Source organism: Ochlerotatus camptorhynchus, unplaced genomic scaffold (assembly GCF_037179485.1).
Source record: "Ochlerotatus camptorhynchus isolate MF236.1 unplaced genomic scaffold, CSIRO-AGI_Acam_v1.1 ptg000388l, whole genome shotgun sequence".
Lineage (NCBI taxonomy): Eukaryota > Metazoa > Arthropoda > Insecta > Diptera > Culicidae > Ochlerotatus > Ochlerotatus camptorhynchus.
This window is the reverse complement of record NW_027040875.1, coordinates 1-268,481: the sequence shown is the minus strand read 5'-3', so window position 1 is coordinate 268,481 and position 268,481 is coordinate 1. Positions and strand designations below refer to the sequence as shown.

At 38.6% G+C, this 268,481-nt stretch overlaps 10 protein-coding genes and 1 long non-coding RNA gene across 18 annotated transcripts; 4 read left to right on the top strand and 7 right to left on the bottom strand.

The window, feature by feature from the left end:
- Nucleotides 1-1,978, bottom strand: LOC135710473 (uncharacterized). The gene is made up of 3 exons (XR_010518421.1): nt 1,089-1,978; nt 123-228; nt 1-70 (listed from the first exon to the last, which is right to left on the bottom strand). It is a non-coding gene; the product is annotated as an uncharacterized LOC135710473 (long non-coding RNA).
- Nucleotides 1,979-15,699: 13,721 nt separating this feature from the next.
- Cul2 (cullin 2) lies at nt 15,700-39,291 on the bottom strand. Of its 3 annotated transcripts, none has more exons than XM_065233076.1 (12): nt 39,170-39,291; nt 38,978-39,122; nt 27,406-27,636; nt 26,929-27,301; nt 25,484-25,569; nt 19,195-19,426; nt 18,805-19,124; nt 16,741-16,919; nt 16,306-16,682; nt 16,146-16,247; nt 15,957-16,070; nt 15,700-15,891 (listed from the first exon to the last, which is right to left on the bottom strand). In XM_065233076.1, exons 2-12 carry the CDS (start codon nt 39,094-39,096, stop codon nt 15,760-15,762), a joined length of 2,265 nt encoding a protein of 754 aa, XP_065089148.1. In that variant the 5' UTR covers nt 39,097-39,122; nt 39,170-39,291; the 3' UTR covers nt 15,700-15,759. The 3 variants fall into 3 exon arrangements, with proteins under 3 accessions (XP_065089148.1, XP_065089146.1, XP_065089149.1); XM_065233074.1 differs by having other exon boundaries at nt 38,978-39,125; nt 39,182-39,291; XM_065233077.1 differs by having other exon boundaries at nt 39,182-39,291.
- Nucleotides 39,292-45,491: 6,200 nt separating this feature from the next.
- LOC135710470 (histidine-rich protein PFHRP-II-like) lies at nt 45,492-46,664 on the top strand. The gene has a single exon (XM_065233059.1). The coding sequence runs from the start codon at nt 45,492-45,494 to the stop codon at nt 46,662-46,664; it is 1,173 nt and encodes a 390-aa protein (XP_065089131.1).
- A 3,518-nt stretch (nt 46,665-50,182) lies between these two features.
- Nucleotides 50,183-55,449, top strand: Manf (mesencephalic astrocyte-derived neurotrophic factor). The gene is made up of 4 exons (XM_065233060.1): nt 50,183-50,367; nt 50,579-50,703; nt 50,782-50,923; nt 55,247-55,449. The coding sequence occupies exons 1-4, from the start codon at nt 50,280-50,282 to the stop codon at nt 55,411-55,413; spliced, it is 522 nt and encodes a 173-aa protein (XP_065089132.1). The 5' UTR covers nt 50,183-50,279; the 3' UTR covers nt 55,414-55,449.
- Nucleotides 55,450-61,349: 5,900 nt separating this feature from the next.
- LOC135710474 (uncharacterized) lies at nt 61,350-61,826 on the bottom strand. The gene has a single exon (XM_065233061.1). It carries the CDS (start codon nt 61,824-61,826, stop codon nt 61,350-61,352), a length of 477 nt encoding a protein of 158 aa, XP_065089133.1.
- Nucleotides 61,827-68,306: 6,480 nt separating this feature from the next.
- Nucleotides 68,307-104,986, bottom strand: Pka-C1 (Protein kinase, cAMP-dependent, catalytic subunit 1). The gene is made up of 3 exons (XM_065233068.1): nt 103,292-104,986; nt 83,695-83,729; nt 68,307-68,751 (listed from the first exon to the last, which is right to left on the bottom strand). Exon 1 carries the CDS (start codon nt 104,573-104,575, stop codon nt 103,514-103,516), a length of 1,062 nt encoding a protein of 353 aa, XP_065089140.1. The 5' UTR covers nt 104,576-104,986; the 3' UTR covers nt 68,307-68,751; nt 83,695-83,729; nt 103,292-103,513.
- Nucleotides 104,987-108,216: 3,230 nt separating this feature from the next.
- Nucleotides 108,217-160,770, bottom strand: shi (dynamin-1 shibire). Of its 5 annotated transcripts, none has more exons than XM_065233069.1 (15): nt 160,427-160,770; nt 152,942-153,015; nt 152,724-152,873; nt 152,055-152,661; nt 151,645-151,990; nt 151,252-151,409; nt 151,086-151,192; nt 142,670-142,857; nt 142,492-142,608; nt 137,576-137,590; nt 130,582-130,794; nt 130,429-130,522; nt 130,195-130,331; nt 129,957-130,138; nt 108,217-108,551 (listed from the first exon to the last, which is right to left on the bottom strand). In XM_065233069.1, exons 1-15 carry the CDS (start codon nt 160,570-160,572, stop codon nt 108,416-108,418), a joined length of 2,670 nt encoding a protein of 889 aa, XP_065089141.1. In that variant the 5' UTR covers nt 160,573-160,770; the 3' UTR covers nt 108,217-108,415. The 5 variants fall into 5 exon arrangements, with proteins under 5 accessions (XP_065089141.1, XP_065089142.1, XP_065089143.1 ...); XM_065233070.1 differs by having other exon boundaries at nt 108,218-108,551; nt 129,957-130,129; XM_065233073.1 differs by lacking the exon at nt 108,217-108,551 and adding an exon at nt 115,046-115,696.
- Nucleotides 160,771-163,775: 3,005 nt separating this feature from the next.
- On the top strand, nt 163,776-183,490 carry LOC135710478 (putative fatty acyl-CoA reductase CG5065). Its single transcript, XM_065233067.1, has 12 exons — nt 163,776-163,948; nt 164,010-164,077; nt 171,048-171,260; nt 171,354-171,470; nt 176,665-176,769; nt 176,830-176,973; nt 177,329-177,463; nt 180,923-181,043; nt 182,336-182,638; nt 182,694-182,826; nt 182,891-183,148; nt 183,209-183,490. Exons 3-12 carry the CDS (start codon nt 171,129-171,131, stop codon nt 183,354-183,356), a joined length of 1,596 nt encoding a protein of 531 aa, XP_065089139.1. The 5' UTR covers nt 163,776-163,948; nt 164,010-164,077; nt 171,048-171,128; the 3' UTR covers nt 183,357-183,490.
- A 5,169-nt stretch (nt 183,491-188,659) lies between these two features.
- Nucleotides 188,660-218,557, bottom strand: Unc-76 (fasciculation and elongation protein Unc-76). Of its 2 annotated transcripts, none has more exons than XM_065233066.1 (5): nt 217,859-218,557; nt 202,830-203,185; nt 202,411-202,626; nt 189,048-189,137; nt 188,660-188,987 (listed from the first exon to the last, which is right to left on the bottom strand). In XM_065233066.1, exons 1-5 carry the CDS (start codon nt 218,329-218,331, stop codon nt 188,905-188,907), a joined length of 1,218 nt encoding a protein of 405 aa, XP_065089138.1. In that variant the 5' UTR covers nt 218,332-218,557; the 3' UTR covers nt 188,660-188,904. The 2 variants fall into 2 exon arrangements, with proteins under 2 accessions (XP_065089138.1, XP_065089137.1); XM_065233065.1 differs by having other exon boundaries at nt 202,387-202,626; nt 217,859-218,556.
- Nucleotides 218,558-229,200: 10,643 nt separating this feature from the next.
- Nucleotides 229,201-253,301, bottom strand: Cog7 (conserved oligomeric Golgi complex subunit 7). The gene is made up of 4 exons (XM_065233064.1): nt 253,178-253,301; nt 252,271-252,360; nt 250,345-252,208; nt 229,201-229,412 (listed from the first exon to the last, which is right to left on the bottom strand). The coding sequence occupies exons 1-4, from the start codon at nt 253,178-253,180 to the stop codon at nt 229,243-229,245; spliced, it is 2,127 nt and encodes a 708-aa protein (XP_065089136.1). The 5' UTR covers nt 253,181-253,301; the 3' UTR covers nt 229,201-229,242.
- A 3,677-nt stretch (nt 253,302-256,978) lies between these two features.
- Alg9 (alpha-1,2-mannosyltransferase Alg9) lies at nt 256,979-267,786 on the top strand. The gene is made up of 6 exons (XM_065233063.1): nt 256,979-257,203; nt 258,017-258,197; nt 261,291-261,392; nt 264,393-264,490; nt 264,563-265,007; nt 267,013-267,786. Exons 1-6 carry the CDS (start codon nt 257,074-257,076, stop codon nt 267,683-267,685), a joined length of 1,629 nt encoding a protein of 542 aa, XP_065089135.1. The 5' UTR covers nt 256,979-257,073; the 3' UTR covers nt 267,686-267,786.
- Nucleotides 267,787-268,481: the final 695 nt, after the last annotated feature.

Below are 268,481 nucleotides of genomic sequence, written 5' to 3'. Positions count from 1 at the left end.
GTTGTAGGTTCAGGTGCTCCACTGTTGTCGGTATCAGGAATCAAGGAAGGTCTTGGAGACATCTTATTCACTGAAATGGAAGTAATTTGTATGTTTCGCCCGCCAGGAATAATATAAGGTACCTCTGTCTTGAGCTGTTAGAAGAGAAGATGATAATGTTTGTTTGAGTTTGCCGAATGTGCCTGTACTTTCCACATTATTCTGTTGCACTTCCTCCGGGGCAACCATCTGTAGAAAAAAAAATGAATTAATGAATAAGCCAATACATATTTAAAACAAACAGCATACGTTATACTTTTGTAAACAGGTCGATGACGATTTTTTGGATTAAAAAAATTGAAGTATTCGGTTTTGATACAGTTGTCATTCTTGCCTTCCCGCTAGTTATACCCTTCGAAGTGTTGGAATACCCTCCAAAGACGCGCCCCTTTGTCAGTGAATATTGGATTCCTTAGCAACAAAAATAAGCAATGACACTGATAATGACCATGCATCTGGTCTTAATCACTTCAAACTATGGAACAACGAATAGAATATTAGGAATCACATAGGTGAAGAGTGACTAACTCATTTTTCCTTGTTTCAAGATCATTTATTTATTTATTTATTTATTTATAAGTAGTCAAGACTAGGAATCGGTTTTAGATCTTAAATCTCGTAACGTACCACAGAAATGTGATCTACCCACGTTACGGGGATTATTCTGACATACATCATTGATCAAATTTAACATATTTTCATTCACAACATAATTATTATACATTTATGATCATTGTTTTCGTTATCATAAGAAAACCTGTGTAATTTATGGCAATGTGCACATGTACATATTTTTCTCTGTACAAGTCTCAATTTATATTCTCTCAGAGAACTTTGGCTACTAACTCTGCTGGAAAACCTATATTAGCACGTTATCTTTCCTTATTGTGCATTTGAATTTAACAAATTGCACCTCACCAGCCACACTTGAAGTAGTTATTTAACCCTACATAACAAAATTGTTCATGGAGTTTTAAACACATATTAAACTTAACTGTATAATTAATATCACAGGTGTTAATGTAATTACTTGAATGTGTGAAACTTACCTTTTTCATAAACGACATTACGTTTGTCGGCAACATTGTTGAAGCAATTTTAATCCGGTCCACTCAAGAAAATGGTTTATTCTCACAAATTCTTCTGAATACACTAAATTTTTCTAACTCTATTCACTTTCTTACTGTAAAGATTTTTGCTTGAAAATGCCATGAAAACATTATATTACTCCGGAGATCTTCTCCAAAAGAGATCTTATCTCATATTTCTCACTCCCACACGCTGTTATTTTCACGGAGTATTGCAATTGTTTTGATGTAGTGAAAAATATCGATTATTCGCAAATTGATGAATCCTGCAGAACTATTTCATAGTACATTTTTTCATGATAAATTATAGGCATAAATATTATCACATTAATTTAATTCACCAAATAAACTAACGTAACAGAATTTTCTTCACCATTCCGTTTGTGGCAAATAATGATATTTCAGATGTACATGACGTTATCTGCTACCTGTTGTATTCCGGCGCATAAATCGAATGTTGTAGGCCTTACCAGATAGATTGTCTATTCAAAACTACACTTTACGAAAGCATTATTAATTGTTACTACTTAATATGTCCAGTATAGAAAAACTTTCGCAAATGTTAGAGAAAAAACACTCAGTTTTACCCTATTACAAATTAGCACCAGAACTGCAAATAATTGATTTTCTTCATTCATCTCTTGATTTGAATACAAATGCCCTTTTCATAATGCAACAACCGATAAGCTCACAAAATTTCTGTAAAATGAAAGTAAAAGGGTCAATTTGCACTTATTGCCCCTCTGATTTCGTAGCTATTTGTATTAAAATACAACTTATAATTTTATTGAAAAAATATGGATTCCACACTTGTATTCGAATTTTCTCTGACCACTTTTTGTCTGCATACCTGTAGAGCTCATCTCAGACTGGGATACAATTTCCAGATTATTTATTCCGTCAACCCTGGGCCCAGTCTCTCCAGGACTTTTATTAACGTAAGAGATATCCTGTGCCATAAACATGCGCAATCGATACCAGAACACCAAAACAGAATCAACAAGCGGTGGTGCATAATGTAGGAACATGAAGTAAGCATGCAATTATTTTATGGTTTCTGTATAGGGTAATTGTTATCCGATGTAACACTTCAACAGCTACCGGGCAGTACGTTGCCGATAATAGATGGTTTTGCAAATCAACTACAGCTGGAGTTACAAGTTAAAGTGACGAGATAGAGACCTCTGGGAAATTTACGATATCCGAGAACAATCTCCATCAATCGAGTTGGTATCACTATAAGTACCTACCCGAGCAAAGTCGGATATCAAAATAATATCAAAATGATATTAAATCATTTTTTTGAAATCATATTGATCACATATTTTGACATACTATTTTTTAATTTCAGTTCAATTCAAATTTTGATATTTCTAAAAATATAATTAAACAAAATTTGATATTTTATGAAAAGAGCATGCACATTTATCACTGAAATCAACATTTTTTTTCTTACGGGTCAATCAGGATGCTTGCTGTTTTCTTTATAAACATCACAAAGACAATTATGATTTTTACAGTTATATTTTACAACATTTATTGATATTAATCTACCTGCGAATTTAATTTAGATATCGATAGAACTGATTAAAATATAGGCTTGTTTTTGTTTTGAATAAATGAAAACTTATTGAAAATATTTTTGATTTTGAATCTTGATATCAACGGCGCCGGTTATGGTAATGGTAAATGTGATTATCTCTCACCCCAGCAGGCCTGGGTTCAATCCCAGTCGGGGCCGGCGGGATGTTCTGAGGCATAACATCTCTGATCACGCCTTCCTTCGGAAGGGAAGTAAAACCGTTGGTCCCCGGTCTATGACTTGATGGGTCGATTGGTAGGGTCCAAGTGTGGGATCTACCTCCCTGGCGTCGGGAGCATTGGTGCTCAGCACGAAGAACCATTCAAGGAAGAAAAAAATCAACCAATAGATTTCAAAACATTCAGATTACTAAATTTGATATCATGATACCAAAATAATAACTAATTTACTTTTATTTATTTTTTCCTACCATAGTTATAATAACATATTGATTACTTATTTCGTTTATTATTCACGAAATTATTGATATCAAAACGCATACATAAATTTATTATCAAGAAAACATGATTTGTTATCTTTTTAATATACTTCATATACCATTTAGATCTCATTTTTGTTAGGATTACTATTAACTCGACCACACGGTAGGCAAAATATGTTATCACGAACGCTTGTATCAAACTATCAAATTTAGTTTTCATTTTGTTTTCATTCTCTGCCCGGGTACCCACCGCATCGAGCATCTGTCCCATCTGTCCAGCATGGAAGTGCGACTGGCATCCAGTGGTCAAATAAGAAAGGCTTTTCCCCGAAATTGGTATCAGATGGCATCCCAGGCATTGGTATCAGATGGCATGGTAGTAGACCATTGGTCAACGACCTACTGTATTCGAAATGTATAGATTGTTTGAATCGTATTTATAGCATAATGCACCAATTTTTCTACTTTGGCTTTATTACGTCCGAACTGTGTCTTTACACCGGCTCTCAACTTAGTGTTCTTTGAGCACTTCTACAGTTGTTAATTGAGAGCCAGTCTTCACGAAAACATGTACCATTTTGAGCTTGTGTACAAAAATCAAAGTGAATGTTCAGTATGAACATACGTGCAATGTTGTACACAGGTACATTTCATACAATTCACTCGGGTGTATCGATGTGCACAAGTGTATTCGCAGAAGTTTGTACACGGGTACGCACCTGGGTTTGAGCACGGAGCAAAATATAAAATTATAAAACAACAAAACAAAAAACGCTGCAGACCGAGGACTCGTACTCGTATTCAACTGTCAGTTGAATAATTTTGAAAATTAAACTTTTTCTATTTGATATTGATGCCAAACACTGTCGAATGCAAGCCGGCGCCGGTGGTGTAGTGGTAAGCGTGACTGCTTTCTCACCCCAATGGGTCTGGGTTCAATCCCAGCCGAGGTCGGTGGGATTTTTCTGAGGCATAAAAATCTCTGGTCACGTCTTCCTTCGGAAGGGAAGTAAAGCCGTTGGTCCCGGCCCATGTGTGTTGATGAATGGGTGCGGTATCCTACGCAGGTGTGGAAGCTGCCTTCCTGCACATTCGATTGCCGTCAATGGATGGCAATCGATGTCCGTCGGTGATTGGCACTAGATTGCGGAACAGAGACCGACGTTAAATAAAGGAAAGAAGACTGTCGAATGCTTTTTCTATGTCTACAAGGGTAACTCCAGTTGAGCAGGGTCCAGATTTGTTTGAACGAATTAAATTTAGAGCTCTTCCCGAGCAGGAGAAAATAACTAATGAATACCTAATTCTGATCTGATACCAAAATTTGGTATTGACCAGCATGACATAAGAGGTAAAATACCAAAGAATACAACCAAAAATTACATGCACAATACTTTGCAAATACCAAACATTGATATTTGGATACTAAAAGAATATCTGGGTGGTATTTTTTTGGTATTGCATTATCATAATTTGGTATTGGAGTGGTATTTTGGGAACATTTTTTTGGTATTATTTTTTGGTATTTTACCTCTTATGTCAGGCTCATCCATACCAATTTGAGGTATCGAGATATTCGTTCCTGCTCGGGTTAAGGTGATACTCTAAGGAAGCCTTAACGTGAAACTTTAAAGGCACAAATGTCAGCTTCCACAAAACATACAAAATTGAAATTGCTACTCCTTGTTTGCTGTGCTACTACAACCAGAGGGTAGCAATTTCAAATTTGTATGTTTTGTGGAAGCTGACATTTCTGCCTTTGAAGTTTCAAGCTAAGGCTTCCTTAGAGTATCACCTTAAGAGTTGATGAGTAGATGAATGCCCACACGGAGAAAAAATACTACCCAAAATTTGAGTTCTTTTACTTAATATTGAGTTCAGCCTCTCACTTACACTCTTTATTGTTGTAAAAAAACGAGAGATTCGACCCAACGATATAGTTCAGCCCAATAAGTTACTTTTGAGTAAATTGCATATTCTCAAATTTAGGTGAATTAAACTTAATTTTGGGTAGAATATACTTAAGAGTAGGTTATTTTAAATGGAAACTACTATATGCGATTTACTCAAATTTGGGTTATTGGGCTGAACCTCGGAATTGAGTGAAAAGTACTTAATTTTGGGTAGTTTTTCATCTCCGTGCATGGCGAAATATAAACTGCTTATCTGCAAAAAAAAATGAGTTCTTATTGATGTGAAGAAGCATCATTCTATTCCAAATTATCTTTTCAAAGAGTTTACTTATTGATAAAAGCAAACTTTTTGGATGGTAGCTAGAAACTTCAGCAGGATTTTTGTCCAGCTTAGAAATTGGAACAACATTAGCATTTTTACATTTATCAGGAAAGTATGCCAAATGGAAACATCTGTTAAATAATCTAAAAAATCTAGTAAAATTTAGTAATCTGAAGGTTTTGAAATCTATTGGTTGATATTAAGATTTAAAATCAAAAAAATGTTATCAATAAAGTGCTAATGGTGCCATATTAAAGTACAGAACCGGAAATAATCATCCAGTGGTACAAACTACAAAAAAGTATATAATGAATCGCTTTTGGCATTATAGACAAATAACAGACTCACCTCTAATTAAAAACTGGCATTCGCGAATTTGGTACCCGAAGAAAACCCAAAAGTTAAAATATGATGAACGATTGAAGTTTATTAAATCCAATAGCATAGAAATAGACGATATGATTTTTTTAAATTTAGAGTTTGGTTTTCATGGCAAATTTTAGTGGAATTATATTCAATATAGGAAACACGAATCATGTAAAAAATTAGGCTACGATGACTCTTATATTATTATTAATGAACAATTCCTTCGCATCGAACATATTTTAACAGACATGAATTATGAAATTTATTTTGGGAGTTGGGAGAGAACTGATATTTAATGAGATTTATGAAAACATATATATATATGAGCTAAGAAATTGACTAAGCCTACGAAACTTAATATCAATATTCGACAATATATTAGTATAAGTATTAAAGACGAACAGGACGAAATCAATTTTATATCGAATTGTAGATTCAATTCGCAGGTAGATTAATATCAATAAATGTTGCAAAATATAACTGTAAAAATCATAATTATCTTTGTGATGTTTATGAAGAAAACAACAAGCATCCTGATTGACTCGTAAGAAAACAAAAAAAAAATAGATTTCAGTGATTTTTGAAAAATATCAAATGTTGTTTTAATTATATTTTTTAGAAATATCAAAAAATAGCATATCAAAATTTGTTATGGACATTATTTCAAAAACATAATTAGTTATAATTTTGTTAATATTTTGATATCCGACTTTGCTCGGGAAGATAAGTAAAGGAGTGTACGTTTGATTAGTATAGTCACATTAATGGCTTCGCTCAATTTCAACTTCTGTTCAATTTTCACACTGCCGTACTCTACACTGATAAATTGAACTATTCCCATTTTGCTTGAAATTTAATCAATTTGACATTAAACTCAGTTTAATCATACCGAATGATTAAAAATTAATCCTCTCTTTTTAAAATATAAGCATCTGATATTAATCCCAGTTTACTCATGGTTGATTAGATTGTAGATTATTTTTTGAATAAATTTTAATAATTTTTGATTGAATTTTAATCTTTTTTGATTATATATCAGTATTGAAAAAGACTAAAATTTAATACTGGAAAGATTATTTCGATTTTAATCATGCATGACTACTGCCGAAGTAATCATGGCTCGGACTCAATAAGGTGAAGCGGGAATCTGCATACTTTTTAAACTTGCTTGATTTAATTTATCTTTGAGTGTAGCGGAACTATCAATATATCCTCTTCAGAATTTTCTCTAGCTAATACATTATCGCACTAAAGCTTCTTGTTGATATAAGTATAGCATTTCCTCCCAACTCTGAAAATCGTAAACTTCACGTACATAGGGGAAAACAGCGCAATAGACGAGTGCACGGATGGATTTGAGTTCACTCGCTCGACAAAAAGTGACACAACAGCGGGGCCCTGTTTACTAAAAATGAACACATATGTGTTCATTTTTAGTAAACAGGGCCCCGCTGTTGTGTCACTTTTTGTCGAGTGAGTGAACTCAAATCCATCCGTGCACTCGTCAATATGCATCCCGAGACAATGATTCTTTGACAGTGTGCAAAGAGTGCGTATCATTTTGTCATTTTTTTATGCATTTCAGTTTTGAGTAGAGTGAAAGAGATAGAACCAAAATATTCTAGTACATTTGGTGAAAATGCTAGTGCAATCCAATAGTAGTGTTGCCATGTGGTACAATCCAGTAGTAGTGGTGTTGCCATGTGGTACACTGAAAAATTGCAATAGAAGGTTAGTCACCAAAGTTTTCGAGCCGCTCCGTCTGTCACTTCGTTTGTGGTAATACCATAGAGGTAACTCTAAGACAAGTAGGTCCCGAAGAAACGTGCTCAACTTTTTGGCTCACCTCTGGTACTATCTTCGGTCCCAAGCTTGTCGAATCACCCTTCGAAACATAGGAAAAACCAATAACCCCTCATTTTATCTGTCAAACTTTCATAGCGAATCAAAACAAACATTGCGTAGTACTAGAATTTCGACTAGACTAGGGTACGTTAATCGTTTGATTGGGACCAATAGGCTACTAAAGTGGTGAGCCAATTTAAAATCGTGAGTTTCATATTGATTGTTGGTAATACTGTGTTGCCTGACTCATAACGAATATACGTTGTAACCGCAGTCCCTCGGATACAACGTATACCTCGTCTAATAAAACATAGCATTTGCAATGCAAAATTGGACGAGTTCATGTTCCTCTGGATGCAACGTTTATTCGTTATGAGTCAGGTATGGACAGGTAGATAGCATAGATGAATCGATCATACGCGACTTTCTCAGTTTTGCGTAACTTTTATAATTGTATGCAGGGTTGCTTCCACTCACTTGCTATAAAAAAATCCGGAATTATTAAATCATTATGCCCTTGGGTACGAAAGTGACCACTCCAGGACAACATTTGAATAGTGGCACGAAGCTACACACTAAGTTTTTTTCGCCGGATCTCGGCAAAACAATTGCCGAGATGGGCGCCACTGAGTGCTCGGTAACCATCTCGGCAAACAGCAAATTTACCGAGGATCTCGGTAATCATAAAATTCACGGTTGTCAATTTTTGCCGAAAATCTCAGTAAAAAAAACAACTGATTGCTCGGCAAAAGCATCCCTACGGTAAAAAACATACTGAATCTCAGCATTTTTTTCCAATCTTGTTTACTTACGTTAAAGAATAAGAAAAAAGAAGAAGGGTCTGTTCCTAGGGGCACGAACGGAAGCTTGACGTAGGACCGCTAGTGGACGGAACAAATGTGAACATTTAGTTCTTTTAATTGATCAATCATCAATTATCTTAACTCTTTTCGTTTTTTATTTGTAAGCGTATCAAATTTGCAGTATTTATTTCAAAGAGAAAGTTGATGAAGAGAATCCAAGGGACTGTCAACTTGAGTATTTTTGATTCATCTACCCGACTTTAAAAGGTGTATTTTGATTTTTTGTTATTTATGAATTTTTAAGTTTTGTGCATTTTGGTATTAAAGTGTATTCAATTCACCCCTCACATGATTTCCTTCCGAATTATATGAATGGGGCGGGGCGGAAAGTATCGTTTGTGCAGAATATGTAAAAAGGAGGGACTTCGAGAGATTGAACTCGTGAGAGCTAATTTTCTCACAAATTTGATTCTATTGGCTTTCTGTGGACTGAATATACACCCAAAGCGAATATACACCTCTCAAATTCTATTGGATTTTTAACACTTCCTACCAGCGTGTTCTGGAAAATGGTCGGACGATGATTAATCTCACCAGTACATTCGGGCCTATAATTCCACACCTTCTATAGAGACAAGGTTGAACCTTGATAGCCAGCTGCTTGCGGGAACTGATGACCTCGACAAATGTCCAAATAATACTCTTAACAAATTTATGGTGGTCCTGAAAAGGACCGTTTTGTAGTGATGGTTGAGTAATACTGAGCTGAGCACGACGAGCTACTAATTCCGATCCTAGCCTAGCGGTGGGACTTCTTCCTCCTTCTCTATGGTTGCTCATATGAGCTCTGCAGGTCGCTGCTTGAAAACAGCCTTTCGTTGTTGTTGATCCTGCTGCTGCTGCTGGACTGGACACCACCACTTACGGTGATTGAATGAGCACCGTTCAGTGAGACCGCATCGAGTTCGATGTTTAAGTCTGTGTTAGGGAATGCGCTGCTTTCAGACATTCGGTGATAATTTTGATCACCATTGCAACAGTTGGACATTTGGTATTTTTCAATAGTGTCCTATTGAAAATTATCTAAGTGTTCATTTTAGCAGATTGGTAGATAAATTTCCAATCGTTTGGCTTGTTTAGAATTAAAATCTATCTGCTATTGGTCGAAACCTGACCTCTTTTAGTAATGCTGTGCATTTTGGTTTTTTGAAATTGCGTGGATTCTTTAGATCCTGTGGAGATCTATCTAGCCATGATGTATGTGTTGGTAGAGGGAAAAATGTAAACTTTGCGGGAGACGATGTCTTAACACTCGAAAGCAATTTTGTGAAATATGAAGTAAAACAAATCTTAGCTAGTTCTGCATGATGATTTTGTTTGATTTTTTTTATTTGTAAAGTCGCCGGGAAATACCAGTTGGCGATTTGTTTTTTTATGATAACTCCTTACTTGAAAACAGGCAAACACTCACAAACAGGCGGCTTTTTCATGGCAATACAGTGTGATAATTCAATAGTCAATAAATTATCTCAACATTTAGTGGCAAACTATTCATTAATTTTGGTAACATACAAAAAATTCTATAATCCACATTAAAATTCATATGTAAGCGCCGATCGAAACAATCTTTTCGACGTCACTACAAGGGTGATTGATTAAACGGAAGAAACGAATCGTGCGGAATGAAAGCCGAGGAAAAACTAATTGCACCAATATATTCAGGCCTACAATTCCACACCATCTATAGACAGGTTAAGCTTTGATAGCTAGCTGCTTGCGCGAACTGATGACCTTGACCAATGTCCAAATAATACTCTTTAACAAATTTTTGGTGGCCCTGAAAAGGACCGTTTTGTACTGAGGTTGAGTAATTCTGAGCTGGGTGTTCAACACGGATGAGGCTGTCGAGCTGTATGTCGTTTGGAGCGAGGGTGACGCGCTTGGCATAGATGACCGACCCACAACGACTCACGAAGAGCTACTGATTCCGATCCATAGCATAGTGGTGCAGCTTCTTCCTCCTTTGATGGTTGCTTATGTGGGCTCTGCAGCTCGCGTGTGGTTCTGAGTATGGCCATGAGTGTGCAAAATATTACGCAATTCCATCCTCCCTATTCGCACGCCCCCGGGATGGGAGGCGAATGCCACTTCGACTTGTTTCGTCTACTTACTACTCTCTGACAACTGTGCTGGGGAAGCAGCATATGCATGTAGGTAATTGGTGGATTTGTTAGTTAATTCGACGCTTTTGTACAATGCTGGACATTTACTAGTTTTTCAATAGTTTCTTATAACATTCGGTAGCATTGTTATCGATGCGTAGCCATATTTCTGATGTGATAAAATTATTGAAATTGGACCAGGGGCAGCTGAGTTATTAACGTTCAAAATCTTTCTTAATTTGTTACATGTTCCATTTTCGGTTTTCACAAAGTGTACCCCCATATAGAAATCAAAGACGTAGTCCTACGTCAAAAATAAATAAAAAGGTTGTCATGTGGAAAATAGTTGCAAATAAGAAACAATGCAATGGGATTATCATTTTGTATATCTATTATTTTGTATATATCATTTGGTTAATTCTAAAGCACATGCAACGCCAAAGCCAAAAAATAGCTTATCAGACGGCAAACATGCTACTCTGTAAACCGTAAACGCTTTACAGAGCAGCACGATCGCCTGCAATACATCCGGTCCTGTTCCGACGACCACGTTATCCCAAATAACGTAGCACTCCCCTACCTCGAACTCCTCCCCAACAACTTTTATTTGGAGAATTGCTGACGTCGGCATACTCTTGTCGGACTGAAAGTTTAAACCAAACAAGAATTATTTTCACTCAAACAAAACAGAACAATCTTGATCTTACATTAATCCATTGGATTATACCATGGAGTGGGTTCATATTTCGTAGGTTCGGATCCTGCTTCCTCGAGCGTTTTAGTCCACGTTTTGGGTTTTTTAAAGTTGTTTTCGATGCAAAAGACACAGACAATAATTAACTTCTGATCTTCTGAAAAATGGCGGGTGGAAAAAAGTGACAGCTGTATTACCGAAATTCGGCAATGGATGAGGCCAATACCGAAATCTCAGTAAATGCGATTGCTGATTTCGGTATTATTTTTATTTACTGATGTGCTCAGCGAATTACATTGCGAATTTCGGAAATGTTTTTGGTCAATCTCGGGGAAAATATTTTTGTTGCCGAAATATCAGTAAAATTATGAATTGCCGTGTCAGCTCAGTATTTTTTTCTACCGACCTCGCGAATCTGTTTTAAGTGTGTAGATCCGGCCAGAAGATCGTATGGCCCTCGTGTTGCTTCAACAGAGGAAGCAGACGCTTCTGTAGACACTCCTAGAGGTAGATCTCCCCGTCTACAATCCCGGTAGTCACGAATGTCGCATTCCGTTTGCGACATGAGCAGATCGCTTGCCAAATCATGTATTTTTTGGCAAACTTTGAAAGTTTCTGCTTCCTTACTTCCTCCGGTACATCAAACTTCTGCTGGACGGTGAACAACAATAGCCCCGGAAACTATTGCCCTTTATAGCCCCGGGAGAGACAATGAGGCAGCAACTGGGTGGACAGATTCAGGGCCCGTGACTTTATAACCAACGGGTTCCAATCCTTTCCAGATAGACCCGAAGATATAAAAAAGAAACATGTTTTGTTTCGCTCCTTTTCTCCCTTCAAGCAACCATTCCAATGGAGTCCCATGGTCGATTGTTCAATACAGGCGAATGTTGTCGCCGACCGACAACAGGTTGCGTTTCCAATGCTAGTTATGTACGTTATGTAGCACAGCTGGATTATCGGGTCCTGATGACTGAAACCGTTTGTACAATCGATCATGGCGTGAGAGTGATTACCGTCCAACGGCCGCAACGAATGCTAGCCAACGAAAATGTATTTGCGCAAATCGTAATATCAGGCATAACATTTGATAACGGCACAAAAGCATTTGTAAACAAACTTTCTAAGGCCCTTTACACGTGAACCGTTATCAAATGTTATGCCTGATATTATGTTTTCCCGTAATACATTCATGAACTCGTAAATTCTGTGTTTCGCTTATCGTTAAGAACCCGTTTACTGTGAGGTCTATTTGGATAAGGTAAGTGCCGATATATCGTTTTTTGCCCTAGTTTGCCCTGAGAGAGCTAGCTGTGGTGTTTGACCGCAGATCAGAGCGGAGTAGGAAACCTTTTTGTTTCAACTTTCCCACTGTATTTTGCCGTTCGTCACGATTTGGAGCCTTCTGCACTTTGTACGTATGCAGTCCCTCCCGTTCCTTGACTGAACGGAAGACTTGGACAAATTTAACTTTTTGGCCACATCCCTGACCGAAGCATTGCGATTCCGCGTAAACGCTTTCACGACATGCTTGTGATCCTGATCACTAATACACGCAGAAAAAACTATCGTCGAAACAAAAATATTTGAGGTAAATTTAAACGTAAACTCAGTTTGTTCTGGCCACAAAAATAAATTAGGTTGATTTCAAACGTATTCCATGTTTGTAGTCATGTGAAATCAATGTTTAAAATAAAAATAATATTACGTTTATTTTAAAAATATTCGTGTTGAAAATAAACGTATTTGTTTTTGTTTGGTTTGACAGCTAGGCTAACAAAAATAAATATGCTTATTTTAAACATGCTTCTCATGTTTTTATTTTAAACATACATATTTTTAAATTATTTTAGAAGTTGAGTGCAGGGTAAAGCAAAATAAAACTTATTGCAAATGAAAAACAAAAAGATCTTCGGGCAGGGCATCTACATCCCTGCTCTTTTTCGGGTGCGATTAAGGGTGACCTAATGGTATTGGGGTCCTGGTCCGGGATGCGGGTACCCGTCGGGGTTGGTGTTCGGGGGTTTTAGTTCAGTGGAACCGGTGAAAAATTGTGACATTACCGTCGGTTTGTCGTTTCTTCCACTGGTCATCATACCGGTTTCTTTCTACGTCCGGATTTTCGTTGTTCTTTCGAAGTCACATGTGGATGAGGATGATATAGAGATCGGCATCATAAACGACGGAGTGAAGTTGATACTGTGGGGTTCCACCGGTTTTGTCGTTCTGAAAGCAATATTCATAGGTTTTATGTATCGAACGCATACTTTACTACCTCTTATTGTAACTTACAAGTACTAATTATCATTATAACATCTAAATATTTGATAATTAGACCATTTTGAACATTACAAAAATTCTAAATGGCTTATTTTTTTTATTTTTCAATAAATCATAACTCGAAAACTTCATTTCCAATCGAAATTACGTAACAAAAAAAAAAATGTGTAATAGTTAAAATAACCATACTTGACCCCTTGAATGGATTTTTTTTATTATTTAAAGGCTTATAAACTATGTTAATATCTGTGAAATTATCAATATAGAACAGAAAACTGTTTGTCAGGCTTTCAAAATTATTTTCTGTGCAAAATTACACAAACACATTATAAACAAAAAATTCAAAACAAAAATCAAAAGTTGTTGTTCTATGAGTGTTCAACTGTCATATAAGCAATTTTTATTAAGCTTTTAAAAAACTATTTAAAAACTATTAATGAGGTATGAGGAGACTTGAAGTATTTCTTCAAATCTACTGGCAAAAGAGTGCGCGTTTGACTTGCTTATATACTGTCTGCGGCTGTGGACTCGCAAAAAAAAATCCGTTTCCATATTCGTGAGCCAGAGCCAAGGTTGCAAAGACTCATTTCAGCTAAAATAATGAATTTTGGGAATAATAAAACCAAAAGATGGTATGATGGCATTTTTTACTTGTAACTTACAAGAAGAGGTTACAAAGTATGCGTTGGAAACATAAAACCTGTAAATTTTGCTTTCTATGAGTCACAATCAGCGATTTGCTGATCGCTGAGTGAGTGAGTGAGTGAGTTTGTGAAAAATCGCTGATTGTGACTCTCATGAAGTGAAATAAACAGGTTTAAGGTTCAATTTACTTTGATGCTTTTTGGAAAATTTCAAAAGCAGTTTTTTTCGTCGCATTAGTTTAGATTGCAAAGAGCTCGCGTCATTTTGTTTAAAATATCAAAAGGAATCTGTCATCAATCTGAAATAATGTGTCGGAAAAAACTGCTTTTGAAATTTTCCAAAAAGCATCAAAGTAAATTGAACCTTAATATGTCAAACACATTCTTTGCAACCTCTTCTTGTATCCTACCAATTCAAAATTTGATCATGGCATCTAATTATTTCATAATTTAGAAAAACATTGTTTTAGCTGAAATGAGTCTTTGCAACCTTGGCCAGAGCCATGAACTATAGTTCACGGTGTACATTTGATTCGCGCGACCGTGAACTATGATTGCCGTTGACCGTGCATGTCGTATTACCTCTTAGCGTATTACCAACCAGCTCTGAAAATTGTAAACTTCACGTATGAAGTAACAAAAACACATTGAATGTAACAACTCAAGGCGGGAGTAACCGTCAACAATGCTGATGATGGTTCAGCACGCAACAACCACCCTACTGCTTTCTCTCTGAGATGACTACATTGATCATGACGAGAGGAGCAACACAATACATAGTTGGGTAAAGGGGAATTGCATTATAACACCCCTAATAAAATAACCATACGAAAGAGCCTAACGACGTGTTCGGGGTACCATCCAAACCGTTTTTGTTGGTTAGTTCTACCATCCGGGTTACCGTTCGTTTATTGTATTTGTTTATTAAGGACACCATCGACTGGAAATGATTTCGGCAACGTAAGACTTGGTGTTTTTGAACGGAAGGTGTTTGTGTACCATCGATGGTGGTGTGCAGATGGAAGACAAAATGTAGAGAAGGCGAATGAACCGCGAATTACATCAGCTGTTGGGAGAAGCACTCATCATCCACACCGTAAAAATCGGACGACTACGGTGGGCTGGGCACGTCGTAAGAATGCCGGACAACTCGATAACGAACCGACTGGAACGAGACGAAGAGGCGCGCAGCGGGCAAAGTGAATCACAGGTGGAAGGCAGACTGCGAAGCTGGTGGTGGCATAACAGAGGACATCCAGGCCTTAGCCTGACTGGTTAGTATGGTAAGTTCCAAAATATAAACAGTGAGAATGCTCATCAAGGTCGCCAATTCGAAGTCTTATATTATAAATTTACACAGATTATTTAAATTGTTACATGGGAACATTTCATAACTTTCCAATTTCTCGAGATCATCTTTTTCTAGTCCAGACAGTTTGATAACCAATAATCGAGGTTGAAATTAAAAAGAGATTTTACTACTACTGGATCAGGCATGATAAATAGAAAAATTGTGAAATTACATTTTAAATTGTTTATTAATAATTTCCAATCATTAGTTTAAATACAGAAGACAGTTTTATGCCACGTAGCTATATTCATCTCCAGAATTGGGTGTCCTTTCGATATACTGCTTGTCGATCAACGATTCGATGCATTTTTTTATCATTCCAATGCTTGGTGCGAAAGACACTTTCGATTGAGCCAATATCTGGATAGAATAAAGAAAATAGGACCATAACGCTCCCAATGACTAAATACAAAATTAAAACAAACCTCCTGAATCAGTGCATTGTGTCTCAGCACTTTTCTAGACTTCATGATGCGGACTATAGTTGCCTGCAGGTACATCTTCCTATCTTCGTCGACAGAATTGATCGTATTTTCAATCTGCAAAAACATTTAAAGTGTACTTTACAGAAATAGAATGGACATACAAATGACAAAAAGTGACTAGGTACATACCTCTTGAGGAGTTTCTTTTTGTAAAGCTGCCGTGATCTTAAACTTGGTTCTTTTGTTAATATAGTTTTTATTGAGGGACAGTTTCGAATTTTCATCCACGCCCTGAAATATAGTGGTAATAAGTTTAGCAGGTATTACAGATCTACGTGACCAACATTACCTCAGTATCAACCAGTAATAGCTTAGACTCCACTAGACTTTGAATATGTTTCTGTAACATATCTTTATTCAACTGTAATGAATCCTGTATTTCTTTGTAGTGCAAACTATCAGTAGATTCAAACAGCAAAAGGATTGCCATTTGATATGTCTGCATAGTAACCATATAGTTTCTATCCGCAAATGAGATTTTTAGCTCGCCATGGCATAAATGATTCAACCAAGTCAGCTTTCTACCGCTGAAGTTCACGTGATAAAAGCTCTCAAACAATCGAATTGGCTTCTCGAACTCCTGAGGCACTGCAAACCCGGTGGTAACCTGCGTGGGTCCCAACGGCCAAGCACCAGCCTGCAGAATTTTAATGGACAGATTTATTCCTGAAATTTCAATGGTGAGTAATATGTACCTATATAAAAGAAGAAAACATTGACTTACCTAGTTCTTTATTTTGCTGCTTCAAGTAATGGCCAAATTTAGTGTTTAGGTCTGCAGACACCGATATATCCGTAAACATTCGGTGCAATTTATTGGTAAATTCATAGCCACAAGCCTGTTTGAGTTTGTTTATCATCATTTCTTCGGCATCCATACTTTGAGATTGATCGTGTATAAGTCTAAAATATGTAAAGATTAAATTAGTATCGTTGCTCCACTCCTCTAAAAAAGGCGGGCGCGTAATAAACTTAAGTAGCTACACAACTGCATACAGTGATGGATAAAACAATAACACCTACTCTCAGTATACCTGTAAGTAAAACATTCAAACCTTCCTATAATCGTATATTAAATAAACAGCAAAGCGAAACTACTTGGCAAGCACTTGTGCTAATATAAAATCAACAATCGATATGCACATGCAAAAACCTTTGGACATCAAAATAAGACCACTTCGTAATTCCGATGATTATTTTAAGTGGTAAATATGTTACATAAAGGTAAGCAACACAACCATTTATTTTTACTTTTACTTTGAATTTGATAGAAACCTGTGGAGAAATGTGGAAGCGGAAAGCCAAATCGTTGCAAGGTTCAATGAACAGGGAAAATTGCAACGAGAACTCACCCACCAATATCATCGGAAAATCAAAAACTTTCAATGCTCTTAAAGTCTGGTCCACTTAAAATCCTGATACTTTATTTATTCTAGCGCCTCTAGTGGTAGGATTTGGAATATTTTAACAACTATTTGTTTTGAAAGTACACGTGTTTCGGTGGTGAAAGTTTCGTCTCGATAGTGTAGCATTAAAAAAGATGTACTAGATGGAATACATGGAACCGCGAGTACCAGTGAACCGGCAAACGGTCCCGGTCAGACAACACCACCCCAACTGCCAAGAAGCGAACAACCACTCAACAGAAAATTGAGAATGAAAAATTACCACCGTTCTTCGTGAAGGGATTCCTACTCTGATTACGGTAGAAAATCGACTTTTACATCGGTAAAGGTCTCCAATGCACCATCCACCTGTGCATGGAAGGGTACAAGCTAATGGTTAGGTTAGTTAGGTTTTTGGAAAAGTCGATCGGCCGTTCATCAGCTTATTTGAGTAACAAACATTCACAGGCAGAACAAGTCTGTTCCTAAAACTGCTGCCCTGGATTGTTAGATTGTTAGACGTTGAAAAAGAGTTTGAAACTATATTTGAGCATTATGGCCTGGTGTACAACTTGCAATGATACGGTCTCCTGATTTTCCTCGTAACGATCATCTAAAATCATATCTTGGACATGGCGTTCAGAGTCTCTTTGAATAACACTGCATCAGATACCTTCAACATTGGTGTGGGTATACGGCATACCTCAAGTAAGTATCCTTGGGCCCATCCTATTCAACCTGTTCACCCCTGCTGTTCCGGCTCTCCCAGATGGTGGAAAGCTGTTTTTGTCCACAGCTGACATATCCATCGTCTAGAAAGGAAGGGTAATCGGATCTCTGAACGCCAAACTTCAGAAAGGCTTGGATGTCCTGTCTGAGTGTTTCAACAACTGGAAGATCCGTATCAACGGAACCTGGTACTCCAAATTGTAGAAAAGCACTTATCAAACCCAAAATAAAGAAGATTTCACTACTATATCATTGACCATTGTGGTTTTGTAGTACGATAGTAGATGTTTAGAAGCGCTTTTTTCTTATATAAATGTATTGCGCTATCATTATAAGTGCTTTCCACGTTGCTGTCTTCTGAGCACTTATTCCTTAATTCATAAGGAATAAATGCACAGAAAACACCAAGTCGATACAACGTAAAAGCGCAATTATAGGAGCCCAGTTACAAATTCACTTTTCCGCACTTTTGAGGAGCCCAGTTACAAATGCAAAATACAATAACATGATAGACAACTAAGAACACGGGATATATTACAATAAATCAAACTACTAATCGCAGTGGAAATATGTCAAGAACAGTGTGGAAAAATGGTACAACTCAATTTCTATGTCGACCATGCTTTAGGAAACAGATCTTGAATAAAAGTTTAAGTAATACGGCAATAACCTACCTTTTTGCCAGCATCCTGCTGTAAAACTTCTGATACACATCCTTATCCTCGATGTACTTAAATATAGTGATACTTTTTGTTAATTTAGATTCGATTTCTATCTCTGTAGTTTTCGACTTCTTCAGCAAGCTATCACAGTACTTTGCCACTAGTTCAGCACTCTTACTAGGTTGTTTTTCACACAGTTTTGAGTTTATGACATTAGAGCAAGCTTTATCGAGAGCACTTAGGAACACTGGATCTGAGTTAAATGTGTCAGCAATGAGCGCTTCATACTTTTCGTGTACTTGCAGCATTCCTTCCACAAACTGCACGTGAACCTGGTAAAATTATACAATGAGAAGAAAAAAAAATCAAATAGTAGTTTAACAAAAAAAAAATATCACCTACCGTGTCACCTTTTAATGTGGAAATCATCTGAATACCTTCATTCCTTATGTGCTCCATGAATGTTTGAACCAACAATTTCAGTGCATCAGGAATTGGCTTGAGAATCGTATAAAGATTCTTCAGGTCCTTTTTCCTCTCAGATGAAACCATTTCACTGCACTCTGAATACAAGAAGTCTAAATGATCCGTTATCATCCTTTGTTCACATTCTTTCCGCAGCTTGGGAATTGAGCTGTAATTAAATGAAAATATATATTTCACAATCTCCAGTACCATGCGCCAGTATGCGAAGTCATTGACATCACTATGTTTTAAAGTTAAATAAAATCTCGACTAAAAGAAAATAGAAATAATACAAAGTAGTTCTTCGGACTGGGATGGCACTTTCCCTTTCGGCAGTGGACTGTATCGGCAATGGTTGGTGGAGGAGGCAAGCGTCGATCAAAAATAAAACTCATGTAGCTCTGAAAAGAGCTGGTGGGGTTCAACGCTGCTCCGAACCAGGGATGTATGCTGGGAAATGATTCAAACTTTTGCTTTTTGCTGCTGCTGATGCTTGCTCGTGGCCGGTTGAAAGGTAACTGAATGAATTTGGCTAATGCGTGCCACTTTTTATAGAAGGGCACTGTCCGCGCGTGGTGAAGTGGACGTCGTTGATTGCTTGATGTTTTTTGTTGCTTTTCGTCAGCGGCGGTTGTCAAAATGGTTGGTTCACTTTCAGCGGAGACGGAACATACTCCCCTTGGTTGAGGTAACTCAACAATTACCAGGCGGATGTACGTTATCTTCGATGGGCAGCACCAAAATCTTGTTGATAGGGCGTCGGTAGCTACAAACCCCCTGCAATGACATCGACAGTTCGAACCAAACCGCCATCGCCCGGATATACGGCTGTGATGCGACCCGACTTCCAGTTGAGTGGGGGTTGGTTTCGGTCGTGGAGCAGAACAACCATGTTCTCGCGGATATCCGGCTTAGTTTGAAGATTATTCTTCCTGGGTTGCAGGGTGTTCAGGTAGTCGTGACTCCCAGCGCGCCAGAAATGTTCGCGCATAAGTTGCAGGTGTGCCATCTAGTTAGACGCGTTGCCTTGACGTCTTCCAAAGATAGCTCGGATATGGCAGTGAAGGGCGTCCGATCAGATCGTAGGCTGACGTGATCGGGTCGTTGGAGATGGAGTGGTCGAGAATTCAGCATCGTTTCGATTTCAACCAGGACGGCGGATAGCTCCTCGAACGTGAGCTTTACGTTGCCGACGATACGCTTCAGATGGCTCTTGGCGGACTTGACTGCGGCCTCCCAAAGGCCACCGAATTCGTGTGCGTCCGGTGGGATGAAGTGCCACTCGATTTCACGGTTGCGGCAGAATTTCTCGATGGTGTCAACGGCTTGCTGATCTCGGAACTGTTGGAACAAGGCGTTCAGTTCATTGTTGGCACCTCGGAAGTTGGTTACAACTGTTGGATCATTCTTATTTATTTGTTTATTTGTTATGGTTGCATCAACAGACTAGAAATAGTCCCAATGATGTGTTGTAAAAAAGTACAGATTATACAGACGACATACATATACTACAGTTACTACAGTTAAGGCTCTGAAAACATCTCTTCGGATACGTAAGGGCTCGATATTGATCAATTGGCAGCGATTCTCGTAGCTTGGAAGACGAAGTGGGTATCTCCAAGGCAGCTTACGGAGCGCGAAGCGAAGAAAACGTCGTTGAACAGATTCAATTCGCTCGGCCCCATTATTGTAGTTCGGGCTCCAGACAGCAGAGCAGTATTCCAACGTAGATCGTACGAGAGAGCAATAGAGCGATTTCAAGCAGTAAATGTCCGTGAAGTTCTTAGTAATCTTGAAGACAAAGCCAAGCGTTCTGGACGCTTTGTCGACGACATACGATATATGGTGTGAGTATGTCAGCTTTGAGTCTAGAAAAACGCCTAAGTCTTTCACGCAGTGCACCCGTTCGATTGTCGTGCCTAGTAGTTTGTAGTTGAAAATAATCGGTTGTTTCTTGCGTGAGAAAGTAATAACTGTACACTTAGCTGGGTTGACCACCAGTCGGTTTAGACTACACCAGTCAGCAAAGATGTCAATCTGATTTTGGAGAGAACGGCAGTCGGCGAGTGAGCGGATGCGCAGAAAAACTTTCAGATCGTCTGCAAACGATAATCGTGGCTCTGTGATAACATGGTGAACGTCGTCGAAGTAGAGGAGAAATACCAATGGTCCCAGATGGCTGCCCTGAGGTATACCGGACTTTGCGCAGAAGCTTGCTGAGCGACAAGTACCCAAAGTTACTGTCAATTGGCGCTCCGTGAGGTATGAACGAAACCATCTCAAAAGATTTCCACCGATCCCTAGCCTATCAAGCTTAGCGATCGCAATTTCGTGGTTCAGCTTATCGAAGGCTGCCGTAAGATCTGTGTAGATAACGTCCGTTTGGGTCCGAGCAATCAAACTGTCTGTGATGTAAGACGTTAGGCACAGCAGGTTCGTAGTTGTGGAACGCCCAGTTATGAATCCGTGTTGATCTGTACTTAGATATTGCCTGCAATGCGCATTTAGGGACTCTATGACAACCAATTCAAAAAGTTTTGATACAGCACTCAGCGATGTGATTCCCCGGTAGTTGTTTACGTCGCGTTTGCTTCCCTTTTTATGAACAGGAAACATATCCGCAGTCTTCCAGCAAGACGGAAAGATGCCGCTGGAAAGAGAGAGCTGGAATATGCGGCGCAGTGGATCTAAAAGACAAGAGATGTTCTTTTTAAGAATAATCGACGGAACACCATCGGGTCCAGCCTTAGTTGAAGTCTTAAGTTTAGATGCTGCTCTAGAAATCGTATCTGTAGTGGCTTCGACCATGCTGAGCGTTTGGTTGATCAAAGGAACATTACTGGCCGCGGAAGTAATGATATTAGCGGAGAGTTGCTCGGCTACAAACACACTAGCAAATTTGGCTGAGAACAGGTTGCAAATGTCTTGTTGATTTCCAGCAGTTTCATCATTAAAAATCATGGAAGAGGGTAAGCCGACTTCCCTGCGTTGCTCATTTACGAAGTTCCAGAAGGATTTCGGGTGTGATTTTAGCCGCCGTTGAATCCTCCTTTGATAGCGTTGAAAACAGAGACGACTTAACCGCTTATACTCGTGGTTGAGTCTGACATAGTAGCATTTCAGTGGCAGTGTGCGGAGTTTAGTAAATCTTCTGAGAGCAGCCTTCTTAGTTCTTTTCAACGAGCGAAGATCTTTCGTCATCCACGGGACGCGAGAGTCGATATGGATGATCTTTTTGGAAACGTGTCTGTCAATGACATATGCCAAGACGTGAGAAAAGGTTTGTGCAGCAATGTTGACGTCTACAGGATCTAGAATATGCTCCCAATCTAGATTAGACAGCACATGGACGATACTGCAATGGTCAGCTCTACGGAAGTCATATGACACAGCGTTTGGAGTGCTGGTGAAATCATGGACAATATTATTTTCGATCACGATAACTAAAGCAGGGTGATGATGCACTACCTTGACTCGGGTGCCGTGGAGAGGAAAGGAGCTTAGTCGTCCAAGGAATCGCTTCAGTGACGCCATCGGCACTTAAGTCGGATACCACTTCTAGGTGAACGGCCTTGGTGGTCATACAAACATAGACGGTCACATAGGATTTCACCAGGGCACGACGGCGCAAACCTTGCTTAATCAGGAAAGGCCCGGCGTAGTTCACCCCGGTCACGGCAAATGGGGGCGACGGTACCACTCTCGATTCTGGCAGGTTTCCCATCAGTTGACTGGTATTGGGTGATCCAAGAGACGTTTCTCAGTGGAACTGCCAGCTAGAAATCTAGAGTGTGTGAGTGATCTGGTGTTAATGGTGCTGAATGTAAACATAAACAAAGCAGAAATTCATATGAAAATAAACTGCCAGTTCTACTGTAATCTGTCAAAAGTTCTTGATAAACAAAAAAGTCAGCTGATCGCAAATGTCTCGTGGACGCCTTATTCTGCTAGCTTAAAATGTCTTTTTTTGGTATAGGGTTAAATACCCCATTTCCGGCCTATTAAGCATAATCTGCACTTAGTCTTTCTCAATCTAGATCAGTTTAGCACTAAACGGAATGTTATTATTACTGATGGCTTCCAAATTTATTTACCTTTCCGTACGTACCGTAAGATTTGACAAGGAGAAACCAATCGTTGAGATGTTGTCAAAAGTCTAACACTAATTCTTGTCGCCAAACTCGGCCTAACGCATTGAAACGCAATTGAAAAGCCAATGAATTCACTTCGGCCTGTCGGATGAAGATAAAAAAATGATTCGGTCGGAGCGCTTCTTTTGTTTTTGAGAATAATGGGTGCAAACCTTCATATCACGCGTTCTCATTGACTTCGTTCGGTAGCTTATTAACTGAAGTATAGTACCAAACGCATTATTGACTTGTTAACTCTGAAATCATGGATTTATTTGAAGTTTTCTGCTCGATAGGCCCAAAATAGGCGATTAGGCCGAAGTAGTTCTCTACCCTACACTGATAAAATTTCAAAGATTGTTTTTATGTGTCGCACACATGAATTTTTGCAATGTGATCAACAAATGATAGCTATTCGTCGGACACATACTTAATATGTGTATGTATATATAAAAGCCATGTGTAACCACACATACTATTAATTTGATTCATAAATTTCATGAGAGCTTCTGGGTGGATTCTGTTTATGTGTGGTCACATTTAAATCATGTGGAATTTCACATTCGTCAATAAAAATGTGTGGAATTTTATTAGTGTAGAGCATTTTACGAGACGTTTCTGATTCAACTCTTGAATGATTTTTTTTCCAGGAGACGGTTACCTAACGGCTGTCAGAAGCAACATCAATATCATCAAATTCTGTCAGGCAAATCAGCTCCTGTCATTTCGTAAAATGGACTATGAAAGAAACGGAAGTGATGAAAAACAAAACAAACGGCACTGTCGAAATCATCACACACAAAGCTAGTGCCAATGCATCAATAAAAATGCTGAGGTTTTGACAGAACTATGCTGTGGCTACCACAGTATTTTACATTTGATCGTCCATATACAGTAGCGTCAAAAGCATGCTGTGTGTGGTGGGTTCAAAACTGGACCATCTAAAATGATCAATTAGTGCTGTGACGAGGTCGTATTATTTATCGATAATATCGATATCGGTCTCTGAAAATATCGATATCATTTCGATATCGGATTATGAGTATCGATATCGGGTCCGATATCCAATATTCAATGGAAAATACATTAAACTTATTTAATTCTCTTCCAACATAATAATGAATTTGGAAAATCAAAACATTGACTTTACACAAACACACATATTCTGTCCACTTTCGAGGCTACATCGCTCAAAATACGCCTTGTTTAAAAAAAGGGTCTCGATGGACCGAGGTTGTAATATTTGACAGAAGTTTCAGAGCCACCTGGAACAAACATGGAAACGTACTCTTCTTACTTGTCCTAAGTAAGATTAGTACCGAAAAAATAGCACACGTCATTAGTTCAACACCATTCCTCGCGTACCTACATATCAATTTCTGTACGAGGTGAGCCGTCCACTTCGGTTATTAATGCGTTGAACCATTCCCTCGTGATTACTCCATACCGCATTAGCGGTAGAGATCTTTCTCATTGGCTCGTCGCGAACAAATTCTTCCAGATCCTCCAACTGGAGATAGAACCACCAATTATAGAACCATGTCAATGAATAGAACTTGTGACCGATATCGAATTTTGATTATCGTTGATATTGGATTTTTAAATATCGGTTATCGTATCGATAATTTAGACCCGATATTTATCGATAATATCGGAATTATCGATATCGTCACAGCACTAATGCCAATTAGCGCATACTATGATTAAATGTATCAGTTTTTAGCCGCACTGAGTGTAAAGATCATCAACATTTTGCAGATTTTGGTAAAAATATACCGAATAAAAAAGCAATTTTTAGCTGTACTGCTTAGAAAGCGACCCGCTTAGGGAAGCAAAATTTGATTTGCTATTTAAAGCTGCGGAATTGAATACTTAAAATTTTAAATTTTGTCTGTTTACATAAGACATTTATTGAAATACAGCCGCCCAGAGCCCAAATAATTCATGTATCTTACAATTAGCTTCAATTATCAAATACTGGACCTAGGGCCAACACTGACTCACCTACCCTACCATGGTATTCAATGGTTACTATTCAGCTACAAACCAAACTAATCAACCCCTCCCCCCTTTAATTTTATTTGTAAAGTCCTTACCTGTTGTGAAGATATTTTAAAGCTCGTCTGTTTTCTTCATCGAGTTTTTTAATCACTTCTTCCATATAGCTGCTAACCGTGCAAACCTAAAGGAATAAAATGAACAAGTTTTTTTTATTAACAAGTATGATTATAATATAAACAATAAACACCATATTGAGTTATTACTTATTAGCTTGTTTGTTTTATATAGGGGAAATGGATATAATGTCGGCCTAAATGCCCCTTATTTGGGCCCATACATTAATTCAGCAACTGACTAAATTTTCAATAGCGACCAAAAATATCCCAATGACGCGTTCATCTAGATAAAATTGATAAATAGCTGATTTTTAGCGATGGGCCCAATCTTAGATCCATAGGCCAACATTAGAGCCATTTCCCATAGGTAGATACTTTGTTATTCTAGATTCATGTTTTAAAATACTTCTTATGGCATGTCCAAAGCATAAATCAACAATCAGACAAAAGTTATTTTTTTTTATAAAAAAAAATACTTAATTTTATTCTGTACTATGAAACATAAGAAAACTTTTAATAGTGATTGAGTGATTTAAAAAAAAAACGAAGTGACATAGGATCAGTTTTGGTTCAAATTAAGGGACTCAATGGTTTCCAATACCGAACCAAATACTAAAAATACCGGATCCAGTACTTTTGGTATTCGGCTAGCCACCAATCTAATAAGCTTCCTAACCTTAAGGAAAACTGAACAAAGCTATATAACTTACTTTTTTACATAACTCTTCCTTCAGTTAACAGAGTTTACGATGTTTTGGTTTTAAAATAGTAATAGAGTAAATGAAACCCATTTCTCGGAAGTCCATTTAGTGGAAAACCATTTGACGGAATGCCCCATTTCGCGGAATTCAACATCTCGCGGAATGCTACATCCTGCAAAATTCCGATGCCCGGAGAACCCCATTTCCCCGATTTTTTGTTTCTTCTTCGAGTTTTTCTTTGTCATAGTCTTTGGCACCTATTTAAATCTTTTGGTGTCAAAGACTATGACAAAGAAAAGCTCGAAGAAGAACTGCTAAAAAGGGGGTTTCCGCGAAATGGGTCGTACCGCAAAATGTACTTCCGCGAAATATTTAGAGATGAACTAGCCTAAGCCTAAAAATCTCTTTAATAAAGAATTAAAAAAAAAAAAAAATTCCGCGAAATATATTTCTGTGAAATGGATTTCCACGAAATGTCGTACAACCAATACCGAAAATAAGTACCGGATAAAAGCACTAATTACTACAATGAGCAAAACGTTGAAATTCGATCATCGAAAGAAACGATTTTTTGTAGAGAAATCGCCAATCCAAAAATCTACATAGAGGAATTTATACATTTTCGTTAGTCTAAGCAGCGTCCGAGCATTTATTAGCATGTTTTCCGTGTCCCGCATACATTTTACGAGTGTGTTTATTTACATTTATTTGCTGCGAGCCTACCTGCAACAGTCGATTTGCTTCTAGCTTATAAAATTCTCCGCTATCTTGCAGCAGTGGAGATTCGAATGTCTGCTGGTATAGTTGCAGTGATCCTTTCTTTTTGTATTCCTGCACGCAAACGAAGCTTTGAATAGCTCCTTTGATTATATGTTCCATATCGGTTCGTTGGTTTGTGTTTAAGCGATCATTCCTAATACCTTCTAGAAGTTGGGCAACCAATGCGTCACCAACGTTTTCGATCATTTGCTGGCGCCAAATATCGAGTCCCAGTTCGCCGATTTCAAGCTGTTCCTGAGAATCATGATTAATGCATCCATAAACTACTTCGACTTCTGATAGTTTTTGCTTTTTAATATGCTGCTGATTCAGGTAACTAGCGGAAGTAATAAATGTTTACAAATTATCAACATGTAAGATTTCTATACATATATATGTATGACCGAAAAACTAGTACGACCAAAGTCCGATAATACTTACAGATACAGGTGGTTTAAGAATTCTACTCCTTTACTGTATTGAGCCCAAGCATCGTGATAGCGTTGCAGTAAGGCATACGCGGACTGTTCGGAATCATTTGAGCTGATGGAAGGTTGGGAGACCTTCTCTCTCAGTAAGCTCCGAACATGTTCTTCTAAAAATGCTTTCGTTTCAGAATAGAGCTTATCAGCCAGTGGTTCCGGATGTGCTACGCATATTGAATAAATATCACTAGAAATATATGAGAAATAGTAAAAAAAAATTAAACAATAACATTGCAGATTGAGCCCTGGAAAAAACCAGGGCTGTGAAATCGGTGAAAAATATTCCGACTCTGACTCCGACTCCGACAAGACAGCATATTTATGGAAAATGTTTTTTTTTTTCATAATGCTGTTATTTTTCCAGGCTCATTTGCTGTAGCTTTGCGGGGCCTTATAGAAAATGGTTGATTTGGTGATTTATTCTGATTAGAATAAATAAAACTACCTATACGGTAATAAGTTTTTTTTTATCCCTATAGGATTACAATGATCGGGGTTCGTGTTTGAAAATTTTTTTTCAAGTGACTATGCCGGACGAATTAGTCTATGGTGAATGAAAAACACCGGACTATCGAAATCAGCTCTCATAACCTTCTTGATATATATTTTTTTGGAATCAGTGTCATTGTCTTTGTCGATGTCTTTACGTTTGTCATTATCGTTAGAAGTGTTTTCTCAATGTATATGTTCTTGTCAATGTCAGTATTGATTTAAGTATCCGTGGAAGTGTTTTAATTGTGTGTGTGAGTGTGTTTTCACCAAATGATTATATTTCTTCCTCATCTCCTATTTTTAACTGCGTCCAAGAATAATTGACTTAAAAAAACGTAGTAAAAGTTCATACCATAAGATGTCTAACTTACTATCCACATTTTTTCGACTAATACTAAAATGTTATTTTTTCTAATTTGATGACGACAAGTTGCTCAAAATAGCAGCCTGTAATTCCGAACCAGAATCCCCTCAAATTTAATATCTTTTGTGGATTCGTAGAAAGAAAGTTGTGCTAGAAGGTAAATAGCTACCTAAAAATACTACCTACATAGTTCCCAATCAGAGCCGGATCATTGAACAAAACCAAAACTACAACCCTGAATAATTTATCGATATTTTTCTAGGCTTATCCTATTCTTATCGCTGATTCTGTATAAATCTTAGCTATTTAAATTATAGTTATTCATAAATTTATTATTGAATATATGGTTGAATTATCTATTATTGAATAACTATTATTTATGGTAATTACATTAAAATTTTACATTACGATTAAAATGAATTATTGACTACAGATTGTAAACGTGACTACAAATATCTCAAAAAGATATTCTAACAAGTTTCTCTGTATACAGAACAAATCTGATACTATAATCAGAATTGCTCAGTCTGCATGAAGCAGCCGATTTAATCATGGAAGTTTTATTAACAACCAAGAATTAATCGTTTGAGGTATACTAAAGCATTATGAAGGTGATATGTATCACTATGGGAAATCATCATAGTTGCGAATATAATCAAACTAAACATAAGCCTTTGCTTCAGTACCGTCAACCTTCATGTCCATGGGGAGACTAAAACTATACGGTAACAAGTTATTGTGGATAAATGTTTCACATAGTTTGCATTTCAATCTATACTACATGGCATTTTTTATATAATGCGTTTATTTTTCCAGGCTCATTTGCCGTAGCTTTGCGGAGCCGATATCCATTGTTTAGATCACACAATTCCTTAAAACTAACGTTAGTAAAGCGGGGCCGATTACTCGCGGCTATCTCGAGGTTAGGGGTAACAAATTGTAACAAATGGATGGCAGGGTAGGGATTGAGAACACAAGACCAAACCAATGTGCTCTTGATCTCGAACTAAGCGACATACTAATGAAAAAGACAGACATGGGGGTACACCGATGAGGAGCTAACAGCTTGGGAGTGCGGAGGATTATGCGCAGCGAGAGAGTAATGCTACAACGTCTGTTGTCTGGAAGAAACGAGTAGGAACTAAAACTTTATTTTTACTGTCAGTTACATGGGGTCGTGTGCTGTAAGCTACACTGTATCAAATCTAGTAATTCAAATCATTAACTTTATTCGTTGCTGGCATGGTTGTGCCAACACTCCTCCTCAACGCATAGAAGTTTACATGACACCGAATGACTCACGGTGCCGCTCCAGCTTGATCCTGTCCAGCGGCTTGGTCATGATGTCCGCAACCATTTGATCCGTTGGTAGATAACGGATATCAATGACTCCCCGTTGGCGTAGATCCTTCGTGAACTCGTGTTTTGTATCGATGTGTTTGGACCGGCGCTCCATGCGGTCCGACTCCACCATTTTTATACAGGACTGATTGTCCTCCCACACGAGTATGGGGTCCGAGCTGTCTTCTGCAAGATCCTTGAGAAGCTTCTTCATTCATAGTAATTCCTGGCAGCCTTCCGATAGGGCCACAAACTCGGCCTCGGTGGACGACAGGGCGACGCAATTTTGCTTCCGCGTGACCCAGCTCACTACGCCACCGCCGAACTTGATGACCTGACCGGAATTCGACTTCCGATCGCCTTCATTTCCGGCCCAATCCGCATCGACGAAGCACTCGAGACCTTCGGCTCCGCCACCCAGGTGCAGACGGAAGTTCTTGGTCCCCTTGAGGTACCTCAGCGTACGTTTAGCTTCTGTCCAGTCGCGATCTGTCGGATTTGACACCTTCCTGCCCAGTAGCGAAGTCCCGATGCTGATGTCTGGCCTGGTATTGTCCGCGACATATAACAAACTGCCCACCAGCGAACGATAGGACGTGTTCGTTGGCAGGGCTGTCTCCTCCGTTTGTTTTATATAGCCTGGGTCCAGCGGTATCTTCGACGGCTTAGCGTCCCCGTGTCCGAACCTTCCGAGCAGCTTCTCGATGTAGTTTCCTTGGTTCATGGTGTAGTGCCCGTCGACCTTTTCGATGTGGATTCCGAGAAATTGACGCAGATCTCCCAGAGAATACAGCTTGAAATGTTTCTCCAGGGCGGTCCGAATTTGCTCGAACTCCTTTTCCGAGTGGCAGAAGACGACCATATCGTCCACGTAAATCACGATGAAGCACCTTTTCCCGTCCTTGTTCTTTTTCACGTAAAGGCACGAGTCTGCCTTGCCGGGCTCGAAACCCATCTGCTTGAAGATGCCGTCGATTTTCGAATTCCAAACCCTCGCCGACTGTTTCAAGCCGTAGAGGCAACGCTTCAAGTGGCACACCAAATTGCCGTCCGATTGGAATCCTGGGGGCTGCTTCATAAAGATATCTTCTTCGAGGTCAGCATAAAGGTAGGCGCACTTGATGTCCAGGTGTTTTGCCATCATGCCGTCTCGACTCGCGATCGTTAGTAGCGTCCTGAGGGTTGTTTGCTTCACTACTGGTGCGAACACCTCGTCGTAGTCCGTACCGTAGCGCTGTGTGAACCCTTGCGCTACCAGCCTTGCCTTGTGTCGTACAACTTGACCGGTCTCGTCCTCCTTCTCCTTGAACGTCCACTTGCAGCCGATCGCTTTTCTTCCAGGAGGCAGTTGCACCAGTTCCCAGGTCTGATTCTCGGCGAGTGCGCCGATCTCCTCCTCCATCGCTGTCTGCCAGACAGCCTTTTCGGGGCGTTGGACCGCTTCCTCGTACGTTCGTGGTTCCTTCACAAAATGCTTCTTCACGCTGGTCATCTCGTCGAACCGTTCCGGCGGGATACCTTTATTGGCCCGTTCGGATCTTCTGGGTTCGCGTTCGTGGTCTTCCTGATCGTTGGCTTCTTCAATACCGCGCACAGGATCGACGTCACTGAAACCATCAAAATCTGCTTCGGACTCAGCAGTACCAAACTCGTCATCTTCATCTTCTTCAGCTACGGATTCGGCAACGGGCTCGATTTTCTTCAGTATCGAGTCAAACACTATTATCTCCTCCTGGCTGTAGACAGGGGCCGGCTTCACGATTGGCTTCTTCTTCTTCTTATGACCAACCTCGGCAGGCACTTCCGTAGCACTTTCGATGAACCTGACGTCACGGCTCACTATCACTTTTCGCGTAGATTTGTCCAGGAACCTGTAGGCTTTGTGCTCTAGTGAGTACCCTACGAAGACGAGCTCCTTCGCAGTGGTCGTGAGTTTCTTCCGCTTTTCTTTCGGAACGTGAACCCACGCACTGCACCCGAATACTTTCCACGTCCGGTTTGGTTCCGTGCCACAGTTCAAACGGTGATGACTTGACGGCCTTCGTCGGGAGTATGTTCTGGAGATACACGGAAGTGTTCAATGCCTCCGCCCAACAGCACTGTGGCAGGTTGGAGTCAAACAAAAGGCATCGAACCATCTCCACAAGGTAGCGGTTCTTACGTTCCGCTACTCCGTTTTGCAGGTCCATCGTCGCTTTCGTGCTTGATGATGAATCCTTCGGGAACGGAGCGCGGGAGCTCTTCCCTTTCAGGCAACAATCACATGGCTCTTCGATGCCGCACTCAAACACTTCCAAACCGCTTACCAAGTCTTCCTTTTTCATCCGGATGATCGCGGTCGGGTCTCTGTGCCCGAACCGTCTGTGCCAGACGTGCTGGCAGTCTTTGTTGTGGTGGCTGCTCGCCGACAACACGACCTCCTCCGGTTGCTTCAGCTGGTACAGCCCACGCTTCAACGTTGCCGCGGCTACCGTCGTCCCGTCACGCAAGATTCGGCACCCACGGGCATCAAAAATCACTTCGGCGTTCTTCTCCACTATTGCCGGCACCGACAACAAGTTCATGGCAAGACCGGGTGTGTAAAGCGCGACACTTATGTTCATTTTTCTCGGTAGTCCATTTTCATCACAACAGTCAATCGTGCCACACCCCTGGCCTTCCACTTTCGCGAATTTTCCGTCGGCAAGCGTCACAGATTTAATGTCACAACTTTTCAATTCACCGAAAAAACTCCGATCGGCAACTGTGTGGCTCGTCGCACCCGAGTCCACTACCCACGGCTTCGAACCGTTAGAACTTTCACACGCGCCGGCGACAAACGCGAACGAAACACAATCTTCCTTTTTCTTCTGTTGTTTTCCTTTCGGCTTCGGGTCGCCGTCCGAATCACGACCGCGCTGCGGGCACTCAAACTGCTTATGGCCCTCCTTTTTGCACCGGTGGCAAATTAGAGGTTTCTTCTTGTTGTTCCGACCGTGCACAGTTCCGACTTTCAGCACCAAATCTCCGGATGATCCTTGATGTTTTACGGCCTCGTCCAGCAGCTTCCGTTTGACGAGTTCGAGGGTGAGGTCGGTGTCAGACCGGCTCTCTAGGGCGGTCGTCAGCGTGTCGTAGGAACTCGGCAGACTTCTCAAGACCATCGTGACCTGAAGATTTGTCTCCAATTTCTGTCCCGCATTCTTCAACCTCTCGAACAAATCCTCCATGGCAAAGAGGTGCTCCGCCATATTTTCACCATCCGCGAAACGTTTATCGCAGATCTGCTTCAGAAGCGAAACTTTTGAGGTTAGGGTTGCTGTTTCGTGGTGCTTCTTTATCTCGTCCCATGCTGCCTTCGCTGTCTTGGCCTTACGGATCAGCCCGTGTTGGTTATCCGAGATCAGGAGGCCGATGGTGGACCGAGCCTTGGAGCCCAACGCTTTCCAGGCGTCGTCGGTTTCCCCTTGCTTCTTGACGCCGGGGTCAACGCACCGCCACAAATCCTCTCGAGTGAGGAGCAATTCCACCCTAAATTTCCAGGTGGGATAATTGAAATCGTTCAATTGTTGGATGTTGAACCGATTGCCATCCATTTCCGCGCGAAAACTTTCGAAACTTTGCGAAAAACCGAACAATTTTCGCGAAAGAAAAAAAACCAAGGAATCTCAAAATGGCGTTGAATTTTCTTTTGTTCTTCCACTCTCTATCACACACAGGCCCATAACCTGTCGGAGGATTATGCGCAGCGAGAGAGTAATGCTACAACGTCTGTTGTCTGGAAGAAACGAGTAAAGGGTGATACGGTCAAAATTTGGTCAAGGGAAAACGCGTGTAAATCGGTGAAATCGTTTATTTAAAAAATCAAATTAAATTTCTTTTTCAAGTTCAATTAGTATAAAATTCAGGAAAAATATTCAGTTAGGCTTCCGCTTTTCCAAATCCGAATTGCCGGGCCTTACGCTTGACCCCTGCCATCAGATTTTGTACAGCCACCTTGTCCACCTTCTTCGCCGCAGAAAGCCAGTTTGCCTTGAACTGCTGCTCGCCCTTAGCAGTTTTTTTGGTCTTCTTTAGGTTCCGCTTGACAATAGCCCAGTATTTCTCAATTGGGCGGAGCTCTGGCGTGTTGGGAGGGTTCTTGTCCTTGGGAACCACCTGCACGTTGTTGGCGGCGTACCACTCCATGGCCTTTTTACCGTAATGGCAAGATGCCAAATCCGGCCAAAACAGTACGGAACAACCGTGTTTCTTCAGGAAAGGCAGCAGACGTTTATTCAAACACTCTTTCACGTAAATTTCTTGGTTGACAGTCCCGGAAGCTATGAAAATGCTGCTTTTCAAGCCACAGGTACAGATGGCTTGCCAAACCAGATATTTCTTTGCGAACTTTGACAGTTTCATGTGCTTGAAAACATCTGCTACCTTTCCCCTTCCTTTTGCCGTATAAAACTCCTGTCCCGGAAGCTGCTTGTAGTCGGCTTTGACGTAGGTTTCGTCGTCCATTACCACGCAGTCAAACTTCGTCAACATCGTCGTGTACAGCCTCCGGGATCGCGCTTTGGCCGTCGTATTTTGTTTATCATCGCGATTTGGAGTCACTACCTTCTTGTAAGTCGATAGTCCGGCTCGTTTTTTGGCTCGATGCACGGTTGTAGACGATACACCCAGCTTATTTGCGGCATCTCGGAGAGAGAGGTTAGGGTTTCGCTTGAAACTACCGGCAACTCTCTTTGTCGTCTCAGCGGCTTCCGGTTTTCGATTTCCCCCCGATCCAGACTTCCTGGCTGTCGACAAACGTTCCCCAAACACTTTAATTACATTTGTAACGGTTGATTTGGCAACTTTTAGCGATTTTGCCAACTTTGCGTGCGAGTAGCTCGGATTTTCGCGATGCGCGAGCAAAATTTTGATACGCTGCTCTTCTTGCTTGGACGGCATTTTGACAACTGAAGAGTGAATTCCAAAATCAAAATAGGAGCAACATTCTACACACACACACCTTCAAAATGAGGGGTGTTCAGGTTTTTTAAATGCAAAATTGAAAGAAATACGTCAAGTTGATATTGACCAAATTTTGACCGTATCACTCTTTAGGAACTAAAACTTTATTTTTACTGTCAGTTACATGGGGTCGTGTGCTATAAGCTACACTGTATCAAACCTAGTAATTCAAATCATTAACTTTATTCGTTGCTGGCATGGTTGTGCCCTCGGGCCCTGAGGGATGTGGATAACTCAGATCTGGCAACACGGTGTAAGGTACATGACCAAACAACATGCTCGATATCGTGATAACCACTGCCACACGCATATAAATTGCTGCCTGAGAGTCCAATTCGATAGAAGTGCGAATCTAACGAACAGTGATTGGACATAAGCCTTGACATAACGCGTATAAAGTCGCGGCTCATGTTCAACCCTTTGAACCATAGTTTTTTCGACACCTGTGGGAGAATAGAATACAACCATCTTCCCAAATCACCATCATTCCACGTTTGTTGCCAGCTGATGAGGACTTGCTGACGAGCAATGGAGAAAAATTCGTTGAAGGCGAATTGTCGCTCAAAAACATCGCCTTCCAAAGCACCCACCTTAGCCAACCAGTCCGCTTTCTCATTACCCGGAATTGAGCAATGAGATGGGACCCAAGCTAAGGTGATAGCAAAGATATCTTATTAACAAGATATCCCACTAATAAATTCCTCATACAAGTCATATAATGACCACCCTTATGTGATCGCAGTGCCATCTGTTGAGTGCACATTGAAACTGTTGGGAATTCCCCGCCAACTTCACCACCAGGGCTCAATAACTAACAGGTGTCAGCATGACAGATATCAACGCGGACGTTGATGATCAGCCGAGGAAAGACGATATCATCCTCGAAGTCATCATCATTATATAGCAATAGCAAGATTCTTACTTGTTTGTGATTGCTCCGATTTCCAATCATTACCACGGGGCTGTTCATAAACTACGTAGACAGTTTATTGGGATTCTTGACCCCCCCTCCCCCTGCGTAGACAATTGTCCATACAAAAATTTTAAAATTTGTATGGGCCGTGGATAATTGTCAACTTTTTGGCTTAGCTCTGGTACTCTTTTCGGTCCCAAGCTAATCGATTCACCCCTCGAAACATAGGAAAAAACAATAACCCCTCATTTTATCTGTCAAACATTCATAGAGAATCAAAACAAACATTGTGTAGTTCTAGAATTTTGACTAGAATGGGGTACGTTAATCGTTTGCTTGGGACCAATAGGCTAGTCAAGTAGTGAGCCAATTTAAAATCGTTAGTTTCGTATTGATTGTTGGTAATTTAGCCAATTTAAAATCGTTAGTTTCGTATTGATTGTTGGTAATACCAACAATCAATACGAAACTAACGATTTTAAATTGGCTCACTACTTGACTAGCCTATTGGTCCCGAGCGCCAAAAATATCCATTCTTAACTTTCGATTACCGCACATTATCTAGGACTATTAGGACAAAGGCGATCGGGCCGGCGCCGGCGGTGTAGTGGTAAGCGTGACTGCTTTCTCACCCCAATGGGTCTGGGTTCAATCCCAGCCAAGGTCGGCGGGATTTTTCTGAGGCATAAAAATCTCCACTCAGAATAATCGACACGTTATTGTTACGTGAAAAATCACGTGGAGTCTCTCTTTTCACCTTTATGTCAAATTTACGTTACACAAGTAGAGTCTACGTGATACCACATACGTATCAACGGGAAGTCCCTTTAAAGTCACTAGGTTTTTTAATGAAACGCACGTGATTTGCACATACACAAATTCTATGAGCATTTTATACGTAAACCCTAAATGATTTTCACATATGGGTTGATGCATATATTATGTCACGCTCTAAGGGGGGAGGGGGGGTCTAAGATTTTGTGACAAGCAAAAGCAAGAGCAGGGGTTAATTTTTTGCTGTGACATAATTAATGCATGGGCCCTATGAAAAAAATAATGAGTGCCTCACTCATAATGGTACACAATATGGTGTTTACATGCCAATTAAAATCTTGGGGCTTATTTTCGTGAGACAATTTCGTGTTGTAAGTATATAATGGCTGAACCAAAAACAAACAGACATAACACATTGCATATTTCTCATTGTAAAACATCATCGCTATAACATTACAGCCATCTGTTGAGTACACTGTGGTGGGTAGTACGCTGAACAGATGGCGGTAGTATGTAAACGTCAAACGCAAGGAAATTGACTATGAGTGCCATACGATACTTATAAATTGATTGTTTAATACCAACTACGATACTTATAAATTGATTGTTTAATACTTGTTCGATGAACAACTTGCGAGAGTTATGTCTGTTTGTCTGTGGCTGAACATTTTATCACAGACAAATTTTATGGTGAGAATAATTTGTAACATGTTTCTTTATTTTAGTCTGACGACAAGGGGCACCATGGATTGAAATGCGAGTTAAATGCCCCTTTATGTGTCCCATATACTTCCCGAGTCCAGTTTCGCTCGAAGTAATTTCTTCTTCTGTGTGTATGTTTGCCACACTTAAGGTATCTTGATGCCTTAATGGTCAAGGAATACTGTAGCATCATTTTTCATTTGATATCAAGAATACATTTGATTTAAACCGGAATAAAAATCATTGAAAACCACCATGAATTCCATCGAAAGAATCAAGAATCACATAACTTCTACGTGATAATCCCGTGACCATCTCGCTCACTGAAATGAGTGCTTTCATATGATAATCAAGTAACACTTACGTGAAAAGTACGATGGAAAAAATCGATGTATGTTTTCACGTAGCATTGTCGTGAAAATTCAATCACGTCTTCCTTCGGAAGGGAAGTTAAGCCACTGCTCCCGGCCCATGTGTGTTTGAATGGGTGCGATATCCTACGCAGGTGTAAGCTGCCTTCCTGCACATTCGATTGCCGTCAATGGATGGCGATCGATGCCGGTCGGTGATTCGCACTAGATTTCGGAACAAAGACCGACGTTAAATAAAGGAAAGAAGAATAAGAAGAAGAAAGACGATCGGTCTCCTTTGTCCTAACAGTCCTAGATAATGTGCGGTAATTGAAAGTTAAGAATGTGTCTCAGCATTCACAATAATATTCTAGTCAATTTCCGTGCGCGTATTGAACAACAACAGCCAAACGTATGAACGCATAGGGTGGCCTCAGCGCATTTTAAGCGGAATGTCGCAAGTTTTCATGGGTGTTTTAAATCAAACATGAAGATACCTTAAAACCTCTATCTTTCAAAGTTTGTACGTTTGTAATGAAAATGTATTTTCCTTGACCTGATAAAGGGTTTAACCGACAGGGTATTAGACTGGCCCACATTTATATGGGGGAAATTTTTTATCATTTTTTCAACGGGCCAACCCCTAGACCCCTGTGCCATTAGAGAAAACCACTCTCTGAAAATTTCAGCTCATTCGGATGAAACACGAGCTGGCGCTTTCGATTTAAAATTTATATGGGGATATTGGCTGAAATGTATAGAGAAATAACATTCCTACACTCTTTCGTGCATAGAACTGGTTTCAGCAAACTCGTTTAAGCTTGTTACGATTGTTACTCATTAATTGAACTACAAGTTTTGAAAATCTGAATCATATCGAGAATAATGAAACTTTTTTATGATCGGTAGAGTGTATGAGTTATTTTTTCATGTATTTTATCAAAATTGCCCATACAAAATTCAAACTAAAGGCGCCAGCTCGGGTTACATCCGAATGAGCTGAAATTGTCAGAGAGTGGTTTCCTCACCTAATGACACAAATCTAACCGGGTATCGTAGACTAAATAAATTACAATTACAAAGTCCCTGAAGTTAGAGACAAATCCCTGCACTTCAACGAAACTCTCCGAATTTCTACTAGGTTCACTAAATTTCCCTAACGTTCGCAAAATTTCACTGAAGTTCTACACAATATGCTGAACTTTTTAAAAACCCGGTGAACTTTTACAAAAACATGCTTCACTTCTTGAAAGCTTCCTGAACTTCATAGTTTCCATAAATAATTGGCGTTTGTAGCCATTGTTTACAAAAGTACTTACGTCGATTTGGTTATTGCTAGTGGGGTTTTACGCCACTCTGTCTCTTATAATAATTGTTATCGCAATAACACTAATCATGATAGTCGTATAACATGCTATAACTCTCCAGTTATAAGTATGAATATTGGTAAAGTTCCCGACGAATAATTGCGTTTCACCTTCGGTTTCACTACTCCTACTATATGAACAAACTTAAAGGAGGCTGGGTATAAATTTTGCATTTTATGTCTTCGAGAAATACCTTCTTTTATTGAGGTTAAACATGAATGAATAGCAAAATAAAGACTCACACGAAACGGCTGTTCCATTCTTCTCGTTTCACTCTACCGAGAGTTACCACCTCTTTAATAGTCCCTTTCAGTTCATTCCAGGTTTGCTCGAAGTCTATTCGTTTTGGTTTCAAGGACATGTTGTTCAATTTCTTCTAGGCGATAACTTCTGGAAGATTCAGACAAAGTTTAACCAAGGAACGTATATATTACCTAATTACCGACCAATAAGGAATTAAGACAGCTAAGTTTTGTGTTCATTAGCAAAAATGCAATGCCAAAATCTCTTCTGCTCGCGGTACACTGCAGTTTTGATCTTTCACTTTTCAAAATAATGACCAAAATATGCAACCCCCCGCTATTCAACACGCTACAGAATAAAGACCTATTTTTGAGTAAAATCATAGTGACACTTTTGGCATCTTATTAGGGTCAACTCGAACATTACGTAATGCAAGAAGAGGCAAAAAAGTTTTGAATATCTCTATATATGAGAATGAGAATGGGGTTGTTTAAAAGTATACTATACAGAATATATTGATGTTTTTGCATATTCGTCATCTACATTAAAAATGGAACCTAAATCCAAAATTTCATAAATTTTGGTGCACAGGAACTATGTTAAATCAGTGCGATTACATTTGCAAGCATAACCATTTAAGCGCCCCTCACCATAGAGCGAACTGTCATTCAATGGATATTAATGCCATCAAATGCAATTTATTGACAATTTAAGGTTCTAGTCAATAATTTGTTTACTTCTTCTTCTTGAAATATTCTTCAATCATCATTTTCTAAATGCATGGGTAAAATTCATTGGAAGTGCATGTCCCCACGCCAAAACCAACAATCAATACGAAACTAACGATTTTAAATTGGCTCACGACTTTAGTAGCCTATTGGTCCCAAGCAAACGATTAACGTACCCTATTCTAGTTGAAATTCTATTACTACACTATGTTTGTTTTGATTCGCTATGAAAGTTTGACAGATAACATCAGGGGTGTGTGGATTCATGCAGAACATGCAGGGGTGAGTGAAATAGCTTGGGACTGCTTGGGACAGTTGTTCTGGTACTGAGTGAGCCAAAAATAATAATGATTTTCTTCGGGACCCAGTGGTCTTAGAGTTACCTCTATGGAGTTACCTCTATGCCAAAACTGCCCATGTTTCATAAATATCAACTGGTATGGTGAGGAAAATTTAACCATCTCTTTTCTTCCTTCATTTCAATACAACAGCAAATGTGATGTCACACACAGCGAAAAAAAATGTAATATCGATCAATGTAATTCAAGCTGATGTATGAAATAATGATGTAATAGCAAAAAGCAGATACAATATTACCAACAATCAATACGAAACTAACGATTTTAAATTGGCTCACCACTTTAGTAGCCTATTGGTCCCAAGCAAACGATTAACGTACCCTAATCTAGTTGAAATTCTATTACTACACTATGTTTGTTTTGATTCGCTATGAAAGTTTGACAGATAACATCAGGGGTGTGTGGATTCATGCAGAACATGCAGGGGTGAGTGAAATAGCTTGGGACTGCTTGGGACCGTTGTTCTGGTACTGAGTGAGCCAAAAACAATAATGATTTTCTTCGGGACCCAGTGGTCTTAGAGTTACCTCTATGATATTACCAACAATCAATACGAAACTAACGATTTCAAATTGGCTCACTACTTGACTAGCCTATTGGTGAATCGATTAGCTTGGGACCGAAGATAGTACCAGAGCTGAGCCAAAAAGATGAGCTCGTTTCTTCGGGACCTTCTGGTCTTAGAGTTACCTCTATGATATTACATCAATGGATGTAATTTTGTTCGCAAAATCGATGTACATCGTACAATGTGATATTACACAACCGATGGATTGACCTGGTTGCAGCAGTTTCTATGTAATATTCAACAACTTTTTTTGCTGTGCACTACACAGCAAAAAAATGTAATATCGATCAATGTAATTCAAGCTGATGTATGAAAAATAATGATGTAATAGCAAAAAGCAGATACAATATTACATCAATGAATGTAATTTGGTTCGCAAAATCGATGTACATCGTACAACCAACAATCAATACGAAACTAACGATTTTAAATTGGCTCACTACTTGACTAGCCTATTGGTCCCAAGCAAACGATTAACGTACCCCATTCTAGTCGAAATTCTAGTACTATACTATGTTTGTTTTGATTCGCTATGAAAGTTTGACAGATAAAATGAGGGGTTATTGGATTTTTCTATGTTTCGAGGGGTGAATCGACTAGCTTGGGACCGAAGAGAGTACCAGAGCTGAGCCAAAAAGTTGAGCACGTTATTTCGGGACCTTCTAGTCTTAGAGTTAGCTCTATGGTACAACCATAGAGGTAACTCTAAGACCACTGGGTCCCGAAGAAAATCATTATTATTTTTGGCTCACTCAGTACCAGAACAACGGTCCCAAGCAGTCCCAAGCTATTTCACTCACCCCTGCATGTTCTGCATGAATCCACACACCCCTGATGTTATCTGTCAAACTTTCATAGCGAATCAAAACAAACATAGTGTAGTAATAGAATTTCAACTAGAATAGGGTACGTTAATCGTTTGCTTGGGACCAATAGGCTACTAAAGTGGTGAGCCAATTTAAAATCGTTAGTTTCGTATCGTTTGTGGTTATAACATGTTATAACGGTTGTCAAATAATTGCAACACAGAAAACACCATCAAGATAGCGCTATAATGCCTTGTTCAGACTGGAGAGTTATAACATGTTATAACGGTTGTCAAATAATTGCAACACAGAGACCACCATCAAGATAGCGCTATAACATGTTATAACTCTGTAGTCTGAACGTACTATAACATGTTATAAATCTGTAGTCTGAACGTACTATTATAGTACATTCAGACTACAGAGTTACAACATGGTATAGCGCTATCTTGATGGTGGTTTCTGTGTTGCAATTATTTGACAACCGTTATAACACGTTATAACCATAGAGGTAACTCTAAAATGCTGTCCAGACTGGAGAGTTATAACATGTTATAACGGTTGTCAAATAATTGCAACACAGAAACCACCATCAAGATAGCGCTATAACATGTTATAACTCTGTAGTCTGAACTTACTATAATAGTACGTTCAGACTACAGAGTTATAACATGTTATAGCGCTATCTTGATGGTGCTTTCTGTGTTGCAATTATTTGACAACCGTTATAAAATGTTATAACTCGCCAGTCTGGCCGGCGTTTAAGACCACTGGTCCCGAAGAAAATTATTATTATTTTTGGCTCACTCAGTACCAGAACAACGCCCGCATAAACGCGAACCATAAATTGACCTTACCAAAAATGGTTAAAAATTGTTTATAATCCCTGCTAAACTTCAACTGAAATGGTTATAGAGATTGCTGACGTTTATCGTACGTAGTGTGCGTCACGTATACGTATACGCAAAATGTTTTCATCGGGAAAAAAAAACTTCATAGCGGAAAATTTTCCAGATGAAAACAAATCACTTACACAATCATACTTTAGCAATCTCTATGGAACTTTACAAGAACGTTTAATGATAAAGTTTTAACCTTATGTATTATGGTTTTTTGGAAGCGGACCTTACAAATAATGAGTTGTTAAGAACCATTACCATTCAAAATTCTTGTTTTCTCCATATATTTTCGGGAGGAGGACTATATTAGAACCTTTTAACTTAAGGTTTGAGAACATTAATGGTTATGGTTATGGTAGTCAGTAAGGTCCATGAATAGTTTTGTAACATCGATCAACTTTATGTGGAATATATCGCGAATTGGTTGCCTGTAAATTACTGATTACCAATTCACGATATATTCCACGTAAAGTTGAGCGATAATACAAAACCATTAATGGACCTTACTGACTATCATAACCATAACCATTAATGTTCTCAAACCATAAGTAAAAACGTTCTAATATAGTTCTCTTTTCGAAAATGTATGGAGAAAACAAGAATTTTGAATGGTAATGTTTCTTAACAACCCATTATTTGTGAGGTCAGCTTTCAAAAAACAATAATACATAAGGTTAAAACTTTATCACACAAACGTTCATGTAAAGTTCCATAATCATTTCAGTTAAAGTTTAGGAGGGATTATAAACAATTTATAATTATTATCGGTAAGGTCAAGTTATGGTTCGCGTTTATGCGGGCGGTCCCAAGCAGTCCCAAGCTATTTCACTCACCCCTGCATGTTCTGCATGAATCCACACACCCCTGATGTTATCTGTCAAACTTTCATAGCGAATCAAAACAAACATACACAGAAATTCAAAACAACCCAAAATTAAGTTTTTTTCACTCATCTCCCATGTTCCGTACGATAAGCCAAATTTGGGTAAACCGGCTCAAAGTAGTTTGCATTTAAGCACGGCAAAAAAAATTACCCATCGCTAAGTTATTTTCAATTTTTTCTACCCAAAATTAAGTTCAATTAACTCAAATTTGGGTATATCGCATATTACTCAATTTTGGCTTCTTGTACGGAACTAGACGGTTGAGTCGAATCTTTCGTTCTATTTTTGACAACAATAGCGAGAGGAAATGAAACGGACAGAGGTCAAATAACTCAAATTTGAGTTTAAAAAACCCAAGCGGTGGGTAGTTTTGTTTTTCTGTGTAGTGTAGTAATAGAATTTCAACTAGAATAGGGTACGTTAATAGTTTGCTTGGGACCAATAGGCTACTAAAGTGGTGAGCCAATTTAAAATCGTTAGTTTCGTATTGATTGTTGTTATAACTCTCCAATCTGGACAGCGTTTTATAGTACGTTCAGACTATAGAGTTATAACAACAATCAATACGAAACTAACGATTTTAAATTAGCTCGCTACTTGACTAGCCTATTGGCATTGGTCCCAAGCAAACGATTAACGTACCTCATTCTAGTCGAAATTCTACTACTACGCAATGTTTGTTTTGATTCGCTATGAAAGTTTGACAGATAAAATGAGGGGTTATTGGTTTTTCCTATGTTTCGAGGGGCGAATCGATTAGCTTGGGACCGAAGAGAGTACCAGAGCTGAGCCAAAAAGTTGAGCAAGTTATTTCGGGACCTTCTAGTCTTATGCCTCGATTCGACGATAAATTTTTCTGCGTGTAATTACTGATTAATTCAGTGCCAACATTTCAAAGGGGCGTAATTGCTTTTGTAAACAATGACTTTAGCCGTCAATTTCTCGCGAATGAAATCTTACCTCTCCAAAATTACAATGCTAGCTGGTAGAGGAAACATTCATCTACCTGCTGGTGTCATTATTTCATATGAGTGAGCTTTTATTCGCGAGAAATCGACGGCTAAAGCCATTGTTTACAAATGCAATTACGCCCCTTTGAAATGTTGGCACTGAATTATCTTTAAAATTACCAAATTATTTTCTAAGCATAAATTACCCACAATTATTATTATTACATTAAAACTACTGAGTAATTCAAAATTTACTAATTATTTTAATAATTCGGCACCAACATTTCAAAAGGGCGAAACTGACAATTGTAAACAGACTGCGTTTTTTATTTAAGTAGAGAGCTAATGCTCTAATGAAATACATATTTTCATCAAATTTTATTAAAATCGTTTTTTGTCACCAAGGATTTAGTATAAACAAAAAGGCGTAATTGAATTGATGTGGGAAGTCATAGTGAGCTTTGTTTCGCCCCTCGTTTTCTTTGTAAACAAAAAGGCGAAATTGACAGCTAGGTTTGCAGTACGGCTAAAAATTATTTTTTTGTAGATTTGTAAAAGTTCATGCAATTTTAGGCGTGTTTTTACATGGTAAAATATCGTTTTCAATTTGAAATCATTGAGAAAACTTTTTCAAATGGAATCCTCCAACTTCCAGGAACTTCTAGGTAAAATTATTGTGTTGATGCATTGATGCACAGAATACTAATTAAATTCTGAAAAATTAAATTTCAGATGCAGCAGCAATGTTTATGCACGAAGAAAATGCTGCATGTAATGAAGAACATGTTCCTTCTGCTGGATATTTTGAAGAGGTGGATATGGTGGACACATCCAGAAACGAAAACCCAAGAAATCGAAGTGAAGGAGAGAAGGACAGAGCTCCATTAGCAGAATGCTTCAAGTCACCGGAAATGTTTTCGGAATCCAACATCTTGGAAGAGTCTAATGTATCGTTCTGCAATGTACAATGCTCCACTCCAAAAAAAACACGAACGGAAATGCACTACGGCTTTCCAGATATTTTTGATCGGCAAACCTCACTCGAATCCACTGAATTCTCAACAGACCTGAGTGTGAGTGCACTGGACCTTCGGACGAATAGAAAATCTGACTATTTGAGCTTGAGCTGCAGTGTTTCATCTGTTCCCAATAGGAGTGTGTTAAGTGACATAGGGAACTGCTCCATTTATAATGATCCTCGTGAATTCTTGCCCGCTTCAAAGCATTTTCGTAGCCAGAACATCACCCGGAACCGGTACGGAAAGAATGATCGACGTAAGCATTTATCTCATTCAAGCCGAAGTTCACATGCGCCCGCGATGCACCATGATGGTGCACCTAGCTGCGTATCAGTTCAATCGGATCACAACTATTCACGGAAACACGAAACAAGTCGCCTATCCTCCTCAAATAGAAGATCGTTTGCAGCTAGAATGCACCGTGGTGATGCACATGGCGATGCCATGAATCGACCTGAACACCGTAACTCTCCGAATCTCGTGGATAGATGTCCATCTATCAAAAACGGACATTCGCATGCGGCTGCTATGCACCGTGGTGGTGCGCATGGCGATGTTCAAAATCGTCCTGTCCACCGTAACTCTCCGAATCTCCTGGATACATCTCTATCTAACTCAAGCGGATATTCGCATGCGGCTGCCATGCACCGTAGTGATGCGCATGGCGATATTCAAAATCGTCCTGCCCACCGTAACTCTCCGAATCTCCTGGATACATCTCCATCTAACTCAAGCGGACATTCGCATGCGGCTGCCATGCACCGTAGTGATGCGCATGGCGATGTTCAAAATAGTCTTGGCCACCGTAACTCTCCGAATATGCTGGATACATCTCCATCTAACTCAAGCGGACATTCGCATGCGGCTGCCATGCACCGTAGTGATGCGCATGGCGATGTTCAAAATAGTGTTGGCCACCGTAACTCTCCGATTATGCTGGATACATCTCCATCTAACTCAAGCGGACATTCGCATGCGGCTGCCATGCACCGTAGTGGTGCGCATGGCGATGTTCAAAATCGTCCTGCCCACCGTAACTCTCCGAATCTCCTGGATACATCACCATCTAACTCAAGCGGACATTCGCATGCGGCTGCCATGCACTGTAGTGATGCGCATGGCGATGTTCAAAATCGACCTAGGCACCGTAACTCTCCAATTCTCCTGGCAACATCTCCGTACACTTCAAGCGGACATTCTCATGCGACTATCATGCATCGTGCTGGTGCGCATGGCGATGTCCAAAATCGACCTAACTCTCCCAGTTCAGATGTTGGAAAGTGTTCTGAATCAGAGTTCGGAGATCTGGATGAAAATGGTGGAGAAGTGTGTATCGGGGATAACACGGAAATGAATGATTTCGATATGACGGATTATTTTGAAAAATTCAGGAATCAGGGTCTTTTGAGTGAAGACGATGAGTATGTTCCCGGAGCAAATGATTCCAACCAGATAAATGACGGTAAGTTTTAAAATAAATTTAAACTAGGGTATATGAAATAAAAATATTCCGTTTCTTATTAATTGCAGCTTCATCATCTGAAAAGCTACCAGGAGATCTTGGTTTTCAAGAAATTGTCGAACCCGAGGCAGCACGATGTAAAGGATCAAGCCGTCGGCAGATTAATAAAATTGCAAAAACAAAGGGACAAAGCTACGTCCGTACTGATGGTACAGTGGTTCCTGCAAGAGCTGTAAGGCCCGCATGCAGTTGTACGAAACTTAAATGCAAGGAAAAGTATACCACCAATGTGCGATGTCAATTGTTAAAGAACATGTTGCAACTGTCTGCTTCTGGTCAAAACCAGTTCTTGAGTAACCATATGGCATTGAGAATCACTGCTCGACCAACGGTAAAGTATTACTGCAATACTAGTTTAAATCCCAATTTCCAAAAATCTTTTTTTTTTGTAACTTTGTCCCAGGTTCTGAATTCAAGAAGACTTTTTACGCGATCGTATTATCTTCCGGCTGTAAACGGTAGAGTTCACGTTTGTAAGGAAATGTTTATGGCCACATTCGATATTACAGACAAAAAACTTCGAGTGTTGGCCAATAAACAGTTGAAAGGACTCGGAATTTCAGCTGATGATATGCGGGCTGAAAACAGCAGCCGTAGAAGCATTTCTAATGAACAACGAAATCATATAATTGACCACATTAAATCCTTTCCTGCTTATACCTCTCACTATAGCCAAGAGAAAACTTCACGCTTATATTTAAGCAGTGATTTGAACGTGATGAAGATGTACAATTTGTACAAAGCTAAATGTGCTAAGGATAACATGCATCTTGTGCACTTCAACACTTATCGATTACTATTCGGCTCTATGAAGCTGGCGTTCAGGAAACCGAAGGCAGATACTTGTTGCCTGTGCGACAAACTAGCTGTCCTACTAAAGCAAGCAGAAACATGCGCCGAGAAGGAGGCGATTCAACGCACACGAGATGACCACCACGCGGTGGCTCAAACAGCTTATACGAGTAAGAAGGTCGATGTTTTGGCTGCAAAAACCAGTATTGAAGTCAGGACGGTTTCCTTCGATCTTCAGAAATGCCTGCCAACACCACATTTGCTGTGTGGCACGGCATTTTACAAACGGCAGTTGTATACCCTTAATCTGACTGTGTACACTACCTGGAATGGTGAAAATTCAGTTGAATGCTATTTGTGGGACGAATCGAAAGCGAGAAGGGGATCACAAGAGATAGCATCTTGTATCCTGAAGGATTTATCAAATACAAACCAAAGAGTAAAGGTAATTAACTACTACTCCGACCGTTGTACAGGACAGAATCACAACATAGTGATGTGCATGATGTTTTCACATTTTATCGAAAAATGTAGTACTGAAGAACGACAGCTGACAATCTGTCATAAATTTATGACATCCGGACATAGTCATATGGAGGTGGACTCGGCCCATGCTTGTATTGAGAAGGCAAAAAAGCGATGCACTACTAATATAGAGACGCCGAGGGATTGGGCTGTCTTTATATCGTCCATTCAACGGAGAGTGTCCTTCCAGGTCACCGAAATGGACCAAAACGAATTTTTGGGATTCAAACAGCTAGAAAATTACTACAAACGACCCAAGATGAATACAGATGGAGAACCTATTCGATTCAAGAACATTTCGCATTTCGAATATAGGACTTCAGCGCCAGGGATTGTGTACTATAAGTATGAATTGTCTGCTGAAGAATATAAGAGATTCGATATGACTAATCATGACACGAAAAATGTTATCGTAACTCCTATCACCAACGAACCAATTCCACTTTCCAACGAGAAAATAGAGGACTTAAAAAGTTTGATGGATTTTGTTACCAACAAAGCATACTACGGCACTTTATTGAAGCAACTAGCACCAAAAAAGCGAGGCCGTAAGGCTAAGACTGATATAGGGGACCATTTCGAGGCAGATTTGGATGTTTCCTTAAATATTGACACATAAAAGGGCGGTGCAAAACTTCATTATTCAACTTTCTTTATAAAAAAATATTTGAAATTAAAAATTTGCAAGTGATGTAGTTATTATTTGTTACTGCTATTTTCCATTCGACAATTAGATAACCGCCCATATTCTCGTTTTCGTTCGAACCATATTTTTCATATACATTTTTTTGTATGGAAAATACGGTTCGATCGAAAACTAGAAAAAGAGCGAAAACCACTAGACTTGTACCAAAGAGGGAAAGTTTTCAGTTGGCCTAGATGGCATACGGAAAATGGTATGGAATGACAACTGTTGGCCGATTAAAACGAATACATCCTTAAATACTGATTTGCCTTCAATTCTCAAAGTTTTCGATCAACGAGAAATTTTCATGTATGAGCTAGACGTTCGGTTCGGTGATTATTTTCCTTCCTGTTCAAGCTGGGAAGCGATTAACTATTTTACCGGAAGCTAGCAAAGTCTGTCTTCCGGTTGTTTAAGTGAATGACCGTTTTTGATGGTGTTCACGCCGAGATTTTTCACTAACAGCTAAATCTTTTTGTTATCCTCAGTGGAAATTGTGTACACAATCTTCTCATCTTAAATTATCCATAACATAACAATTACATTAGTTCCTTATTAAATAATTTCTGATTTTCCTAATCAAAGCAGCAGAAGGGCGTACTTAAAAATCCAAAGACAACAAGGCGCTGTCAGTGGGGCCGAATTGACAGATTGTAAAAAAAAGGTACAAACCGAAAGGGCTTAATCAAAATTTACAAAAAAAATTACAGGCGAAACTTGTTTTTAAGCTTTTTAGAGATAAAAAAAGAAAATAAAAATCGAAATTATTATGTATTGGTAAACAAGGAGCATTAATACTGCACTGTGCAAGTATGAGGCCTGCATAGCTTACTAATTTGAAATAATTTCAAATTTTCGCTTTAGAAACTTTGACAGCGTTTTTCTCAGTTTGCCATCATTGTCAGTTTCGCCCTTTTGAAATGTTGGTGCCGAATTTGTGGTAATTTTTGATTACCGATCACCTTAGAGCAACCGTAACGGTCGTTGTCATTTGCGCGACTATTTTAACAGCGCACAGCGCTCGCATTTTAGTTTAGTCACTCTTCTCCACACCGGTCGCTGCTATCGCGGTTATCAATTTACTCGCCGTAGTCCGTACCGGTAGTGAGCATTTTGACATGTCTACGAATAGCAACCTTTCTCTTGCGCTGCTATCGCGCTGCTAAATTTGGTAACGCGCTTCTCACCGAGAAGCCGACTGCTATTTTAGTTACTCGTATGGCAACCCCCGATACGGTAGCTGCGCTATGATGAGGGCTGTACCGTTACGGTTGATCTTACAAGCTTGATAGAAACCCCTCGGTGATTGTTTGAAAATTGAAACCAAGGTGACTACATATATCCACCATGATAGTGACAAAGCTGTATCACCATGTATATATCCACCATGATTGAAACGTCAATAAACACGTCACCTCACACAATCAATGTCATTTTTTTCATTCTTCAGCGGCTTTTTACACGTCATGCAAAAGTAAAGTGAACTTTCTCATTATTCAGTATCTGAAGCTGGAAACTCAAAGTGTTCTTTGTTAAATTAAATTAAAACATTTTGTTTCTAAAAATGCGTCGAATCGAGATAGTTGTTCTGATTATATCAATCTTCAATTTCGTACCGTTTCTACATGGCCTGAAGGAAGGCGACTGTGAAGGTAATTTACCGTTGTTTTACCATTCCAATCCAATACCTCGTACCATATCCTCACCCTCTCAATATGTGGCAAAAGGCATAATTTTTAAAAATTTCCATCAAATTCAATGATATCGACAGATGTAAAACCTGTCCTACACATGCCGCCTATAGTAACTAGTTCTAGTTCGCCTTTTAGTAAAGAATAATGCATTTTCCTGTTCTATTTACAGTTTGTGTCAAGACGGTAGAAAAATTTGCTGCTGGTCTGGATGATTCTGTTAAGAAAGATACCAAAAAAATCGAAGACGAGTTCCGGTTATTCTGCAAAACTGCCAAAAACAAGGAGCAACGATTCGTAAGTTTCTAAATGCAATTTCGATGAAGAATGTAGGTGTCATGGCGTTTCATTGACTTTTTTTTTATTATCCACCAGTGTTATTACTTAGGTGGCGTGGAGGAATCCGCTACGGGAATCTTGAATGAACTTTCGAAGCCACTCAGTTGGTCTATGCCAGCTCTTAAAATTTGCGAGAAACTAAAGAAGAAAGATTCCCAAATTTGTGATCTACGTTACGGTAAGTGCTCTATTCTCTTATGCAGAATTCTTAGCTAGGATAAAACTTTCCAATTTTTTTTTCGTCAAATTTCAATCAATTATCAAAATTTAGCAGTTTGTTTAAATGTTTGCACTTATTAGAATGTTATCAATATTTTTATGGAGTTTTTCTTAAGTAGCCTACTACTTTTTCTATAACTTAAATAAGCTCGAAATATAAGTGAAGAATAAGTTATGAAAACTATAGCCTATTCTTCACTATTCAAGCGAGTTTTTCAAGTATGCAGAATTGAATCACTCCATTTTGCAAGTTCTACACAAAAACGAGCATCAAACAAGGCTAAACGCAAAACACTAAAAGTAAGGCTGGAAAGTGCGGTTGTTCGTTGGTCGGTTCTTCACAGGAGACAATCGTTCCCGTACTTATTTTTTGGGCGGACCTGCATAAGGCTGAAATTTGTCTTCTAATTATTATTTTTTTAGGATGTTTCCCAAAATTTAATTTCTTCCCTTTACCAGAATTCCAATGGTTCCAAAGACGTATTCAGGAAGACAAAAATGTTTGCCCTTAAAGCATTAGTTTTAGGTAACTCGTCTAGGAGAAAGTTTTATATATTTGTGGCCAATCTTTTGATGTAGGTGATGGAGGATTACTGAGTTCAAAATATCAACTTTTTAGTTATTTGAGATAGGCCAGCCATGTTCGACGAAGTAGTAGAACAATTTGCTGGACGCAACTTTGCTGAAGATACCATTTTTCCATCTCTACACACTAAGATTTTTTTTTACAGGAGTCAGTATTTTTTTACTGGGGTTTTGAATTGCTGAAAAAGTCGGTAAAAATTCAAATGACCGTTATCCGTAAGAAATTAATGAAATCGACCAATTTTATTTTCTATCATTAAATGGGGTTAACAGAACTAAGTATGTATAAGTTCAGAGCAAATTTTCTCATTAATAAATTTTCCACAGATTTTTAAACTTTTACCGAACAGTTCCGCAATTCAAAAACTCAGTAAAACCATAGAGGTAACTCTAAGACCAGAAGGTCCCGAAGATTTGGTTCAGCTCTGGTCCCAAGCTAATCGAGGCACCCCTCGAAACATAAGAAAATCCATGAACCCCTCATTTTATCTGTCAAACTTTCATTGCAAATCAAAACAAACATTGTGTAGTACTAGAATTTTGACTAGAATGGGATACGTTAATCGTTTGCTTGGGACCAATAGGCTAGTCAAGTAGTGAGCCAATTTAGAATCGTTAGCTTTCATAGTTTTCGGCTGCATTTGCGGGATTAGCGCTGGCACTCTGCCTCCCGGACGGTTATACGTGTGTGATTGGTGGTTTTCTCGCTTTCTGGGAAGTTTTAGAATCGAGAAAGAAAACGTGGTGGGAACAATTACCGTTGCATAAATTCTCCGAACTATATACCAAGGGGGTTTGTTCTTTAGCAAGAACGGAAGAATCATTTTCCTTCCCTCGTTCCTTGCAAGCACCTTTTCTTTACATTTTCCGGTCTGTTTAGCGTAGCGGTGAGATATATTCCCAGGTACTTCATGATTGGCTGAGGTTTTATCTCCATTTCAGCAATTCTGAACATATCTTCAACTGCTACCTTCGTTGACTTTGGGCTTACAATGAGCTCTGATTTTCCGGAATGCACAATTAATCCTGATTCTGCTAAGAGCTCTTTCAGAACCCTTACGATTTCATTCAGTTGATCCATACTGCTGCATACGATCAGAATGTCGTCTGCGTAAGCGAAAATTACTGGTGGCGACATTCCTTCATTCTGACCCAGTGAGATGTAAGGAAAACGTTCTTTCAAGCGACTCAATACATGCTGTAGTGTTATGGTAAAGAGTCTGGGGGAAAGCGGACACCCTTGCTTTACTCCTCTGCCCTTCAGTGCTTTTGGAGTTCTTTTATTTGAGCACCTCAAAGACGTTCTCTCATGCAGGCCCAATTTAATAATTCTATTGATTAAAAAGTTTGGGACCTTCATGAACATTAATGCATCAACTAATGAATTTTGATCCACCGAATCGAAAGCTTGCCGGATATCCAAAGAGACTACAAAGAGTTCATCTCCTTTGTTCCATCATTCCTCCATGATCCTTTTAGAGGAGAAAATGTGGTCTTCCACGGACCGATTCCTCAGAAATGCAGCTTGGTATGATGGGTTTTCTTCGGTGGTTTCAACCAATTTCATGAGCAGGTAGCTGGCTACAATTTTGTAAACCACGTTACAAAGAGTTATTTTACGGAAATCACTTGTCTCCTTAGAATACGGCTTCTTCGGAATCGGTATCTGAATAGTTTCCGAAATATCTTCAGGAGCCCTGTTTTTGATCCAAATATTTTTAATTACTGTATGAAGTTCGTTCATATACTCCTTGGGTACATTTTTCAACAATTCCACATTTAAACCGTCTGGTCCCGGACAAGTACCACTTCTGAAACCTTGGATGATTGCTTCAATGTCCATCTTTGATGGTGCAGGGATGTACTCACCAGCTTCAGGAAGAAGGGGTATGTTATGATCTGTAACAACAGACTCATACACTGACTCTAGCCATTTAAATTGATTGACAGTATTCGTAGTAGATTTCCGCATTTGGTACTTTTTATGTTGTTTGAGAAATTTATACGTGCATCTCAAACGTTGAAAAGGTTCAACCTTATCAATCTCCTCGAAGAATTGCCTCCAACTTTTCCAAACGTGTTGCCGTTTAACTCTTCTAGTTCACTCCTGGCCCATACTACTTCTCGATGGCATCTATCCACATCCGAAAATCTGTGCAGCTTCCTTTGCAGTGCTCGATAAGCGCGTTTGGTGTTTGGTGATTGAGGTTCCTTTTTTCCCTATGGAAGTACGTCGTTAGCTGCTTCTGATATCACCTTCTTAAGTTTGTTCCACCGTTGATCTGTGTCCAACTCGAAGCTGTTGTTGTTCATCCTCAATATAATTTCCTCCGCAAACTTTTTCCGTAAATCTGGGTTTCGCAGGAGTTGTACGTCCCATCCCTGTTTGATGCTCTGGTGAGTTTCTTTCACGCGACCTGCTTTGCAATTGATTTGATTTGGGTAGAACATTTTCTTCACAGACCCCATCAATAGTCTGTGGTCAGATTTGAAATTTTGGGGGCAGCATGCTTTGATGTTCTTCTCGTTTACTCTTATTTGCCGGTTTAGTGGCATCATCATGTGATCTATTTGCGACACCGCGTTCTTATTACTCCAAGTTGTCATCACACTTTTTGATCTTGCAAATGTATTACACACAATCAGCTCGTCCTGTACAACTAACTGTAGCGTGAAGATTCCATTTTCGTTGCTTTCCTCATGCAGCAACCGATGGCCGATCATTTTTTTTTAAATGTTCATCTACATCCCTCCTTCCGATATGACCATTGAAATCACCGATGATGACGTAGTCATCCTCTGGGGGTATTTTTGATAAAATAATAGACAGTTCTGTAAAAACCACTGGCATCCTTTTGTCACTGGGAATATGCACGACTATTAAAAATAGTCCTATCTCTCCCTTTAAAACCCATGTAGCCTTGTTTTCCGAGACAGCTCTGAAGTTCTTGATTTCGATACCATAGTTCCGACGTACCAATATCCCGATTCCGCGATGACTAGTTTTAGTTTCAATCGGGCTCAAATGCCATTGATAGTTGCGGGTCTCCCCAAGAAATTCTGGTTTCTTGAAGACCACACACATCAATGTATCGTTCGCTAAGCTCTAGATCAATGCATCTCTTTTCAATTCGGTGGCGCATCCGCATACGTTGATTGTAGCGATGTTCATACAGTCCCTTTTAGACGTTGCTGTTGGCAACACTGAGCTTGAGCGGCAAACGTCTGGGACGTCTTCATTCGATTGTATTTCACTAGTTGTTTGGTCTGTTGGGCTAGGCAATCGTACTGCTTCACCCGCCAATTTGGAAAACACCGTTTCGAGAAAAACGCGTTTAAAGTTTTGGGTTGTGTAAAAACATGATTTCTGGAACTTACGGTTAATCGGCGATACCGGGGCCATAGATCACTCCTTCCTCGTGCTCGTAGCATTTTTTTTAAATTTGTTAAAGTAAAATATAAAAAAAAACGATAAAAAAAATTTACTTGTATTTCCCCCCTTAATATATCATTGTTTTCCAAGAAACGGTACCAAATAGTTATTTCACCGAACTAAAAAAAAGATCGTGCGTAATCCTACTTGAATAAGATCAGCTCCACTACAAATTCTATCACAATCATCATATTTTTTTAAATGTTGACAATTTATTTTAAACCTGATTTCATGTGATTTTTTCTTTCTTTTTTAATTATTTAGACAAGCAAATCGATGTTAACTCTGTGGATTTGAAAAAGCTGAAGGTGAAAGACTTGAAGAAAATTCTGTCCGATTGGGATGAAGAGTGTGATGGATGCCTGGAGAAAACTGATTACATAAAAAGAATCAATGAGTTAAAGCACAAATATGTAAAGACAGAACTATAGGATAATGTCTAATATAAATAATAAACTACAATAAGGTACACCAGACTTGATATTATTTTCTGACAATCAATCCATCCATTAAGTCACTTTGTTCATGATATCATCACAGACAAACAGACATAACACATTGAATATTTCTCACTGTAAAACATCGTCGCTGGAACCGCCATCTGTTGAGTACACTGTGGTGGGTAGTACCATAGAGGTTACTCTAAGACTAGAAGGTCCCGCTCAGCTCTGGTACTATCTTCGGTCCCAAGCTAATCGATTCACCCCTCGAAACATAGGAAAAGCCAATAACCCCTCATTTTATCTGTCAAACTTTCATAGCGAATCAAAACAAATATAGTGTAGTACTAGATTTTCGACTAGAATGGGGTACGTTAATCGTTTGCTTGGGACCAATAGGCTAGTTAAGTAGTGAGCCAATTCAAAATCGTTAATTTCGTATTGATTGTTGGTAGTACGCTGGACAGATGGCGGTAGTGTGTAAACGTCAAATGCAAGGGAGATGACTATGCGCGCCACAGGTGGAGGTACTACCAACTACGATACTTTTAAATTGACCGTTCAATGCTTGTTCAATGAACAACTTGCGAGTGTTATTTCTGTTTGTCTGTGATATCATGTTCCATTATGTTTTTTAACAGTAGAAAATCTTACTCAATTTTATTTCCTTCTTTCAAAAGTCCCCATTTTCTAAAAAAAAAAACAAACAAATTGTCCTTAAACATCTGAAATAAGTGTCATTTCAGCCACCTCTTTGGCTTCAGAAAAGAAAGATTTGTTCTGGGAAATATAATAACCCAATGGGAAACGTACAGAAAAAAAAAAAAAAAAAAGTACAGCCGTAACCCAAAATTAAATAATTCAAAAATACTCAATCATATGCGAATTTTGGATCTTATTATTAATTGTTATGATATATGTTGTTGTTATTGTTATAATATACATAGCAATTTATAATAACATAAGTTCCGAAATTCTCAGATTATTGTGAAGTAAGATTGAGTATTTTTGAATTATTATATTTTGGGAAGCTTTTCTCATTGTTTTTTTTTTCTGCTTTATTAATTTCCAGAGAAAAATACATGTAAATCAACGTGTATACCAATCTTTTGAATGATCCGAACCTTCCTAAGTAAGCTTTAAGGCATAGTTGTAGCCAGATGACCACAGGTCGCATTGTATACGCACAAACGAAGTGACAGACGACTAACTTGCGAAGAAATCAATTAAAATAATGTGGTTCGCTGTAATAGAATTTTCATAGAAGCTTGTGTTATCAGCCACCAGATGGGCTAGTATTTTTGTTTTGATTTGAACATAGTTGATTTTGTGTGCAATATGATCTTTGACAGTGTGCAAAGAGTGTATCATTTTGTCATTTTTTTATGCATTTCAGTTTAGAGTAGAGTGAAAGAGATAGAACCAAAACATTCTAGTACATTTAGTGTTGCCATGTGGTACAATCCATTAGTAGTGTTGCCATGTGGTACAATCCAGTAGTAGTGGTGTTGCCCAGAGTCAATGTTAAAATAAGAGTCCCGCCAAGAGTGAAGCCAGAAGTACCAATCGAACTGTCACGTGGGGTACCAAACGAGCAAAGTAAATAAACATTATTGTCCCCACAGCCAGTGAACTACAAGTATTGCATTCGTTATTGACAATATTTTAGTAATTTTAGATGAAAAACATTTCTTCGCTTTACTTAGTATATTGTGGTATTTATAAGTTATACCAAGCACTTGTTTGAACATTTTTCAGCTTCTAAAATAGTTTTTGTCTACCAGGAGCTCCGTTATCGACATGTAATTTTTCATTTCTGAATGAAAGTCATTCGATGCTAACGCAAAATATCTGGTTGCCATTTACTCTGACGAAAAATAAATCACAAACAGTGCTGCTTGTTCGTAACATTTTCTCTTATTATAACATCGACTCTGGTGTTGCCATGTGGTATAGACGAGTGCACGGGTGAACTTTTGTTCATCTACTGAAAAAAAAAATTGACACAACAGCGGGGCCCTGTTTACTAAAAATGAACACATGAAGAATGCTCGCGTAACTTTTGAAACGGGCCTATTAACTTTTGTAAACAACTTCCTATGTCCTTTTCTCGAGAACCGAAGTACGCCCACGCAAACCAAGAGCCCTATAGGTAAGGGGAGAATTTCCCCTACCCGATGGTGTTGCTAGTTTGCGTGGGTGTATTCGGTTCGCACGAAAAGGGCTTAACAAGTTTTGTGTTCAAAAGTTGACAAGCCCGTTAAAAATGTTACGCGAGTATTATTCATGTGCTCATTTTTAGTAAACAGGGCCCCGCTGTTGTATCACTTTTTGTCGAGTGAGTGAACTCAAATCCATCCGTGCACTCGTCTATACTGAAAAATTGCAATAGCAGGTGCGTCACCAAAGTTTTCGAGCCGCTCCGTCTGTCACTTCCTTTGTGGTATTCACTCCTATTCTGTATTTCGTTTCGAACGAAATTCTCATACAAAAAATTTCGTATTTCGTATAGGGGTGATTACCCTAATAAAAATAACCATAAAAGAGAGCTTAACGACGTATTCGGGGTATCATCCAAAACATTTGTGGGATAGTTCCGGGATACAGTTCATTTATGGTATTTGTTTATTAAGGTACCTTCCGGTTGAATACTGTTGGCAAGGGTAGTGGCTATCGGCAGACGTGGGAAAAATCGGACTGGACTCGAAATACTATTCGAACTACAATTGAAAGGAACGTCTTTATTTGTCAGTAGTATAATTTGAACTGAAGAAAATGAAGTTATGCTCTAAAAGCAAGGCATACTGCGTTGTATATACTCAACAGCTGCTACAGTAGACCACACTGCTTCCTTAGAAATTCCAACCGTATTCGTAGTAGAGGTTTGGTTAAAAGATCCGCGGCCATCTTTTCCGTAGGGCAGTACTCATACTTGATAACACCTTTCGTCTTCAGGTTCTTGGATTAGTGAAATTTTGTTGAAATGTGTTTGGTACGGTTACTGAACTTTTCGGAGTCCAGCATCTTCAAACAGCTTTGGTTGTCTTCGAATAATATTGCTTCTGTTTTCTCCCCTAGGTACTACAATAGTCTCTGCAGCCAAACCGCTTCTTGGGATGCTTCGGAAAGAGCCACGAATTCCGCTTCTGCTGTAGATAGTGAAACGCAGGATTGCTTTCGGCATGCCCATGCAATGGTTCCTCCGCAGTATTTGAATACATATCCACTATTGGACTTCCTGTCGTCGCAACATTCTGCCCAATCGGCATCAGCGTACACCACCAGACCAGATGAATCACCACTGCTACTCAGTCGAAGCTCAGATCAATCGTCCCCTTCAGGTAGCGAACCATTCGCTTCAACTCGTTCCAGTCACGTTGGGTTGGGTAACTCACCTTACGACTCAAGATTGAGATTACCGTTGCGATGTCAGGTCTGCTGTTGACTGCGATGTACAACAGCTGCCCAACTACCTTTTGATATTCTTGATTATTTGGGAACTGGTCATCGTTATCTTCCGTCTTGATGTACCCAGGATCAATTGGCACGGTTGACACTTTCGCATCCTGTAGGCCAACAGAACAGATGACGTCTTCAATGTATTTCCGCTGGTTGATAAGAAAATCTCCAGCATGGTCTCGATCGACTTCGATCCCGAGGTAAAACTTGACATCACCGAGGCAGCTGATCTGGAAATTTCTTGCAAGCGTTCGCTTCAATGCGTCGATCATGCGTTCATCCTCGCTCGCTACGATGAGATCATCCACATACACGAGAACATAGCACCACTTGCTACCAGCTCGCTTTCTGTACAGGCAGGGATCTGCGTCACATCGCTCAAAACCATCCGCTTCCATCACCTCATGCAGTCGCTGGTTCCAAGAACGAGCCGCTTGCTTGAGCCCGTACAAACTTTTTCTTTAAATGGCATACCTTGTTTTACATACCGCTGACGACATACCCGGGAGGCTGCATCATGTAGATCTCCTCCTCAAGGTTGCCGTTGAGGAACGCCGTTTTTACGTCGAATTGCTTGACGATCATCTTCTTCTTGGCTGCCACAGACATCATGGTGCGGAACGTAACGTGTCGAACGACTGGCGCAAAAACTTCAGCGTAGTCCGTCCCAAAACGTTGAGTGTAGCCCTGGGCTACCAGCCTGGCTTTGTACCGAACTACATTGCCATTTTCGTCTCGCTTCTGTTTATACACCCACTTGCATCCAATGGCGCGGATACCCGCCGGCAGGTCGACTATATCCCAGACGTCGTTTTCTTCGATGGATGCTAGCTCTTCCTTCATAGCCGTGCACCACTTAGCGCTGTTTGGACTGGATAACGCTTGCTTCAACGATTTTGGCTCCTCCTGAACCGAAGCTTCTGCTGTACAAGCATACCGCTCTGGAATAGCTCCGAGATTAGCTCTTGTTGATCTTCGAGGTGGATCGACATCTACACTGGACATGCTCCCGTCCACACGTACGGCATCGGACTGCACTTCGATTTCACGGAGAGTTGCTTCGTCCGGTTGTTCATCTGGATCATCCCAGACATCGTCGTCATCCGATTCAGTTGATCCTGGCTCACTCATTAGGTCCACTCGTTCGAAACAGATGGATGGTACAACCAGACTTTCTCCCACCGAACCTGGCATGGGCCCGCAAGCAGTAAGAAATTTAACATCACGGCTAACAGTTACCTTTCCATTCGTCTCGTCCACCAGGCGGTATGCCTTCGATACTTCACTGTATCCGACGAACCTGAGCTTGACAGCCTTCCGATCCAGCTTACCTCGCTTTTCATTTGGTACATGGCAGTACGCATCCACACCAAACCGCTGAATGTGTCCGAGATTGGGCTTCTTCCCGAACCACCGCTCATATGGTGTGCCACTGATCGACCGTGATGGCAGCCTGTTCTGCATGTAGTTTGCAGTTACCACTGCTTCTCCCCAGAAACGCTTGTCCAGATGTCCGTCAATGAGCATGCACCTGGGCATTTCGACAAGGTAACGATTCTTTCGTTCTGCTACCCCATTTTGCTGTGGGGTGTATGGTGCCGTGAGCTGGGTGATGACACCGTTTTGCTTAAGAAATGCATTGAATGCCTTGCCAGTAAACTCACCACCCCTGTCCGAGCGGAGAATTTTGAGCTTCCTTCCAAACTGCGTCTTGACTAGCTCACATATTCCTTAAGTTTCTGGAGCGCTTCAGAATTCTTCCGTAGCAAATAAACGACCGTGTACTTACTGTAGTCGTCGATGAATGTGATGAAATATCGTCTTCCGTCCAGAGTCGCCGTCCTCATTGGTCCACAGATATCAGTGTGAACCAAATCCATCACCGCTGATGACACACTTTCTGACGTCTTCGGAAACGATGTCCTGTGCATCTTACCTTCAATGCACACTTCACATGCATCAGTGTAGCTGCATCTCTTTACCCTCACGCCGTTGACCAAGGTCTGCAATTTCAACACCGCTTCGCAGTCGTTGTGTCCCAATCGTCTGTGCCACGCATGCACGCAGTCATCGTTCGTCATCACCATGGATACGTTTTCGGTTGATTGATGAATTATGAACAAGTTACCAACGGACTCCGCCATTGCACATATCTTTTCACCTTTCATGATTCTCGCTCCAGTTGCGCCGAATGTGACGACGAATCCTTTCTGCACCAGCCGCTTCACGGATAGCAAACTTGACTTCATTTCAGGAACATACAAAGCGCTTTCTATTGGAACATCACGTAGTCGACCAGAATCATCTAGCACATTTATTCGCCCAGCACCTCGGCCTTTCGAACGTACCTTCGTCCCGTTGGCGACCCAAACGTCCTCAGTAGCTGCATCATCCAAATCCTCGAAGAAGTTCCGGTAATTTGCAATGTGGCTGGTTGCACCGGAATCCAAAATCCTTTGGTCTTCCGCTTAACTATTGCATCCAGTGAGAAACGCGTAGCTATCATCATCATCTTGCTGCGATACGTGGTTGGCTTTCTGTTGCTTGGATACTGCCTTTCGGTGCTTGGATACAGCTCCGCTTTCTTTCTCCACCTTCCATACTCTGAAATTTTCGCAATTTGCCTTCTGGTGACCTAACTTTTTGCAGAAGAAGCACCGGTCTTTTTTTGCCTTTGAACTTGCATAGAGAACAGCTTCAGGATTATCGCTATCATCGTTGCGCTGCTTCTTTTTCTGCCATTCATCGATGAGCTTGCTCTTCACCATATCCAGGGTCAAATCATTCTCTGGTCTAGCTTCAAGGGCGGTTACCAACGTCTCGTACTCCTCCGGCAGACTGCTGAACAAAATCGCGACCAACCATTGGTCGTCAAGGATCTTTTCCGGCTGTAAATTGTTGAGCTTCTCGAACAATTCCGACAACTTTGATACGTGCGCTTCCATATCTCCATGTTTTTCCAGGCGTTGATTACAAATTTTCCGCATCACAGAGACCTTCGTCGTTAACGTTTTCTTGACATGGAAATTTTCTAGAGCTTTCCACGCCTCCGCCGCCGATTTGGCCTTCCTTATGTGGATTAATTGGTTATCCTCCACGGCCAATCCAATCGATGCCAGCGCTTGATCATCTTCCACGCACTTGTAACCGCTTCTGGCCTTGCGTCCGCTATGGTTGTCCAATTTCCTTCCTTGGTCAGCAACAGCTTCATCCGGAAACTCCAGTTATCGTAATTGGATCCATTGAGCCTTGAAAACGACATCAGCTTGTCCGCCATCTAGTTACGAATTCAAATTCTATTTTCACCAGTTCCGATTGCACTGTCTGGGCCCATAACCTATCAGCAGAAATGGGAACAATCGGACTGGACTCGAAATACTATTCGAACTACAATTGAAAGGAACGTCTTTATTTGTCAGTAGTATAATTTGAACTGAAGAAAATGAAGTTATGCTCTAAAAGCAAGGCATACTGCGTTGTATATACTCAACAGTGGCATCATTCAGAATTTCATCCTTTTCGCTCTGACTTTTGCCGGCCGAGAAGGTTCCTCAGCTCTATGTCCTCATCATCATCTTATTCCCCCTGTTCGTCCATATCTTCGTCGGATGGAGACAGTTTCTCCGGCTGTGAAAACAAAGGGAAAGTATCTTCCAAAATACTTACCAATAATGTGATTTTGAGCCTTGTTACAGTTTCGCAGATGGGATGGTGGCAGCAGCAACACACGAACGGCAGCAGCAGAAATACACAACCAATGCTGGAAGCAACGCGGTTTTGACAGTGTTTGTTTTTTCATCCAAATATGAGTAAAGTGCAATTACCCATATTTAGGTAAAGTTACTTTACTCATAATGTGATTTTTATCAGTATCATTCACCCATATTATTAGGTATTGTATCAGAAACCCAAATATGGGTGAATCAACTACCTATGTATGGGTGAACTGAACTAAGCGTGAACCCTATCTATTCGCTTTATTGTGCATCCGTTTGTATGAATGCAAAGTGTAGTGTGGGGGCATTGAATAGTCCATTATATGCGCACAAGTATTGGAAGATTGCCGTAAACGCTCGACGTAGATGTCGCCACTGCATGATGATGATAATGTTGACAGACTGCATATAAAATTCGTGAAAATTAGCGTTGAATCATAATTTTCATCAAGCCTGTGTAAAATCCTTCCAATATAACATTCGAATTGAAGAAGAAAACGTTTTTACGATCAGACTGATGTGCATCTTTGACTTTTCCAGTTGAACTTTCATTAGATATATTCATTTCATTTCGCGGCTCCATCAATGCTGCATCGTAACAGCGCTGCCATTTATACAGATTTATCTGTATTATACAGATTTTTTAATCTTAATACAGACCCGATACAGAATACAGATTTATCACAGATTTTTATATTACAATACAGATTTATACAGATTTTTATAAAATGCTTGAGAAAAAAAAAATCTATATCAAAATAAGTTATCAAGCAGTTCTCACTAATATCAATATATGTTATAATTTTGATATTATTCGCATATCTTTTAGCTCTAATTTTTGTTCTGTTAGCCATCAACTCCATCAAAATGAAATCAATTTGAGTTATCAGGAATAATGAAAACAACATAATTCTTGTTTTCATTTTGTTCTCACCCTCTGCTCGGGAACCTATCAAATTTCCATCGACAATTAATCATGTTATGGTGTTTTTGACAGCATTCACAACCAGAGGACCAACCGCTTTCGGATGCATATGGAGCTGGTAGTAAACGATTTGAGATTGTATGGGGATTTACAGTATTAATTGAATATTTCCAATATAAGCATGTATGTTAAATACAAGAAAAGTGCCCGAGCACATTAAAATGGTACAAATACAAGTACTCGTAAACATTTTACTTGCATTGAAAATGTATTTCCTAAGAAATAGCGGATTTTCTGATATTCTCCATACTGCAAAAAATATTTTACCAGCACTGGCGGGGCGACATCTCTCGACTTTTCGGTGTAACTACCACACAAATGACGTAATTAATTGTATTCATCTATATTAAAAATATCAAATAGTAATGAACTCGTGCACTTTTTTGCATTTAAAACTGCTTATCAGGAAGATAATGAATAGAAACTAAAATCTCCATACATTTTCAAACGGCTTCATATCACTCTTATAAATAAGTACGGACGATATCACAAATGGCGCAATTATATCCCGTATGGTTAGTACGATAGCCCGAATAGGTGGTTAAGCACTTTTTATGGTTATTTTGTATGCACTGTATTTGTAAAACAACAAAACATGATTAATTAAGAAAAAAATCGTCAATACAGAAAATACAGATTTTTTAATAGAGTGGATACAGATTTTTTTATAAAACCACCTGGCAGCTCTGCATCGTAAATATGATGTAAACAGAAGTAAATTGCTCAATTACTCAAAATAAAGATGATTTGTCATGTTGTTATCACTTTCAAAACCATCCGGCACCATTTTATAGTATGGTGCGTGTTGAGTAAAGCAAGTTCCGTTGCGTTTTCCGTCGAAAATTGTGAGTATCAATATGTTTGCTTAGAAAAGGCCAAAATGAACATTTATTGAATATTGGCGTCCTATACAACCAATTCTCCATTACCACCAGCATGATACAACCTTTCCTAAGTAAATTCACTTAATTTCCACTTTCATCTTAGTGGAAATCGCACATATTCACAATTTTCCGAAAAATGCAGCTGCGCAGGAGGTAACCTCTCGCTGTGGGTGCAAACTTGTTATGCATTATTTTCCATGAAAACATCTCCGATCCATTCCGAAACAATAACAATTATTTTTCAAACACATTTTCTTACACGATTCAAGCAAAAGTTTCCACGGGAAATTATTAGTTTTTCTTTATGGACCGATTTTCCCCAAAAATCGTCTGTTTTACTTTGAAAATTTGGAAACTATCCTCCTTCTAGTAGTTCTCACTTCGAAATGTAGGAGGCGGAAGCTTGGAAAAGTTTCACTGCAAGACGCCAATTGATGGTCCGAAAGTGACCAACAAACAAACCAACAAAGTGAGGATAGCAAACTTTGCACTTGAAAATGGGATTACGCAAGTGTGCGAGTTTTAAACGTCAGAAAGGTCACTGCAGTCTAACTTTATAATACCCATTAAGGAGTACAATTTCACCCATTTTGAAGTAAAGTACACTGAACCAAAACATCCGCAATACATCGAATGATTATTGCATTGCTCGAGCCCTTTAACAATATGCATTCGTATTTCGGATGATTTTATTATGGTTGAATTCGTCGTTAGATGATGAACATCCATGACTGTCATCCAAATACAGGACGATTTTCATTTGAAAATTAGCTATAAAACAGGGTTTCGCTGATATCTCGGCGGGAGTGACATTTGATTGAGGTCTCGTATAATGCCTTTTCTAATAATCTGCCTACGTTTCTTTTCTTTGTTATCTACTTTATCCCCTTTTTATTTTCCTGCCCTTCTTTCCTCTTCTCTTCTTTTGTTTTGTTTATTTACATATAACTAATACTAATACCTCCTTGTTTTCTCTCTAATTTGTTTACTATGTCCCACCATCACGATGAGAGATGAGCTACCGTACATGGTACACGCTCATATACACTCCCAAAATAGTATGCCGCAAGTAAGTATATCACAGAGGCAACTAGAGATCCAGAAACAAAAACCGATAACGCGGAACGGCAGATTGGTTTACAGTGGTCGACCAGGGTGTGTGCTGATAAATTACAAAATTACAATTACATCATTATTTCATACATCAGCTTGAATTACGTTGATCGATATTACATTTTTTTTTGCTGTGCATTACACCACCGGAGCCAGCAAAGTTCAACAATCCATCGTTGCTTATGCCTTTGTTGTCGTTTGGAACCAGTTTTGCGAGGTAGGCGATGATTGTGCGTATTTCTCGCGTAACTTTTGAAAAGGGCCTAGCCTGAACAATACGTAAAGAGCAAATTGAAACATTGTACGTCGCGTGAAAGTGGAACTTAATGAAGGCCTAAGTACTTTTTCGTAGTTTTTAGTTTTCGGATTTGAAAGATCGTCGGTTACAGTGGCCTGCTTACTGAGCAGAAAAACGCGGTCCCAGGTCCTTACATATCAAAGAGATTTATGGTAAAATCGCTTGTGTATCGTGTATTTTGCGAAACTCGTTGTTGTCGTTGGTTCCGGGTTTGAATGGATACAAACATTTGAGCAACGGTATTATGTGATATGAGGGGCTCGGTGGCCTTAGAGCAACCGTTTTTGCTTACTGAGCAGAACATCATGAGTCTAATCTCAGGCCCATCCACATTCAAGATTCGTCAATCGTTTTATTTGTTAATATGACTACATGGTACACAGCAAAAAAAAAATGTAATATCGATCAATGTAATTCAAGCTGATGTATGAAATTATGATGTAATAGCAAAAAGCAGATACAATATTACATCAATGGATGTAATTTTGTTCGCAAAATCGATGTACATCGTACAACGTTATATTACACAACCGATGGATTGACCTGGTTGCAGCAGTTTGGATGTAATATTCAACAACTTTTTTTTCTGTGTAATAACAGCAACTCGGTGATTGAAAAGGTGCTCGTCTGCCTAGTGGCAAACGTTTTTGCTTACTGAGCAGAAGACCGTGGGTTTAGTCCCAAGCTCCTTCGCATTATATGATCGTTAGGACATCAATTCAGCTTATCGTTTACCAAATCGAACCCTGCTGCAAACCCAACCCTCTTATCCAACATCCCAGTGATTCCTCGTGGAAGTGCAGAGGTGTTCTCGGCTTCCATCAAAGCGAGTGTCATGTCAACACAATCCTTCCCATTCCTTTCTTGACCTGTGTTCGGGTGCGGCCGGCGCTGGTATTGCCTAATTTAGGATCACCAGTTTTTACACATTGAGGATGATTGCTAGTCCCAAGCATCGTCTATTGGTTCTCTGTGTAATTACAGCTGATCTGGCAATAACAGAGTAGCAACCGTGGGCGGTCAATCAAGCTCAAGCTCAAGCTCAAGCAAGCTCAGTAAAATGCATATTCTCAAATTTACGTGAATTAAACTTAATTTTGGGTAGAATATACTTAAAAGTAGGTAATTTTTTTTTGCTGATGTTAAATGGAAACTACTATATGCGATTTACTCAAATTTGGGTTATTGGGCTCAACCCCGGAATTGAGGGAAAAGTACTTAATTTTGAGTAGTTTTTCATCTCCGTGCAGTATACAAAGTACGTGAAAACTATTTTCGGTGTATTGCTGCCACCGTTCGCTAGAAAAAAAACAATCAGATCCCTAATAAACAAATACCATAAACTAACTGTATCCCGGATGGGTAAACTATCCCACAAATGGTTTGGATGATACCCCGAACACGTCGTTAAGCTCTCTTTTATGGTTATCCCTGTCAATGCAACCCAACTGACGTTTTGCTTTTTCAAATCAGAATTGGGGCTGCATTAAGCTTGTTGATGTTGACAATGAGAAATATAAATAAATCAGGTAGATGATCCATCTTGCCCACCTTACTCTCGCCTTACCATATATTACTTTTAAAACAGGTTTCATTATACATACTTTACGGGTCCTCGATGGAACACGGCACAACATGAGTGTTAGTACATTTCTAGATAGAACTGGAATTAGGGCGTAACAGCTTTTGTAAACAATTCAGTGTCAACATTTCAAAGAGGCGTAATTGCTCTTGTAAACAATGGCTTGAGCTATCGATTTCTCGCAAATAAAAGCCCATCCCTTCAAATTAATAATGCTAGCTGTTAAAGGAAACATGCATCTACCTGCTGGTGTTATTAATCTTCATGATTAAGCTTTTATTACGCCCCTTTGAAATGTTGACACTGAATTACTTCTATCGATGATTTCTAATAATTCAAGGCACGTCCACACAGACCAGCCTAACCATCGGATAGGGGAAGTCTTTCCCTACCCGATAAGGATGTTGGTTTGTGTGGGCGAGCCTTGAACCCAGAAATCATCTAGTGAAGTCATTGTTTACAAAAGCTGTTTTAGGCCCTAATTCCAGCTCTATCTCACGGATAGAAATATCCTTATACCTTTTGGCAAATATCTATTGCTGATTATTCATAAAATGTATAAGTCAACTAATCAGACGCCTTGCAAAAAGTTAATGAAGATCATGTGTCAAATGAAATGTATAAGCGGTCACACATACCTTTTATGCATTCTTATAGAACCTGCGGTTTGTCTTATGGAATGTATAAGGCTGATGTTTTGGCAAAAATTTATTAGTGAAACACATGAATAATATAATTGATTTTCGTTTCGTGTAGATTTATTTGTTTGTGAATACCACCAGGTTCAATGCAACCCCAATGATGATAAGCTACATTATTTCTTTCAATATTACTTAAATAACACCACTTTAGTTTGTTATCAGCAGAGATTTATTGTAAGGAAAGTATATACAACTAACAATAATTATTAACAGAACAGCACATAGTACTATTCGAATCAAACTCTTCACTGACCCGACAACGCTCTCATTATTTTTATACAATAAATAAAATAAGGAAGCCTACATTGCTATTTATAGTAATGTATATAAAATCCATTAATTTAAACGTTTTTGTCTATAGAACTATTGTTTGCTTCATAGTTATGTATTATACTGCTGTTGAAGAATCATGCAACGTTACTTATTATAATTGTGTAATGTTATAACATGTTTTCAGTTGTATTTTGCGTTATGTAATCCGACATGATAATCGAGTTAGTTGTATGTTGTAGATACCTAAACTCTCCATTATAAAAAAAGCTTGAGAAGCCACTGTTATCAGCAGTCGTGCCGAGTTGACATCAGATATTCCTGCGAATAAAAAAAAATGAATTATGGAACATTGTACAATAAGTAGAGTATTTGTTTCTTTCTATTAGTTACGAGTTTATTTGGCTTTGATGGTCGAGCCTCTGGACATGCGCCAAAGGATAATTGAATCAAAATTGATGCTGTGGAACAGATAAAACAATAAATATGAAAAGACAGTTCATAATATACCCTTGGGTAAAATGGCCCTGAGTGGTTTTACATAGCTATTCGACTTGACTTCTTGACTTTGACGAGCATAATTGCTAGTTCAGTACTTTAACTAGCATTTCTATTTCTACGCTGGATGGATGTGGGACAGCGGTGCATTATGGACTGCTTCCCCCTACTGACTATAAATGTTTACTTTCCTATTATGGCGCATGGCGTCCCTGTTTCAGAGGTTGTCCACAAATTCAGGAAAAACAAAATTAGAAGGGTCTGTGCCTAGGGGCACGAACGGAAGCTTGACTTAGGACCGCTAGTGGACGGAACAAATGTGAAGAGCATTTAGTTCTTTTAATTGATTGATCATCTATTACCTTAACTCTTCCGTTTTTGATTTGTAGGCGTACCAAATTTGTAGTATTTTTTTTTCAAAGAGAAAGTTGATGAAGAGAATCGATCAAAATCACTTGCATTCCTGCTTCCAAGTTTGGTTACAAGATTACAACTTGTTGGCCTGAAAAGGGCCGTTTTGTTGCCAAAGGTGGTGATGATTTAACCTCCGAAACCGTACAGAGAAACGTCTGTCGCTTCAAAGCATAGACGACATCCATGGCCGCTTCCGTTTGACATGTTCAGTGTAGGTGACATCATCACGGATCACATTTTCCAGGAACTCCTTCAGCACACCTCGTGTTTTCTCGTGGATCAGACCGGAGATACGTTTGACACCGCCACGGCGAGCCAGACGATGGATGGCGGTTATCACGAAGAACCTTTCCATGACGCTTGGCGCCTCCTGTACCAAGACCTTTTCCTCCTTTGTCACGACCTTGTGGCTTGTTAGGTAGAAGAGTGGACTACCTATCCTGCCACCACCTTTCTACTGCTGCTATTGCTGCTTCTGCTGCCTGCTCACCACGCCGTCCGAAGCGAAAATGAGTTGAGGCTAGACAGCAGCACTCTTTTATATCTTTTCAGGTTAAAGCAGAATGATGTGCAACCAAGTGGTACTCGATTATGACGACTGGGTTTGGGAAGAACGTTTATTTCATGAAAACAGTGATAAAATTATCACTTTTTATTTGTACATTGGACAATGCTTCACATTACAACTTTTTCAGTAGTTTCTTGTTGAAAATCATCAGTCGGAAGCATTGCGTAGAAATATTGCTGATCGATTGGTGAAAAAAATATTGAAATTGGTTCAGGGGCAGCTGAGTTATTAATGTTCAAAATCTTTCATAATTTTGTTTCATGTTCCATTTTCGGTTTTCACAAAGTATACCCCCAGTATAGAAATTAAAGACGTAGTCCTACGTCAAAATGTGTGAACCATGGACACTCGCCAATCTCCCTTCCTTTACTAAACTATCCACGTGGTATATTGATAGCTCCTTACGATATGTTTCTTAAATCATCACTCATAATAGGAACATATGCCACATAGCCACAGCTTGCAGGTATTCTATATACAAACGTGCAGGAAAATAAAATTTTAAAGTCACAGAATTCTTGTGTTTTGTCTTGAGTTTTCTAACTCCTTGATCTGGATTTTTTTTCTGTGTCCGGGACCTTTTAATTTTTGTCGGAGTTGCCTTGATACGTTTCTCAAGAATTTCCTTAGAATCATCCCGTAGTTTCCTTATCCTCTCAGGGCTATGTGGTCTTCTTCTTTGGCTTTATTACGTCTCCACTGGGAGTTTACGTCCCTTGAGAAATTTTCCAACCCATAAAATTCCTATATCAGATCGGGAAGCGAACCCTGCCGCGTCCAGCATGGTCTTGCTTTATAGCTGTGCCTTTACGGACTGAGCTAAGCGAGGCCTACCATTATATATGGTATTCCCCTTCAATTTTTCTCCATAACACTCTGGGAATTCTCCTCAACCAACTGCAGTAGTTAAATCCAGAAAACTCTTCAAATTTACTGTACGAATTGTAATATCTAGCTTTCAGAATCATAAGGGCCTAACCACCGACAAACCGACATGAATGACCATAGCAAAAACAATAAAATTTCTGACCAAAGCACACACTAGCCGGCGCCGGTGGTGTAGTGGTAAGCGGGACTGCTTTCTCACCCCAATGGGTCTGGGTTCAATCCCAGCCGAGGTCGGTGGGATTTTTCTGAGGTATAAAAATCTCTGGTCATGTCTTCCTTCGGAAGGGCAAGTAAAGCCGTTGGTCCCGGCCCATGTAGTTTGAATGGGTGCGATATCCTACGCAGGTGTGGAAGCTGCCTTCCTGCACATTCGATTGCCATCAATGGATGGCAATCGATGTCCGTCGGAATTGGCACTACATTGCGGAACAGAGACCGACGTTAAATAAAGGAAAAAAAAAGAAGACAAAGCACCAGTCCGCATCGTGCTCTCTTGCCGTGCGGATCTATTTGCTTTTTGCTTAAGGAAGTGTTACTACTACCTAAAGCTACAACAAATTTAAACAGCACTTTTCAGTGCTCAACCTGTAAAAATTTTCTACCTTGTTCAACTCCTCTTATTCCTCTTCGATCCTTGTTTGGACCCTACCCGAGGTAATCCTTCTTGGATATCGATTTGGAAAATTCCTCTTCGATCCTTCAGATTCTTATAGTAATCTGCTTGGAAGTCAATTTGGATAAAAAAAAATTACTGCCGCCATGGCGCCTAAACGCAAAAGAAAGGGGCAAACTCTTGACCCTCCTTCTGAAGAAATTAATTTGAGTAATCAATTTGATTTGCTCACGGATGATGAGAATGATCCATCATCCAAGAAAAATTCTAGTAAACTTTCCCGGCTTAATGCCAAGAAGGAAAAGATTTCCCCTATTGTGATAACCACTACCGATTTCCATGCTCTTCGCATGGAACTTTTTAATTTCGTGAAAGTTAAGTTTTCACTACAAATTGGACGTCGGGGTGAATGCCGTGTATTGGCTGAAACCTTGGACGGATTTAAATGTCTTCTCAAGTATCTTACTGAGAAGAAGCACAAATTTTTTACTTACGACACCAAAACTGAACGTGTGTTCAAGGTTGTCATGAAAGGACTGCTCAGTGGTGAATCCCTGGATCAGATCAAAGATGAACTGGCAAAATTACTTGGAGTTTTGCCACTCCAAGTAATCAAAATGAAAATGAAATCCCGTCCTGGCGATTCGCGCAACGGGATTTCTAATGATTTTTATTTAGTTCACTTCAAGTCTAGTGAACTGAACAACCTTAAGGCCTTAGAAAAAGCTAGCCTTATGCTCCATGTCCGAGTGAAGTGGGAACACTTCAGGAAGACTGGAGGAAATTTCCAAAACCTCACTCAGTGCCGTAAGTGCCAGGGATGGGGTCACGGAACTAAAAATTGCTACATGCCAGCTAAATGCATGAATTGTGGTGATTCCTCTCACGCAAAGGACGACTGTCCTGTGAAGGAAGATCCTAAGAAATTTAAATGTTCAAATTGTGGTGAGAACCACAAATCCAATTTTTGGGAATGTAAGACTCGCAAAGCGATCCTACAATCTCGTTCTAACCAACAGGTAGGAAACGCTCCACGTTTCCGACCAGGTACAAATTCCTCAACGGTCAGCGAGGAACAAATTCTACATTCGTACCCGTAGGTACAAATATCACCCCTGCTTCAAATGTTTCATCTGTACCTACTCCCCTCGCTGCTAACAATGTTCAGCGAGTTAATGGAGCTACCTATGCTGCTATTGCACCGGGTAGAAATCAAAATACTAACCAACGTTCTAACGGAAATTTTGACAATTTTGACTTAGGAAGCATTACTGCCCCTAAAATGGAATTTTTACAGAATTCATTAATTGACATGATTTCTGATATGCTTAAATCTAACTCCATGTTTGATGCTATTCAAACTGGAGTAAAATTTGCTAATAATATTGTCATGACTTTAAAATTCAGTAATGGATTTTAAAGCATTAAACATTTTAAATTGGAATGCTCGATCTCTTAAAGATAATGAAGACGAGCTATTTAATTTTTTGAGAGTTCATAACGTGCATATTGCCGTTATAACTGAAACGTTCCTTATACCTGACCATAAGGTTAAAAAGGACGCAAATTACATGATTTATAGAAATGATCGTCTTGATGCACCCTGTGGTGGCGTTGCCATCATTATTCATAGACGAATCAAGCATAAAATTCTTTCTTCATTTGAAACCAAAGTTTTTGAAACTTTGGGAGTTTCTGTTGAAACAAAATTTGGACAACTTACGTTTATATCTGCCTATTTGCCATTCCAATGCGTAGGCCAGCAAAAGAATTTTCTCAAGGGTGACCTCCAGAAACTTACCCGTCATAGGTCTAAATTCTTCATTATTGGTGATTTTAATGCAAAACACCGCTCATGGAATAATGCTCAAAGCAATTCCAATGGTAATATTCTGTTTGATGATTGTTCTGCAGGTTATTACACTATTCAATATCCAAACAGCCCAACATGCTTTTCTTCTGCAAGAAATCCCTCAACTATTGATTTGGTCTTAACTGATTCATGTCAACTTTGTAGCCAATTGGTTACCCATGCTGACTTCGGTTCTGATCACCTTCCAGTAACTTTTGAAATATCCCAAGAAATAATTTCTAATCCCAACAGCTTTACTTTCAATTACCATAGGGCTGATTGGGAGCAATATCGAACATTTATGGAATATAACTTCGATCCAAACATTCCTTTGCACACCAAAGATGAAATTAATTATGCTCTTGAATCTCTGACTACTTCTATAGTTGAAGCAAGAGCTGCCTCAGTACCAAAATGCGAGGTTAAATTCAATTCAATTATAATAGACGATGATCTTCAGCTCTTGATCCGTCTTAAAAATGTCCGTAGGAGACAATTTCAAAGAACACGCGATCCTGCCATGAAAGTTATCTGGCGGGATTTGCAAAAACAAATTAAAAAGCAATTCTCTGCCCTGAGGAACAAAACTTTTGAAAATAATGTTTCTAAATTAGACCCGAGTTCCAAACCCTTTTGGAAACTCACAAAATTTTTGAAAAAAACCTCAAAAGCCTATTCCAGCGCTTGATGATGATGATGATGGTCCCACCTCTTACCCCTACAAAGGTTTGAGCTGGACGATTTATCTTTAAGATAATTGAATATGACATTTTAACCAGGTTGGCAAACAAAATCGAACTGGTTTCAGTTACAGATATAGATTCCCTCTAAAGTTTACAGTTGCTTCACAGCGATATAAATGTGGAAAAGCTCAGGCGTCCATCTCTTAGTTCGCCTTTTTGTCCACCTAAAATATTCATAAGTATTACAAGCAATCAAGAGTTAATGAACAATCAACAAAGCATCCTATTACACTAGTAACCCCGCAATCTGATGCTATCATAATTTTCAGCAATGTCAGGAATGCTCACGAACCCCCAACATTTGCCAGAAAACTTACTACTAACTCAAAGTATCTTCCAAATAAGCTTCAAAATTGCATTTTTTTTTTTTTATCAAATGTTAAATTCAGTCCTCTATATCCGTAATACGCGCGCGAGGCTCAGACCTTTGTAGACTACTTTTTTTTTTTAATTAATCTACTATAAAATCATATATTAAAAATCCATCATCACCCTCGTGGCGAACAGAAATAGTTTTTGCAGTGCTACAATAATTATTAAAAAGTCGTTATGACAGCTATCCATATAAAATAATCCGTTAGAGATAACTTCGTCAAGATACATAATTTGTCAATTCATAAAAAAAATCACTGGATAACTGTTCAAAAGACAGTTTTAACGTGTGAAATGCAGTGTCTTTTAAATTCTGTAAGTGTTGCTGAACGTTTGATATGTCTAGGCATCGAATTGAAAACATTTATTCCTTTATAATATAATGAATTTTGTGAAGCACAAGTCAAGAAATGTGGTGTTCTTATTTCAACTGCGTTTCTAGTATTATATCTATGAAAGTCACTTCCTCTTTCAATTCGATCACACAAATATCGAGGCAGCAAACCGTTAACTACTTTAAAAATGAACACCATAGTCAAATATACAATTCTTTGCTTCACCGACAACCATTGTAAGGCGTCTAACATCAAAGTTGAGGAAGTGAATCTATTACATCTCAAAATCAAACGCATTATTTTATTCTGCAAGCGCTGTAATCTCGATATTTGTGTTGCATTGGCCAGAAATAAAATGGAAGGGCAAAAGTCAAGATGAGGAGAGATGATTGATTTGTATAGCTGTATTTTACTGGCAATAGTTAAATCGTTTTTCAGTCGACATAGAATTCCATACTTCTTGGCAATTTTCTTGATGACATTGTCAATGTGAGAGTTGAACTTAAGTGTGTCATCAATAATCACGCCAAGATATTTAATCTCCCGAACGCGATCAATAGTCTCATCATCAATTACAACAGAGACGTTCTCATTTACTCGATTCCGCGAAATTACCATAAATTTAGTTTTACTTGTATTCAATTTTAACTGCTTATACTTCAACCATCTACTTAGAGAACGCAAATCTTCATTCAAGTGTAAAACGGCATCATCTAAATCCTTAGCTGCAATGAATAACACAGTATCATCTGCAAAAAGATTAATGTCGCAAAATCGTAAAACACGTCGCAAGTCATTAATATACATAATAAATAACAGGGGCCCTAATACACTTCCCTGGGGCACTCCAAGGTTATTCCCCACGGGACTGGAAACAGAATCATTAAAAACAGTCCGTTGAGTTCTGTCAGACAAATAGCTTTCAAACCATTTATATGCAGTACTCGTAATTCCAAAGCGCTTGATTGATCTTAACAATAAGGGCCTAGAAATTGTTTCAAAAGCGCGTTTAAGATCCAAAAAAACAGCAACAATCGTATCTTTACACTCCAAGTTATTTTTCCACTTCGCTAATACCAAATTCAACGCGGTTTCACAAGAATGACCTTCCCGATATCCCGATTGTTCTGGTATCAACAAACTATTACTATTTAAATACTCCAACAGCTGGCCTTTAACAACAAGTTCTAAAATTTTCTCTAATGTGTGCAACATGTTGATGGGACGAAACTCTTCGGCTTTAATCGTTCCAGCAACTTTTTGAATAGGAATCACTAAGGATTCCTTCCAAATTTGTGGCACATGTCCAGTTTGTAATGATTCATTAATAAGGTCCAGCAAGATGTGGCCAATGACATGAAAGCAATCTTGAATAACTCTAGCATTAACATTATCTACTCCAGCCGATTTTCCTAATGAAAAACAAATAACTCTAAGTTCATCTAATGTGATTGGGTGAAAAACTTCAAATCTACAACTACTATTAACTGGCTGTTTTATTTCGTCAGGTTCATCGACCAATTCAATAGATTGATTAATCAATGAAACGCTATCTACGAAATAATCATTAAACTTAGCTGCAATTACTTGTTCTGACTGTTCTAATGTGCCATTAAAAGTTATGGACCGCGGTTTGCAATTACTAGGTTTTAATAAAGATTTCAAAATTTTCCATAACTCTTTGCTGTTGTTTTGATGCTGATCAATCTTCCTTTGAACATATTCACAACGAGTTTTCTTTATCGATTGTGAATACTTATTACGCGCGATTGTGTACCTAGTCCAATGATTGTCATTATTAGATCTACAAAACTTTTTGTACAATTTGTCCCTTTTCCGTTTAAGACGCAAAAGATCCAAATTGTACCAGCTGTTCGAGTTTTTCAAAGAAACAAACTTTTGCTCAACTAGTTGATTGGTACACGTTTTCAAAGCGTTATTAAGAACAGCTGTAGATTCATCTAAGTTACCGGCCGCGAATGGAAAATCCAGGCTTCTCTCAACAAGATTCGAAACAGCTTGCTTCGAATATTTCCTCCAGCACTTCAATTTTACAAAATTATCGTTATCGTTAACATGGTCTAAGACATTAATCACTAAAGTCTCATGATCGGTTATTTTCAAATCAGTATCCGTAACTGAACAAATGGAATCAAAATTGGAATAAACGTGGTCAATTAAAGTTCTACTGTGCCTGGAAATACGCGTATACTCATTTACCGTTTGCTTTAAATTAAAAAACTCAGCTAAACGCTTCAAATGATTCGAATTATGGTTATCACGCCAATTAATATTAAAATCACCAGCCAATATATTTAATTTACTAGAATCAAGGAATGTCTCAAACCAGTTCTCTAAAACTTCAACAAAACGCTGGTCACTAGAACTGGGAGAATGATACAAAACACCATAATTACCCATCTTCATGCCACGTACAACTGTAATGCCCAAGAACCAGTTGCCATCAATAACTTCGTTGGTACGAAGGTTGAATTGAACTGATTCTTTGACATAAATAGCAACACCGCCAGTGTGTCTAGAATGTGATAAACAAGCAGCAACAATATATCCCGGAATACTATACTGATCAAAAGCTTCAGTTTCTACAATATGAGTTTCAGATAAGAAAACTAAAAGAGGACGTTTTTCCTCAACAATCTGACGTAATGCTACGTAGTTTGTTGACAACCCCGCAATATTCAAGTATAAAAAATCGAATTGATTCACATTCCTGGAACTTGGCTGCTATTTATTGAAACGCAAGCTGCTTTTCTTCTGATCAAAAAGTCTTTTATAAAGCAAACATTCCGAGCTAAATGCGGCATGGTTGACGTCCAAGTTCATTTTTCGTTCTTTATTCGTTTTCAAACAATTAATACATTTCAATACAGTTGACGTACACTCCGACGTTTTGTGTTGTTGGCTGCACCTAGAGCATCTATCACAATTTTTGCAATCCATGCTCTTGTGCCCAAATTCTCCACATTTGAAGCATCTCAACACATTAATCGCGGGAACTATCGAGCACCGATCAAACCCTACATTTACTTTTTTCGCGCATAACAAACATTTATACGTATCGAAATCGACTTCAATCACAACACTGAACTTGTTGTACGTGAAGCGTGGATTTTCAAACAAAAAGAAGGTGGTAAAATTTTGATCACAAATTTGGAAAAAGCTCAGAAACTTGCTAAGCAATTCGAGAGTTCCCATAATTTCAGTTTGGGTCTTACTAGTCCTATTGAGAATCAGGTTGCTCGGGATTTTCGGAATATTTTCTCTCGGGAAAATATTTTTGATGATTCCTGGGGGACTGATTTGGACGAAGTAAGGTCTATAACTAAAAAGTTTCAAAATATGAAAGCTCCAGGTGATGATGGAATTTTCTATATCCTCATCAAAAAACTCCCAAAGAGTACCTTGTCTTTCTTGGTAAAATTATTTAAGCGATGGCATACTTTCCTGATAAATGGAAAAATGCAAATGTTGTTCTAATTTTGAAGCCGGATAAAAATCCAGCTGAAGATTCTAGCTACCGTCCAATAAGTTTGCTTTCTTCAATAAGTAAACTTTTTGAAAAGATAATTTTAAATAGAATGATGCTTCACATCAATACGAACTCAATTTTTGCAGATGAGCAGTTTGGATTTCGCCATCGGCATTCAACTACTCATCAACTCTTAAGAGTTACCAATTTAATTCGTTCAAACAAATCTGAAGGCCACTCAACTGGAGTTGCTCTTCTAGACATAGAAAAAGCATTCGACAGTGTTTGGCATGAAGGTTTGATTGCTAAATTGAAAAAGTTTAATTTTCCACTTTACATTATGAAATTAGTTTAAAATTATTTAACTGACAAAACTCTGCAGGTAAATTATCAAAATTCCAAATCTAATCGACTACCTGTTAGAGCAGGAGTTCCTCAGGGTAGCATTCTTGGGCCTATATTGTATAACATTTTCACTTCGGACCTCCCTGATTTGCCTCAGGGTTGCCACAAATCTTCGTTCGCTGATGACACAGGCATTTCCGCTAAAGGAAGAAGTCTTCGTGTTATTTGCAGCAGACTGCAGAAAAGTTTAGATATTTTCTCTTCTTATTTACAAAAATGGAAGATTTCTCCCAACGCTTCCAAAACTCAACTTATAATATTTCCACATAAGCCCAGGGCTTCCTTTTTGAAACCTAGTAGTAGTCACATAGTCACTATGAACGGAGTTCCAATTTCCTGGTCAAACCAAGTGAAATATCTTGGATTAGTTCTTGACCAAAAATTAACTTTTAAAGATCACATTGAGGGCATTCAAGCCAAATGTAACAAATATATTAAATGTTTGTATCCTCTTATAAACAGGAAATCCAAACTTTGCCTGACGAATAAACTTCTAATATTTAAACAAGTTTTTAGACCGGCCATGCTTTACGCTGTGCCAATATGGTCTAGTTGTTGCACTACCAGGAAAAAATCCTTTGATTCAGAACAAAATTCTGAAAATGATTTTGAAGTTGCCTCCCTGGTACAGTACTACCGAAGTACATAGAATTTCGAATGTTGAGACTTTAGCACAAATGTCCAACAAAATAATTAATAATTTCCGGCAAAAATCGTTACAATCCTCAATTGCAACGATTAATTCCCTTTATACTTAGATAAGATTTAGTTTTAGTTATTTAGTTTTAAGCTATCAATTGTTATACTGACATGCAGGTTTAAAAAACCTGGTTAAAATACTGAATTGCCAAGACAGGAACAATGTAAAAACACTTAGATATATATCATAACAATTAAGGCTGGTAAGTTACTGTAGTAACTGGAGCACCTAGGTTAAAAATGAAATGTAATTTATTTTGAATTTGGAACAAATAAAGAGTTAAAAAAAAAAAAGAAGACAAAGCACACACTTAGTTTTTTCTACCGAGCTCGGCTGTGTAAATCTCGGCAAAAAAAATGTTAAAAACGGTAGCATTGGTGCTCAGCACGGAAAACAAGATCGACGGAAAAAAAAAACAAACCGAAGGAAAAAAAAAACAAATTCATAAGTTTGCTGAGATTCAGCTAAGCATTATCCAAGACTCAGCAATCAAATGTCACTTTTGCTGAGATCTCAGTGAAACTTATTTTTGTCGAGATTTGCACAGCCGAGCTCGGTAGAAAAACTAGGTGTGCACACTACTGACATCTGGCTCCATATTCGCTGGAAATATTTAGCTTATCCATGAACCCGCATGCAAAAGTTATGAATTGGTTCGTGTCTGATCTATTCTGGACAAATTAGTTTTATTCTAGATAGTTCGTTAGTAGGTTTTGATAGTTTGGATCACTGCACATTTAAATCGGCCGTTTACAATTTTCGGGCATAAGTCAGAATTAAGTATCATGTCGGTTTGTCGGTGGCCTAATAGAAACTAAGTGAAAACTTTTTTCAGTGTAGATCACTGGTCTTCCTACACTGAAAAAAGTTTTCATGTAGTTTCCATTGAGAACGCACATGATATTTATCCAACAACAAAAATAATTATTTTTATCTGAAATTCACGTAATATTCATATGATCACATGAATTCTATGTGATAAATCACATAAACTTCATTTGACGCATAAGGTTCATGTGATTTTCTGGTGCGAATCCCAATTATGAGATCACATGAAAGTTATGTGAAATTCTAATGGATATTTTCCATTGGAAATGAGATTTGTTATTGTTATTGTTATTGCTCAGTTCACACCCTGGCAGGCTACTGCCTACCGATCTGCACTTAAGCCAGGCATGAACCTACGGAAATTTAGTCGTGGCCTATGCTAGACCGTATAGCATAACGACTTTCCTTTCACTAGCAGGCTTTTTGGTCCCACTAGCGTCCGATTAGGGGATAGTAAGAGATTAAAAGAATAAAGAAGATAGATAGAGGATGTTGTTGTTTTCCTGAAAGAAAAAAACACGTTGGCTTGTTGTGCAACATCAAGTTTGTGCGCTTTCATTCCGTTCCAAGGGACAACGTCCATCGTCGTCGTACTAAAATACCTGGGAACATCCAGAGGTGCACAGGGCCAACGTGAAAGACTTCCATTCTGGGCAGCTGCTTGACCTGGGCCCAAGTCAAATTCCTATCGACTTGCTTAATTTACTTGTTGACGCTCCGCCGCCTTAGTATTTACATTTGCTGCGATGTTCTGGCGGCTTTAATTCATAATCAAACGCTTGCCTGCAGACTTCGTTTCTATTGCTATCGGTTTCTGATGACATTTACATCTGAGATCTATTTGTGAGGCCACCAGCCACAAGATATATACCGCAGGCAGCGGTTGATGAGACCTGCAGCTTTTGGGTGTTCTCCATTGGTGCTGCACAGATTCCACGTTTTAATCGAAGTTTCGAATTTTGGTGCGTTCACCAATCTGATTTGATGTCCGCTTTTATATAAATGTCATATTATCACCGACCTTATTACCATCAGCTTGGTGTGTGACATCAGGTGTACGCTCCTCTGTGTTTTCGTTACCAATGCAGTTAATTTGACACGTTTGTTGCATTCCCTTATGTCTCAATATTATTCTTGCTGAACCACCGTCAAACTATCCAGAGGCAGCGAGCCACCTTAACACCTGAAATTATACAAAAACAAATCAAACATTAGCACCAACCCCCTTCCTCGATTGCAACAGCTCCAAGCCATGCAACAGGATCATTTCGTGCCCCATGACAACTTGATCCAGTTGCATCCAGATTCATTGTTTTGGCGCCAGCCGGGAGAGACTTGGTCCTGTACCAAATGCTTTCCTTGTCTCCATTCCGCTCAGCTACTCGCAATTGATTGTGATATAGTGGGCGGAATATTACAATGTGAGACAATTCAATGCAGACGTCTTCCAAATTTGGCCGATCGTCAGGTAATCAGTGGGTTATCACCTGGCACCTCTTAGCAAGCACTATGCTACGAAGCGGACCGGAAGTTTCAATGAACAACCTCCCCCTATTTTCCATTGGAAATGTGATTTACACCAATATCGCTAATGACGTTGGAAGTCGCTAATCTGCACGGAGAAAAAATACTACCCAAAATTTAAGTTCTTTTTACTTGATTTTGAGTTGACCCTCTCACTTGCACTCGTTATTGTTGTCAAAAAAGGAACGAGAGATTCGACCCAACGGTATAGTTCAACCACAAACGAAGTTACAGACGACTAACTGGCGAAGAAATCCATTAAAATAATGTGGTTCACTGTAATAGAATTTTCTTGGAAGCTTGTGCCATCATCCACCAGATGGGTTAGTTTTTTTGGTTTGATTTGAACAAAGTTGATTTTGTGTACAATGATTCTTTGACAGTGTGCAAAGAGTGCGTATCATTTTGTCATTTTTTTATGCATTTCAGTTTTGAGTAGAGTGAATGAGATAGAACCAAAACATTCTAGTACATTTGGTGAAAATGCTAGTTCAATCTAATAGTAGTGTTGCCATGTGGTACAATCCAGTAGTAGTGGTGTTGCCATGTGGTACACTGAAAAATTGCAATAGCAGGTTAGTTACCAAAGTTTTCGAGCCGCTCCGTCTGTCACTTCGTTTGTGGTTCAACCCAATGATTTCCTTTGGAGTAAATTGCATATTCTCAAATTTACGTGAATTAAACTTAATGTTGGGTAGAATATACTTAAGCAAAAGTAATTTTTTTGCTGGTTTTAAATGGAAACTACTAGCACGAACGAAGTGACAGACGACTAACTGGCGAAGAAATCAATTAAATTAATGAGGTTCGCTGTAATAGAATTTTCTTAGAAGCTTGTGCCATCAGCCACCAGATGGGCTAGTATTTTTGTTTTGATTTGAACATAGTTGATTTTGTGTGCAATATGATCTTTGACAGTGTGCAAAGAGTGTATCATTTTGTCATTTTTTTATGCATTTCAGTTTAGATTAGAGTGAAAGAGATAGAACAAAAACATTCTAGTACATTTAGTGTTGCCATGTGATACAATCCATTAGTAGTGTTGCCATGTGGTACAATCCAGTAGTAGTGGTGTTGCCATGTGGTACACTGAAAAATTGCAATAGCAGGTGCGTCACCAAAGTTTTCGAGCCGCTCCGTCTGTCACTTCGTTTGTGCTACTAGGGTAGATGTACCAGTTATGGCTATACGTTACTATTATGGTGTCTTCCAATTATGGCCTATGGGAATTCCATAACTGGAACACACCATAATAGGAACGTATGGCCATAACTGGTACACCCACCGACAAAACGACATGAAACTTAAACTTAGCTCTTGATCGAGAATCCATAACGGCGGATACAAATGTGCAGCGATCCCATCTGTCAAAACCATAGAAATTTGTTATCTAGATAAAAATCATTTGCCCGGAATAGATCAGACACGAACCAACTCATACATTTTGTATGCGTGTTTGTGGCTAGGATACACATTTTTCGCGAACACGGTGGCAGATGTCAGTTGTGTGATTTGATCAGAAATTTTATGGTACTTTGTATGGTCATTCATGTCGGTTTGTCGGTGGTACACCTACCCTATATGCGATTAACTTAAATTTGGGTTATTGGACTAAACCCGGGAAAAAGCACTTAATTTTGGGTAGTTTTCATCTCCGTGTGACTAGCGCGCTTCTGTTTAGTGGTGACGCCACTATATATACACTCTATTTCAAAACTACCCAAATTAGGGTACAATCCACCCAGATCGGTCAAAACTGAATCTACCCAAAAATGGGTAAACTATGGTGGGAGTGACAAGTTGACAAATGAACAACGTCGATCGGATTCATATCAATGTTGTTCATTTGTCAACTTTTTACTCCCAACACAGTTTACCAATTTTTATGTAGGTTCAGTTTTGACCGATCTGGGTGGATTGTACCCATATTTGGGTAGTTTTGAAATAGCGTGTACATCATTTTCTTTACAGAAGGTCGTGTCAAAGCTGCTCGACTATTTACGTAAGTTGAATGCTAAAATTCAATGACTTTACCTGTTTCAGCAAGTATCCAGTACGTTTCGTATGATCTGTAAGTAAAATATATTAAAAAAAATATTATAATATTCCTACTTTAATAGATTTACAACTTGTGCAAACAAATCTAGATGAACATTTCAAACGGCCCTATCTGCTTTGATTGGTTCTCTTCATCAGTCTGTCGGATAGAATTCAATATATTTTAGACCAACAATTGAAAAGGTACTATCTACTTTTATAAACAAAACGTTGATTATTCTTTCCTCGCCAATCGAACGCAAATTACCAGTATCATCGGATAGGGGAAACTTTCCTCAACCCAAAGGAGGTGTTAGTTTGCGTGGCGAGCCTTGAGTCACGAGAAAAGGGTTTCCAAAGTTTTGTTAGCAATAGCTGATGTGCTCTTTTCGGTTGTTGGTCGTGATTTGCTCGATTGGTTCCGCTATTTTTCAGCTCCCGAGATTCTATCCGCCAGACTATGAATACAGCTCACCGTTTAAAAAATTAAATAAATTTCTGCGATATATACCTAGAAAAAGTTGTTACAATGGATGAATATTACATCCAAACAGCTACATAGAGGTCATTCCGCTGGTTGCGTAATAATGTAATATAATTTTTTTCTGTGTAGCATAGTTAATTTGGTGTAAATTCAAACGTAATTTTGTGTAAATTTAGGCGCGATCATGGTGGGTATATAAATGGTGATACAGCTTTGTCACTATATAGGCGAGGAGGTCGCGGATGGGTAAAGTGCGGTTTTAGAGCAAATTGTAAGCAAACTCGGTCGCTGTCCCATACAAAAATCCAACATGGCTGAATAATGAAAAAAAAAACAAGTGCAGGTACTTAATAAAGCATGGGTTATGCTTGATTAGGTGAATTAGAGCTTTTAATAATTTATTCAATTAGACTAATGAGATATCATAATCATCAAATGAACTTAAATAAGAAACTTCAGAAAGTCTAATAACATTAGGTAGATTAGCAAAAGAATTAGGATGCGGGGGGTCCGCTTAGGGAGGCAACTAACCTTTAAAGTTGTAGAATAAATCTTCCTATTTAGTCTTGAACTTCAATAAGAAAACGCAAGTAGACCAATAACAAACAGCATTAACAAGGAGAGGAATAGTTTAGGAAATAAGTAAAAGTAGAGGTATGTGACACCCTGCGCTTTGGTCAGAGAGCGTATAGGGCGTCGTTGTGCCAATTTGGTCGTGGCACATTTCGAGTATGAGAGAGTGATTGCAGTTTGCTCAAAAGTGCCTGAGTAAAATGCAAGTATTTTCGCTGATTACCCGTAGTTGTTACAGTGAAGATATACACCCATATTCTCGTTTATGTCTGGACGTATTTGCCATACAGAAGCATTTTTATTTGATTTTGTGTGGTGGATGGGTTTCGGGCTCGACAGGCATATGGGTGATAATATTAAGTTTACGTTAGGATAACGTTGAAACATTGAGAAATGTTTCGCTTCAGTTTAAGAAGCACTTCACTTCGCAACCGATGAACCATTCTGACGGCCCACATTGCCGTGCAGGCGCCGTGTGTTGGCAGGGTCCAATATTGGACAGTTTGACGTTTATAAAGTACCATCAGTTAAAACTGTATTTTTGAACTTTATCTCTATACATTCTTAGATGTTTCTTAGTAGATTATCATGTTGGTGTAAGCTGATTCAAAGAGTAAATGGTATTAACATTGAGCTGTCCATAGTTGGGCGTTGTTGAACTTCTGGTACTTGCACAACATTTCATCTGAATACCAAAGTAACCATATAATCACAAAATAGCTTTAGGTGTGGGTTCAGAGTGGTACAATGTCACTGAGATATGGTTAGTTGGGTATTCAGATGAAACTATTACTTTACTGGTTGTATCTCTTTTTCGTTTTTTCGTTTGCATGTAACACTGTTTGATATTACTAACCGCACCGAGCCTTCATTCCGGGTGGTGAGCGAACCTGAAGAAAAAGAAGAAGACCATAAACTCCTTCTCGGAACGAGTGTTTTGTTAGTGGACCTGGTCTGCGATTCAAGGTTGGACTCTGTGATGATATATATCACATAACAGGTAAAGTAGGCAGCACCATCTTTATCGAAATGTAAGTATTATTGACAATAATCATAACTAGATTATATGCAAATTTATATGATAGGTACCTGGATCAACGTTGTTTAAACATGCGCATTCAATCGTGACGGCATCTAATTCTGCATTTTAAACCTACCCAACCCTTTTCCTTTCTACAATCCCTGAGCCGCTGGTTCACCATAAGTGTACCTCGCAGAACTTTTTTAACCCCCCTGGGTAAAGATGCTGTGTTGCTCACTCCTCTCCCCTTCCCTAGTGTATTATGGATGGTGTGAATATTCACATCGGTGACATGGCCCCTGACCCCCATTGTACATCATAAAATGAAACTAAACTGTTGACAATTGAAAGCATAGTTAACTTTAACATAATTTTGATAAAACAATAATTTCATCCAGTTCACTTTAAAACAAACAAGTATGAAAGGAGATTGCTAAGAATAAAGATAAAAGTAATAAGCGCAATATTAAACGACATTAAATTTGAATCTGATACGGTAGGCCATATAACAGAGTCGATAGCCATTGCAAATCAACCATCTCTACCTGCTTATTTTCCTAACTTTCACTATTATTGCTGTTACTCTGGGATAGCCCCTATGTTCAACAGCTTTCCTTACTATCCGGTATCGTAAACAGGATTTATTTGACCCCTGTGGTTATTATTCTGTGATGCCAAATCTATACCTCTACCCTGGTGCAGTATGGACAGCGATTTTTCGCTGGTGACTTGGCCCTATGAACCCCTTCTGTGCTTGAAAATGAAAATGAAAATGAAAATGAAGTAAAAGTAGAGGTATGTGACAATTAATAACTTTTAAACTTTTGGAGGTATTGTATTCCCCTGAGTTTGTTGTACTCGATTACTATATAATTCTCTCAATACGCGAAATCTCTTATATATGCGGTTAAAGCATTTGAGTTAACTTATTTCTTAGTGTTCAAGTACTTACATTTGTAAACAGCAGTCAATGTTAATCTATGAACTAAACCATACGTAAAATCGATCTTTCCTTATGTGGTATTGATGCATGTTTAACTTTTCGCGGCTGTCGGAATCAACGCGTCTACGTCTACGGAGCTTACGCAGAAGTGATTCGCAATGCGGTGGAGCTCACCAAAAGTTTTTTTTTTAACTTCTGTAGTATAGAATTTGTTCGGTACGGTCGCGAAATCTTGAAATGATTGATACGTGCGGTAAAATAACTAAATTGAAACAAAGCTCAACAGTAAAATAAGTAGAATATTTAGGGAGGAAACCAAAATTAATCAACTTGCCATCATAGGCTATCACATTTATTTTGGTGGCACTCTCTAAATGATAATAAGCCTTTTTTCTTGCTTCGGTTGTCTCGCACGGCTTTCGGAATTTGCGCAGTTTTCGTAACTTACATAATTTAGATATTTCGTTCGAAACGGATTTACTTATTCAATCGGTTTACTAAGCGGATGTATCTACGCGCACACGTCACTGCATTTTTTTCTATAACTATCTTGAAACAATACATACGGAATCCAGCGTGCAAGCGGCCAACATAGGCTAGTCCTTCTGCTGTATTGTCAAAGATAGAAGCAAAATTTATTCAAATGGGTCAAGTCTTGAAAATTAAGCTGTCACGCAGCTCCAGATTGATACCCAAAAAAAAAATCATTGGTCTTACCCACAAACGAAGTTACCACTAATCTAACTGAAAAATGATGTCTAGTTGATCGAAAGAAAATTTTCTCCCTTTCTATTTGGCGTTAAAATAATTGATATAGCTTTATTACAGCTGGAGATATTTGTATTTTGAAAAACCAACTGTATCTAGAAAACTATCCTTTTTTTTTGCTACATTTTTGGTTAATCCTTTAAATTTGTCGAACCTCTTAACGGAATCCCTTTATGAAGAGCTTTGAGTGGGTTGGTTTATTTCCTTTAAATTCCGTTATAATTGCTTATCTTTTGACAGATACGCGTATTTCGTCTACTACTTGCAGACTTCATCAGTGCCAAGTACTCAACACAGTGGTGTTGAGTACTTGGCACTGTGAAGTCTGCAAGTAGTAGACGAAATACGCGTATCTGTCAAAAGATAAGCAATTATAACGGAATTTAAAAGGAAATAAACCAACCCACTCAAAGCTCTTCATACATTTTTGGATTCAGCCCAAGTAACCATAGGCACGTTATTTTGCCTTTTTGGCTGTAAACAGTTGAACAATGACTATACCAGTGTTTGTAAGTTCTGATAGGCGCGCCCCATTTTTCAGTCAAAATTGGAAAGTTTGAAGTAGTCAAGACTAGAAATCGATGGTAGATCTTACATCCCGTAACGTACCACGAAAAGGTGATAGGTCAAACGTTGAAGTTCATTATTTTTTTTTTACTTCTATTTGTAAACTAGTGTTATTTGAAAAATGCCATTGAATTGAACGGCATCCTTCAGTAAAAATAAACCGAATAAAACGTTACAAAATGTCAGTTTCTAAAGGTTTCCCAAATACAGCGTAATCATAGAAAAGTGGGTTCAATTTTGTCGGCTTCCTCTCGATCAAAGCATTACCACAAACGAAGTGACAAACGACTAACTGGCGAAGAAATCCATTTAAATAATGTGGTTCACTGTAATAGAATTTTCTTGGAAGCTTGTGCCATCATCCACCAGATGGGTTAGTTTTTTTTGTTTTGATTTGAACAAAGTTGATTTTGTGTACAATGATTCTTTGACAGTGTGCAAAGAGTGCGTATCATTTTGTCATTTTTTTATGCATTTCAGTTTTGAGTAGAGTGAAAGAGATAGAACCAAAACATTCTACTACATTTGGTGAAAATGCTAGTTCAATCTAGTAGTAGTGTTGCCATGTGGTACAATCCAGTAGTAGTGGTGTTGCCATGTGGTACACTGAAAAATTGAAATAGCAGGTTAGTCACCAAAGTTTTCGAGCCGCTCCGTCTGTCACTTCGTTTGTGGCATTACGATACACTCCAGATTATGTAGCGTAAGTAATAGAATTGTCGTTTAGATTAAAGTCGATTTTCAACTGATTTATTATATTACAATTAGTTTTAATTGTGACATGGGATAGCGAAAAACTACTAGCAGCTCCGGGTACAGTTCCTGTTTTGGAAATGGTTTCGGATTTGAACGAAGGAACAGAGAATTAAATTTATGATGATGTAGGCATGATTTCAGTTTCAACATTTCGAAGGGGCGTTAAATTTTTTTCTTCCAAACCATGGCTTTAGCCGTTGATATCTCGCAAATAAAAGCTCATCCCTTCAAATTAACAATGCTAGCTGGTATAGAAGAAAACCTGTTGGTGACATTAATTTTCATGAGTGAGCTTTTATTCGTGATAAATCAACGGCTAAAGCCATTGTTTACAAATGCAATTACGCCCCTTTGAAATGTTGGCACTGATTTATACTTTTCATTCGAAATTCATTAATTATAATTATTAAATTAAATTTCTACGTCAATCTCAATACTTCCTACACACTTAGATTTTTTTTTCTGCCGATATGGGTACCACTGATGGGCTCGGCATTTTATTTTGCTGGATCTCAGTTAAAAACTTGCTGAGATTCAGCGGCAAGCGGAAAACGGGAATTTTGCCGAGATCTCAGCTAACAAACATAAATTCTGCTGAATCTCGGCAAGTTTTTCACTTACATCCAGCAAAGTAAAATGCCGGGCTGCTCAGTTGTGCCCACCTTGGCAAAAAATCTAAGAGTGTATGATTTAAAAAAAAAAATCACAAGGCTCAAAGTGGCCAACTTTTAGCAAAAATGTGAATGTATGAAACAAACAATTTTGCAAAGTTTCATGCAAATCGGATAAGGTCTCTCCGTCGTCTTGTTGTGATATTTAGGTATATAATTATAGTCTGGCGGATATAAATTCGATCCATCAAAAATTGTAATCAATATTTTTCGTTTGAATTGTAATTGCAACGGTACTATAAACACCGACAAACCGACATGAATGACCATTATATATCAAAAACAATAAAATATCTGATCTCACTGCGTCCTAGCAAGAAGAACGGTCGACTTGTTTCGCGCTCCGTTAATTTGGAAGTTTTCTCGCTATTATCTGACGTAAATAATAAGTTTTTTCTCGCTTAGTGATTCCTGGCATAATTCCCGATAAATTTATCAAAAAGTGAGTTTTTTTCTGAGAAGAAAGTGTGTTTTCGGCATCATCGGAAGGAAAATTGTTTTTGCGATTGCCAATTCGCCAACCATTTTGCGCACCATCGGTGCGTGGTCACGCATACCTGTGCACACGGATCATCGTCATCGAGTGTCAGCATCTGCCTCCACATTCAAACCGCTCATCCATCTCGTGTGTTCAGCTGAGTGCCGAGCTTCATACAAGCACACACCAACGAAGACCGCCCGCACACGCGGATCGAAGATCATCAAAGCTGCGCGTCGCTCCGCTGCTGCTGTGTAAACGCTCGGTGGTAGTAGTATAGGATTATCAGATAAGTTTTTGTTCTTGTTTCTTTCTTTCTCCCATCAGTTAAATTTTAAGTTTGTGTTTCTGTGTTTGTATTTTTTTTTTCTCGTGTATTGTGTCCGAGTAATTTTGATTATCGTTGCAGTGGTAGAGCGTTTTTCGCTCCCACTAGTACGGCAAAATGGACATTTTGTCGGAAGACGAAATGGACGTTTTGTCGGAAGATGAAACCACTTTGCCACGCGATAGCAAGAAGGGTCGAAAACGTCTGTCATCCCAGAAATCAGATGATGTCATCCCTGGTTCGTCATCTCAGTCTGGTAATGGGCAGGGACAGATAAGCCCCCGATCGCGAGCCTACCCAGAAGACTCGACTGGCCCATGGGTTGTTTACTTTCAGCCCAAAAAGAAACCTTTGAATGTAATGCAAATTACTAATGATCTGACGAAGCGGTTCTTGGCCGTGACCGAAATCTCGAAGGTGAGGTACAATAAACTTCGCGTTGTCGTCTCTAACCTGAAACAAGCTAACGAGATTGCTGCCTCCCAGCTCTTTACACTCGAGTATAGAGTGTACATCCCAGCTCGTAATGTGGAGATCGAAGGTGTGGTCACCGAAGCGAGTCTGACCCCCGAGATCTTGGCGAAGCAAGCGGTTGGCCGTTTCAAAAACCCCTTGCTTCCCACGGTTGAGATACTGGAAGTCCAGAAGCTGAACTCAGTATCTTTCAGCGAGGGTAAAAAGAGCTTTACCCCCACAGACTCGTTTCGAGTGACCTTTTCTGGTTCAGCCCTTCCTCACTACATCGAGTTGGGAAAACTTCGGCTACCTGTGCGTTTGTTTGTTCCTCGGGTCATGAACTGCCAAAACTGCAAACAGTTGGGACATACGGCCTCTCACTGTGGCAGCAAGGCACGCTGTTCTAAATGCGGGGAGAAGCACGAGGATGGCGCCTGCACAGTCACTGCACCAAAATGCGTGTACTGTAAGGGAACTCCTCATGGTCTCTCATCGTGCCCGGCGTACAAACAACGCGGGGAGAAACTAGAACGCTCTCTTAAGGAGCGTTCCAGGCAGTCTTTTGCAGCAATGCTAAAAACAGCCACACCATCAACCAACGACAAAAATCCCTTTGCTGTTTTGTCAGATGACGAGTCTGGCTCTGACTTGGCTGAGGAGGGAGTTTCTTTCAGTTTTCCGGAAGGTTCTGCCCGGAAACGAAAACGCATCCGTTCGCGGAAAGTTGCAGATAAGGAACCCCAAATCAGCTTGCCCAAATCAAGGAGTGATGGAAAAAAGGAAGTTTCAACTCCTCCTGGTTTCCGCAGAACTGACTATAACCAGAACTTTTCATCTCTCCCGGGGACATCAAAAACCCCTGATGGCCCATTTTTAAGAACAGAAGCCCCTTCTTCATCCGGGTTGTTCTCATTTGATAAAATTGTGGACGATATTCTCAAGTACCTCAATATTTCTGATCCTCTCAAAAGCATTGTTCTGGCAATGCTTCCTTCTGTGAAGACCCTCTTGAAGCAATTGACATTGAAGTGGCCCCTCATTGCAGCAATCATTTCCTTCGATGGATAATTTTCCAAACGAGGTCGGGGATTTGATCACTGTTCTACAGTGGAATTGTCGAAGTCTCATTCCTAAATTAGATTCTTTTAAGTTTTTAATTCACAATAATGATTGTGACGCATTTGCTGTTTGTGAAACTTGGCTCTCTTCAGATATCGATCTTCCTTTTTATGATTTTAACATTATTCGACTGGATCGTGAGGATTCGCGTGGAGGAGGGGTACTTTTGGGGATCAAAAAGTGCCATTCCTTCTATAGAGTGAATCTTCCACAATTTCCAGGTATTGAAGTTGTTGCATGTCAGGCTATTATTAAAGGTAAGAGCCTTTGTATTGCTTCTGTTTATATTCCTCCTAGAGCCGTTGTTAATCGCAAACAACTTTCAGATATCTGTTCGGTACTTCCTGCTCCACGGTTGATTATGGGAGATTTGAATTTCCACGGTACAGGCTGGGGGGAACTGCATGATGACAACCGTTCTACTTTGATATATGACCTCTGCGACAGCTTTAATATGACAATTCTTAACAATGGAGAAGTAACACTTTTGGCTGGCCCATCCTCGAATGGAAGTAGATTAGACCTCACACTTTGCTCTAACTTATTATCGTTGGATTGCACGTGGAATGTGATCCAAGATCCCCACGATAGTGATCACTTGCCGATCAAAGTTTCAGTTGCCAGTGGGTTCAATCCGTCGGAACCCGTTAACGTCGCGTACGATCTTACCCGTAATATCGATTGGACAAAGTTCAAGAATGTGATAGAAGATGCCCTAACGTCGGTAGAAGGGCTTCCACCGTTGGAGGAATATAACTTCCTCTCCAATCTGATCTTGGACAGCGCGCTTCAAGCTCAAACTCGGCCGGTTCCAGGAACGTCTTTCCGTAGGAAACCTCCTTCCCCTTGGTGGGACCAGCAATGCACTGAGGTTTATCGTAAAAAGTCCGACGCGTTTAAGCTTTTCCGGAAACGTGGAACACCCGTACATTTCGAAGCGTACTCGGCTCTTGAACGCGAACTCAAGAGCCTCATCAAAGCCAAGAAACGCGGATACTGGCGGCAATTCGTGGACGGATTATCGCGCGAAACGTCGATGAATACGCTTTGGAATGCGGCGCGAAGGATGCGTAACCGGTCTTCAAACAATGAGAGCGAGGAGTACTCCGATAGTTGGATTCTCAAGTTCGCGCGAAAAGTATGTCCTGATTCTGTGCCGGCACAGATGATTCCTCGCGAAACGACGAATTCGGTAGACGAGATCAGCCAGCCTTTTTCAATGCTGGAGCTCTCACTCGCGCTCCTTTCGTGTGGCAATTCGGCTCCGGGGGCTGATAGAATCAAGTTCAACTTGTTGAAGAACCTCCCAGACGTCGCTAAGAGGCGCATGTTGAACTTGTTTGGTCAGTTCCTGGAGCTTAATATTGTTCCGGATGATTGGAGGCGGGTGAGAGTTATAGCCATTAAAAAGCCTGGAAAACCCGCGTCAGATCACAATTCGTATCGTCCCATTGCGATGTTATCGTGCATTCGAAAATTGTTGGAGAAAATGATCCTTTTTCGCCTGGACAAATGGGTTGAGTTGAACCACCTACTCTCAGATATTCAATTTGGTTTCCGTAGGGGCAAGGGAACGAACGACTGTCTCGCGTTGCTTTCCACTGAGATTCAGTTGGCTTTTGCTAATAAAGAGCAAATGGCTTCTGTCTTCTTGGATATTAAGGGGGCGTTTGATTCAGTATCGGTTGAAGTCCTTTCAGACAAACTCCACGCTTGTGGCCTTTCTCCATTAATTAATAACTTTTTGTACAATTTGCTGTCAGAGAAACATATGAGCTTTTCTCATGGAAACTCTACAGCTTCACGATTTAGCTACATGGGTCTCCCCCAGGGCTCATGTTTAAGCCCCCTTCTGTATAATTTCTACGTCAGAGAAATTGACAATTGTCTAAGGGACAACTGCACGTTGAGACAACTTGCAGATGACGGAGTAGTGTCTATGACAGGACCCAGAGAGGCCGACCTGCAAGGACCCTTACAGGATACCTTAGACAATTTGTCTACTTGGGCTATCCAGCTAGGTATCGAATTCTCCACGGAGAAAACTGAGTTGGTCGTTTTTTCTAGGAAGCATAGCCCAGCACAACCAAAGCTTCAACTTTTGGGTAAACCGATCACTCATTCTATGTCCTTCAAATATCTTGGGGTCTGGTTCGATTCAAAATGCACCTGGAGATCCCACATTGAGTATCTGAAGCGGAAATGCCAACAAAGGATCAATTTTCTCCGAACAATTACCGGAACGTGGTGGGGAGCCCATCCGCAAGATCTTCTAACGTTGTACCGGACAACGATTTTATCGGTTTTAGAATACGGTAGTTTTTGTTTCCAGTCGGCGGCTAAAACTCACATCATCAAACTGGAACGGATGCAGTATCGCTGTCTTCGTATCGCGTTAGGATGCATGCACTCGACTCATACGATGAGTCTCGAAGTGTTAGCGGGCATGTTGCCACTCTCTGATCGGTTTTCGGAATTATCCCTCAGGCTCCTCACCCGTTGTGAAATTATGAACCCACTGGTGATTGCAAACTTTGAGAAGCTTCTTGAGCTAAACCCTCAAACTCGTTTTATGTCATTGTACTACGTGTACATAACACAGGATGTCAGCCCTTCGCAGCATAATCCCTATCGTGTTTGCTTCTCCGACTTCGACAGTTCTGTTCATTTTGATTTATCAATGACGCAAGAGATTCGCGGAATCCCAGAGCATCATCGTTCCATGATTGCTCCGTCAATTTTCGCTGCAAAGTTTGGCCAAGTTGATTCCGCAAGATCGTTCTTCACAGATGGATCACTAATAGAGGCGTCCGCTGGTTTTGGTATTTATAACGAATTTCATAGCGCCTCTCGAATGCTTCATGCTCCTTGTTCCGTATATGTTGCTGAACTGGCGGCAATACATTATACGATAGAAACGATCGCCTCACTTGCACCAGATCATTATTTTATTTTTACGGATAGTCTCAGTTCTGTCGAGGCTATTCGCTCCATGAGGCCGGTAAAGCACTCCTCGTATTTTCTCATGAAAATACGAGAGCTTCTAAGTGCTTTATCTTTAAGATCTTTTGTCATCACCTTTGCATGGGTCCCATCTCATTGCTCGATTGCGGGCAATGAGAAGGCGGACTCGCTTGCAAAGGTGGGCGCTATGGAAGGCGATATCAAGAGCAAATTTTCATTACGTCGAATGTAACAAAGGTAAACAAAGTCGAGCTATCAGTGTCAATCGATTCTCCTGCTATTACACTATATACTGACCGAATATAGGATCAAATCCCATTTTTAAATTTATTTGCCAGCCAAATTGCTTTTTGACGTAATCACCTTCCGATCAAAATAGTTTTCGATGTTACTTAAGTCACCCAATTTCTATGGAGATGCCGTTTGACTTAAGTAACAGCGCTGAGAAACCCGTGAAAAGTGTACGTTCGTCGTTTCGCTTTCTCATTATTAAAGTGAATAAATCGCACTGTTTGTTGCTAAGATGATTTCGGTGGTCCTAAAATAATGAATGGGCTGCACGTAAGGAGACGTAATTGATAATTCTCCCGAATATCCTGGTAAATACACTTTGACTTAAGTAACAATAGGGACCACCAAACGACGTATAATAACTTTTGACTCAAAAACCAGCATTTTTTAGCATGAAAGCTAGCGATTTGCATTTGTATGATTAAAACCCTGCTAAATATGTTAAACATTGCTATCACTATGAGATTATATGTGTTTACTTGGAAATAGGAATAACTTTTCGGTCATCAAAACAAAACTTTATTTTTCTCGGATTGGTGCGAATGTTACTTACGACATAATGAAAATTTGCTCTTGATATTTACGATCGACAAATCGCCTACGACGAATTTTTCTTCATTTATCGTCAACAGTCACTCGCCAGCTGGCAAAATAAATGGAGTGAAGGGAGTTTGGGACGATGGTTGTATTCAATTATCCCTAAGGTGTCGAAGTGTCCTTGGTTCAAAGGTTTGGAGGTGGGTCGAGACTTCATTCGTGTGATGTCTCGCCTCATGTCCAATCACTATTCACTAAGCGCTCACTTGTTCCGTGTTGGGCTGGGGGACAGTAATCTCTGTGAATGTGGACAAGGTTACCAGGACGCAGATCACATTATTTGGTCATGTGCTGAGCACCGTGGAGTCAGATCCGAGTTGTACGATTCCCTTCGGGCTCGAGGTAGACAACCTAATGTTCCAGTTCGGGATATTTTGGCTAGACGCGATCTGGAGTTTATGCAACTCATATATGTTTTCTTGAAGAATATTAACCATAGATTGTAAGTTTGATTAACCTTGTGTTTAGTTTGTGTTTTGTATGTGTGTGTGTATTTTTTTTTTGTAGATTTGTTTCTGTAATAATTGTATAATTACAGAGTTGATATAACGTCGATAGGATTAAGTATTTGTTTTAGAAATAGTGAAATTTTTGAATCATAAATCATATTCCAAATCTCCTTTTCCCTCTCCCGATCCAAACAATTGTCATCCACTAACCTCGAGAAGACCGCGAGTAATCGGTTCCAATCCTTTAATTTTAGATTTAAGACATTTATAATGTATAAAGAAAATGATAACTTGGCTCTGTAAAGTTTATTCGAATGAGCCTGTACAAATAAAGTAATTAACAAAAAAAAAAAAAAAAAAATGTCTAACCAAAGTACACTACTGACATCTGGCTCCGTGTTCGCGGGAAATATTTAGCTAAGCCATAAGCCCACATGCAAAAATTATGAATTGGCTCGTGTCTGATCTATTCTGGACAAATTATTTTTAACTAGATCAAAAAATCCTATGGTTTTGACAATTCGGATAGCTGCACATGTAAATCGGCCGTTTACGATTTTCGGGCATAAGTCAGAATTAAGTGTTATGTCGGTTTGTCGGTGTTATAAACTTTTATAATAAAAACTTCGATAGCAGATTAAAAGCATAATCGGATAGGAGACACCTTCCCCAACCCGATGATGGTGTTGGTTTGCGTAGGCGAGCCTTGAGTCCCGAAAAAATGATTTGCCGAAGCTAGGTTCGCAAAAGCTGATGTGCTCTTTTCTGATGTTGGTCGTGATATGCTCGATAGGTTCCCCTATTTGACAGCTCAATTGGTCTGGGTTCAATCCCAGCCGAGGTCGGTGGGATTTTTCTGAGGCATAAAAATCTCTGGTCACGTCTTCCTTCGGAAGGGAAGTAAAGCCGTTGGTCCCGGCCCATGTGTGTTGAATAGGTGCGATATCCTACACAGCAAAAAATTCTGAATTTTAATTGTGGTGATGTCCGTCGGTGATTGGCACTAGATTGCGGAACAGAGACCGACGTTAAATAAAGGAAAGAAAGTGAAAAAAATAAGGGCCATATACATTAGATCCGTTTGCGTTGACAAAAAATTTGGCAGTTAGACAATAGATATAGCTGTCAATTTGCCGCAACGTGTCAGATCCGGATCTAATGTGGGTGTCCCTTTTGCGGTTAAGGCCTGTATAGAGATCGAAGCGAAGGGAAAATCTCATAAATTACTCGGTTTTTCACCAGCGTTTACGTTTACTATTTTGCTAAGCGAAAGTGGACGTTTTGAAAAAAATATTTTCACTTTACCGGAGGTGTATAAACTGATCGATTTCACTTCACGTGAACTGTGAACTGCAAAAAGAGTAAATTGAAAAATGTTCTACAACATTTTTTTTACAACCTGCTTCGCTAGCGCAACTCTGGTTGGAAAATCGTTGGAATATGTCGGTCGTGAAAGCAAAGTTGTTTTCCAAATCAACCAATACCAATTAAAATTAAATATTTACGATACTGACTACAATGTACACAGTTTCAGGACTTATTTTTGACTTGGGTGGTGTTTAAGATATTGTTGGTTTCATCATTCAACTCAAACAACTGCTCATGTACCTTTTATAATCTCAGCACTAGCTGATAGTTGTATCAACCGAAGGAAACTAACGATTTTAAATTCGCTCACTACTGAACTAGAGTCGGTATATAATGAGTCACGCCAAGAGTGAAGCCAAGTCTACCTATTGGACTGTGAAACTGGCTACCTATCGTGCAAAGTAAACAAACATTACGATGCTATGAAAGGTATCGCAATAAAATATAAAATATAATCGAAGAAATGATCATAAACACGCAGTGAGCATTAAATTGTCATGGGATACGTTTGGTAACGATCAGTAATGAGAATTTCTACTATTTTTTGTTAAGATGATTGGACAAAATCACTGATAGAATGATTTACAACAGCCGCTATTTTTTTTGCTAGCTAGAAGTCATTTGAAGTTGATGTAGCAGTCCTCTGTTGCCAAGTGAAAAGAAAGGAAATCTTTCGAAAACCATGATGCGAGTTCAATTGTTTTTCTCTTGGCGTGACTCATTATACACCGACTCTATACTGAACTAGCCTATTGGTCCCAAGCAAATCGATTAACGTACCCCATTCTTGTAGAAATTCTAGTACTACACTATGTTTGTTTTTATTCGCTATAAAAGTATGACAGATACAATAAGGGGTTTGTGAATTTTCCTGTTTCGATGGGTGCATCGATTAGCTTGGGACCGAAGAGAGTACTAGCATAGAGGTAACTCTAAGACCAGAAGGTCCCGAAGAAACGAGCTCAACTTTTTGGCTCAGCTCTGGTACTATCTTCGGTCCCAAACTAATCGATTCACCCCTCGAAACATAGGAAAATCCACTAACCCCTCATTTTATCTGTCAAACTTTCAGAGCGAATCAAAACAAACATAGTGTAGTACTGGAATTTACACTAGAATGGGATACGTTATTCGATTTTCTTGGGACCAATCGGCTAGTCAAGTAGTGAGCCAATTTAAAATCGTTACCTTCTAGTCTTAGAGTTACCTGTATGGTTGTATCAAGTGCTCAGGATCACTTTGGTCACATCTGGACATGTTCCAGGTACTACCGGGCAATTGGCCAGTTTATGACTTGGACCAAAATCCATCATGCGACACCACAAATCACATTTGAATTCAAAAACAAGTGTAATGCTGGTAATTTCAAGTGCCCAGAACCATACCAGACACATCCAGACATGCTCCGGATATCCCCGAGGATGTGGTTTCCAAGTAGTTTCGATTTTATCGAGTATGCCCACATTGGACACATCCGGACATGTATCCAAGGCAAGAATCACATACCAAAAGCTTAATTCTCTGAGCCACCTTCCGCTTCCAGTAATGATAACTTAACTGCTTTACATCCTGGATCTGGCCTTTCTGGTTCACACACAGTTCACGTTAGCTTGAGTCATGGAGCAAATGGGCAGTCTATATAAACTTTATCTACTCTAGGACGCAGTGATGTCAAAAACAGGCAAGTGCGATTCTTTTATGACAAGATAAACTTCTGATTCACCGGTTTCAGTATTACCAACAATCAATACGAAACTAACGATTTTAAATTGGCTCACTACTTGACTAGCCTATTGGTCCCAAGCAAATCGATTAACGAACCACATTCTAGTCAAAATTCTAGTACTACACTATGTTTGTTTTGATTCTCTATGAAAGTTTGACAGATAAAATTAGGGGGTTCGTGGATTTTCCTATGTTTTGGGGTGCATCGATTAGCTTGGGACCGAAGATAGTACCAGAGCTGAGTTACCTCTATAGTATTACACCAGTTAGTCGTCAATTTTCACTTATATCAACGCAACATGCATCTACTATGGAACGCAGTAATGTTGGTTTTTTGGAAGCCACCGATCCTCTGTCGTTCAACAGTTGCACAAAGATTCTACCGGAGATATTGATTTTGCTGTTAATTGCTTCACACGCTTTATTCATTACCGATCATGTTCCCCTGCGTAGGCCTAGTCCTATGCCAGCTTGAGCAAATGCACACCTGCGATATTTGAAGCAGCTGAGATCGAGAGCGCTTCGAAAATACTGTAGATCTCGTTGTCCATTGGCTAAGCGGGCATTCAATCGAACTAGTAGCAGATATCTAACATACAATTACTTCTCGTACAAACGCTACACTCTGTGTATGCAAGGTAAACTGAGGAGAAACCCAAGGAGTTTTTAGAATTTCGTGAATTCCATGCGGAATGATAAACCCGCATAAACAATGGCCATAAGGTATGGTCATATCATCTATGACACCGTTAGTGTATGGTACCCGTTTATTAGGGAAGAATTACCTATTGAGATGTTTTTGGGTGACGGACTCGCTAGTTCGCCATCTTATAAGTGCAATCTGTTCCCAAAACATTTTAAGAGCGCTATCTGCTCATTGGAAAATTTTCAGATTATTCTCCAACATGTCAAATTGAAATACATACTCCACATCACCTAACCATGATGGTATTACCATAGAGGTAACTCTAAGACTAGAAGGTCCCGAAATAACGTGCTCAACTTTTTGGCTCAGCTCTGGTACTCTCTTCGGTCCCAAGCTAATGGATTCACCCCTCGAAACATAGGAAAAACGAATAACCCCTCATTTCATCTGTCAAACTTTCATAGCGAATCAAAACAAACATTGCGTAGTACTAGAATTTCGACTAGAATGGGATACGTTAATCGTTTGCTTGGGACCAATAGGCTAGTCAAGTAGTGAGCCAATTTAAAATCGTTAGTTTCGTATTGATTGTTGGTATTACTTCATGCATTTTGAAAAAAAAGTTGCGATGCTCTGATTCATACTTTACAGTACTGTTCAACATTTCTTTGCGAGAGCAGCGATTTCCTTCCAGCTGTAAGATTTCCGTTATGTTCTCAGTGCACAAAAAAGAAGATAAACGCAACATCGAGAATGGTCGTGGAAATAGTTTACTATGCGCATGCCCGAACATTTTTGAGATCACACCATCAATGATATCCTGTTTGCATCCTGTAGGAATTAGATTTCCATCCCAAGAGATCTGCGCTATGATACCCGATACTTCTTTCTGCTTGCGCTTGACACACTAGTTGACGCTGTGTTTACTGACCTGAAATCTCCTTTTTGATCGTGTTGATCTTGGGATCATGCTTAAACGGCTTGGCAGACTCGGAGTTTCATCATCTGATTTCTGATAATATCTACCGGATCGGAAGCTTATTGTAAAGTTTGGAAATGAACTTATCAGGGAAGCAACTTAGGTCCTCTGTTATTTACTATATTCATTAATGAGCTACCGCTGACCCCAGGTTGCCGTTTGTTCTATACTGATGACGTCAAAATTTATATGGTAGTTAATAGACATAAGGACTGCCTCCCATTACAACAGTAGATCGATCTTTGCACTGAATGGTGTACCACACACATGTTGACATTAAGTATTCCTGGAGAGGAACCAGCCTTAGGCTGAAATCTCCTTAGTAAAGAAACAAACAACGCATTCACAAATGCAACGTCATATCGTTCCGTAGTAAACTGAAATCGATTGTACATGACTACAACATGGCCAACCAGCCTCTTGAGTGTGTTCATCAAGTACGGGATTTGGGCGCTCACCTTTCGATTGTATTACAACGAAATTAGATCTAGATCCAACTGAGAGCCTGGATTCATATCCATATTCGATCGATACTGCCCTCTGCTGCGGTCGGTCCCAGAATCCAATGCTGTGATTTGGTGCCCGTATCAGTCAACGTGGATTGCTTGGATCGAAGCAATAAAAAGAAAATTTGTGAGATATGCCCTTCATGATCTATCGTGGTGAAATCCCCTCCATCTACCACATTACGAAGACCGCCGTAGACTGCTAGGTGTTGAAACATAAATCGATCTACGATGTTATACCACGCTTCAATAATTCAATTAAATTGGTGAGTAACTTGTTCAATTTCTATAATCTGAAAAGGTTATTCTACCTTTTTCATGTTTCTTCGCTGATTTCATCTTTCCGACGAGAACTTGGTCTGGACATCATGTTCAAGGACGATTACTTTTTTTATGCTACGGACGACGAATTTCAAGTTTTATGTCGGGAATCTAGTTTTGTTCTATGAATGCTTCGCTTTCTAATCATGTACGTGTTGTGTGAATAGATGTGGGGTTTTTGCGCCTGCGTGTGGTCGGCATATGCTTGCAGCCGGATCATTCAGGCTTTTCCTCATCTCCAACTTCATTAAGACTGTTAGTCAGATGAACATTATATACTTAATAAATAAATACATGTTCCAGATACTTTCGGGGAAGCCAAATCTAAGTAGACCAAAATCTTGCATATTACATTAATTCATCAAATCACATAAGAATTTAAAATGCCACATTCTAACATTCTACCGTTTTAAACCTGATTTTTTGACAGTTGTGCGGGAAAAAAATTAAAAGTTACCCTCAAATATTATTGCAGATTTGGAAAGTGTGATGAATTTCCTATAAGAATTGATCAATAGTTTATGATTTGAGTAGCTCAAAATTATTTCGTGAGCGACTATGTTGCGTGATGATACAACGTTTTGCGCTTGTCAACTACACTATTTACCAAAACCTTTTGAGCTACTCAAATCAGAAACTCTTGGGAAATTTATCACACTATCCAAATCTGCAATAATATGGTATTTATGGGTTATCGGGCTACGTTTCATCTTTGTCAGTTACCGTACAAAAACTGTTAAAAACAGGAAAAAAGGACGGTGTAACGTCACATACAATATGTAAAATAAACATTTATGACGATCATATTTTGTACCAGGGTTCACATTTGCCATACCCGGCCATGTCCCTGGAGCCCCTCAGGAAGTGACCAGAATTTGATATGAGCCAAAAATTATCTTGCAACACATCATACCGCCTGAAAGTTCAATAACCACATTCATTGTCCACACAAACACCTGGTACCACCGGGAAAGTGACTAGAATCTGAAAATAAAATCACGTCAGAATTCAACTACATGATCATTTGCACTGGGCATGTTCCAAATGCTCTCTGTACAAAATCAACCATGAGTCAAAACGTATCGCATGAAAATATGAACACAGACCCTCACATCATTCATAAATTAGCTTACTTCTCTTTCCTAAATGCGGACTTGAGCAATTTTGTTGGAATTTAAATAAGTACTAAGAGCCGAGTTTCACCACAGGTGAATAAATTTATACAAACTGCCGTTTTAACGTGTCATGACTTCGTAGTCTTAATAAAGTGGTTGCTAGTAAATTGAGCTAACATCTGTGTCGATCAGTAATGTACTATTTATTGTCTTGATCCCCAGATTCCCGAAACTCTAAATAAACACGGTTGTGTCAAAATATGTATGAGCCTTTGCTATTTTACATTTTTAGCGCAGGACGTGAACAACTCTTAGAAGTCTCGAAAGATTCTTGACCAGACTGGAAATCAAATTCTTAGTTTTTTACCATTATCGTATTTTCGTAAGTAAGGAAGATAGCTCAATTCTGACAAATATCGATCATCTTCATGGGCATCTTAAGTTAAAATGGAAAATCTGGGATACTTACCATTTGATTGTGGTAACAGCAGCGTATAGACGATTTAATTTCATTACAATACTAATGACACATCGATTTTGTACTGGATGGGCAATCAGCTTTGCGATGATAGTGGTTTGGTCTGATTGGTCATTACTATTTGCCTTATGTTGAGAGTTTTGTGACGTACAATTTATTCTATAAAATTCTAGTTTTTGATGATTGCAGTGTTTTAAACTCTTTTCTCGTATCTTAGAATTCAGCAAACTCCTTCGCACACTTTTCGGTGCTTGAGATCCTTAATGCTTCCTCTTCGTAGTCGTCAAAGTTGCTTGTGTCACCAGGTCCTTTACAGCGTGGTATAAACGGAGCTTCAATCTTCTTTTGAAATACGGCAATCCAATCAGTAGAGGCAAACCATCTGTGACCTTTAATATCGTTTACACCTGCTTTCAAATTGCCATAACGTTTCGTTAAATCCACTTGAAGCAAGTTTCTTAGAAGATCCTTCAACTCTGAGCCAAAGTGCGAAGGGAACCGAACTTTTCCAGACACTATTTTCTCGTAGATCTGTATAGGTTGATCAGCAAAAAATGGGGGATAGCCAGCTGCCATTTCATATACCAATACTCCTAGAGCCCACCAATCGACGGCCTTGTTGTAACCTTTGCTCAAAATTATTTCCGGAGCCAAATATTCGGGAGTTCCACAGAGGGTCCAGGTTCTTCCTTTCACACGTTTTGCAAAGCCAAAGTCCGTTACTTTAAGATATCCTTGCGAATCGATCAACAGGTTTTCGGGTTTCAAATCACGATATATCAAATCTAAATAATGCAAGTACTCGAAAGCGAGAACTATTTGCGCAGCGTAGAAACGAGAATGTGGCTCAGAGAATCGGCCCACCTTACGTAAGTGGGAGAACATTTCTCCACCAGGAACATATTCCAGAACCATGTATAGATTTGAATTATCTTTGAAATGAAATTTCAAGCTAACCAAAAATGGGAAAGAAATTGCTTGTAGAATCCTCTTCTCGTTGAGGGTATGTTCAACCTGTTTAAGCTTGACTACCTTCTGCTTATCCAGTATTTTCATAGCATAGTAATCTTTGGTTGATTTGTGTTGTACTATCATGACCCTTCCGAAAGATCCAGTTCCGAGAGTTTTGATGCGCTCGAAATCATCCAGGGCAGCAGTATTGGTAGGATTCCGTTTCCATTTTTCTTCAAAATCCTCCTTAGCTTGATCTAAAAATTCCTTAACGCTTTCAGCAGCATCAACTTTTTTATTTGTGGATGTAGCGTTGTTCCCCATGTTATTTTTATTCGCACTGTGTTCTGCTGACTTCGAACAGATGAGAGTATCACTGTGCCTTGAAAATTTCAATACGATTTCTGTATTTGCATCTAGTGTACACTCTCCAGTGACGGTGAGTTGACGGCCAAGAGTTACATAAATTTATTACTGGAAGCTTCACAGGTTTGCCAAATGCAGCTAACTACCTCCTTAGAAAGCAAAACAGTGCGATCCTTGATTCAGGTTCCTCCAAGAACCATCATTTTATACAGTTTAGCTTGATGGGCTACAAGCAAATTCACATGTTTTCGATTTTGTTTAGCACAATAATTATCCTTTTCACAGGGTACTTTTTATCGATTTCTAATAATTAGTATCAGACGCAAACACAGTTGTCTACTTGTTCTTCACTGAACAGCAGTGAATGCAGTGGTATAAAACCAATTGGAAATGTTCACTTGTTTGGTTGTATAGTTTCAACACCATCTAGTGGCAAATCTTTTTTGTCGATATTTAGCTCATGCATCAAGCCAACCCATAACTGAAAAATGTAGCATTTTTTCTTCTAATATGAACTAGCTAAGATTATTTTCATAAGGGGCTAATAGTTAATAGTTTTTGTTGCAAATGGTTTGAAACATTGAATTATCGCAAATTAAAACTCATTACTGGATGCTGAAATTATCAAATGAAATCGTTTGCTTAATACAAAGTTGCATTACATTTATTTATGGTAACACAAATAACTGATGGCAACATGACAACGAATTAACTTTTGATTCCGGGTTTTAATGATGTTCCTTAACATTATCCTGACTGATGCATACTGTCATTGCACACAGAAATATTTATTTTGATTTTGCTAGAGATTTTGCGGCAAGGCAGGTTTTGATTGTGAGTAAAATCAGAGTTAATTTTGTGTAACTCTGAATTACTCGCGTTGCTCAACATCAAATACACATAGTAACCGATACTGTCAAGCAAAGCAACCGGTGCGCTTGAAATGCTTAACCGGGAAGATCTTTCGGCAATGGAAATTGCACTTTCGTGTTGCACGTGCACGAAAGGAACTGCAAGCTGCCCCCGCAAAATCCATGGAAGATTGATGTCTATTTCAGATAATCCCAGTTCCGCTTCCCAACAATATCAAAGGGACTTCCGAGGGGACTTCGGACAATCCAAAGAGGACTATGGACTATCCCAGGTTAGATTCCGGACAGTCCGGATTCATTACAGTCCGGGGGGATTCCAAACAATCCAGTCAATCCAAAGGGGGATTCTGGACAATCCCAGTATGGTAAAATGAGGTGTGCATCCCACCGTTCATTGACAAACTTCATATTGTGTGTGGCAGGATAATTTCTCAAAATGGGATTATACCATCTGTTATACGACTGCGCCCATTGATTTAAGACACGGCGCCTCGTTATCCAGGATTCGCTCCTCAAGCCGCTGTCATAAAATATTATCTAAGTTACACACCTGTGTAGAATCCTTATGGGCGGGTTTGCAGCGCGCTAATGAGCGGTGCGCTTCGACCGTCACCAAATGAGAACTTAACATAAATGCGACAATATAAGTTTCAGAATAGAATCAACTATGAAGTTGGCGTGAACTAACCTATTTTGAATAAATAAAGTAAATAATACGACATGATGGATGGAAAAGTACACTGAAGAAATTTGGCAAAATAATTACCATGACCTGATGGATGGTAAATAAGAATTACCATGACCTGATGGATGGAAAAGTACACTAAAGAAATTTGGCAAAATAATTACCATGACCTCATGGATGGTAAAGTATGCTAAAAAATAGTGAGAATTGTAAAATTCTTGAAAATTTTCGGAGTGAGAGGTCTCCGAGGCAAAATGCGAGAAGACTCTAAGGCAATATAGATGGTATAAGGGAGGCCTACTACAAAAAATATTTTGAAAATTAACAGAGCGAGAGATTTACGAGGTTGAACATGAACAGCAGAAGCGAGAGGTCTTCTAGCCAAAGTTTTAATACAGGAGATCTTGATTCTCAGTAATAAGATGCACCCATGATGAGTACAGAGATAGAAAATTAATGAAGATGGAAATGTATAAAATGAGTGTAAATTTATCTAATTTATTTGCTAGCTTGAGCTATTTTGACAATGATTGAGATTTAATTGCGTTACACCTCCTGGTTTATAATGGTGTTGAAGATAATGGCAACGTTGAAGATGATGGTTTGTAAAATTTTAAAGTAGATGGCAATAGCAATGTAGGAGCTGATAACCGTATTGTAGTTGATTATTATAGAATTTGATGGAATTTTTTAAAGTTTATTTAATTGTGGGAATTGATATCGATGATTATGTTAATGAAATTTTTTTAAGTTGGCTTTATTGAAGGCGATGTTAAGTAAACGGTAATGCAGAAGTTGATGCTAATATCTATGTTGATGATACTGAGAAATTAGATGGAAATATTAAAATGGATTCCAATGATAATGTTGAACAATATGCTGAAGTTGAGGAGTATGTCAAAAAAGAATTTATTGAAAATGATGTTTATATTGTTGACGGTAACGTTGAAAACAATAATGATGTTGAACTTTAGTTCTAATTAGCATGATCGCATAAATGTTATGTGAAATTCAGATGAATTCCATTAATTTTGATTATGGATGAAAATCATTTCCTTGCCAATGGAAGCTACATGAAAACTTTATTCGGTGTATAACTTACGGTACAAACTTGGGACGAAACTGCTCAGGTACGAAAGAAATGGGTTTGAAGAACCTCGAACAAAAAGTGGCCGGTTTCAGCGAGAATTGATTATATGATTTCAGTAGTAGCTATACTGAAGATCCGAGAGATGTCGCCCCTTCAGTGGTAGGAAAATTATTTTGGCAGTATGGACTATGGAGAATATCAGAAAATCCACGATTTGTGACTAAACATGCTTTTACAGAAGGAAACAAATAAACGAGTGTTTACCTTATCGCCATAGTAATGTACTCGTGCAATTTTTGTGCATCTAAAACTGCCCATAAAGACGATGATGAATAAAAACTGAAAATTTTCATGCATTTCCAAAAGGTTTCCTACCATTCCCATACATTCGAAAGTGAATGGCCCTCTGGATGTGGATGATGTCAAAAACAACAAAACATGATTAATTAATCATACCCATTCCCATACATTCAAAAGTGAATGGCCCTCTGGATGTGGTTTTGACATCATCCACATCCAGAGGGCCAGTCACTTCGAATGTATGGGAATGGTAGGAAACCATTTGGAAATGCAAGGAAATTTTCAGTTTTTATTCATTATCGTCTTTATGGGCAATTTTAGATGCACAAAAATTGCACGAGTACATTACTATGGTGATAAGGTAAACACTCGTTTATTTGTTTCCTTTTGTAAAAGCATGTTTAGTCACAAATCGTGGATTTTCTGATATTCTCCATACTGCAAAAATGATTTTCCTACCACTGAAGAGGCGACATCTCTCGGATCTTCAGTATAGCTACTACTCAAATCATATAATTAATTACTCACGCGTCGTCCGAAAACTCCCAGATTATTATGGCACGTCATGATAAAGAAATTCGGGATTTATATCAGTAATTTGTAATTTACGAAAAATATTAAAAACATTTTATAGTTTACACGTATTCCAGCTTTTATTTTTCATATTTAGATTTTCTACATGTGCTCAGTATAGTGAGAGTAAATTTGTTGCTTAATTGATAGGAAGTGTTTTTTTTTCACTTGTCATTGACATTCACAGTTTATATAACGTTATATTATACATAGACATCACGATTTTTTCAACTAACAATATATAATACAATTTGTTTGCATTTCATGAACTATGAACTTTATTTAAACCTATTAGCGAATACACTAGACAATTCGTTCACTGCTGCATTCGTGACAGCTTGACCAACTTGTTGATTTACTTGTTGCCTCATTCCAGGCGGAAGTGCTTGTAAAGCCGATGATCCTCCAGGGCGGCTGAGGAAAACAAAAGATAAGAAATGTTAATTAAAACCAAAGTTGATTTCACATTTCGGTGACATGGTCTAGCACAGACAAACAGACATAACAATAGTATATTTTTCATCAAACACGCATTTAACGTATGATTTATTTTTGATTTATCACTGGCAAATTTACTCATCGAACACGCATTTAACGGTCAATTTAAATGTTTTGAGTTGTTAGTACCATAGAGGTAACTCTAAGACAAGTAGGTCCCGAAGAAACGTGCTCAAATTTTTGGCTCAGCTCTGGTACTAAAATCGTTAGTTTCGTATTGATTGTTGGTAGTACCACGTACCACCACCTGTGGCGCGCATAGTCAATAACCCTTGCATTTGACGTTTACACACTACCGCCATCTGTTCAGCGTACTGCCCATGATAGTATTTTTATTGGTCCCTAATAAAATTGGTATGGTTATTTTACTTAACGACGTGTTCAGGGTATCATCCAAACCGTTTGTGGAATAGTTCTTCATTTGGGTTATCGTTCGGGTTTGATATTGTTTTATTAGGGGTAGCATAGAGGTAACTAGACATAGACCAGAAGATCCCGAAGAAACATGCTCAACTTTTTGACTCAGCCCTGGTACCACAAACGAAGTGACAGACGAAGAAATCAATTAAAATAATGTGTTTCAATATAATTTTCCAGATGGGCTAGTTTTGTTAGATTTTGTGTGCAATGATCTTTGACAGTGTGCAATGATTGTATCATTTTGTAATTTTTTTTATGCATTTCAGTTTCTAGTAGAGTGAACCAAAACATTCTAGTACATTTGGTAAAAAATTCTAGTACAATCCAGTAGTAGCATACAGGTAACTCTAAGACCACTGGGTCCCGAAGAAAATCATTATTATTTTTGGCTCACTCAGTACCAGAACAACGGTCCCAAGCAGTCCCAAGCTATTTCACTCACCCCTGCATGTTCTGCATGAATCCACACACCCCTGATGTTATCTGTCAAACTTTCATAGCGAATCAAAACAAACATAGTGTAGTAATAGAATTTCAACTAGAATAGGGTACGTTAATCGTTTGCTTGGGACCAATAGGCTACTAAAGTGGTGAGCCAATTTAAAATCGTTAGTTTCGTATTGATTGTTGGTAGTAGCGTTGCCATATGGTACACTGAAAATTTGTAATAGCCGCGCCGTCTGTCACTTCGTTTGTGCTGGTACCACAAACGAAGTAACAGACGGAGCGGCTCGAAAACTTTGGTGACTAACCTGCTATTGCAATTTTTCAGTGTACCACATGGCAACACCACTACTGCTGGATTGTACCACATGGCAACACTACTACTAGATTGAACTAGCATTTTCACCAAATGTACTAGAATGTTTTGGTTCTATCTCTTTCATTCTACTCAAAACTGAAATGCATAAAAAAAATGACAAAATGATACGCACTCTTTGCACACTGTCAAAGAATTATTGTACACAAAATCAACTTTGTTCAAATCAAAACAAAAAAACTAACCCACCTGGTGGATGATGGCACAAGCTTCCAAGAAAATTCTATTACAGTGAACCACATTATTTAAATGGATTTCTTCGCCAGTTAGACGTCTGTCACTTCGTTTGTGGCTGGTACTCTCTTCGGTTCCAAGCTAATCGATGCATCCCTCGAAAATTAGGAAAATCCATGAATCCTTCATTTTATCTGTCAAACTTTCATAACGAATCAAAACAAACATAGTGTAGTACTAGAATTTCTACTAGAATGGGATTGGCGTTGACGGCGACTTTGTAGCTCTTTACTCAAATAGTAAAATCCATAAGCAAACGTCAGACTGTGCGTGAAACATTGCGAAATTCCATGAGAAACTGTCAATCTTTTCTAGAAGAGTTAAGTTTTCGACGGTGCCGTCAACGCCAGTCAAGTAGTGAGCTAATTTAAAACCGTTAGTTTCCACCGGTTGGTGGTAGTGTTTTAGTGACGATGTTTTACAGTGAAAAATATTCAATGCGTTATATCTGTTTGTCTGGTGACCCGCAAAATATTGCTTCACGCACCATCTAGCGTTGAAAAAGGTCAGCAACAATCATTCAATTACAATCGAGAGGTGCGAATATAGCACTTATTACAAAAGTAAGAGTCAAATTATTTTCATTAATTACATTGTGTATGTTACTTTAAAATTTGTCTGACATGTCACTGTTGTCATCAAATAAAATAAAATGCTGAAATATATTCATTTTAAATATTAAACAATTTTTCATTTGGTTTACCCCTCGTGACGATAAAAAAATACATTGGTAGCCTTTTTGGCCACAGAGGTGCTTTCATAGCTAAAAATTCGGTTCGCCAACTGAGTGAAAGCACAAACGAAGTGACAGACGACTAACTGGCGAAGAAATCCATTAAAATAATGTGGTTCACTGTAATAGAATTTTCTTGGAAGCTTGTGCCATCATCCACCAGATGGGTTAGTTTTTTTGTTTTGTTTTGAACAAAGTTGATTTTGTGTACAATGATTCTTTGACAGTGTGCAAAGAGTGCGTATCATTTTGTCATTTTTTTATGCATTTCAGTTTTGAGTAGAGTGAAAGAGATAGAACCAAAATATTCTAGTACATTTGGTGAAAATGCTAGTTCAATCCAATAGTAGTGTTGCCATGTTGTACAATCCAGTAGTAGTGGTGTTGAAATGTGGTACACTGAAAAATTGCAATAGCAGGTTAGTCACCAAAGTTTTCGAGCCGCTCCGTCTGTCACTTCGTTTGTGGTGAAAGAGTGAATATAATATATTTGATAAAATGTACAGAGGGATGGCTAGATTATGCATAGGGTTTCTAGCTGGTAATCGAAGCTAAGGATCATAGTCGATTAATATATGACTAGCACTGTATTTAACCTTGGTCCTGGGCCAAGTTAAGGTCCACAAATAACAGATGCTTTGTCAATTTAATTTATGCTTTATTCAAAATCTGAATTTATTCACCTATGGTGAGATTTGAACCTTCTTAATCATTTAAATTTCTACGAAATGAAGAACGTTTTTTTTTTCATTCGACAGCCATTACTCGTATTCATCGGACGTGTGCTCTTTCTGCTCTGCTTAACTTGGTGAAATATTGTAGCGAAAATGAGTGTAGTTCGTAAAAACACACTTGTTGTTGACTTCAGTGTCCTTCCAGTTCGTCCCAATGCGGGAAAAGTGCAAAAATTCTTCGAGAACAATATAAGGCTTCAATATTCGGACGTTAGATGCATTCAGTTTCATAACGTCCGAAATTGTGTTTTTATTGAGATGATAGACAATGAAGTGGCCTTGCGCTATGAAAAGGCGCACAACTATAAACACGCGATTCTCTGTGCGAAGAGTGAGTTCAAAATCCCGATATATGTGGATTGTGAAGCAGCCAACAAAAGCAGCCAACGACATCAGGTCAATCATCTCCTGCTTTCACCGGGTTCTCAGCAGAAGAACAACAGCGAAACACCGAGGATCATCACACTTCAAACGTTGAAAGCAACGACGAAAATTCTAGCACCAGCTCATCAAACGCAACAAAGGATCAAATTGAAAATACCAACAAACGCCGGCTGTCGAAACACAAGGAAAACGAAAAAAAGAAAGTTCGTGCTGATCAGTGCACCCAGAAGACTGGTCAGCAAACAGATCGTTTAGATGATAATAATGCAACTTATCAAATAGGGAATAATACGTTTTATTTGAAAAATAAAAGCGGGAAGGGTTCTAATTGTTAATAATGCTCATCGGCCCAAGCAATGCCTAATAGGCGAGGGGGCCTTATAAACAAACGCAAAAAAAAAGAACGTTTTTTGCTTGCATCATTTCTACACCGTTATCCAAATGGGAGCGGGGTACCCGGGTACCCCGTCGCGCACACAACATAGCAAGACGAATTTAATGGGGGTATGTCGAAGTGAAGTGAGGCCATAAATGGTGCTACACCCTACTGCTATATGCCACAACGAGACATGAACATATTGGTCTATTCTGCGCGGCGTGTGAGGTGAGGTGACAGTGAAGTGACTGACCCGAAGTGCTGGTGGCTCTCCGCCGCTAATTATACCATGACAGTTCATATTCAAATCAACCGTTATTTGTTTTAATTCTATTCTCGATGAACATTTCAATAGGTCCTACCTGCTTTGATCGATTCTCTTAATCGACTTTCTCTTTTGATAACCACTGATATGTAAACACATTTTGCACTATTTTTACCACATAGTTCGATAAAGCAGGTTATTATCTAGCGTCCAAAACGTCAAATACAACAGGGGAAGGTTTTGCAGCTGAGTTGATGAAGATAATCGATCAATGCAGATAGGACCTTTTGAAATGTTTATCTAGTATTATGTTTTCAACAAAATTACTATGCTCCCTATGTAGCATTGTTAATAACATTCATGGTTAAAAAATACTTCAAATTTACCATGTTACCAATATATATGTGAATATGGTCACATCAACAGAAATGCTGTTTGGTTGGAACACAAAACGATTGCTATTTCACTGCCAACCGTGGTAATCGCAGATTATTGCATGATCGCCATTTTGTAGAAAATCATTCGACAAAATAAAATTGGCAGATAAAGTTGAACTACGGAATCATTGCTGTTGAAGAGGTAGAACCCGAGGCAGAACCATTAACGGTAAACAATTTCATTTCAATTAAGGTTTATTCGTGTGGAAGCTGACGAAATACCGGAGCACCAGAATTTTCACATTGAAGATCAGGAGCTGGATCCATCTGTTTATGCCAATTGGTAATCAGTACAATTTTTATAATATTTGATTTTCAACAGGCTTTGAACGATATGGAATAACGGACACAAACATGCACATTGATAAATCGCCTTCCCGCAATCCTGCAAAGTCTCTGCCGAGATCTTCGGATCAAACCATCTCCATTTCTCAACCAGGACCTATTCAGGGTGGTAAGCTCCAAACGATATTATCCTCGGATTAAATCTCGTTCAAGAATGTCCGACTGCTTTGATGCTGACGTCAGAGTTTTTTTTAAATTATAGCCACTTAACGCTCTTGGGTCATTCGTGACTTGTCTGGGGGTGAGATTTGAACTCGTGACTTTGGCGACTAACCATCCGTAATCTATCAGTTTTAAGTTGCTAAAACAAGCAGTCTACTGACAAAAAGTGAAAAACCTAAACTTGAACGAACAATCGTACCAACCACCCATAAATTGAACAATAAGAAAGAGGCCATCTATATACCACGTGGACAGAAACAGTATGATTCTCTCCCTTAATTTGATGGTTTGGGTTTTGGCTGAAGTCATTTGCCAAAAATGGAATAATTTTCTGTCTCATAATATTTTTTATATGTGTTGAGAGTACTTAGCAGAAAGAAGCTTGATTCAGTATAAAATTGTGTGTTTCATTCTCTATTATTCACCCAGCCAGTTGAACAAATATATTTGTGTATAATTTGATAAAATCTCATGCGGAGCATTGCAATGGTATCAGCCGCCGTATGACATTCAGGTCTTCCTCATCGCTATGTTTGTGCACAACACACAGGGGATCTGTGTACGCGTGTGAGTTGTTTTCAAGTGAGCCGTAGTCGGCGATCATCATTTTTTTTAAATTTGGTTAAGGGGATGCTCTGCCCGATTCGTACCTTCCACAAAATTGTCCTTTGCTCGCTTTCTACTTTCTATATACAATTTTCACACTGCCATACTATAACGGAACTATCAACTCTATACTTTCATCTCCTCATCTATCGTATAAAATGACCACTTTATGTCTGATATTTGACGTTCAACATCTCCAACTATACTTACTATGATGTTAGGGGGGTGATTTACCGTAAAATCTTCAAGTGTCTTACAATGGAAGGCGGGGGTCGGTCTATAACTCTAAAACCCATAAATAATTTGTGAATGACTCCTTAGTTTTCTTTTTTTATGGCTTAATTGGTAACGGGACCGAATCCAACGATTCATTCCGTTAAATCCAGATTGATGTCTTCCGAATCAGTAGACAAACCGTTTTAGCGAGCTAGATTTGGAGTTGCCGGCTTACCCCGTCTGGTCTTAGTGAATTTAAATAACGACTGAATAAACACAATGGAATTGAAGGAAAATACATGTTTTTGAACACAATATAGTAATATTTTATTTTATTCTATGTTACAATCCTTAACATTATTGTTTGTTTGTGATTATGATAAATGCTGTTTTCGAATGCTTCATAAACAGTCGCCTCTATCCGAATTTTTATTTAGAGTATTTTAAATGCTGTAAAGCTATTCAAATAATAATTTGACATTCAAAAAGCCAAAGTAAGAAAAAAGCGCGATAACAATAATGAAAATGATATTTAGAAGGTGTGTATGTTACACCCGAAGCAAAACAAGGTAGAATATGAAATACCTGATTGCATGCCCTGTCATCCCCCGTTAAGGTGAACTAACTAATCGAGTTTACGATTTGGATTAGTGGGAACCTAAATGTCAGTCAACGGTCAAACAAAATTATAGAGCAGATTTGTTTTTGAACAATTAAGAATACTATCACTTGAAAACGATTTGTCTAATTTGCAACCTCAGAATGAATCATTTTATTTTGTCAAACAAGTAGGTACATTAGTTTTTACTTTTTCATCGATAGTTGTTTCCATGATAGATGATGATTTCTATTCTAAGGTTGCGAACTGTCATTTGTATTGCAAATTAACGTTATATTTGTTTACCTATTCTTCAAACAATTAGCTACGTCATTATAGCAATGATTGGTTATATTTTAGCGTATTTTCACATATAGATGATGCCCTTGACCTTCTAACAAGGCAATCACTTTTATATAACGATATAGCTGTTACCTTCTGATATTTTACATGTATGTTTCTACTTATAAACACTTCTTGTTTACTGTACATTGAACTTTTAGATTGAATTTTAAGCGAAACAATAGATTCTACAGGCGTTTTGTGTTGTAGGTTATTATCTTTACTTGTGAATTTACAATAGTTCTGATATTATTATGATTTTTGTTTTTAATACGTTGTTTTCTCAGAATTTCGTCGGAAGAAACTACAATTATGGAGCCAGATTACACAAATGCTGTTATGCTAGTAGATTTTTTTGTAAGACTATTGTGATTCACGCTTAACGCCGCCTGCAATTGTAATAAGAGTGCAAAAATATGTTAGATTGTTAAGTAAATACAACAAGAGTGAACTGAAGAAAACGAAAAATGATACAGTTTTTTACAGTTATATGCTTATATGATGACTTATAATGATATTTAATGTATGATAAGTATTCTTAATTGTTCTGTACAATCAGCAGCTTTGATTATTAATAGCAGGGTGACAAGTGAATTTCTGATTTTAAATTCCTGGTTTTTTCCCGGTTTTCCTGTTTTCTTCTATACAAATTCCTGGTTTTTGAACAAAGCTTTAAATCTATCAGCAAATTTCCTATAATTCTTCTACATGAGAGAAATGTCTTAAGTATATTATACATGTATTTAGTGAAATACTTCAAATTATATGCTTCATATGCATACTAAACTGGTTTGAAAAGAGTAAAATAATTATTCCATTAAGTAAATTCAACGTTCGCTGAGCTGTGTCAACCCAAAGGGCATTCGCTAACTAAAATGCATATTATGTGTCAAATCAAATAATACAAAATATTGAAAATACAACAGTGCTCATCCGGTTCATGTCAACAAATGCCGATATGTGCAAGGCCTTGGAAGGTAACCTTCTCAGGAACAAGTGTGAGGTGATTGAGAGGTGGAAGCAGTACTATGACGAGCCCCTCAACGGCGATGCAGTATAAAACGAAGGTGGCAAAGCAACAGACCTTGGAGCACGCACAGAAGACGACAGGCTACCGGCCTCTGAGCTTCAAGAAGTTTAGGAGGAGATCGGTCGGCTGAAGAACAACAAAGCAACTGGTGTAGATCAACTACCAAGTGAGCTATTAAAATACGATGGTGAAGCACTGGCTAGAGTGCTGCACTGGGTAATTGCCACGATTTGTACGGATTTCCGGATAAACTGACGCGATTGGCCAAGGCAACGATGGATCGAGTGATGTGCGTTGTTCGAGTATCGGGGACACTCTCGAGTCTCTTTGAATCTCGAAGGGGGTTACGGCAAGGTGATGGACTTTCGTGTCTGCTAATCAACATCGCGTTATAAGGTGTAATCAGAAGAGTTGGGATAGACACGAGTGGCACGATCTTCAGGAAGTCCATCCAGCTTCTTGGCTTCGCCGATGACATCGACATCATGGCACAGAACTTTGAGACGATGGCGGAAACGTACATCAGACTGAAGGCAGAAGCTAGGCGGATTGAACTTGCCATCAACGCATCGAAAACAAAATACATGAGAGAAAGAGTTCAGATTGACGGTGACGAAATCGAGATGGTCGATGAGTTCGTGTATTTGGGATTACTGGTGACCGCCAAAAATGATACCAGCAGAGAAATTCAAAGACGCATCATGGCAGGGAATCGAATAAAATTCGCCGCCGCACGAAGTTGACTATCTACAAGACGCTGATTAGACCGGTGCTCCTCTACGGCCACGAGACCTGAACTATGCTCGTAGAGAATACGAAACGTGGAGGAGGTGAATGAACCACGAATTGCACCAGCTGCTGAGAGAACCATCCCTCGTATATACTGCAAAAATTGGGCGATTACGGTGGGTTGGGCACATCGTAAGAATGCCACACGACGACCCAGTGAAAATGGTTCTCGAAAGCGACCCAACAGAAACAAGAAGAAGAGGTGCGCAGCGGGCAAGGTGGATCGACCAAGTAGAAGGCGACCAGCGAACCCTTCGCAGACTACGAGGCTGGCGAAGTGTGGCCATGGATCGAGTAGAGTGGAGACGACTTCTTCGGACAGCAGAGGACAACAAGACCTTAGCCTGATAGACGAAGCAGTATTGCTTCAATATAGCTTTTGTCGCTATGCTTATTGTGAGTTGCCTTCAACTGATTCGGATTAGCGGCGCCGGTGGTGTAGTGGTAAGCGTGATAACATCTCACCCCAGCAGGCCTGGGTTCAATCCCAGTCGGCGCCGCCGGGATGTTCGGAGGCATAACATCTCTCATCACGCCTTCCTTCCGAAGGGAAGTAAAGCCGTTGGTCCCCGGTTCATGAGTTGATGGATCGATAGGTAGGTAGGGTCCAGGTGTGGGAGTTGTCTTCCTGGCGTTGGTAGCATTGGTGCTCAGCACGGAAAACAAATCAAGGAAAAAAACTGATTCAAATGGCTAAACTTGGCACAGTTTGTAAAAATTAAATTTGATAAAAGTGTTAGGGTAAACGCTCCTATAGTTGCGGTACGTTAGAAGCGTTAGGTTCCTATAGTTGTGTATGGAGACTCCGTACATAACTATAGGAACCTAACGATTCTAACGTACCGCAACTATAGGAGCGTTTCCCCTATTGAATTATTAAAAAATTGGTAGCACGATATTATATCACAAACATTGGCACACAAGCAATAGAGATTTTCCCTTCAAACATGAGCTGTTCTTTCGAGCTTTGTATTAATTAATAAGTATTAATCAAGTTTTGTAAATATATTCTGGGTAGCGTACCATTCAGGATAACGGCGTTCGGGGTAGTATCATAAATACCATCTAGTAATCAATAAAATTTGTCTGCCAATGCTGCCATGCTTTGATTAGATCTGGATCCGTAGATCCATCATCTTATTTTCCATTTTTCACCATTTGGTCTACCTATTTAGTTCGATATGCGATTACTTTGCATGATGCGATAAACTAACTTGATATTGTTTCAACATTTTTCATAATCAAAGTCAGTAGATTTATTACATAATAAGAAATTAGATGCCAGTGGGTGATAGTGGATAGCGTTACTATCTCAAAATTGGCGAAAATCCATATAAACTAACATACGATTATAGCGCAGACAACATATCAAGAAGACTGGTAACTTTGCCTGAATCCAAGCGACAGACACAGTAGCGCTGCGCTCGAACGAAGGTGGAAGCAACGCATAGAAAAATGAACAAATACACAAACATTTCTTCTGAGGATGGAACCTTCGCTATCCAATTATATAGGAGCATTTACTTTTGAGCGGCAGATGACGCAACTGTGCCTGTCTCCAGGCATGGAAAATCATTTGCATTCATTTCGTGCATTCATTTACATTCATTTGCCCCAAACTTTTTTTATCAACAGAATTCCTCAAAATGATGTATCGAACTTTTGTTGGTTTTGCTATTACCTACAACTTTTGTTAACAACTTAAATCCGTATCTCTTATGCATGACGAACCAGTGCGAACAGAAGCCACTACTGTTTTTCAGTGAATGTATTTTACATTCACTAAAAAAAAGTAACAAGTTCTGTTCGCTCTAATTCGTGATGCATAAGAGATACAGATTTATGTTATGGGCAAAAGTTGTAGCTAATAACAAAACCTACTAAAGCTCTAAACAACATTTTGCTGAATGCTGTTGATGAAAAAAGTTAAAGGCAAATGAATGCAAATGAATGCATGAAATGAATGTAAATGATTTTCCATGCCTGCCTGTCTCATACCCGTTGTATGAGAAAATGCTAGAGGTTCACAAAGCTTCAGAGATGTCATGTCATGATGTACATGCATCTTAATTGTTGATACTGATAAGATCGTGGAAGTTCTAATGTTTTAGAGATTTCAGAGTGTTTGAGGTTTAAAATACCGTCATGGTAGGTTTCTTTGGACACTTTACCGAAGTAAGCTAACTTGAAGTTGAGAAATTTTCCAACCCGAAAAATTCCTAGACCGGACCGGGAATCGAACCCTGCCACCTCTGGGAAGTGCTTAATGATATTAACTTTGAATTTTACACGATCGAGTAAACTGCAGTTCCAATAACAAGTTATGGATATACATTCAATCGATAGGGAGACACAAAAAAGCAATAAATGCTTCAAAAAAGAAAACAATAAATAGGATATTTAGCTAATTTGCGTCCTACTAAACCCGCAACTTAATCTCTCTTTGTAGATAATATAAATGGCTTCCACATTTATGTACCTTTTTATACCACCGCTGGATTTGATAAAGAGTCACAAACTGTTAGAAATCTAGCACTACTTCTTGATTCACAGTTCGTTCTACGAGTTTCAATCCGTTCTAACGCATTGAAACGCCAAAGGTGTTTCTGGCTTTTCACGGTTTTTCTTCATTCTACGAATGAGAAGCGTTTCTTTTGGATTGAGAACAATGAGCGTAAATATTCATACCACGCGCTCGGCTTTGTTTTGTAGCTAATGAGCTAACACATCGCAATAAAAGTATTATTGATTTCCGTACGGTGAAATCATTGATACCCTACTTCATTTTATTCCACAATTTTAAGTGTCCAAGTCCAGTCCAAAGAAGCCCACCACGACGGTACTCAATACTTTCTATGAACTATTTCCAGATTTGTTCAAAATGGAGTCTTCAAATAATTAAAATTTAAACATACAGCCTAAGTGAATCTAATCCACGACAGACCAAATCTGAAATTGATAAATAGCAGATTTTTAGCGATGGGCCCAACCTTAGATCCATAGGCCTACATTAGAGCCATTTCCCCGATATGTTCAATTTTACGATTACAAAATACCAAATTTTTGGAAGAACCTGCCGGAAAGTGAGATTGGGGAAATGGCTTTACGATTTGGCCCATCGCTAAAAATCTGCTATTTATCAATTTTATCTAGATGACAAAGCTACAACATGTCAAAGTTGTCAATTTTGTATGAAAATCGACATGTGCTACTATTATATCGAACAGCACTGTATTGTCGATGGTATAGACAGTGTTTGACAGTTCATTTTCAAGAAAGGTTCTTTCGCAGTTCTTCAGTTCTTTGCGAAACAGTTCAGCAAACGATTCCGAAACATGCTGATGTTTTCTTTTTCTAGATTAGGCATTATGCTTTATGCATGATGATATTTAGGTTTCATACATGTAGGAGCTACCCGTGCCTTATAATTGGTGGCAGCAGACATTTAGGATGCATTTAATACACATTTATAAGGTTTTCACTTTCTTTAACTCTTGTAACGTATCATAACAGCAATTCAAACTACAATAGCTGCTCACGAGTTACCAATAAAAAAAGTTCACGAGTCATAGTTAGCGATCTATGTCATCACATATCGGCAACGAAAAGTTGTGCAAGGAAGCTAGAGCAAAAAATGTGAACATACGCACTCTCTTTGCAGGTGAGTCAAAGTGGGAGTGATATTAGTTCCTCTCAATCTCAAACAAGAAAGTTCGGTTGGGAAATAACGCTTTGCGAAATTCTCATCGATAATTTCCCTAGTGAAAACATCTCGCTTGCGATAGTGAACTTTTGGCGATATCCATCACTGGGTATAGAATACTCTTTTAACTATTAATCTCCTATGAATTCACTGAAGATTCCTTCCATAGTTTTATTTATATTTCGATAGAATTTACCTTAAAATTCTCATGCAATTTACCACATAAATGGGTTGAAGTTCTCCTCTCAATTCTTCTGAAAAAAATGTGGGATTCTTCTACACCGAGGCAAAAAACGTAAGAATTCCATAAGAACCACTTATGAATTTTAGCCACAAGAAATTGATATGAATTTCATAGATTTACCTTATGAAAAATAATGTCAACAAAAAAATAATCAGATAAGAACCGAGCCATGGACATTGAAATTACAGGTCTTGTGCCTATACCACTAGTCTGTCAACACACGAGGAAATGAAATGGCTAAAGGCGTATAAGAGCTACCTTACACTGAGGCAAATGGACGTAAGAATTCCATAAGATCCACTTATGAATTTTAGCCACAAGAAATCAATATGAATTTCACTGATTTGCCTTATGAAAAACAATGATGACAAAAAAAATAAAACGGAACAGACTGGAACGGAACCACGGACGTTAAGATAACGAGGTCTGTGTGTTGACCACTCGTCTTTCAACGCTTGGAAAAAATAAATGGTAATAGGCGTATAAGAGCTATCTCATGTTAGACGAAAGTCATTCATAAGTCACGCTTATGAAATTCATATGTGTGGTTCATAAGTTGAGCTTTATGAAATTCTTAAGTTTATTTGCCTCAGTGTATGTTAGACGATTTTTCATAAGTCGCGCTTATGATATTCATACATGCCGTTCATAAGTCGAGACTCGAGAAATTCTTAAGCCTCAGTGTAAAAATTCTTAACTTTCTAGAACAATTTTCATGGAATTTCCATGAAATACTCTTCGAAATTTCTTGTGAAATTATCCTCAAAATGCTATACCATTGGAGTTATTATCGAATTTTCCTTAGAACTCTGTCTCGAAATTCTTTTTATCTTCAGGAATTACCTGCAGCATGATACATGCTGGGTGGGAAGGAGTTTTTTTTTCCTTGATTTGTTTTCCGTCGATCTTGTTTTCCGTGCTGAGCACCAATGCTACCGACGTCAGGGAGGCAGCTCCCACACCTGGACCCTACCTATCGACCCATCAACTCATGAACCGGGGACCAACGGCTTTACTTTTCATCAGAAGGAAGACGTGATCAGAGATGTTATCTAGACCAACAATTGAAATAGGCGGAACAACCAAACGTAAACAATGGCTTTAAACGCAAATTCCTCGAGAATCAAAGCACATCTAAGCAATCTAACACCGTCATCTGATAGAGAGCATTCCGTCTCGCACGCTGAGCCGGTCAAGTCGCATCGGTCTCGTTGTACGACACTAATATTTGAGTTTTTGAGTTTTTCCCCACGCGAGGGTTTTTTTCTCACCAAAGTTAGTTGGCATAGTGTTAAGACAACTAGTGCGCGAGTGAGGAAGCCGTTAATCACCTACCGAGGCGACCGAGGCATACCAGCTACAAGGTTATCGACCCAACAGCCGTTGGGGCAAATAATAGCATCGCACCAGTCATCTGCCGCCTCAGTGCAATAGGTATATTGTGTCGCTTTGTTTTCACCAGTATCGCATCTCCCCGCATGGTCCAATATTAGATTAGGTTGGGTCATAATTAGGGTGATCCATATAATTTTTTATCTTGATTTTTTTTCTCGTACTATTATTAAGTAGAGCATAGTTAGGGTGATCCTAATTTTTTTTAATATATATTTTTTTTCTTTTTCTTGGTTTTTTTCTTCCTTTTGTATTACTCTTTAGTAGAGTAAAACTATATCAATTTTTTTTTTGTTTTTTTTTTTGCTTTTTTTTTCTTTTTTGGGCATTATTTGAAATTACTGTAATTATTTGTAAAATATTTATCAAAAACACCATTGCCGCGATATTTAACTGCAATGGATGAAAATGATAAAGGCGGGGGATGGTCGCTTTCCATCTCAGACGACGAAACTCTTAATTCCACCTCACACGAAAGTCACGAGTAAGTTGTGGAAATGGAAACCCTTGACGTCCCAGTTGACTCGCTCTCCAGCAAAAATACTGGAGCATATCCCAAGAAAAGGTATCGCCCACAACCCTCTCCCTCACCATCTCCTCCTCGTCCACCTGCACCACCCACACCATTGCCCCCGAAAACCTCTGCGCTCCCCCGCCTAAAGGCTTACCCAGAAGCCTCGAAAGGCCCATGGGTTGTTTTTTTCCGGCCCAAACAAAAACCTTTGAACATTCCGAGGATCTCTAAGGATCTAACAACACATTTTTCGGCCGTTACCGATATTTTCAAGGTAACACCAATAAAACTGCGCGTTACCGTTTATGACCGGAAGCAGGCTAACCAAATTGTTGCGTGCGAGCTTTTTTCATTGGAATACCGAGTCTACATACCCAGTAGAGAGGTAGAAATTGAAGGAGTGGTCACCGAAGCGAGTTTGACTAGTGATGATTTCATGGGTCCCGATTCCTTCGGAATCTTTAAAAACCGTGCTCTGCCGAAGGTGAAGATATTGAACTGCTTTCAAATGCAGTCAGTATCCGTAGTAGGCTCCAAAAAAACTTATTCCTTGTCAAACTCGTTTCGTGTGACCTTTTCGGGTTCAGCGTTACCTCACTACGTCACTATTGTCAAGGTTCGGCTGCCTGTACGTCTGTTTGTACCTCGGATAATGAACTGCTCTAAATGTAAACAACTTGGTCACACATCGGACTACTGCTCGAACAAACCACGCTGCGATCAGTGTGGCGAGCAGCAGCAAGAGGGCCCTTGCGGTGCTCCTCCAAAATGCGTGTACTGCAAGGATAGCCTGCATACCCTGACTGACTGCCCGAGGTATAAACAGCAGGGAGACAAAATTAAGCGGTCTCTGCAAGCTCGCTCCAAGAGAACAATAGCAGAACTCTTGAAGAATACCGCTCCATCTTCTCAGACCACACCAAAAAGCATTAACACGTTCTCCATTTTGCCAGTTGATGATCTAGACTCTGACTCAGAGGTCGGTGAGGGTAGTCCGTTTGTCTTTAAAGGCAATACGAGAAAACGAGCAAAAAAACACAACACCGAAAAGCCTCGTAAGGCCACTCGTACGGAAAAATCAAGAGGTAACGGAAATGCACCGAAACCCATTCCACCGGGTTTCGTCACTTCCAGGATCATCTAAAACCCTAGATGTCCCAGTTTTTCGGCCAGAAAATCAGCTGAATAATCAGCAAGAACATGCCCCCATGTTCACGTTTTCTGGTATTGTGGATAGCTTCTTCAGTATATTCAATATCTCTGACTCAACGAGAAGCATTATTAATTTAGTGCTGCCAATGGTGAAAACTCTTTCGAAGCAACTAGCTTCTAGGTGGTCCTTCCTTGCATCGATCATAACCTTTGATGGATAATTCTCCAAATGAGGTCGGGGATATGACCTCTGTTCTTCAGTGGAACTGCAGAAGTCTTATGCCAAAACTTGACACATTTAAATTTTTTCACTTTCTGATGCATTTGCCCTTTGTACATGGCTCTCTTCAGACAACGATCTTGCTTTCCACGATGTCAACATTATTCGCCTTGATCGCGCAGATTCGTATAGAGGGGTGCTTCTGGGGATCAACAAGCTCCATTCCTTCTACAGAATTGATCTGCCTTTGGTGACAGGCATTGAAGTAGTTGCATGTCAGGTTAATATTCGAGGTAAATGCCTCAGTGCTGCCTCAGTATTTCTTCCACCGAGAACCGCGATCTCTCGTCAAAGTTTTGCGGATATCTACACGGCTATGCCGGAGCCACGGCAAGTGACCATTTGCCAATCAAAATTTCTATTACCAATGGTTCATCTTCTACTCGCTCGGTTGACATCGCGTACGGTCTTACAAAAAACATTGACTGGCGAAAATTCGCGACCCCGGTTCTTGATGCCAGTCAATCGGTTGAAACACTTCCTCCACTTGACGAGTACTCCTTTCTCGCGCGTCTTATCATCGATTGTGCGCTGCGAGCACATACGAAACGTGTTCTGGGTGTTTCCGTTCGCAAGCTTCCCTCCCACTCCGTGGTGGGATATGGATTGCACCGACGCGAACAGCGAGAAGTCCGTCGCGTTTAAACGCTTCCGCAAACACGGTAAGGTCGAGGATTTCGAGCGGTATACCGACCTCGAGAAAACGTTTAAAGGCTTGATTAAAGTCAAAAAAACGCGGTTACTGGCGTCGGTTCGTCGCGTGAGACTTCCATGAGAACACTCTGGAATGTCGGCAGGAGAATGCGAAACGCGTCATCACCGATTAACGAAGACAAGGAGTACTCGGTGTCGGTTCAAACCAACGTTCGTGATCGTCCGTCGGGTAATAACGAAATAGATTCCCCGTTTTCGATGGTGGTATGGAAAAATGCTGTCCTGTATACGGAAATTGTTGGAGAAAATGATTCTTTTTCGTCTAGACAAATGAGTCGAGTCGAACGGTTTACTTTCAGATACGCAAATTGGATTTCGGAGAGGCAAAGGACCGAGCGACTGTCTTGCGTTGCTTTCAACTGAAATTCAACTGGCCTATGCGCAAAAACAGCAAATGGGTTCAGTTATCTGGGACATTAAGGGGGCTTTTGATTCTGTTTGTATCGATGTCCTTTCGGATAAACTTCACGATAGTGGGCTTTCACCAATTATGAACAACTATTTGAGCAACTTGTTGTCTGAGAAACATATGAGCTTCTCTCATGGAAACTCGACAACTTCACGAATTAGTTACATGGGTCTCCCCCAGGGCTCATGTTTAAGCCCCCTTCTTTATATTTTTTATGTAAAAGACATTGATGGTTGCCTTGATGAAAATTGCTCGCTAAGACAGCTTGCAGATGATGGCGTTATGTCCGTTATAGGGCCAAGTGCACCGGACCTGCAAGGGAGTTGTTGTTATTCACATCGTCGTGATTGTGCGCTGCTGAATTTGTCGATTTTTTATCACACGGGCTATCGTTATTCGTTTTTTTTTCCGTTCGGTATACCTGTAATATTGTACTGCTTGTTAGTGGAAAGTGCAGTTCGTTGCGATAATCGTCTAATTAGAGCATATTTTGTGTTGTGAAAACAGTGAAAAAGTTATCCAATCAGACATATTGTAGTGTATACTGTCTAGCATTGGACGATCTTGAGAATCCAATTCGACAGTGAGCATTCATAAGGGCGAATACGGGATGATCGATTCTCTTCATCGATTTTCTCTTTGCATTGCTACAGCTAGGCGAAACAATTTTCTAGAATTTGTTCAATGCAGAGTAGTAACAGGTTGTATTGGCTATCAAAAGCAACAGCAAACGCATCGAGAAACGTTAAATCTAGCGAGTTATTAAGAAAAGAGAAAATCGACGAAGAGAATCGATCATCGCGTATAGGCCCTTATGCATGCTCACTGTCGAATTCCTCTTTGCGTATTAGAGCATCTCCACCGCTGTTTCTAAATCACTTTTGGAAACTGAGTCAGACTTCCGCCTGTGACCAATGCGCTAAACCAGTTAAAAGCGACGAAGAATCCGTCTCCTGCATGGCCTTTTTGCGACAGGATGATTCACCTAAAGTGCGGGTGCAGTTTCGAACGCCTTTGAATACGGTTGTGTTTTAAGTTTGTTCTCTGTTTTGTGCGTGCGTTCACTCTCATAGTTTTCGGCTGCAATTGCCGGATTATCGCTGTCACTCTGCCTCCCGGACATTTATACGTGTGTGATTGGTAGTTTTCTCGCTTTCCGGGAAGTTTTAGAATAGAGCAAGAAAACGTGATTCAACATGTTTGCAAGCATCAGAAGAGATGTCGCAATCTGCGTTGTTTGATTTTCTCCCGGACCAGAAATTAGTGGCATCGCGAGTGATAATTTTTAATTTCAGTTTATTTACGCGCTGCAAGGTGCGTGAAAGAACTCGGCACAATCGGTGTTGATGTTGGCTCGCTTGTAACTTTTTTTGTTGTGTTTTCGAAAGAAATTGATCAAAATTGTACCAAAAGTGCTTCTAAACGTGTTTTGAAGTTGGGTGTGTGTGTGTGTATTCAATTTAACCCCCACTGGCCGGCAGTGGTATTATGGAAGAAATTTGCTTACAACAATCCTTGATGTAATAATTTAAAGCAAGTTTAGTCCGGGAGTTAGAAAGCGATAGCTCTACTGCAGATTCAGCAACCCATTTCAGAATGCCTGGTAATTCACGTCCATTCCGAGGTTACTTTCACATACAATAAGCCCCGCATGTAAACACTACCGTTATCATATGAATAATGGTACTGCAAACACACTTCCAGATTTCAAAATGAACGTGTTTTGCAGTTGGGTGTGGTAAAATTCGTGAATTCGCGGTTTATGTTCAGTGAAAATTCCGTGTCACAAAATTGCTCACCGAGTTTCCTTTTTTGCCGTTCGACGACGACGGGTTGCGAGAGAAAAATAAGCATCGGGAATTTGCTCCCGGATGTATTGATTTGGTGAGTACGTTCCAGTTGAAGATTGTTCTTATACATATCTCGATTGCATTTTCGAGGGGACGTTCGGAGAGCTTTGAGATTTAGGCGTTGTTGCATTTGCTGGCAGATGAGTTGGTCGCCGATAAGGGCCAGTAAGTGCTGCCAGCAGATGAATCAAGAGGTATTCGAAACAAAATTGAAAAGAAATGTCCATTCAAATCGATTTAATACAGTTGAACAAATTTCAAAACTATATACGTGCCAGATTTGGAAATAATATTTTTTTGAATCTGGAAGTGTGTTTATGATACCATTATCCATAATTGATAAAGGTAGAGTGAACATGCGGGGCTTATTGTAAGTAAAAGTGACCTCGGAGTGGTCGTGAATTACCAGGCATTCTGAAATGAGTCACTGGAGCTGCAATAGAGCTAACACCTTCTAACTCCCGGACTAAACCTGCTTTAATTTAAGGGTAATAAAAAGCAGTTTTCTTCCATAATAACACTGCCGGCAGTGGGAGTTAGATTGTACACACACACACACACACACACAAGTGCACCGGACCTGCAAGGACCATTGCAAGATACCTTAGACAATTTGTCTACTTGGGCTATGAAGCTAGGTATTTATATTCTCTCCGGAGAAAACTGAGTTGGTTGTTTTTTCTAGGAAGCATCATCCTGCTCAGTTACAGCTTCAACTAAAGGGTAGAACAATCACTCAAAGTATATCTTTCAATTATTTAGGTGTCTGGTTCGATTCCAAAAGCACGTGGGGAAAACATATTACGTATGTGAAACAAAAATGCCAACAAAGAATCAATTTTCTTCGTACAATTACTGGAACTTGGTGGGGAGCACACCCGGAAGATCTGATCAGGTTGTATCGAACAACCATCTTGTCGGTTCTAGAGTACGGTAGCTTCTGCTTTCAATCCGCTGCAAAAACACCTATCCTGAAGCTGCAACGGGTTCAATACCGTTGCCTCCGAATCGCGCTTGGCTGTATGCACTCGACGCATACGATGAGCCTCGAAGTACTCGCGGGCGTTCTCCCACTGACAGATCGTTTCGCGGAACTTTCCTTCCGGTTTCTTACCCGTTGTGAAGTAATGAACCCATTGGTAATAGAAAACTTTTCCTCAAACAAGATTCATGAGTCTCTATTACGAGTACATGACGCTGGAGATTGGTCCTTCTTCAGTCAATTCCTTTCGTGTTTGCCTCCAAGACTTTTATAATTCCTCTGTAAATTTTGATTTGACCATGTTGCAAGAAATCCGTGGAATACCAGATCACCATCGGTCGATGGTTGTTCCCTTAATTTTTGCAAACAAGTACCACCATGTTAATAACAATAAGAGTTTTTTTTTCCACAGATGTGTCAACTATAAACGCTTCCACTGGATTTGGAGTATTCAACGAATTTCATAGCGCCTCATATCAACTGCAAGAACCCTGTTCCGTATACGTTGCGGAACTAGCAGCCATATTCTACGCAGTAGAGCAAATTGCCTCACTACCATCTGATCACTATTTTATTTTTACTGATAGCCTTAGCTCGTTGGAGGCTATTCGATCAATGAGGCCGATGAAGCACTCCTCGTATTTCCTGACCGATATCCGAGCTAAATTGAGTACTTTATCTAACTGCTCCTATACTATCACCTTAGTTTGGGTCCCATCTCATTGCTCAATTCCGGGTAATGAGAAAGCGGACTCGCTAGCTAAGGTGGGCGCTATGGAAGGCGATATTTTTGATCAACAAATCGCCTTTGCGGATTTTTTTTTCAATAACCCGTCAGCACGCCCTCGCCAACTGGCAACAAAAATGGAATGAGAGTGATCTGGGAAGATGGTTACATTCTATTCTCCCACAGGTATCGAACAAGCCATGGTTCAAAGGATTGGACATGAGCCGTGACTTTATACGTATCATGTCAAGGCTCATGTCTAATCACTACTCGTTAGACTTGCATTTCTTCCGAATCGGGCTCGCAGGCAGCAATTTGTGCGCTTGTGGTACTGGCTATCACGATATCGACCACGTGCTTTGGTCATGCACCCTACATTGTGTTGCTAGATCCGAGTTATCCGAATCCCTCATGGCCCGAGGAAAACAACGGGCCAGAGACATCTTGGCGAGCCGAGATCTCGAATATTTTAATTTAATTTATGTGTTTTTAAAACGGATCGATCTGAGGATTTTGTAGTTAGTGTCATCTTGTGCTCTCTCAAGTTGCTAGGTCTCCATCGGATTACCCCCATGTTTGTCTTTTTCTCCAGTATGTCGCTAAGTTCTAGATCAAGAGCACATGCTCTAAAAAACCTTTCACCGCCTATTTCAATTGTTGGTCTAGTTATGCCTCAGAACATCGCGGCAGCGCCGGCTGGGATTGAACCCAGGCCTGCTGGGGTGAGAGGTTATCACGCTTACCACTACACCAGCGGCGCCGCTGGGTGGGAAAGCGTTGTTGTTACGATAAAAATACACATAACAGTAGGTATGTTGTGATCGTATGTAAAACAAATAAGAAAGTAATGAACTTGTACTTACGATGGAATGAGAGGGGCCGGAAGGGCTTGGCCACCAGGTCTACCCTGCGGTAGAGGAGGTGCGCTTCCTCCACCTGGCCTATTAGGAATGGCTGGTGCTGGTCTAGCACTCGCTGGAGCTGGTGGTGGACCTCGGCCAGTGCTAGCGGGAGCACCGGCTGATCCTATTGAGCCCTGTGAAATCTAATTATATATTAAAATGCTAATAACAATATAAACTATAATGCATCATAAGTTACCTGTTGCACAGGTACATTTTTCCGTGGACCCCCAGGACTGGGAGGTGATAACCTTGGATTATCAAGGCCACTAGAAAGCCAGTCGTTCTTTACAGGTGGTGGGACAGGGGTAGAGAATGTTGCCATTGAAACATCACCTAAGCGAAAATATAATTAATGTCGTGTTTTAGCTATATACATTAGAATCTAAGTTCATTCAACAAGAATAAATTCGTATGCACGTAAAGGTCATACCTATGATCCTGAGAGCTTCTTTACATGCGTGATACATTCTTAGCATTTCCTCTCGTTTCTGAGCTTCTTCTTGACTTTCTTCCATCATTGAAGCCTATGAATCAAATAGTATTGTCAAGTAAATTGTAGCACACTGGAATGTAACAAAGGTACCTGGTCGCCAGAAGCGTAGAGATGGGCCAAAAGTTCGCCATTGATAAAGTCTTTGCAGTTGTTAATAATAAGCATCATGATAGCTTTCGGTACCATATCGCGAGTAGTTTTTGTTACGATCTTCATGTATGAATCCACTAGATTGCGAATGGTTTCAACTTGACGTTCAAGTTGCGGGTCAAGGGAGCTTGTCTGACCAACATCGCTGGTTTCCTGTAAAACAAAAAGAGTTTTTAAGAATTTCCAAGATCTTATTCTATTCTAAAAAATGATATTAGAAATAAAAAAAAGCTACAATAACTACATACTAAGTTAGTGGAAGCACCGAAGCACAATAATACAATTGCCAATTGCCTATGATAATCTCAAAAGGGAAATCTGTCATTTGTTTAACTGAAGAATTTTGATGGACAAGAAATATATTTTGGATCTATATTAGCACTCACGCATTTGGGAAAAAACAATGGAATAATAAATATACATCATTATATTAATAACGGTTCCACACAACGCTATTAGAAATTCGGGTGGAAATTTTCACACACTAGCATGGTCCTACTGAACCGTTGGAAATTCTTAAGCACAACTAGCATTTCTTAAATCATCTCTTAGTGTCATTATGATTAGGAAACAATAAAACAATGGTATAAGAACGACTAATCTCTGTATGAACCAAGTCAGTTGCAATAGAGGTTTGGATGACAAATGAATGAAAAATTAAAGAGTGAGACAAAATTTTACCTTTGGTTTTGGTTGCTGCAAACAAATAACAATTGAATTATTTCTATTAGCGTGAAACGGCCAAGCAACCTGCTGTGATGATTAAAAACATTCTGGAAAATTGTTACATCAGTCGTAACAGATGCTCCAAAATATTTTCTACACCAAATCCGCACATGAATCGTGCAGTTTTGAAGAATTCCAAAATAATTATAATTTGTGAATTGATTTAATTTGAGTTGAGTTGAAAGTGTAGATAGGTATTGTTCACTTGTGTATAGGAAAAAATATAAATTTAGAAAAAATCGCCAAAGAATTTTGGCGCTGCGCAGAATTACCTTGAAGGAACCATATTTTCCGCAGTTAAAAAAATATTAAATTCAATGTAACTCTGGCAAAAAAATCTATTGGTATAGGAACAGTTGCTTGACATAATACTTGAAAAATGGTACTTGAAGTTGTTAAAACGCTGTACAGACTGGAGAGTTATAACATGTTATAACGGTTGTCAAATAATTGCAACACAGAAACCACCATCAATATAGCGCTATAACATGTTATAACTCTGTAGTCTGAACGTACTATAAGCGATCCCTTTAAAAAAAACCTTAATTATACTGAAAATCCGTAACTTTATGACATTTTCAATATACACTGTGTAACATTTGAGATTGATTCGATTATATTAATAAACTGATTTTTGATCAGAATATTTCCTAGAATGGTCCATTTCCTGAAATGCACTTTTCCGGAATATACCAAGTTCAATATTTAATAGAACATTCCCTTATTTATGTAGTTTAATAATGAAGAGAACATTTTCTATTTCACTATAAAAGGATTTTTTTTATACTTTTATAAAGAAGATAATGTTTCCATCTTTGAATATTTTAATTAAAATAATAAATAATAAATATAAATAATGTAAATTACTAATCCTTCTCTCTCTTTATACTGGTATTCCACTAAGACGCCCACGTTCATTAGGAAATAATAAAAAAAAAACATAACACCGGTGAATGGTACATGTACATTCGGGGAAAGTAAATTCCGGTAAATACCGGGAATTTGCATTCCGGCAAATTACTTTACTAGAAGCATCACATTCCGGGAAATGCCATGTCAGGAAATGACATCTTATTAATATTGCCAAACGACTATATGCCAAATGCCATTACGCCAAAAGGCATTATGCCTAACGGGGTAGACCCATTTTTACATGTTCCTAATTTCCGGCAAAAAGTTCTTAATTTGGTGAACTATTAAAATGTAATAAATTTTATCATTAACGATTGCTCACGATTGTTGCGGGTACATAAATTTTTTGTAATTAAGATAGATTTTGACATTCTCTGAACAGATTTAGACCGTGTTTTAACCATAGATTTATCAACCAAGCATAACCATGTTAAACATTCATTTTGGTTTTTCAAGAATATGCACGAACATAGAACAGTTTTATTTATTTTTTTCCTGCTTGATTTGTTTTCCGCCGATCTTGTTTTCCGTGCTGAACACCAATGCTACCGACGCCAGGGAGGCAGCTCCCACACCTGGACCCTACATATCGACCCATCAACTCATGAACCGGGCACCAACGGCTTTACTTCTTTTCCGAAGGAAGGCGTGATCAGAGATGTTATGCCTCAGAACATCCCGGTGCGTACGGTTTTATTTTGAAATTTAATTTATGATTTCGTTGATTTTGGACCACTGTGAGTTATCTTTATGGCATATGCGTTATTAATATTAATCTCTTTTTTAAATTGTAATCAAAAGGAGCAAAAATACATTATTTTCAAAATTCGTTTGATTTTGGCACGATGTTAAAACTGAACCCCGTGCCAAAAACGTACGGTTTTGGGATTTTGTTGCCAACATCAAACGGGTACTGTACCAATTTAATAATATCAGTTGATTCTTTTTTTCTCCAAAATAAAACGTGTCAAGGGAGATTAATCAGTACACATCTAGAGATTTCGAGGTTAGATCATAGAGTCATTACTGATTTAGGATCTCTTCGGTGAATGGGTTGTGTCTTGAACAGGGAAGCATAGTGGTGGTAGTTATACTGAATGAACAGAAATGACAGCTGATCGGCCCAGACGTTACTTGTCGCAGGCATTATATTCCATTGAGCTCAACAGGCGATGCATTGATGGTTGGCATGGCAACTACCGTTAAGATTGGAAGGGAGATATGGGGTGAACCAATGCTGCCAGTTTTTTTTTTAATATTACAATCTATTGAAGATGAACGATGCTTACGGTAGTAAGATCATTCATGGAACAGGTTAGAGATCTAATCAACCAAAATTATTTGAATAAAATCAAAGGTGTATGTAGGAATAACAAATGTAGTATAACTATGACGTATCAGAAATCAGGATCCATGAAACATGAGGGGAAAAAGGGGTTACAATATTCAAGAAGAGATACGAAAAACATCGAAAAGTGATAGAGAAAGAGAGAGAAGAGTATTCCACTACAGATGCCGATTATTCAACAGGACTCAACGAGAATCGAGATGACAAAGATTCAGCAGCAAGGACACAATACATAAGCGGTGAGATCTAACTGATTACAATTAGATATAAAAATATGAAATGCATCCTACTAAATACGTGGGATATGCTTTGATGATGGAAGTGTACCAATATACATTTTATATCGGTACTACGTGTATGCGGGGCTTGTTGTAAGTGAAAGTAGCCTCAGATTGGACATGAGTGACCAGGCATTGTGAAATGGGTAACTGAATCTCAACAGAGCTATCACCTTTCAACTTCCGGGCTAAAATTGTTAGCAATGGGATCAGTATAAGATAATAATAGATTATATTGCAAATATTTTTCTTCCATAAAACACTGCCAGTGGAAGTTGGATTGTATATACATACATACATACATACATACATACATACATACATACAGGATCTCTTCGGTGAATGGGTTAAGCCGGAATGTCCGAAGAAATTATCCAACTTTTAGGAATTGGAACAGGAAAATCAACGGATAACCCTTTCCTTCCCATGGTGGCACAGGTGATCGACAACTTTTCGGTTCATCTTAAGTTTGACAATACAATACAATACAGCAAAATGCTTCCCTATTTCTTCTTGTCGTTTGAACAGTTCTTCTAGGTATTGAAAAACCCAATTGGGATAAATGTGGAAAAACTTTACTGGCTTATCACTTTATGGAGGGCGATATTGTATGGACATTCAAAAACTGTACACGTAGCTGCTCAAATTACGATTCTCTCATGTTCAACAAGAAATAAGTAGAAAAATCTGTAAAAAAAGGTATCTGCCATTTCCCCTTAATTAATTTTGGTATCTATGACACATACGTATTTCGACTAAAATGTGCAGTCTTCATCAGTGTCTACACATTATAGTTCCATTTTTATATCTGTGATCTTGACATTTTCACCTAGGGGATGAGTACTAAAGGGAGTCAGATTTTGATAAGTCTTTAGTGGGATTGACACTGATGAAGACTGCACATTGTAGTCGAAATGCGTATCTGTCATAGATACCAAAATTAATTAAGTGGAATTAAATGGAAGATACCCTTTTCTTACCTTGGTAGCACAGGTGAATTATAACTTTTCGATCCATCTTAAATATTCAGCATTGATTTAATTGTCTGTGTGTGTTTATTGTTCTCATTAATATCTGTTCTTGTTGTTTCAGCAGTGCAACTATTGAAACACAATCTCAATTAAAAAAAAAAAAAAAATCTCAATCAAACTTTACGCATTTAACTTGTTGATTGAGAGATTTCTATACCTGTACCATTTTTGCCTTAATAGGTATAATGTTCGAGCAAGGTCGGTTAACAAAATGAAAGCAAATCGATATTAAAGTTTGCTGTTCCTATCATAATGAAAACTAATTTGGTTATCAATTGCTGCGAAATAAGTCTGTTTTTTTTCTTTGGTTTGTTTTTTCCGTCGATCTTGTTTTCCGTGCTGAGCACCAATGCTACCGACGTGCCAGGAAGGCAGCTCCCACACCTGGACCCTACCTATCGACCCATCAACTCATGAACCGGGGACCAACGGCTTTACTTCCCATCCGAAGGAAGGCGTGATCAGAGATGTTATGCCTCAGAACATCCCGGCGGCGCCGACTGGGATTGAACCCAGGCCTGCTGGGGTGAGAGGTAATCACGCTTACCACTACACCACCGAAATAAGTCTGATATCATATTAAACTTTCTGGATTCAGTCAAGAGTTCTCAAAATGAAAGCATCTTAACTCCATATTTTGCTGTTAACAACATGGTAAAAATTTAAGTCAATTTTACCTGTCGTTAAAATTGTTTTGTTTAACACATGTTAGGTCATTCGAAACATGTCCGGGTGAAAATTGAACTCCAGTCTTTCAGCGTGATACTACCCGAGCAAAGTCGTATATCAAAATACTATCAAAATGATAACAAATAATGTTTTTGAAATCATGTTGAAAACATATTTTAATATGCTACTTTTTTTTAAATTTCGGTTGAATTAATATTTTGATATTATTTTGAAACTTCTAAAATATATAACTAAAAACAAAATCAGATATAGATCTCATTTTTGTTATAATTACTGTTAACTCGACCACACGGTAGGCAAAATATGTTACTACGAACGCTTATATCAAAAGATCAAATTTAGTTTCATTTTGTTTTCGTTCTCTGCTCGGGTAACCATTTACGCCAGGCCCGTATTCAGTTAATTTTTTTTAACTTTATTTTTGAGATTTTTAGCCGCAGGTTAGTTTATCTCGTCCATGAAAGGTGGGACCTCAGAAGGAGGACCCCCAACAGAGTAGTTTTTTACAGTGTTTACTTCAACCAAAAATTGGTTCCTGGCTCGATCGTACAATTACACAACATATTAAAGACACAACATTAAAATCTAAATAAGACAGAGCTCCACACCGGGAGAACCGGGAGGGCCCCCACCAGGCAGAGATGTCCCAACAGCCGAAAGGAATTAAAGAAGACTAAACTTTAAAATACAATGCAGCATCTTTTAAAAAGCGCATTACTGCTGTCAGTGTGGAGGGATCATCACCCAGCATGTCGCGTATGCTATTTGGAAGACCGTAGAATTCCCGCAGGTTCTGATACTGAGGGCATACGTATAGGATGTGCTCGATTGAGGCTGGAGTTCTACAACCGACATAAGTCCTGTGGAACGGCGTTCCACAATATTCAGTTAATTATTATGAATGCAAAATCAGTAATTAAATTGGAAGCAGGATTAGTTTTCCATTTGATTCGACAGTGTAAAATTATGCTCTCAGTTTTGCTGCGCTAATCAATAATCCATACAAAACGAGATCAACTGGAGTTACATCATAACAGCAAATTTTGTTTTCAATTTTCCAGCTTTGCTCGGGTAACGGTACTAAGGAAGATCGATAAATTTTCCAACCCGAAAAATTCCTCGGCCGGACCGGGAATCGGACCCAGCCACCTCTAGCATTATCTTGCTTTGTAGCTGCATCATTACTGACTGAACTAAGGGAAGCCCCACTATCTATGAGCACTAATATCGGCCAGTTTAATATCATCGTAAATCAAAGGTGCATTTGCGGACCTTTTATTAAATTTTATTAGTCGTCGTTACACATCCCAATCATATGCTTCGTCTTTCGAAAGCCCGTCGCATTTGGCGTGGAATGGTATACTAGAAGATTCCTACGCAAACAGTTAACATAGCAAGTAAAATGTTGACCATACCATCACTATTGATTGATTAAATCTAGTACCTTGTACGCACCGGGTTTCACAATTTCCAAATAATTGCAACAGATCAATAAAAGACATCCGTTCACATCAACAATCCAATGAGCCCCTAAGCTTTATCTAGTTTCAATGGTAAGGAATGACAGCGCTTTGTCTTATTGTGCAGAAAAGTGGTAGTCTACGAAATAAAAGCAGGTCTAACACCCTATTTATATAAAAAGAGAGGGCAAGTGACGAACGTAATATTTCCTAGGAACAGTTGGGTACACCCAACCTTTTTTTACGCGGTCTTATTTTCCTTTTTTCCGATGTTTAAATAAAACTAAGCTTGATACAACTGGTGTCAGAAAAAAATCAAAGAAAAATATGGTACCTACAGAAATTTTCTAACTACACCACTGAAAAAGAAAATTGGAAAAATATACCCGCGTAAAAAAAGAGTTGGGTATAATGTAAGAAAATAATAACAAATAATTATACAATACTGACTGAGACTAATCAGGTCAGCTACTAACGGCATATACTAACCTCAGTTCCTTCATCCTGTAGAAAAGAATACAAAAAGTTAAATGGAATTGAATTATCATTATCTCAACAGTAATAAACTGGCTAAAATTTAGCGAAGTTTAAAAAGTATACAATATTTCTAGCCAGTTACTATAATAAAGACTTATTGAGTCTATTTATTTTAGGTAATAGAAGAATGTCGCCTTAACCCTCTCCTTTAAAGGTAGCACAGGTGATCCACAACTTTTCGGTTTATCTTGTCAATATATCATTAAATAGTTAGTACTTATTTAAGCTTTTGCGTGTGTTCATTGTTCTTGTTCATATGTATTCTTGAGGATTCAACGCTATAGCGTACGTCATTCCATTTTTCATTTCGACTATCAAAGCATCGCCCTCGAGGTCGCCCTAGTTTCTCTCCTTTCAAGTCAAGTCCACGTCAACTGACAAATCGATTTTATTCTCCCTCTCCGAATACCATGAAACTTCGCATAATTGTTCACTAGGGACAATGAACCACGTTTGTGTCAGAGACCACAATCGTAGAACATCAACTATTAAGTACAAATTTTGAACTTTTTTGTCATAAATAATTTATATTGTTTTTTTATGCAGAAGACATATTTTTTAGTACAGAAAATCGTTTCCTATGCACAAATCACATAAATATTGCGTGAAAAAAACATTTTACTAAAAGTGTATGCTTTACGAGTTTGGCCAATTTTGAAGTGTACATTGTGTCCATTGAAGAAAAATTAGAATTTTTGAAAAGCTTTCACGTACAAAACAAAATATTGATAGAATAAAAACGGTGGATCTACACTCAAAACATTTATCACATATCTAATGGATGAAATCCATGTGGTTTTCACATAGCTTTCCTGTGATCACATAGCAGCAAATCCCACCACAAAATCACATGGATATTATGAGGTCCATGAAATTCATATGAAAAATCATATAAAATTAATGTGATCGCATAAATGCTATGTGAAATTCAAATGATTTTCATTAATTTTAATTATGGATGAAAATCATGTGCGTTTCCAATGGAAGCTACATGAACACTATTTTCGGTGTAGGACACCGTCGCACAGTGGTCCAGAACTGTGAAAAGACGGTCAAAAATCATTATCTCGTGAAACTTGCATTTCAGATAATTGGTATCTTTGGGAAAGTTTCTGGATACGGAAATCCCGTTCTTCTGACATTGACAGATCAGACCCTAGAAGTGAGATCAAAAATTTGTTTTTTTTTTAAATTTTATATTCAATAGCGCTGTATTCAGTAAAGTTTTAGAAAACATCAAAACAAGAAACTTTGCTGAAGACACTAGGTGTCTATTTTTTTATCTCACTGGAATATGGAAAACCGCTTAATACAAGTTTGTACACCGGAGTCGCTTTTTACGCGGGTTTTTTTTTTACGCGGTTTTTTTTTTACACGGTTTTTTTTTACGCGGTTAGTGCCACTGAGTCGCAATTTACGCGGTACGTTTTTAACGATTTCTCGACAACGATACGACCTATCGAGTTGATTCCAATCACATTATCCGTTTCAAACTATAGGTAATCGAATGGCATACTTTAAAAAAAAAATCAAAATTTTTGGTGTAAATACAGAAATTTTTAAAATATGTCTATATGGACCATAGCATGCTATAATAACGAATGGCATCAAAATCCGATTTATAAAAAATGTTTAAGCATGTGAAAAATCAAAATCTCGGAAGTTTTTTTTACGCGGCACGTATCCCCCGCGTAAAAAGCGACTCCAGTGTACTTTATAATTAGTTGAGTTGCGTTGCGTTTCTATCGTCGTAATTCGTAGATTGCATACTGGAAACTGTCATATATATACTTCAACGCTCTTATTCTGATTGCTCAAGGAAACTATTTGGGAGTAAATAGCTTTCCAATCAGAGTTCAGAATAGGAAAAGCATGACAATTACCATTGCCGGCCACGCCCATCTTCTCCGTTACGGGGAAAGGAAGGATATTGTTGATGTGACATCTACTTAATGGGAGGGCAGCGACTCACCGACGCCCCAATAGATGCTACGGAGTTGGATATTGGGGTAGGATATGGGTCAGGATTCGCTTAAGCAGGCGATGCGACCATTGTAATGATTTTATTTAGGAGAAGCTTGGGAGTAAACCCACGATCTTCTACTCAGTAAGCAAAAGTAAGTATGTTTGTATTAGTTTCTATAAACTTCTACTGGTTTGAAATGTTCTACAAAGTTGTTCAAAGCAATTTGATATAGCTACACACAAAAATTCTTAAATTTTGTTCGGTACTTTTTTTTGCTGAATTTGGTCTGTAAAATGTCATTTTTACCGAATGTTTGGTAAAATTTGATGTTTTACCACATTCCAGCAATAAAAAAAAACTATCTGAATCAAATCGATAATAAGGAAACTTTTTTATGATCGATAGAGTGTAGAAGTGTCATTTTTTCATGTATTGTATCCAAATTCCCCATACAAAATTCAAACTAAAAGCGCCAACTCATGTTACATCCAAATGAGCTGAAATGTTCAGAGAGTGGGTTTCTCACTTAATGGTACACATCTAGGGGTTGGCCCGTGGAAAATTAGAACTTTTATTTTTGTGGGCCAGTCTAATGAGTCATTTCCCGGAATCGAGCAATCAAATGGGACCCATGCAAAGGTGATGACAAAAGATCTTAGAGATAAAGCACTTAGAATCTCTCATATTTCCATGAGCAAATATGATGAGTGCTTTACTGGCCTCATGGAGCAAATAGCCTCTACAGAACTGAGACTATCCGTAAAAATGATAGCCTAAGTAGACAAATTGTCTAAGTATCCTGTGAGGGTCCTTGCGGGTCGACCCCTTTGGACCCTGTGACAGACACTACGCCGTCATCTGCAAATTGTTGTTATTGATTAATGGAGAAAGACAACAAGCGTGGAGTTTGTCTAAAAGGACTTCAACCGAAACTAAATCAAAAGCCCCCTTGATATCCAAGCAAACAGAAGCCATTTGCTAAACTGGATTTCTGTGGAAAGCAACACGAGACAGTCGTTCGTTCCCTTACACCTATGGAAACCAAATTGAATATCTAACAGTAGGTGGTTCGTCTCAACCCATTTTTCCCAGGCGAAAAAGGATCATTTTCTGTAACAATTTTTATATGCACAACAGTATTGCAATGGGTCGGTACGAGCAATCTGACGCGGGTTTGCCAGGCTTTTTAATGGCTGTAGCTCTCACCAGCCTTCAATCAGCCGGAACAATATTGAGCTCCAGAAACTGACCAAACAAGTTCAATATGTGCCTCTTAGCGGCGTCTGGGAGGTTCTTCAACCAGTTGCACTTGATCCTATCAGTTGTAGAACATTTAAAATCAGTAGAAGTTTATAGAAAATAACTATAAAGTAAAAACTTGTATCAAGCGGTTTCCACGGAAATCGATCCATATTGCAGTGAGATGAAGAAATAGACACCAAGTGTCTTTAGCAGAGTTTCTTGTTTTGAAATTTTCTAAAACTTTGCCAAAGACACCGACCTTGAATATGAAATATTAGAAAAACAAAAATTATCTCCCTTTCTGGGGGAATAATCAGGGATCTATCAATGTCAAAAGAAGCGGAATTTGATATCCAGATTTTTTTCCGAAGACACCACTTATCTAAAATGCAAAACTCACTTGACCGTCTTTTCACAGTTCTGGACCACTGTGCGCTGTACTTTGTGGTTTGATTGCCGCAGCAAAATGGCTTACGTTTTGTATGTTTTACGTTCTTTTTTACATCAATTGAACAAGTCTCTGGACAACGTAAGAAACAGAGGTTAATATAGGGGTGATTGTTCTAAGTGTCACTCTTCAAGTGCGCGGTATTAGGTTCAATAATATATTTAACAAGTACCTACGTTTTTATTATTTTTATGGTTGTAAAAATATTGCAAATCAAATTTTTATAGCAAAATGCTATACAATACACAATCATATGGCGCTTAAGGAAGCATAAATTTCTGCAGGGTTGTGAGTAAGTCACAGAGAGTCACAATCAGCGTTTTTATTATTCGTAACCGTACATTCAGAATAAGCGCTCACGCTCACGAATCATCTGACTCGAATAAAGCGAAAATGACATATTTTATGTGCCAAACAGATACTTTACATTCGCTTCTTGTAATTTACAAGTACAAAGTATCATTATAACAACTAATGATTTCATAATTCAGAACAACATTGTTTATAACGAAGTGAGCGGAAGCAACCCTGAATCACTGCAAATTCATGTTTTGCTAACTGATTTAAACTTGAAGTGTTCTTAACCCCACGGTAATATGGCATGTCACGGTACTTGTAGACAGACTTGATGAAACTCCTCAAACTCGCACTTCGAGTTTAGGTGGCCCACACCTCGAGTAAATGGCGGCAGAAATTTAGAAGAAGTAAACAAAAACTCCCCGAGAGAGGAGCGTGTGAAAGAATCCTCACTCCCGTTTTATTCCCACTTCGCTAACAAGCTGTATGGACCGGTGGAATAATGCGAGTGAGGCTCCACGAGGCTCCATCAAGCCTACCTACACAGAACAGAAATGGAACTTCGGATTCAAAAGTGGCTCCTTATTATTTTTGTGAACACTAGCGCAACTAGAAGGCAAGCTTTGCCTATAGTTTACATGTGCAGCATACTTTGATGATGTGACTGCCCATAGAAAACCCGTGTGAAATGCATCCACAAGCATCGCTTAGTGAACACAAATTTTCTCCCACTTTTTGATACACTGATTCGTTCGCACTTCCACTTCTGCTTAGTTTTATTCCATTGAGAAATCCATGATCTCGATTTTATCATTAAGATTTGTCTTATCATCAATTGTATTGATAGGCCAATTCGACAGTTTGGAAATTACCTCCCCGTTTCTTTCCTTTGGATGTTTTTGGTATAATACTTACATCCTCGCCGTTAGCAGACGAATCTTTTTCTGGATAAACACCAGCTCGTAAAAATGATGCCTTCCAAGAATCGACATCATCGGTGCTTTCACACGACAGTTCCAGTTGTTTGTAATCCTGTGCAATTGAAACATTATTATTAGCAACAAAAATCTGACAACACAAGTTCGTTAGTTACCTTGTACACGTTGCGACCTTCAGGGTTGAAAAGGGCAAAAGTATGGCGTCGAGACATGAAGCCTTGTTCAATGTCTCTCAGTTTGAGTCCATCAAGTGGTAGCATATACTTCTTCTCCTTTTCATCTTCATCCTTAAACCAAGAAATACTTTCCGATGTTAAAACAAACCAGTACGGCCTGGAACCACCTGGAAAAGGTAATCAATTCATGAGATTTGAGATATAAATTGTGAATACAGTGATGTTCCAATACTATCCACTTTAATGTGCTAAACATTCATCATAAATGTTGCTGTCAGAGATTGTGCTACATTACCCCGAATGTCGATTTCCCGAACGCCATTACCCCGGATGCCATATTCCCGAAAAAAAATACTTATAATAAAAAAAATTGTCTCTAAATTTATTCCAAATCACCACGCTGAAATACTCACCAGTAAGGAGTTTTGAAGCATGAAAAAAATCATTAGACAAATGATTCATTGTCCTGACAGTTCGCTTTTAGTTGTAAGCAGCAGTTGATTTTGTTTTTTGTGTGGATCACGCGATAGCCTGTTATTCGATAACCACTATTTATTGGTCAGAGGTTCGACCACGAATGAAAATGGCACCTACAGCACCTTTTTGCTTCCTCTTCTCACAGTGTTGCCACCAACCAAGATGAATGAGTAATGTGGCACGGCAGTTGTACTCATAACACTCCTCCTCAACGTATAGTGCCACCATTCGATGACAGTCCCAGCATTCCTGAGAACTTGCTTAAGTGTCATTTTCTTCTTCGAAGCTAGAGCAAGCATCATGCGAAGAGTCGTATTGCTCGTGACGGGAGCGAAAACTTCATCGTAATCCTCGCCGAACCGCTGCGGACAGCCTTAAGCCACCAGGCGCGCCTTGTGTTTGGTCACCTCCCCAGCTGCGTTCCACTTCAATTTGAAGACCCAGCGGCACCCTACCAACTTCCGTCCTGCAGGTAACTCCATCAGCTCCCAAGTGCCATTCTCCGCATGTGATTTAAACTTGTTCACCATTGCTGCTCTCCATTCTGCGTTTTCCTTACAGGTTAATGCTTCCTTCAGATTCCTGGGTTCAACTGCAGTCTGTACAGTACCCGTTGCATAGGCCTCTTCAATCAACCGGCGCGATTCCTTTGTTCGGACGACCGGATCTGCGTGCGATTTCATCCATAGGAAAATCTCGGAACGATGGTTCCTCATCTGTCGCGCTGTCGTACTGCGTTGCATAAAGATCGGTATCATTTATTTCGCCAACAATTTCCTCGGCATCATTTGTAACGGTACCACTGCTCGTAAGGCGAAGACTCTACCGAAGACGAAGGCAAGCGATTTTACAGGTAGCTAAATCGCCTCGCCCCAAAACAGCTTTTCCATCTTTGAATCCGCCAACATGCACCGCATCATCTCAACGAGGTACCGATTTTTGCGTTCGGCCACCCCATTCTGTTGAGGTGAATATGGAGCCGTCCGTTGATGCACTATTCCATGATCAGCAAAATACTTCTGCAGAGACTTACTGCCATACTCTCCGCCACCATCCGATCTGATAGGATAGTGCCCAAACTGGTTGCGTACTGAAGCACAATATGTACTCGCGAATTTTCTCCTCGGCCTCCGACTTCTTATGCAACAGGTAAGATAACCGTATAACGACTATAGTCATCCACCATTGTCATGAAGAATCGACTACCGCGCGCTGTTGGCACCTCCATGGGTCCGCCCAAGTCCGTGTGCACCAAAGCACTAACGACTGAAGCTCTCGAAGATGAAACTTTCGGAAATGAATCACGGCTCAATTTGCCCTCACAGCAGGATTCGCAAACAGACTTTATGTCACAACGATCGACTTTTCAACCGTTTCCCAAATCATGCCGCACAATCTTCATTACCGCCTCCATGTCACGGTGCCCAAGCCGATGCCACAGATGTAAACAGGAAACTCCATGATTCGAATCCGCTAACTTGGCTTGCTCCGGAAACCGCTGCAGGTGATATAGGCCACCCTTACGTTAACCCACTAACAGCACATTTTCGTCTTTCAGGACTCTGCACCCAGTCTTATCGAACGAAACTTGAAACCCCAAATCAGTAATTTTACTCACCGAAAGTAGGTTTGTTGCGAGCGACGGCACATGGTACACGTTGTCCAGCGAAACGTACATCCAAACACCATTTCCGTTCACGGACACAAGCTTGCTACTTCCTGCATCAACCAGATTGCTGATTGCTTCGATTTGTCCAGCTTCTCCAGGATAGATGCGTCGTTTGTCATATGAGAAGTGGCACCAGAGTCTAAGTACCACAACCCGGCTTCTTCAGCTCTCCCAACAAACAAACACAGATCCACACTATCTTCTGCTTCAACGGCCTCGTTTGCCTTTTCACAAGCTGCTTTTTCCTTCCTGTCAGCCACCAACTTCCGGCAGTCTCGCCGAAAATGACCCTCATTTTTCTTTTCACTTTTAAATCTACTCTTCTCACTACCTCCACTCGACACCAGTGCTTTTTCTTCTTCTACACCTTCCTGCGCTCGACGTCGGCCTTCATCCAACAGTTTCCCTTTGACGAAGTCGACCGTGAGGTCTGCATCTGGTCAAATCTCCAACGCCACGATCAAGCCATCGTATGATTTCGGCAGGCTCGACAGCATCAAGGCTACGAACGACGGATCCTTCATTTCTTCACCAAGTGCGATCAGTCGAAGCCGCAACGACATGAGCTCCTTCAGGTGCTCTCCCATGTTGCCACCCTCCGGAGCAAACATCTGGCGCATGACGTGGATTTTACTCGAAAGAGATGACCGCTCATGGTATCCCTTAAGAGCGTCTCACATTTCCTTCGTCGTAGTGGTCTGCATCACGTGAATAAGCTGGCTGTCTTCCAGTTCCAGACCGAGCAGCGCCCTCGCCTTTTCGTCGTTTGCGAGCCACACAGCATCATGTTCCGCAGGTTTCCCCTAATATTTTTTTTTCCTTTGGTTTGTTTTTTCGTCGATCTTGTTTTCCGTGCTGAGCACCAATGCTACCGACGTGCCAGGAAGGCAGCTCCCACACCTGGACCCTACCTATCGACCCATCAACTCATGAACCGGGGACCAACGGCTTTACTTCCCATCCGAAGGAAGGCGTGATCAGAGATGTTATGCCTCAGAACATCCCGGCGGCGCCGACTGGGATTAAACCCAGGCCTGCTGGAGTGATAGGTAATCACGCTTACCACTACACCACCGGCGCCGTTTGTTTCCCCTAATAAACAAATACCATAAATGAACTGTATCCCGGATGGGTAAACTATCCCACAAATGTTTTGGATGATACCCCGAATACGTCGTTAAGCTCTCTTTTATGGTTATTTTTATTAGGGTCGGCTCCGACACAACTTTAAGCACTTTTTCACGGGACATTAGAAGCTGCATTTTGAACTTCCAGATTGTGTAGTTCTGGTCGCTCAGCTTCTCAATCGAGATGTGTGATTCCGCCATCTTGTTTTGTGCAGGCACGAACACGTTCACTCCCGACTTGTTTACTTCGCAAAATCCACTTTTTCCGCAACGATGAACCGCAAAACTCGACACTTTCCACGATTAACTGGGCCCATAACCTATTGGTCAGAGGTTTAGTTCGTTCACAAACGATAAAAAGAAACTTTATTCAAAAAACGATGTTAACACTTCGAATGTTCGACCACGAATGAAAATGGCACCTACAGCACCTTTTTGTTTCCTCTTCTCAAAGTGTTGCCACCAACCAAGATGAATGAGTATAAGGTGGCACGACAGTTGTGCTCATAACACTATTGACGCTTTGTTGATTGCCAATAGCTCGGTCGCTTTTGTGGCTGCCGTTAGAAGCGATGTGTGTGAAATAAAGAATACCATCAAGTTCAGCATCAACAATCGAAGTGAAAACCAAACATTGGCGAAATTGTCAATTTCGTGAAATCACTAGATGCGTACCCGGTTCAAAAGGAAGCTACTTATCGGATTGATAAGGGGAGGAAAGGACTTTGCATAAAGTTCATTTCCGAAAAATTGATGCTCCATGTATGAACTTTTCACTTGGAGATTTAATTTTCCATTATACGAATGGAAAGACAGCAGAGGTAGAGGAAAGTGGGGCACCCTAACGAAACTCGAATAAAATTACACAATTCTTGCGAGAATTTTTCTTCTATATTTCTATAGACCCTTCAAGGGTTGACCTATGCTTGAAGAACAATCATACAGTTAAAAGTAGATAAAAGTTGGAAAAAAAATTTAATTTTTTCAGGCACAATTTACTACTTATTGGGAAAATGGGCAGTCCTAAGGGGCAAAAAGAGCACCAGTATTATCGTTCAGGCATAAATAGACTTTTTGTCGAAAATTAGGTAACTACTGTAAAGTCCCTATAGTTGAAGTTATTTTTTTTTTCAAAGTTCATTAAAATAATACAACCTGTCAATAAGTTTAATTAAATTTAACTTGAACCTAGAAATTTTTTCCTACATGTTTTATCTTTTAACGTTAGTCTTTACTGCGCTTTTTTTCCTTTATTATAGAGATTTTTAGCCATCTCTTAGTCTTTACTGTGCTTTATGTTAAACTATCATCACTAACTTGCTCAATTTCGTTGTATTGTTGTTTATGGAATGAATTTAAGGTATTGTTACCCTTATAAAAATTGATAGCATTCATTTTGCCCATTCAAGGCCAGATTTTTGAATCTACATAATATAATTTATTAAAAGCAAATTTGAATATTGCTATTGTATAGGTAACCAATGCTCAAATAAAAAAGGTTATTAAAGCATATTTATCCCTTAGCTCAGCCGGTAAAGGCGCAGCTACAAAGCAAGACCATGCTGGAGGTGGCTGGATTCAATTCCCGGTCCGGTCTAGGAATTTCTCGGGTTGGAAAATTTCTCGACTTCCCTGGGTATAGAAGTATGATTGGACTTGCCACACAATTATACCAATACAAAAATGGTACTGACTCTCAATTAATAACTGTGGAAGTGCATCTAGAACACTAAGTTGAGAGCACGCAATAAGCTAATATTCGATATACAATAAGCTTGAAATGCGAAGAAGAAGAAGAAGAAGAAAGCTTATTTTAAAACATCAAAATAGTATATCACATTGGGCTTTATTACGGGTGTCACTACACGGTGATAAGGAAGTGATAAAAGTTGGAAAGTAAACGTACAGAGGACCATGTTTTGCAATACCTGTAAATATTTTGTATAATTTTTAAACCCTTGTATCCCAAAATTTAGGAAAAATGCTTAAAAGATCAAACAGCATCAGAATAACCCGGAGCGGTTCAATTGAATATTCTACTACACAAAAATAAGATTAAAAACAATTAGATTGGTCTCACCCGATATTCTTGAAATACTTGACGTTTTGAATGAAACATCAATATTTCCAGACTTAACAACACGAAGTTTTTTTTCTTGAAGGTCTTGTGTTTATTTCTTGATTTGTCTTTCGCTTCGTATTTCTAAGAAGTGACTCTATAAATAGATAAAAAAAAACAAAAACAACGCTTCCCGCCCACAAGAATCTTTGTGATGATACTTTCCAAACGTGCATACCCATAAAAATAAATTCAATTCAATAAAGGATTTATTAACAAAAAAAAAAAAAAAAAAGATACGGATGATTTCTACTGTGACTAAATCCAGCATCAGATCAATAAACAATGTATGGCGATGATTATTCTGTTAATATGCTATTATAAGCGGGTTCAAATGCACTTTTGGTAAGCATCAACACTGATCTGGCAACACTAGTTTGTATCTTTCCAATGTGGTAAAGATCCAGATCAGCCCTGGGGCCTGGTAGCCTAATTAAACTACCTCTAGGTTTTGCCAAAGTCCAGGGACAAACACACCATCAAAGTATTTCTCAACACTTTTGCAAGATATGGGCTACCGGATGTTCTAGTCACGGATGGAGGACCTCCTTTTAACTCCTTCGATTTTGAGGAATTTTTTGAAAAACAAGGGGTGAAAGTGATGAAGAGCCCGCCGTATCATCCACAAAGTAACGGACAGGCCGAGCGCATGGTTCGTTTGGTGAAGGATGTCTTCAAGAAATTCCTTTTAGATCCAGAGGTGAAAAGATTGGATACGAATTTGCAGATATCTTACTTTCTGCTAAACTACAGAAATACTTGTTTAGAAGATGGGAGTAATTTTCCATCTGAGAGACTCTTTTCATACAAACCCAAAACACTATTGGATTTGATCAACCCCAAGGCTAGCTACAAACACAATTTTACTAAAATGCATGATGATCCTCCTTCCACTGATTTCACAACCACTGACAACTTTAACGATCAGTTTGTTAATCTTAAGTGCGGTGATCTGATTTACTACAAAAACGCTAACAAAACTGACGTAAAGCGATGGCTGCCGGCTAAATTTCTAAAAAGAATTTCTATGAATGTTTTTCAGATCTCGCTCGGTGGCAGACTGATCTCGGCACACAAGCAACAGTTCAAAATTTCAGATTTTTTTTTTTTTTTTATATCTTTATTAAGGAGACTTTTAGCCGTTGGCTGGCTCGTCTCCGACAAATTTCAGAAGATTCTCGCCGGAAAATTAGTCCTACTTTTGTTTTCCGTAGAGAGAATGAACGGCACCGCACCAGTAAACGAAGAAGAGAAGAATACATTGAGGATGTCGGAGGGGTCTCTGACTCTGAACTCGATTTTTATGGATTCTCTGCGGATTCATTAATCTACGGAGAAGAGAATCCAATCGATAATCCTGTTACAGAAGTTAACCAGAGTCCACTGGTAGTCAGAAGATCAAATAGAAATTCCAAGAAGAAGAGAAAACGAGATTTTGTGTACTATTAAGTAGAAGTCGATGACGTCAATAGGATTAAGTATATGTTTTAGAAATAGTGAAAAAAAATTTAATCATAAATCATATAACAAATCTCCTTTTCCCTCTCCCGATCTAAACAATTGTCATCCACTAACCTCGAGAAAACCGCGAGTAATCGGGTAAAACCCTTTAATTTTAGATTTAAGACATTTATAATGTATAAAGAAAATGATAACTTGACTCTGTAAAGTTTATTCAATTGAGCCTGTACAAATAAAGTAATAAACAAAAAAAAATCGATTAAGGTGATTTGAAAGGTTTTTTTTATGAATCTATTTCTTTATCGAATAATTTGAATTCAGCTATATTCCTTCGATTTTCAATTACTGTATTGATTGAACAGCTTCTTGTTTATGTATATTTAAAAGGAAAAAAATGTCGAATAATGTTTTTTCTTAAATAAGGGAGGAGTTGTTGTGGCCGTGCAGAAGAGCAAGCACTCACGAAACAAGATCAAAATGAGTAAAAGAGAAAAAGAGAATAGAAAGGATATTTTGGTGTGTACCGCTCGAAGCTGAAAATAAAATGATGAGTTTTTAGTTGCACGTGAACTGAAGTAGACGTGTTTCTCTTTGCATCTAAGAAGTATACCTCCATATAGTTATTCGAGATACATGTCCTCCTTGTAATCTAGTCCGCTTCGTAGTTAAAATACTGCCCAAGCGGAAGGATGTGAAGGAACCAAAGAAGCAACATCAGGACGAAGGAAACCAGCAACAGCGGTGGCAGTAGTACGTATGCTGGTGTAATGGCGGAAGGTGCGTCTTTGAACAACAACGACCAGGAACGGAGAAGAGCTGGAGGAAAATGTGGTCGTAATGGATGTCGCGTCTCTGATGGCCGAGGAGAAAAACGGAGAACAAATGAGTTCAAGTACGCGAACAATGAGGTCTATGAGAAGAGAAACCTCGAGAATTATGGCAGATACAACGAAATAGAGAGGAGGAGGAACAGAGGATGATGTAAGAAAGCAGTATGTTGCGAGCACGAGCGAAAACCAAAATCAAGTCGCCGCCCAGGAAGAAGAACTCATAATAATATCTATTTTTTTGAACATTTTTTTTTTGTTATCAATGTCTTTTTTTTTTGTTCACTTTGTTGAGTTGTTTTTACGACATTTGAACCTATCAAATAAACGAATTGAAGAAAAAAAGATTTTTCCTGATTTTCCTCCACCGTGAAAATTTTCGTGGAAAACATAGTTCAGATTATATTTTGTTATGAAATGTTTATAATTTCCTTATCATTTCACTACATTACGCACTTTCTAAATGTGATGCTTGGTTCATGAGTTTTAAATTAGTACGTGATGCCCGAGAAAATCCGAAAATTTTGAATAAAATCTTCCGGAAAAATTACCCATCCCGATTTTTTTGATTTTCGTTCATAAAATCATAAACTCTATATGTGGGCAAAATTTCATAAAATGTTGACACCCTTCGGTTCGATTGTAAAAAAAAACCCAAATGAATTGCTTTGGGTATACATAAACTTTAAACAATAGTCCAGATGAAGATTCATACCTTTCATTATTCCTAGATTTTGAATGCACATGTGTCCTTTACGTATCACTTGATTTCCAAGACTTCGCGTGCCTGTTTTCGCAGTATTTTCCGTCTTGTTTTGAGCGCTGTTAAAGGAGAATGGACTTAGCACCTCTGTTCGATTTAATTAAATTATCTAAATTACTTTGCGAATCCGATGAAATCCTCATGATTCGTATTCATGTACGCAAGTTCGTAGTCAATCATCAGCAGCAGCTGCTCTTTGGCTCGTTGTTCGCAATTTCTTATGTGAGTTGTTATGATGCGTTCTGTTTCATCTCTGAGTCTAGGGTAACGTGCCATCTGTGAACGGAAGAAGTAATTTTTCATTTATGCTTTATTTTACTTGTTTCAGCGGGGTGTCAGGTTACGCAATGTGGTTTTTCGCTGTAGATCTAATAGTTTAGTATTAGTCGCTATTATTTAACACATTTATGCCGTATTAAAGTTTACGGAAGAAATAATACAATTCTTGAATGTAATGAAATGTAATGTAATGAAAGGCAATAATAGAGAAACATCAATGAATGCTACTAACCTTATCTGTGCATATTCTCACGACATTGGACAGTTCCTGCACTGCCAAATCGATACATTTCAGGATAGGCTCTTTCAGTTGTGAAATTTGTTTCTTTACGATCGCTTCAAAAGCCATGTCCGGTGTGAACAATCCTACTCGAATACCGTGGATGTTACGAATTGCGAATGAAATTTCCCTTCGCAACTCCTTCTCGTCGCATGACATCTTTACGATTTCAAACCGCAATCGCTCGTGGAATATCCTATTGATCTTAGCTCCGCCGGACAACTCATTGGTATTGACTAGAGCTGATCCAGAGCCTTCGATGGTTCGTTCGAAGTCAGACTGCAGTTGCTGTATCATTCTGAAAACGATAATTGCAGTGTGATGAATATTGCGTGAAATGTTTGAAAAATGCTTCTACTTACTGCAACATAGCCTTTGTTTTGATGCTGGGGTCATCAGGTCGAAAATGTTTAAATTGCTCGACATCTTTTTCCAAGGTCAGATATTGCTTTTGCAAACGATCTCGCAATCCGGGTAGTGTATCTCGGATATGATTAGTCAGTTGCTGATTTAAAACTTTTTGCAAGTATGGTGTTCCTAATCGATCAGCAATATGTCTATAGCTCGGATGACTGAGGAAAAATTTACGTTCGGCGGCAAGCGCTGCAACTATATCCTTCCGACCTTCAATATCCTTTTGTGAACGATTCACTACACCAATGTAACCACGGCGCAATGGTAGTAGTTTATTTTCCAATATATCGCGAGCATCCGTGCCCTCATCCATCAAATCTAACTTCGTGATAACACCAATTGTTCGCACACCTTGCGGGTCCACTTCTTTTGCTAGCTTAAGGGCATCTGAATTAGCCAAATCCGTGTTGGCTGGAGTGACAGCCAAAACTAGGCAAGTCTCCTTCCGAATGAATTGGAAAATCATTCCTTTAATTTGGTTTTCGATATCTGGCGGCTGATCTCCGATGGGCACTTTAGTCAAGCCAGGCAGATCAATAAGAGTAAGGTTCAAAACTAGAAAACAGATGACAGGTTGTGAAGACATTTCAACGATTATTTTCTACGCCACCACTTACCATGCGGAGAATACACTCGAAGGTTGATTGGAATGTTCGAAATACCTTTGTTGCTTCCTGTTACTCGATCGGTCTCCGCTTCAATTTCTTGTCTAATTTCATCAAAGTTAGTAAGTTTCCTACCCTTTAGATGAAGAAACTCTCCATATTCTACATTTAAATAATCATTGAACAGTGTATTAACAATCATAGTTGAGTAAAATATATGGCACACTTACCGACAGTTCCATTGATAAGTTGTAATATCAGTGGTCGTCGGGTAACAATGCCAGACCCTCTAGGAAGAAAGTCCCTGAAAAAAGTAAGAGAACATTTTAGCAACAGGAACAGATAGTGAATACACTGCGCACAACAATAACAAACTATCATCTCTCGATCTCTGTTAAACGGTGTCCAGACTGGAGAGTTATAACATGTTATAACGGTTGTCAAATAATTGCAACACAGAAACGACCATCAAGATAGCGCTATAACATGTTATAACTCTGTAGTCTGAACGTACTATAAGATAGCCATCGGTGAGGTACGACTGAAACCATAGCAAAAGGCAGCCGTGGATATCGAGCCTGTCCAGCTTTGCGATTGATATGCGGTGATTCAATTTATCGAAGGCAGCAGCTAAGTCAATTTAAATGAGATCCGTCTGAGCACGATCCGACATACTGTTAGAGATGTAGAAAGTAAGGCACAGCAAGTTAGTGGCAGTGGAGCGACCAGCCATGAAACCATGCTGGTCGATACTAATGTACGGCTTACAGTGAGCGAGTAATGGTTCCATAACAACGAGTTCGAACAATTTAGCAACAGCGTTAAGCAAAGTGATGTCACGGTAGTTGCCAACGTCCTGTTTGTAGCCCTTCTTGTGCAGTGGAAACATGTGCTAGCTTCCAACAGGATGGGAAAACGCCAACGTCCACGAACCGTTGAAAAACGTGCAGCAGTGGAGACAGCAAACTGTTCAAGTGCGTTTTGAGGAACACCGATGGAATTCCGTCACGACGAATTGAGTTTCGAGGAAGCCCTGGAAAACATCTCGGGATTGATGTCAATTCTGCTCATGGAGTGGTACGTAACTGGCAGCCAGTCGGACATATTTGTCACTCAGTCTCACGTCCGTGAAGATGAAGCCACGTTACTATTATGTATCATAGACGACGGCAGACCAGCTTCATGACTTTGTCGTTGACAAACTTTCTGGGACGTGACAAACTGCTTGGGACGTGACTTAAGCTTTCTCTGCAATCCACCTCGATACTGAAGAAAGCACTGTTTCGCAACTCGTTTGTATTCGTGATTGATCCTGACATAGTGACGTTGAAGGAATAGTGTGCGGTGCTTGGTGAATTTCTTAAGAGCGGCTCTCTTTCTGGATTTCAGTCGACGAAATTCGCTCGTATGCCATGGTGAATCTTTGATGAATGATCCGATCTTTGAATCTTTTTCGGAACGTGTGTGTCAATGATATAGGGGAAATGAATCTAACGTTGGCCTATGGATCTAAGATTGTGCCCATCGTTAAAAATCTGCTATTTATCAATTTTATCTAGATGAACAGTACTAATGGATATTTTGATAGCTATTGAAAATTTAGTCGATTGCTGAATTTATGTATGGGCCCAAATTAGGGGGATTTATGCCGACATTACATCCATTTCCCTTATACCAAGACATTGGAAATAGTTTGATAACGGTGTTCAATAAGTCGTCCCAATCTAACTAGAGTAACTAGGCGATACAACCATGGTCGGCGTTCCGAAAATCGTAGGAAAAGGTGGCAGGTGAAATATTAAAATCATGCATCAGCTTAGTACTTAACGTCACCAGTAGCGGCGGAAGGTGCCGATCCAGTCTCACCAGAGGAGTGGGCGTCTCGCATAGGAAAGCAGCTATGTCCTGGGCGGTTACAAAACAAAGATCCAAACTGCGGTTGTTCGGGTTAATAACATGAGTGATTTGAAAAAGAGTGGCTGAGTTGCAATTGTCCAGAAGGAGCAAAACGTTGGAATATCCATATCAGGATAGAGGAAGCCGTTGCGAATATTTTTTCCATGAAATCCCCGGGAGATTGAAGTCACCAAACACAATAATTTCATCGGTTGCTTTAGCGGTATCCAAAACAGAGAAAACCGATTGGCAATGGGTTTCTATGAGGTCACGCTCGCGTTTACGGTCGGGAGCAAAGCACATCGCACATAGAAACAAGGTACGATCGCCCAGTTTGATCGACGTCCACACCTGCTCTAAGAATATCCAAGAGCATTATTTTCTAGTAACCTCGATTTAAACCTAGAATTTGCAGCCACTAAAACACCTCCACCTTCAACTTTCCGGCTATTAGTAGCATTCCTATCGCAACGGAAAACTTCGTAATCGTCGCCGAATACCTGACGAGAGAGCGTGCGTGAATCCAACCATGTCTCCGTGAGAACAATGATGTCGAAAATCGTCGACATTACAGTTGATACCACCGACGTTCTGGTAGTATACGGATATCTCATGCTGGCGGTTAGCAGGATGGATGCATGAACATGATGTGGCTAGTGCTGAGGTCGCAGGACCGGAAACACAGTTGAACCGCTACCAGGCAAAGGAGAGACTGAATCGTCAATATACTTGCCAGTAATAGCTGTTTGGAAAACCCCCGACCTACATCTACACTCAGGACCGAGACGACTATGCTGAGTGCTGGCTGAGGCAGAGAAATCGTTTCTCGACTCAACGGCAGGACCGAGATGTCTGCTGGTCGCTAGCCTCCTCTACTAGCCGGATGCCGGGATGCACTTTTGCACAAGGGTTCGAATGCGGAGAGTGGAAAAGGGGCTTCGAGGCGAGCGACAAAAGTGCATCCCGGCATCCGGCTAGTAGAGGAGGCTCCGGGAAACCAACTGACAGATGTAGTTTCTTTGGCACTGAAATTCGGATCAACATCAGGCTCCGAAAGCTCACAATTACAGTAGTACTTGCCTTATGTAGGAGACCATCACCCCACATCAAGACTCAGGGCCAGGAAGACTTGAATGAACGCAGGCAGCAATAGGCGCGACTGTGCTAGAGGAGCTGGAGACTCCCAAAATGCTTTCTACGGTGTGTCCTGGTGCATTATTCTTGGAGATCGTGGAAACATCTACGGTGCGTTCCGGATGAACAGATGGACCATTCGAGGATAAGGAAGACGCATCGTTTAGCCTCGAGGCTAAACTGGGAGTAACTGGATGCGGGAAAACTCATCACACAACGGCGAACACAAATAATTGACATATTTGCCTGAGCAAGCGTGGTGGAAGACTCCCTTTTCACCGCCAACCTCAGGTCCGAGACGACTATGATGAACGAAGGCGGCAGTACGCAGGACTGAATTGGGGTTATTGGGAGCTTTCAACAGGCTTTCTACGGTGCGTCTCGGGTGCTGAGAGTATGTTAGGCCAAGTTATCGTCGTCACTCCATGGAGACAGGATTGTTTAATTTGGTGACTTTCAGTGTTCGTGAAATTTCATTACGTAATATAGGATACCTTCATGTTGGGGCCTCACGGGGCCTCCCTTAGCTCAGTCGGTAAAGGCGCAGCTACAAAGCAAGACCATGCTGGAGGTGGCTGGGTTCAATTCCCGGTCCGGTCTAGGAATTTTTCGGGTTGGAAAATTTCTCGACATCCCTGGGCATAGAAGTATGATTGGACTTGCCACACAATTATACCAATGCAAAAATGGTACAGGCATCGAAAGCTCTCAATTAATAACTGTGGAAGTGCATCTAGAACACTAAGTTGAGAGCACGCAATAAGCTAATATAAGCTTGAAATGCGAAGAAGAAGAAGTCATGTTGATATCAAATGTCCTACACGACAACGCCGTTTGTTAAGTGTTAAGTGTGACCGCTTTCTCTCCACAGTGTGTCTGTTTAGAGGCGAAAATTTCACTGTTCACGTCTTCCTTCAGGCAGTAAAGCCGTTGATCGCGGTTCATGTGTTGATGGGTTCGATAGATTACAGGTTTGGAAGTCATGCAATCAATGCTCGTCGGTGATTGACGTAAGTTTGTCTTAGTAGCATACGAGGGGCTAAAACATCTGAAAATGTTGCGGACGTAACTTTACAATCGTCCCGAAAAGATGTTTGATTTGGATAATTTTAACATCGGGATCTGATCCGTTGCGGCATATCTGACAGTAGCTCAGAAGACGTTATTCAGAGTTGGACTTAATACAGAGCATTGAGCATAAGAAACGCTCATCCGGTCAGATGTACGCCCGTTCACTAGTGTAGAAATGAGGTGCGGCAATGTCATGGATAACAGGTTTATTCTCCCGCTGTTCTTAAGAAACGTAGAGTCTGCAGTTACACTCATCGTTGCATAATAACGAGAGGCGTCATATAATAACCAGATCCCTTATCTATGACATTGGTGCGTAGATTTTAGGGGTGACACTCAAACCCCCGAAATCAAAACTTCCATAATCTTTGTAAATATTCATCTTAAAAAAGATCTCCTACAGAATTGTACATTTTGATACGATAAGTAGGGGTAGACGGGGCAAGATGGCCACCCTAAGGTTGACATCATTTTTATATGTAATAGGAGTAAGGGGACATAATGAGGATCCAGCACTCCAGTTCCAAACTTCTAATTGTTCAAATAAAATTAATTGGTGGTAGGTTCAATATCACCATTGCAATGATTATTGACTAATTATTTTGTTTCAAACCATAAAAAGCGAAGGCACAGGAATCTCACTGTGTTCAATATGCCCCTCCTTCCTCTAATTGCAATTAATACAGTCAGTCATTGTCGACCCTAGATCTTTCATGTCTGTTCTAGCACCTACGCATTGATATAATTTAATGAAATAAATTTTGGATTAAAAAAAAATAAACTAAAAAAGTAACTTTCTAACACAAGTCTCAGACCGAGTCTCAGACACCCCGGGGCAAGATAAGTACCCCTGGCCGGGAAGACAAGCACCCATAGCAGGATTTTGTTTTTAAATAATATTTTTGAGTTTTAAACGATTATATTCCTTGGTTTACCAAAACAAAATACCAGCACTAGGTTGAAACATTAATTGAAAAATGTAACATACGTAACAAAAAAAGGGTTATTGATTATTGCAAATTCCTATTACAAAGAGAGGATTTTTTTTCGGTCGGCACCTTTTCATAAAGTTCACGATTGTTATTGATTATTTCTAAATCATCTTTGGAACGTTGCATCCTAGGATCATTGTTGAAAGGTACGAATGTGCAGTTATCAAAAATATAGGATGTTTACTGACAATACCAACTCTTCATACGCACTTGTATAAAAAAGGTACCGTAAAACGGGGTAACTTTGATAGTTTTTTGAAGTATATTCTTAATATTTTTTACAACAATTAATGTTTTTCAATTTTTATTTTTTTAAACAAGTACTGAGGATCCTAGAGTCAATTCGTTAGTAATATGTTTGACAAAAATTATTGAATTTGCACTATTTTTGTTGTTGTCATGTGACCGAGCATCAGTATTTTTTTGTTTTGGTGGTACTTTGATAATACTCGATTAATGTTGAAAAATTATGCGTGCAACTCAACCAATCTAGTTCAAGAAATATGAAACTTTGAATAAGTATTCAATCAGAAACATCATAAGCAATAAGAAGACAGCATTACATTTGTGATGCCAATATCAGAAATACATTTTAACAATAACAAGTTAGATGGAAGTTCGCAAGGAAAGTGTAGAAAACTGAAGCTATATTAATTGTAAATATAACTGAAAACTGCCTGCCATCGCAAATATACATGATCCTCCGACCAACACTCAAAACATGTATCACATATCTAATGGATGAAATCCATGTGGTTTTCACATAGCTTTCCTGTGATCACATAGCAGCAAATCCCACCACAAAATCACATGGATATTATGAGGTCCATGAAATTCATATAAAAAAATCATATAAAATTAATGTGATCGCATAAATGTTATGTTAAATTCAGATGATTTTCATTAATTTTGATTATGGATGAAAATCATGTGTTTCCAATGGAAGCTACATGAACACTATTTTCGGTGAACCTAAGGACCACTATACTACTTCATTCCATGGTGGCACCTCTCTTCACAGTTGTTTCGTAGATCGTAGGTTGTCAGGTGCTTCCGGCACAGCCTGAGTGATAATCTACTGATAATCCAGCCAATCATGTCGAAAACATCAACCAGTTCATTCCGGCTTCAATTGAGCCTTCGGTTAATGATATTTAATTTCCGGTTGTGATTTTTGTAGTCTACATTTCTATTACGGAAATGTGGTTGCGTCTATACATTTTTGGAATATTCGACAGCTGCGGTTGTTTTTTCTTCTTCTTTGTGCATTTTCAATGCATGCCAAGATTTCTGTGAATTTGCAATATATAAAAACTCTATACGGTACAGACATAAGCTACAAAATGGAACCAATGTTTTCAATTGGAAAATAGTGCAGAATTTAAATTTAGTCATTATATTCTACTATCAAAGTTACCCGTATTATCAAAGATACCCCGAGAGCAGGGCAATTTTATAAGAAAACTCCTGAGTTCAGAAAAAAAAATGTCACGCGTAATGCTTAGCTTTGTTGTTTTTAAAGTTGTTCCTGATGATATGTGCATCGAATGAAAGTAGATTTTTGAAGCAACTTTACAAAAAAAATCATTTGCTACATATTTACAATGGGACAATCTCGCTTAATGATTTTGTCGATTGATTTCGAGAAGGTTATTCGCGGTTTTTCTTGTGCTTAATAAATAAGTTCTTGTTGAAATCAGTTGCATAATATACAGTAAGGTTTGCATATTTTATTATACAATTAACTCTCCCTAACTCGATATTGAAGGATCCATTGAGTTACGAAGGATATCGAGTTTAAGAGGTAAATGTTGGAAAATTGTATGGGCAAAGTTGTCGAAGTAGCCTTCCATCGAATTATAGATAGTCGACTGTTTCAGGCGAAAATTTAAGAACTAAAAAAACAGAACTAGAAGTAATTAATCTCTCAGGAATTCAATTTCTGTATGGGTTAAGTATGTTGTTAATTTGACGTGATGTATGCCAAGAACAGAAACAGAATGATAATTTGATTGGTAGTGTTGTTAACTCAAAACTCACGAAAACGCATATGGGATTGATATGAGTTTATATGAAGTATGGGAGTGTTCAATGCTCATGGACTTTTTTAATAAAAGTTTAAAACAAAACTGTTACTTTAAATACCGATAAAAAAAAAGTCAAGGTTCAAACAAGAACAAGTTACGCAACAAATATCAGCTTTACTTTGTTTTGTATTTCAAATCGATTACCGCAGACAACTGGTAAATAAAATGGTATGGTACGTACACTTTTTAGATAACGCACGCAGCACAATACAAGGTTCATGATTGGTGCTTTTACCTTATCAGTTTGCTGGGCTGCAACCATCGAATGACTCAGAATATATATCTAAGCGAATCCACATAGATTTTTCAGTGAGTAATTCGTACCAGCCCTTGAATGACTGCAAGTGAATTTCACAAAAAGTCGATTCTACTTAAATCGATTGGGTAGCGGGAAGGAAATGCTGAATCGACAAATCGTTGAACTACTTGCTATTAAGAACGGGAGTCTTGTGCAGAGGGGATGATCTGTTGTGCAAGATAATTGTATCGACAAAGATCGCGACGCATATCAAACCTGTAGGTTATTCATACTTACTTTCCCACGAAATTCTCCAAAACGGACGATTTTCCTGCAGATTGTCCACCCACCACGGCAATTTGTGGTAAATCCAGTTGCATGTGAACACCCATTTGAGTGAACGCATCTTGCAGTTTATTGACAATGGGTATAAGCGAATCCATGTTAGCAAATTTTCAATGGCTCTTTGCAATTTTAAATAGTAGCATGTGTTTCAACAATCGTCCAGAAGTATTTTGTTGATTTGTGTGCCAGATTTCAATCACTTTTAACAATTAGTTCCAGATTTAAACTAGGTATAAAATATTTTTTCCTGTTTTCCACTGCGCTTAGTATTATTGATCTGCAAGAAGTGTGCATACGCAAGGTGGAGTGAAAAAATATTGAAGCAGTATCTTCTGTCAAAATGTTTACACGAAAAAATAGTTTATTTACAATAAACCCTTCTTGATGCACACAATTGCAAAACTTCCCAAATTAAGGTAGAAAACACCCAAATTAAGGGAGAACACACCCAAATGGTGAAAATTGAACCAACTCAAAAATGGATAAACTAGTTTGGGAGTGACAAGTTGACAAACGGACAACATCGATCTGAAGCCATTTGATGTTGTCCATTTGTCAACACGTCGCTTTCAACTTATTTTGCCCATTTTTTAGTAGATTCAGTTTTGATAAATTCTGTGGATTCTACTCTAATTGACGAATCCAGTAGAAACCACAAACGAAGTGACAGACGACTTTCTCCGAAGAAATTAATTAAAATAATGTGGTTCTCTGTAATAGAATTTTAGTCCACCTTCCGCCGCTCACCGCCAGGTTCGCTAGTATTTTGTTTTGAATTAATTTAAGTTGGTTTTGTGTGCAATGATCTGGCAACTCGCGTTCCCGCTCGCATTTTCGGGGTGCTGTTTTCTCACTCATCGGAGGAAATTTTAATTAGAGTGAGAAAGTAAGGAACAGTCAGCGCGGGAACCGTGCGCGTTGCTATAGGTACGGCAGAAGGAATGTAGTCGACTCTTTCGTTCTCACGGTGTTCTTACGCATGATCGTACAGAAACCAGGATACAGTCTATGTTTGTTATTTCAGAAGTCAAGACCAACAATTGAAATGGCCTTAACTCCATTTTGTAAACAAACCTTGTAAGGCCATTTTCTCGCGAACCGAAGTCCGCAAAGGCAAACCAAATTTTCCTCTACACGATTGTGGTTTAGGTTTGCGAATGAAGGTTTCGGTTTGCGAGAAAATTGCCTTACAAGGTTTTTTTTACAAAATGGAGTTAAGGCCATTTCAATTGTTGGTCTTGAAGTTTTCAATATGATTATTCTCGATTACTTTTTGAATCGGTCCTGTCTCTTTTCGTCGAGGAAAAAATTGGCTAACTTGATTAGCTATCAACCGTGCCCATTGAGTTACATATTGGCTATGTTATACCACAAACGAAGTGACAGATGGAGCGGCTCGAAATTTGATTTGACGCACTTACATTTGAAATTTTCGAGTGTACCTCACGGCAACACTATCTACTCATATGTACTAGCTTAAAAGTAGTTGATGCTATTGGGGTACCGCCTGTTATCTCTTTTTCTCTAACGAAAATTGAAAGGGAGAGCCTGTTGTCAAACAGCATGTCATTGTGCATTTTCGTTGTTATCTGCACTTCTTTTGGGGGTGAACACTTCAGGTTAACATTTGCTTTTGTAATTACATTTGTAAACGATGTTCAACTATCAATGACTCACGCTTGTCGTCAGCAATTGTTGGTACAGATTTCATCAGTCCGTGCTTCTAACCAAAGCCATACACGGTAACCGCAAAATACCCAATAATGACTAAAAAGTAAACATGTTCGAGGGAAACTGGGACTACCCACACGGATAGAAATCCCCTTATACCTTTTGGCAAATTTCCATTGCTGATTATTCATAAATTGTATAAGTCAACTAATAAGCAGACGCCTTGCAAAAAGTTAATAAAGATCATGTGTCAAATGAAATGTATAAGCGGTCACACATACCTTTTATGCATTCTAATAGGACCTATGTGGTTTGTCTTATGGAATGTATAAGGCTGATGCTTTGGCAAAAATGTATAAGTGAAACACATGAATTAAATAAATGATTTTCGTTTCGTGCATTTAAGAGTAATTACAACTACAAAAATAAGTAGTAAGTATTCATTTGTGAGTATCAAATACTCATAAATGGGTAAGCTACTGATTGTCAGTTGTTTTATTGAGAATAGTTGTATGTTCGGTAATTTTTGTGATTTACAGTGCGAAAACTGTAAAAACAATTACCGAACACGGAAGCCGTGATTAAGTGTGTACCTATATAGCAACGCGCACGGTTCCCGCGCTGACTGTTCCTTACTTTCTCACTCTAATTCGAGGGGGGCGACACATCGAAATCTCAATTCTAGATGCTCAAAAAATCGCACACTAGCGAATCAATCTTCGAAAAATCATCTTTCATTTCTCGCATCTACTTGCATCGTGCTTCATCTTTTTGCAGGAAATCTTCAAAATCGACATAAATCTTCCTTCTATCTACTCAGCGTGCGTGCAGCTAGCCACAGCAAAACACAATCTTTTCTACATCGTAGATAGAGTCGTCCCCCTCGCTCTAATTAAAATTTCCTTCGATGAGTGAGAAAACAGCACCCCGAAAATGCGAGCGGGAACGCGAGTTGCCAGATCATTGCACACAAAACCAACTTAAATTAATTCAAAACAAAATACTAGCGAACCTGGCGGTGAGCGGCGGAAGGTGGACTAAAATTCTATTACAGAGAACCACATTATTTTAATTAATTTCTTCGGAGAAAGTCGTCTGTCACTTCGTTTGTGGTGGAAATTTTCACCGTGAAGCATAGGAAGAGGAACGCATATTTTCACCTTTTCTGAATAAATTAATCCACCGCAGGTGCTTGAAATCATAATCCGCGTGGAATATTTTGTTTTCTGTATCGGGTTTGCAGTGATGCTTCCATATATTTTTGATGAGAAAAATTAAGATTTATAAAATTGTCCTAGCGGTTATGATCTTCCGGATTTTTAATGTGTGGTTATTTCAGCTGTAAATTAGTTCAGAATTCATGTGTGGGACACATAAAAACAATCTTTGAAATTTTATCAGTGTACATTGATGATGCATGAAAGAGCCTATATTTATCCTTCAACTTTTTATCTGTGTAGTCTCTCCATTTTTGGGTATACCCAATAGGTAAATCATATAGTACTTGTAGAATCTGTTTTGTCCGAGCTAATGGGTGAATTCCACTAATTGTCGGTTTCTTTTATAATACCGTGATACAATCACCGTGTTTATTATTTGCTCACCTTGCTAGTAGTTTCTTGAATATGACAGATCAGTGCAAATTTTGGAATGGATGGCTTGATGTTTATTGGATAAGAAATCTTGTGTAAAATATAATTATTGTATTATTTAATGTCATGTACAATGTATTTAATTAAAAGTGACTCGCGAAGCTAAAATGTGACTTCTTCATAGATTTAAGTAGGTTGATCTGGAATGAAGGTGACTCAATATCAAAGAAATAATTTCGTTGGAAGTTTTGCTCAATTTCGCATATGATTAGATTATTGCACTAGTCGAGGCTGCACCTGTTTCGTGAATCTATTAAACTGTATAATAGTATGTGACGTGGTAAGTAAATAATTTAGATAAACTTTCACGCCGCCTGTTGGCCTAGAAATGGACCAGAGCTATGTACTATTTGGTGAATACTTTTTGTTAATTGTAAATTTCATAGTTGTACAGCTTTACAAATGGTTTTCATTTCAAATGAATAGTCATAATATTATGGTGGTGTGTGCCACTTCTTAAACTAGGTCAAAAAATGTGAAGAAAAGACGAGAGAAATCATTATCAATTTGAAGGTATTACAAATGTTACTCAAAGTGTGCTTAAATATAACCAATATAAGAATTATTCGACAACAGATTCTTTGACTAGCTGTCAATTTTCGGAATACATGTGCATCTGGATTCTGCGTACCATCGTCTGGAGTGAATTGTGCCACTTTTTCGCTTTCACTATCTAAAATGCTTTAAAATTAATATATTAGAACAATTCGCTTGTAATACATCAATTATTGATTAACTCTAGAAAAGAAGTAATAAACTTTTTTTCAGTAGTGCTCTTCTAAAACCAAAGCCGAAATCAAGCGCAAAACCCATCATGAATTGAATTGCAACAGTATAGGAGTATACAAGCGGTTCTGCAGTAAAATGTCGGATTATTACTTCAAACATTAATTAGATGTGGCGTAATCATACAACATCTACCCGTGTGGGATAGCAAACGTGTTTGTATTGACAAATCACACTATCGACTTAATGCTTCTATTTACGCTTGAAGCAACTATTGCAGATTCCAAATTGTTATAATTAACGTTTTCCTGCCTATGCTACGACCTACGAAGTCCATGCACGATCTACTCGAGACATAAGCAATCGTAACTTGCTTGAGATGTATTTTATTAGCACCATGTTGTGAAAAAATAACTCTTTCAAGTTCATGATTGCTCTTAACTTTTTATTATGTTCCGTTCAATCAATTTTATCAAGCTTTGTTTTTTTTTCTTCGAATGATTTGAAAGAGTGTTTGTTTCCTAATATCGAAGACAACAAATCTTCTTGATTTGTTGTCTTCGCTAATATACAAGTTGAAATTGAAGTTAACGGTTAATGGGAAGAGTGCCGACCATAAGGCTATGCTATAAGCACATATCAATATGTGCTATAACAGTGGTTTTCAACCGGTTTTGTTCCATGCACCCCTTTCAAAAATTGATCACCACCGTTCCGCCTCTAACAAAAAAGTTGGATAGGTAAATACATACGCTCGTAAAAATACTAGATTCCCATTAATTGTAATGAAGTTTACGCATTTTTAATGGTTTATACGTTTATGATGAGCTATGTGAAAAGCCCTATGTCTGTAAATTAAAAGTAAAAGTCAATGAGAAACACCTGAACACTTTCAGTTAGCGTTGGAATGTTTGGAGCTGTGGTTGAATAAACACTCTGCATATCTTCTTCGATGTCTAGTGTAGTAAACTCCTTCGCTTTCATTTACAACATTATACAAAATACAGATCCGCACAACAACATTTATTATTACAAACTTTAAGTAACATGTTATATTTTCTGAAGCACTATTTTTGACATTTATGTAAAGGCACTGACTTTGGGTTTGGGTGTGGTACTAGCGGGATATGCCGCAAGTCACTCTTATTTTATTTTGACACATAGAGTTTGATCTAGTTTTGGGAAGAAAATATACTCTTCGAAGCTAATCAAGAGAAGTATTGAATGAATAATTTGGAAAGTTAATCTAGCTGAGATTCTGTATTCAGCGGCACCGGTGGTGTAGTGGTAAGCGTGATTACCTCTCACCCATCAGGCCTGGGTTCAATCCCAGTCGGCAACGCCGGGATGTTCTGTGAGGCATAACATCTCTGATCACGCCAAGGAAAGTGAAGCCGTTGGTCCCCGGAAGCTGCCTCCCTGGCGTCGGTAGTATTGGTGCTCAGCACAAAAAACAAGATCGACGGAAAAAAAATCAAGGAGATTCTATATTCACAAATCGGTATAATTTAAATTTTAATGTGGCTCCTTTAGTAGGTAGTGTTTCACTAAGTTTTTTTTCTTCATATGAAGTGAATTTTTAACTTTTCGCGGCTGTTGGAACTCAACGCGGCCTACGGAGCTTTCGTAATGCGCAATTCGATAGAGCTTCCCAAACGCGTTTTAGGCTTTTGTATTTTTTTGACTTTAGTCGGTACGGACGTGAAATCTTAGAATCAGGCCTGAACATACTCATTACAGCTAAAATACTACTTTTCGAAGTTAGGAAACTATGAGATAATATAATAATAATTTGTATATGTAAGATGCAAGTAGAGGAGGTAAAGTTTGTGTAATAATATAATGTGTAATAAAATCTGTCAATTTCGCTTCCTGAATGTCACAATTGTTTTAGAGCGTTGGACCAAGGATGGAGCCTTGTTGAACTCCAGCTGTGATCCTAATCGATCTCTGTCAAATGTCTGTCTCGTAGACCCGAATCCGGTTCTGGAAATAACTCCTCAGGATCCTGCACAGGTAATCAGGGACTCTCATTATATGCAGCGCTTCGGCGATGGCCTCCCAGCTGGCACTGTTGAACGCATTCTTGGCGTCGATCGTTATCACGGTGCAATAACGATCTCCTCTCCGCTTCTGTTTGGACGTCTTCTCGGCTATCTCGACTACTGTCCGAATTGCATCCACCGTCGATCTCCCCTCCCGGAATCCAAATAAAATAATTCCACAAATGGGTTGGAACAATTTTATTACTGCTGGCCGCTCGAAACACTCCTCTTCGTTCCTCTCTGTCTGCTTCTGTTCTTGCTCTCTGAACACGTCTTCTAGCTCTGAGACAACTAGCGCAGATGGTGCTAAGTGCCTCGTTCTACCAGTAAGCCGGACGCCGTCTGTTATTTGGCTCCAGTTTCCTCGGCATGGTCGTGTCACATGATCCTCACTAACGTTTCTGTCAGCTCGTTCGCGTTCAAATCCACGGGGCCCCTGTCATCACGGAGTGCTTCAACGAAAAGATCCTTGTCGAAAGCCAACTGCCACAACAGTTGCTGAGCAGTGTCGCAATTATTGAGGTTTATTTGGGTTACCTCCATTACTGTTGGTCTGCCATCGCCTTTTTAAATTGTTTTATTTGTACAGGCTCAATTTATTAAACTTTACAGAGCCAAGTTATAACTTTCATTATAGATGAGCTAGAGGAAGAGGATGCCTCCCTTAGCTCAGCCGGTAAAGGCGCAAGACCATGCTGGAGGTGGGTGGGTTCGATTCCCGATCCGGTGTAAGCATTTTACGGATTGGGAAATTTCTCGACTTCCCTGGGCATAGAGTATGATTACATGCCACACAATTATACTAATGCAAAAATGGTACAGGAATTGTGGAAGTGCATCTAGAACACTAAGTTAAGAGCATGTAATAAGCTAATATGCGTTAAGCAATAAGCTTGAAATGCGAATAAAAAGAAGAAGTAGAGGAATAGGAGACTTTGAATTGGACAATTTAAAAAAGATACTATGTACAGTGACTCTAGAAAAATTTTAATACATTTTTAGGAAATTCTTTCACAACCGTGTTGATACATATATTTCTTAAATTTTGGTATTGGATTTGAGCTTAATTTACTGATTCTGTTAAAAACGCTCCATTTGAGACTTTTTTCGTAGCGAACAGATTTCAGCAAAATATGGTACATATAACAGATCTTTGATGGTAATAAAATGAGCAAATTGAAAAAAAGGTTCATTGTAGATCAAGAAATAGTAGTTATTTTGAAAAAAAGGAGTTTTCCTCAAATCGATCAAACTTACGCAACCAATCAAGCAGAAAATTACACCAATTAATATTTGATGAACTGGCTGGCTGGCCTATTAATCTCGTGCCTTAACTAAGCGATCAGAGGCTCCAAGCTGCCAGGTCTTAAAATATGTAGTTTAATATTTTTAATAGATTATTCGTCTTAATTTATTGCTGAATAAACAGCAAGTGTATCTCAAAATTGATCGTACATCCTAGAGGACAACTTTTTAAATATGGTGAATAGATATATTTTTAGAATCGTGGCTGGTGGTTGAACAGATGTTTATAGATTTATTGCTATAGTTTTGGTCTTTATTGAAAGAGCCTGTATGAAGTTGGATTTATTTTAGTAAAACACTCTATTTTTAACTTTTTACCTAGTGGACGAATTTTAGTAAAATTAGTGGCATATTATGAATGATCTTTACTACCACTAAAAATGAGTAAAATTTCAATAAGTTTTCATCATTTTATTTAAAGAAAATAAGGTTTTTCAAAAAAAGGCATTTCCTTAAATTGCTCTAATTTTTTGTAAAATCAACCAAATATGCCTAAAATTGAGACAATAATTGAAAATAAATGCTAAGTCAGCTGCCAAAAATTCAGAGACGTAGCTTTTTAACTTGTGCTTTTAGAGCCGTTTTTCTAAAATTTAAATACAGCTGTACGATCAATTTTGCGATACAGTGTATGTATTCGTATATTTTAAATAAGGTGTTACTGACGGGCCAGAAAGGCTAGTCTAAAGTGGTCTAGCCACGGAGCTCGTCTGGGGTGGGCTATATCCGCCTCATTTTACTGGCTAGCCCGAGCTTGAGGCCTCTTATGAGGCTTTTATCATGGAATCGCTATGCAAGAGTTCAATCTTTCATTTATTAAACGACACACAAATTCACTGGTCGCGGGCGAATGGTCGGTGGGACCGTGATGATACTGGGCGCCGTCGTCTGGTTGGGTTCACCCAGGGAACCAGCATGATTGACCGTGGTTCGGGCTACGGCCAGGAATGCCGTTGGGTGTGGATCCACGCTCGTTAACCAAATCTCGGCAATCCAAGCCAGCCCTCTAATTTGGGGTTAGATAGACGACGATCATCACGACAACTTCTCCCGCTGGTTCCCTGTGCGAGCCACACCCAACGGCATTCCTGGCTGTAGCCCGAACCACGGTGTCTTCAGCAAATGTTCATAAAACCAACTGCTCTATAACTTTGTCCAAGACATGCAACCATTATCTCGTAACTGGAAAAAGTTAGAATTTGGATGTGTAATACTAGCTTAAAGATTATTCAGATTAAAAGATGCGGGATATAATTTTGAGCAACTTCTCCCAAGACACCCAGTCTCTAAAACGTCGAAAAAGGGAAGAAAATATTTTTGACCGTCTTTATTCATATTCGTGCCACTGTGCGTCGTAGTCTTGATTGGTGAAATGACACAAGGCCAAAGCCTCAACCTGCCGATAAACTTCAGGCTACGCGCTGTACAGACTAACCCGTTCGCTTCGTGTGTGTCTGGGGAAACGACTCCAATCACTCGCGAGGATCTAGCTTCGCCTACTTTTCCTGTTATCGCACGATGGTCTCTTCACTTCTGTCTCTACTTTGGAAAAAAAGCCTTGGTTTTCGCTCCAGACCCAGTAGCTGCCGTTCTTTTTTTAATCTCCTTTTTTTGTTCCTCTTTTTCCATTAGTCCTATATCCACCCGCGACAATCCAATAACCGTCCTCTGCAGCAATTTTAACGTGTTCTTGTGTGTACTAAATGTGTATTTTAACAAACTTTGTTCTTGCTTTTATTATCAGCGAACCGGGAAAACGGGGAAATAATCGGGAATTTGAAAATGAGCCGTAAAAACTGGGAAAAAGCCGGGAATTTGACAAGAGAACCGGGAAAAATCAATAAACCTTAACATATTCCAACAAAAACTCTCAACAACTCTCAGCAAAACCGAAAAGTCGATGTTTGTGGTTTTTTGAGTTCAACTTTATGCCATTTTTTGCTCATGAATATTCTTTAGAAAATTAGAAAAAATGTGTTTTTTTATTTTTCTTTTTTTTCCAATATTTTTAGAAAAATCGAAACGTAATTATTTTTTCGGGGCGGTAAACTTCCTCTTAAGAGGGTGTATAATCTGCACGGTATAAGCAGCTAGTCTCAACGTAATTTTGTTTAGCAACTGATACCTAGTTACATATACAATTAATAGGGGGATCCAAGGGCATGTCTAATGGATTTTCTAATAAAGTACCTCAATGTTTTGTTAAGTTTTGCTGGTTTCATGACCATTTTTGCAAGTATTTACATTAGTGTGGGTTCCCCAAGGCTTTTATGAGTGTATAGCCCCGTAAGCAAAAATTTCCACCACTCAAATAAAGTCCTACGTAAAAAATTAAGAAACATTTTAGTCAAAATGTTACACTCAATAGTTTCGTCGCAAATGGCCATGTACCACCCTTTTTTTTTATTTCGACTCTGTGAGGCGGTGGGTTCGATTCCCAGAACAATTTTGGACAAGTTCTTGTTAATTGCTTTATGTGACCTAACCCGGATGTTCCGGATACCGGTTCCGGTGGTTACAATCGGATTTATCATAAAAATGATTATGCGATATATCAAAACACATCAAATTGATGCGTATCCCTAATATAAAATAACCATAAAAAGTGGTTAATGACGTGTTCATGGTTTTATCCAAACCATTAGTGGATTAGTTTTAGGAATCTCTTTAAAAAAGTTTTAAAAATTTTTATATTAGGGATATCCGAGGGAGATTAAATTGAAATCAAAATTTGCTGTTATGACTTAAATTTGTTTGATTACTCGATCCAGCAAAAATGAGAACATAATTTTACACTGTAAATCAAACGGAACACTAATCCTGCTCTCAACATCAATTTGATTACTGATTTTGCGTTCATAATAATTAACTGGATACGAGCCTGGCGTAAATGGTTATCATCGATGTTCGCGACAATTTGAAATAAAAATAAGGTTTCATTATGATGGGAACAGCAAACTTTAACATCAATTTGCTTTCATTTTGTTTACCGACTTTGCTCGGGTACTTCGTTACTCATAACTGCAGATGGTATATAAAACACAGACTGGCGAATAGAAATTCTGTGAAACTAGCAGCACTGATATTTTTATTACCATTTTCATTACCTGCAACTGCCTGTAACACTTGCTGGTGTTAGCACATAGAATGACTCTTTTTGTCTTTTATTTTCAGACAGGAAGCAATCCATCGAAATTTAATCATCAAATAATAACACTTAATTTGATGATATTGGAGTAAATAGTTTAATCAATCATGGCTTCCAAATTGAGCGCAGAAGGCAGAGCCAACGAAAGTTCAGCGAAGGATAAAAAATACATTTCCGTTGCCGAATTTTATCATGGTAGGAGTATCTTCATTACCGGAGGCACAGGCTTTATGGGAAAGGTAAGATTTATTTTTATATAGACAATGTATTTACAATTAGTAATTCAGCAACAGTTATCAGCTACTACAATTGTATATATTTTTAAATTACAGGTTCTCATTGAAAAATTGCTACGTTCTTGCCCAGGAATAAAAAATATCTTCATATTGATTCGTCCGAAACGAGGTCAAGATATATCGTCCAGGTTGACGGAAATCCTCAATAGTCCGGTAGGTGTCTGATGGTTGGAAGAAACAAAATGCTTTCGATTGAAGACCTAGTTATAAATAGTAATTAGTTAGTTATTGACCTTGAGTAGTGAACCGAGGACTGCGCGCGTCAAAGTTCGTAACGGTTCAATGAAAATTATAATTTATTCGTGCATTCGAATGTTAAATGTTCATGAACTAGCATGCCTCAAAAATCGGGGTTAACTGCACACTGGTTCACGAAAACCACGGTTCACAAACGGTTTTTCATAACACGATTTAGGTTAAAAAATGTTCTAATTTATTCGTCACACTGTTTCTAAAAAATAAAATAAAGGTAATTGACACGTTCATGAAAAAAATCACTCATTTTAGTGAACCGCGATAGAAACTGTCCGGTGCAGCCTCGGTTCACTACCCAAGTCTGTTTAATTATACCTAAATATCTACATTGTGTGCTCAACTAATACTAACAATACTATTTGCAACCTTTTTACTTTCAATTTAATTAAAGGTCTTTGTGTGTGTGCTTCTGAATAGTTTTTGTTTATGTGTGGCCACATGAATATTATGTACAAGGGAGATGGAGGCAATATGGTAATAAAACATGAAAAACATTCCTAGATGTGTGATACCTGTGATCAACTCATGGAACGTTGGAATATGTTTCTCGACTTCCCTGTGGAATATTTCTCGACTTCCCTGGGCATAGAGTATCATTGTACTTGACACACAATTATACTAATGCAAAAATGGTACAGGTATCGAAAGCACCTCAGTACAGGCGTAACATTTGAAGACCTCATACAAGTTTTTGTAGACAAAAGTTGTAGGGCCCTTTCCACGCGAACCGAAGTACGCCCACGCAAACCAATACCACTATCGGAAAGGGGATCATTTCCCCTGCCCTGTGATGAAGTTGGTTTGCATGGGCGAACTTCGGTTCACGTGTAAAGCGTCTTGCAACTTTTGACTACTAAAGCTTTTGTGCCGTTTTCAAATTTTATGCTAGATGTTAAAACTGTAGAAGTGCATCTAGAACATTATTATGAGAACACGCAATAAGCTAATATGCGATAAGCAATAAGCTTGAGTGCTTTTTAATAGGTCGTGTAACAAATGTAAACAAATTGACATTTTAATGCTACCAAACAATTTTCTGCTTACTCCTCCTAAAGGCAAAATTTGGGTTGTGAGTAGTCTATACAATGATAACTGCGCTTTCCGTGAGCACTCATTATAATACATTTTTAAACCACTAAAATGCTCACAGTCGAATGTAACACAACGCCATGCAGAAGGTCGTATAATATTGATTATTTGATTAATTTAAAAAACGTTTTTTTAACAGGAATGCTATCAATACCTTGATTAGTCGATAGCAGCGCTCCTGAGATATAGTCAATGATGATGTTGAAAGAATTATCAATCTCATTGAAAATAGAAACAACTTTTTGTTCTCCAAAACAAAACACCTCGTTTCTCTATTTGACAAAAATGTTACATGCGACCCAATCAAAAGGATTCCAGTATGGCTCAAATTTCATTAAATCTCGGAAAGGGATTGGGAATACTATGCAGAACAACTTTGTAGAAGATTATCAAATCGATTAGGCTTCTGACAAAAAATTTATTATTATACCAATTTAGATCTATTGGTCATCGCATACCTATAAGCGTATATATGATATACGCCTAAAGTGAAATATTAATTACTTGTTGTACAAAGATCAAATCGATTTGTAGCCTTGGCTGGTAGCTGTTTTGTATAATATTCTAAATCTTAGTCCAAGACTTGGTGAAATTTGAATAGGAACGTACCGTTTCTCATACATTTTCCCTTACAAAATTTAAAATTCTCCCGCAAATCGATATTATAACCAAATCCGTTCAAATTTTGTTGTGGACGTCAATACGCATTGAAAAAGCCAATGTTACATTTTCATCATTATCGATTATCATATAATTGAATTTTGATACGGTTTTCTTAGAGATGCTTATTAGAAGCATATTAAAAAAAGAATGAGATTGAGTTAATAAGTAATAGGGTAGATAGGGGCAATATGGTCCCCCTAAGAAAAAAACATAACACATGAAAAACATTCATAAATGTATGATAGCTGTGATCATACTCATGCTTTGGAATATGTTTATACAGTGTTCAAAATAGTATATCCATATTTTAAATTATTATGTATGAAAATTTTAAGTTTTTGCTCCAATCAACAACCATACGGGGCATTATGAGCACCCTTTAAAAGTTAACGTTTTGACGGGATTTCGCTTGAAAATAACATTCAGGAATCATGTGAAATAGAAACATAAGTTCTTTTAGCAATTGTTACGTATATTGCTCGCTGTAAAACCAGCGAATCGGTAAAATGCAATATAGTGCTTGTTTTCTTGACTGCATATCTTATAATATTTTAGAGATTGTGAACTAATGTTACATTTCCATCATTGTCTTAGACATATAATTGAATTTTGATACGGTTTTCATGGAGATGCATTTTAGAAGCATGTTCAACAAGTTTGTAAAAAAAATAGAGTGAGTTAATATGTAATATGCCCAAACGAACGGTGGCCTATCTCGCCCCGTATGATCTTCTTGCCCCCATGCCCCTACATATGCCAAACAAACGGTGATCCATCTCGCCCCGTATGGTCTTGTTGCCCCCATCTACCGCATTAGCTACTTATCCCAAAAGGTCCTTTTGTAAAAAGTTGATATTGAGTTGAGCAAATAGCTGTTTGAAGCCGATGATGATGGAACAATTCTAATATTTTTTTCTTATTGAAATTAGTTGTAGTGAGGCTTACTATTTTGAAGTATGAGAAGTTGAACAGAAAATCTATTGATATATTGATTTCTGCGGGATGGGACAAACTTACTTGATTTTATTGATCTACTCATTTTATTTATTTGCATCCAGGGTGACCAGTAAACCAGTGACAAATCGGGAAAAGTATACTTGTCCTAACTTTAAAAAAAATGTTTGGTCTTTGACAAAATTTTAAGCCCTTGAACTGGACTATATTTTCAGGATAAAGTCACTTAGAACATTCAAATAATTTTAGCAATTTTGAGGAGATTTTAGAATGAATTCTAGAGATAACAACAAAGTATTTTCAATTTCCAAGAGAGTTTTGGGAAGAACTCTACGAGAGTTCTGATTAGAACTTCAAGTCAATTGTAAGAGCTCTCAGTAAATATTTAAAGTAGCTCTGTGGAAAATTCCAATTCTTATGTTATGAGGATTCCAGGATCCGTGAAAAATTCCAAGGAAATCGCATTTTAAGGCTAATAGTTTTAAGAGAATTATGTGGATCAGTGTTGGAAAAGTTCGCGATATTTCACGAAGTTCACCATGGGAAAAGTTCGCGAGTCATATTGAGTTTTCACGAACTTTTCCATCACTGATGTGGATATTCCAAAGGCATCTAAAAAAAAGTTAGAACATTTCAAGGAGAATTCCAAATGATTTTTCATAAGAATTAGATGAGATCTCCAAGATAATTCTGAGCAAAATTTTAATTCTGATGTGAATTGCATAGGGGGAATTTTAAGGAGAATTCAAGCAAATTAAAAAAAAAATAGGAAAAGCTTCAGTGAATGCTTAGAAAAAGTTTAAAATTCGAAGAGAATCAAAGGATGCATTTCATGGTGATCCACAGAGACTAATATAGACTATAATTTTTTAAGGGATTCCCAGAGAGAATCTCAAATTTATGTTATACTGAACTCTGTGTCTGAGGACATCCCCGGCGTGGTGGCCAAAGTGACGAGTTCAAATCTCATCCCCGGTCTCAAGCGGTCACCGTAATTGACGCCTTTTATGTGATAATCGGCTGCCTTTGCTTCCGACACATGCAAAATAAGCTATCAAGCACAGTACTAAACTAAAATATGATATGAAATTCTCTGTCATACGACCAGGCATGGAAAATCATTTACATTCATTTCGTGCATTCTTTTACATTCATTTGCCCCTAACTTTCTTCATCAACAGATTTCCGCAAAATAATGTATGGAGTTTTTGTAGGTTTTGTTATTAACTACAAATTTTGTTAACAACTCAAATCTGTATATCTTATGCATGACGACACAGAGCGAACAGAGGCCACTACTGTTTTTCAGTGAATGTATTTTACATTCACTGAAAACAGTAACAAGGTATGCCCGCTCTAATTCGTGATTCATAAGAGATACAGATTTGAGTTATGGACAAAAGTTGTAGCTAATAACAAAACCTACTAAAGCTATATACATCATTTTGTGGAAATCTGTTGATGAAAAAAGTTAGAGGCAAATGAATGTAAATGAATGCGTGAAATGAATGTAAATGATTTTCCATGCCTGCATACGACACTGTCGCCAAATATTGTCACGTATTAAGTTTTTCTCCCAATAAGAGCTGCTAATGTTGTGCTTATGTGAATTCCGAAAATAGCAAGCAGTGATGTCCTAGTAATAACATTTCTGATCAAACATGGCTTAATTTGAACAAAATTGAGGATTTAGAACGAAATAACACGTCATATGATAATTATTTGATCATTTTCTTTTTGCTCGAATGTTGTTCGACCGTTTTGTTGTGTTAAAGAGACAACGGTAGAGCATGAGTGTACCAATACAAACATACTGTCGCACACGAAGCGAGTGTAGTAAAAAACGTCAACCGTTTCATTCAACCGGCCAATAGGCTTAATGGTATTTAGTGAAATGTGCAGATGTTTAGTGGTGTTCGTATTTCAATGCAATGTTTATATGTTTACATGAAACAGCTGTTAGCAGTGACGTCAATCTCACTGTTCGCAGTATGGAATGTTGTGGTATAGTGACATTGTCACTTGAGTGCTCAGCAATGTTTACAATATTGACATAGAAAAAATATTTTAACACCGTAATTTTCTGAGGAAAAAATGCTTTGTTTTAGATTTTTTATAGCTTTTTCCAATATTTTTACAAAAAATCTACATCTATTTTTTTCGGGCATGTTTATTATTATTTTTGATATTAACCAATCTAACTTCCTTTGAGTGTAATATCACGTTCATACTATCACATGTTATAATAATTATCGACATTAAAAATGTCATGAATATAAACTTATAACATGTTATAACTGCTCAGTCTGGCCAGCGTTTTACCGATGTATTTACTGAGCATTATCAAAGCACTTATTCATGTTTTTATTTTCATTTTTAATCTCAGCTGTTCGACCGAATCCGGAGTGAGAATCCAGCCAACCTAAAAAAAGTCATTCCAATAAATGGCGATATTACGTTAAATGAACTTGGAATATCGGAAATTGATCAGGTGATTCGGTTCCTGTATGTATATCACGAAGTGTTCTATAATTTGGTTTTTCTATTTCAGATAACGATATGTCAAGAAGTGTCCATAGTATTCCATTCCGCTGCTACAGTTAAATTTGATGAAAAAATCAAGCAATCCGTTACGATTAATATGGTAGGGACAAAACAATTGATGGAACTATGTCACCGAATGCTGTGCTTGGATGTAAGTAGTTGTGTTCAGCTAAGTTTCTTTTTTAAATTGTCAAAACCGTTTGGAATACAATGCTTTTCCAACTTGGTCAGCAACACAGCTTTCTCTTCTCCTAATTCCGCGTGACCTGAATTAGAAATCATTTACGTTCGTTATTACGATCAATCCTTAAGACATATTTTGGTTTAATAAAACTCCATTTTGAAGGCGATCCTAAAAGGGGGCTGACAAATTCGAGATAGCACTGTATTAAAGTCATAAAAAAGAATAATACGATTTGAAAATGGCATGCGTGTATGAGTGTTAAGTTATTTTCTTTGAATCCAATACTAGTTTCTACATTATTGCATTTTTTTCATATTTCCAGGCGTTGGTGCATGTATCGACAGCATACTGTAATTGCGATAAAAAAGAGGTCACTGAAATTATATACCCTCCACCATACAATCCGGACGATATTATTCAACTGGTCAGATGGTTCCCTGAGGATATACTGGAAAAGGTATGTGTAATGAAATCAGTTCTTTTATTAACTATTTTGACTATTGGCTGTAATTTAATGCTATTATTGACCAATGTGCTGTTACAAGTGAAGCAAATCACTTCCTCCAAAGTGTATTAATTCCAGTCAACAGTGAACTTTTTAACTGTGTGACTTGATTCCCCGTTAGACATGAACGACAAGTGTGCCGGTTGCTCACCGGCGAACCGTCAATCGGTTAGCTTATGGCTCGCAGGTGTACTTGCATCAAAGTGTTGGGTTTCCCTAGAAATATCGCAGGGCGTATTGAAAACGTTCAAAGAAACATTGGTATATCTGAAATCAAGTATCGCAGTGGTATTGTCAGCCGTTAACTACGGCAAAATGTCATTAAGATCATTGAGGTCGACCAAAAAAACCTCAAACTTTGATTTGACCAAAAAGTTCGGTGAAGCCCGCACTGCCGCACTCAAAATACCAAAACTATGTTGTTCCACCGATAAGAGCCACTTGAGAACGTTTTTCTCAGTTTGCTGTTTTAAGAATTCCGGGAATGTTTTCAGTCCTACCAAGCCAACTTACAACCAAACCAGACCCTTAGCAGAACAATGTGGTCAGAATCCGTTGCAGGAAGCTCTAGGACCATGTGTTGACCAAATTTAACGGATTCCCCTCATTGATGAAACCAACGTGAATGCTGACTTCAGACCACGGCTCGAAGTACCAATTTTAGGTTTATTGAAGTTTTAATGCAGGTGATAAATCCAAATTATAAAACCTTCTCTGCCTACCACATTGTTTAACTTCTTTTGGTACCGCTATAAAGTCATGTCTCGGTCCATTGGCTTAGTTTTAATGCACTCATTAAAATTGTAAATGCGAACAATATTAGGAGCATAAGTTTTATTATAGTTTCGATAGGGTAAATGATGGCTTCGGCACCCATTTACTGTGATAGGCAACCTAAATTTAAATGATGAATGTATTTAAACAATTCCTTAGTATTTGAGCATCAATCTGATTACCTTTTTACGATTGAGCAAACCTGTTATACCAGGTTTTTCTAAAAATTAAATATACGCATTGCAAAATGTGGCTGCTTTCGAGTAGCCTATACTAGAACTGCTGGTTAACACGCATTTCAAATGGGTAGGTTGTCGAATAAAAAGAGGTTGCCGACAATTGTCACACTAGAGCAACAACCAGCAGATAACTGTAAACAAACAGACACGTCATATGTGCCCCTGATGCTAAAAAAAATGCAAATTAAAGTGCTTCGATTGACGAGAATTCGTAAATTCCCCTACGTAGTATATGGTGCCAGCCTAGTTAATCTCTCTATAAAAGAAACTCATGTCTATCCTTTCCCATAGATGTCTATATAGGAATCCCTGCGCGGTGGGTGGTGAAGTCTACCTACCGCGATTTCTTGGCTATTTTCGTGCCAACTGAACTAATAATGGATGAATCACAGACAAGCAGACATAACACATTGAATAATTCTCACTGTAAAACATCGTCGCTAAAACATTACCGCCATCTGTTGAGTACACTGTGGTGGGCACTACGCTGATCAGATAACTGTAGTGTGTAAATATCAAACGCAAGGAAAATGACTATGAGCGCCACAGGTGGCGGGCACTACGCTGATCAGATAACTGTAGTGTGTAAATATCAAACGCAAGGAAAATGACTATGAGCGCCACAGGTGGCGGCACTACCAACTACGATACTTTGTCCGTTAAATGCTTGTTCGATGAACAACTTGCAAGTGTTATTTCTGTTTGTCTGTGAATGAATAGTTTACAGTTGGCTTTAATCATAGAAATTTCCGAAGAAAAAGCTGGTTTTTAGTAATTTATTAAATAAAAAAACATTCCGTAATTACCGAACAACGTCAAAAAAAATACTGAGCGTTTATATATTTTTTTGCTGAAAGATTTTCTAAAAAGTTCTGAGTTGTCGTCACGCTTATCAGTTTATTTGATTATATTTGACAGCTCCAAAGAGTTGTTTGGCTACCGAGTGCTGAGGGCTCGGCGATCGTTTGGATAATTCAAGAGCCACATGTGAAAAGGGCATACAAGCTTTTTGTAAACAAACCTCTTCTCGTCAACCAAGGGTCGCCCATGCAAACTAACAACATCATCGGGAAGGGGAAAGCTACCCCTATCCGAAGATGTTAATGGTTTGCGTAGGAGTCATATGGGTGGTGAGAAAAGGACATAAGAAGGTTTGTTCTTGAATTTCAATATATGCTATTGAAATTTTCCAAACGATCGCCGAGTTTTCAGCTATTCTATTCATTATTGTGAGTTCAGTAAAAATATGTTAATGTGTGTACTAATAACAACATATAGCAAACTATGTTAAAACTGCATATAGGACAGTTGTATCATCTTAAAATATTGATCGTACACCCTAGAGGACAATTTTTTTAAACATGGTGATTTTTTTCTTAATTGTGGCTTATGGCTGAACAGATGTTTATTGATTTATTGCTATAGTTTTGGTCTTTATTGGAAGAGCTGAAGTTAGATTTATTTTAGTAAAACGCTCGATTTTCAACTTATTACCTAGTGGACGAACTTTTGTAAAATTAGTGGCATTTGAATGATCCTTGCTACTACGACTTAAAATGAGCAAAAATTCAATGAGTTATGATCATTTTATTTCAAGAAAATAAGGTTTTTCAAGAAAAGGGCGTTTTCCTTAAATTGCTCTATTTTTTTTTGTAAAATCAACCAAATATACCTAATATTGAGACAATAATTGATAAATGTATGATGAGTCATCTGCCAAAAATTGAGTGCTCGAAACAAATAGCAACAACATGCAAACCCGTTTTTGACGTTCATTTAGCCGATCCGAGCTACTCCTAGTTGCTTGTAACGGTGTTCCTTTAGCCAAATACGATCGACTCTCAGTTAGTGAGCATGAGCATCAAGCAAATGGTGAACGATTTTTCCCATGCTTAATTCTATCCAAGCATTTCCTAGTATATTTTGAGAAGTCGAATTGATATGCGGTCTTGGAAAAAGTTGTTAGATGTTCTGCATAGTTTGTTCAGTTAAAGGCTCAGGTTTGGTAAAAATTTTGCATTTTTTTTTTAATTTTTGACATGCAACTGAATAGTTTCGTTCCGTTTTTCATACAAACTTTAATGTTCTCTCGCAAATACTTATCGAAATCAAATTCGTTCCAATTTGGCACAGTTTTTGGGAACCTTATGCCAGATCGAAAGAGCAGTGGGAGCAGGTTGTGATCCACCATTCAAACCTGATCCACCCTGCTGGGCATACTGGGGAGTTATAACATGTTTTTTTGTTTTATTGTTGTTTTACATCAACAGGCTATATAATTATAAGAATATCTAGATGATCGATAATTATTATAACATGTTATAAGTTGCAGTATGAACAAGGCAGTACAATATTCCCAATCCTTAATTCTATAAATAAATATTGAATTTATTTTCAGCTAACGCCATCATTGATCGGTAACAGGCCAAATAGCTACACATTCACCAAGGCTATGGCAGAACATATGCTGCTCAAAGAAGCAAAAGGCCTTCCTGTTTCGATAGTTAGACCTTCCATAGGTATGTATGTGGTTATGTAATAATATGAGTACCGTGCCAGCACCATATTTGACGCGTCCGTAATGATGAAGCACTCGTCTAATTTTTATCGCATCTCGATTTTGACAAGATATTTTTCAAAACTTTGTTACACCATCATCCCTAGAGCACAGGAACTAATATTTGCAGAAGTAACATTTCAAAAATAATGATTGAAAATAGTCGAACATTATTGAGTGCCTCGATTTAGGAACCGCTTCGAATATTGTGCCTCCACGGTAATGGTTGTTAGTGCTAGTGCTGACAGTTTTCAACACTTTTGTCTTTGTTATTATATCTTATCTGTTAAACTATATCAGATAAATTATGCATTTGATTTCAAAATTATTACAAAAAAATGTAGAGCCTGTAGACTTGGAGACATACTTCAAGTCTCCGCGTACATCGTACGGGTTAGGCAAAGATGTGCGTCTATCTTTAAAAACTGTCGCATTAATGGCCCTTCGCTCATTTTCAACTTCTATTCAATTTTCATACTGCCGTACTCTAACGGAACTATCCACCTACCCTCTTCTAAAAAAAAGATCATTCTCTAGCTAATAAATTATCACACTAAAGCTTCATGTTAGCATTTTCCAACCAACTCCACAAAAAAATCGCCTATTTTTGGAATTTTTTCAAAGCTTTTGTTTTTTGTATGATCATAAATTACAAATTATAATATAAAACTAAGTAAAGGTAAGAGGGGCCTGTTCACTAGGTGGGGCATAGTGAGCATCCCGTGCACCAGCTTGGACTTCCGGCCGTTCGGAACAAATTGGTTGGTGGTAGGATCAATATCATAATGATATTGAACCTACTGCCAGTTGATTTGTTTCATGCAGCTAGAGATCCAGTGTCAAACTACGGGATGCTCACTATGCCCCTCCTCCCCCTACCGTTGAACACACCTGTATGACGCGAATCCTAACACGACGCACTTAATAATTTTCGACTACCATTAATACTAAGTGATATTGAGCAAAGTTTTTTTTTATATCGTTAAAATCGAGAAGCGATCAAAAATAGACGAGTTTGTCATCATTAGAAACCGCGTCAATTATACTAGCACTGCACAGGTTTTCGTGTTTTTTTTAATGATATGGAGTTCTAATGGTGTTTTTCGTTTCTGGCATATTCAAAATCTAATATCAAAATAATATATATTATTTGCCATATCTACCTTAAAACCCCTGTCTCACCTGGCCATTCAAATTGTTTATATTAGATAGCAATAATTTGCTGTACCGCTTCATGTTCTATTTTGTTTTTAGTTCTTTCCAGTTTCAAAGAACCAGTCAGTGGATGGGTAGATAACTTTAACGGTCCAACTGGTATTGTCTCGGCTGTCAGCAAAGGTTTATTCAGAACCATATTGTGTGAGGAATCCTGCGTAGCGGATTTGATTCCTGTTGATTTAGTCATAAACCTCATGATAGTAACTGCTTGGTATACTGCATCTCGGAAAGGCGCAAACAATATCACAGTTTACAATTGCACAAGTGGCATTGATAATCCTATAACCTGGGGATCTTTTGTACGTATGTGCATAGATAATATGAGAAAACACCCTGTCGGTGAGTATAATTGTTTCAAATTAATTAAGAATCTATGTTAACCTTTTTTTTTTAGAGGGCGTTCTGTGGTTTCCAACGGGGAACCTGCGTACCAATAAAGCGTTGAATTTGATTCATGGTTTTGTAGTACATTTCATTCCGGCTATTCTATTAGATTTAATTTCTATCGCAACTGGACGAAAACCAATGTAAGTGTGACATTGTCAGAAGTATAGTTATTATATATTGTTCTAACAACATCCTATTTTATAGTATGAAGATCGTTCAAATGAAACTGGGTAAAGCCGCAACATGTTTGCAATATTTTACTAATGCTCAGTGGCGCTTCCGTAACGATAATGTAAAGCATCTATTGACTCATCTGAGTTCCGAAGATAGAAATACATTCCAATTTGATGTCGGCACGATTGATTGGCACGAGTACATCGAAAAATATGTACTAGGCTTTCGCGAATACTTGTTCAAACAAAATCCTCTGTCTCTAGAAAAATGTAGAAATAATATGTACAAGTAAGTATGACCATATAATCGCAATGAGATAATCCAACTTTAATGTGCTATTTGTTTTAGATTGTATATTGTACATCAGTTATTCAAACTAGTAATGATCGGATGCATGTGGCGATTTCTTCTGAAAAAATCGGATCGGTTACGTACTATTTGGTCGAAGCTTCTAAATGCTTTCGCACGAGTTATCAACGTATTAGCTCTTTTCTAATATTTTGTTCATCTAGAAAATGAGAGGGGGTTGCAACATCTATTTAATTTATTAGTCCATATGTATATTTATTCCAAACATGAGAATTTATCCGGGCAGAAGATAACATGCATAATACAACAATACCAAGTGAACCGCTTGTAATGACTACTTTTTTTATTATCCGAAATATTATGTGTACATAATCGACTGTTTGTTATCCTCCGCACGCATCCTATATATATATATATATATATATATATATGCACTTGTTTGAAAATTCTTATAAGTCACACTTTTATCCACTAGGAATTTTTTTCAGCTTTTGGATGCACTTAATCTTCTCCTTCCTCTGGTCCCTCTCCAAGGCCATTATTAAACACTTTGCCGAAGGTGGGAGAGCTTAATCTCATGCTGTAAGCCTGCATGGGGGACCAAGACAGTGGCCTGAAGTGATGGTATTCCATATTATTTTCATTCATTTCTTAGCCACGTCGCAGTACGTTTATATGAAGGCACTGACATCTGGTGTGATCAGTGCTGTTAAAAATCATTTCTAACACTCAATTTAGCTGAAAATGAAAAAAAAAATCTTAGCAGATAGACTAAAGGCCCAAGCGCAATGACAGCGGAAGCAGAACGGCAATGACGGCGGAAAAGCCAGATCTGAGTAAGCCTACTTGTCTGATTGAAAACTAGTTAGAATCAAATTGACTTCGGTTTCCGTTTCTTTTCCGCCCACATTGCGTTTGGGCCTTTAGTCTATCTGCTAAGATTGAATTTGAATTTTGACATGACAACATTCTCTTGATCAAAGCAACCTATTGACCAATGCACGGAATGAACTTACGAAAAAAAAATTACTTTTGAGCGGTGCCGTGTTTACTAGAAATGAACATGCTCCATGACATATTGCTGCCACCACTCCATATAAAATTAAGAATTGCTTTGAAATTTACCCAAGTGGCCACGATGTTGAAGTAGTTTATGACTGTTTACAGGGCATCTTTCCAAAACTCAGCACTGACAAAATTACAACGGCCAAAACAACTATAAGAGTCGATCGTAGGATATTGAAGTGTTCAGTAAAGTTACTCGTGCTTATGTAAGATAACCATGCCTAAATATGCATGATTTGTAAGTTATGGTCAAAACCGTGAAACAAATTGCATGTTTTAGCTTTCTGCATGGCCCTTGCCATGTTCACAGAAGTTTTGTATTTTGATGTGAAGAATATTTCGTCAGCAGACTGCATTGAGAAATACTAAATACCTAGGTTACGTGATATAGCCGTACAAAACCAAAGCGCGAGTCAAAATATTGATGATGGCATAAATCAAAATTTCGAACTAAATTCTCAAAACCCAAATAGGGTTTTACTAGTTTGGGTGGGTACTTGCAGAAGCTGAAGTTCGAATTTTGTTTGCATTTTATGTGTTACACTGTGTAATGTACATTCTAACTCTATTCCAAATACTTTAGAAAAAACTAATTGAAATTGCAATTTTCAATTATCGAGTTGAAACGCGCGGCGAAGGTGAAACGGTACGTGTATCTCTTAGTGAAAGTTAATATTCACTGTAACTATTTTTGAGAGGCATTGTGTAGGACTGCAAACTACTAGATTAGAAATAATCTCAGTGATTAATCATTTCCGGTAAGAGATACACCTACCGTTTCAACTTGCCCCGGTATACCTTACAGAAAACATTTCAATGTAGATCACAATCTTCACCAATGTGAGTGGTTCGTGATTCAAGGGCTGCAAGAAACGGATTACCATCTTATCCAATTCCGGTTGCTCCATCTTATCCAATTCCAAAGTATCGCAATCCTAGACTCACCGATATTCGTAAAAAAATGTGAAAACGCATTTAATGCGGTATTTTTTATATAGGCCTGCCTTTTGTAAATCATAGATCTTGGGCAGCATTTCCCAATATTTTTTAATGATCAACTTTACTTAGGAGACCCTGACCCTAGCATGCTCTATTTAAAAGATAAAATCGAGTGCATTCTAGGCGGTGGGAACAAGAACTAAACAGAAACCTTAAAAAGTTGGTGCTTTGTAAACCGTGCACCTTTGAAGAAGACCGTAGAGCTGTAGACAATATTCCATCGGCTCTAGAGATTTTGGCCACGCTACCGGCGTAACTGGCCTAATGTTCTTCTGTAATGTGGCAGTATATGTGAGAGTTTTTATTTTTCTATTTATTTTGTCATCTTGTATGATTTATTGTTTCAAGTTTTCAAAGCTTTTTAGTGTTCGATACAAATACAAAACTAACCAACGATTAATTTATTGAAGCATATGATTGAGCAGGATATGATAGATGTATCTGAGCCGGGGCCCTGGTTTTAGTCTACCATCGCCCTACCGTTAATACGGCACTGTTTGTGGATTATATCAACGTATAATACTCAGGCTTGCCTAAGCTCCTCAAACTCAGATTATGCCGTATAGATGCTCATTTATCGTGAGCTATTTCATCCCTCACATATAAAGAGCAATGATGTAAAATCCAAAGAGCGCAAAAGAGCTCGAGCTCAGATTGATACTCAAGCTGGACTTCCACAAACACGCATCACGATGAGTGATGCGGGGTCGTTCTTGGGTGAGGAATGATTTACATCAGCTCTGCTCAGCAAACAACATTTTGAACTTCTGGATGGACTCGGTGAAACGGTGAGCTTCGTTATGCTTTCGGAGAGAGCACGCACGGCCTTTGATTGATGCACGGTTCTTCCATTCAATATTATGATACACAACAATACATTCAATGGACTATAGGACCATTCCCAGAGAACGTAACATTTTAAGAGATTGATGTTTTTTAAACTTGGGGACCACTTTTTGGGTTACTCAAACTCAGTCACAAAAATCTTTGATCGTTTTTTTTTCCGCTAAGTGCTTTATGAATGGATATACGAAATTATATTTCTGACGAAACTAGTAAAAGCACTAATTACTACGTTTATGGATTATCCCTTGGTGGTGTTTTCGTATTCTCCTGTTGCCTTTTAACATGTTCATTCATTCAATTCGCTACTCTCGCTGCACACACGGTAGCTCGGAAATCTTTCTGGACCAACAATTGAAATAGGCTGAACAACCCAACGTAAGCAATGGCTTTAAATAAATAATTCTCGAGAATCAAAACACTACCACGTAAACTAAAATTGACATTCGATAAAGGAAGTTTGCTCTATCAGATGATGGTATTAGATTGTTTGGATGTGCTTTGATTTTCGAGGAATTTGCGTTAAAAACAATTTTTTTTCCGTTTGGTTGTTCCGCCTATTTCAATTGTTGGTGTAGCGTTGCCGCATGTCGTTGTTGATGTCGCAGAAACGCAAATCAAATTTTGGTACGGCTCTGTTCTTCAACAAGTTAGGAGATTCAGTAGATGGTGAATTAAAGTGTAAATCTTGTGAGAAAAAATTAAAACAAAACACAACTTCAATTTGAAAAGAAATTTAAACCAATGTTAATTGAAAAGTTATTCAGTGAACGCGTGATAATTATAGGTAGTATATTTATCACGCGTTCATCGATTAACATTTTAAATAATCAGCTGGGTAAAAAATGCATTTACTCTACCTCAAAATTCAGCATAGCATTATATTTGCAATGTGCAACTCATACATGATAGAAACGCGTAGAATTTTTGTATCTACGACTCTATGTATGTATTCCCGGCATAGCCCAATATCTCTTGAATCTCAATTGCGATTTTAGTTTTCAACACAAGAGATGATCCGCTATTATTATTATATAATACGAGACAGTTGAAATGCCGAAATCGTGGTTTAGTTTACAAACACGAGAGCTATTATGATTTGCCTTAAATAGGGGCGTTTACCGAGAATATACACAGTTATCATACGAATACAATTGTCACTTTGGAGCTAAGGAATATATGCATAGGGTAGAGCGCTACTTCGTCGTAATCGCCCATTTCCGTTCTATCGATCAGAAAAGATCAATTATATCAATGATTTCAACGTGCACAAATCAATTATAGGTTTGTTCCGATGCGCTAGCTCATTAGCTACAACATAAATCCTGTTAGAGCGCATTGCATGAATATTTACGCTCATTGTTCTCAAAACAAAAGAAGCGCTCCTAGCGAATCCCCTTTTTCTACGTTTATCCGTAGGACGAAGAAAATCTAATGGCGTTTCAATGCGTTAGGACGGAATTGAAACTCGTAGAACGAATTTAGAATCAAGAAGCAGTGTTAGATTTTAGACAATATCTCAACAATTTGTGACTCTTTATCAAATCCAACGGTACGTATAGAAAGGTGAATAAATTTGCAAGTCATATTTGACAGACATATTACATTTTTTGTTTAAAATCGTTCAGCAAAGGGAGGTAAAGCGCGGGTTGTGCTTAGTAGGACGGAAATTAGATCAAAAACCTTACGTTCCATTTTTTTTTTAATTTCGTGGTTGTGCACTTCTTTCTCGAATACAACACAAAATCACTCATTCATGAGCACTGGGAAAAGCTAGAGTCGGTGTATAATGAGTCACGCCAAGAGAAAAACAGTTGAACTCGCATCACGGTTTTCGAAAGATTTCCTTTCTTTTCACTTGGCAACAGAGGACTGCTACATCAACTTCAAATGACTTCTAGCGAGCAAAAAAAATAGCGGCTGTTGTAAATCATTCTATCAGTGATTTTGTCCAATCATCTTAACAAAAAATAGTAGAAATTCTCATTACTGATCGTTACCAAACGTATCCCATGACAATTTAATGCTCACTGCGTGTTTATGATCATTTCTTCGATTTTATTTTATATTTTATTGCGATACCTTTCGTGGACCTTTCATAGCATCGTAATGTTTGTTTACTTTGCACGATAGGTAGCCAGTTTGACAGTCCAATAGGTAGACTTGGCTTCACTCTTGGCGTGACTCATTATATACCGACTCTAGGAAAAGCCATCAAGAGCCAAGCTCTCTACGAATACATCACGAAGCTCCAAGTTTACTGCTTTGCGCGAGCGCATCACGAAGTTAAAATTTCTGCTCGGTAGGCAGAGTCGATGTACACCCGAGAACGAGCTCCGCATCCCTCTCAGCGATGCGGGTAGGCAAGAGCCCAGCTTGAGCATCAAGTATTATAGCTCCGTGAGAGCAAAATGTATCATCATCAAAATATGCTGGAGCTCAGCTTATTGATGACTCTTGATGGAGCTTTTGGCAAGCCTGCCTATACTACAGGCCATTGATCATGCTCGATGTTATATTCTGTTTTTCATCCACCTCAGTTGGAAAATATGTCATCTAGTTTAGTTTTTTAAAAGCATAATATATTGTATTATTAGCGGAGTTGGTTAATAATTTTACTTTATTCATTTCCACTAAGCTTTGAACCACCGTTACGAAATTTAAAATAATTATTTTAGGTGCATATTATTCTTATTACATATCTGTCGTAATATTTCATTGTGTCTTCACATGACATCAAGAACAAAGCTTGTAAACGTGCGTTCTAGGTAGCAGCTTAATTGTTATCCGCGAGTAAGAGTATTTGAAGCTGAATGAATTATTCCTGTCTATGTAGGACATAACACTTTCAAAATGTAGTCGGTAAGAAGAGTCGGGACGGTCGGACTATCTTCGTTTATGGCTTTCAATACTGGAACGAAACAAAAGGGTTATACATGTGTTCAACTTGTTCTTAACGTATTTTACTTACTTTTAATGAGAATTTGCAGGGTTTGATTATCTGGTGCTGTGTCCAGGTTGTACGGTATAACAGTAGTAAGATACTTTGGTTCCGTTCCATCTAGAAAAGATGCATATTTTATATCAACTAAGATTCTTGTTTCAAGTACAATTGATTTCATATAAAAAAAATCATATCGAGAGCCACATGTGAAAAGGGCATACAAGCTTTTTGTAAACAAACCTTTGTAGGCCCGCTTCTCGCCAACCGAGGGTCGCCAACGCAAACTAACAACATCAATGTAACAACCTTCCCCCACAGACAAACAGACGTAACTCTTTGAAAAAGTTTTTCTTGAAAACATAGTATCACAAACGAAGTGACAGACGGAGCGGCTCGAAAACTTTGGTGACTAACCTGCTATTTCAATTTTTCAGTGTACCACATGGCAACACCACTACTACTGGATTGTACCACATGGCAACACTACTACTGGATTGTACTAGCATTTTCACCAAATGTATTAGAATGTTTTGGTTCTATCTCTTTCACTCTACTCAAAACTGAAATGCATAAAAAAATGACAAAATGATACACTCTTTACACACTGTCAAAGAATCATTGTACACAAAATCAACAAAACAAAAAAACTAACCCATCTGGTGGATGATGGCACAAGCTTCCAAGAAAATTCTATTACAGTGAACCACATTATTTTAATGGATTTCTACGTCAGTTAGTCATCTGTCACTTCGTTTGTGATAGTATCTCAAAACATATGACCTCAGTAACGATATCTCTCGGGCTTCTCGCGGAAAACAAGCTTGCTCGCTAACTCCCAAACAATATTGTATAAAAGTTCTATAGAATGTATAGAAACGTCAAAGTGATCCGATGCCAGCGCTGCGGCGAGTAGTTCGCGAAACTGATAATATTCAAATCAACCGTTAAATGCGTGAACGAAGATACACAATGAAGAGTTACGTATGTTTGTCTGTGCTTCCCCTATCCGGCGATGTTGATGGTTTGGTGGCGTTGGTGTCATATGGGTGGCGAGAAAAGGGCATAAGAATGTTTGTTTACAAAAAGCTTGTATGCCCTTTTCACATGTTGTTCTTGATATGATTAGTGTGATTTGATGTTCTTCTTCAGAACAGTGACCAGATTAGTGCATGTAGAGAGATTTTTATTTCTTGTGAATAATTATGTTTATGTAGGTATATAAATGTGATGCTTCACGACACACAAAATACAGTGAGCAAATTTCCATAAACATATGATATTCTCTAATACAGCGTTTCTCAGTCTATGAGGTGCGACCCATTGGTGGGTTGCGTGCTGTCTTTAGGTGGGTCGCAAAAATTCAGATATTAATTGATTAATTGGATTAATTGTTTTGGCGTTTTCATAACTGCTCCATCATTTAATTTCAGGGTACTTAGGCATTTTAAGACCACTTTGGAGATTTCAATGCCATTGTGGCATTTTAAAGTCAAATTGCAATGTTTAATTTTGACTGTATTGGGTCATTTTTAGCGTCTAGCCACACTAATAACATTTAAAGATTATAATGACTTGGCAACCATCATAACGATGAACCTTTAAAAATTTTGCCCGGGAGTTTCTAAAACAAATATAGGTAGGTTTTAACTTTTAACCAATCATATCAACAATCAAATCAATTAAAAGTACTTAATCTAAAAAAACAAGCGCTTTAAAGTTCTAGGCCATATAGGGGAAAAGTTGGCTTCGGCAATACCTTAACCTATTATCGTCAGGGGGGTAAACAACGTCCTTGAGAGCTCAATTTTGGCATGCGGATACATTGTGTTTCAGAGCAACTATTGGCCAAATTTAAGTGCTCTAAGACTTTTGACCCCCCTGACGATAATAGGTTAACGTATTGCCGAACTTTTCCCCTACAATGATGTATTACTGTAAAAAAAATAAATCTGCATTAGAGTAGTTCCAGGCCAAATTGGGGGAGATTGTTCATTGAAACTTCCGGTCCGCTTCGTAGCATAGTGCTTGCTAAGAGGTGCCAGGTGGTAACCCACTGATTACCTGACGATCGGCCAAATTTGGAAGACGTCTGCATTGAATTGTCTCACATTGTAATATTCCGCCCACTATATCACAATCAATTGCGAGTAGCTGAGCGGAATGGAGACAAGGAAAGCATTTGGTACAGGACCAAGTCTCTCCCGGCTGGCGCCAAAACAATGAATCTGGATGCAACTGGATCAAGTTGTCATGGGGCACGAAATGATCCTGTTGCATGGCTTGGAGCTGTTGCAATCGAGGAAGGGGGGGTTGGTGCTAATGTTTAATTTGTTTTTGTATAATTTCAGGTGTTAAGGTGGTTCGCTGCCTCTGGATAGTGGGTTTGACGGTGGTTCAGCAAGAATAATATTGAGACATACGGGAATGAGACAAACGTGTCAAATTAACTGCATTGGTAACGAAAACACAGAGGAGCGTACACCTGATGTCACACACTAAGGTGATGGTAATAAGGTCGGTGATAATATGACATTTACACAAAAGCGGAGATCAAATCAGATTGGTCAACGTACCAAAATTCGAAACTTCGATTAAAACGTGGAATCTGTGCAGCACCAGTGGAGAACACTCAAAAGCTGCAGGTCTCATCAACCGCTGCCTGCGGTATATAACTTGTGGCTGGTGGCCTCACAAATGGATCTCAGATGTAAATGTCATCAGAAGCCGATAGCAATAGAAACGAAGTCTGCAGGCAAGCGTTTGATTATGAATTAAATCCGCCAGAACATCGCAGCAAAGGCAAATCAAATACCAAGGCGGTGGAGCGTCAACAAGGAATTTAAGCAAGGCGATAGGAATTTGACCAGGGCCCAGGTCAAGCAGCTGCCCAGAATGGAAGTCTTTCACGTTGGCCCTGTGCACCTCTGGATGTTCCCAGGTATTTTAGTACGACGACGATGGACGTTGTCCCTTGGAACGGAATGAAAGCGAACAAACTTGATGTTGCACAACAAGCCAACGTGTTTTTTTTTTTTTCAGCAGAACAACAACATCCTCTATCTCTCTTCTTTATTCTTTTAATCTCTTACTATCCCCTAATCGGACGCTAGTGGGACCAAAAAGCCTGCTAGTGAAAGGAAAGTCGTTATGCTATACGGTCTAGCATAGGCCACGACTAAATTTCCGTAGGTTCATGCCTGGCTTAAGTGCAGATCGGTAGGCAGCAGCCTGCCAGGGTGTGAACTGAGCAATAACAATAACAATTAGAGTAGTTCCAGGCCAAATTGCAAATAAAATTACATTTTAGACTCGTCCTTTTCCGATTTGCATTAAATATATTGTTTGTAACTTACATAACGCCAAAATTGGCATTTTTGGCACCCACCAACCCCTACGTAACATTTTTGTAAAACCAACCCTTCACCCCTTTTTTAATACCATTAAATTATATAAAATTTTAGTTCTCAATTCTAGTTAAAAAAACTATAGCTTAGAATCATACTGCTAGTCAGGATACAAAAGTCTGATTTATTTTTAATTTAGCAATGCGTTGCACGCAACTAAAACGGGTGATCGCCCACCCCGTACTTTGAATTTAACATCTGGTAACGCATTGATGAATACCCACTCACCCCTTAAGCATTACGTAATTTATGAATGGACCTTATCTTGGAAAATTCACACGGTACATTATGTGTAGTAATTTTCGGGTACAAATCCAAAAATGTGTTAAAAACTTAAATATTGAACAACGTCCTTGTTAATAACTTTTGAAATCTTGTCCGCGGGCCTCAGCTACAACGTATACCTCGTCTAATTTAACATAGCATAATGAGTGTAAGATTAGACGAATATATTTTCCCCTATACGTATATTTGTTATGAGGTGAGGTGATACAGTAGGACATTTTTTTTAATTTGATTTCCGTCGATCTTGGAGGCAGCTCCCACATCTGGACCGTACCTATTCGGCCCATCAACTTATAGACCGGGGACCAACGGCTTTACTTCCCTTCCGAAGGAAGGCGTGATTAGAGCTGTTATGCCTCAGAAAATCCCGGCGGTGCCGACTGGGATCGAACCCAGGCCTTTTGGGGTGAGAGGCAATCATGCTTACCACTATACCACTTATTTGTAATAGTAGATTTTTGTACAAACTGGCCGCTAAGGCATGCTGAGGTTGACTAGACCAGAGTGTGCAAACAATAATATTGTGAGAATTTCAAGAAAAGTTCGTTATCATAAAAATTTCATATCATTGTTTTGTAATATTTATTAAAATGCAACATATTTGATTACGTAACATGTGACATAAGTCAATCTAATGGTAGAGCTGATTTCTTACGTCTGGATTCAACTGGACCATTTAGTGTATCTTTAAACCATTTTCACAGCTTTCGTTGAACAATTCAATTATTTATGTTCCAGTTTTTTTTTATTTTAAAAATCTAAAGAGTTTTTATCACGACCCACCTAATTTAGTGAAACCATTCATGTCTTGACTAATTGTTTATTGCACATTGAACTAGAAGTTTCAAAAATAGCACTAAAACAAATAATGGAAACTTGTGTTTGTTTCTTCAGAAGAAAATTTTGTTTTTACATTTCTACACACTAATAAAAAAAAAACAAAAAAAAAATATATATAAAAACGATTCATTACGAACGTGAAAAGAAATAGCATTTAACATATCCTATCCTAATCCTATACCAAAATAAAAAAATCTTTCTTTGAAATAACAATTAATCTAACGAGTAAAATTTACCGACAGCTCAGTAATTCTTACATAACTTTTTTAGTTCGGTAGTTAATATCAACGTTCAGCTGTTGTTATTTGGGTAAAATTTTACAGAAATTTGTATTTTTTTGTGTGTGTACATGTTTAGGAGGGGTGTATACGTTACTTTGTTATCACACGGCAGTTTATGCCGTCTGACAACAAAGTAACGTATAGGCCACAAGGCCAATTTCCACTTTGGGTTCGTTCACGTAACGCGTTTAGTGGTTCCCCATCTACTGTGTCACCTGACTTATAACGAATATACTAGACTGATGCAAAATTTGAAATGTTCGCTCCACAGTGCTCAAACGGTTTCAAATCAGGTCCTGATTAGCCTCCTAAAATTTAAACTCATTTGGTAAGAAACTGACTTGGCACAAACTATTCGAAGTTTATATGGAAATTACTATGGGAAAACCAAAGTTTTTGTTCATTGTCTTCTACCCATTTTCCGCATTGCTTTTTCAAAAATTTCTATAACTATTCTTACGGGAATTTTTCTAAGCTACAACTTTGCGGAACATCGTTTTTCAGCCAAATGTCCAATTAAATTGTTATTAATTGTTTAAGAGATTGATAATCTTACGGCATGATCAAGCAGCTGTTCTGTAAGCAACACTGTATTCTGCAGTGTGACATAGTAGTCATGATATTTGTGCTCTATTCTTCGTACCAGAAACACCAATGTTGCCTGCTGAACAGTTGAATGAGCATAGTCATAAGACATCAGTGACATCAGGAAAGCCACAGTTGTCAGCAGCGTTGCCAGGTCATTTTCAGAAAAATCTGAACCAGTTAAAATATAAAATCTGGAAAAATCTGGAATGCTCCAAAAAATCCTGTTTTTAACATAATGCTATTGAAATCAAAGTGATGTGCCAATATCCCGTAAAACTCGGTCAGCATGATCATCTGAAATTTATTTAAAGTACTAGAATGGTTATGAATTACATGTTTGAATAAATTGTATAAAACAAATAACTTGCTAAATCATCCAATAGTGGAAAAGTATTGACACAGTGTGCCCAAAAAGTTTAAATATCCATTTCGAAGCAATTTGGGTAAAATACTGCAGAAAATAGCAAAGAACTAAGTAAATTTGATGGGATGGATTTCTTTTAACTAATAGTCGATGTAATCCTTACTATTTGATGCAGTACCAGAATATAAAGATTTTATTAATTCTAATATTACCCTGAGGTTGATCAGATTTACAATTTAATTCTTGATATCATGCAACACACACCACTCAATAGACCAGTAGGCAATTTTAGTTTGAAGCAAAATTCACCTGGCTGAATTGGGAATCAAAACCTAACATCGTGGTACTCACACCAAGTTAACCTAAACTACGAGTTATTCCACTATTCGCATGACCATAACGAATAATTTTATGCCAAAAAATTACTAAAATGAAAGTCTGATAGCGACATTTTTGAAATCTCAGGATCTTGAAATGATTATAAATTCCGGAATTTCTATTTTTAGGTTGCCAATATTTGCACCGGCTGGAGCGGGAATCAAACCCTCACTTCGTAGCACTCACAGTACGCCTGAACGACGGGTGACGCCGCACGTTAGGGTGACGCCCACAAAGATGGATGGAACTCTACTCATAATTGGCTTGAAGTTCTCCTTTGATTTCCCAAGGATTCACCTCACACTTCACTGTGAACTATTTTCAGAATAACCTTAAAATTCCAATAATGTCCAACGTTGATGGCCTTTAATGATAAATGTAGCAAGTTTGGATTTTAATTTTTTTTACTAGAGAGTAAATCAATGCAGTGATATTTTTAAACAACATGTTTAAAAAATCTGGGAAAATCTGGAACATATTTAAAAAATCTGGAAACATACGTGGTCTGTCTGTGTATCTGGCAAGACGACTAAAAATCTGGAAAATCCAGATAAACCTGGAATACTGGCAACGCTGGTTGTCAGTTTGTTTTGATAGTAACACTGCTCATTCGCAGCCGGTTTCTGATTGTTTTAGTCCATTCAAAGTCACTTCACTGAAGTTATTCGTGTACTTCTGTAAACTCTAGTTTTGTGAATTTACGTGGAAAGTGGAAATCAGTTGATTCGTGTTGACTTTATTTAGTTTTACCGTATATTTGGTGTTGTGAAATTGCCAGTCATCCATAGAATTTTCTGTTTGTTGTGCTAGTGGTGTTGCAAAAACCACCTTTCGATCGTTCGTCTAACATTCGACGCGCCACCTACATCTGGATTTAGTAATCTGCTTATTGGGCATTTTACGCGTATAGGGCATTAATTCCGTTCAACGAAATGACCAGTACAAGTGCGTGCGACCGCTGTGCCAAAACAGTGAAACCGGACGAAGACCACATCGAATGTATGGGGTTCTGCGACCAAGTGTATCAAGTGAGATGCATTAACTTGAACTTGCCGTTCGTCAGGATTCTTCGCGAGAAAATCAATTTGTTCTGGATGTGTGATGAATGTAGCAAGATGAAGTACGCCCGATTCAGAAACACTGTTTCATCCCTCGGTAACGTAATTTCGACGGTGATAGGCAGTCAGCTGACCGGCTTATCCGAGCTGAAAACGGAAATGGCCAAAAACAACAATCAGGTCGCTCAACTCACTCACATAGTTAATGCTGCTACCCCAGGTACATCTGCTAGACCGAATCATGATCGCCCCTCAAAACGCCGTCGAGGTGATACGGAAACACCGACTAAACCGACTACTGGAACAAGAGTCATTGGAACTAGCGATACGCTTGCTGTCAATGCTCCATCAAGCCTGTTTTGGGTTTACCTTTCCCGGTTTCACCCCAGTGTTAAGAGAGATGTGGTTGAGAAACTTGTTCGTGATTGACTGCGAACGACTGAACCAGTTAAAGTCGTCTCTTTAGTGAAAAAAGGCACCGACCCACTATCGATGAACTTTATCTCCTACAAGGTCGGCATTCCAATGAAACTAAAAGAGAACGCTTTGAACCCTGAAACTTGGCCACAGGGGATTGTATACAGAGAATTCGTGGATACTCAGGCGAAAAACAATGTGTGGCTACCTCCTGATATCCCAGCACTCCCTGCTGTTCCAGAGACTATTCCGGGTGGCTCTCCAACGGGCACACCGTTTGGGACACCAGCACCTCTCGATATGCCAGCCCCTTTAGGTACACCCAGTATAACAGTCACCCCTTAATCCCCTCATCTGACGAATCAACAATGCCCCCGAGACGCACCGTCGCAATGCCCCCGATTGCCCCAACACAGTCCCGCCTACCGCCGCCTTCGTTCAACATAGTCGTCTCGGCCCTGTAGTTGGTGGTGGAAAGGGGGTCTTCCACCATGCTTGCATAGGCAAGTACCTCTGTGATTTAAGTTTATCGTTGCGTGATGAGTTCTCCCATACTCAGGTTATTCTGACCCCGGTCCAAAGCGAATTTTCGGTGATGCCCTCTGAAAATCTATTGAGGCAAATTACTTCTCAACCAGGACGCAACGTAGAAAGCATTTTGGGAGTCCCCAGTTCCTCTAAATCAGTCGCGCCTATTGCAGCCAGCGTTCATCCAAGTCGTCCTGGCCCTGAGTTTAGATGTGGATTGAGGGTCTCCCAGCTTGCTATATTAGGCAAGTACACACTTACTAACGAACTTTCACTGCCTGATGATGATCATAGTTCAAGTGCCTTCAACTCACCTCAAACATCTGCCAGTCGGCAACATGGAGCCACCACAGTCAACTGCACTCCGGGACGCATTCTTGCCGTCCGCCCTGAGGAAGCCCCTATTCCACTCATCGCAGTCGAGCCCCTCCTGCCAGCAACCAGCAGTCGTCCCGGCCCTGCGTTTGAGATGGGAGAAGGAATCTTCCACATTCCTGTTATTGGCAACGGCCCTACTCGAACATCCTTCCTCCGTCAAGTGACATCTACCAGCTCCCAAATGCAACTACACGCTGAACCTTCCATTGTTCCCGAACAGCGGAGGTCGGACATAACGATTTACTATCAGAACGTTGGCGGTATGAACGGCCTCGTGGAAGATTATCATCTGGCCGTCATGGATCACTGCTACGACATTTTAGTTTTGACCGAAACATGGCTCAATTATCGAACCATTTCAAACTATGTCTTTGGTGCTGGCTACGAAATATTTCGCTGCGATCGAAACACGAATAATAGTAGGAAAACTACTGGGGGAGGCGTCCTTATCGCAGTTAATTCCAAGCTGAAAGCAGAAGTTATCGAGGACGATTCCTGGAACAGGGTTGAACAAATGTGGGTGGCTATTCAACTTGGTGATCGTCAATTGCTTCTCTGTGCAGTGTACATTCCTCCAGATCGAACCCGTGACTTGGAGCTTATTGACGCACATTGTCGATCCGTCTTGGCCGCTTCAGGCAAAGCAGGCCCTTCCGACAAAGTTATTGTTCTTGGCGATTTTAACCTACCGGACATTGCATGGACTCCAACCCATAGTGGTTTCTTTTGTCCTGATCACGAGCGTTCATCTTTCCACGTAGGAACCATCCAGCTCCTGGACAGTTATAGTACCGCAATTCTGTCACAAATCAATGGCCTGTTGAATGAAAACAACCGCACCCTGGATCTCTGCTTTGTGAGTGCTCGTGATACAGCTCCTTTCCTCTCCACGGCACCCAAACCTTTAGTCAAGGTAGTGCATCATCACCCTGCTTTAGTTATCGTGATCGAAAATAATATTGTCCATGATTTCACCAGCACTCCAAACGCTGTGTCATATGACTTCCGTAGAGCTGACCATTGCAGTATCGTCCATGTGCTGTCTAACCTAGATTGGGAGCATATTCTAGATCCTGTAGACGTCAACATTGCTGCACAAACCTTTTCTCACTTCTTGGCATATGTCATTGACAGACACGTTTCCAAAAAGATCATCCATATCGACTCTCGCGTACCGTGGATGACGAACTAAAAGAAGGCTGCTCTCAGAAGATTTACTAAACTCCGCACACTGCCACTGAAATGCTACTATGTCAGAATCAACCACGAGTATAAGCGGTTAAGTCGTCTCTGTTTTCAACGCTATCAAAGGAGGATTCAACGGCGGCTAAAATCACACCCGAAATCCTTCTGGAACTTCGTAAATGAGCACCGCAGGGAAGTCGGCTTACCCTCTTCCATGATTTTTAATGGTGAAACTGCTGGAAATCAACAAGACATTTGGAACCTGTTCTCAGCCAAATTTGCTAGTGTGTTTGAAGCCGAGCAACTCTCCGCTAATATCATTACTTCCGCGGCCAGTAATGTTCCTTTGATCAACCAAACGCTCAGCATGGTCGAAGCCACTACAGATACGATTTCTAGAGCAGCATCTAAACTTAAGACTTCAACTAAGGCTGGACCCGATGGTGTTCCGTCGATTATTCTTAAAAAGAACATCACTTGTCTTTTAGATCCACTGCGCCGCATATTCCAGCTCTCTCTTTCCAGCGGCATCTTTCCGTCTTGCTGGAAGACTGCGGATATGTTTCCTGTTCATAAAAAGGGAAGCAAACGCGACGTAAACAACTACCGGGGAATCACATCGCTGAGTGCTGTATCAAAACTTTTTGAATTGGTTGTCATAGAGTCCCTAAATGCGCATTGCAGGCAATATCTAAGTACAGATCAACACGGATTCATAACTGGGCGTTCCACAACTACGAACCTGCTGTGTCTAACGTCTTACATCACAGACAGTTTGATTGCTCGGACCCAAACGGACGTTATCTACACAGATCTTACGGCAGCCTTCGATAAGCTGAACCACGAAATTGCGATCGCTAAGCTTGATAGGCTAGGGATCGGTGGAAATCTTTTGAGATGGTTTCGTTCATACCTCACGGAGTGCCAATTGACAGTAACTTTGGGTACTTGTCGCTCAGCAAGCTTCTGCGCAAAGTCCGGTATACCTCAGGGCAGCCATTTTTTTTTTTCCTTGGATTTGCTTTCCGTCGATCTTGTTTTCCGTGCTGAGCACCAATGCTACCGACGCCAGGAAGGCAGCTCCCACACCTGGACCCTACCTATCGACCCATCAACTCATGAACCGGGGACCAACGGCTTTAATTCCCTTCCGAAGGAAGGCGTGATTACAGATGTTATGCCTCAGAACATCCCGGCGGCGCCGACTGGGATTGAACCCAGGTCTGCTGGGGTGAGAGGTAATCACGCTTACCACTACACCACCGGCGTCAGGGCAGCCATCTGGGACCATTGGTATTTCTCCTCTACTTCGACGACGTTCACCATGTTATCACAGAGCCACGATTATCGTTTGCAGACGATCTGAAAGTTTTTCTGCGCATCCGCTCACTCGCTGACTGCCGTTCTCTCCAAAATCAGATTGACATCTTTGCTGACTGGTGTAGTCTAAACCGACTGGTGGTCAACCCAGCTAAGTGTACAGTTATTACTTTCTCACGCAAGAAACAACCGATTATTTTCAACTACAAACTACTAGGCACGACTATCGAACGGGTGCACTGCGTGAAAGACTTAGGCGTTTTTCTAGACTCAAAGCTGACATACTCACACCATATATCGTATGTCGTCGACAAAGCGTCCAGAAAGCTTGGCTTTGTCTTCAAGATTACTAAGAACTTCACGGACATTTACTGCTTGAAATCGCTCTATTGCTCTCTCGTACGATCTACGTTGGAATACTGCTCTGCTGTCTGGAGCCCGAACTACAATAATGGGGCCGAGCGAATTGAATCTGTTCAACGACGTTTTCTTCGCTTCGCGCTCCGTAAGCTGCCTTGGAGATACCCACTTCGTCTTCCAAGCTACGAGAATCGCTGCCAATTGATCAATATCGAGCCCTTACGTATCCGAAGAGATGTTTTCAGAGCCTTAACCGTCGCCGATACTCTGCAAGGAAGAATCAACTGCGAAGCAATTCTGCAACAAATGAACATTAATGTTCAACCTCGATCACTACGCAACAGTCTTATGCTGAGACTTCCACTTCTTCGAACTAATTATAGCATAGGGAGTGCTATTTACGGCTTGCAGCTAGTGTTCAACCGAGTAGCGTCGATGTTCGATTTCCACTTGACATGGAATATGGTTCGCCGAAGATTCTCTGCCTTTTTTGCTGACCGAAGGCGCTTGATACAAGACTTATAAATTTTTAGTAACTTGACAATGCTTTCCTAGTTATTTTCGTTTGTATGTCGTCTGTATAATCTGTACTTTTTTTACAACACATCATTGGGACTATTTCTAGTCTGTTGATGCAACCATAACAAATAAACAAATAAATAAACAAATAAATAAACAAATCAGTGACTTGAATCATTAATAACTTTTGTTCCTTACATTTGATTGAACAGTGGTTTTCAACAAAGTTGTAGCTGGGAAAATTTGCTACAATCACTGCTATCATTTTTAGAAGCATAGTTATGTGGTGAATTGTTAGATAGATATGAACAAAACATAGTAATTCCCATATAAACTTGAAATGGTTTGTGCCAAGTCAGTTTCTTTCTAAAGTAGTTCAAATTTTGGGAGGCTAAGCAGGAACTAATTTAGAACCGTTTAAGCACTGTGGAGCGAAAATTTCACATTTTGCATCAGTCTAGAATATACGTTGTGTACGAGTAACCCGAATACAACGTTTGACTCGACTAATTTTGCATAGCATTTGCAATGTAAAATTAGACGAACTAAACGTTGTATTCGGGGTACTCGTATACAGCGTATATTCGTCATAAGTCATATGTTTCGTTACGGTAAATGAGGTGGGTGTTTTCAAATCTGGTTACGAGACGCTCTTCTTAAAAAAAAAAATTATTTAGTTGTTTCAATTTAAATATTTAAATAAGTTCAGCAAATAGAGGAAATGGCTCTAATGTTGGCCTATGGATCTAAGATTGGGCCCATCGCTGAAAATCTGCTATTTATCAATTTTATCTAGATAAACGCCTCATCGGGACGGTACTAATGGATATTTTTAGTCGCTATTGAAAATATAGTCGATTGCCCAAATTAGGCGGCCTAAATGCATTATGTCCATTTCCCCTACATCAATCTGCTTTTTCTATAAAAATACTGCTAATGCCTTTTGAGAAATTTTCAGTAGTAGAATGTAGATAGTAGAGATCAGTGTATTTTACATTATCACAAAATAAATAGAGCCAAATGCTAAAAATGATAAAAAGAATCGTCTTGCAGATCTGGACAAGGTTAGATTTGAGGCAAAAAAATGCGTTATAATGTATTCTTTTGTCAGTTTTGTGAAGTTTCGTTTCATACTCCCAAACTTTTATTTTCACGAAAATTACCACGCGTTATGTGTTACGTGGGAAGGGGTGGTTGAACAATAATACGTTACTGACGCCAAAACACAATTTTTATTTTGGCGTATACGTCACATTGTAATCACACGGCTGCACGTTGCGGAAAAACGACGGTTAACTTCATTGTTTAACTATTAGATTTTCTGCAACTTTTATACAACGGATGCAATGTGCGTGAGGCTTAAATAATTGAAAACTTACTTTTTAAACTGTAATATTGTGCCGTTAATAAATCAGCAAATTACTATGCACACGCATTGTTTTTCAAAAATAAAATACTTACTACTTGCGATCATCATCGGCTTACTTTGAGATTTCCCCTTCTTCCTTTCGACATGGAACTGACGACGACGATTTTGTACAGCCAACAGCAAAGAAATGAACGTATTCTTCAGTTCCTTCTCGTACTCCAATTCATCTCTTAAAGCCAGCTCCGATATAAGAGTTTCAGAGAATTCTCTAATTAAAACTTCCATTTCCATATAGAGCTCATTTAATTGAGTAATCGTTAGAGATCGTAGTTCTGAAAAAAATGAATATATTTTCAGTTAATTCGCACGTTTTTGATAGCATTTGTTGCAAAACCCGCAGTACCGTAATGCTCCGAATACCGGGTGATCCGTTTATGCGGACATTTAATTTTTAATGAATCGTTAGGTTTACTTTGCAACATAATAAACATGTATCATGAACTATCTTAGTCTTAAATTATATGTTTATACTTACTTTCCTCGTATAACGGTGATCCAAGAACTTCTTTGGCTTTTTCCATTATTTCATTACCAACAATGCCATCTTCAGAGGCGCTTTCATCCATGATATCATCAATCTCTTTAATGACTTCTTCCGCTGTTTTGATGGGGTCATTGTCGGTATGAAGGCCTCCCAGTATTAAAGCGTGCATATCCAAATCATTTGCAACTGCCTCATCTTCGGAACTGAGATCTTGAATGTCATTGTAGTTTGTTCGGTCGGATGATGACGCCAGCTTCAAAGTAGGTACATGCATTTGCCTTGCGTATGTTTTTGACCAATCTATTGGTAATATATTTCCGAAATTACCGGTTATAGTCCACCACATCCTAGAAACAAGCAGCAAAAAAAAAAACGTGATGTATTACCGTATGCAGTTAGTTAAACCATTCAACTACTGACAGCATGCACCTTCCAAAAGTTACTCAAAAAATATATATGTAGGTGTGAAATCCTCTTTTTTAGTATCGATAATAGAAACAAAAAAAAAGATGATATTTGATAGGCAAGTTCTTCAATTATATAGGGGGAATGTCTCTAATGGATCTAAGATTGGGCCCATCACTAAAAATCTGCTATTTATCAATTTTATCTAGATAAACGCGTTATTGGGACGTTACTAATGGATATTTTTGGTTGCTATTGAAAATTTAGTCGATTACTGAATTTATGTATGGGCCCAAATTAGGGACACTTAGGCCGGCATTTCCCCTATTTATCAAATATTTTTCTTTCTGGAATATTAAACTGGGGTGCAAATCATAAATTTGCCAACTGAAAGTGTGAAAAAAAGTCTAACGAAATAGTGTTAGGTTTTATACCTTTATAGTTTGGCCATTTATGAACTCTTATTGCATTATTTGATTAAGATTTGATGTAAAATTTGTTGGGATTTAAATTTCAAACTTTATTCAATAGTAAACTATTGACTATTCATCAAACCATATGGCTAAAATTATGCAATAAAATGCTTGCTTGCCATGGACTATTGACTGTATACAGACGAGCCGATAGTAAATCCCTAACGCGGACGGCAATATCAGATACCAAAACACTAACCTTACCTCAACATAAACCATTGAACAAATTTCAAATGTGCCTACCCTAATAAAAAATAACATACACGAATGTTAACTCAAATGATAGAACTATTCCACAAATGTTTGGAATGATACCCCAAATACGTCGTTAAGCAAAATAATCATTCAAAATTTTATTAGGGTAGGCGCGCACAGGGCTGTCTTGCATCAACGTAGAGAGAGCAATGTCACTGATGAAAAATATTGTATTACTATCTTCGTCGCACTCCAAGTAGCGCATGACAAATTCCGTATGAAGACAGTCCTCTTTCATTTACGTCGTGAAAAAAACTAGCTCAGTACGTTCTCTCTCTCTTAGATCGGTCGGTTACTCGGAGAGGATTAAAAACTGCACGTTTTAGTCAGCCTTTCCGTATTGTTTGACAAAAAATGATGATCGTTGGAAGCAACACAAAAAAGTTAAAATGGGTACAAAACGGATCCGAACCCCCAACGTTGAGATTAACAGGCATGTATCTTCACCACTGGTCTATCAGCGCTTAGGAAAATAGAAAGGCTAAAGGAAAACAAGAAGCGCTCATAGTGTGGTTACTAGTCTGCTCACATGCACGTTCGACGGTATTTGTATTTTTTTTTGTCCATGCATGATACAAAAAAGAGAAGTGAGGGTAAAAGCTGCGATAGGATTTGTTCACAGGGATTACTGTCGGCTTCTCTTCGTCAATGACGAAGGATGTATGGAAATGATGGTTTTTGTACCGCGACAATTTATTTTTGGTTTTCGTCAAACGTCACTGACCAAACTGACCGTTACCAACTCTGGGCGCGCAACGGGCAAGGTGGATCGACTAAGTAAAAGGCGACATGCGGACTTTTCGCAGACTACGAGACTGGTTAAGTGTGGCCATGGAACGAGTATAGTGGATACGACTTCTTCGGAAAGCAGAGGACATCAAGGCCTTGGTATAAGGCTTTTCAGATATTTTATTATTGGAATAATTAATAGTTATTGCAGAATAAATCAAATGTTCACCATGGAAATAACCTGATTGGACCAATTTTAGCTGTAGACCAGCTTCTACAGGCACAAATTAGACATAAGTTTTTGGAAATATTTGCCCCATTTTGAGATATGACTTCTAAGCGGTTCCATACTAATCCAGTTATTCTTGTATTTTTTATTTGGATGAAAATTTGTTTCCATCATCAAATACTCTGGATAGTGGGTATGACGGTGGTTCAGCAAGAATAATATGTAATTCATATACAAATATTGTGTAATATGTTTTTAGTCCTTATAAGATTCTTGGTGGGCCACACCTCCGACCTGGTTGCAGCAACAGTGTCGCATGAAATAACAACAACTGCCTGCCTCTGAGGTGGGGGGACCGACAGCGCTCACTACGGGTCTATACTAACATCACTCTAACACTAAGGCTCTGAACCATTTGGTGGATTATTTTAACGTTTGGTTAAAATTTGACAGATGGAAAGTTATCGATTAACCCTGCTATCCGAGCGTGGTTATTTCTGACAAGAAGTTAAATTTTGACAACCGTGGCTGAGTTCTTCTCATAAACCGGTCGATCGACAGCAGAAATCCTCGGAAAAACTCTAATGGGAATGTTCGATTGGCTCAGATTTTGACAGTTCATTTGGTTCAAAATATTCTCTCCGCCCATCTCTCCCTCTGAGTATTTCTAGTGCAAACTCATGCGCTTGTGATAAAGGGCAGACGAATTAGTTCCCTTACCTACTACCAGCGCTTCGTATATGTCTTTAACCTACTCGCGCTACGAGAAGTCAAGACGCAGGCCTGATGATCACAAGATTGATGGTTCGAGTCCCAGTCTGCAGCGCTTTTTTATATGTTATAATTTTGCTTCGTGCACAAACCCATGTGCAACAGCGGCGCCGGTGGTGTAGTGGTTAGCGTGATTACCTCTCACCCCACCTGGCCTAGGTTCAATCCCAGTCGGCGCCGCTGGGATATTCTGAGGCGTAACATTTCTGATCACGCCTTCGATGGCTCCCTGGCGTCGTGCTCAGCACGGAAAACAAATCAAGGGAAAACCATTGGGCATTGTACACGTGTGCAAAATCTGCGAATACACTTGTGTACATCGATACACCCGAGTGTAATGTATGAATTGTACCTGTGTACAAAATTGCGCGTAAGTTCAAGCTAAACATTCGCTTTGATTTTTGTACACAAGCTCAACATGGTACATGTTTTCGTGAAGGCTGATAGGAATCAACGTTGCGTTGAAATATTACTATAGTACCTATTGTATTGCAGTTCCTGGTAGCAAATGGCATTGGTTTTGGTTAATCTACCTGTGCACCAACTCTCAAAACATAAAAATTATCAAAATATTTCTTGCTTAATAATGAAATATTTGTATCGTAAATCATAACTCAGACCTCCTTCTCCCTCTCCCCATCCATAAAACTGTAAATCTCTACTAACCTCGAGACGACCGCGAGTAATCGGTTCAATTCCTTTAACTCTAGATTTAAGAAATTAATTATGTATAACGCAAATGACAACTTGGCTCTGTAAAGTTTATTCGATTGAGCCTATACAAATAAATTGATACAAAAAAAAAATATTGCTTGCAATGGATAAATCGAGTAAACTAGAAGATTAAGTTTATTTTTTAACCGATTCGAGTATGAATATGGCATTAAATCTGGTTTTGAAAGTTGGTGCACAGGTAAAAAATGAGGTTATGGGACGCCACTGTGCCTGATACAGACTCGACAATAAAAAAAAAACAAATAGTTGTGGATCTGTGGAAGTGACGCGCTTTAGTTCAGTGACTCAGAAGAAAAAGTAGTAGTGAAAATGAATACTTTTTTATCAAAAGTGTATAAACGTGTCTAAAAAAAATGCTCAAAAAAGAGTCGAAATCTTACGGAAAATAATATTCAGAAATTCGTTGAGCTGAGTTTTGCTAATGAGAATCAACTTAACAGTAACTTCAAAATTTGCGATTCTTGTCGTATACAGCTTTCCAAACGTACCGAACTATCAAGTAGTGATGAGTTATAGAACTTCGATGAATATCAACATGAATGTTCCAAGTCAGGAATCTTTGGCAACTGTACCATCAGTGACACCGGCAGAAACAATTGACTCAAATGTTGGTGAATATACGCAAAATGTTAACAATGAAATTTTCACCAGTTGATATGCAGAAAATCAGTGCCGTAAATTATGCAGTGCAGAAATATCATGAAATTAATCAAAGAATAAAAAATCATATCTTGGCACTTAATGCAGGAGCTAAGTTAGATAATAATATTGACGATTTCAATTAAATGATCGAACTGCTTACCGAAAAGTTTTCAAAAGAAGAGACAACGAAGAATAAGAAGCTTCAGCTATTCCCACCTGTTACCTACATTATGTTCAGGTGGAGGCGAACCAGCCCAAGGCTGAAAGCCTCCCTAATAAAGATAAATAATAATAATAATTATGTTCAGTTCAAAAGCTCATGGATACATTCAATACATCCAGATATATGGTAACACAAGTAAAACATCACTTGTTCCGTGTTGGGCTGGGGGACAGTAATCTCTGTGAATGTGGACAAGGTTACCAGGACGCAGATCACATTATTTGGTCATGTGCTGAGCACCGTGGAGTCAGATCCGAGTTGTACGATTCCCTTCGGGCTCGAGGTAGACAACCTAATGTTCCAGTTCGGGATATTTTGGCTAGACGCGATCTGGAGTTTATGCAACTCATATATGTTTTCTTTAAGAATATTAACCATAGATTGTAAGTTTGATTAACCTTGTGTTTAGTTTGTATTTTGTGTGTGTGTGTGTTTTTTTTGTTGTAGATTTGTTTCTGTAATAATTGTATAATTACAGAGTTGATATAACGTCGATAGGATTAAGTATATGTTTTAGATATAGTGAAATTTTTGAATCATAAATCATATTCCAAATCTCCTTTTCCCTCTCCCGATCCAAACAATTGTCATCCACTAACCTCGAGAAGACCGCGAGTAATCGGTTCAAATCCTTTAATTTGAGATTTAAGACATTTATAATGTATAAAGAAAATGATAACTTGGCTCTGTAAAGTTTATTCGATTGAGCCTGTACAAATAAAGTAACTAACAAAAAAAAAACAAGTAAAACAAACAGTTAGAAGAAAAAGGTGTACACTCAACTATTAATTCGAGATTACGCAGTGGATTGACTAAGGATACAAAAGAACTTATTCTGTAATTTTTCGAAGATGACGAGACCAGCCGTGCAATGCCTGAGCGTGATTGTGTAATAATAAGGAACAACGACAAACGTCAATCAGTTCAAAAAGGTTAATGATGACCACGTTACGCGAGTCCTACAAGCTATTTAAATAATTAAATAGTGAAGTGCAAGTTTCGTTTTCATCATTTGCAAACATCAACTGTAACTACACGCTAAGATTATTTCACCAAAATCTGTGAAATTTTACCGAAATCTCAACAGCTGAACGTTCGGTAAACAGTTCGGTGATTTTTCACAGATTTCTTGTAATTTTTCACCAAATATTAGTGAAAAATTACAGGAAATCTGTGAAAAATCACCGAACTGTTTACCGAACGTACAGCTGTTGAGATTTCGGTAAAATAATCTAAGTGTGCAGGGACACATAATGTGTGTGTATGTACTTTACATGACAATGTAAATTTGATTATTCACAATTTGAGGAAATTTGATTTGTTCATTACTCTTTACGATATTGTGGAAACTGCAAAGATTCATCTTTGTTCTAACAAAAGTTGTTAGAAGAAATTGAAGAAAAAGGCATTGACGAAATACAATTTCAATAGTCGGTTACGAATTTGTGTCTTATTAGGAAATTAGAAAAAAATAATTGCTCATAATTTTATCAATTTATTTTAGCAATCAATGTGCAAAATACAAAACAAAATTTGAAGGATGGAGTATATGTAGTAATATGTGATTTTTAAGAAAACTACACATTTGTATTGCAAGACGAAGTTCAAAGCCATAACTGGAATGCTAAGTAAGCAACTATATATCCATTTGTAATTTATTTTAAACAAGAAGGTGATGTGTTTCCGTTTGGAGAGAGATTCTTCTTTTATAGAAATATTAGCGTTGACTCCAGTATGTATCAAGTCCAACTGATCAGCTCAGCACCACAGTGTTTATTTTTTTATTCATTCTCCTGAACAACACTTATGGCGGTAAGCTCCAACTCGGATTAACTTTTAATACCGTCCCTGTTTGTATGATCTGAAAAATGTTTGCTCAGAATTATGTTGATTAACTCTGATGTCGACATCAAACCAGCCGGACATTCTTGATCGGGATTTAATCCGAGGATAATACCGGTTGGAGCTTACCACCATTATTGCCTCACTTATCGTTGTCTCTATTTCCGTTATTGAAAGAAAAAAAACCTCTCAGAGGGTTTAGACAATAGAGCTAATAAACTATAGAGGAAGAATAGCGCTGCCGTCGCTGTCGAAACATCTTTTCCTTACATCTAATAGGGACACAAATGTCAAAGCGAGAAAAAACTATGCAGTTTGACAGTTCTGCACCCGGTATTTTTTTTTATCCCCATAGGATTGCAATGATCGGGGTTGATGAGAAAATTTTTCAAGTGACTACGATGCCGGACGGATTAGTCTTTGGTGACCAATTAAACACCGGATTCACGATATTGATTAATCATAATCTTCTTGAAAAACTTTATGGCTCGGTAATCGCAGGCCTGTCTTTGTCTATGTCTTCTTCTCATTCGTACGTCAGTTTTAATGTCTGTATGTTTTCTTGTCTAATGTCATGATGTGTTTGTGTATCAGGGTGTGTGTGTGTGTGTGTATGCTAAAATAAAATAAAATTTTAATAAAATGATATGCAAAATTTACTAGAAGGTAATGATTATTGGTGAGAAGTTTCTAATAAGCCCTCCCAGTTCCTCTGTATACAGACCAAATCTGATACTATAATCAGAATTGCTCAGTCTGCATGAAGCAGCCGATTTCATCAAGGAAGTTCTATCAACCACCAAGAATTAATCGTTTGAGGTATACTGAAGCATTAAGAAGGTGATATGTGTCACTATAGGAAATCATCATCGTTGCAAATATAAAGAAATTAAACATAACCCTTTGCTTCAGTACCGTCAACCTCCATGTCCATGGGGAGGGAGTTCTGTACCCGGTATTATTCAACATCGAAACAAAGGGAACACCAGCGCTATTCTTCCTCTATAGTATATTAGCTCTATTGTTTAGACATTTGACCCATCATTACAATCCTTTCTCCTTTAGAATAAACATTAATTCATAAACAATAAAAAACTATGTAATTTCGAACTCATGCATTTACATGAACTGATTTAATAATTACAATTCGTATCAGAATTCAGAATAAAGCATTTCAATAAGTCGTCACTACTTTACATAATCGAATTGAATCTATACATATTATCAATCATTTCCATGCATTTTCTTATTTTTTTTTGAAGATGATATTTTTCTTGTTTTTCTTGTAGCAAATCCCAGGACCCATTGATAATTCACTACTGTGGTCTTCCATAGTTGATTCAGCATTTTTCTTCGACCGCTTGTTTTAATCCTCTACTTCTAGAATCGGTATTTATTGGTACATTCGGAAATCCGAGAAACTCCTCGTCGGAGGAGTTCTCTAAGCCGTTATTACCACAAAATCTCTCAGAGAGCTTAGACATTACTGAAGGCAAAATATATCATTTTATTTATGTAGTAATTTCAGAAGATTTACGCCATGATGCTTGTTTATTTCAAAAAAGGTTGCTTTTCTACATACAGAACAGCAGTTAATTGTGAATAAAATTTATTTCATGTCTGACGGAGCTGCATCCCAGTAATAAAACCGGAAATTTTGTTCTAGTCTTTGACATGTTATTTCTGACAGACAAGAAGTTAAATGTTGAAACCGTGGCTGAGTTCTTCTCGAAAACCGGTCGATCAACAGCACAGGGATTTTCAAACATAGAAAATAACTTTCAAATGTCACTTTTAACCACGAGTTGAATTTAACTCGGCAAATGGTTCACAGCCTTAAACGCTGGCCAGACTGAGCAGTTATAACATGTTATAACGATTGTCAAACAATTGCAACACGGAAACCACCATCAAGATAGCGGTATAACCGAGGGTATAACATGTTATAACTCTGTAGTCTGAACCTGGGAGGGAGAAGCAGATAGCACACGCACGGAATTAATTGTATACTTCAAGCATAACTTTTCAAAAGGACGTATGTAACATTGGATAGGAAATTAGAAACATTGGATAGCAATGTCTATATGAGATTATTAAATGCTATTTAAAAGTTAATGCTATTTTTTAAATTTGTTTGTGCTATTAGTTCGATACAGGGATAGCGTTTAAGAGAATTGTGAAAAATGTCGAGTTTTGCAAACACGAACAAGACTTTTGATAAAACAAAATCATACACCTTTTACTTGTGTACTACTCACATACACCCTGATTGATTCGTCGGTATCACACCTTGATTGTTACATACACCCTGCATGATTCGTTTATTTGACAGAAGGGTTTTCACATACGTCAAATCAGATACACCGTTTTTTGTATTGCAGTGAAGATACGTCGGCAGCTCGAAAAGCATTGAGAAATTGTCGGTTGGTTGGTTTATTTACATAACTACCCAGAGTTGTGAAATAATATCGATGTTAAAAGCGGAGATGAGAGGGTCACCGCATTATCTGCTGTCAGATGTTATACGTTTTGTATTTTTCGTATTAAGAAAGCGCTGGTCAGATTGGTATGTGAAGTTCAATATTAAAGTCAAGATTAAAGTGCAATTTTATTAGAATACTTTTGAAATAATAAACATGTTGCACCCGCAAATACAAAAACAAACATACAAACTTGACGCATTTGCTGATTTATAGTGGTTGCTTTGTTTTTTCACATACGACGCATCACTGTGAGCGTATCTGCAGTTTTTGTGTTATCATCAAATTTTAACAGTTAAGTCATGTTGACAATAAAAGGGTGTATCAACACAATTTTAAAAACAATGAAAGAAGGTCACATAGGGCGTTCATTAAATATATTTTCCATAATGCATTGCAATTGCAAACCTCGTTTTTCATAAACTCGTAGGAAAAGCATGTATTTTATATTCGGTTAGATGCAAAATATCAATTTGTTTATTTTTGCGACTTACGTCCTTTTGAAAAGTTATGCTTGACTTGTTCTTCTTGTCATGAAAATTTGTGCCGTTGAAATCAAATCAAAACAGGCGTAGCAAAATAGCGTGTTTTGCTTTGAGCGTGTAGTGATTGTTTGAGATTGTTCAGTGTGCAGTGAGAAACTGTACTTTTCTGTTTGGTATTTTACTATGCCACTAGATGTTTTGACAAAACCTTGGCTAATGGTATCTTTCAATATTGATTTGTGTGTATTTTGAATGAATTAAAAAGAAACGGTGTCCCATTGAATAAAATAGCTGGAAACGACAGTTTGTTACAAATTACTTTACGCAAGATTTCAATACCGCCTTGTGCATTCTTGTTCAACTGTAAGAAAAGCATCATAAAATTGCTTGGCTCCAAATGACAGTTCGTGACAGCAGCTGTCTGGCTGCATTTGACGTTCCATTTTTCTCTCTTCGCGACTCTCCCTCAGGTCTGAACGTACTATTAGCATAGAGGTAACTCTAAGACCAGAAGGTCCCGAAGAAACGAGCTCAACTTTTTGGCTCAGCTCTGTGCACGGGTGAACTTTATTTCATCTACTGAAATTTTTTTGACACAACAGCGGGGCCCTGTTTACTAAAAATGAACACATGAATAATGCTCGCGTAACATTTGAAAAGGGCCTATCAACGTTTTTAAATAATTTGCTACACACTTAATCTGGCTCGGTAAAATCTCCAACAGGCGATTACCTCGGCATTTACTTTTGCTGATATACCTGCAAAATATATGTTTGTTAGCTGATATCGCAGCAAAATGATATTTGTTAGCTGAGTCTCGGCAATTATTTTACTGAACCTCAGCAAACTAAATTGCAGAACTACTCGGCTGTTGGAATCTCGGCGAAAAAAATTGAGTGTGTAGGTCCTTTTCACGAGAACCGAAGTACGCCCACGCAAACCAAGAGCACTATCGGGAAGGGGAGAATTTCCTCTGCCCGATGGTGTTGTTAGTTTGCGTGAGCGTATTCGGTTCGCGCGAAAAGGCTTTAGAAGTTTTGTGTACTTAAATTGACAGACCCGTTTCAAATGGTACGTGAGTATTATTCATGTGCTCATTTTTAGTAAACAGGGCCCCACTGTTGTGTCACTTTTTGTCGAGTGAGTGAACTCAAATCCATCCGTGCACTCGTCTATGGGGTACGTTAGGCGATTTGCTTGGGACCAATAGGCTAGTCAAGTATTGAGCCAATTTAAAATCGTTAGTTTCTTATTGATTGTTGCTATTAGTCATTTTTCGCTCTCTCTCGTTTAACGCTTATAACGCTTTTTGCCTGCACGCTCAAGGCAGATACCTCAGCCCTTCCCCATGGAACGATTCTTATCAGTTAAATCCAATAATTTATTTAATTTCCTTATTCACAACATTACTATGCCTTAACATAATTGATGTAGTGACGGGATATTGCCACTTTGTTCTCAACAATCTCGGATTTCCTAGACTACTTGCTGGGATTGGCCATTTTTCCAGTGGCCACCCGATGCAATATTGATTGGTCATAAATGTTTCCACTTCGCACAAGATTCAATACCTTTTGGAAAAAAAAATTGTGGTCTTTGTGATTACTTCTGGAAGACGGCATTTTTCCTGGTGAAATATCTGGAGTATCTTTTATTGATCACCTGATAACATTTAGATCTTAGACCATTCGGCCGGTCGTTTGCTCTGCTGATTCGAAAATTCCGACTAATTTTAATTAGCTTCATGTGATTTTGCCTCAGTGCCTACCCTACAGTCTTTGCACATAGAAGATTGTAAATTAACGTTTAATACCCCGTATATACTATGGCTTATTTCATGTAACATAGGCTGTCTTGCAATGAGCACTCATACATCTAGTTTTTACTAGAAATCCTATGTATGAGTGCTCATTGCAAGACAGCCTATATTACATGATATAAGCCAAAGTCTGTACGGGGTATAAGAATCTCCAAAGCTTTCATTTTCATTTTCATTTTGCAGCGCAGGGTGGGGCAGTAAGAGCGCAAGTCAATCCAAGGCCGATAGTAAAGGAGGGGTAATGGCTGACTCGCCACATGCAGGCTACATGATCGCCATGGGAAGGGATAATGATTAGATTGAGGTAGGTGGTTGGATGTTTTTTGGATTGAGATGGCCACGATGCTACAAAATGATATGGAATATGTAAGCTGGAAATAGTTTGAAATTTGAATGAGTTATTTAGAATTCATTACTAAGAGTTCTGTTCTGCTTTGAATCAGAACACTGGATTCCGTGTGTATTGTTTCAAGATAGTTATGGAAAAGAAATGCTGTGACGTGTGTGCGTAGTAAACCGATTGAATAAGTAAATCCGTTTCGAACGAAATATCTAAATTATGTAAGTTCCGAAAACCGCGCGAATTCCGAAAGCCGTGCGAGACAACCGAAGCGAGAAAAAAGGTTTATTATCATTTAAAGAGTGCCACCAAAAAAAATGTGATAGTCTATGTTGGCAAGTTTTTAATTTTGGTTTCCTCCCTAGATATTCTACTTATTTAACTATTGAGCTTTGTTTCAGTTTAGTTATTTTACGGCACGTATCAATCATTTCAACCTTTCGCGACCGTACCGAACAAATTCTAAATTACATAAGAAAAAAAAACCTTTTGGTAAGCTCTACCGAATTGCGAATCACTTCTGCGTAAGCTCCGTAGACGTAGACGCGTTGATTCCGACAGCCGCGAGAAGTTAAATATGCATCAATACCACATAAGGAAAGATCGATTTTACAGTCAAGTAGGGTTTAGTTCATAGATTAACATTGACTGCTGTAAGTACTTGAACACTAAGCAATAAGTTAACTCAAATGCTTTAACCGCATATATTAAAGATTTCGCGTATTACGAGAGAATAATATAGTAATCGAGTACAATAAACTCAAGAGAAAACAATACCTACAAAAGAATAAAAGTTATTAATTGTCACATACCTCTAATTTTATTTATTTCCTAAACTATTCCTCTCCTTGTTAAGCTGAGTAATGCTATTGGTCTGCTTGCGTTTTCTTATTTAGCTAAATAGGAAGATTTATTCTATAACTTTAAAGGCTAGTTGCCTCCCTAAGCGGACCCCCGCATCCGGCAGGGCTGAATACGGATCAAAACTAACATAACTACTAACACTAAAATGATCCCGGAACTAACACTTATCCATTGCACTTTTAGTTATATATTTGTTTTATTTTTCTACTAAGTCATCTATGCTTCTTTCTATTGTTTGGGACAAGTACAACTACTACTAATCTACCTTTATGTATGTTTTACTCCCTTTTAACCCATTATCTTTATGAATGGCAAATCATATGACGTGAGACACGTACAAGCTGGAACTCAAAGAATTACTTCGAACAGGATGTCAAACAAATTCAGGACCAATCCAAATGAGACCAGAAACCAACAAGGCATCGGGGAGTTATATATTCTGGGAGAGGTATTTGATAAATAATCAAAAAGTGGTAAGTTAAAATCAGAGCCAAGGATCATGAGAGGTAATTGTCAATAATTCATTAATTAGTAGAAATCTCGATAACTTTTTCAAGGGAGCGTATCGGCTTTTGTAGGCGGTGCGTTTGGTCGTCGATTTGGCGTAACTGGTGGCTCGCCCGCGCGTGCTGGCACTATCATCAGATAGGGGAAATTTTCCTCTACCTGCTGGCGGTGTTGATAAGCGTGTGCGAGCTGCCGGTTGCGCCGGATCGACGATCGGATGCATTGTTTGCAGGAGCTGGTGCTTCCCTTTGAAAAAGTAATCGAGAAATAACCATATTATCCTGTAATTGATATTACTATTTTTATATATCAATGAAATTAGTCATGACAGAGTAGGAAGTACAATAGACACAAGTTGACACAATAAACAAGACAAGTGGGGGTTAATACACAATACAAAATGACAAAATAAGTGACGACAGAAGACAAGACTGGGACAAAAATCAAACTTAAAAAAAAAGAATGCGCAATTATATTATCAAAACTATTTGGATCAGCACAAAAACAACAGTGACCAAACGGGCACCATAGCCTAGGAACGTCTGTGTGTTGATTTAAAATAGAGGCTCATAGAAGCAAAATTTATCAATAAAAGGGGTCCAGTGTAGAGTTTAAGCAAGTGCTGCCACTGGATCACAACAAAAAAAAAAAAAAAATTTCGTAGTCACAATTCTTAAAATATTTATTAAAATTTATAAAATTTATTTAAGTCCCAGCATCTTGCCGGCGATCAGTACTATGTTCAGGATCCTAGTATTTCTTCTTAAAATAAGATTTTGAAAATGTTCTTAAGACACAGAATGATGAGAATTTTTTCAAGTTCCTAAGTTTCCTTATTTTTTTTCTAAGTGTGTGATTTTTATATATTTTTTCAAAGAACATAAATCTTGATAAAAATTAGGCCGGCGGTGGTGTAGTGGTAAACGTGACTGCTTTCTCACCCCAATGTGTCTGGGTTCAATCCCAGCCGAGATCGGTGGGATTTTTCTGAGGCATAAAAATCTCTGGTCACGTCTTCTTTCGGAAGGGAAGTAAAGCCGTTGGTTCCGGCCCATGTGTGTTGAATGGGTGCGATATCCTACGCAGGTGTGGAAGCTGCCTTCCTGCACATTCGATTGCCGTCAATCGATAACCGTCGGTGACTGGCACAAGGTTGCGGAACAGAGACCGACGTTAAATAAAGGAAAGAAATATAAATTGTTTTGTTTCATTCCGCTTTTTCAATTTTTGCCTAATGTTCTGTTTTGCCTTATGTAATATAGTTTAGATGGTCTGTCTTTAGTGTTTTCGCTTTTTGATAGGGCCCCGCTCAGAATAGCATGTAAATTTTATGTTGGGTTTACTGTATCATGCATCACCATGTTCATCACACATATTTATTAACTTGCAAAATGGAAACAATATTGATTAAAAAATTAAATGTCCTTATTAATAAACCAACCAGTATTCGGTATATTACGGTACCCAACATCTCCCAAACCCGATTCAAGATAAAAGAACAACGATGTGTGCAGTTCTGAATGTGATCCAACCAATTTTTGAAAAATAATACAAAAGCTCTGCATCTAAGTACTATTTTGAAAGTAAAACAGACCACATAAAATACAACTGCATTGCAACGACCTAATTCTTCATCATTCTTGACTTTTGTTGGTTATTTTTATATGGTGCATCTCGAAAAATTCTTTATGTTCATGAAAGTCGAGAAATGCTACAATCCGAAAGATTCCTTGACTGGTCACCTCCGGCACCTGGTGTACATCGAACTGGTGATGGTGCTCTACGAATACGTGTCATTTAATGTCTTTCAAAATACAAAAATATTATTTAATATTTTAACCCGTCCCAGGTTTCCCTAATTTTCCGCTCAATTAGTTACCACCGAGCAATTATACAAGATGAGAAATGAATGTGTTAAAACCATCCTACGTTGCTATATTGTTAATCGAAATAAATCCATGCATTGTCCATAATACACCATCGGCTTATCGATTTTTTTTTTTTGCACTAGCCCAGTAGTGTTGATAGCTCGCGTATAAAAAAAGAGAATGACTGTACTATATATAATTTGCTTGGCCTACAAATCAGTTGTGGATTGGAATGGGTACGTCACATAAGCGATATGCATGCAACATTGGATATCTTTTTCGTATGAGTCACCGATGACAGAGATGAAAACTTATTGCAATAGCTATTATCGATCTAAATTTACTCTACTTACTGGCATTCGCTCATAATTTCGTCTTGCGATCTGACTTGAACTGGAGCTAATTCTTCTACGGATTGTTCGTAATTTCCAAAACATTTTGTTATCTTTTCATCAAACGTATTGACTAGATCTTCCAGGCTACCCGTGAACCCTTCTGCAAAATTGTCGACATTATCCTTCATAATATTGATTTTGTTGTTCATATCCACATTATTTAGAGTGATGTTATTTCCATTAGAACTCTTCACGGCAGTTTTTAATGTGTTATAGTTCACTTCATGCACTTCACTTTCGTTGATTTCTGCCTTCATCTTAATAGAGTCTTGAATATTATTCAAGTTTACGGCATTATTGATGGCAGATTTTTTTGTGATATTGGAGTTGGATGTATGATATTCTGCTGGACCCCACTCATCAGTTTCCTCGCATTGAGCAAGTGGGGCCTCAAACTTGAGCTCTGCCATCTTATTCGCAAGGTCCCGCATTACTATGTAATGCACTTAAGATTAAAGCAGCTAAGGTTGCTTTATGTTTTAGCGCACTGAACACTTCACGACTTCACTTGTAATTATTTTATTGCCCTTTAAATAGAGTTTTTCATTAAAAAAATATCCCTTGTACAAAATATGTGCGCTCGATATACTTTTCAAAAGCAAATTGGGTAGGTATATAGTAATCGAATGTTCTGCGCAAGCGCAGTTGTTTTGGTACTTTTGACCAAGGCAATCATCAAAGGTAATCGTTATTATTATTGTGGTAGTGGGGTTGTCAAAAAGCTTAAAACAAAACGTCAGTACTGGTACGTCTGTCAAACAATTTCTACAAAGTGAGCTTTTTTACACAGTGGTTTATGGCTAAAACGCTGTACATACTGGAGAGTTATAACATGTTATAATGGTTGTCAAATAATTGCAACACAGAAACCACCATCAAGATAGCGCTATAACATGTTAGTGACAGACGACTAACTGGCGAAGAAATCAATTGGCAAATCAAAGTTGGTACTTGTGGAGAATAGAAGAACTATGAAAGTGATGATGGTTTCAAAATTTTACACGGTGAGGTATACGAGTTCAATTTTAAAATGCTAATAATTTGCAAATGGAGCATTTTATTTAAATCTGGTTGATGCTACGTTAGTAGAAAACTTAAGGACTACACAATAGATATACAATATAGAAAAAATAATTTATTTTCAGATTTTTAGGTGTATACATAGATTTCAGCATTTCTACCACTGTAGCAGTAACCAGATTTAAATAAAATGCTCCATTTACAAAATAAAAGCATTTTAAGATTGCACTCGTATACCTCTCCGTGAAAAATTTTAAAACCATCATCACTTTCATAGTTCGTCTATTATCCACGAGCAGGCATGGAAAATCATTTACATTCATTTCATGCATTCATTTACATTCATTTGCCCCTAACTTTATTCATCAACAGAATTCCGCAAAATGATGTATGGAGCTTTTGTAGGTTCTTTTATTGGCTACAACTTTTGCCAGTAACCCAAATCTGTATCTCTTATGCATCACGAGTTAGAGCTCGTTACTGTTTTTCAGTGAATGTAAAATACATTCACTGAAAAACAGTAGTGGATTCTGTTTGTTCTGGTTCGTCATGCATAAGAGATACGGATTTGGATTTCTAACAAATGTTGTAGTTAATAACAAAACCTACAAAAGCTTCATACATCATTTTGCGGAATTCTGTTGATGAAAAAAGTTAGGGGCAAATGAATGTAAATGAATGCACTAAATGAATGCAAATGATTTTCCATGCCTGTCCACGAGTGCCAACTTTGATTTGCCAATTAAAATCACAAACGAAGTGACAGACGACTAACTGGCGAAGAAATCAATTAAAATTGGCAAATCAAAGTTGGCACTCGTGGAGAATAGACGAACTATGAAAGTGATGATGGTTTCAAAATTTTCCACGGAGAGGTATACGAGTGCAATTTTAAAATGCTTTTATTTTGCAAATGGAGCATTTTATTTAAATCTGGTTAGTGCTACGTTAGTAGAAAACTGGAGGACTACTCAATAAACATATAATATAAAAATAATAATTTCTTTTCAGATTTTAAGGTCTATACATAGATTTCAGCTTTTCTACAACTGTAGCAGCAACCAGATTTAAATAAAATGCTTCATTTGCAAAATAAAAGCATTTTAACATTGCACTCGTATACCTCCCAGTGAAAATTTTTGAAACCATCATCACTTTCATAGTTCTTCTATTCTCCACGAGTGCTAACTTTGATTTGCCAATAATGTGGTTCGCTGTAATAGAATTTTCTTAAAAGCTTGAGCCATCATCCACCAGATGGGTTAGTTTTTTTGTTTTGATTTGAACAAAGTTGAGTGTATCATTTTGTAACTTTTTTATGCATTTCAGTTTTGAGTAGAGTGAAAGAGATAGAACCAAAACATTCTAATACATTTGGTGAAAATGCTAGTACAATCCAGTAGTAGGGTTGCCATGTGGTACAATCCAGTAGTAGTGGTGTTGCCATGTGGTACACTGAAAAATTGAAATCGCAGGTTACCCGCATAAACAATAACCATAAGAAGCGCCTAACCACCAATTCGGGATATCATCCCAACTTTATGTGGGATGCTCGCACCATCTATGATATCGTTAGTGTATGGTACCCGTTTATTAGGGTAGTCACCAAAGTTTTCGAGCCGCTCCGTCTGTCACTTCGTTTGTGATGATACACTCTTTGCACACTGTCAAAGATCACATTGCACACAAAATCAACTATGTTCATATCAAAACAAAAATACTAGCCCATCTAGTGGCTGATGGCACAAGCTTCTAAGAAAATTCTATTACAGCGAACCACATTATTTTAATTGATTTCTTCGTCAGTTAGTCGTCTGTCACTTCGTTTGTGGTACAAGGTATTAACAACAATCAATACGAAACTAACGATTTTAAATTGGCTCACTACTTGACTAGCCTATTGGTCCCAAGCAAACGATTAACGTACCCTATTCTAGTTGAAATTCTATTACTACACTATGTTTGTTTTGATTCGCTATGAAAGTTTGACAGATAACATCAGGGGTGTGTGGATTCATGCAGAACATGCAGGGGTGAGTGAAATAGCTTGGGACTGCTTGGGACCGTTGTTCTGGTACTGAGTGAGCCAAAAATAATAATGATTTTCTTCGGGACCCAGTGGTCTTAGAGTTACCTCTATGGTATTAATGCCAAGAAGGAAAAGTTCCCCCTATTGTGATAACGACTTCCGATTTTCATGCTTTTCGCATGGAATTTTTGAACTTCGTGAAAGTTAAGTTTTCACTACAAATTGGACGTCGGGGTGAATGCCTCGGTAAATGCCGTGTATTGGCTGAAACCTTGAACGGATTTAAATGTCTTACTTACGAGACCAAAACTGAACGTGTGTTCAAGGTTGTCATGAAAGGACTGCCCAGTGGTGAATCCCTGGATCAGACCAAAGTTGAACTGGAAAAATTACTTGGAGTTGTGCCGCTCCAAGTAATCAAAATGAAAATGAAATCCCGTCCTGGCGATTCGCGCAACGGGATTTGTAATGATTTTTATTTAGTTCACTTCAAGCACAAACGAAGCGACAGACGACTAGCTGGCGAAGAAATCAATTAAAATAATGTGGTTCGCTGTAATAGAATTTTCGTAAAAGCTTGTGACATCATCCACCAGATGGGTTAGTTTTTTTGTTTTGATTTGAACAAAGTTGATTTTGTGTACAATGATTCTTTGACAGTGTGCAAAGAGTGTATCATTTTGTAACTTTTTTATGCATTTCAGTTTTGAGTAGAGTGAAAGAGATAGAACCAAAACATTCTAATACATTTGGTTGCCATGTGGTACAATCCAGTAGTAGTGGTGTTGCCATGTGGTACACTGAAAAATTGCAATAGCAGGTTAGTCACCAAAGTTTTCGAGCCGCTCCGTCTGTCACTTCGTTTGTGCTTCAAGTCTAGTGAACTAAACAACCTTAAGGCCTTAGAAAAAGCTAGCCTTATGCTCGATGTCCGAGTGAAGTGGGAACACTTCAAGAAGACTGTAGGAAATTTCCAAAACCTCACTCAGTGCCGTAAGTGCCAGGGATGGGGTCACGGAACTACAAATTGCTACATGCCAGCTAAATGTATGAATTGTGGTGATTCCTCTCACGCAAAGGACGACTGTCCTGTGAAGGAAGATCCGAGGGAAGATCCTAAGAAATTTAACTGTTCAAATTGTGGTGAAAACCACAAATCCAATTTATTTATTTATTTGTCGTCAATCAGTGTAGACCGTTTTACAATAGTTCTGTTGCCTTACATGCTATTTAAATTCAAACGTTTTATTTGAAATTGTCAATAAAGGTAAATTACATGTACAAATATCTAAGAAATAAAAATTGTCTAAACATAACGAGATGAAAGCCTAGCAGTTAGTGTTCTCCTTACTGTATCTTTAGACATCGTTAGATCTATACGCTCACAATAATTATTATAAACTCTCATCATTCTGTTGATTGGTCCATTTTTACCATAATTCGTTCTGTGAGGTGACAGTTGAAATGCATTTCGAGTTCTTAACATGCGTGATGGTACGTAAAAATTTAAGCTTGCTAATATGTTTTCTGAATTTACGCGTTGTGAGATAATATCATTGACAAAGGAAATCATGGAAATTTCTCTTCGTTTCTTAAGTGTTTCAATGTTTATCAACATGCAACGGGACTCATAAGAAGGAAGGGGAAAAGAGGTCCAGCCTAGTTTCCTAAGAGCAAATAACAAAAACTGTTTTTGAACTGATTCCATACGATTTATATAAGTTTCATGGTATGGAGCCCAAACCACACTGCAATATTAGAGAATTGATCTCACGCAAGCTATATAAAGTGTTTTGATGGTATATGGGTCTTTAAAATGATAACTAAATCTTTTTATGAATCCCAACATATTATTTGCTTTGTGAATTGTGGTATTCACATGATCTACAAATGTCAACTTCAAGTCTATAGAATTTACTCCTAAGTCCCTGATTTTATCGCACCTTAGAACCAGCTGGTTTCCCAGAGTACATGTAAAATCTAGAGTAGTGTGTTTTCTGGAATAAGATAAAATATTGCATTTTTTTATATTAATGTCCAACAGACTTTTAACGCACCAATTGTAGAAAACATCAATTTCATTTTGAAAATGTAGCAAATCAGAATTGTCAAAGATTTCCATGTACAGTTTCATATCGTCAGCATATATGAGCACCTTTAAACGATTTAACACAAACTTCACGTCATCCACAAATAAAATAAATAATAAAGGACCTAAATGAGATCCCTGTGGAACTCCCGAGGTAACATTAACTGGCGAAGATATTTTTCCTTTAAAGCGGACCATCTGTGTTCTTTCTGTCAAGTATGATCCAATCCATTTTAAAAGTGTACTTGTCATACCTAAACGTTTTAATTTAAAAAGAAGTAAGGGAATGTCTACTCTGTCAAAGGCCTTACTAAAATCAGTGTATAAGGTTTCAACCGTATTGCCTCTATCCATTGCTTCAATAGAAAAGTTTACAAATTCCAAAAGATTAGTAGACGTTGACCGACCTTTAAAAAAACCATGTTGATTATTTGAAATGCGATGCTTAACCTGGTTAAATATTTTTTGGTTAACAATTGCTTCAAACATTTTAGGAATACATGACATAATTGCAATACCTCTATAGTTTTTAATGTCAGACCGTTTGCCAGATTTAAATATTGGGACTAAAAATGATTTCTTCCAAATTTTTGGAAAATCACCTGTTTTGAGAGATAAATTGTAAAGCCAAAACAATGGTTTAACAAAACTAGTTGCTAATTTTTTCAATAAAAATGGAGGTATTTCATCAGGACCAGGTCCTTTGCCGGCATCGAGACTTTCAAGAGTCATAAAAATTTCTTGAACAGTGATATTATTAACTGATACGTCATTTTCCCCTTCAGGTAGGTAAGAAAAATAGTTCAAATCAAGAGCATTACTGGATTTCTTATATATGTTTTGGAAAAAGCGAGCAAATTGGTTACAAATATCCTCACTATCAGTGCTATCAAACTCTTCAAACTGCATGCGTGATGGGAATGTACATGACTTCATTTTTTCGTTCGCGAAGTTAAAGAACGTTTTGGGATCAAGATTTTATATTGTTCTCTACTCTTGAATTGTAACTCGCATATGCTGACGATATTTCTGCCTCAAGTTCTCTGCAAATAACAACGTATTTTTCTAAATTTTGCGCATTTTTAAACTTTTTATACGACTTGTGTGCTTTTTGCTTCCTGTTTTTAATATTTCTGATTTCTTGTGTATATCACACAGGATATTTGGTGCTGTTCACTATTATCTTTAGTCTTTTAGGAACGAATTCTTCAATAATATTGTATAAGTTTGTATAAAATATGTCAACAGCCTTGTCCATGTTATTTTCATCTTTTAAAAGGTTCTGCCAATTTATGTTATTCAGTCTGCTGTGAAATTCAGGAACAATTGCATTTTTAAAATCATAAACTAATTCAAAATCAACAACGCTTGGGCGTGACCTATGCGAGTCTGTGAACACTGAGTATTCAATAGCCGTATGAAATTTTTCATTCTTCCATAATGGAACTGCTGCTTCTACAATACAAAAATCTTCTGTAGAATTAGTAAACATAAAATCCAAATAGGAATTGAGCTGGTTACGAACATGGTTAATTTGATGAAGTCCTAAGTGGCTGCTTTTATCAAAGATGAATTGCAAAGTATCGTTTTCACCTACAATTGGTAACAGCAGAGAATCATTATCACTATCCTGAATAAAATTAACAGTATTCTGGTTAAAATCTCCATAAATATGAATTTTGGTTCTTGGATCTTCTCTTTGAATTTTCAGTTCAGCAATAGTGAAAAACTTTTCGTAAGCTGGTTTTTTGGAAAAGTCTGGAGGAAAGTAGAGAGAAGCGAAAAGATGTTCTTCACCATTTATTAAAATTTTAACCCACACATCTTCAAATTCTTTATGTTTTTCACTAGCAATTTGTTCAGCTTGAAATGTAGCATTCACAGCGATAAGTACACCACCACCTGATTTTTTACCTGATAATGATAAATTACGGTCACATCGAAACACACTGAATTTACTACCAAAGACCTCTTCGCTATTAATACTTTCAGACCAACTAGTTTCTGTTGCAATTATTATATCATATGTGCAGCCGCTTATTTTATTTTGAATTTCATTTATTTTATACGCACTACGCATACGGTTAAAATTTTGGCAATAGACTGTAGTTTCATTTAAAAAAGAGCTACTTGATAAACTAGCGACATGGTCACTTACGTCGTGCTGGTCAGGGGGTGAAGTTGCTGCATACTGCCCGACATCCCTCAAGTTATGTGAGATGCCATGATCCTCAGGCTCAGCTGTGTTGTCATATTCTACCTCAGATGAGTGCGTCAGTTGCGTCGAAAACACGCATGTCTACATGTGCAGGGCTGACACGATGTAGAGGAAGAATTCCCCGGAGCCATACCATGTGAATTTGGAAGACCGCTTACAGGGTATGGGTTTATAGTTTCCCCTTTTTCAAACTGCATCGTAGGTTGATAATGAACCGGCGGTCTGTTGAAGACATTTTTTGCTGCTGAAAGAAGCTCTCGATCAGGTGGAAGAAAACGGGGGTTGCCATGATTTTTGATGTGGAACTGATAGGAACTGTTGTATTTGCTATTGCTGTTAATGTTGTCCTGGTCGTTATGTCGATTTATGCTCCGATGGCCTAAAATGTTGCTGTGATTGGTACTGTAACCGTTATCGGAATTCATGTTTCGATGATTACGAGCATTTAAACTGTTGCTGTGTATGTTGTTTCTTGCGTTAGAATAATTTCGTGCTGTCTTTTGTTTTCTTTGCCTTCTAGCTTTTTCAGCATGTTTTTGTTGATTTAGCCGTCGTAATTTGCGCGCGTCGTAATCTGACCAGTCTGCCTTTCAGACCCTCCTCGTACCCAAAAGACGCCACCCTGAGTCATCAACGTTTTGCTCAATCTTTCTGGTGCCTAGAAGGCGCCATCCGTCGGTGTTGTTTATTTCGTCTTCCAAACTGGTGTATGGATCGGATGGCTCGGGTGAAGGCGCGGGGTTCTGCGACGTCATTATATGAGCTGACAATGACTTCAGCTCATCAAGAATATTGAGCTCTAGAATTGGGTTTGTAGTCATTGTTGACGTAGCGGCTGCATTAATTGCCAGCTGATTGAGCTGACATATTTCTGCGTTGATATTACGGAGATCGCCTGCCAGCTCACACGTCACAGATTCCAACGACTTTGAAATTCTGTCATTGGTTGCCTGTATTGCAGAGTCGAATACAGACGTGACGTGGTTTTTGATGGATGGCCAGCTAAACTGCTGTTTTTGTTTATTGCAGCTAGCTCATTTTTTATGCTGGTTAGCAGCAATGACATTTATATAAGGTCTGGGCCAACAGGCAGCTTGCTGGTGTTAGAAGCAAAAATGTTGTAAACATTGCTGAACATCTGCGAACAGATAGATATACGTCACTGCCAACATACTGAGAACAGATAGATATACGTCACTGCCAACAGCTGTTTCGTGTAAAAAGATAAACATTGCAATATAATACGAACACCACTAACCATTTGCACATTTCACTAACACCAATAAGCCCTTTGGCCCAGACCTTATATAAACGTCATTGGGTTAGCAGAACCTCGAGCCCTTCAAAAGCTTCATTCACTATATTGGGTTTACTCTGTTGCAGTGTGAATTGATGAATCACCTGCGTGTTGGCATGCAGTTGTTCTGTGAGGTTTTTCTGTTGCTCCGACAGCCGGTGGAATTCCAAATTTGCTTCAACATACTTTTATGAGGTATTATGAGTATTATGAGTATGAGGTGACCGGTTTCCTCTCCTTTTTCCGCATTGAACCCCGCGTCTGTGACTGCACAGTAACACCGATGCAAGCAGCATGGAACACACGTGGACATCCCGCACTAGTCCACATTATCGAATCGGCAGAGGCGTCGAAGGCACAAATTTCACAGCTCATGACGTTAGCAAAAATTACACTTGGTCAATACAGTAGAACAAAAACAATATTAATTTATTTTATTTATCGCGCGCGGGGCGGGAGCCTATGAAAAACGCGTCCGAATTGGTTGACGACTCGTCGCTTTATGGGAATGTAAGACTCGCAAAGCGATCCTACAATTTCGATCTAAGCGACAGGTAGGAAACGCTCCACGTTTCCGAACAGGTACAAATTACTCTGCTGTTAACAACGGTCAAAGCGAGGAACAAATTCTATATTCGTACACGTAGGTGCCTATGCTGCTATTGCATCGGGTAGAAATCAAAATACTAACCAACGTAATTCTAACGGAAATTTTGAAAATTTTGACTTAGGAAGCATTACTGGCCCTAAAATGGAATTTTTACAGAAATCATTAATTGACACGATTTATGATATGCTTAAATCTAACTCCATGTTTGATGCTATTCAAACTGGAGTAAAATTTGCAAACAATATTGTCATGACTTTAAAATTCAGTAATAGATTTTAAAGCATTACATATGTTAAATTGGAATGCTCGATCTCTTAAAGATAATGAAGACGAGCTATTTAACTTTTGGAGAGTTCATAACGTGCATATTGCCGTTATAACTGAAACGTTCCTTAAACCTGACCATAAGGTTAAGAAGGACGCAAATTACTTGATTTATAGAAATGATCGTCTTGATGGACCCTGTGGTGGCGTTGCCATCATTATTCATAGACGAATCAAGCATAAAATTCTTTCTTCATTTGAAACCAAAGTTTTTGAAACATTGGGAGTTTCTGTTGAAACAAAATTTGGACAACTTACGTTTATAGCTGCCTATTTGCCATTCCAATGCGTAGGCCAGCAAAAGAATTTTCTCAAGGGTGACCTCCAGAAACTTACCCGTCATATGTCTAAATTCTTCATTATTGGTGATTTTAATGCAAAACACCGCTCATGGAATAATGCTCAAAGCAATTCCAATGATAATATTCTGTTTGATGATTGTTCTGCAGGTTATTACACTATTCAATATCCAAACAGCCCAACATGCTTTTCTTCTGCAAAAAATCCCTCAACTATTGATTTGGTCTTAACTGAGTCATGTCAACTTTGTAGCCAATTGGTTACTCATGCTGACTTCGGTTCTGATCACCTTCCAGTAACTTTTGAAATATCCCAAGAAATAATTTCTAATCCCAACAGCTCTACTTTCAATTACCATAGCAATATCGAACATTTGTGGAATATAACTTCGATCCAAACATTCCTTTGCAAACCAAAGATGAAATTAATTATGCTCTTGAATCTCTGACTATTTCTATAGTTGAAGCAAGAGCTGCCTCAGTACCAAAATGCGAGGTTAAATTCGATTTAATTATAATAGACGACGATCTTCAGCTCTTGATCCGTCTTAAAAATGTCCGTAGGAGACAATATCAAAGAACACGCGATCCTGCCATGAAAGTTATCTGGCGGGATTTGCAAAAACAAATTTAAAAGCGATTCTCTGCCCTGAGGAGCAAAACTTTTAAAAATAATGTTGCTAAATTAGATCTGAGCTCCAAACCCTTTTGGAAACACACAAAAATTTTGAAAAAACCTCAAAAGCCTATTCCAGTGCTTAAAGAAGGTGGTAAAATTTTGATCACAAATTTGGAAAAAGCTCAGAAACTTGCTAAGCAATTCGAGAGTTCCCATAATTTCAGTTTGGGTCTTACTAGTCCTATTGAGAATCAGGTTGCTCGGGATTATCTGAATATTTTATCTCGGGAAAATATTTTTGATGATTCCTGGGGGACTGATTTGGACGAAGTAAGATCTATTACTAAAAAGTTTCATAATATGAAAGCTCCAGGTGATGATGGATTTTTCTAGGACACATAGGCCGCGGCCTGAGTAGACGCGACTCACACAAGAATAAATAATAAATAAGGGGCTGTTCATTAACTACGTAGACATTTTTTTGGGATTCTTGACCCCCCTCCCGCCCTGTGTAGACAATTGCCCATACATTTTTTTTAAAATTTGTACGGGTCGTGGATTATTACTCCCCCACCCCTAACATGTCTACGTAGTTTATGGACAGCCCCTAATAAGATTCGTTTTACCACCGCAACAAATAATAATAAATAGTAAGATTCTTTTGAATTGGTCGCGTGTCGCGTCTACTCTGGCCGCGGCCATAGAAAGCTCTTGAAAGTTATAGATAAATAAATATAAAATATTGAAATGGAAACATTAAATACATTTTAATTTATTCAATCATCTCAATAAGTATGTATTAGTACAATTTAGTTTTATATTCAACATCAACACAAATCAACATGATAGAATATTTCTCTTTTGTCTAATCGATGTTACTACCCTGGGATTGCAACCGACGCTGACTGCATTGTATTGGTCCAACGGCGCTCTTAGTAGTGTAATTATTTGTTGTAAATTAGAACTGAGTGTCAGACTCATTTCTTCTAAAACGTTTCCAAAATATTCTGAAATGAAAAAAAAAAATGCTTGAATACATATGAATTGCTTATACAGGAGAGAGTGGGGTATGACGGCCACTATGGTTCAAATTAACAGTTTTACTCCATACAGTGCAATAGGTTTCAAGCAGGCCCCGGTTGGTTGGCAATTTAGGGGAAACTAGTGCAGTGTTCGGAAAATCATTCTCAAACCTCAGTCATTGAGCACTCCTGGGTGAATAAATTTTGCGCGAGCGAATTTGCAAACAAATCTCATGCTTGAGATTCACATGCATTTTCACACGCTCACGCTCACAATATCTAAAATTATTCAACTTGGCTACTTGTCTGTACCCACTGATAGGCAGAATCTACGATACAAAACAGCTACCGTAAGGGGTAAGGGGTGTAAACTTGCAAGTGATCACTATTCTCAACAAAGTGCTTTCAGTATATCGCCGATAGCAAGCAGATTTGTGGAAAGTTTTCAAGCCGCTTTTGTGAACCCGATCGCTCGGCAAAAGACCAAATATTTACGATGCAGCAGATCCTCCAAAAGTACCGCGAATATTAAGTCCTTATCCCGATCAGAGAATGAAAACAAAATGAAAATTAAATTTGATATTTTGATATAAGCGTTCGTGATAACATATTTTGCCTACCGTGTCGAGTTAACAGTAACCATAACAAAAATGAGATCTAAATCGTCGAGTTAACAGTAATCATAACAAAAATGAGATCTAAATGGTGTATGAAAGGTATTAAAAAGATAACAAATCATGTTTTTTAATAACAAATCCATGTATGCGTTTTGATATTAGTAATTTCGTTAATAATAAACAAAATAAGTAATCAATATGTTATTATAACTATGGTAGGAAAACAAAAAAAATAAATAAAAAAAACTTAATTAGTTATTATTTTGATATCATGATATCAAATTTAGTAATCTGAATGTTTTGAAATCTATTGATTGATATCAAGATTCAAAATCAAAAAAAGTTGCCAATAAAGTGCGAATGGTGCCTTATTAAAGTACAGGACTGGAAATAATCATCTGATGGTACAAATTACAAGAAAGTAAATAATGAACCGCTTTTGTCATAATAGACAAATAACAAAAGTTAAAATATGACGAACGATTGAAGTTTATTAGAACCAATAGCATTGAAATAGACAATGTGAAGTTTTTAAATTTAGAGTATCGTTTTCATGACAAATTCTAGTGGAATTATCTTCTATATAGGACACACGAATCATGTAAAAATTAGTCTACGATGACTCTTATATTATTAAGAATGATCAGTTCTTTCGCATCGAACAAATTTTAACAGCCATGAATGACGATATTTATTTTGTTGGGAGAGAACTGATACTTAATGAGATTTATGACAACATGTTTAAATATGAGCTAAGAAATCGACTAAGCCTACGAAAGTTAAATTACAATATTCGACAATGTATAAATATAAGTATTACAGACGAACAGGACGAAATCGATTTTATATCGATTTGTAAATTCAATTCGCAGGTAGATCAATATCAATAAATGGTGTAAAACAACACTGTTAAAATCATAATTGTCTTTGTGATGTCCATACAGAAAACAGCAAGCATCCTGATTGACTTGTAAGAAGAAAAAATAAAAATAAATGTAGATTTATAGTGATAAATGTGCATATATATCAAATTTTGTTTAAATTATATGTTTAGAAATACTGCACATATCAATGGTTGCTACTCCGTGATTGATCAGAATCAGTGAATGGGGCTGGGAGTGACCGTCCATTCTCATTGTACAAGTTTCAGTGACTCTATATTTTGTAGATCAATAACGTCGCCGGCCACGTCCTTGCAATCAGGTGGGAGTAGGGAAGGAATATTAGAGTGACCTTTGTTGTTTGTGAGCCGTGTTTACCTCTGCACCCCAACAAAAGACACAGGAAAGAAGATTTTGTTAGTAAGTTGGGTTGGGTTCGTTGGATCAGGATTCACCTTGATAAGTGATGCGACCATGGTTTTAAATGAATCAGTGTTATCATGCATTATACTTGGATTTGCCCGAAGCCAAAACCAAATGGTGTATCATTGGGCCTTATTACAGGTGTCACTACACGGTGATAAGCAAGTGATACTCAGAATGGGAATCACTTCACCGTGACGACAAGTGACAACTTTTCACCGTGATGTGACATCCGTAATAAGCCCCATTATAATATAATTCTGAAGACGTTCCATCATCGAAATGCTGAAAATAAACTTAGAGCATGAGCATGAGCAAAATTGATCGCCCGCGACTGCCAACAGCAAAGAGCTGAAAACCAATTCAAACAAATCAAATCAACAGACAAAACCAGGGTGAAAGCTGTAAGAGTGAATCATTACAGTATAAATCTAATGATGTTCCGCCATCAAAGTGCTGGAAGAAAACTCAAATAATTTAAATCAATAGATCCAGTCTGAATGAAGGCTGCAAAAAGAGAATAATATTACAGCAATGACCCCATTTTGTCAGCTAGCAAAGTATGTGTAACTTAAACATTCATCTTGAAGGAGGAAGGTATGAAATTACAATTATGTGGAATTATTGAAAAATAACAGTCTGATGCGCGGAGAGGTTGACAGGATCGGGTCATAACTGTAATGTGAATATTAGGAAGATTTATCATCATCAATTTATTCTTGAATTAACCTGGAAGAATGCTTTTGAATAATTGTTATGCAGATAAATTAAATTGATAAACTAAATGGTTCAAACAACAACTCCAGCCTGTAGAAAAGCTGAAAATAGGGAATCTTTACAATGTGGATCCCCCACGGTCTTCTACTCAGTAAGCAAAAGCGGCAGCCACCAGGCTAGTCGAGCTGCTCAATTTAAATATTGGGACCTTATTTTGTGAAGTTCATAAGAATACCGATTGAAACACAATGTAAAAAATAAAAGTTAAGAGTCTCATCCGAATCAAATGATTCCAAACGATACGCATTCATAGAAATTAAGTTTAAATAGACAAAAGTAGAAAAAAGGAACAATCTCACCAAATCAGTCCAACTGAATCCCTTGCAAGCAGCTATGTCACGCTTGGTGTAGTAGCTCCGATCATAGACCCGCCCTACGGGGATCAATCCTCGGGTCGAATGTAGTCGATTGCTCCATGACGCGAACACGAAGCGACCGCTCACAAAATCATACAACGCGTAAACAAACTGAAATCAAAAACTATCACTCGCGACGCCACAAATTTCTGTACCGGGAGCACAAGCGAAGAAAAAACAAACAACGCAGATAGCGACATCTCTTCTGATGCCTGCAAACATGATGCATCACGTTTTCTTTTTCTATTCCAAAACTTCTCGGAAAGCGAGAAAACCACCAATCACACACGTATAACCGTCCGGGAGGCAGAGTGCCAGCGCTTATCTGGCAAAATCAGCGAACGCACGCACAAAACAGAAACAAACACAACCGTATCGAAAGAGGTTCGAAGCTGAACTCAAAATATGTTATCAACATGATTTCAAAAACAAAATTAGATATCATTTTGATAGTATTTTGATATCCAACTTTGCTCGGATATTCATTGATTTGAAGGCCGTTTACGATATTATTGACCGTGAAGAGCTATGGAAGATTATAGACAAGAACGGTGTTTCCTGGAAAGTGATCAGGCTGATTAAGGCTACGATGGATGGTGTACACTGTACTGTGCTACAGTGAAGATATCGAATGCGTTATCGGACTCGTTTGAAACACTCATGGCAGTAAGCTCCAACTCGGATTAACTTTTAATCCCGTCCCTGTTTGGATGATCTACAAAGTGTTTGCTTAGAAATTAAGAATCGTGTTGATTAACTCTGATTTCAACATCAAAGCAGCCGGACAGTCTTGATCGGGATTTAATCCGAGGATAATACCAGTTGGAGCTTACCACCATCAAAGGATTTCGACAAGCCGAGTCTTTTCTGGCTCTTCTTCAACGTGCGGGATTAAATATGTGGGGCAAGATTTTCAATAAATCCAGTCACTTTATTTGCTTCGCTGACGACGTGGACGGAAGAACGTTCGGAACAGTGGCAGATCCAGGCAGTACACCAGGCTGAAACATGAAACTGAAAAGGTTGTTCTAACTACGTACGAGCTCCAAGACCTTGAAGGCCCAAACGCAATGTGGACGGAAGCAGAACGGAAACGGAAAGTTTTACAGCTGTCCCAAAAGACATCAAGATGCCTAACCGAAGTCGATTTGGTTCTAACTAGTTTTCAACCTGACAAGAAGGCTTACTCTGATCGGGCTTTTCCGCTGCCACTGCCGTTCCGCTTCCGCTGTCATTGCGCTTGGGCCTTAACTGCCTTTTTTAGTTGTCCCATTCATTAAAACAGCAAGCGGAGAAAAACGCTGTTGAAAAAAAAAATCTTAATGGGCTCTTATGGATGGGACAAAATAGTTTCGGTATTTTTTTCGACATTTTTTGAACAAAGTAGGAATTTTTTCGTGGGCATTGTAAAGTGATGGTACTTGACAATCGGTTCCAATGTATTGAACTGTATAACTCATTTTCGACAAAAAATGCTAATGGGACTGTTATGCCGCACAGGGCAGTTGAGTTCTAGTAAAATTCGCCCCCATACTAAATGTACTATGTTCAAAACGAGACCGGTAAGGAACAGCTGAATGTTCGGTAAAACTTTGACCTTCATTTTAAAGGCTATTGAATTTGAAAATAATTTCAAAACATGTTCAACCTTGTTTAAATAATCAAATCTTGTCATTTTAGTGGAGATTTAGTTTCAACGTAGCTGAAAAGCAATTGAATTGAATTGCATAAATTTTACCGAACAGTTCAGCTGTTCAGATTTCGGTAAAAATTACCAAAGTCGGCGATAATTTCTAAGTGTGTAGATCTAAAGGGTGATACGGTCAAAATTTGGTCAAGGGAAAACGCGTGTAAATCGGTGAAATCGTTTATTTAAAAAAAATCAAATTAAATTTCTTTTTCAAGTTCAATTAGTATAAAATTCAGGAAAAATATTCAGTTAGGCTTCCGCTTTTCCAAATCCGAATTGCCGGGCCTTACGCTTGACCCCTGCCATCAGATTTTGTACAGCCACCTTGTCCACCTTCTTCGCCGCAGAAAGCCAGTTTGCCTTGAACTGCTGCTCGCCCTTAGCAGTTTTTTTGGTCTTCTTTAGGTTCCGCTTGACAATAGCCCAGTATTTCTCAATTGGGCGGAGCTCTGGCGTGTTGGGAGGGTTCTTGTCCTTGGGAACCACCTGCACGTTGTTGGCGGCGTACCACTCCATGGTCTTTTTACCGTAATGGCAAGATGCCAAATCCGGCCAAAACAGTACGGAACAACCGTGTTTCTTCAGGAAAGGCAGCAGACGTTTATTCAAACACTCTTTCACGTAAATTTCTTGGTTGACAGTCCCGGAAGCTATGAAAATGCTGCTTTTCAAGCCACAGGTACAGATGGCTTGCCAAACCAGATATTTCTTTGCGAACTTCGACAGTTTCATGTGCTTGAAAACATCTGCTACCTTTCCCCTTCCTTTTGCCGTATAAAACTCCTGTCCCGGAAGCTGCTTGTAGTCGGCTTTGACGTAGGTTTCGTCGTCCATTACCACGCAGTCAAACTTCGTCAGCATCGTCGTGTACAGCCTCCGGGATCGCGCTTTGGTCGTCGTATTTTGTTTATCATCGCGATTTGGAGTCACTACCTTCTTGTAAGTCGATAGTCCGGCTCGTTTTTTGGCTCGATGCACGGTTGTAGACGATACACCCAGCTTATTTGCGGCATCTCGGAGAGAGAGGTTAGGGTTTCGCTTGAAACTACCGGCAACTCTCTTTGTCGTCTCAGCGGCTTCCGGTTTTCGATTTCCCCCCGATCCAGACTTCCTGGCTGTCGACAAACGTTCCCCAAACACTTTAATTACATTTGTAACGGTTGATTTGGCAACTTTTAGCGATTTTGCCAACTTTGCGTGCGAGTAGCTCGGATTTTCGCGATGCGCGAGCAAAATTTTGATACGCTGCTCTTCTTGCTTGGACGGCATTTTGACAACTGAAGAGTGAATTCCAAAATCAAAATAGGAGCAACATTCTACACACACACACCTTCAAAATGAGGGGTGTTCAGGTTTTTTAAATGCAAAATTGAAAGAAATACGTCAAGTTGATATTGACCAAATTTTGACCGTATCACCCTTTATCTTTGGCGGAGTATATGAAAACAGCTTAGGGAGAAGAATAAACCACGAGCTGGCGCAAGTTTATGACGAACCCAGTATGTACCCATCAGTAACGCTGGCAGATGACCTTCGTGGCGCGTTACTGGTATAAGATCTACCACCTAATCTAAAAAAGGAAAAAAATAGTTATCTGATTCCTAATCTTATATTCGTTGTTCTCTAGTTTGAAGTGGTTGAGGCTAGGGTCCTGATACATGGTCAATATCGGTGTCATTTCTTGATTTTGCGCACCTCTTGAGGGTGCTCAACTCTTCGAAGGGTTTAAATAGCAGACTTGTGATGAAAACAAGAATGACAACTGCATCAAAACCGAATACTTTATCATTTTTCAATAGTGATGGAGTAACACGACATGCACTAAATTAAGGACACGGGATATACTACAATAGATCAAAGTACTGGGGTACCGGACAACAATCCCGCAAAAATGATGTTTGCCTCGAATCTGGCCGGTACATGACGCAAAGAAGCGCAGTGAGCTAGGTTGTTAGACCAAGTAAACCAAATTTAGTAAGAGTAAGACGCTCGAAAGTATTGGAAATGTTTCTTTCTTTGTTAAATTATTTGAATAAGCTAATATGGCGCTGATATCTGACATATTCGTAGAAGGAAATACCTACTATTTTGGTTACCAATATACTCCAAACTTACTTTTGTACAACATTATAATACAATACAAACAAATTATAACGAAAGCAAATAGTATGTTGGGCTTCATTAAGAGGTTCAGCTATAATTTTCTAGACCCATACACTATTAAATTATTATATATTACATACTTAAGACCGTACATTGCCGTACACGAGGAACGCATATAATCAGTCCAAAAACAATTCCTTTTACATATGCCTTTCGCAAATTGAATTGGACCGCAGTTCCAATCATATGAAGCACGCTGCATGCTCATCAACTTACAAACACTCAAAGAACGCCGCGAATTTGCAATGCTTTTCTTCATCAAAGACAATATTTCACATGGCATAGAATCATCAGAAATACTTTCACAATTAAACTTCTACACACCCTGTCGACATCTAAGAACACGAAAATTATTCTCAGAAAAATCACACAGAACAAATTACGCAAAAAATGACCCCTTCAATCGAATGATGCGACAGTATAATCTACACTGTGAAGTCATTAGCATCACTATGTCAAAAGAAGAAATTAAAACCCGACTAAAACATAATAGAAATAATGCATAGTAGGTATGTAAGTAAAACAGTGTTCGCGCACGGGGCAAACGGTGATTTTGCCGTTGCCGATAGTCTGTAAGTTAAATTTTTATAATTTATTTTGGTGTGATTGGAAGAAAAATATTTGAATTATTTTGCCACAGTTTTCCGAGTGAAGTAGTTTTAAAGCCTGAGAGAGACATATTTTGTTACGAAGCTACTTGAAGATAGATTAGTAGATTCATGCCAATAAAAGAGTGCCTGATCTAAAACTCCCGATCATACTTGGCATGCATGTTCGACACCGGATACAATCAACAGAAAATCATGAAATGATGGGTTCAGAGATAAATTAAAAATAATGTCTGCATTTGTGTTAACCAGGTAGACAAGATTAGCGGCACCGGTGGTGTAGTGGTAGGCGTGATTGCCTCTCATCCCAGCAGGCCTGGGTTCGAACCCAGTCGACGCCGCCCGGATGTTCTGAGGCATAACATCTCTGATCACGCTTTCCTTCGGAAGTAAAGCCGTTGTTCCCCGGTTCATGAGTTGATGGGTCGATAGGTAGGGTCCAGGTGTGGGAGCTTGCCTCCCTGGCGTCGGTAGCATTGGTGCTCAGCACGGAAAACAAGGTCGTCGGAAAACAAATCAAGAAAAAAAAAGTTACACAAGATTAGTCAGGATTGTACGACTTTTACCCGAAAACCAGTCCCCCGAAAACACTTTCCCCGAAATACGATTCCCCGAATGAACCAGTTCCCCCGAAAATAACGTTTCCCCGAAAGAACTAGTTCCCCGAAAGATACAATTTACACTGTACGATTTATTTAAATATGATCCTAGGGTTTGTTATCTACATGAAATTGTGAAAAATATCTCTGCTGAATATTGATAAACAGTACAAAGTTGTTCAACATCCTAGATAAAGTTTGTGGTTATGACTTATTAAGACTAGGCCTTCGTTAAAAGCTTGCGTTCATATTTGTTTGACCAGTGTGTAAAGTGTACAAACAAAGTGATTCCTATGATTCCTAATTTCATAATGAAGACTTCGCTAGAAAACTTTGTAAAATATACCGCAAAACTGAATTTTCGTTAGAGCCTTTATTCACGTTTCAAGACGTATGCGGACCAGCATATTCATGGCCAAAATACATTAAAAAAATAATCGCGTCCGATACATTTACATACCGTGAGCGTGTGAAACTCACACCTTTTTTTCTATGTTAATAGAGATTGCTGACGTTTATCGTACGCACACTACGTCACGTATACGTATACGCAAAATGTTTTCATCGGGAAAAAAAAACTTCATAGAGGAAAATTTTCCCGATGAAAACAAATCACTGACACAATCATACTTTAGCAATCTCTATGGCCTTCGAGATCCTGTAGAATGGTTAAAATTTATTATTGGCGTTAAAGGTATTGCATTCCGGCGATATGATAGGGAAATAGTGTCTTTGTACAATTATTATTCCAATGAAATTGTGCAAATTTTCGTATTGTATGTCTCATAAGCAATATGAGTTTTTAAACGAAGATGTTAAACGGTAAGAAACACAAAATGAGCATATCAGGAAATAAAATATGTTGCTAATATATGAATACGTCTTTTCATTAATCGTGAACGAAATAAAGAAATGGTTTATCACATTGATATCTGATTGTAATGAGAATAAAGTCCGAGCTTTGATATAAAGAAGGGAAAATTGTGTCAGTTTTGTAAAATCTTTGGCTGGTTAACAACTTGTATCGAACAATACCGCAGTACACATATCAATGTGTGTCGAATTAAAAACAATAGTTTGACTTTCGTTAAAACTACACTGACCATAATCGCATATCAGTCCCATATGGATAGGAAATCAAGCAAAGATGGGACTGATATGCGATTATGGGTAGTACATGTAGACGTCAAACACTCCTGAAATCGGTGTATGGTGTTTTCTTCGTGCTCCATACAATTTTGGATTCGACCTATACTGCCACTGGAAGCATAATTGTACCATGTGTATATGGAACTCCATAGCACATGGGACAATTATATTTCCACCGGCAGTAAAAGGAGTCGCCAAGTGACTATAGTACATATGTATGTCATGGAGACGCATGATATCTTTTATTTATTAGTATGGATTTTTTTAACGTTCGTACCTATCCAACACACATACATTGTATGCAATTAGCTCCATACCAAATTATACGTTAAAGAACAAACTAAGACAAAAAGAAGGAAAAATTCTTGCAACAAACAAAATTTTTCTTTCTTTGTATCACAGATCGTTCTTTAACATTTTGAAGAATAATTTTTTCCTTCTTTTTATCTTAGTTTGTTCTTTACACGCTCACTTGAAAGTTCTCATTAATGAATAAAAAAGACCCATTTTGAAGAAAAGTGGCTTAACTCATATATGATAAAATATAAGTCGAGTATTAGTACAAGAGAAGGAAGTCAAGCGCTCTTGCAGACGGGACAAGCGAGCGTGGGTGAACTACCTGGCCGACGAAGGGGAGAAAGCCGCAAACACTGGCGATATACGCCTCCTCTACAATATCTCACGACGCCTGAGTGGAGCAAGGATGAACCCGAGGATGCCAGTGAAGGACACGACTGGACAATTGCTTACCGACCCCACTGACCAGCTGAAACGCTGGTTTGAGCACTTCGAACAACTTCTTCAAGTTTCGACGGCCAACCAGCCATCAACATCTCGGCATGATCCGCCTAGGGTGCGGCGCATCACTCGCGTCAATTCCGAGGCCCCATCACTGCAGGAGATTGAAGCAGCTATCCGAAGCATGAAATCCAACAAGGCTCCAGGGGTCGATCGCATATCAGCAGAGATGCTCAAAGCTGACCCCATGCTATCCGCACAAATGTTGCATCAACTATTCTGTAATATCTGGGACACCGCGACTTTTCCGGCCGACTGGATGCAGGGCATCTTAGTGAAGGTCCCAAAGAAGGGGGATCTGACTGTGTGCGACAATTGGCGAGGCATCATGTTACTGTGTATTGTTCTCAAAGTTCTGTGCAAAGTTATCCTGAATCGGATACAGGAGAAGATCGACGCGACTCTCCGACGGCAGCAGGCAGGATTCCGTGCCGGAAGATCTTGTGTGGACCATATTGTCACGCTTCGCATCATCCTGGAGCAGGTCAATGAATTCCAAGAGTCCCTTTATTTGGTATTCATTGACTACGAAAAAGCTTTCGACCGTCTCAATCACGAGAATCTGTGGGGCGCCCTGAGACGCAAGGGAGTCCCGGATAAAATCATCGAAGCGCAGTATGAGGCTTTCACGTGCAGAGTTCTGCATAACGGAGCCTTGTCCGACCCTATCCGGGTAGTCGCTGGTGTGAGACAAGGATGTATACTATCACCGCTACTGTTTCTCATGGCAATCGACGAGATCATGGTAGGTGCAATTGACCGTGTACCGAACCGTGGGCTGCTTTGGCAGCCTATCACCATGGATCATCTCAACGACTTCGATTTGGCTGATGATGTTGCTCTACTAGCACAACGGCGCTCTGATATGCAAAGTAAGCTCAATGACCTAGCCGAACGCTCCTCTGCGGCGGGTCTCACCATCAACGTCAACAAGACCAAATCGTTGGATATCAACACGGGCAACCTTTCCAACTTTACGGTAGCGGGGCAAGCAGTGGAGAAGGTCGAAAGTTTCCAATATCTTGGCAGCCAAATAGCGTCGGACGGCGGGACCAAGAGCGACATAGGTGCACGAATCAAGAAGTCTAGGGCTGCCTTTGCGAGTTTACGAAACGTATGGAGATCCAACCAGATAAGTCAACGCACCAAAATCCGAATTTTCAACTCGAACGTGAAATCTGTGTTGTTATACGCCAGCGAGACGTGGTGTGTATCAGCGGAGGACACTTAAAAGCTGCAGGTCTTCATCAACCGATGCCTGCGGTATATAATTCGTGCCTGGTGGCCTCACAACTGGATCTCGAATGCCGAGCTCCATCGTCGATGTCATCAGAAGCCGATAGCAACAGAAATTCGAGAGCGAAAGTGGAAGTGGGTCGGCCACACACTTCAACGGGGCAGAAACGAAATCTGCAAGCAAGTGCTGGATTGGAATCCAGCAGGACATCGCAGCAGAGGCAGAGGCTTTGTTGAAAACACTCGAGGGCAACAATAGAACGTTCATTACCATCATCCTCACATCAGTAGATCATCGTCATCAGCCACACTCCGTGCGCTTGTGTGGAGAGTTAAGAAACAAACGGTTATCTTCCGTTCTCCGTAACCTGATTAATCTCCATACAGCGTTGATTAACTTTTCTGACACCTTTTTGTTATTTTCCTGAAAAAGTTTCATTTTTTTTTCTTTTCTTTTTCACTTCGGTTTTTTTTTTTTGCAATCTGATCAATCTCCTTATAGTGTTGATTAACTTTTCTGACACCTTTTTGTTTTTTCCTGAAAAAGTTTTTTTTTTTTTTTACTTTTTTTTCACTTTTTGTTTTTTTGCAGTCTGATTAATCTCCCTATAGTGTTGATTAACTTTCCTGGCACATTTTTTTTTGCTTTGTTGGATTAAGTATTATTTTTACCGTTATATTTTCTGGATAAGTTTATTTTTTCCTATATATATTTTTTTTATTATTATTATTTTATTTTTTATTTTTTTTTGTTTTCCTTACGCATATTTTTTTTTTCTTGTTTATGTCGAAATCTGTTGCGGAGATACTTAAGACCCCGCAATGGATGAAACAAATGATGGCGGGGGTATTTCGCTAGCAGATATCTCCGATGATGAGTCTGTTGAATCTCCATAATTCGAAAATCTGCTTCTCACTGAAGAGAAAATGGATACCTCAGGGGACTCTACTTCGGACCCCAAAACGAGCACTGGAGCTTACCCAAAGGTGATGTCTAAACAACAGCCTCCTGCACCCCCTGCCCCCCCTTCTCCACCATCGCCCCCTCGTCCACCTGTTCCCCCTACTCCAACCGTTCCCTTAAAAATTTCTGCGACCCCCCGCCATAAAGCTTACCCAAGCGGCTCAAAAGGTCCGTGGGTTGTTTTTTCCGGCCCAAACAAAAACCTTTGAATATTTCTCGGATTTCGAAGGATCTGACAAAACATTTTTCGGCCGTAACCGATATATTTAAGGTGACGCCAAACAAACTGAGCGTTACCGTTGATGACCTGAAACAGGCAAACCGAATTGTTACCTATGAGCTTTTTACGATGGAATATCGAGTCTACATCCCCAGTTGCGACGTAGAAATCGAAGGAGTGGTCACCGAAGCGAGTCTAACTTGCGAAGATTTCCTTCATGCCGAATCCTTCGGTATTTTTAAAAACCGTGCCCTTCCGAAAGTGAAGATTCTGGACTGCATCCAAATGCAATCAGTGTCTCTAATTGGCACGAAAAAAACGTACTCTCTGTCAGACTCGTTCCGTGTGACCTTTTCAGGATCGGCGCTACCTGACTACGTCGTAATTGGGAAGGTTCGACTGCCTGTACGCTTGTTTGTACCGCGGGTAATGAACTGCTCAAAATGCAAGCAACTTGGTCACACCGCTGACTTCAGCTCCAACAAACCGAGCTGCGATCAATGCGGCGAGCTGCATGCAGATGGTCCTTGCCGGGCTACCCCAAAATGTGTTTACTGCAAGGATACTCTGCATGCTTTGGTTGATTGCCCGAAGTACAAACAGCAGGGAGAAAAACTTAAGCGGTCTTTGCAAGCTCGCTCCAAGAGGTCACTTGCAGAACTCTTAAAAAACACCGCTTCATCTTCCCAAACCACCCCAAAAACCAAAAACACATACTCCATTTTGCCAGATGATGATCAGGGCTCTGACTCAGAGGTTGGTGAAGGTAGTCCCTTTGTCTTTAAAGGCAACACAAGAAAGCGATTTAAATAAAACGTCACTCAAAATCCGCGTAAGACCTCTCGTATGGACTCCCAACCTACCTTGACAAATTTAAGAGGTAGCGGAAATGTACCGAAACCCCCACCACCGGGATTTAAATCTTGTAATTTTAACAAGGACTTTCCGCCACTTCCGGGATCATCTAAAACCCCAGATATCCCAGTTTTTCAGCCAGAAAAACAGCTGAATAATCAGCAAGAACATGATGCCATGTTCACGTTTTCTGGAATTGTGGAGAGCATCTTCAATATATTCAACGTCTCTGACTCAACTCGGAACATTATTAATTTAGTGCTTCCATTCGTGAAAACTCTTTTGAAGCAACTAGCTTCTAGGTGGTCCTTCCTTGCATCGATCATATCCTTTGATGGATAATTTTCCGAATGAGGTCGGGGATATGATCTCTGTTCTTCAGTGGAACTGTAGAAGTCTTATACCGAAACTTGACACATTCAATTTTTTAGTTCACAACTCACTTTGTGATGCATTTGCTCTTTGTGAAACATGGCTTTCTTCAGACACCGATCTCCCTTTCCACGATTTTAACATTATTCGCCTTGATCGAGCAGATTCGTATGGAGGGGTGCTTCTCGGGATTAATAAGCTCCATTCCTTTCATAGAATCGATCTGCCTTCCGTGACAGGCATTGAAGTTGTCGCATGTCAAGTAAATATTCGAGGTAAAAGCCTCAGTATTGCCTCAGTATATCTTCCTCCAAGAACTGCGATTTCTCGCCAAGGTCTCTCAGATATCTGCTCAGCTTTATCTGAGCCTCGGTTGATCTTAGGAGATTTTAACTCCAGCGGTACAGGCTGGGGGGAACTGTACGATGACAACCGCTCAACCCTGATATACGACCTTTGCGATAACTTCAATATGACAATTCTAAACACTGGGGAAGTAACACGAGTGGCCAAACCTCCAGCAAGAGAAAGTAGATTAGACCTCTCCCTCAGTTCGAGCTCACTATCGTTGGATTGCTCGTGGAAAGTAATTCAAGATCCCTACGGTAGTGACCACTTGCCAATCAAAATTTCTATTACCAATGGTTCATCTTCCACTCGCTCGGTTGACATCGCGTACGACCTCACGAAAAATATCGACTGGCAAAAATTTGCGGCCACGGTTCTCGGTGGTATTGAGTCGGTTGAGATACTCCCTCCGCTGGACGAGTACTCCTTTTTATCGCGACTTATCGTTGACTGCGCTCTTCAAGCACAGACGAAACGCGTTCCGGGTGGTTCCGTTCGCAAACGACCTCTCACTCCGTGGTGGGATAAGGATTGCACCGACGCAAACAGCGAGAAGTCCGCCGCGTTTAAACGCTTCCGCAAACACGGTAAGGTCGGGGACTTCGAGCGGTACACCGACCTCGAGAAAACTTTTAAGAGCTTGATTAAAGCCAAAAAACGCGGTTACTGGCGTCGGTTCGTCGATGGTTTGTCGCGAGAGACTCCCATGAGAACACTCTGGAATGTCGGCAGGAGAATGCGAAACGCGTCATCACCGGTCAACGAAGACAAGGAGTACTCAGACAGTTGGATATTCAGCTTCGCGCGGAAAGTATGCCCGGATTCGGTGTCGGTTCAAACCAACGTTCGTGATAGTCCGTCGGGTAGTAACGAAATAGATTCTCCGTTTTCGATGGTGGAATTCTCACTTGCTCTCCTCTCATGTAACAACTCAGCTCCAGGAATGGATAGAATCAAGTTCAACTTGCTCAAAAATCTCCCAGACGTCGCGAATAGACGCTTGTTGAACTTATTCAATCAATTTCTGGAGCACAACATTGTTCCGGATGATTGGAGGCAAGTAAGAGTTATCGCCATTCGAAAACCCGGTAAACCCGCGTCGGATTATAACTCGTACCGTCCCATCGCGATGCTGTCCTGTATACGGAAATTGTTGGAGAAAATGATTCTTTTTCGTCTAGACAAATGGGTCGAGTCGAATGGTTTACTTTCAGATACGCAATTTGGATTTCGGAGAGGCAAAGGAACGAGCGACTGTCTTGCGTTGCTTTCAACTGAAATTCAACTGGCCTATGCGCAAAAACAGCAAATGGGTTCAGTTTTCTTGGACATTAAGGGGGCTTTTGATTCTGTTTGTATCGATGTCCTTTCGGATAAACTCCACGATAGTGGGCTTTCACCAATTATAAACAACTATTTGAGCAACTTGTTGTCTGAGAAATATATGAGCTTTTCTCATGGAAACTCGACAACTTCACGAATTAGTTACATGGGTCTCCCCCAGGGCTCATGTTTAAGCCCCCTTCTTTATAATTTTTATGTTAAAGACATTGATGGTTGTCTTGATGAAAATTGCTCGCTAAGGCAGCTTGCAGATGACGGTGTTGTGTCCGTTATAGGGCCAAGTGCACCGGACCTGCAAGGACCATTGCAAGATACCTTAGACAATTTGTCTACTTGGGCTATGAAGCTGGGTATCGAATTCTCTCCGGAGAAAACTGAGTTGGTTGTTTTTTCTAGGAAGCATCATCCTGCACAGTTACAGCTTCAACTAAAGGGTAGAACAATCACTCAAAGTATATCTTTCAAGTATTTAGGTGTCTGGTTCGATTCCAAAAGCACGTGGGGAAAACATATTACGTATGTGAAACAAAAACGCCAACAAAGAATCAATTTTCTTCGTACAATTACTGGAACTTGGTGGGGAGCACACCCGGAAGATCTGATCAGGTTGTACCGAACAACCATCCTTTCGGTTTTAGAGTACGGCAGCTTTTGCTTCCAATCCGCAGCAAAAACACACATTCTTAAGCTGCAACGGATTCAATACCGTTGCCTTCGTATTGCGCTAGGCTGTATGCACTCGACTCATACGATGAGCCTCGAAGTACTCGCGGGTGTTCTCCCACTGACAGATCGTTTCGCTAAGCTGTCTTTCCGGTTTCTCATCCGTTGTGAAGTATTGAATCCTTTGGTAATAGAACACTTTGAGAAGCTGCTCGACCAAAATCCTCAAACAAGATTCATGAGTTTGTACTATGAGTACATGACGCTGGAGGTTGGTCCTTCTTCATTAATCTCCAATCGTGATTGCTTTCAAGCCTTCTATAGTTCCTCTGTAAATTTTGATCTGACCATGATGCAAGAAATTCATGGAATACCAGATCACCATCGGTCGATGGTTGTTCCCTCAATTTTTGCAATCAAGTACCACCATGTAAGTAACGATAAAAGATTTTTCACAGATGGGTCAACCATAAATGCTTCCACTGGATTTGGTGTATTTAATCAATTTCATAGCGCCTCCTATAAACTGCAGAAACCATGCTCCGTATACGTTGTGGAACTCGCAGCTATATTTTACGCAGTAGAGCGAATTGCCTCACTACCTTCTGACCATTATTTCATTTTTACGGATAGTCTTAGCTCATTGAAGGCTATTCGTTCAATGAGGCCGATGAAGCACTCCTCGTATTTCCTGCCTGAAATACGAACTAAACTGAGTGCTTTATCTAACTGCTCCTATACTATCACCTTAGCTTGGGTCCCATCTCATTGCTCAATTCCGGGTAATGAGAAAGCGGACTCATTGGCTAAGGAAGGCGATATTTTTGAGCGACAAATCGCCTTCAACGAATTTTTCTCCATTGCTCGCCAGCAAGTCCTCATCAGTTGGCAACAAAAATGGAATGATGGTGAATTGGGAAGATGGTTACATTCTATTCTCCCACAGGTGTCGAACAAACCATGGTTCAAAGGGTTGGATATGAGCCGCGACTTTATACGCGTTATATCAAGGTTTATGTCCAATCACTGCTCGTTAGACTCGCACTTCTATCGAATTGGGCTCTCAGGCAGCAATTTATGTGCGTGTGGCAGTGGTTATCACGATATCGAGCATGTTGTTTGGTCGTGTACCTTACACCGTGTTGCCAGATCTGAGTTATCCACATCCCTCAGGGCCCGAGGAAAACAACCCGCGATACCCGTTAGAGATGTCTTGGCGAGCCGAGACCTTGACTATTTGAATTTAATTTATGTGTTTTTAAAGCGGATAGATTTGAGGATTTAGAAGTTAGTGTCATCTTGTGTTCTCCCAAGTTGTTAGCTACCCATCGGTGTACCCCCATGTTTGTCTTTTTCATCAGAGTGTCGCCTAGTTCGAGATCAAGAGCACATTGCTCTCCAAACCTTGTGTTCACAATCCTTACCCTGCCATCCATTTGTTACAATTTGTTACCCCTAACCTCGAGATAGCCGCGAGTAATCGGCCCCCGCTTTACTAACGTTAGTTTTAAGTAATTTTGTTATCTAAACAATGAATATCGGCTCCGCAAAGCAACAGCAAATGAACCTGAAAAAATAAACGAATCATTAAAAAAAAAAAAAAAAAGGTCAAAAGCTCCTTAAATCGGATTACCTTTGACCTTCACATGTGGTTTTAACGAAAGTCAAACTATTGTCTTTATTCAACACACATTAATATGTGTACTATGGTATTGTTCGATACAAGTAGTTAACCAGGGAAGATTCGCAGATTAGATCAAATTGCACTGATACTTCAGAAGAAGTGATTTTACAGGGCTGTTACAAGATTTTCTAAATTTGATCCGCGAAATCCGCGACGTCAAATACTAATCCGCGACAAAAAAAAATTGTTTTCATTGCCTAAAAATAGCATTACTACTACATGGCATTTCAAGCTAATTGCTTATAGCATATTAGATTTTTGCCTTAGTGTTCTTTGAAGTACTTTCACATTTTAATTGAGAGCTTTCTATGCCTGTACCATCCTATGCCCAAGGAAGTAGAGAAATTTTACAACCCGAAACATTAATAGACTGGACGGGAATAGAACTCAGTCGCCTCCAGCATGGACTTGCTTTGTAGCTGCGCCTTTACCGACTGAGCTAAAGGAGTATCGTTTGTAACCTTTGAATAAAAAAAAGAATAACATTGTATCATCTTTAGTTATTTATGTATAGTATAAATTCTGAGTAATAGTAACATAATAAAACACCCTTACATTATGAGATTCTATTGAATAATACCGGCCTAGGTTTGATGAAACATTATTAAAAAAATTAATGCATTTTCATTTGAAATTCTTGCAGAGACGAATTTTGCTGTCCTAAATGTTGTAGTTAATTTGGCTCTAGTTTTCTCAATTTTTTACCGATTCAAACCAAACACCCTGCACATAATCGAGAAATTACCAAAGTTTTATAAGTCATGCTTGTTGGTCACGTCGCGGTTGTGTATTTATACGGATATTCCTTGGGTTCTGCCCAATGGTGAGACATTTTCATGATTTTTTTTTTTATTTCTAATATGAACCTAGCACTTTTTGTTATCAAATCATAACCGAATCGTATAAATGTGACTTTGTGGATCATGCACGACTCATTACTGTGTATACCGGAAATTATAGGTTTTCCAAATCGTCCAGGACATCAGTTGATTTGTTGTACTAGATCAACCAAGACTGCAATAATGTCTGTAGTATCGAAATATGTCCAATCAGATTCAAAGTGTCTATGTGGATCATGCATGATCTATTTCCGAGTAAACCAGATGTTCAAGGTTCTTTAAATCGTCCTGGAGTTCAGATAATTTGATGTACTAGATTAACCGAGATTGTGACAATGTCTTTAGTATCGAAAAATTTCCAGACAGATGCACAGTGTGTATGTGGATCATGCATGAACTATTGTCATGTATACCAGATGTTTTAAGTACTCCAAATCGTTCTGGACCTCATAGCCTAGCCTAGTTAGTAAAGGCACGGTATTACTAAGCCGTAGGCGGCGGGTTCGATTCCCGGTCCGGTCGAGGGAATCTTTCGGGCTGGAAATTTTCTCGACTTCCCTGGGAATAGAGTATAATTGTGTTTTTGCCACACAATATACAAATTCATGCATTGGTATTGGCATCGAAAGCTCTCGATTTATAACTTTGAGAGTGCATTTAGAACACTAAGTTGAGAGCATGCAATAAGCTAATATGCACTAATCAATAAGCTTGAAATGCGAATAAGAAGAAGAAGAAATCGTTCTGGAGTTCAGATGATTTATTCAACAAGATCAACCATGACTGGGATGAAGTCTGTAGTATCAAAATATGTCCAAACAGATTCATAGTGTCTATATGGATAATGTTTAATTATTATCTAATTAATTATTAGACTAGGATAATATCTGTAGTATCAAATATCGATTTGGAAATCCTAAAACATTTGGCATGATCCACATAGACACTGCAAATTTGTTTGGGCATATTTCGATACTACAGATATTTAATTAGTCTTGGATGATCAAGTAGAAAAATAATCTGATCTCCAGAATGATTTCAGAACCTATAATATCTTGTATACGTAGAAAAAGGTCGGGTGCAATCCACATAGAAACTTTGAATCTGTTTGGACATATTTCGATACTACAGACATTATTGGAGTCTAGGTTGATATAATAATTATTATTATTATATAACATTATGTTTTGGTATTAAATGAAATATGGTATATTTTTCGGGAAAAAGGTACATTCGGGGAACTGTTCCATTCGGGGAATTGTATTTCGGGGAAAAGTTACATTCGGGGAAATAACTTTCGGGGAAAGTGTTTTCGGGGAAAAGTCGTACAATCGTCAGGACATCGTATGATACCTTGGTTAGACAGTAAAACATAAAGATCTGAATCCATACCTCTCACGCCAAGGTCGAAGTACTTAATTATCTTAGAGATAATTCGTCCAACTCAAACGTAGGGGAAATCATCATCATCCTGAGTTAAAATCTAACCGGGATAAGTCACGAATGCTCCAAGACTATAATATAAAAAAGATCTGAACTCCAGGCATTTTAGAAAACCTAATAATCCAAACCAATGATATTATATTGCCCATTCTATCATTAAGTCGAATCATCGTTGTTGATTCTGCAGAACTTCAAGAACAGATATCCGGAATGATTTGGATAATCCAACAATTTTTTTAACAAGATTAATAATTTTAAATGATGCTATGAACTCGAAATGTTCATAAGTGCTCAAAATGCTTAACCTGTAAAATATCTCCAAGACAACTTGGAGAATGATAAATATATTGGTAACACATCTGTGTATCCCACAAAATGTTGTTTGGCTTATAGAACTTCAAGATATATATACTTTTAATACTGAGTTTCTCCTACTCAGGTCTCTTGTATTGATATATGTCGAAAAACGACATAACAAAACCACATTTAGGCTAATTTTTTGCAGGAGACTCTTTGATTTTATACGAATTCATGATTCCGTGAGATGCTGGAGTGTTGGAGATCTAGATCATCAACATATTAATGCAAATCTCATCTCATATATATTTTTTTATAAAATAGACGTATTTTAGAGCAACTCTGGAGCAATTCTGCTGAAAATATATATGATTATCTATAAACGGTTATTTTTAATCGCCTTTTTAGTTTAAGGCAGCGTTGATTTTTGGATTGGGGTTTTTATTTCTAAATAACCGAGAAAAAAAAACGGGAATTTAAAAATTGGATTTGAATGGACACCCTGCTAGGTAATGGTTTATGAATAGCCCCATACCACAAATTGAAAGAAAAAATACCTTTACGTTTGCCAGAATACCAAAAGAAACTTACCAATATCCGTGGCGAGCTGCTTAGCTCCCGATGCAGACAGACATAGTATTTCATCAATCTTCTCCTGGTACATAGCTGTTGTTTCCTCTACAATGAGGAATAACAACACATCGGCGCAAGCCTTCTCGCTTTTGTACTTTTCTTCGCAAAATTGCATTATACATTTGAGTGCCGGGGACGGAGATAGAAGCAATGGCTCTAAGTGTTGAGGAAGAGTCAGTAGATATTGTCCTATCTGCGTGATGTATTCTTGCGGAGCGTAACTGTAATCTGGTAAATTGTATTCCTTGCTGTGCTGTTTCATAGTAAATTCAACTTCTTTGAATTGTGTTTCGATGTAAATGAATATATGCTTCAGGACACTATCGTGAATTTCAACAGCTACTTTCTGTAAAGCGTTCAATTCCTTTACAAAAAGAACATTGCTCTCGCTAACTGTTTGTCTAGTTACGGCATCACGGACTTTTTCGTTGTTGCGAAGATATCGTAGGAGACACACGGTACTGTTGTTAGAATCGAGTTCCTTCGCATTCATGGAGGCATAGAGCTTCTTTTCGCATTGCTCTATTACTTGCATAAAATCGCCCAGGTATTGCAGCAAGTTGATATTCAACTGAAGCAAACTCCAATTTACTTCCTCAGATTGATTCAGAACCAGCTGTTTCTGCACGGTTGTGTATTTTCCAATATAAGTTATAACAAAGCTTCGGAAAATGTTGATTAGCTGAACTAAAGATTTGTTCTGAGTGATGTTAGTACATCGAATAATAGCATCAGTGAACCATTTCAAAATTTTAGAGTTGCAATTATCGAGAGTGCTAACATTTTCAGCTACACTTGTGCTGTTTAACTTCATTTCGTCCAGCATTTTATTTGAGTAGCTTCTCTCGAGGTTTGGATACTGTTCGACAAAAACATCAAAGTACATAAATATTGCTACAGACAGATCGTCTAATTTGTCCTTTGGTAGCTCAATCAATATATTTTCCAATGCATGCGCGAAGTGACAATCTCTATTAGCAATAGAGGCCAGATATTCAAATTTGTTGGGTGATTTTTTCAACTGGTTCATAACAAACGATTGCTTTGAGCTTTGTAGATTTTTCAAAGTATCCACTATTGTATCCAGAGGTTCCAAACTACTGTGGAATACTTGTTTGCACCATTTTTGTTGATTTTGAACAAAGTCCAATAGAGCATTATTAAACTCCAGCAGAACATTGGTATCGTAAGTGCCTTCGGCATCAGACAATTTTGACCATTTTTCGACTAGCGCATTCTTGTGCACAGTCCTATAGCATTGTTTCAGTTGAGGTGAACGATCTATTATTCTGAAGATTTCAACATACTTCAAGCATTGTGGAACATCTCCATGTTGAATATGTTGTATCACAGCTGGACTAGCGAGTGCTTCCAATCGATTGGTAAAATACTCAAACTGTAACGCGCGTTCTGTTTGACCTGGTAAACCAGTTTGAGCAGAAATGGAATTCTTCAAATCGATGAACTTAGTTTTCGATTCAAAAACATCGTTTCGCTCAAGTAAATCATCTAGTTCGGCGGTAAGTTTACCCCAGCCATCTGATTCTTTCATGCCATGTTTGGCTATGCTTATTTTTTGAAATGTCGATTCCAGCCGTTCCAATTTATGCATGTAGACACCGGTATCCCTATTAACATGGCTGATGTCGTTTTGAAGCTGACGCATTTTATCCGTTAGAGTGACGACCTCTGCTTGAGTAATCTTTAAGTCTTTTATAACGTGAGGCATGGTGATCATTAGTTGATGACTTGATTTTTCCAAAGAGTAATTCATTTGTTCAACATAAAGCTGCAGCCTGGATACCAAAGACGAAACCATCACCTGAAAAATATATGGTTTTGTAATGTTCGCAACACACAGATTATCTATCTATAACCCATTACATCTTTGTTTTCCACACTTCCATTGGATTTGAAATAATCGTTTGTCCATTGGACAACATCAAACGAGTCCTGAGAAAAACAAGTGAGGTCCTGGAAAGAAAAATAACGAAATTAACTACCGATAAAAATTTAGGTTTGATTGGAGTCCAGACTGAGCTTCTATACAACAGATCTGGTATTAAATGTAAAAGCTTACGGTAAATTACATTTTCGATTATTCATTGCAGGGGAATTTCTCATTAAATGTGATCAGAAGTCCAGTCAAAATATGTTCTGAGCCGGAAAGTATACTAATATCCTAAGCCCCAGAAAGTTAAGCAAAATTTTTGCTCAAAAAGCTTATCCACCAGATCTGGAATCAAATCTCCAGCAAGGTGTGATTATTGTGGTCCTTATTTTTCTGACTAGAAGATGCCTTAAGGTACATACAGTGCTGTTCGATATAATAGAAACGCATGACGATTTTCATACAAAATTGACAACTTTGACATGTTGTAACTTTGTTCTCTTTAGATCAATTGAGCGGCAACGTTCACCACAGAACTATAAATATGTTCAATTTAACGATTACAAAATACCAAATTTTTGGAAGCACCTGTCGGAAAATGATATACTAGGTACTAGGTAAAATTGTTCGAAATAATAGCTCATCTTGCACAGTACCCCTACATGTTCCGGTCTAAATTCTGTGTGTCGTATTGCATTCTGGCCACACGACCTCGGCTGGAATTGAACCCAGACAATGGGTGAGAAGCAGTCACGCGTACCACTACACCACCGGCGCCGGCTATACAGACTAAAATTGCTACTTCCTAGTTTGGCGAACGTTGAAACAAGCAAGTTGTAAACGGTCTATACATTGCATATTGATTAATCTAGCAGTGCTAATTACTAGGCGTATTCTTACCATTTTGTGCTAATAATTTGGGTTGCCCACAATATTTTGCACTGTTTAAAATATCACAGATTGAAAAATAAAGACCTTTACGTGGAAGTTGTCAAAAAACTATAAAAACAAAATCCATGTTAGTAAAACACGATGTCAATTATACAAGGTCTGGCCCAACCGGCTTATTGGTGTTAGTGAAATGTGGAAATGTCTAGTGGTGGTCGTATTTCATCGCAATGTTTATATCTTTTTACACGAAACAGCTGTTTACTGTGACGATGTCCAGGCGGGTTCGTATTGGTGCGATTTGCGTGTGTTAGTAAGATGAAATTTTTTGTTAGCTGTGAGAAATTTTTTGTTTGCTGTAAAACTGTCTTTCTAAAGTACACATAAACAACAAAACGAAAACAAATCCTATGCTACACGGTAACAGTTAAATACTCTTTTATGAGTAAAAGTTAACCCATTTTTAATAAAATTGGCTTTACTCATTAATGAGTAAATTATTTTAACAACAATGAGTTTCTGCTAACAGTAGCTAACAGTTACTACTTAATTGGCATAATAAATTACTCATTAATTAGTATTGCCACTTTTATTGACAATGGGTTCACTTTTACTCATAAATGGAGTAAGGTTCTTACCGTGCACATGACAGTATACGCTATTGTATGTAAAATTATATTATTAGTGTAGTGTTCGTGAGATCGAATGTGTGGTACCGTGACATCGGCATTCGGTTGCTCAGCAATGTTTACAACATTATGTGCTTCTAACACCAGTGTATACAGCGTTTGTTTACGTTAGGAACCAATTTCATACAAGCATTATCAGTAGGCTGATTTGACAGTACGTCCCCCCAGATTGGAACAGCTTTTTTCTAAAGCCCTCTAATTAAAGTATGGTCGACTGTCACCACAAACCGGAAAAAAGCTATTCCAATCGAGCAAAGCGGTGCATTTTGACGGTTCGATTGGAACAACTTTTGACAGACGTCCATACTTTTACTGTAGGGCTTTACTTTTCTCCGGTTTGTGGTGACAGTCGACCATATTTTAATTAGAGGACTTTATAGTACGTTCAAACGCTGTCCAGACTAAAGCCCTACAGTAAAAGTAAGGACGTTTGTCAAAAGTTATGTTCCAATCAAAATCAAGTCAAAATGCACCGCTTTGCTCGATTAGAACAGTTTTTTTCAGTTTTGTGGTGACAGTCGTCCATACTTTTACTGTAGGGCTTTAGTCCAGACTGGAGAGTTATAACAACAATCAATACGAAACTAACGATTTTAAATTGGCTCACCACTTTAGTAGCCTATTGGTCCCAAGCAAACGATTAACGTACCCTATTCTAGTTGAAATTCTATTACTACACTATGTTTGTTTTGATTCGCTATGAAAGTTTAACAGATAACATCAGGGGTGTGTGGATTCATGCAGAACATGCAGGGGTGAGTGAAATAGCTTGGGACTGCTTGGGACCGTTGTTCTGGTACTGAGTGAGCCAAAAATAATAATGATTTTCTTCGGGACCCAGTGGTCTTAGAGTTACCTCTATGGTTATAACATGTTATAACGGTTGTCAAATAATTGCAACACAGAAACCACCATCAAGATAGCGCTATAACATGTTATAACCAACCGGTGGAAACTAACGATTTAAAATTGGCTCACTACTTGACTAGCCTATTGGCATACACAGCAAAAAAAAATGTAATATCGATCAATGTAATCCAAGCTGATGTATGAAATAATGATGTAATAGCAAAAAGCAGATACAATATTACATCAATGGATGTAATTTTGTTCGCAAAATCGATGTACATCGTACAATGTTATATTACACAACCGATGGATTGACCTGGTTGCAGCAGTTTGGATGTAATATTCAACAACTTTTTTTTCTGTGTAGCCTATTGGCATACACAGCAAAAAAAAATGTAATATCGATCAATGTAATCCAAGCTGATGTATGAAATAATGATGTAATAGCAAAAAGCAGATACAATATTACATCAATGGATGTAATTTTGTTCGCAAAATCGATGTACATCGTACAATGTTATATTACACAACCGATGGATTGACCTGGTTGCAGCAGTTTGGATGTAATATTCAACAACTTTTTTTTCTGTGTAGAGGTAACTCTAATACCCCGTTCACATTACAGCGTATATCACGTGATATACGCTGTCTTGCAATGAGCACTCATGCATCTAGTTTTCACTAGAAATCCTATGTATGAGTGCTCATTGCAAGACAGCCTATATTACGTGATATAGGCTGTAATGTGAACAGGGTATAAGACTAGAAGGTCCCGAAGAAACGTGCTCAACTTTTTGGCTCAGCTCTGGTACCATCTTCGGTCCCAAGCTAATTGATTCACCCCTCGAAACATAGAAAAATCAACTAACCCCTCATTTTATCTGTCAAACTTTCATAGCGAATCAAAACAAACATTGTGTAGTACTAGAATTTTGACTAGAATGGGATACGTTAATCGTTTACTTGGGACTAATAGGCTACACAGTAAAAAAAAATGTAATATCGATCAACGTAATTCAAGCTGATGTATGAAATAATGATGTAATAGCAAAAAGCAGATACAATATTACATCAATGGATGTAATTTTGTTCGCAAAATCGATGTACATCGTACAATGTGATATTACACAACCGATGGATTGACCTGGTTGCAGCAGTTTCGATGTAATATTCAACAACTATTTTTGCTGTGTAGTCAAGTAGTGAGGCAATTTAAAATCGTAAGTTTCGTATTGATTGTTGCTATTGGTCCCAATTACATCTGTAAGCATACCCCATTCTTGATGAAATTCTATTACTACACTATGGGATTACCCCCATTTGGGGGCCTCCCGTAGCTCAGTCGGTAAAGGCGCAGCTACAAAGCAAGACCATGCTGGAGGTGGCTGGGTTCGATTCCCGGTCCGGTCTAGGAATTTTTCGGGTTGAAAAATTTCTCGACTTCCCTGGGCATAGAAGTATGATTGGACTTGCCACACAATTCTACCAATGCAAAAATGGTACAGGCATCTAAAGCTCTCAATTAATAACTGTGGAAGTGCATCTAGAACACTAAGTTGAGAGCACGCAATAAGCCAATATGCGATATGCAATAAGCTTGAAATGCGAAGAAGAAGAAGAAGAGTAAACCATAGTTTACCCATTAAATGAAGAGGGGCACTTTTAGCGGAAATGGCTATTTTTATACCCATTAATAGGTTTTCGCGAAACACCGTGTACTTGAAACCGAGCTTGAAACTTCTCACATCGTGTTGCCGATGCTCCCTTTTTATGGCACAGACCTGTTATCCTGTCACGGAGATGAAAAACTACCCAAAATAAAGTACTTTTCCCTCAATTCCGTTGTTCAGCCCAATAACCCAAATTTGAGTAAATCGCATATAGTAGTTTCCATTTAACACCAGCAAAAAAAAAATACCTACTCTTAAGTATATTCTACCCAAAATTATGTTTAATTCACGTAAATTTGAGAATATACATTTTACTTAGAAGTAACTTATTGGGCTGAACTAAATCGTTGGGTCGAATATCTTGTTCCTTTCATGACAACAATAACGAGTGCAAGTGAGAGGCTGAAGTCAATATTAAGTAAATAGAATTCAAATTTTGGGTAGTATTTTTTCTCCGTGTTTTACGCGAGTTGCCGATGCGTGTCAACTCAACAAGAACATGTTACTCAAATTGACGTGGATGCGCGCCAGGTCTGGTACGCGTGTGTTTGATTTTTAATGCATGTGCATGCATGTATTTACTTTTAACTTGTATGAGTTTGTTTTGGACTGTTGCAAGCAGCGCTGAGTTTTTTTTAATTTATGAAAGTAGAAAACTACAAAATATTTCAATTAAAAGTTCATTGACTAATGCATAACAATGAAAACTATGTCCGTTTTCGGTGTTGTGTTGGTCGCCAGATTGTTCTCCGCAAAATTCTTGCACATCACGGATTGTGACGAGACCTACAACTATTGGGAACCTCTACATTATCTGCTGTACGGAAAGGGTAAGTTTAAAATAGGGACTGCCAATGAACTACGTGGCGATCGCCCTTAAACTAAATTTATAGTGGTCGCTGAAGCTTTGGGCCTAGTCCCTAGTGGTTCTTCCGTGGACTGATAAATGGGTACATCTTTTAAATGTATTTACAATAGTAGTAAAGGCCGGCGCACAATGCATACGTTTTCGGGTTTTTTGACAGATAATGCATGGGCTAACTGTCAAAAAACCTGAAAACGTATCTATTGTGCGCCATACGTATACCATGGGAAGTGGTTATGATACTCGATTCGATTGAAATTGTATTTTTTATTTTATTTATTTTATTTTATATTTTATTGTATACTTTTCTGGGCTGATATAGCGTGTCACATCTAACAATCTAAAGAAACTTGAACTAAATAGCACAGACAAACATACATAACACATTGAATATTTCTCACTGTAAAACATCGTCGCTAAAACATTACCGCCATCTGTTGAGTGCACTGTGGTGGGCAGTACGCTGAACAGATGGCTGTAGTGTGTAAACGTCAAACGCAAGGGAATCAACCATGCGCGCCACAGGTGGCGGTACTACCAACTAAAATACTTTTAAATTGACCGTTAAATGCTTGTTCGATGCACAACTTGCGAGTGTTATGTATGCTTGTTTGTGTAAATAGTATGACTACGTAGTTAATTAGTATGCTAAACTAATATGCGATAAGCAATAAGCTTAGAATGCGAAGAACATGAAAGAAGAAGACGCATTTAATTGATAAGACCTAACTATCTGGACTGGACAATATAAATATATTTTTTAAATGTGTTGTTTCAGGTCTGCAGACGTGGGAATATAGCCCTGCGTATGGACTGCGGTCATATTTGTATTTAATACTACATGCCGCACCTGCATGGATCTTGCAGAAGTTAACGCTACTGGATAGTACATCATTGTTCTACTGCATTCGGTGCATACTAGCTGTTGTGTGTGCTTCCCTAGAAGCAATCATGTTCAGGTATTTGGTTAGAACATTTTTTGTGTTTTGTACCCTCAGTGAACTCTCAACAACTTTATATTGAGAGGATTATATAATAACTTGGAATTTTTCACAATTTTAAATACCGTGACCTGCCCTAATTCCGCGAAGGTAAACTTAGCATATCGAGTCATCTTTACTAATACATAACAAATTTGACGAATATTTATAGAATAAAAACCATGGCTTTAGGGCACTGCAGTACTTTTCGGTGCCTAGAGCTTTTTGACGTTTAATCGGCGCACACTAATGCACCATTTAAACCTCGATTTAAACTGAAGGAGTGTGAGCAAGAGAGAAACAGATTAGTGGGAAAACAAACCATCCATTCATCCCTGTGTGCTAGATAGAGAAAGACAATTAAGCGTCAAAAAGGTCTCTAATACCGTGGTTTGATTGCAGCAGCATAATTATGACTTAATAAGGCGTAGGAGAAATGGCTCTAATGTTAGCTTATGGATCTGAGATTGGGCCCATCGCTAAAAATCTGCTATATATCAATTTTATCTAGATGAACGCGTCATTGTAACGGTACTAATGGATATTTTTGGTCGCTATTGAAAATTTAGTCGATTGCTGAATTTATGTACTGGCTCAAATTAGGGGCATTTAGGCCGACATTATAATCAATTGAACAAGGCCCTTAGCAACGTTATAAACAGAGGTTCTATTCATGTTACACCCCTTTGTTTAGGTATTACTCTTCAAGTACTAGGCACAATGCAATGTCTATCCTTTTATTATTATTATTATTATTATTTTTAGGTTGCAATTTTTTTTCAAATCAAATTTTTATTGCAAATGGTAATACAATACCCAATCACAAGTTACTAATCTAATCTAATACAAACGCAGCCAGTACGAAAAAGCATCCTGGAAAATGATTAGGTTAGATGAGGTCTGATTATGTGTCTTGTCTAATTGGTGTTTACAGCATATCTGAGATATGATATAAACATCAATACGGCCAGGCCTACTGCGTTGTATTTGCCGCAAAGATGATTCTTGGAAATGAATGGGAACATTTCTTGAATCTACAGGGGTGGAAGGATGCGTGGACATACCGTACCAAACGCTCCGAGTTACTATGTGTAGTTGTGTGTAATGTGTAAATATTTGTACAATATTTTGAATCATAAAATAATGTAATGGAAGGATCTTACCGAATTTTCTCCTATGTTGGTAATGATTCTTTTGCGCTTAAAAGTTTCGTTGGATGCAAATTTCACCACTGAATAGACAATCCTTCCAGATCAACATTTTCTTGCTACGACAACTAGAGACGCTACAGTAATTCAAAAGAAGCGGCCAAATACTAACTAAAGGGTGTCCCACATCAAATTGCATGACGGAAACAACGCTGTAGAAAATTACCCATTTGGTATTTTCTCTTGAAATTTGGGGTAGAAGTAGTTTGGAGTATATTGTTTACACTGTATTTTTATCGTTTTTCAAAAGTTGAAAAAAATGGCGTCATCCGAAATGCAACGTCGCGAATTGATTTTGCGCAAGCACCTGAAAAATCATCAACTTTCTCATCGGGACATCTGAAAACAACTCGGAATCGTGCAGTCAACGGTGATCGTTTAAGCGGAATCCCAATGCTTCGGTCAGGGATGTGGCCAAAAAGTTGAATCTGTCCAAGTCTTTCCTTCAGAGAGCCAAGAATCGGGAGGGACTGCATACGTACAAAGTGCAGAAGGCTCCAAATCGTGAGGCACGGCAAAATACGAAGCCTTATTGTCTCATCATGGATGATGAGACTTACGTCAAGGCGGACTTCCGGTAGCTTCCGGGGCTACTGTTCTTCACCGCCTAGCACAAGTTTGATGTTCCGGAGGAAGTAAGGAAGCAGAAACTTTCAAAGTTTGCCAAAAAATACATGATTTGGCAAGCGATCTGCTCACGTGGCAAACGGAGTGCGCCGTTCGTGGCTACCGGGACTGTAAACGGGGAGATCTACCTCAAGAAGTGTCTACAGAAGCGTCTGCTTACTCTGTTGAAGCCGGATCTAGCTTCGTGCCACTATTCAAATGTTGTCCTGGAGTGGTACGAAGTCAACGGGGTCACTTTCGTACCCAAGGACATGAACCCCCCCAACGCACCGGAACTAAGGCCCATCGAAAAATACTGGGCTATTATGAAGCAGGCACTACGGAAGCATCCCAAGGAGGTCAAATCTGAAGAAGACATGAAGAAAAGGTGGGTTTCCGTACAGAAGAAGCTGCAGCTAGATGTTGTACAGAAACTAATAAGTGGAGTTAAGCGTAAAGTGCGAGCGTACGGTTATGACATTGAAGTTGAATGAAATAAAGATGCAAAAAGCTTACTAATAGTTTATATTTTATTGTCTGAAAGTTTGAAAAGGATCGGTCAACTGGGTAATTTTCTACAGCGTATTTTCCGTGATGTAATTTGATGTAGGACACCCTTTAGAACAGACTCTACTTGGGATCTTATCTTACTACCGGTGAATCTCGATTTTGGCACCTCTCGATTTTGACATGCCTCGGTTACTACAACATGGTATTCTTTTTTGTTAACAAAACAAAAAAATTATGAAATTATTCTAAAATAGCATTTTTTATATATTTTTCAACAAGATACACTTAATGTATTTATTGTTATTTCAAAGTCAATTCAGCACTCAATTGTGATGCGTATAAAAAGGTCTCGATTTTCGCAACATAGTTGTCATAGTCTACATGAGCCTTGAGGAATATGAGGATATTTTTTGCAACTTCATTTGTATCCGGGTTTTCCTATATCATCATTCCAATTAGCCGTATGTTTCCCTAGTGCATAAAAATTGGTAAAATACAGAAAATTAAAAATTTATTTTTAGATGATTGGAGAAATTCGTGTTGTATATTTCATATAAATAAAAAAATAAAAAAAGCTGAGTGCTCTTCAGCTAAGCTGCTTGTTGTAACTACCTGATATGACAGTCATATGATGCGTTTATGTTTACATTATACTGTAAAAAAATATCACAGTGATAACTCATTTCCACATATAGTTAAGGCTTCCATTTCAACTTGCCCTTGTACCTTATTATTTTTATTTTGACAGATCTGTTCATCGTAACTTCGGTTCATTGATAGCAAAACTGTGGCTTATGTTCCAAGTGTTTAGTCCAGGAATGTTCATATCAAGTACAGCATTACTTCCAAGGTAAGTAGTAAATAGTTGCGACGTATGGATTTTTTTTTAAATTATCGGACTGGTTTGGGCCAAAGGGTCTCAGAATTTCATGAAATTCTACTCACAGGTTTATGACTATATGAACGAAAAAAATATAAAAAATCTGAATGGTACATTTTCCCGGAAAATTTTAATGAATGTTTTCGGAGTTTCCCGGAAAATTCTTAACTCATGAAAGAAACTTGTGTAGTGAAATTATAAGCTAGTTATCTCTGCAATTCATTACAAATAGGAGAAATGGATGTAATCTCGGACTAAATGCCCCTAATTTGGGCCCAAACATAAATTCAGCTATCGACTAAATTTTCAATAGCGACCAAAAATATCCATTAGTACCGTCCCAATTACGCGTTCATCTAGATAAAATTGATAAATAGCAGATTTTTAGCGATGGGCCCAATCTTAGATTCATAGACCAACATTAGAGCCATTTCCCCTATAATCTGAAAAATATTTTCCACGAAAATTTTCACGGTGGAGGAAAATCGCAAGGAAAATCAGGGTATGAAATACTTCAATACTTATTACCTGTCACTGGTGAAAATTTTAGCGTGTGTCTGTGTGTATGTTATGAGCAAAAAACTAACGACCCGTAACATTTTCTTTCTCTGTTTTTTTTTGCGGAAATCACATGCTTTGAAAATCCATAACTCATAAGTCAACTGTCGTAGAAATAAGCTTGTTTAGTAAACTGATATAAACATTATCTCAGCAATCCATTCACACTTAGAAAAAATCACCGACTTCGGTAATTCATTTACCGAATTCTCAACAGCTGAACGGTCGGTAATGTTTTCGGTAATCTAGAACATTACCGAAAAATCTGTAAACTGGATCAAAAAAATTAGCTGTCAAATTTACCGAACGATTGGTAACGTTTACCGATGTGCATTGCTTGATTTGTAGTTGACTTTACCGGAGAACTGTAATTTTAAGGACGATATGCAAATCGAAAATTACCGAGAGATCTGTAATATTTGAAAAAGGGCACCGACTCAACTGTAATTTGCTTTAATATTGTTTCAAGCAAGGTTGCAAAGACTCATTTCAGCTAAAATAATGTTTTTCGGAATAATAAAACCAAAAGATGGTATGATGGCATGTTTTACTTGTAACTTACAAGAAGAGGTTACAAAGTATGCGTTGGAAACATAAAACCTGTAAATTTTGCTTTCTATGAGTCACAATCAGCGATTTGCTGATCGCTGAGTTAGTGAGTGAGTGAATGAGTGAGTTTGTGAAAAATCGCTGATTGTGACTCTCGTGAAGTGAAATAAACAGGTTTAATATGTCAAACACATTCTTTGCAACCTCTTCTTGTATCCTACCAATTTAAAATTTGATCATGGCATCTAATTATTTCATAATTTAGAAAAACATTGTTTTAGCTGAAATGAGTCTTTGCAACCTTGGTTTCAAGGTGGTGGTCACTGCAACCCATGCAAAAATTTGGCTACAGTCGTGATCAATAAGTTAGTGTTGCAAATTGCACCACCAATGAACAAAACCGTTGGCGACGATCAAGGAAGCATTGGAAGAAGATTTCAAATGCTGTTTTCAGATCGTCGCCAACGGGAATGGAACTTGGACCGACAGAAAAAAACAAGCAAACAACATCGGTATTTATTTAGATAACGAAAATTAATTATTTATGGAAAATATCTACGATTCGATCATCGCTCGGTTGCATAACAGCCTCCATAATTTCACCTTTTCTATTTTTCACAAGCACGAACGCTTTTAATGTATTTCAAAAATAACAATATGGTGGATTTGACGTTTACCTAGACCGTTACCGAACTCAGTAATGGAACGCTTTGTTTACCGAAACTTCAGTAAAATATTTCACCGAAGTCAGTGATGAAGCTGATTTACAGACCTGCCGGTAAAAATGTTTACCGTTTTCGGTAAATTGAAATAAAATTACCGAAATTCGGTCATTTCATTTACAGTTTTCAGCAATAAAGCGAGAAAATACCGAAACATCTGTAATTTTTAGCATTACCGATCTAAGACGGTAATTTTTTTTACCGAACTCAGGGTCTCTGTTTAAGTGTGTTGTAAATATAAACTTCCAAAATGTTTTCCATGAACATTTGCGCAGTGGAGAAAAAATTCGAAGAAAATCAGGCAAACCATATTCCGAGTGATAATTCTTACTTGAAAATTTCTTATTTGTGGGAATATCAGAGTGATATCTCTTACCGTCTTTGAGTATTTACCGAAAACCTGTTAACCGGTTAAATGCCATTCTAAGAAAATTATAAAGCAAACAGGAAAACAATAATTTTCATAGTTTTTCCATAACTGGTCGTTAGTTTTTCGGTCATATCTCAAAAACGGTAAGCGACACCACTCTGAAATATTCACCAGAAGTTTTCAAGCATGAAACATCTTCATTACCCTGACAATGTTTTTTTTTTATTTTCCTTGCGATTTGCCTCCACCGTAAAAATGTTCGTGGAAAACATTTTTCAGATTATATTTTTTTATGGATTCCTGAGATTATTTTCTTTCCATTTCACTACAAAATGTTCTTTCTAAGATGATTGGTTCATATGTTATGAATTATGTCATCATCAAAAAACATAAACTAAAATTTTTCAGGAAAATATACCACACTTTTTTTTTGATTTTTTTTTCGTTCATATAACTATTAAATTTCATAATATTCTGAGACCCTTCGGCTAATTTTGTCCGATGATATTTAGAAAAATCTAAAAAGTGTGATAAAAGTGCACATTTCCGTCAAATCGTGTTGGTGTCTTCGGAGCACTTATTGCTTGCATCATAAGGAATGAGTGCACCAAAGATACCAAGACGACTAGACGGAAACTCACACTTTGTATTAAGTGAAAACGCGCTGATTAGTCCAGTTCGGTGTGAAATGCGCAATATATAATAAATATATCGTGTGACGTAGTATAAATGTTAACCTCTTATTTTTAATATATTCGTTGTATTTTCTAGCACATTTTCAATGTATTTGACCATCGCTTTTGTTTCGATGTGGTGGGAAAAACATTACAAGCTGGCTATTTTGAGCATCGTAATTTCATCTTTTATCGGTTAGTTGCATGATCAACCAAATATTACCAACTATACAGAGTATAATTCTTTATTGCATGTTTTATTTACAGGTTGGCCTTTCGCAGCATTTGTCAGCTTACCATTTGTATACAACGTATTAGTTCAGCAACGGTTATTTAGAATGTTTTTGTGTTGGAGTTGCCTGTTTGCTATTTTAATTGGAGTTCCTCTGGTTATAGTGGATTCTTATTTGTACGGAAACCTAACGTTTGCACCGTTTAATATTGTTGTTTACAATATCTTCTCACAACATGGCCCAAATCTATTCGGAGTGGAATCTAAATATTTTTACTTCATCAATTTGTTTTTGAATTTCAATGTAGTTTGGTGTTTTGCAATGTTATGTCCGAGTGTGATAGTTTTGAAATTTGCGCTGCAAAAAATTGCTCCAGTCAAGCTCCACGCCAACCGTTTGCAACAAGGTATCCTTTGGAAAATATCGCCTCTATATGTTTGGATGCTTATGTTCTTCATGCAGCCGCATAAAGAAGAAAGGTAAATCCTTGAATAGTTTCATAATCATGTTATCAACCTATCGTCCACACATATTTTGAATACAACAGTTCAAATTCCTTCTTCTCTTCTTTTTGGCTTTTAGGCTTTTTAACACAGCTTTAGCCTACTCTAAACTTAGTGTTCTTGAAGCACTTCTACAGTTTTTAATTGAGAGCTTTCTATGCCAGCCAATGCATGCATGTGTATTAGACTGATGCAAATTTTGACATTTTCGCTCCACAGTGCTCAAACGGTTCCAAATCGGGTCCTGATTAGTCTCCCAAAATTTGAACTCATTTGAAAAGAAACTGACTTGGCACAAACCATTTAAAGTTTATATGGAAATTACTATGGGAAATCCAAACTTTTTGTTTATTGTCTTCTACCCATTTTCCATGTTGCTTTTTCGGAAATTTCTATAACTATTCTTACGGAAAATTTTCTATGCTACAACTTTGCCGAATAACGTTTTTCAGCCAAATGTCAAATTAAATTGTTATTAATTGTTTAAGAGATTGATAATCTTATGGCATGATCAAGCAGCTGTTTTGTGAGCAACACTGTATCTTGCAGTATGACATAGTAGCCATGATTTTTGTGCTCTATTCTAAGCGCCAGAAACACCAATGTTGCCTGCTGAACAGTTGATTGAGCATAATCGTAAGACATTAGTGGCTTGAATTATTGATAACTTTTGATGCTTACATTATATTGAAAAGTGGTTAACGACAAAGTTGTAGCTGAGAAAATTTTCTTCGAGCTCAGTTATCATTTTTTAAAGCAGAGCGATATGGTAAATTGTTAGATGGATATGAACAAAACATTTGGTTTTCCTATAGTAATTTCCATATAAACTTCAAATGGTTTGTGCCTAGTCAGTTTCTTATCGAATGAGTTCAAATTTTGGGAGACTAATCAGGACCCGATTTGGAACCGTTTGAGCACTGTGGAGCGAAAATGTCAAAATTTGCATCAGTCTAATGTGTATATTGTGTGGCAAGTAAAACGATACTCTATTATCAGGAAAGTCGAAAAAAATTCCAACCCTAAAGACTACCCTAGACAGTACCTAGACAGTACCGGGAATCGAGCCCAACGCCTCTTGCTTGGTAATACCGTGCCTTACCTAGTTAGGCTATCTGAGGCCCAAATCCTTATCCTTACTTCATTAAGTGTGGTTGTGTATTAAAAATAGTGTGTTAGATAGTGTTATATTAGATTCATTCCAATTGATTGATAACGATGACCAAGGCAAAATACAGCGATATTGTAAATTAACACTTTCAAATTTTTCAAATACTTATTTCATATTAATTATTCTTATCATTCCCACACATCTCATTCGATCGTTAAATACTATCTACATAATCAAAAAATAATTTAATATAATTAAAAAAAAAAGAGGTTTTGCACCACCTTTGAATAAAATCGAAGACAGCATATCAAGAAGACTGGCAACTCTTCCATTTTCTCGAACGACCGCTATGAGGCAGGTACAATAGCGTCATCTACCGCTCAAAGGTAAATGCTTCGAACGAATTTGATAGCAAAGATTACATCATCAGATAAAGGTTTGTGTATTTGCTCATTTTTCTATGCGTTGCTTCCACCTTCGCTCAAGTGCAGAGCTACTGTATCTGTCGCTTGGACTCTGGCAAAGTTGCAAGTCTTCTTAATATGATGTCTTCGACAAAATGCAAACTTGAAAATTAGCATAAAAAACAGCAGTAAATATGCTATGCTATGCTTCATTAGACGAGGCATACGATACATATCTCTAAATTATAAAGTTTGACGTTTCAACTCTATCCCCATCTGTTGTGCAGACCGCACATTGCATTGTGGAGAACAGAGGGCGATATTGTTATGTCGCCGTGAATGTCTGTCTGTTCTAGTGATGATGTTTGTAATTTAAGTTATTGATGAATAACAATAGTGTATGTGTGTGTGTATGTTGCTGCCACCAACAACTCAAATTTATTCGTATTGTTTTTCTATTCCGTAGGTTTATATTCCCTGTTTACCCAATGGTCACACTTTGCGGTGCGATAGCGATTACAACTATTATGCAGGTCATGGATATGTTATTTCAACGATATGGAAAACATACATTGCGCATGCTCAGGAATGCTCTCCTGTGTGGAGCTAGTCTCACTTTTATTGTTTTAAGTTTATCAAGATTATTTGCGTTGTATGTTAACTATCATGCTCCCATGGAAATCAGTTCGCGTGTAGATGTATCTCCTGCAGCAAAGAATATATGCCTAGGAAAAGAGTGGCATCGATTTCCCGGGAACTTTTTCCTTCCTAGTAATTATCGGTTAAGATTTGTGAGATCACATTTCAACGGTCTTCTTCCAGCTTATTTTGACGAAACTGAGATGGGGTCGACTGTAGTCCATAGCTATTTTAACAACATGAATCAACCTAACAGCCACATGTTGTTTGATATTTCAAAATGTGATTACATCGTTGATTTTGACACCGAAGAAAATTTGTCGCTTAATGAGACTGAACCAAATTATTCCAAAGATAGTGCAACATGGGAAATAGTACACAGTGTTCCTTTCCTAAATTCTGGCGTTTCACACAGCGTTTACAGAGCGTTTTATGCGCCATACATAGGGAAAAAATATGTTAAGTTTGGTAGTTATAATCTATTGGCTCGTAAGATGTAGTAAATGAAGTAATCTCTAGATATTGTTTAGTTTTTTCGATGACAATCTCCATAAAAAACTCAATTGTATTAGTACAGATTGGTTTCAGTTATTCACTTGTTTATTCCATATTGGCAATTACATTATTGCAACACTCTGTCGTCTTTGTTCTATAAGCTTACAGCACGATACAAAACGATAATTATGTCACGTTGTGATGTTTCTAAAAATATTGGAATATTAGATTATGGAGAAAATTTAGAAGTTAACACATTTTTCTATCTCATCATGAATAAAAGTTGGAAGATCGAAAGGTCGATTTTTGCGATTTTTTTTTTCATGTCATAACAAGGCTACCTCGCCGATGGCCGAAAGCCTTGGTAAATCTATATATAGGGTATACGTCCCTAACCTCGGTCTAATATGCAGCCATAGATTACGTTTTTAATCATAACTCATCAATTAATTTACCTGCAAACGATATTCTACTGCTAAATGGTATGCTTAGATATGCTTATCATGTCGTTTGCTATCAGGAACCGCAAAAAGTTGAAAAACTTACTTTTTTTAAGACAAAAACTCACCAGGGAAATGTATGTAATATCGGTCTATTGTCCCCAAATTGGGTCTATTTATGGATGCAACTTCGTCCTATCCTGTTTGATTCTCAAAAAAAACGCTCTTGGTAACGTTTTCTTATGTATTTTTTTTATCACTATCACTGTTAACTTAATACTCTTCATTCCTCAAAACATTTCTTAGAGAAAATTTTACGAAAACTACATTAAATCCACTCAAGGTTAAAAATTAAAAATTA

What these genes read in the sequence shown, in the direction of transcription:
- Cul2 (XM_065233076.1), bottom strand. Translation starts at nt 39,096, where the DNA reads ATGTCCTTGAAACCAAAACGAATAGACTTCGAGCAAACCTGGAATGAA. An exon ending in AGCAGGATGCTGGCAAAAAG is followed by an intron (nt 16,920 to 18,804) that starts GTAGGTTATTGC and finishes TACATATTTTAG; the next exon opens with ACTTATACACGATCAATCTC. An exon ending in TATTACTGGTTGATACTGAG is followed by an intron (nt 16,248 to 16,305) that starts GTAATGTTGGTC and finishes ACTATATTTCAG; the next exon opens with GGCGTGGATGAAAATTCGAA.
- LOC135710470 (XM_065233059.1), top strand. Translation starts at nt 45,492, where the DNA reads ATGCACCATGATGGTGCACCTAGCTGCGTATCAGTTCAATCGGATCAC.
- Manf (XM_065233060.1), top strand. Translation starts at nt 50,280, where the DNA reads ATGCGTCGAATCGAGATAGTTGTTCTGATTATATCAATCTTCAATTTC. An exon ending in GAAGGAAGGCGACTGTGAAG is followed by an intron (nt 50,368 to 50,578) that starts GTAATTTACCGT and finishes TTCTATTTACAG; the next exon opens with TTTGTGTCAAGACGGTAGAA. An exon ending in AATTTGTGATCTACGTTACG is followed by an intron (nt 50,924 to 55,246) that starts GTAAGTGCTCTA and finishes TTAATTATTTAG; the next exon opens with ACAAGCAAATCGATGTTAAC.
- LOC135710474 (XM_065233061.1), bottom strand. Translation starts at nt 61,826, where the DNA reads ATGGAAGCGCACGTATCAAAGTTGTCGGAATTGTTCGAGAAGCTCAAC.
- Pka-C1 (XM_065233068.1), bottom strand. Translation starts at nt 104,575, where the DNA reads ATGGGGAACAACGCTACATCCACAAATAAAAAAGTTGATGCTGCTGAA.
- shi (XM_065233069.1), bottom strand. Translation starts at nt 160,572, where the DNA reads ATGGATTCGCTTATACCCATTGTCAATAAACTGCAAGATGCGTTCACT. An exon ending in AAAATGTACCTGTGCAACAG is followed by an intron (nt 130,139 to 130,194) that starts GTAACTTATGAT and finishes ATATATAATTAG; the next exon opens with ATTTCACAGGGCTCAATAGG. An exon ending in CCGGCCCCTCTCATTCCATC is followed by an intron (nt 108,552 to 129,956) that starts GTAAGTACAAGT and finishes TGTTTTCCTCAG; the next exon opens with CCGCCCTGGAGGATCATCGG.
- LOC135710478 (XM_065233067.1), top strand. Translation starts at nt 171,129, where the DNA reads ATGGCTTCCAAATTGAGCGCAGAAGGCAGAGCCAACGAAAGTTCAGCG. An exon ending in GCACAGGCTTTATGGGAAAG is followed by an intron (nt 171,261 to 171,353) that starts GTAAGATTTATT and finishes TTTAAATTACAG; the next exon opens with GTTCTCATTGAAAAATTGCT. An exon ending in TGTAGAAATAATATGTACAA is followed by an intron (nt 183,149 to 183,208) that starts GTAAGTATGACC and finishes TATTTGTTTTAG; the next exon opens with ATTGTATATTGTACATCAGT.
- Unc-76 (XM_065233065.1), bottom strand. Translation starts at nt 218,331, where the DNA reads ATGCGGGACCTTGCGAATAAGATGGCAGAGCTCAAGTTTGAGGCCCCA. An exon ending in GAAATTATGAGCGAATGCCA is followed by an intron (nt 203,186 to 217,858) that starts GTAAGTAGAGTA and finishes GCTTGTTTCTAG; the next exon opens with GATGTGGTGGACTATAACCG. An exon ending in GCCGATGATGATCGCAAGTA is followed by an intron (nt 189,138 to 202,386) that starts GTAAGTATTTTA and finishes CATCTTTTCTAG; the next exon opens with ATGGAACGGAACCAAAGTAT.
- Cog7 (XM_065233064.1), bottom strand. An exon ending in GAAGTGTGGAAAACAAAGAT is followed by an intron (nt 252,209 to 252,270) that starts GTAATGGGTTAT and finishes TATATTTTTCAG; the next exon opens with GTGATGGTTTCGTCTTTGGT. An exon ending in GCAGCTCGCCACGGATATTG is followed by an intron (nt 229,413 to 250,344) that starts GTAAGTTTCTTT and finishes TTTTCATTTCAG; the next exon opens with AATATTTTGGAAACGTTTTA.
- Alg9 (XM_065233063.1), top strand. Translation starts at nt 257,074, where the DNA reads ATGAAAACTATGTCCGTTTTCGGTGTTGTGTTGGTCGCCAGATTGTTC. An exon ending in TTATCTGCTGTACGGAAAGG is followed by an intron (nt 257,204 to 258,016) that starts GTAAGTTTAAAA and finishes GTGTTGTTTCAG; the next exon opens with GTCTGCAGACGTGGGAATAT. An exon ending in AGTACAGCATTACTTCCAAG is followed by an intron (nt 261,393 to 264,392) that starts GTAAGTAGTAAA and finishes TGTATTTTCTAG; the next exon opens with CACATTTTCAATGTATTTGA.